Raw genomic sequence first — 288,358 nt, forward strand, 5'->3', positions numbered from 1 at the left:
TGCTGTCTCATCTCTCCACCAAATCGCTGGTTCTTTTCCGTTTTCACGTCTTCCCCAGAGTTTCCCAGTCGGATACTTCAGAGCGATCACGACTTCTCATCGTGCCGTCGGAGCCCTGGGCTCTTTTCCTCCTCTGGGGAGGGGAGAAAAGAGGAAGAGGAGAGAGAGAGAGAGAGCTGGGGGAGTGGAGTGGACCGCTGCTGTCACTGCAGGCGGCTGCTGACACTGAATAGATGTGAGTTCATTCTGGGTGTGTGTGTGTGTGTAGGAGGAGTCTTGGTGCTGTTATTTGTAAAAGCCTTTGATAGATGATTACTCTGGGGTGTGTGAGATAGAGAGGGATTGAGGGAGTCCCCCCCACCCTTTTTCTTTTTTCTTTTCTAGTGGCTCACTGTTCACTGCACAATGACTCAATGAAAAGTGGAGGGGAGAGGCAAGTGCACTGTACAGCTGCAACACAGAGAGAGAGAGACACACAGGGGAGGAGAGGAAAAGAACCCAGTTGGAGGAGCTGGGGGACAAGTAGAAGAAGAAGATACACTTGTCCTTTTCCCCTCTCTTTATCTCTGTGAGATTCCTCTCTGGGTTCAAGTGGCGATTGTTCAGCTCCAGCTGAACTTCACCCACATCCTCCTGCTGCCCACTTTCACAAACAAGCAGAGAAGTGTTGGTGTGGCGACAGGAGGAGGGAATCGGGTCCAGATCAACCTGGAGAGCCGTGGAGGACAGCAGGATGCCAGCGAGGAGAAGAAAGGATGGAGCCGGGTCGGCGGCGGGTCTGTGGACGATGCTGGCGTGGGCGGTCCTGGTGGGTCCAGGAGGCGCTGAAGGGTGTCCGGCTCCCTGCAGCTGCCTGGGGAACACGGTGGACTGCCACGGCCGGGGAATCCACTCTGTCCCCAAAAACATTCCCAGAGCGACTGAGAGGCTGTGAGTTGTCACACAGAGACGTATTTTCTTCTTCTTCTGCTGGTTCTGACCACCAAATGATCTGATACAGACAGACAGGCGAGGGGAATCCTTCAAAGTGACGGCATGTTGCTGCTTTCACTTGAAGGGAAACAACCAGTTTACCTGGTTATGTTGCTGTTTACTCAACACCTCAGAGGTTGATTCCTAAATCTGGGATTTAACAGCTGCATGAATATTTGTGCTGCAGCGAACAATTATTCGGATGATTAATCAATTAATTGGAAAATCAGATAAAAAAAATTGACACATTCTTCAGATTTTTATTTTAGCCACTTAAAATGTTTTATTACACAATAATAAAATTTATTTTATTTCAAGTTTATTTGGTAGGGACAGATACACATCGACATGGACGAACTGAAGGAAACAGCAGTCCCATGTTTGCGTTATAGTGCAACAGCAACAGCCAGTTCGCAGCACTTGTCCCTAGATGGGCTTTTAAAAAGTACCAATAAAAATTAGTATATAAAACAGTCTAGTACATTAAACAATGCTACGGCTGCAATTAATTATTGTAGTAATTGATTATTCCATTGATTGTTCTGACGATTAATCTGCAGGTTTATTTATTATTCTGCAGGTTTTTCATTTAACCACTTAAACGTTTTTATACAATATTAGAAACATATTAAAATGCTTCGGCTGCAATTAACAGTTATTTTAGGAATTAATTATTCTGATGATTAATCAAATAATCAGATATAAAAAAAATACTTAGCTGTTCAGGAAAGTACTTTAAAACTTTCAACAGTAGTGCATGTGTTGGAATTAGTGCAATAACTTGCTAACAAGCCTGTGTGACTTAACTTCCTGGTTTTGCACATTAAAACATAACATTTTATCACTTTTACTTTAGCAACCTGTTTTTTTGCAGCCCGCCTACCTCAGAATAGATTAATTGTTTGCACACAATATTCTGTACTGTAAATGTTGAGTCTGAAGTCATTTTGCATTTCTGATGACTAAATATTGGTGCGTATTTCCAACCTCTGCACTGTTTCAATCTGCTGAAGTGGAACTCCTACTGCACTTTAAATGTAAACCCCAACTACACATAAACTCAAATCAATACATTTCTAATGGAAATATGTGTCACCAACATGTTGACCTTCTATTTTTATGTTTTATATTTGTAATTTCTGCAGAAAACAGCTGTTGGCTGTGGTTCTCTCGTGAAGTGTTTTCTCCAGAAGCCATGTTGGACGTGTTTGTATTTATACCTGGTGAGGTTATGTGTTTATTTCAGGTTCCAGAGTGCTTGTGTATGAATTATTGATGACTGCCAGGGGTGCTGGAGGAGATACATTATCCCGCCTCTCCTTTGGTTTACTGTAGCATGAAGGAGGTCTCTACTTTACGCCCGATAGCTTTACGATGTTGGATGGCGGCTTGGCGACAAGTCAAAGGTCTGAACCTTCAGCTCTAGTTTTCTACTGGAGTAAATGACAAAGAAGTGATGTTGTGAGTTTTAGAAACTTTCCTTCACGTCTGCAGACCTGGTGATATGTGTAAATAATGACTTCTGCTTCGTATGGAGTAATTGTCTAAATACATCAGAAGTTGTTTTTTAGTGTAATTCTGAAACTGCATGTTAAAGCTTGTGTTGTGATTTTATGCAGGAGTTTTGTTTTTTAGCTTTATCGTAACATTTCTGGAAGCTTGTTATTCGGAAACCTTTCCACATGAATGGATGCAAACACTGTAAAAACACAAAACCTTACCAAGTATTTTTGGTTTAGTTTCTAGTGCAAATATCTTGAAAAAAGAAAAAATCTAACATACAAGTAGGTTTTCATCAAGAAACAAGAGCTTGTTTTACGTAAATAATTTCTTAATATTAATGAAAAATGCTAGTTTACTGTCAGACTATTTGCTGTGTTATAAGTGAATTAATCTGCCAGAGGAACTTGCATTTTTTCATCAATATTAATGAATTATTGACTCAAAGGAAACTCATCTGTCTTCCTGAAAAGTTTCTTGTCAGATATTTTTTTCTTATTTCAGGTGAACGAGGATATTTGTACTAGAAACTAGAACAAAAATACTTGGTACGACTTTGTGTTTTTGCAGCGTTCACCAGTTGTGTACTAGGTAACCCTCTGCAGGAGAGAGGCTTTTAGATCACATTTGTGGTTACAAAAAATATATAAATTTTGCATTTATGATAAAAAAAAACCATTCTTTGTAAATATGTTGTACCCAGAACTCCTCAAGTGACATACTAGTTTTAACTTCACCCAGTTCAAATTCTGTAGAAATAACCCATTAAGCACCTTTTGCTACCTTTTTATTATCCTACATTGTATTGATGTTGAGTCAAACTGAGCTTTTCACATTATTGAAAGTATTTTTTTTTAGCTTTAAATGCATCATTTGCTACAAACAATCACGCGTAGACTAAAAGAATGCTGTTTTACTGCAATAAAATTTTGTTTTAAAAGAAAACATTAAATTATTTATATCTTTTAATGTATTTCTAATATTGTATAAAATAAATGAAAGATCTGCTGAACATGCACATTTTTCATCCGATAAATCATCAGAATAATCAATGACTGAAACAATCGTTTGTTGCTCTCTCTCTCAATATCTTTGTGACCTTTTGAACTGTTTCCTAGTCAGAGATTTAATTAGCTCGCCTTGCAGCAGAGAGAGACTCATTAAGCAGCTATTTGTTAAAAGTCTTGTCGCCCAGTGAGCATGTAAAGTGATCTGAGTGTGTGTGTCAGCTGGACTGGGGCAGAGAGTCGGCGGTGTGTGAGGTAGAGAGTGTGTGTGTGTGTGTGTGTGTGTTCAGTTACTCCAGTGCTGAATTCCCAGGGAACGCTGCTCGGTCAGAGCAATAACGGGGTCATTTATCAAGGTGACTGCGCCAGTCAAACTAAACACCCCTTCTTGTTGGATTGTCATAGCGATGCTGCAAAATGGGCTGAATGCCCTTTGGGCTCTGATGAGTCGGGTTAGTGTAGCAGAAAAAAGAGAGGAAAGAGGAAAGGGTGATGCAGACAGAAAGAGGAGAAATGTTTGAATGAGTGTATTAACGTGGCACTGAAGAGCCGATCTCTAAAACAATGACCAAAAGTACCTGACCAAAAGTAGTGCTTGATATAAACAAAAAATCAAAAGTGAATCTTTTTTTTACTGTTTTGTACTCCTTGAATTTTTCACATTTTATGTTACACTGCAAAAACACAAAGTCTTACCAAGTAATTTTGTCTAGATCCTGGTGCAAATAACTTGAAATAAGTTATAATTAACTTGAAATGTGACAAAACAAAGTTATAAGTAACTTTAAGCAAGGTATAGGAGCTTGTTTTAAGTCAATAATTTCTTCATATTGATGAAAAAGTGCTAGTTCCATTGGTAGATTATTTCACTTATAAGACGAGAAAAATGTCTTCTTATAAGTGAATAATCTGCCAGTGGAACTATTTATTTAAAACAAGCTCCTATATCTTACTGTAAAGCTACTTGAAGTTTAGTTTATTGTATTTCTAGTGTATCTCAAGTGAACTAAGATATTTACTATGAACTAGACACAAATACTTGGCAAAATTTTGTGTTTTTGCTGAGTAGAAAGTCTAAAAAACTGTATCAAATCTGAATCAAATTATTCAATGTCTTACACTAAACATGACAAAAATGATTTCTTGTTCTACATAAGAAATCTGCCAGTCAATTTTCATCAATATTAAGGAGTTATTGACTTAAATAAACTCATTTCTTTCTAAAAAGTTACTTCTAAGTTAGTTTTGTCTTATTTCAATACATTTGTATTAAAACGTTGACAGAAAATACTTGGTAAGATTTGGTGTTTTTGCAGTGTGCAACCTTTAACGGGATTGACAAACACAAAAACGGGCAAAAATGTAGTTGTGAATTGACCGTGGTACAAGTTTTCTTTTACAAATAAGTCGGAGAAAATGTGGCGTGCCGTCTTCTCTTGCCCCCTTTACACTGATGCCCCTCAGGAAAATCCAAAACAACCAATATCCTTCAGAAGTCCCATAAATAGCAAACAGAGACATAACTGTTTGTAATTTAATCTAAGTTTGCTGTTCTATGAATACCTCAGAGGTTTACTAGAGAACATTAGTGAAAAACAGCATCATAAAGACCAAGGAACACAACAGAGAAAGTAGTAGAGAAGTTTAAAGTAGAGTTAGGTTATAAAAACTTGTTTTATTTTATAACCTAGCTCTACTTTAAACCCAAAAAATCTGATTTTTTGTCAAACCAGTTTTTTTTTCTGCTGTGGTTGTTCACACTTCCAAATATATGCGACTTATAAGTTCTCCCGTGTGAACTTAAAACGAACTGAAAGTGTCCCGCATGCGCAGTAGAGGGCGCAATAACGTCACACAGAGAGAGAGAACGCGGTGTTTTGCCAACCGCCATAACAAAGAAGAAGAACGTGACGAAGAAGAAGTAGCGCTCAGGAAACATGTTTATATGCTATAATCGTAGCATATCTTACGTTTCTGAAGTTGTTGTCCGATCGGAGCCAGAAGATTAACAACTTAATCCTCATTATCGTCCGCCATGTTTGTTGTTTTCTTACCTACCGCGTGCGCGCATCAGGACGCAGAGTAGTGACGTTTGTCGAGTATCAATGACGTTCAGATTTGAAAAGATCACTTACGTATCGGCTATCCAAGCGGCCTGGGCCGCATTCAAAAACAATCCGATCTGTGTTGTTCAGACTGTCAGGAAAAGATCGGATACAAGAGGGGAAAAAATCGGAATTGGGTAACTTCAGGCTGCAGAGTGAAGGTACCCTGTCTGTGTTTCTCACCGTCCAAACACACACACACACACACACACACACACACACACACACACACACACACACACACACACACACACACACACACACACACACACCTCGTTTCTCAGTTTTATTACCGATCGCCGCTTTGTTCTCTGCTCATCTCTTCCAATCATTTCTCCGAGTCCCCTGCGGTCCGCGAGCGGGAAAGATGCCGCTAATGAAGTGTCATTAGATATGAGTGCGTGTATCGCTGCTAATATTAGTCGCATCCCCTGCTTTGCCACAGGGGAGAAATATGACGGATGAGACGAATGAGTCCGAAACAAAAAAGCAAACAGAAAAAAGGTTCTGAAAGTGGAGTGGGAATAAGGAGGAAGATGGTTTCCTCATGGGAAACAGGGGGAAAGATGGAGGAGGGTAATTGGTGTGGAGAGAGGTGAAAGAATGAAGGGATGATAATGGAAGGTGGGGGAAGTAAAAATCGGCAGTATAATAAAAATGAAGTTGCATTTTTATGTTTGCATTCAGCTGTTTACTGCAGTTATTAACTAATTTCCTGAACGGATTTTAGTTCCAAACCAGATCTGCTCAGATTTTTACTGAACCTTTTAATTTTTAAAGTGGTTTAAACTTTGATCACAAATAGATACAAGCCCAGACTTTGCAGAGCTGAGTGACTTAAAAGCTAGAGAGATCTCCATCTCTGTGAAAGATTATTCTGTTCTTATGTCAAATAAGAAAAGAAGAGACAAAACTGGGATATTTTTACCGACCTGACTGAACTTCAGCCATGTTTTAAAGAACTGGCCAAAATATGAGTACAGGTGAATAAAACAGGTACTATAAAATATCTATAATCTGCTTTTAAAAAATTGTGTTCGTATTATGTTAAAATATTTTTGTTCCGGTTCAATTATGCACTGTATTTGTTCGCTACGTAAAATCAAATTACAAAACACTGAAATTTGAGGTTGTAAAGTGAATCCTTCTGCAAGTAAAAACGCTGAAACAAACAGTATGATACTGGGTTATTAACTGGGTTTCCATTACAAATGTACGCTAAACTTTGTCAATATTCCGCTAATGTTGAAAAAATAAGGTAAAATTCCCAATTACAGTGTTTCAGTTAAATAGTAAATAAAGTTAAAATCACACATGATGAATGAGTTTGTTGACGTGATAAGTTATTGAAAAACATGCCGCGCCATCATACTCCATCTACTTCCTGTTGTATTTTCCTCGTGGTTTGCGTTGGTGGCAACATCTGGTTGTTGATCATATGATTCATGTGATGGAAGAAAAACTTGTTTTTTGTTTTTTTTCCAGTTTTATAAAATAAGTAAGTTTTGATATGGACAAAAGAAACTTCCTAGCGGCAAAACTTTTTATCGAAAAATGATAAACTGTTGTGCCCCCATTAAGCAAATTTGTTTTCGAAATATCAAATTTGAGCAATAATATAATCAATGGAAACAGAGCTATTGAGAGTCTGTGACAAGACTTGCACTGTAAAAACAGAATTTTAGCAAGTAATTTTGGTTTAGTTTCTAGTACAAATATCTTAGTTCCCTTAAAGTAAGACTAACTTACAAGCAACGTTTCAGCAAGATATAGGAGCTTGTTTTAAGTCAACAAATCCTTAATGATTAAACAAATATTCATTCCATTGGCAGATTTTTCCACTTTTTCCCATGTTGTAATAACTGAAATAATCTTTCAGTAGAACTAGAACTTTTTTATTAGCTCTAAGGAATTATTGACTCTAAATCAGCTCCTATATCTCGCTGAAAGTTACTTATGAGTTAGTTTTGCCTGTACTGAGATATTTTCCCTGCAAACTAGAACAAAAATACTTGGTAAGATTTGGTTTTTTGCAGTGCAAAAGTTGATTTTCATAGATGCTCTTCATCCAGTCTGACTGAAATTCAGCCAAGTTGCAAAGAAGAATTGGCCAAAATCTCAAACTACAGATGTGTAAAGATAGGTAAGAGATACTGCATGCAGATCACAGCTTTTTACATTTTATTTGTATTATATAGAATGTGTTTCTTCCAGTTTGGTTATGCACTACTTTGTTTGCTACATAAAATCTAATTACAAAACAGTAAAGTTTGAGGTTCTAAAATAAAAAAATATGAAAAACCTCTTCAAGGCTCTGCATAAACTAAAGTATAAACATTTTAAAATGATGATGCTGGGTTATTGTTGCAGAGTCTGAAGAAGAAAGATGAGTTTAATATAAAAACCAAAACAGATTGAGATTCAGGAGTCGTTCTGCTGGCTGTATTGTCCTCTCTGTTTGTTTTCTGTGGTTTTCTAGGAAACAGAACCTTCTTTACTCCGGGAGTCTGTATCCTGATATTGTATTGATCACTGCATTTTTCAGGGGCTCTGCTTGCAAGCAAGCAAATTAAAATTGCACACAGCAACTCGTTGGTATCCAGAAACAGTGGGGATGATTGCAAATTGCAAGTGAGGATAAGTAGCTCCCTGCTAATCCAGTATTAATGTTTAGCGTTTTTTTGTTGCATCGTTTCTCTCCAGCAGTCCAAAGGAAGTTGCGTTGGTCTGGTTGTCGTTTTCGTAAGCTGACCTCCTGCTGCTCTCCTTCCCTGTCAGATGTTACCGAGGAGCAAAGAGCGGAGCGGGCTAACCGCCAACTGAGGCGGCCGATTGTGTTTGCATGTGCGAGACGCGTTCTGCTTTAATGAGCTATTGTTTGGCCGAGTCGCCAATCAAGTGGAGTCTGTCGCTGAGCTGACCCCGTGACCCAGCCTTGCTGCACAGAAATCAATTAACCTCGCGTTATTGTTCCTCTCCTTCCTCCTCCTCACAGAAATTCAGCTACTGGGGACGATATGCAATTAGCAGAATGTGGTGTCTCTCTCTCGCTCTCTTTTCTTTCTTTCTTTTGTTCCTTCTTTCTGTCTTTCTTTCTTTCTTTCTCATAATGTAGACTACACTGACTGTATGCTGCGTTCCCTCTTGATTCTTGTTTTGCTTGTGCACTTTAATCGTCAGGGTAATTTCACACCCATCTAGGGAGTTATTCTGGACCCCCCACCATGCTGTTCACTCCCTCCTCTGCAGCCAATCCCCTGCTTCAGACATCTCTCCTCCAACTAAGCTCCCCATTTTTGGTATTTCAGACAAAAAAAAATCTTTTTCTTGCAACTAATAGCTTATTTAGACTTAATTGTAGCTGTGTGCAAATCTTTGTTGGTATTCTGGTAGAGTCAAAAAAATCTATTTAAATTGTGTTTCCATTAAATAAGAAATGAAATCAAAATCACACGTGAATAAGCTTGTTCATGCAAAAATCATGGCGGCGACGGATGTAAACAGTTAGCTAGCATCATCATCTATCAGCCATCAGAGGAGACGTCGGCGTTTTATTCAGGCGTTGGAGAGACAAACTTGTTGTACCTGGGATCCGTATGAGACTCTGAGATTTTACAGAAGAGCTTTCGATTCAACATGTTCGAATGACACAAAACTTTTTATGAACTGTGCGATGCTGTGAGAGCCCTGGTGGAGCCAGAGAAGAACAAAAACAAACCATCATCCTATTACCACTTCCTGCCGTCTTCTTTGGTGTTTCTGTCAGTAGCAACATCCGGCTGTTCATCATGTGACTTGTGTGATGCAGAAAAAAAGTGTTTCTACTGGAGTTTGAGAAATAAATCTGATAAAACCTGTCAAACAATGTGATTTATTGTTGTGTGACTGCCGCGTTTCCATTAAACAAATATATTTTTGTAATTTTAATTTGTGCAGTTCTGTGATTAAAGGAACCAGAGCTAGATTGGAATGATAAATAAGGTAGATATTTATAGTTGTGTCAAGATGCTAATGCTCTGGTCTGATTTGTTGGTTTGTTTCCTTGCTGGAATATGTCTTTTTAATGAGCAATATGTGTATTTTGATTTTATTGTAGCACTAGTGTTGAACTAGTTTTTTTGTGTGTTTAATTGTAGTAGCAGCTTCGTTTAGCGCACCATTTCTTTCCTTCTTTCTTTCTTTCACTCTCTCCTTTTTTCTTTCTTTCTTCAACCTACCCAACTTGAATTATTTCCCTTCTACTTTTCATTCAGAGGGACATTTTGTAGATTTTCTTCTTAAATTATGGCGAGAGAAAAATGTAATGTAAAACACAAAATCTTACCAAGTATTTTTGTTCTAATTTCTAATGGAAATATCTTAACACACTGGAAATAACACAAAACTAACTTACAAGTAACTTTTCAGCAAGATATAGGGACTTGTTTTATGAAAATAATTTCTTAATATTGACAACAAAAAGAAACCTACTTGTTCCATTGGCAGATTATTGTTATAAGTGAAATAATCTGCCAATGTAACCAATACTTTTTTATTCAATATTAAGAAATTATTGACTTAAAACAAGCTCATATTTCTTGTTGAAAAGTTAATTGTAAGTTAGTTTTGTCTTATTTCAAGTGAACTAAGATATTTCCATTAGAAACTTGACCAAAATTACTTGGTAAGATTTTATGTTTTTGCAGTGTGATTAAAATCTCAATCTGAGGCCAGTTTAATGAAACCTCCAGATAATTAACTGAGGTCTCTGTATTTCCTCTGCAGGTGTTTTCTTTATATTTTTGTTCCTATTTCTCTCAGTCTCATATAAATGGTGAACAGGACAAGGTCAGACGGCTCCAGTAGGACAGAAACACGACACTCCGCAGTATAAACACATTGCGCTCATTTTACTCACCTACCAGAGGAGCTTGTGGGAAAAGTGACATCATCAGTCGGTCCAAATAATGAGGCCGCAAGCAGCATCTGTAATTACGCCAACAAGTAGCAAATGTTCAGGATTTATAAACCAACTACAAAACAAAATCAATGTAATTTAAATTGGAGGTACAGATTGCTGTAGAAAACTGGGCAAGACATAATCAGGCCAATTACTTAACCCTGGAAGATCCAGACATAGAAAAACACGAACAAAAATAAAAAGGTTCAACTTTTTACATGGTTTTGTAGGAGTACTGGACATTAAAATATATTTTCAGATTTCTTTTGTAAGGTTTTATGAAAATGTCTTAATGTTTAATGTAATAGAAAATATATTATGTTTTGCATATTTGCACGTTTTTCACCATGTATATATTTTAGGCAGTGCAATGATTAGCCAGAACAATTTGAAAATATTTTACTTTCATTCTTCAATATTAATCTGGTTCAATGAATCACAGAAATCTTGCTAAGCCAAACCTTTTCCTTTGGACTCTGCGGGAGGGACTTATATGCAGCTTTCTGAGATTGAACAACATTGTTCAATTTCTAGGTTTGTGTGAAAAAATCAGAACATTTGCACTTTTTTATTGTTTGAAATAGAAATATTGTAACATGACAACACTGGATCTTAGAGTGAAGGCTTCAAAAATATGATCTCCAAACCATTATATTACAAATGTTTCACACAATTTGTCCATTTTTAAAATGCACATTTGGATAATGCTTTTGTATTAATGTGGGTTTTTTTCTCGCAGTTGTTAAAAGATTCTGTTGTCTTTTGTTTTATTTTTCAGCGATCTGAACGAGAACAACCTGACGGTCATAACCAAGACAGATTTCTCTGGTCTTAAACACCTCAGAGTTCTGTAAGTACCACTGACTTTTCTCATATTGAATCAGTATTGATACATAATACATCTGATAGAATCTTCAATCCAGAATCGCAAAGCATTCTGGCAGATTTAGGCAGAGGAAGGGCCTTCAACCTCTCACAACTAGCTGAGCAAAGTTGGTGGAGTCAACTACCGTAACTCACTCACTCACTTATTGGTTACCTAGCAACTCATTCTTTGGTTACCTAGCAATGACTTGTTGAGTAACTGGCGCAGCAGCAGTTTCAGTTTTTGCCAATGTGCCTCATAACTGCTTAAAAATAAGAAAAATATTTTGTGGAGTGAAAACTGTGGTTAAAACAATAAATGTCATGCAGTATTTCAGATATTTAAAACAAAAAACGAAACAATATCGATATCGATTGATATTAAACACTTATATCATGGTACGTTTTTCAGCCATATTGTCCAGCCCTATGCACTATGTAACACTCTCAGTAAATATGCCCTAACTTTAAGCAGTCCCCTGGATTTAAGCTCAGTGTGAACAGGGTGTCTGAAAATATCTGAGAAATTCTTTCCCACATGTCTTCAGTAGCATTAGGTCAAGTAGGGATATGAGGGAACACACACATTTCTTTACCCTCGAAAGCCGGAGGGCATGGAAAAATGTTCAGGCTCTGTGGTGACACATGAGCCAACTAGAGGTGCTTGTTTAGTGTCACTGTCAGCCAGATTTAAAACACAGAGTACAAACTTATCCATTACCTTTCAGCTTGAAAACATTGTGGCCTGTGGGAAAACTGGTGTTTCCTGTGCTAACCTGGGGATCAGAGCTCTGTCAAATGTTAGTGATGGACGTGGAGTTAACAGCAGGACAAACGGCGTCTCCAGAGACCTGTTTGGAAAAGATTAACAAGCTTTTGGAATCCTGGGACTTGTAACTCTTAGAAGGGTGTAGCGTGTTTCACCAGTGGTGAGCAGAACAGAGACCATTAAAAACATTTCTCTATAACATACAACGTATCATTGATAGGTAGGGAAGGTATGAGCGTATTTTGCAACCAGCTAGATTAAGAAAATGTTAAAAATGTTTAGTGTCCGTATTCACCCAAAAGAGTAATCAGAAAAAAGACAAATTTATCAAAACCCTTCTACAATAAACCAGAAATACTACTTATCTCTGAAATAACCATAAACTGGGGAAAGATTATTAACACACTTTATTATTTAAGCTATAAATAAAGTTTTACTTCTGATTATTGATGTATCTGAATCACTAGCGGAATAAGTCAGCGTCGGGCCGGGGATTAATTCTGTCAAATTAAAAATGGATCCTTTTATACATACAGTGTTTGCTTTTAATTGAATCCCTTATAATGACAAATGTTGGATTGAATGAACATCAACAAATTTGTTCATATTTTTACCTATGTTAATTTATTTTTTTATTTGTTTTATTTTTGTACAAGACAAACACTAGTTGTAAAATGTATGATGGAGTGATATGGTGCAATGTATTCAGAAGAGTTCAACCTTCCAGGATTAGTTAGTTTTATTTTCTTATTCATGTTTTCTTTTCTCAGTCACCTGATGGAGAACAAGATCAGTAGCATTGAAAGAGGAGCCTTTGATGAGCTGAAGGAGCTGGAAAGACTGTGAGAGCACAGAACATTTTAAAAACAATCTGACTCCTAAGTTCCTCTTGAAGACAGTAATTCCATTTATGTCTTACTTATTTCAGTTTTATGTCTCCTTGTTCCTTCAGGCGTCTTAACAGAAATCGTCTCAGCCAGCTTCCAGAGCTGCTCTTTCAGAAGAACGAAGCTCTGTCTCGACTGTGAGTACAGACTCCTGTCTTTATGCTACACTTATTGGAAACAAACACTGTAACAATTTATACAAAACAAGAAATGACAAGACTAATTATTGATCAATTATATAGGAATGAATGACCAAACCAAATAAATACCTTAAGTTCTTTCTCGACCATTTCTGGAGCAAATGAAGAACGTGCAAATAATTTAAAATGTTTTAAAGCTCTGCTCTGAAGCAACTGTTTGATAGCATAGAGTTACGATCAGAGGTGGGTTGAGTAGCCAAAAATTGTGCTCAAGTAAGAGTAGCACTACTTCAACATATTTTACTCGGGTAAAAGTAAAAAGTAGCCATCCAAGAAATTACTCAAGTAAGAGTAAAAAAGTATTTGATAAAAAGTTTACTCAAGTAGTGAGTAACTGATCAAATTATCAATCATTTAATATTTAAAAATTACATAATCAGATGGACCAAAATATGAATTTACGTGGAAATGTTGATATTTTAAGGACCAAAATGACGATAATTTATATAAATAACAAAATCAGGCAAAAGAAAAGTTTCAAAATCAGTTTCTTTCAATAAAAAACTTACGAAACTAACAAAAACTGCAGCTGTGTGTCTGTGTCTCATGAATCTCTGGTTAAAACGTTTGTTTTTCATTCAGTGGGTAGAAAATCCAGAAATTTTACTCAAGTAAGAATAGAGATACTTCATAATAAAATTATTCAAGTAAAAGTAAAAAGTACAGCGTAGTAAAAATACAACTGAAAATATTTTTTTTCAGAAGCGTCACTCAAATAAATGTAATTGAGTAAATGTAACTAGTTACTACCAAACTGCTGAGGACACCTCTGGGTTAGACCTTCTTTTGATGTTGTAGTTTTCCCACCATCCAGCAAAGGGCGCCGTTGATCATCTTTAAGCCGTTGATGCAGAAACAAAGATGGTGCTAGTCTAGCGCCAGAGGAAGAAATGGCTCATGATCTGTTACCAACAACAAAAGAGAAATCCTACAAGCAATAAAATCTGACGCCACTCCATTTTTGTTTACATGTGATGAAGAAGAAAGTTGCGCTCAGCGTCTTCTTCAAAGGTTTTTCCATCATTTCCTTCAGTGTTTCTTAATGCAGCGCCACCACAGGCGAGGAGGGGAACAGATTTTTCAAAGGGTTTGATTTGTTTGACACAGTTCAGTGTGAAAGCGAAACGCAGCACCTGAAAATGTAACAAATGTTGCAGTTTTGGTCCCAAATCGAATCGAGTCTATTGGACTATAAGGTGTGAAAACAGCCTAAAGCACTATCAGATATTATTTCACATCAGTGCGTGATGTGGAGGTCTGTTTGAGGTCAGTGAGGACGGCTTCTCCCCCGACACAATTAAGGATTCATGTTCTGTTCCACCCAGTCCTGGACTGAATTGTGTCTACAATCTAGTCTTTATGTCAAATAAATTTAAAGTTTTAGATTTTGAACCTAAATGTGAGTTTGTGAAAGATAAACTTACAGCAGTAAGTTGTGTTAACTTTTTATTAATTTTGTCAAACCTCCAAGAGTTTAATAAACTAGAGTTTTAGGTTAGCACTTAAAAAACTGAAAGAAGAAACAGACAGGAGTGGGAACTATTTCCCAGAATGCTTAGCGGCTTGTTTCTGTATCCTGAGATGGAAGAGCGTTACATTGATCTGACTTTTGTGTTTTAAGGCAAAAGTTTATTTTAAAGCCTGAGGAAAATGTCCTGTTCACACTAAATGTTTCTGAGCTGAATTCATTGGGATGTTTAATAAAATTCACTATCAAATCAGAAATTTTGTTTGTGCAATTTGAAACAAGAATTTAAATTGTTCTAAAGTAAAATAAGTTGTTATTTTAACTTGATATTGTGAGTAAAATAATAGAGAAATAACTTGTCTCTTGTTGTTAAATCAGATTCATGAATTTGAATTTCTGAGTTTTCTTGTCGACTTAAATTTCATCTACAAGGCAGCAGGTGGACTTTCATTTCAAATTAAACCACCTTCAAATGTTTTACAGTGTAGTGAGATCCGAAGTCACTTTCTGAATCGTCTGGAGATAATAGCATCACTCAGGCATTCAGCTGCACATCCTTTAAACTTTATTAGGTGACTGGAAAGCTGCTGGAGCCACCGGAACATGGCTTATACTGGTAGCTATACAAGGGATTTGTAAAAATATTCAGCTCTTCGGTTTCTAATGTCATAATTAACTGAAATATCCAACATGTTGGATATAAATATATTTCATTTTGTGAGTGAAACTCCTTCATGCTCTTCCCTGGGTTTCAGCAGAGAAATAAATAGCACAGATCTCACAGCAGTTATAGAAATGATGGACATGACAGGTGAGAAGTAACAGAAAAAGTGTGACTGTCTCGCTCTGTGGAAGAGATTGCGTGTTCTTCCTGATTTTCTTTTTTCTTCACCGTTTTTGTTTTGACAATTTCACTTTGTGGCTTCCAGCAGCGACAGCAGAAATGGAGCTGGCGCGTTCGATCAGTCAGCACACGCTCGCTCGCATAAAGCGACATGCTCACAGTTTAGAGCCATTAGCACTACCTCCAGCAGAAGTGATTTCTTTTCCTCCCGCTGTGTTGATGGACTCTATAAAAGCTGATGTCCCTGGGAAACACACAAACACACTCAAACGTGTGTGTGTGTGTGTGTGCTGCTTTATGTTTGAGCTCTTCAAAAAACCGCCTTCTGTCCTCTTTTTACAGATATTTTAGTTTCTGCTTCTTTCTTGTGCAACTTCCAGTTTTAATACTAGCGTAATTCAAATCTATACCTCTGGTCCACGAGTCAAACTCAAGGCCCGGGGGCCAAATCCGGCCCGCCTTAGCTTTTCATAAGGCCCTATACACTCTCAAGGTACATGTAATAAGAACCTTCAAAAAAAACAGATATTTTTTTATTATTCAAATCAAAGTGTATTTTATCGACACTGTCAAGTTTAATCAGCAGATCCAACACTTTTGAATGTATTCACCATCTCCACCCAACTGGCACGCACCTCGCAAAGAATCAAGCGCACCCATCCCTTTCACTGCTCAAACTCAGCAGCCAAATCTGTAAGGCAACCTGAGCTCACCTGACGACCTCTCTTCAGACAAAGAACCTCAACTTAAAGCTTCTTCCACGGGTAGAAAATAGACATTATTCACAGTTTACATAATTCAGACTGAATTCAGGAGACCAAATTAGGTTTATTGTTTGATGCAATGTTTCTTATTTGTTTGGAAACAGATTAGTTGCACTGTTTGGAATATAGTTTATTTATTCATTCACTGTTAACTTATAGATACATTGTTAAATAATTACTTGAGAAATCACAGTTAAAATGAACTCATTGTTAACTGTAATTAATATTTCTTTTGTCTGTAGGTTTTTAACCTATTCATGTGACCAAATGTTGCTTGTTCATAAGCTGCCGATGAAATTCATCTAAAGCAGGGGTGCCCACACCCCTGCTGGTGGGCCAGCAGGAGTGGCCGGCATCCTGCATGTTTTAGTTTTCTCCCTGTTAACGCACCTGGATCCAATGACGGCTCGTTAGAAGGCCTAAAAAGAACACTGACATGCTGAAAAGGTTGTTACCACCAGCAGGGAGAGGATGAAAACATGCAGGATGCCGGCCCTCGAGGACCGGCTGGGCAAAGAAAGGGAAAGCTGAATAAAATATGTCACTGAGATGAGTTGTTCCTGTGTCTCTTTGGAGGAAGAAAGACTTTTTCAAGTTTGGGCAAAAGCTGAGGTGAACAAAAAACTTGACAAATTGTTAAATTACATCCCTTTGAAAAGATGTTCCATATTATTTATTTTAATTTTCATCTGGGTTTCTACTGCTTTTAAAAGCAGACCAAGCACTTAAAAAAACTATCCAGGAAACCTTTTATTAACTACTTTAACTCTTCGAAAACAATTACACCAGACTAAATATAAGTATTATGTTTTTTTAAATGATTTTTTCAGGTTTTTTGTTTGTTTTTTGTATTATTTCTGTTTGGGATATGGATTGGTCGTAAGCTGATGTTTCACTCTAATGACTTGAATTGGGTAAATATCACTTGTATCAGTTAAACTACATGTCAAAATCTGTAAATAAAAACTAAACAAAGCAAAAAAAAAATATTTGGCAATAAGTAAATTTTGCTTTGGTGTCTGGAAAATGAGCCGTTTCAAAATAATTCCAAATGTCACGACAAATCAGACTGAGCTGCCCTCATCTAGCAACCCCAGCCCGTTACCTAGCGACAAAACCCAAGCTCTGCTTGGATCAGTCTGCTGGTTTTACGCGCTCTACAATGGCTGCTGGAAAAGACAAGTGATTTGTTGTTAACTATTTAGAAATTGCTTGTCGCAGTCTTGTTGGTTGTGCAGGAGGATCTACTTGTGCTTTTCAAAGACGTAAAGTTGGATAATTGCACATTTGTTTGCAGCCATTGAGTTCGGGGCGTTGCCTGCCGCAGATTATTTGGATTCAAAGAAGACGACGTCATAAAACAGCTCATTCTGAAAGAACTGAGAGGACTAAAATCTCATTATCTAAGAATGACTTTTGTGTAAAATATGTAATGAAAATGTTTTGTATAGCGGGTAGGCCTATCATAACTTGTTCAAGTAAGCATAACAGGTCACCTTTAAACATGGGGAAAATAAAACCTCACATTCTTCCATCCCAGTACTGATGCAACACTCAAAATGGGAGCACTGGCACTTCAACGACGACATGAAGGGCTTAATGATCCACCAGAATCACCTTATTTCTTCAACCTTAGCTCCGCAATACAAATGGGTTTCAACTTGTTTTTATTAGGTGTTTCTTTCTTGAATTTATAAGATTCAAGCTCTGGATCCTTAAATGTAGTTGGTCTGGTGGAAACCCAGCTAGACCCTGCCCTTCTTGAGAGCTGGTGGTCCTGAAGCACCTTGCCTGGTGTTAATTTTGAAAAACAGAAAATTGGCTCCAATTTAAGCCCTGGCTTTGAACAAGATCAGATACAACATTCTGGGAAAAGAGCTTCATTAAAAAAACTGGAGCCATCTGTTAGCTCTAAACTTTATAAGGACTAAATCTATTAACAATGTAATGAAAGGTGTCAAGAAACAAAATTACTGTCTATGGCTTAGTGGGTCAGGTCTGTTTTAGCTGCAAAAAGGAGCCGTGTACTTTGAATTGTTGGCATTACATGTGCTACTAAGTTGTAGCATAGAAGTAATTATTTAATTATGAATAGTGCAGAAACATTCGGATGCAGGAATTAAAACGAAGTGAAGAAACACGAAGGCTATAAATGTTCAGGGAGCTTTGTGTAGTGGATTTCATTTAGAGGTTTTCATTTGTGTCCTTGTGCATTTAACTTTCCCTGAGGACTTTTATGAGCTTCCCTCATTAGACAGAAGAGTGGCGCTGTCCTCATTAAAACAGGTGATTGGCATGTAATGGCGGCTAATTAACGGTGACTGAATCTGGCAGAGGTGGTGAGGCAGCTGCCTGGCTGTGGCTGTTTGGAGGCGATTCCAAGAGTTACTCTGCATCTTATCAATATGATGAGGAGAAAGAGGGAGAAAATATGTCTGAAAAAAATCTCCACATTTCCATTAGTACAGAATAACTCTTCATTTTGCTCTGAGTGCCAGTAATTTCCTTACATTGATTTGTATTCCAGCTGCTATGATTTGCATCTCTAATGGAAAATATATATTATATGGGTGTAAGACATTGAATAATTCCAGATTTAATGTAGTTTTACTATTTTCTACACTGTAAAAACAAAATGTTACCAAGTATTTTCGTCTAGTTCCTAGTAAATATCTTACTAGGAAATAGGAAGATATTTACTATTTCTACTTGAAATAAGACAAAACTAACTTACAAGTAACTTTTCCAAGATATAAGAGAATTGTTGCGCAACAATTCCTTAATGTTGATAAAAAAGTACAAGTTTCATTGGCAGATTATTTCACTTATAATATGGGAAAGATGTTTTGTTATAAGTGAAATAACCTGCCAATTTGACTAGTAATTTTTTCATCAGTATTAAGGAATTATTTACTTAAAAGCTCCAATATCTCGCTGAAAAGCTACTTGTAAGATAGTTTTTGTCTTCTTTCAGATGTACTAAGATATTTACTACTATGCACTGATATGCTTCAGTTAAACTACCCAAAATCCTTTGCTGCATCACTATCAGTGTCACATGACCAAACTCCTGCTCTCCCCTCCAGAAACAAACAGCAACGAGACGGAAATCAACATTGATTGTTATATTTATATTGTTATATTACCAATTCAGAAAAGAGATGTACCGATATGGGCCGATATCCATATTCAGTGTTAGTACTGATCAATCAATCAATCAATCAATCAATCAATCAATCAATCAATCAATCAATCAATCAATCAATCAATCAATCAATCAATCAAACTTTATTTGTATAGCACATTTCAGCAACAAGACATTTCAAAGTGCTTTACATCAAAAAAACACAAAAGTCATGCAACATAGAATCGACAATCAAAACATGACATTAAGTCTTGTGCCAATTCGTAATTCATAAATTCGGAATTGATTACGTGTACTGATGTTATGGCCGCTAACCGATATTTACTGATATTATATATATTTCTCCACTGTTTTGATACTTTTGGAAAGAAAATGACTGGAAACAAATGGCAACAAGATGAAAACACATATAGTGTTTTTTTTATATTGGCCTGGTTTTATTTACCAGATATGTTAAAAAGTGACTATTATCAGACGATACTAATGTCAGTGCTGATTTATTGTGCATATTTAGAAGAAACTACAAAAAAATACTTAAGATTTTGTGCTTTTAGTTCGTTAGATTTACTTAGATCCTCTGTATCTCATTCATACACAGGATGAATGAGATACATCTCATACAACCTGTGAATAAAATTCACAGGATGGAAAATTCTTGTCGTATTTACAGAGAGTTGGGTAGTAACTAGTTACATTTACTCAATTATTTTTACTTGAGTAACTTGTTATGTACTTTTAGGAGTATTTTCACTATGCTCTCCTGTTTTACTTTCACTTGAATAATTTTATTATGAAGTATTGCTACTCTTACTGGAGTAAAATTTCTGGATTTTCTAACCAATGAATGAAAAACAAAAATGTTTTAACCAAAATTTCACCAGAGACAGACACACACCTGCAGGTTTTATTAAAGTGTCATGAGTTTTTTTATTGAAAGAAACTGATTTGATTTGCCTGATTTTGTTAGTTTTTGTTGCTTATATGCATTATTATCATTTTGGTTTCCTCTTAACTTTATATTTTGGTCCGTCTGATTATGTAACTTTTAAATATTAAATGATTGATAATTTGATTAGTACTTGAGTAGACGTCTTAACAAATACTTTTTTACTCTTGAGTAATATTTTTGGGTACTTTACCCACCTTCATGTCTGCAAACAATAAGTATTTCAGATTTATAAGACTGTGTAATGAAACAAATCAATTGTACAGAGACAGGCTCTGTAGTTTCTGAGTTTCTTGCTGGGAAAGAGTGAGGAAAATAGAAAATGTTTGCCTCTGGACTTCACAGTAAGCACTTATTCTCAGCAGTTCGCATTTGCCTGCAGTGACCAATTTGTTTCACCTCTCCACAGAAACATTTAGCTGAGCATCAACCCTGAATCTTTTCCCCCCACTACTTGTTCTCTGTACCGTTTATTTATTTCTGTCGCTTTGCTGTTGATGTCTGATGTTTATGGTAGATTAGGGAAATTAACTGACTTTCTCTGCAGTGCCGCCTGCAGGAGTGCTGCTGCTTCTAATGGAAGGGTGAAAGCTAAAAAATAGGAAGTCTGCAGACATCATCTTGTAAATCTGCGATGTTATCTGAAATACTTATAGTTTGCAGACACAGAGGTGGGTAGAGTACACACCTCTGAAGTATAATTTGGTAAATAATGACACTTTTCATGCAAAGTAGACATTTTTAATGAACTTGTAATGCAACTTTGCAATAAAAGTGTCATTATTTACTGAACGATACTTCATGACAACAGTTAAACATTTATGAAGACTAATTCATGTTCATGACAGGTGTTATATCGTGTTTATTTATTTTATATGTCTTTGGTTATTGTCTTTTTTGAAGTACTGTTTTTATTGTTATTGTTTTGCTGCATCCTTGCCCCTACTTCCTAGAGAAATTTCTCCTATGAGGGACTAATAAATGATCAATTGTCTTTTCTTTTCTTTATGAGACATTCCTCAAGTGGAATGTCTCATACAATCCCAGTAAAATATATTTAAGTATCTAGTTGGATTGTAACTAAATGTGAAAACGTTTAAAAGCGATCTGTAGCTGGAGACCAAATGTTTACTCGGTTATAAACTCATCCTGAAACTTCAGCATTGCTTCCTGCTTTTAGATGAGAAGTGTAATACTGACAGGAGATTTATGTTTATGTGTTCAGGTCATTTGCAAATGCGTGCAGTTCTGTATTTACCTTATCTGCAGGACTGACATGTGTCATCACTGACCACACACAGCTGAGGTATTTTCCCAGACGTTGCTGTTTTCTTAATGCTGAGGCTGGTTTCCCCCCTCTGTGTGTGCAGAACCAGATCTGGGTTATGGACAAACAGCTTCTCTCCCTCTACAAACACGAATTCAGCTGTTTTATTTTTGCTCAGCGTTTGTCTAAATGTGTGTGTTTCTGGAAGGTCACTGTATAATCTTGGACCTTTTCCCCATTACTTGGATCCAAAGTAAAACTCACACACTGAGAAGATCAGGAAACGCATGATGAGAGCCAATAAGTAACCCAACTTCTTCTTTGGTTAGCTGCTCTAGTCCCAGTTGAGCAGAGGAGGTTTGGTTATGAAGTGAGACATGAAGGAACGAAGGAATGTGAGAAATTTTATAAATTCTACTAGCTAGACATGCAAACTACAGATATAGAGTATTAGGGCCATAATAAGAAAAACAATATGAGAATAAAGTCATAATATTGCAAGAATACTATTATAGATTTACAAGAATAAAGTTATAAATTTAATATAGCAAAAATTAATGCGTAATATCAATATAACAAGAATAGTCATAATTTTGCAAGGATAAAGTCACAATATTACAATAATAGAATTATAGTTTAATAAGAATAACGTTATAATATTATGAGAATAAAGTCATAATTTTAATATTTTAAGAATAAAGTTATAATAGAACAATAATAGACTTGTACAAGAATTAAAGTCTAAATAATACAAGACTAAAGTTGTACTGTTTCAACAATAAAGAGATAATATCATGACAATCGTTGTATTATTGTGACTTTAATCTCAAACGACTTTATTTTAATACACAGATATCGTGCAGATATCACATAATGGCTTCCTCAACTTTTGAATAATATTTTTGCTTAAGCAAAATGTTAATCTAGTTTAACATTTTAAATAATACTACATATTGATTTGTAAATAAAGCATTTAATCTGTTTTAAGCCTTTCTATGCATTTTCAAGAGAATTTTTTTTAACTGAGGCATTTGTGTAAACAAAGGCAACATTACAGAACTATTACAGTATTTATTTTTGTTAAAAAAAATATTCAGGGCTTTTGTAAGTTATTGGCCTCATTTGGTCCAAAAAGTAATTCTTGCCAAGCCTTACAAAAAGAGAATAGAGATTAATTTCATTAACCAATAAATCCTTTATTTATATATCGCTTTACACGACCAGAAGACCAAAGTGCTTTACAGCATCAAGAAGAATATAAAAGAACATAGCAACATGTAAATACAAGAAAAGAAACAGAGCAAAGCAACACAGAGCAAACAAAACCAGAACCAAACCAGAAGAGCACCAGCAGGAGCAATTTAATGCTATTTGGATTAAAGCTGCAACATAAAATGTGGAAAAAGTGAACCGTTGTGAATACCTTCCAGATGCACGCTATCTGGGATTTTTGGGGTGTTATTAGTTTTCTAACATTTCCATGAAGGCATCATCTTTGTTTCATAAATCATAAGGTGAAATCTAGTTAAATAAGACCCAATCGGTTATTCAATAAAATCTAGAATTCCCCATGGGTGTATTTCATTTCAATTTTTTTACCACCTCAGTTATGTGTTTTGGGAAATCCTGCCATATTTGTGTTGTTTTTATGGCTGTTTTACAACCTACTCATAAACAGTCTTTCATCATGTTCAGATGTGGCTGGAACTAGCACATTTTGCTGGACGCTGGAGGTGGCTAGTGGCTAAAGATGATGAAAAGATTAAATAAGTGGGAAAGTTTGCCTTTCTCACCCTCCGCTGTGAGGAGGAGGTTATTGAAACAGGAGAGGCCACAGGCTGAGGAAGAAGAGCAGCGATGAACACCGGCAGAATGGATCAGAAGATGAATAGAGGCGATGGCAGAAAAGAGAGTAAATATTATGAGATCACCTACTGTCCAGACGCATTCAAACACGCCCAGCTGTGACTTCTCCGAGTCTCCGTCCAGTAAATATCCTCTGTGTCCCGGCAACAGATATCCTGGCAACCAGAAGGAAAAGCATCTTCATTACTCTGTCAGAGAGACGAGGCAAAGCGGTCCAATAATGCAGCGTGGTGCTAAAAATCAAATCTCAAACTCTTCTGCATCCATTAAAAACATGAGGGGGCAAAAAAAAAGCTTTTAATCTTTTATTAAATTGTAAATATGTTTTGTTTTATTTTTTATAAATGCTACTCTTTGTACATGGGCCCTTCTTTTGGAATTATTTCTAAACAAACAAACTTTTTGTTTGAATAAAAATAACCTTAAATCTATAAAGATATAAATAATTACATTTATGTATTTCTAAGAGTGCTGTGTGGGAGATGGAGATGACAATTTTCTCAAGGGAAAATCCCAAAAGTCTAAAAGCTAGCTAGTAACTGGCTAACTAGCTAGCTAGTTAGCTCCTATCTATCTCTCTAGAGCCTGTTTTACACTTTTTATTTTGTTATTACATGCTGAAGTTTTTATATCTAATTTCTAATATATGGTCTTGTCTTCTAGAAGCTTGATGTATCATTTTAAACAGAAATACTTGTTTCTTCTTGTTTGAATAAAAATAATTTTACATTTTAAATTTCTAAAAGTATATAATTACATTCAATTAAATTTGTCTAAGAGTGCTGTGTGGGAGATGGAGATGACAATGTCCCTGAAGGAAACTCCCAAAGGACTTAATAAAGTTAGCTAGCAACTACCTACCTAGCTAGTAACTGGCCAACTAGTTACTAGCACATAACCTGTAGTTGGTAATTAGCTTGGTAGCTAGCACCTAGCTAGCAACTATCTATCTATCATCTATCTATCTATCTATCTATCTATCTATCTATCTATCTATCTATCTATCTATCTATCTATCTATCTATCTATCTATCTATCTATCTATCTATCTATCTATCTATCTATCTATCTATCTATCTATCTATCTATCTATCTATCTATCTATCTATCTATCTATCTATCTATCTATCTATCTATCTATCTATCTATCTATCTATCACCTCTTTTTACACTTTTCATATTTTATTCTTATATATTAAAGTGCTTATTATGTCCAGTTCCACTAAACTGGATTAGTGCTAATAAAGTACCACAAAAATTAAGACAAGAGTTTTAAAAACACAGATTTTCTCTGTTTATTTTCTCGTTTCTTCTTAAACCAGACTCGTATTTAATTCCATCCAACTACAGGTTATGTGAAATATGACGCTGAACCATCTGCCCATGTGAAATTTATATTTCCACAACCTGCAACACTCACCACCACGCCCTATAAGTCGCTCTCTCCTGGTTGCAGACATCTTGCCACGCTGTATATCTGTCATCACCTCCTCTGGTTGCTTTATGTTCCTGACCCTACTGAACTTTAAGTGCCAGGAGAGGGAGTCCTGTTCATTTATGACTTACGTTAAGCTTTATCTCTCATCTGTTTTTAAATAAATTCCTATTAGTAAACTGTTCCTAGAAGGTTTAATATCAAATAATTATTAAAAAACTCAAACTGGTTTAGTGTGACAGCTAAACTCTGTTGTCATAAAAATAAAATTACATTATTGTTCAAACAAGAAAATAAAAGTCCAATAATCATCAAGAAAAACAGCAATACAAAAGTATTTTGCATCAACACAGTCTGGGTTTTAATTTGATACAAAAATAAAGAGAATACTATTTATATATAAATATTTAGAATAGCAACAATTGTAAGTTAGTGTTAGTTCACCTATAATATTAGAGAATTATTACTACAAGTGAAATAATCTGAGTTATTTCAATCTTGGCAAATGATTTTCAGATTTATGTGCCTTAAAAATAAAATTACATTATTGTAATTCAATTTGTTCATTCATTGTAACAACGAAAATTAACCTTCATAACAATTTGTTGTATGAATAAATATGCAATTTTAAAGAGCTATGCTAGTTTTTAATCGCAGACTCAAAGTCCAAATCACATAAAACAACAATCAATAAAATAATAATAAAAATATTTAATTAAATAAAAACTACATAAAAAATACCATTCAGACAACTTTATTTTATTCATAACTTTATTTATCATATGGAATTACTTACTAAAACAAGCTCCTACATGTTAAAAGTTAGAAGTTAGTTTTCTTATTTTAAGTGTACTAAAATATTTCCACTAGACAGAAACCAGATCAAAAACACTTGCTAAGATTTTGTGTTTTTGCAGTGTTCCTCGCATTTATACCTATGTAACGCATAATTTTAATTGGCAGTTGTTTGGATAGATTGTCACTGGTGCACATTGATGACTTCAAACAAGTCCAGAGATTAAAATCAGAAACAATTATTGACTCTGCTGGTTCTGTGTTTCAGGGATTTGAGTGAAAATGCCATCCAGGCCATCCCAAGGCGAGCGTTCAGAGGAGCCACAGACATCAAAAACCTGTAAGCTAAAATTATGTCTTGTGCTATTTCACAAAAAAAAAGGATGAGCAGTACTGATGCTGCTTTTATTTCCAGTCAGCTGGATAAAAACCACATCACCTGTATTGAGGAGGGAGCGTTCAGAGCTCTGAGATCCTTGGAAGTGCTGTACGTATCTAAAAGCTGACGTAGTCCTGGGAGTTTTTAATGTTACCGTTTTTAAACACTAAATCTTACCAAGTATTTTTGTCTGGTTTCTAGTGCAAATCTATTAGTACACTTGAAATAAGACAAAACTGACTTTTCAGCAAGATATATGAGTGTGTTTTAAAATTGGTGGCAAATTATTTTACTTATAACATGAGAAAAATGTCTTGTTTTAAGTGAAATAATCTGTAAGTGGAACTAGAACTTTATCAATATTAAGGAATTATGGTTACTTTTTTTAAGACAATAATTCCTTAATATTGATGAAAAAGTTTTAGTTCCGTTGACAAATTATTTTAAGACAGTTTTCCATGTTACAAGTGATATAATCTGCCAGTGGAATCAATTTTAAGGATTTATTGACTTTAAACAAGCTCCTTTGTTTTTCTGAAATGTTTTAAGTTAGATTTGTCTCATTACACTTGTACTGAGATATTTACAACTGAAAACTATATAAAAAATATTTGGTAGATTTGCTGTTTTTGCAGTGTTGTAGTATTAAATCAGATCACAACGGTATATCTTCTATTATTAATTGTTTTCTCAAACTTCCAGTATTGTTTCCTCGTGTTTCTCTTCCTCCTCCTTTGTTTTCGCACGTCCTCTGACCTTGTCTTTGTTTCTAACTTTATTTGTCTCCTCCAGCACACTGAACAACAACAACATCAGCAGCATCCCAGTTTCCAGTTTCAACCACATGCCGAAACTGCGAACCTTGTAAGTACAACGCTCGCCTCCTGCATGTTGTTACCTGGGAATTATTCGGCCATTTTCTCCCTTTCTCTGCTTCCCCCCACCAGCCGGCTCCACTCTAACGCTCTGCGCTGTGATTGTCACCTGGCCTGGCTGTCGCCATGGCTACGGCAGCGGTCTGCGCTGGGCCTCTACACGCAGTGCAGTTCCCCTCCGGCTCTGCGGGGGCTCAACCTCGCAGAGCTGCGCAAGAGTGACTTCGCCTGCTCAGGTGCAGAGTTGGTTACATTTACTCAGTTACATTTACACTGCAAAAACAGAAAAACTTACCAAGTATTTTTGGTACAGTTTCTAGTGCAAATATCTTAAAATAACTAACAAGTAAGTTCTCAAAAAGATATATGAGCTTGATTTTAGTAAAAAAAAAAAAGCCTTAATATTGGTGAAAAAGTTCTAGTTTCACTGGCAGATTATTTCACTAAAAACATGGGAGTAATGTCTTGTTATAAGTGAAATAATCTACCAGTGGACTAGAACGTTTTCATCAATATTAAGAATATTAAGCTTGTGTTTTATTGACCTAAAACACAAGCTCATATGTCTTGCTGAGAATTTATTTGTAAGTTAATTTTGTCTTATTTCAAGTTTATTACAATATTTTCATTATAAACTAGACCAAACTACTTGGTAAGATTTTGTGTCTTTGCAGTGATATTTGAGTAACTTCTGGGAAAAATTTGACTTTTAGGAGTATTTTTACTATGTTGTACTTTTTACTTTTACTTGAGTAATTTTATTATGAAGTATTTCTACTCTTACTTGAGTAAAATTTCTGGATTTTCTACCCACTGAATGAAAAACAAACGTTTTAACCAGAGATTCACCAGACACAGACACACATCTGCTGTTTTTGTTAGTTTTTTATTGAAAGAAACTGATTTGGGAAAAAAAAACATTCTTTTGTCTTATTTGGTTATTTTTTGTTACTTATATGAATTATTGTCATTTTGGTCGTTAAAATTCCAAAATTTCCACTTAATTTTAAATTTTGGTCTGCCTGATTATATAATTTTTAAATATTAAATGATTGATCATTTGATCAGTTACTCAGAACTTGAGTAGACATTTTACCAAACACTCTTTTACTCTTACTTCTTGGTATTATTTTACTTTTCCTTGAATTAAAATATGTTGAAGTAGTGCTACTCTTAATTTAGTACAATTTTTGGGAACTCTACTCACCTCTGTTCAGGTGGCATGTCAGGTGTTGTTGCATAGAAATGCAGATAATAGATCTGATTTTAGCACCGTTCCCTCTGATCCTCCTGTTAGGCCACAGCGGCAGCGCCTTCGTTCAGCCGTGCAGTTTGGCGTCCGGTTCTTGTCCTCCGATGTGTTCCTGTAGCAACAACATTGTGAACTGCAGAGGAAGGGGCCTCACTGCCATACCTGCCCACCTGCCGGAGGCCATGACAGAGATGTAAGTAGTTTAATCTACAGTGCCATACATCTTTGATCAATTAGAAATAGAAAGAAAGCAAAATGTCTTATTTTAACTGTATTAAAATATTAGCACTAAAAACTAGATAAAAAATATAGAGATGATTTTGTTTCTGCATACTTTAGATATCTTGAAAAAGATATAAAAGTATGCTAATCACCTTATTCTAATATAAAATGTTTTGGATTTTGACACTAAAAGTGAATCAAGTAATGTGTAAATGAAAATAAAAAGCAACTAATCTTTGTGTCTCATTCTGTCTTTTATTTTTCCTGTAGTCGTCTGGAGCAGAATGGCATCAAGTCAGTTCCTCCTGGTGCGTTCACTTCCTACAAGAAGCTCCACCGCATGTGAGTTACAACCTCACATTTTTATCACCAAGTCAGTCCTTTGTTTTGCCTTCATACAGGTTACTGCAGCTAAGCTAATCTGTTCTCTTTAGTTCAAAATTTAAAGAAGACATTACTTGATGTCAGACATTTCTTTTACTGACACAAACATTATGTTGCACTGACCCTGGGCTGACCTTTGCAAATCTTTTGTGTATTTTTCTGCTCCATTTTGTTTCAGTGTTTATTCAAATAGCAAAGTGTGATATTCATAAACTCAACACTGCAAAAATACAAAATCTTACCAAGTATTTTATGTCTAGTTTCTAATGCAAATATCTTATTACACTTGAAATAAGACAAAACTAACTTACAAGCAACTTTTCAGCAAGATATAGGAGCTTTTTAAAAAAATAGTTCCTTAATGTTGATGAAAAAGTGTTAGTTCCATTGTAAGATTAATTCACATTTTCCCATAAGTGAAATAATCATCCAATGGAGCTAGCACTTTTTCATCAATATTAAGGAATGATTGATTTTAAAAAAGCTCCTATATGTTGCTGAAAAATTACTTGTAAGTTAGTTTTGTCTTATTTCAAGTGTAATAAGATATTTGCACTAGAAAATAAACCAAAAATGCTTTGTAATATTTTGTGTTTTTGCCGTGAAACCACAAGTTGGGCACCACTAACAAAAAAATCACTGCGCTAACTTTAAAGTGTTAATAATTGTTATTGCGCAATAGCCAGCCCCGGCCTAAAACTAATTCACATTAAGTCTGCACTACACCATCGTGGTATTTAGTGGAAGCTAATGCTAACGTGGTGAATCAGCCATGTTGATACTCAATGGCACAAGATGGTGACATAGTGTGGAGAATTTCATTTTAGATGTGCAGGAAGGATTTACAGTACTCTGCATGTTTTATGTTACAATTCAGTTCCAAAATATTCTGCAGTGTTGCTTTCAGCTTAGAGGAGTATAAAGGCAACTAGATTATTGGCTGCATATGTTTATATTGTAGGAGAGTTTCTGAGTTTGTAGGTTTCCAGACAGGCGGGAAGAGAAATATGAGTTGAGCTGAATGTTTAAAATATCAGAATGTGGTGGTGAAGATCAAGCTGGAGATTCAAGTAAATAAATGACTGAAGCTTTGAATCGAAGGAAGGAGAATGAATGTATTTTCCATTTACATCTGTGATGAATATTTAGTTTCTGATCTGTTTCCTTCACAGAGACCTGAGCAACAATCAGATATCTGAGATTGCTCCTGATGCATTTCACGGCCTTCGGGCGCTCAATTCGCTGTGAGTTTTCTTTCCTTCCTCTCAGAATTTATTTATTTTTTGACATTTCTTATTTTTCCTTCCACTGAAAGTATATAACAAACATATATATGTATAGGCTGTTACAGTGACAGATTATAGAGGAGTAAATATGAGAATGTAACGTCACAAATCAGCAGGCTCTGCAACCCAGTGAAGCCCAGCCTGATACCTAGCAACCGTTACCTAGCAACCCAGGCAGAGCTCCAGCAGGGTTTGGTCAGCAGGTTTTACCTCTGTATGCTATTAACAATGGCTACTGGAAAAGACAAGTTAACTTACCATCCAGAAACCACTTGCAACCACAGCTACTGTAAATTACCATAAATCTAATTTATGGTAAAATACCAGCAGCTCTGGTTGCCAGAATTTTAGCATATTTATATGGTAAAATCTGGATAAATACAGATTTTGCCATATAAAATCTGTGATTATCTGAATTTTATATGGTAAAATATAAAATACCATTTAAAATCTGTATTATTTTATATGGTATGAAATAATTTTACGGATATATTTTACTGTATATGGTAAAATATATCAGTGTATTTTGCCATATACAGATCTTACAATACAGATTATACGGTAAAGTTTTACCGTAAATTACCATAAATCTAATTTATAGTAAAATACCGGCAGCTGTGTTTGCCAGAATTTTTCCGTATTTTTGCCGCATTTATACGGTAAACTTCAGTAATAGCTACCAGTACTTTACCAAAAATTTGAGACGTTTTAAAAAATTTTTATAGTGCAGGTATTTGTGGAACCAGCCAGGTTATTCATATTGTTATTTGTACAAGCAATATCTTCTTAGCAAATCAGAATCAAGAAGGTTAAAACAAATAATGTTGACTGTTTGCATTTGCGGATGTGTGTGTATAAGATAAATTAATGTAGGACCTACACTGAGATCCCCCACTCCACTGTAATTTAGCACCACAGAAGTCTGGTAACAAATCATTCGTTAGATTCAGGTGTGTTTGTGAAGGAATACATCTAAAAGTTGCAGGTTAACTGAACTCAGACGCCCAGTTGTTTCATAGCCCTGTGTTCTGGCTTCTTTCATGGCTTTTTTTTGTAAACATGTATCTGTGCAATAAAGTGTGTGTTTTTATCAAAATAATGCATCAGTAACAGGCAGTAAAAGCATTCTGGGTGATCCTGCTGTTTCTTGTCTGCAGCGTTTTGTATGGGAATAAAATCACTGAGCTGCCCAGCGGAGTATTTGATGGCTTGGTTTCTCTGGAGCTGCTGTAAGTCTGAAAAACTCACATTTATTTTTGTTAAAACTGGGATGACGTCTAAGTTTTGCATCATAAGTTAATTTTATGTTAATTAGATTTTCTGGCTTAGTAGAAGCAACTTTTATTCAAAATGTTGAACATAAAACATGTCTTTGTATGTTTTTATTTCAAGCTATTAAGCGTAAATCAGTTTCAAATGATGAAGTATTAGGGCCACACACACAAAAAAGAGAATAGAGTCACAATATTACAAGAATAAAGTCGAAATAACACAACAACTTTGTAGTATTATGAAAAGAAAGTTGTAAAATTACAATTTTATTTTTGTATTTTTATGACTTTATTCTTATACAACTCTATTTTTGTAATATGACTTTTATTGTACAACTTTACTCTCTAAATATTATGACTTTAGAGTTATAATTTTATGACTTTGTTCTTGTAATTTATTTTCTTTGTTTTTTTATTTCTCTTTAGTGTGGCCCGAATACTTTGTCATAGTTTCCATAGCATAACATTACTTCTAAAAACTATTGCCATAAAGTAGTGGTGACTTGTAATGTTTTATGTATTTTTAATGCATTTAAAGTGTTTATTTTCATTATGGCTTCATCTTTGTTTGAGGAATAAGAAAATGGAAGAATTGGTCCAAGAAAACATGCCAGTAATGCCCCCCTCTGGACAGTTGTGGTGATTTTGTGGGGTACAAAATACCTTAGGGATTCCCAAAAGGTGCCACAAGAAGTTGACAATTTAGGCTTACAAAAGTCCTGTCTTTGTGAAAAAAGAAGAAAAATATATTTCTGTTTGAAACCAACACTTGTCAGGTACAACGACATATTAAGGTCATTATATGTAGAAAAAAGGGGTACATTTCGGCCAAAATACTCAGAAATTTTTGGGGTAATCTCAGAATTTTTTCCAGAAAAGACACAAAAATTTGTGAGTTTGAAAAATTTTAAATTTGATAGAAAAAAATCAGAAATTTGGAGACTATTTTATGAAATTTTCTTAAAAAGAAAAAAAAAAACATGGACATTTCTGAGTTTCAAAAGTTGAAAATATTTGACTTTGAAAATGTTCTAAGTTTTGGTGGAAATATCCTCCTCCTTTTTTCCTATCTACAGTGCCATGGGAGTCAGGTGATGATGTCAGTGAACCTGTGATTTATTCTTTTCTGATCCTGGTTTCTTAACATCCTGCAGATTGCTGAATGCAAATAAAATCCACTGTATACGTGCCGCAGCATTCAAAGACCTGGAAAACCTGGCTCTTCTTTCTCTGTACGACAATAAGATCCAAAGTCTGGCTATGGGAACCTTTAGCTCGCTGCACAGCATCCAGACACTGTGAGTAAAGAAATAAGCATCTTTCTGTTTGGGCTTTAGATTATTTAGTTGTAAACGCAGCGGATGGGCGCAGGAAGAGCTGGAACACCGGGCGGCCTTTCAACTCTCACTGGTTACCATGGTCACCCGCTTTCGTCTTGCTGTTTTAGCATTAGCTAGCATATTGTTCGCATTCTACAAATGTTTATCGCAGTGTTATTTTTAGGTATTTTACCCAAAAATATTTTTTTTGGTTAAATAACCAAAAAAATTGGTTGGTTATTTATTGGCATTAATTATAGGTGAATCGATAAATGACGAGAGAAAATGGCCAAAACTAAATGATATGAGCTGTTCACGGTAAGATAATCTCTCAATGATATACTTGGAGTCCTTCTAAATAAGACGAACTCATATGGTGAGCAATAAGGGCGTCAGAATAGGACAAATAAAATGCAATAATTAGAGGGAATATGAGGATGTAGCTGCTTCCATTAGGGATAAACTAAGCCTTCGGAAATTAAAAATGCAGCGGGTTGAACGGGAGGCAGTGCAAGATGTGCTAAAAATAAAATCTCTGACAAGAAGAAGAGAGGTGATCTGCGCGAGTTGTGAATTATTTTATTAGCCTAACTGTAAATAGTTAAAAAGTTATAATAAAGTATTCTTGCCTGCGTTCTGAAGGCGACATGCGCAGTAGATTGGCTGCTGACGCAACGTGACGTCGAGTTTGATCTGGTGGGGAGACGGCCGAGTCGCCATGGCGACCACCGAATGGGGAAAATCCGGAAGAGAAGCTAGTGTTCTGATCGGGTTGCCGTTTTGTGATGTCTTCCCAGCCACCTGGCCCAGAACCCGTTCGTTTGTGACTGTCATGTGAAGTGGCTGGCGGACTTCCTGGGTTCAAACCCCATCGAGACCAGCGGGGCTCGCTGCGCCAGCCCTCGTCGGCTCGCCAACAAGCGCATCGCTCAGATCAAGAGCCACAAGTTCAGATGCTCCGGTAAGTCTCTACCGGTCAGTTAGTCGATAATGATCTTTTGAAAGTAGAAACAGAAGCGGGCAGAGTACCTAAAAATTATACTCAAGTAAGAGTAGCACTACTTCAACATATTTTTACTCAAGTAAAAGTAAAAAAGTAGTTGTCTAAGAAAATACTCAAGAGTAAAAAAAGTATTTGGTAGTAAGTCTACTCAAGGACTGAGTAACTGATTAAATTAATAATTTAATATTAAAAAAATTACACAATCAGACGGAATAAAATATAAAGTTAAAAGGACGTTTTGGCGTTTTTTTGGAGAAAATGACAATAATTGATATAAATAACAAAAAATAACAAAATCAGGCTAAATAATTTGTTTTTTGTCCAAATCAGTTTTGTTTAATTAAAAACTTATGAAACTTTAAAAAAAATTGCAGGTGTGTACCTTTTTGTTTTTGGTTAAAACATGTTTGTTTGTCATTCAGAAATTATACTAAAGTAAGAGAAGCGACACGTCAATGCATTTTTACTCAAGTAAAAGCAAAGAGTAGATGTCCAAGAAATTATTCAAATAAGAGTCAAAACGTATTTGGTAAAAAAAAATCTACTTAAGTGCTGAGTAAATTATCAATCATTTAATATTTAAAAACTACATAATCAGACTGACCAAAATATTAAGTTAGTAAAAACTTTATTTTGGAGACCAAAATTACAATAATTCATATAGGGAACAATAAATAACAAAACCAGGCAAAATAATTTTCTTCAAAATCAGTTTCTTTCAATAAAAACTTATGAAACTTTAACAAAACTGCAGGTATGTCTCTGTATCTGGTGAATTTTTGGTTAAAACATGTTTGTTCTTCATCAGGGGGTAGAAAATCCATAAATTTTACTCAAGTAAGAGTGGAAATACTTCATAATAAAATTACTCAAGTAAAAGGAAAGAGTAGCATAGTAAAAATACTCCTAAAAGCAAATTTCTCAAAAGGTTTACTAAAGTAAATGTAACTAGTTACTACTCTGAGTATAAAAAATTTAGTCTTCACTGTGGAAACAAACAAGCTCAGTTTGTAGTTGGTAAACGATCCCTGGACTGTTTCCATTTCCCACACTGGGCCTGCAGTCGGCATGCAGCCAGAGAGGGAAGCTAGTAGCGCTATGGATGCTAAGATCAAACCATGTAGGCCAGTCACACCTTTACTTTAAAAATAGGTTTTCTGCTGCTGGCTCACTCTTGATGACTCTGTTGCTTTTTCAAAGCATATTTATTGATCGACATATTTCTTTTTGATTGTTTTTCTTTACAGCCAAGGAGCAGTACCACATCCCAGGTGAATATGTTTTTTATTTAGCTTAAATTTTGCAGTCACAGAAACAACAGGAGACATTTGCATCCTGTTGTTTGCATCCAGGCACTGAAGACCGACGTCTGAGCTATGAGTGTAACAGTAAGCCTGTATGTCCGGCTAAATGTCGCTGTGAGGCCAATGTGGTGGACTGCTCCAATCTGCGCCTCACCAAGTTCCCAGAGCACCTGCCGCCCTCCACCGAAGAGCTGTGAGAAACACTCGTGTGCAAAATTACTCAGATACTATGTCCTGTCACAATAACTTTTAGGTTCAACCGCCACACTGAAAGGTGACCTATCATGCAAATGAACCTTTTTGCACATTTTTGTACTTCCGTTTGGGTCTCAGCCCAGCTTATTTTTGGCAATAAAAATCTTAAATTGTGGAGACATGTCAGATAAAGATAAAAATACATTTTAAGTGTTTGGTAAAAATGACCACATTTGCATAGGAATGTGAAATAACGTAAAACCATCTTGAGCACAAATGGATCTTCTAAATGGACAATGAGCCTCAGTACACCACCAAATTAGTCATAAAATTATTTAACTTATGAATTTGAAGAAAGTTTTAAACTTTCTGTAAGACATCTAATTCACTATTCTTCGTTAATAAAGAAAACTGATAAAAACAGGAAAAGTTTAGCCTGATTTCATGAGACAGTGAGAAAAAATCCTTGATTTTCACACATTACAGCTGCATTAAGACACATTTGTGGATTGATGCAGGTCCAAACATCTGAATCGGCCTTTATGTTGGAATTGATATTAATGAATTCTTCTGTTCATGACGTTGTTGGTTTATATCTCCTATAATTTCTCCAGGCGTCTTAACAACAATGACCTGTCCATGCTAGAGGCCACCGGCGCCTTCAAGGGTCTTTCTCATCTAAAGAAAATGTAAGTTTCCTTCAAAAATTACCCAAAATAAAATGAAAAACCTACTGATTCATCACATCAATGAACTCAGTTTCATGTTTGATCACACTTTGCTGCAAATCTAAGAAACAGTGACCCAGAACAAATGAGTTTTATGCAAGAGTGTCCTGCACAATTTAAAGATGATACAAATTGTCTCATAAGTGGATATGGAGACTTTTTAATTTGTAAGCAGGGTAAAAATTGTTACGTACATAAAAACATTTTATACAGGAAAATGTAAAGTACAACACAAAGTATTCATGTTTTTCTAACCAAGTTTTAACAAAAGACTTTTACTGAAAAGCCAACTTTGCTGCACTCAAATCAGCTTTTGTTCTTTCTTAAACTTGACTAAATATAGCAAACATTTTGAAACAAAGTGACCCTAATCCTGTTTCTAAAACTGAAAATACATTTATTCATGAGTCCAAAGGAAACTGAAAACTAGATGCCTTTCTTTAGATATAGCAAAAAAAAGCAAAGTATGCTATAGTTTATAGTTCTTTGTAGAAGAAAATAAAAAGTTGTAAATTTCTGTCAAAACATTTTAGAAATTTTGAGACTAATCTCAGAAATTTCCTAGAAAAAAAATCTAAGTTTTAGATTATATCAGAAATTTTCTACAAAAAAACATGATTTTCAAATGCCAAAAATGTTCTTTTTAATATTCTTTTTGAAATTTTTGGAAAATTTTCTTTTGAAAAACCTTTCTAGAAAATTTCTGAGATCACAGAATTTTCTATTTCGCAGAAATGTACTCATTTGTTTTCTGCCTTCAATGCCCCTAACGCACTGCCGTAAAATTTCTTTTTCAAGTTTTGAATCAACAATAAATATTGAGCTACTTTATTTGGTTGATTTATTTATTTATTTTTTGCTTTTTTGTTTTAGTAACCTGAGCAACAACAAGATTTTAGAGATTGAGGACGGTGCGTTTGAGGGCGCCTCGTCAGTGGGGGAACTTCACCTCACAGCCAACCACCTGGAGTCTGTGCGAGGGAGCATGTTTAAAGGCATGGAGGGTCTGCGCATGCTGTGAGTTCAAATACCTGCACCTAAAATACTCTGGCAGAAAAATCCAGTATTTTTATTAGCATTTTAAATGTTGATGCTCAGATAATGTGCTTGTTCATGTAAACCAGCTTAACATCCTGTGTGTTGCTACGTCGTGCTATTAAGTCTGTATTTCGTACATCAAATAACTAGAGAAGTTAAGATAATCTGATTGTGATATAGACACTTTTCTTTAAGTTTTGTCATAAAAATGAGGAAAACTTGTTTTTTCTTGTTTGTTTTATTCTGTACCAACAGACCAAGTGATGTTTTCATTGGTTTTTATTCATTATTCAAGTCATTACACAACAGAAAGGGATTCAACATGTTTCAAACAATTTTGACTCAAAAACAAAAAGTTACTTTTAAATCTGATATAAATTTGTTTACATGTAACAATCGATTTCCATAGTATTTTTAAAATAAATGTAAAGAAATATAACAACACCTTAGACTCTTGGTTAAAGAGAAAACTCACTGCATGAAGAACAAATCGAGGACTCAAACAGTATCTTAATGCAAAATGAATGAAAACAGCAGCTTCCATTAATCAGGTAGCAACTATATGTTTAAAATTGATTTAATCATTTTTTGTCAGTTAATGTGAAAAAATTGTTGTTAATGTAACATTTTGATTTACAGACTAAATCCGTCATATGAAGAGTAAATAGGATCTCATTTACTGTCTTGTTTATATCAAAATTTATTAAGTTGCAAGGATGTTTTTTAATTTAATCTTTTAAAACAATGTTCTTATGTGTGTGGATGAAGATTTTGACAATTTTTTAGGCTGGGACATTTGCAAAATGCAGCTGCAGCATTTTCCAAAACATGAAAAGTTATGTTGTTGAAAGAACAAGAGTTATAACCTCTGCATGTCCTGCTATTAAACCTGAAATGTTCAAACAGCGCCACCTGGCAGCAGGTTTAATACGACAGTCAGCAGCATTTTCTCTCAGTAAGTTTTGTTGATAAAGTTTATGCGTTAAAAGTGAAAAAGAATCTCTTGTACAATTTTATTCTCGTAATTTATTACATTATTTTTATTTTATTACAACTTTATTCTCTTACAATTTTATTCTTATAAAATGACTCTTTTATCATTTTTTAAGACTTTATTCTCGTACGACTTTATTTTTGTACAAGTTTATTCTCATATTTCGATGTTATTCTCATATGACTGTATTCTCGTAATACTACAACTTTATTCTCATATTTTGATTTAATCACAACTTTATTTTCATATCATTATGACTTTATTCTCATAATTTTATTTATTATTTATTTATTTTCTTAGTATGATTCATGTGGACCTACTTTATTTATTTCATTCCCACAGTTTTCCTTCCTGAGATTTTCTTTTACTCTCTTTACAAATATATTATGGATTTTTAGTCTCTTCAGCCGCATAAAAAGAAAGAACCCAGACAAGTGTAAGACATTGTAAAACCGAAAAGCGTAAAGTAAACTGATACTCATAATTCATCTTTTAGAAAATGATTGTACCAGATATTGGAGTTTAATAGGGAATGTTTGTATTTTTTGGATGGGTGTGTGTGTGTGTGTGTGTGTAGGATGCTGAGGAACAACAGGATCAGCTGCATCCATAACAGCAGCTTCACAGGGCTGACCAACGTCAGGCTGCTCTCCCTCTACGACAACCAGCTCACCACCATCCTGCCTGGAGCCTTCGACACTCTGCCCAACCTCTCCACTCTGTCAGTGACTTTTGGGCATCAAAGTGTGTGTCCCACCTTGCACATGATTCCCTCCCTCATGGTTTGTCTGCTGTGTGTCAGAAACCTGCTGGCCAACCCCTTCAACTGCGACTGCCACCTGTCCTGGTTCGGAGCGTGGCTCCGGAGCCGCCGGATCGTGACGGGGAACCCTCGGTGCCAGAGCCCGGCTTTTCTGCGAGGCATTCCTCTGCAGGACGTAGCGGCCCCTGATTTCCGCTGCGAGGATGGTAGTTTTTCTTAATACTCGCTGAAATATGGAGAGAAATGTCGGAGAATACTAGCAAGGAAAACAATTAATTTTCGATTAATTGTTTACTAGATTGAAATGAATTAATTAAGATCAGTGGTGTCCAAACTTTTTGCAAAATGGGCCAGAATACTAAAGTTGAAACAACTCAGGGCTCATCTTGTTTTCCAGTGTACAACACAAATTATTGTGTTTTGTTTTTATTTGCTCAGCAAGAAATTGAACATATTTTTTAATGAAACAAAGTGGCAAATTTCGCTAACCTTTTGGATACTTTTTTTGTCTGCAAAATCTTATAATTTATTGCCAGCAACAAAAGAAAAACTTTCTTTAAAAAAAGTTCTTCTACAAACCCAGTTTAATGAATGGATGTGCTCCTGCCTTTTTACTTTTAAAGAAAAGTCGCTAGATATTTATATCACTGTTTACTGTAATATTAAAAGTAAAAAGAACAATATTTAGTGTCTAAAACTCAGAAAGAATTAAATTGGTCATGTACATTATAAAGGTGAACAAAAATGTCCACTCTCTCTTACAACCAGAGGTGGAATACCCAAAAATTTTACTCAAGTACTGAGTTACTGATCAAATTATTAGTCATTTAATATTTAAATATTACATCATCAGACAGACCAAAATATAATGTTAACTGGAAATTTTGTTATTTTAAGGACAAAAATTACAATAATTTATATAAAAGAAAGAAAAGAATTTTTTCCAAATTAGTTTCTTTCAATAAAAACTTATAAAACTTTAACAAAAACTGCAGGTGTGGATCTGTCACTGGTTAATTTTTGGTTAAAACATGTTTGTTTTTCATTCAGTGGGTAGAAAATCCAGAAATGTTACTCAAGTAAGAGTGGAAATACTTCATAATAAAAATACTCAAGTAAAAGTCAACAGTGCAGCGTAGTAAAAGTACTCCTAGAAGTATATTTTTAAAAAAATGTTTCTCAAATAAATGTAACTAGTTACAACCCAACCCTGCTTAGGACACATCTTGCTCAGACCTTGTTTTAATTCTGTAGCTTGTCCACCATCCAGCAGAGGGCGCCTCTGATCAACTTCAAGCCGAGCTGTAGATACAGAAACAAAGATGGCGGCGGGCTGTTCTAGATCGAGAAACAGAAACGATCAAAATAGAGTCCAATGTGGGATGCTAACTGCAGTTTAAGTGTTTCTGTTTTGTAAAATAAACACTCGACAATCTCTTTATGTTTCACCTCAGTAGCGCTCAGTCAGCTGAGATGCTGCATGACGGATCAACATCAACGTATTACGAAATATTTTGCCCTTCATGATAAGGTTGGGGCTCTTGATAGGGAAAACTCAGGTTTTTAATCATTTGTCGATCGATAAGATCATTCAACATTAGATTAACTCATTAATCGATAGCTTACACCCCTAGCAGATGCAATGTGAATAATTTAAATTGAGTGACACCAAAGTGAAATTGTACTTTGTGTGTCCAGGTTCTGTGCTGGAGGACAGGAGCTGCATAGCGGGGCCCCAGTGTCCCAGTCAGTGTTCCTGTATGGACACAGTGGTTCGCTGCAGCAACAAACACCTGCAGGCTCTGCCCAGGGGATTACCACGTAACATCACCGAACTGTGAGTAAACACGTTTTAAGACCTCTGGGAAAACAAAGCAAGTGGGAAAATAAGAAATGTCTCAATTGTCTGGTCATTGTTCCATCCGTGGCTGCTCTTAAAGTTTGATTGGGTGCATTTTAGACCTATAACTTGGTCAATAGTAATAATAATAAAGTTAATAGTGATTTACCAAGCAGAATTTAGTGGAAAGGCTTTGACCTTATAGATTTTATATCTTTATGGGTCAATGTTTAGGAAGGGTTACCGCTATCAGCCATTGATACTGAACATAACCTGCATTCAGTATGATTGTAGTGGCATTACTTATGTGTGATATGTTCACTGACCAGAAAAATAGCTTATTTTTTAAAACTTTCTGCTAGACCAATCATCAGTAAGGGTTGATGAAGAAAATATTCTGATTTAAGTCCAAACACTATTTTCTGGTGTATTGTCCAGTAATAATAACCCTAAAACCAGCTTCCATAAGTTTGTTAAATTAAATCAATCACTTCAAATATTATTGTTCATCTATTGTACAGATAATTGGCAGGTTTGAGAACTAAATATATTGAAAAGTTAAAGCGAGAAAAATACATGCAGTACAGTGTTTCATTAGGAGGCTGCAGATGAAAAAGGTTGAGGTGTTTAATTGATTTCAGTAGAAGTTGTAATAGTTATTAACTTGTTAAATTTTACAGTTCCTGATTGAATAATGTTAGTCATTTCTGACATCATTTCTCTCATTGAATCTATGTGAATAGGGTTTTAGCAATATGCAAATGTTTTGAACGGAGTTGACTGTGCATGAAATTAGAGAATCTGCGTTTTTCAAAACAAATATTTTCTCTTGTTAGGTACCTGGATGGAAACCAGTTCACCAGCGTTCCTAAAGAGTTAGCCACCTTCAAGTACCTGCAGCTAGTGTAAGAGAAACCTCACTAAACACGGTCTGAATTCACTTTGCCAAAAATAATACTGATTTTTATCCTGCTCTACTGTTTGAACAGTAAAGTGATCTATGTATACAGCATTTATGGAGGCACAAACTGAGTTAACAGCAGCTCTTTTTGAAAATATTATATTTTCAATGTAATATGACTTTTATTATTATTTTTTTTTTTTTAGCATTTTGATGTTTATCGTTTTCTCTCAAACCATTTTTTCAAGAAGTGTACCTTCAAACTAAAGCAGATCAGTACTCTGAAAGTCAAAAGTTTATTCTTAGGATCATTTCCATCCAACATAACAGTAACTTATGTTGGAAGATGTGAACGTCCTTCCACAAACATCCACTAGATGGAGCTGTTGGCTGTAGACTCGATTCGATGCAGAGACGTTTCATATTTAGATAATATGACAAACATCCGGAAGAATCCTTCGTGTAATCTGTACAGAGCAAAAATTGGGATAATTTAGATTTTGTTTTTGTTTCAGGAGATGCAAGGATTTTCAGTAAAAAAATTTTTAAACATTGTGTATCTCTTTATGCTTTTCTTTGTGTGTGTTGTTCCAACAAGTTTGTTTTAGACTTGCATGTTGCAGTAATGTGTATTGATCCCTCCTGACCTTTGCCTCCGCAGAGATCTGAGCAACAATAAAATCAACTCGCTGTCCAACGACTCCTTCTCAAATATGAGCCAACTCACAACTCTGTGAGTACACACGCAGTTAAACACAAAGAATTTAGTTCGTTTTATCATTTTTCAAACAGTAAGTTTAGAGAGATTAAAGTCGTAATGTATCCACAATGTTTCTATTAAATTGACTCAAGGTCATTATTTTCTGATGGTCATTCTAAAATACAGAGCTTGTGGTTCCTAAGTCAATTTTAATTACTTATGCTTAGATCTGGGGTGGCCAAAACTACTTGTGGGCCAAGAAAAAAATAAATAAATAAAATAAAATGAAGCAAATAAAGTATTTTAATTTTCTTTGTTGAAAATAAAAGGTGTTCATGATAGATCCAAAACTTGCCAGGATTTTACACACTAATCAAATTCTTTTGGGCTTGATTGAACAACATTTATTCTCCGTTGTGAGAACAGGATTTGAGTCTTCTAATTAGCCAAATTTAATAAATCAAGTAAAAGCTGGATTTGATGAATCAAAGTCAGCTATTCAGTAAAAGTATCTGCATAAATGTGGTTCTACTCATAAAAGCTTTTCTATAAAAAGATTAATTCTTTATGTTCACTTAACAGTTTCCATTGTAGGAAAATTATGTTGTTAATAGTTTTGGCCTGATTAAAAACAACCAGTAATCTGCATCAACCACTTCTGCTGGACGGGACAAAGTTGAATCATGTCAGTTGGGGACAAACAATCAGCCACAAATGGCCCGCGGGCCGCACTTTGACCCCCGGGTTAGGTTCATTGTCCATTTGAGAGACCTGTCTATACCTATGCTTTGCAACTTTTATGAAAAATACTTTTTTTACATGATTGTTGAAACTGTCACCATGTTGTGACCATCAGAGTCAGGAGGGGGGGCTTAGCGCTGCCAATCACCTCATGAATGCGCTGCTAAATGTGCTAATGGCTGAGAAACAACTCAGCGTTCCAGGAAAATCGTTTATCTGCTGTCATAGGTGGCCACGCTAACGAGGTGGGGAAGGGAGTGGGCAGTGCACACTCTGCCATGATTGACAGCGCTAAGACCCGCCTCCTGGCTCTGATTGGTCTTTTCTATTGAGCACTGGCTGAAGACAGAGGAGCTCGATATATATTTTTTGTTTTCCCCTGAGACTGTCTGTCTGATACTGTAAAATAAAATATATTTTTTAATAAAAGTTACATTTTGCAGCGTTGACTTGTGTGTGTATATGTGTGTCTTTAGTTTTTTTAAATTCTGAATTTAATTTTCTCAGGATCCTCAGCTACAACTCGTTACGATGTATCCCTCCTCTAGCTCTGGCCGGCCTGCGCTCCCTTAGACTGCTGTGAGCACACACACACACACACACACACACGCACACACACACACACACACACACACACACCCACACACACACACACACGCACACACACACACACACACACACACATGCAGTATGCAGCGCCTTTCCTTTATTTCAAGCTATCATTTGTTTTTTTATGCTGCGTGAGACTTTCTGCCCGTGAGAGTCATTGTGCTCAGCGAGAGTTCACTTTGAATGCTCAGACCCTTTTCTGGCCTATAACTGTTTCTGTCTCCCAGCTCTCTCCATGGCAACGACATCTCTGAGCTGCAGCAGGGAATCTTCAGTGACCTGGCCTCCCTGTCTCACCTGTAAGTGCTACACATGCATTCAGTTGCTGCTGCCGCCTGTAAAGATGTCTAGCAGAATTTTCACCATTGGTCCTTTCTCAGTCTCTGTAGATCAGGAATGGGGAACTTTTTCGTTATTACGGTCTTTGAAAGCCGGCTGAGACTGAGCTAATAAACCCAAAGGCTCCAATAATTACAACTTGGTAAAAAAGCAAAATATTTATTTTTGCAAGTTTGTTTGCAATGGAATGGAATACCAACATCTCTGCACAGATAACAGAGGATCTACGTTTTATCTCGTATACCTTTTCCTAAAGGTTGAAATAACCTAAAAAGGTGCAAAACTGACTTAAAAGTAACTTTTACTCTGTCTTATTTAAAATATTGAGAAATTTTCTCTAGAACCTAGTCCAAAATTGCGTGGTAAGATTTTGTGTTTTTGCAGTGAAATCAGTGTTAGAAATTGAACTCCAACAATAAAGTCTATGGGGGAATTAAAATGCCAAAAATTAGGAGCTTAAATTTTCGATTTAAGAGGCCGTTTTATACACTGTTCTTCTTGAGCATGCTTAGCTCCTTCAGTGTTTGCAACAGATCTGTTTTGTGTCTCTGTCTGTGCAGATGGAGCTTAAATTAACCTTAATATCAGTGCAGACAAAGACAACCCCGTTTCCCTTTTGACCTCCTCCTCATATTAGTGTCTTATCTTGCCTCCTTGTCTTACTATTTGTTCAGAGCAATTGGAGCCAACCCTCTGTACTGTGACTGCCGGCTGCTCTGGCTGTCAGACTGGGTGAAGAGCGGCTATAAGGAGCCGGGCATCGCGCGCTGCGCCGGACCCCAGGGCCTGGAGGGCAAACTGCTGCTCACCACACCTGCTGACAAGTTCCAGTGTCTGGGTGAGTGAACAGGAAGCGCCTCTGCATGCATGTAAAGGCTGCAATTAAATCAGGAGCGATTAAATACATGTTTTCAGAGTTTGGTAGGAACTCGTTACAATTTGATGGAAAAATTGTACTCTGAGGAGTATTTTTACTACGCTGTACTTTTACTTTTACTTGGGTAATTTTATTATGAAGTATCTCTACTCTTACTTGAGTAAAATGTTTGGATTCTCTACCCACTTAATGAAAAACAAAAATTCACCAGACACACACCTGCAGTTTTTGTTAAAGTTTCATAAATATTATATTGAATGAAATATATTTTGAAAAATTTTCTTTTGCGTGATTTTGTTAGTTTTTGTTACTTATATGAATTATTGTCAATTCGGTTCTTAAAAAGTTTCAACATAACTTTACATTTTGGTCTGTCTGATTATGTAATTTTTAAATATTAAATGATTGATCATTTGATCAGTTATACGGTACTTGAGTTTTTACCAAACACGTTTTACTTTTACTTGAGTGTTATTTTTGGGTACTCTTCCCACCTTTGTGTTTTATACCACACATTTGTTTTTATCTACCTCTGTGAATTTGCTTCCAGCTTGATTTGGACTGTTTGACCTAATGTATTGTTTTAAACACATTCACATCACCTAAAAGTCTCATTCTTGTTCAACAGAATCAAATCAAAGGTTAACTTCCTACACCATTTCCATTTGGTGTTTTTTTAATGTTCTAAGCTAATAATCATGCATGTGGAAACACCTCCTAATGAATGATCTTTAATGAAATGTTTTTAGTTGGTGTAGCTCAGTAGAGGAGTTGATGGCTGCTACTCCCACACACTCGCAGCTCCAGGCAGTGCAGATGGATCTAATCTACAGAAATCTGCAGAAAATCGCCTATGTACACACATTAAACCAGAATTTGCTGCAGGTGGATGTTATGCGGCACTGCTCTGCAAGCTATTTTTATAAAACATTTAAAACGACATGCAGTGCAATGAGGTTTTACTAACAAAACCAGTTCTTTTTTTTGTTCCTTCTATACATATGCTTTATGCATTCTCCTAAAACATTGAAACATTGCTATGCTATTTAATTTATCCGATATGTACATCCATTCAATCTTTTTTTTAAGTGACTTGAAACTAAATGATGTATAATCTGCTCAATAATTTCCAATAATAATCAATAATTTGATCAATAATTTGATTATTATTCAATAATTTGAATAGTTCATCTGTGCTTCTGTGTTATTCTTAAAAAAAGCTTTTTGTGTTTGTTCTGTACCAAGTTTTAATATTCAACACAGCATCCAGGCTATTTGGCCAAAAAAATGACAGTGAATGAAAAAAACGGGGCTTTTACAGAAGCTCAAGTGCAAGAAAAATCATAGTGCCTTGTTATTTTGGTAATTTTTAAATTCAGGATTACTCATCATGATTGTTTCTGAGTTTTAAACACTTTGGTTTTTGGTAGTAGTTTATATTTGTGTACAGTTAAAGTACAGGCTTTAAAAATCTCCCTTAGTCATTTTTAGATATTTTTGTGTTTTTGTTGAGAATACTAAATGTATTTTTTATTCATTACATTATATTTGTGATCATTTGGAGCAGAAATAATTGGAATTAAATTGTTTTTTTTTCTCTAGTCAGAGATAATACGTGACAGAAAGGTGACTGATTTGGAGGAACATTCAGATATTAAGATTTTTATTGGGATTGACCGAACACACGGGATTATAAATTAGATTATCAGATGGTCAACTTAAAGTCTTAGATGGAGAACATTTTGGACAGGGTTCTTGAAACAGAGCGAGAGGGAAGTAGTTGTTGTGCTGTGGCGCCCCCTCATGGCAGCAGCTGGAAAAAAAGAGTTAGTCATTTATTCTCAGTTTTCCTTTATAATGCTGTCTTTTCTAGCCATAATTACCTTTCTTGTCATATGTGCCCACTTTTATGCCAGTGGCTTTCCACTGTTCATCAGTCACAGCGCCCTCTAGTGGTCTCAACGTCTTCAGAGTTTCAAACACAGCTGGAAACGTTGCTGCCTTTGGTAATTTGCAGTCAAGCAGCAATTTAATTTGTCAAATAATTGTAAACGACAACAAAGCGAATCATAACATTATTAATTGACTAATTATCACTCTAATAAATTTTATCCTTAGCATTATAATCAGGAGATCCAGGTTTTCCTGCCTGAACTATTTTCTATCTACGCCATTGTTTGTGTTTTATTATTTTTCTACGTTTCAAAGGATCAGCCTGTCATCTGTCCACCTGAACCACACATCGCCTTGCTTCCTGTAAGGCCATGTGTGGTTCAGGTGGACAGATGTATTCTGTTTTTCCTCCATTAGCCTATATTGCATACCTGCCAGTCACTTCTTCCTGTGACTGACGTGTTCCTCAGGTCCCCAAATAGCAGAACTATGAGGTGATTGCACCGTCTGCCAGTTTCAGGCACTCGTCAGATGAGGGCTGCCTCTGAGCCAAAACCTGAAAAACAAAAATAAGGAGGAGGAGAGCAATCACATGTGGAAAGTGGGGGGGGAATCACTTTATAAATTTAAATAATATACCAGAAAAACAACAAGAATCCAAATTATAGGGTTCTTGTTACGCTAAAATAATAATTTCAGCATGATTTGCATGTCAAAAAATAAAACGTCTGATTAACTGAACAATGTTAGGTCTGCTTATTTTGATGCACAATTTTCTTTGGAGAGGTTGTTATGTTTCTCTCATACTGTAATGCCACTTGAGTGCCTTTAAAGGTGCTACGCTAGCAAACCAAATTCTGCCTGTGTGTGTGTGTGTGTGTGTGTGTGTGCGTGTGTGTGTGTGTGTGTGTGTGTGGTGTGTGTGCGTGTGTAATCAGGTCCAGTGGACATTTCTGTTCAGGCCAAATGCACTCCATGCGTTTCCTCCCCTTGCCAGAACCAGGGAACCTGCCAAATCCACCAAACCCAGCAGTACACCTGCGCCTGCAAGTCGGGTTTTACGGTATGAATCTAAACGTAAAGGTGGGATTTAGAGGAAATGATGAGATATAATCAACCCAACGTCCACCATCTTGCATGTGCATGTTTCATGACTGTCAGAATCAGCTTTTTTGGTGAAGATTGTTCACAAGCAAGGAATTTGATTTTATTTTCAGGACATTAAGTGTAAACTTTAGAGTATATGTCAAACTTGAGGTCCAGGGGCCAAATCCGGCCCGCCGTAGCTGTTTATGTGGCCCTGTTGCCTCTGAGGGAGGTTTAAAAATAGCCTTTAAAAAACCCTTGTTTTTTTTTTTACTTATCTATAAATCAGTGAAATTAAAGCTGCTTTTTATGACAACGCAGAATTGTAGATAGACAGAAGAGAAAGAGTAAATATCTGTCCAAAAACTCAGAAATGTAAAAATTTGAAAACTAGAAAAATAAACACGGACATTTCTGAGCTTCAAAAGTCAAATATATGTTGAAAAAAATGAAGACATTTTGAGATTAATCTCAAAATTAATAAAATAAATGTTCCACTTTTGAAATTTTTTTAAGTTTCAAAAGTGGAACATTTAAAACTTTTGAAACTGAAATTTTCACATTCTTTCTAGAAAATTTCTGAGATTAGTCTAAAAATGTCTGAGTTTTTTTCTAGAAAATGTTTGACTTTTCAAACTCAGAAATTTCCAAGTTTTTTCTAATAAAACTCGGAGTTTAATCGCAAAATGAGTTTTTTTCCTAAAACATTTGTGACTTTTTAAACTCAGAAATTTCTGAAATCTTCTGAGTTTCTAGAATATTTCTGAGTTTAGTCTCAAAATATTTGGGCGGAAATTTATTTATTTTTTGCTATCTACAGATTCCCTAATATGCTGTTGTATTAGGGCATCTTTGCACATTTTTTCAATTTGAAAAGATGTTCCATATTACTTATTTCATAATAAGTACTAATTGAATGTAGAGACAGCTATTTATTAATATTTTAACAACTTATCATTACATTCATGATGTTAATACTGCTCAAAATGAAAACAAGTTTGACAGCCCTGGACCTGCACAAGTCTTGGATATTGTCTTTCTTACTAACCCGTTCTTCAGATGAGCTGATCTTTCATACTTACTGTGTTTTCTGGGCATACAGGGTAAACACTGCGAGACTCCAATCGATGCTTGTGTCAGCAACCCCTGCACCAATGGAGGAAGCTGCCTGAGAGACGAGCAGACAGGAGGCTTCAGGTAACATCGTTGTGGTTGGCAGTAAACAAAATCAACAACGCCACTATCACTATACACAAATATATACTATTAATAGTGCTTCCTGTATAGATGTTATGGCAAATTTCCTTATTTAAAAAATGTCCAGCTGCTTAATTTTCTTGCAAAAATCTTCCTTTCTAGTCAGCAATCTGTTTTTTACTCAACCACCTGTATTCACTAGGTGTTTTTGTGGTTTTGCATTTTAAGCAGCTCTTAGGAGCCATAAAACTTTATAGTAACTGTGCCCAGTTACTGTAGATATCATGAAGCATTTGTTCGGTAAAATAAGTAAAATTTAAAACTGTTGCATGTGTGCTAATTTAATGACATTTATGATAATGGTTAGAAATATTTTCAGCAAATTACTAGTAGTTGACAGGCGATATGGCCACTGCCATGCTAACAGGCTAACACGAGAAATATCTACAGTCACAGTTACACGTGTTGATTTTTGGTTGTGTATGATGTGTCACAAACATTTCTTCTATTTGGTTTTCCATTTCTTTTGGATATGTCATTAAGAATCTGAAGAATAGCCGCAGCTTTTTAAACCTACTGAACGTCTTTCTAGAAATAATCCTGGCCAAATGTGGCCAATAGGGGGCGAGATTTTTAAAAGTTCTTTTGAAAATGCAACCACTCCGTTTGGGAGATGTTTTTAGCCAACAAATCGAGGTTCATAAATGCACATTAATACAGACTGAGTTCTACACAATATACATATATTATTTTATTCTTTTCTCTCTTTCTACCAAAAACTGCATGATAAAAGTTTTCAGTCTGGTGCTCTGGTCTCAACTAGCCCTTTTTTTGAAGGATAATTTTGTTTACAGATACTTCATAATTAATTTTATTTGTTGTTTCTGTTGTTTTGTTTAGTTATTTTGGATATTTAAAATGTTTTTCAGTTCCAGCTTTTAAATGTTCATTAGAATTTAAAGTTTATTGATCTTTGAGATTGTGTTCTTGCATTATTATACCATTACCATTATATCACTTGAAAATGGCCTCAAATAACACTGAGGCCATTTTCAGTGTTATTTGCGATAACTTGTGGGGCAATTTATCGTCAAGTAAAATGTGTTACTGTGACAGGGCTAGTAATAAAAGAAAAAAGGAAAACACATTAATAAATTCAATAAAACAAAACAGATACTAACAGTCAGAAAACAAATCAAACACAACAATTAGTGGCTCACCGGAGGGGTAGAGGAGGCATGCACTGCCCAACCAGATCAGTACTTTTTTTAAATACATTTTTTACAAGTAAAAAGTAACTTGTATTTGTTTGTTTTTACCCTATTAGCTGTGCGTGTGCATTCGGTTTCCATGGCACATTTTGCGAGGTCAACATGGATGACTGCGAGGATCACGGATGTGACAATGGCGCCACCTGTGTCGATGGAGTTGGCAACTACACCTGCTTGTGTCCTCCTAACTACAGAGGTACGCCGTATTACCTTTAGAATCAAATAGTCAGAGAAAAATAATCTGGCTGTTTGAAAAAAAGATCTGCACTCTGTTTTTTAGTTAATCCTTGTTTCTCGCTTCTTGTTTCAAGGTCTGCTTTGTGAAGAGGAGGATGATGTTTGTTCTCCAGGTAGAAATCCTTGTCAGCATCAGTCCACCTGCATCAGCAGTCCTACAGGCCCCAGGTAAAAAACACATATGCACACACACAGTCTTGACTTGTGGGAACTTTACATTGACTGCCATTCTTTTTCTACAGCCTAATGTTAACCATCACATACCTAATCCCTAACCCTAACCAAAACTCAATTCACACCTTAGTCCTAAATCTAACCCCTTACCCAACAGTGTTTCCCCTTATGGGGACCAGACTTTGGTCCCCATAAGGAGCAGTGGGTCCCCACAAGGTAGTATATGTCAGGAAAATAGTCCCCACAAGGTATTACACACACACACACACACACACACACACACACACACACACACACACACACACACACACACATGCACATCTCTTTTTATCATTGCCAAACTTAGCGTAGTTTGAGATTCCACCGTAACCTTTGATGAATTTTGTGTTGACTTTCTACAATGATGAACCAGGTGTCAAGTATGTGATTATGGTGCATCTGTGTGGAGGTGTGTGTGTGTGTGTGTGTGTGTGTGTGAACCAGGTTCCCTCATGGGGACCTATTTCTGTCTACAATGTGGGGCAGTGGGGACCACTGCTCCTTGTGGGGACATTTTCTTGGTTCCCATGATTGGAAATGCTGTTTTCGAGTTGGGGGTTAAGTATGTAATTGGTAGGGCTATGGTTAGGCTGCAGAAAATGAATGAAGTCAATGTAAAGTCCCTATAAGACATAAAAACACGACGGTGTGTTTTTTTTGTTTTTTTTTCTCCAGGTGTGTGTGTATCCCTGGCTGGGTGGGACCAGACTGCGGCATCGACTACAACGAGTGCGCAGATCACCGCTGTCAGAACTCAGCTCAGTGCGTCGACCATCTGGACGGTTACAGCTGCGACTGCCTGCGGGGATTCAGGTACTGGGAAACTGGGAACTCATGAAGGCTCAGCCAGTTATGTTCCAAGGAAACGTTAATATTTGTTTTGTTTTTAAATTATATATGGACATAAATATGGTATTCATGATTACAGTTAATTTTAGGATTTATGTTTTGTATGACATTTTATCTTTCTGTTTTATAATAGCATAATATGCTATTATGCTTTAATAGCATAAATTGATTTATGCTATTAAAGTCCCATCTGGAGACGTTCATTGCAAACTAGCTAACAGTAACAATAACAAATTTTGATGGACAATAAATTATCCCTGAAGTTATTGCAATAAATGATAATTGTTGTTTTCAGACTATTTTGAAATAATATAATGGTAATGGTAAAATAATGCAGGAACAAATTCTCAAAGATCAATAAACTTCACATTCTAATTAACATTTAAGTTGTCAGTGTGAACTGAAACAAAATATAATTATTTTCCCAGTAGATACATAACCTATTTATTATTTAGAATCAATGTTTTTGATGAACCCAAAGCATAAAAACAGTAACACTTTGAGTTGGAACATTGTGTAATAAAAGCATAAACAAAGTTATATACAAAGAAAATAAAGTTTAAACAACAGCAAGCAAAAGAAGAACAGTAAACTATATTTACATGTTCAAAGGAGTGGACAGAAGTATAAATTTATTATTACACCCCCCTCTCACACATTAGTACCATAATCTAATAAATTATGAGTAAAAGTCATATTGGTATTGTTACATTTTTCAATATTACAGGATACTATAGGATTACTATCCCAGATTTCCCTTCAGTCAAATTCAGTTTTTTTTTCTACATTGGATAACAAAATACATATCTCTTGATATGAGTACAATCTTATAAACAACAGTTATGAGCAAAAGTAACACAACCCCCTATGCTTTCTTTATTAATAAGTACATTTCTAATTTTTCAACTATGTTTTCCTGTTGCAACAGCATGACTTTCTGATGTATTTTGGCTCCTCAGTGGCGAGTTTTGTGAGGTGACAGATCTTCAGCAGACACCCTGCCAGATGGCCAAGTGTCAGAATGGCGCTCCCTGTAACGACAAGTTGGGGACCGCAATCTGTCAGTGTCCGCCCGGCTTTGAGGGCCAGAGTTGCGAGAAGCTGGTCAGCGTCAATTTCGTGGACAGAGATTCTTACGTCGAACTTCAGGATGTGAAAAACTGGCCTCAGTCCAACATCACATTGCAGGTCGTACCTGCAATGTCAGGAAACACAATGCTTCAAATATTTAGCATCCTACGTTCTTTCGCACTGACATATTGGTCCGTCTCTCTTCTTTTCTGCTTTAGGTGTCAACTGCGGAAGATAACGGCATCTTGCTGTATAATGGTGATCATGAGCCGATTGCTGTAGAGCTCCATCAGGGTCACGTAAGGGTCACCTATGACCCTGGGAACCAACCTGCCACCGCTATTTACAGGTAGATACAAGTAACACACAGACAGATAAATTCAATAATCCAACCCCGAGTGACCATCCATATGAGGTACGGGTGTCCAAAGTGTTCCTCGGGGTCCATTTGTGGCCCTGGGAATGATTTTGGGAGGCCCTTTCTCAGAACTCAAGAATAGCCTAAATTTGGTTTGCCAGTTCAAGAAGTGGATACAGAATTAAAAACAATGTTAAGGTGCAGCCTTTCAAAAAAAGACAGACAATTTGAGGTACTAAAATGAAATATGTAAGGTGCAACACAAGTTTTCTTGCTTTTAATTTGATTTTACTTATTTGCAAAAACAACCGTTTTGACTAAAATGCAGACTTAGGCATCTCATGTTGATAAACTATTCAAAATAAAGCAAGAGTGAGCTATATACTGTACCTGTTGCCAGAAAGACAAAATAAACAAAAGAAAAATATGATCAACCTGAAAAAATTAGGATACGGTTATTTTTTTTAAACTGGCAAACCTGCGAAGTATTTTTGTCAAATACTTTGCAGGAAGGGACAATAATAACACTTGTAAAGGACAGGATTGCTGTAAATCAGTGTTTGTGTGAATATATCATAAGTGAGAAGAAATTCTCCAACAGTCTCTTATAGATATCACCTTAGCTAAACACATCTAAATAAGACCTGCTTTATGAGTAAAGAAGTCACCAAATACATGTGGGTGGCCTGTCAAATGCTGCACTGGGAGGACTGGACAGTCTTGGAGTTTAACCTTAAAGGGGACCTATTATCCAAAATTCACATTTTGGTTGTTTTCATACTTCCATTTGGGTCACAACTGCTTTTAAAAACAACACAGACACTTTTTGGCAATACATTAATGATTTTGGTGTCTGGAAAATGAGCCCTTTTAAGAACTTCCCGTTACCAAGCAACCCCAGCTGAGTCCCAGCATGTTTGATCAACTGGTTTTACCACTGTATGCACTGTACAATCGCTGCTAGAAAAGACAAGTGCTTTGTTGTTGACTTACCATCCAGAAACCACTGCTGCACTCTTGTATATTGTGCAGGAGGCTTCACTTCTGCTTTTCAAAGACATACAGTTGTATAATAACGGATCTTTTTACAGCCATTTTCATGTGTGAGTGTAAATGCAGAGTTAGGTGGCGTGGCCAGCAGCGGATTGTTTGTATTTAGAGTGACAAGACACCCTAAACACCTCAAAATTGGCAGAACTGAGCAGACTAAAATCTCATTATCTAAGAATGATTTTGTGTAAAAGATTTAATGAGCATGTTTTGTGTAACCCATAGACCTATGACCTGTTCAAGGTCACCTTTAGCAGCAGATTAGATTGTCTTTACCTTCAATCACAAAATTGGTGATAATCTTCTCATTGTAAGAAAACTAAATGTTATATTTTGGGTCCATTTAGAGGATTTATATCGAGTTTTAAGCATCATCTCAGTTTGGAGCAGTTCAGTTTGTGTCGATTCATGATCTATATATTGTAGCTTAGAGAAAGAATCTTGTGTTGTTTGGGGAGGAGCTGATGAACTCACAGCCTTTGTCATCTGAATAAAATGGCAGATGCTGCCAAAAACACTTGAGATAAAGAGACCACTCAATCAGATGCAGAGAGCCTAAATGTTCAGATGAGGAGGAAGAGACGTGTCCACCTGGCACATTCTCACACTCATAATCATACTAAGGATTCAGAATAAATTCTATTAAAGCAGCGTCAAGGACAAAATCTGCTTTACTAATTGCGCTTTGAGATCATTTGAGGACATTCACAATCGTGTTTTCTTGTCCTTTTAGAAAGGTTTTTCATTTAGGATCATCCAGTTATAGAGAAACATCTCCACTGAATGATGCTAATATCACCGCGTTTATTTCTGCTCTCCGCCCGTTAGCCAGGAATGTCTTTGTCTGATCCTCCTTCTATATAGGTGTGAGAAATTTAATTTTGCTTAATCTGAACTTGGTTGTGAAGTTCTTGCTCCAATAACAAAGGCTTTTTCCTATGACTTTGTAGCTCATTTCCACTTTCATCAAACTCATAAAAATATTATCTTTTCCCAATATTGCATAATTGTGAGGATTTTCACTCTGCTTAAGGTCAGCTTAATGTCTGACTGTGCTAGATTTTTGTTGTGAAGAGCAAACACTGGCACTCATTTATTTTTCAGTGAAGTACAAGCAGAATATCTATGGTCACACTGACAAGACCAAAAGCGGTTGGGAAGTTTAACAATGTACCTGTCTCTATGGAAACGTTTTTACAATGATCAATGAGTTATTGAGCAGGAACTTACCAAAAATTAATTTAAAAAATATGTATATATGAGGATTAGTTGAAATAGTCAAGTAGTGTGGTGGCAAACCCAATTGCATAAAGGGGCAGTATTATGTGAAATCAACATTTTCGGTTTTAAATCATGTATTAATGTTATTTCCTCACCAAAACAAAACTGGAGCGTTGCTTTCATTCTTTCATGCATTTAAAGGGTTAATAGAGGAGCGATGTTGTGATGACTTCCTGATGTGTTGGAAAGAGCAGTAGCTTCTTAAAGAGACAGAGACCCACTTTCAATATCATAGTCAAATTTCTTTTAAGTCATGTTTGATATATACAGCATTTTCTTAACAATACAGAACATTGTTGTGCTATAAAATGGCACTAGATGCCTGGAAAATACATAATGCAGCCCCTTTAACATCCCTTAGTCTTTAAGCTTGTTCCAGATCCTTATTGACATTATTCTGTCTTTTAAGTCTAAAACAGTTTTACCCACATGTAGAAGTTTTTACAGATATACAAACAGAGGTATTGAAGAAATAATTCAAATCTAATAATACTAACAACTGAAGTACTCTCACTACACCCGCCGCAATAAGCAGTAAATCAATTAATCGCATAATAAATTAAAATGAAGTCAATAATTTTATTGATTGAGTGATCGTTTTTTCGTTTTTCTCTTTCTGCCAAAAACTGAATGATAAAAGTTTTCAGTCTGGTGTTTTGGTCTCAACTAGCCCTTTTTTTGAAGGACAATTTTGTTTAAGGACTTCGTAATATTATTTGTTGTTTCTGTTGTTGTGCTTATTTATTTTGGATATTTAAAATGTTGCCCAGTTCCAGTGTTAAATGTTTATTAAAATTAAAAGTTTATTGAGCTTTCATAATGTGCTTTTGCAATGTTATGCCATTATTACAATTATATTACTTGGAAATGGTCTAAAAAAGCAACAATATTATCATTTATCGCAATAACTGCTGGGACAATTTATGCTCTAGCAAAATCTGTTATCCTGACAGGCCTAGTCTGTTCCCACTTTTTTACAGCTGTTTTCATGTTGAATCTATATATTTATAGAAAAGTGACATTAACCACAACAATCATAACGATAGGTCTGAAATTTCCCTGTTAGCTACATGTCTTTACTATTTGCATGATTATCATTTCTATGTTGTACATTGGGAAAAATAAGAGAAATGCTTGGTTTTCTTTGCAGCTCTGAGACGGTAAACGATGGTAATTTCCACACGGTTGAGCTGGTGACCTTTAATCAGATGGTGAACCTGTCTGTGGATGGAGGAGAGCCAACGACTCTGGACAGCCAAGGCCGCGGCCAGCCGCTGACTAGAGAGACGCCTCTTTACGTGGGAGGTAGGAGCGGTGGGCGGCTTAATGCCTCAGCTCAGACATAAATATCTCTGCTGAAACCAGTGCAGGTCCACATATAGAGCTGCTTTGGTTTGTCTGGCCAGGTATGCCCGAGGAGGTTATACCGACTTCTCGGGGCCTCTCCTCTCAGAGCCTCAACACGTCCAGTTTCCACGGCTGCATCAGGAACCTCTACATAAACCACGAGCTGCAGGACTTTACCCGCAGCCAAATGAAGCCAGGGGTTGTACCGGGCTGCCAACCCTGCCGCAGACTTTACTGCCTGCATGGCATATGCCAACCCAACAGTGCACAGGTAGCAACACACAGTGCTGCGACAGTATTCCTCATAAATCTGCTAAACTGGATGTCACGGCCTTCGAAGTTCCAAAACCAAAAAGTTCCTAAAAAGGCTGTAGGTGGCAGCGGGTCGTTTGGTTCTCGCACACATTTCTGACTTGATGGTTTGAAAAAAATATAGATAAAATGATAACTAAAAATCTCTTACAACTTATCTGAAAATGAAAGTTAACTTAATCTGATGTTTCAAGTTCAAAAAACTTTAAACATCAAGAGTTTTTTGATGTTTCAAGTTTCAAAATATAATATTAAAAATTCTATTTTTAATCATAATTAAAAATATAATTTTACACAAACCTCCCATCGTCACACCGGACATTTGCTAAGCAAAAGGACCTCCAAAGACCGTAATCATGTAAATCATTGGGAGGGTCTAAAAGTTACCAAAGTAATCTGAACAATTCCAAATATAGAAATTAATTACAGATTTGTGTTCTACAATAACATTACCCAAGCAAAAACTAACCTGGTAAAACTTAAGATTGACAAAAACTCAACATAAAATGTCTGCAACACTAAAACTTTGCTTAGCTCAAATAACTATGAGAGGCTGAGCAGCTAAAGTCTCTCCTCTGCCTACATCTCCCAGGATGCTTTGTGGTTCTGGATCAGAGTTTAGAGAAATTATTGAATATTCTATCAGATGTATTTTCCGTCGATATTGATCATTGTTATATACAGTATATTGTTGATTATTGATTTATTGCGCAGCCCGATTTTAAACTGAAGCTTTGTTTTCCAGATGATTGATGAAGTGAATCTGTCTTTCTTCACAGGGCCCCCAGTGCCACTGCCAGCCAGGTTGGACAGGTCAACACTGTGACCAGCCAATCACTGTAGGCCTTAGTGGAGGGGACGTCGTCACCATGGCGAATGGTATCAACCCATGTGAGGGAAACAAGTAAGGCACTAAAATGTATTTCAGATAGGACTCAATCAATTATTAAAATAATCGTCAACTAATTTAGTAATTGATTAAGTGGTGTACGCAGACACAAAAAAAGGCCATTTGCTGAAAAAACAACACAAGCAGAGCAGTAATTAAGGCAAAACTGAACAAAATATGCATACATTTTGGATTTGAGACAAAAAAACAAAACTTCAACTGTAAATTTGTTCTACCCAAAGTTCCTCAAGTGGCATAGTTTTAGACTTATGGGGTTCAAATGCTGTTAAAAAAACAAGCAAAGAAAAGTTTCCTACGATTCACTTTTGCTGCACAGTTTTTGATAAGTTTATCCAAATAATAATCTGATCAGCCATACAGTGTATTGATGCGAAGGGCTGAGCTTTTCTTATTTTTATGTTTAAAGTATTTGCTACAAATCGTTCACTAGAGGGATACTAGTTTATTACATTTTAGACAATAAAATGTTTATTTTCTTATTTAAAAAGGGAATTGAATTATTTTTGTTTGCATTTTTACTCTATTTATAATATTGTATAACAGAAGCTTAAGTGTTTTGATAAAAACTCTGAATAATGTGCCATTTTTTATCTGATTAATCGATTAATTGTCAGAATAATTGATTACAAAATAATAGATTAGTTGCAGTCCTAATTTCAGACCTTCATGTTTTTTTCAGATGTCCATATACTCATGTCTCATGTATTATTGATGTTTATTAGTTTTAAAAGGGAATCTTCCACTAATCCCCTTCACACTCTTCCAGGTGTGTGAAGGGCGTCTGCATGGTGCTGGATGCTCAAACCTACCGCTGTGAATGTGAGAAGGGATTCAGAGGAGCGCTGTGCAACCTCCAGGAGGAGCCCGCCGGCTCGTGCCAGAGGCTGCAGTGTCTTCACGGCCGGTGTCAAAAGACGGAGGATGGAGAGAGCTGTGTGTGCGAGCAGGGATACACTGGAGAGAGCTGCGATACAGGTGAAAATAACAGATGGATCAGAACCAATGTTGGTATATATTAGAGGATTTTTCTTCAACTCCTCATCCAAACTGATCTATAATTTTCCTCCATGCACTGAAATGCACATTTGTTTTAAAGTAGTACGCACAGACAAAACAAGACGAAAATACAACTTCCACTGGCAGATTTATTCACTTACGATGTGGGAAAATGTCTTATTTTAAGTGAAAAAATCTGCCAGGGAATTGGTACTTTTCAATCAATGCAATACTAAAAATAGTAAAGAGGCTGGTCATCAACCTGATTGCTTTGGCCCTAAACCAAATGCCTTCATTTTACCTCTGAACCTGTGATAATCCCAGATTATCTGCCCACAGTCCAAGACTGTGCAGTTTCTGCCTCAAGCTGAATGCCTCCATATTAGCATCCCAACACCTTTACTTTTACATAAAGGTAAAAGTAAAGGTGGGAGCTGTCCAAGAAAATACTGAAGAGTAAAAAAGTATTTGGTAAAAAGTCTACTCAAGTACTGCATAATTCTTTTAATTATCCAATATTTAATATTTAAAGATTACATAATCAGACGGGCCAAAATATAAAGTTAAGTCGACATTCTGGTATTTTAAGGATGAAAATGACAATAACTCATATGAGTAACATACAATAATCAGGCAAAAGAAATTGTTTTTAAATCAGTTTCTTTCAATAAAAACCTGCAGCTGTGTGTCTCTGTGTCTGGTGAATTTTTGGTTAAAACATGTTTGTTTTTCAGTCAGTGGGTAGAAAATCCAGATTCAAGTAAAAGTACAGCATAGTAAAAACACTCTGAAAAGGTCTGTTTTTCTCTTTCAAAAACGTTGCTCCGCTCTATTAGACTCTGGTTTTAGGAAGCATTTCCTAACCGTGACGCTGTGCTGCCGCTTGCAGAGACCCCATGTCGAGGTGAGCCGGTCAGAGACTACCACCGGCTGCAGCACGGCTCCGTTCTCTGCCAGACATCAAAACCGTTCTCCTGGGTCGACTGTCGGGGTCACTGCCGGGCTGAAGCCGAGCGGGGAGCCGCCGCCGTTTCCTGCTGCGCCCCTCTGAGGGTCCGGCGGCGGCGGATCACCTTCGAATGCGATGATGGGACGTCGTTTACGCAGGATGTGGAGAAGCCTGTGGAATGTGGCTGCAAGAAATGTGTGTAACGCTGAGGAAGGGAAGATGAACGATATCCCACAGGTAGACCGCTTGAAACCCAGAACCCAACGCCAGCAGGTAGACCGCTTGAAACCCAGAACCCAATGCCAGCAGGTAGACCGTGTTAAACCCAGAACCCAACGCCAGCAGGTAGACCGTATCAAACCCAGAACCCAATGCCAGCAGGTAGACCGTATCAAACCCAGAACCCAACGCCAGCAGGCAGACCCAGAACCCAACGCCAGCAGGTAGACCCAGAACCCAACGCCAGCAGGCAGACCGCTCGAAACCCAGAACCCAACGCCAGCAGGTAGACCGCTCGAAACCCAGAACCCAACGCCAGCAGGTAGACCGCTCGAAACCCAGAACCCAACGCCAGCAGGTAGACCGCTCGAAACCCAGAACCCAACGCCAGCAGGCAGACCGCTCGAAACCCAGAACCCAACGCCAGCAGGCAGACCGCTCGAAACCCAGAACCCAACGCCAGCAGGCAGACCGTATCAAACCCAAAACCCAACGTCAGCAGGTAGACCGTGTCAATCCCAGAACCCAATGCCAGCAGGTAGACCATATCAAACCCAGAACCCAACGCCAGCAGGTAGACCGTATCAAACCCAGAACCCAACGCCAGCAGGTAGACCGTATCAATCCCAGAACCCAATGCCAGCAGGTAGACCGTATCAAACCCAGAACCCAACGCCAGCAGGTAGATCGTATCAAACTCAGAACCCAATGCCAGCAGGTAGACCGTATCAATCCCAGAACCCAATGCCAGCAGGTAGACTGTATCAAACCCAGAACCCAATCCGGCTCCAGCTCCGATCGCCACAGGAGGAAACTTGCTTTTTGTTGTTTGGTACTTGCACACTCCAGCTGTTTTGAGATGTTTCTTCATCAACAAGTCGACCTCGTCCTCCTCACCTGCAGAGGTGTTCAAAGTGTGGCCTGCGGGCCATTTGCAGTCCATGTAGTGATTTTTTTTGGCCCACGACTCCAAGATGATGCAATTGATCCCTGAAGTACAGTGGAGTATTATGGCCATGCTAAGAAAATGTGAAGAATATAAATACTAGAATAAAATCACAATATTATAAAATAAAATCATAATATTATGAGAATAAAATTGTAGTGTTACAAGAATAAAGTCATAACATTGCAAGTTTATTCTCATGATTTTACTCTTGTAATATTTCATATTTATTCTTGTGATATTATATTATGATTTTATTCTTGTAATTTTATTTTATTTTTTCTTAGTATGATTCTAATACTAATTTGTACCTTAGTACAGGTGGTTGAGATTTTTTATTTTTATTTGAAACCAGGACAAAATTATTATAGACAAATTAAAATCTTACAATAGAAAATGTTTGCTGCAACAAAAAGTATTCAGTACTTTTAGCTTTTTGTATTTTCTTATGAAAACCAAATTTATTCCGCAGGTTTTCATGCTTCCGACTGCTTTTAGTTAATTTATTGGACAAATATTACGTTTTTCAATAAAAGTAACCTAAAAATTGCTTTTATTGCTCAAAGTTGACAAAAAAATGTTTTATTATTTTCAGTCAAGACTTTTAAAAGTTCTTTTGATGAGGCAAACATTTTGGATGTACAATAGTTTACAACATCAACAAGAAGAATCCATTTTAATCATTTGGTTGCAACTTAGTTTAGTTTTTTTAAAATGTCAAAATTAATTTTGATTGACGTTTTTGGCCCATGTGACAAAAGTTTGGACAGCCCGGCCTTAGCGTCGCTCACCAACAAATACAGCTCTGGAAAAAACTAATAGACCACTTAAAATGATCAGTTTTTTGATTTTACTCTTTATAGGTTTATGTTTTAGTAAAATGAACTTTGTTCTTTTATTCTATGAATTACTGACAACACGTCCAAGCAAAAATTTAGTATTTATTTGCAGAAAATGAGAAATGGTCAAAATAACAAAAACGATGCAGTGATTTCAGACCTCAAATAATGCAAAGAAAACAAGTTCATGTTCATTTCTAAACAATACTAATTTTTTAACTCAGGAAGAGTTCAGAAATCAATATTTGGTGGAAAAACCAGGGAGTTTCCAACCCGGTTCAGTGCAGCGGGCTCTTAGTTTTTCCAGATCTGTATTTATATGTGAGAGTTTAAGTTCTGGTCCATTCAGTAAACACAGACTTTACTAGATTTATTTATATCACTGGATAAGAGGATCTGTAAACTGTTTCCCAGTATCGCACAGGCATCAAGTGTCCAGCTTGTTACCCTTCAAGATGTTAGCGAATATGCTAATAAGCAGCAGGTTTCCTTTGGTAACTACATATCTGAAAAAAGAGGAGTTTATGTAACACTGAAATCTGATTCCTGGCATCTGCCTCACATTATCTGGTGAAACTATCAGACAGAACGCGCTGTGGGAAAAATGCAACGTGTTACCTAGAGATGCTTCCAACATCTGTCTTCTGCTCAAAACATGCGCTCTCTCTCTCGCTTTCTCTCCGTTCAGTCAATTATGTGGAGATATAGTGGCGTAAAAATGTCTCACCCTGTAAATCTGTCTTTTATCCCGAGCCCATGTGTTCTGCACTGAGCCATTTGGTCTGGCTGAATAAGAAATGAACCAGATTCCCATTTTCTGCACAGACCTCCCAGGGGAGAGAAACGTAAAACTGGGATGAACTAAACACACAGGTATCTTTTTTCATAGCCCACCTTTACAGTAGAAATAAACCTGCTTACAGTCTGGTATGTAAGCAGGTTTATTTCTACCTGCTGGTCATTATTCTGTCCTTGTGTGGCAGCAGAACAGGAGATGCCAGGTTCTTAAATAACACCTGAATGAAGGATCATGCTGGCAGCCGTAATGCATTCAGCATCGTCTCGGCCAGAAGATGACCTTGAGGTTTCCAAGATGGTGACTGCGTCCATCTTCATTATACAGTCGCTAGTTTACAATTGAGATTCTGCTGCTTAAGTGCACCCCTGGTGATTTTCCAAGGTCACATGTTGGACTTTTTACACGGGGAACAGTTATACAAATACCCTTTTCCTCCCTAAGAGTAAGTAACGCCATCATGTGTATGACTGAATACCTGATTGTTGGCTTATTAGCATAAGTAAGTGTTCACTCAACCGCTTGATGATCACTATTGTTTATCTAAAAGTCGTGCAGATTGAAGTCAGTTTTTTTTTCAGTTTTACGGCTGTGAACATCAGTTATTCATTTAAGCAGAAGAGGCCTCCTCCATGAGAGCAGTTCCTATAAAACAGGGTTTTACTTTTCAAACCAACAGAATAACTACGTTGAAAAAATGCCTATAATTTTAGTCTTCAGAGCAGCTAGAGAAGTTATTAAACAACTTATGTTTACTTTATTTTGAAAAGCCTGGCGGCATTTTCCAAATCCAGCATGAAAAACAAAAAGGTTGAAAAGTCCAACAGGTAAAATAGAGCAACCTTGGCATAAACCCTTCAGCCTTCCTGTTATCAGCTGACAGGTTTGATCTTACTCTCAGACATAACACAGAAAACACTTCCATTTAAATTGTTTATTACATCTCTACATAATAACAATAACTAACTTTTAATCTTCCTCACTCTGTAACAACTTCCACACTGAAGAATGGTGTTGACACCACAATCTGTTAGCAATTATATATGAGACACTTGGAAGAGGTTGGATTGGATGGTAGAGTTTCCTACAGAAGCCAAGAGTTTCCGCATATACTTTTCCCCAGTGGTTTTCTCGAGATCACAATGATTGGTGTGTGTTAAACCTGATTCGAGATTATGGATGCCGTTATCTCAAGAAAACCACCAGGAAATAGTATACGCGAGAAACGTCCGCTCTGGGCTTCCGTAGTTTCCTGTGAATCTCTATTTGTCCCTCATTAACATGAAGCTAAAATATAGACTCAGTCATTTAAATATTCAAAAGCAGTTAAGTGCTTTAAGTGAAGATCCGTTAGTGAACCAAAAATTTAAGTTTCAACATGAAACTTTCATTTTCAGTTTTTATCTCCATAGAGCCTCCTGGCTTTTTTACTGGTGCACTGTAAAAAACGTGTCTTCCTTCAAGCTGCCAACGGATGAGATCATCAAATGAGTTTCCATGTTCTTAGCGTCACACAGCCACAAATAAAACAAATATTTCCAAAGTTTTCAGGGGATAAACCTGACTTCCTTGTGCTGACAGAGTTTGCTGGATGTCAGCAAAGTGAGTAACCATCTGCAGCTGTCAACCTATCAGCAAGTCATCATATATTAATGAATCAACAGCAGCTCTGAGGGACGGCGGCCATCTTGTTTCACCTCGTCCCCGTTGACACGAGGCCAAGCTGAAAGCTGACAGAGTTCACAAGGAGGAACTCACAGCTGGAAAACATACAGCCTGTAAAAAATAAAATCTGCACTCACCAAAACTGATATTTTGTCACCATATGCACTGCAAAAACAAAAATGTTACCAAGTATTTTTGGTCTAATTTCTAGTGAAAATATCTCAGAATACTTAAAATAACAAAACTAACTAGCATGTTTTAAGTCAATAATTCATTAATAATTAGCCAATAATTCACTTATGACAAGATATTTTTACCATTTTATAAGTGAAATAAAATGGCAAATGAAACTAGTACTTTTTATCTTGTGTGGGAAAAATGTCCTGTTCCACTGGTGGATTATTTCTTTCATAACTAGCATTTTTCTTTACAAATATCGAGGAATATTGACTTAAAATAAGCTCCTATATCTTGCTGAAATATTACTTCTAAGTTAGTTTCTCTTATTTCAAGTATACAAAGATTCTAGACCAAAATACTTGGTGAGATTTTGTGTTTTTGCAGTGCATTTCTATGTTACAAAGGCCCTATACGCAGTCGTAGGTTGTCGTCAGATGCTGAAAACAGCATTTATTGGGAGTTAATGTCGGACTCTTTGCTTATCTTCTCACCAGTCTTACAGAAATATCATATTTTCTTAACTTTTTTTGTACCTTCTCCTTACTGATACCTTTCTACAGCATTTGGAGCTTGATTGCTGTCTGCAAACTGTCTCAACTTCATTTCTGGTTTATCAGGTTTTCTTTAACTTAACCGGGTGTGAACTCTTAAAATCTTAATTCATGAAATAAATCGACTCCATCATGTCTGTCTGATCCGTCTGAGAACAACATGCAGCTCCACTGTAAAACAATGTTGATTTTTCTCTCTAACGTGTGAGTGAAGCCTGTGGATAATCATGCCAAATGCGACATTAAACTGCAGCTTTCATATACATAATGTTATGGTATTTATATGGATGTCAAACTAAAAAAAACAGAAAGTAAAATGAAAGTTTAACTTGTTTTTTAGCCACTTACCATGAGCTGAAATCAAACTAATGTTAGTGTTTGTAAATTAACTGTAGTATCTGTAACATCCTAACTGATTGTGTTGTTTTAAGCTTAGGGTGATTTTTATTTTATTTGTTTTTGTCATTAAGGGTTTTTACATGTTGAAGGAAATGTCAACATATAAAAAATGTCAGCGATTTGACAACATTTGTGTGTGTAGTCTCTGATTGGGAGGCAACAGTTGCTGTTTCTGTTTCATATTTATTGAAATAAATTGTTGTTTATCCTTCGTTGCTCATCTTTCTGTTTTTACCTCGACTGCTTGGGTTTCTCATCTGCCCGACCTTTGAACTCTCTGCATCCTGGGAGGCAATTTCCAGAGTTCTCAATCCTTTTGAACACATTTTTAAAGTATAAATGGAAAACGGGGAATGTCTGTTTACATTTCAAAATAAAAGCACCAACATAAATCGCAGTAACAGTAGTGATATTTCTGAGATGTTGGGCTAAATATTGATCCTTTGCTATTACATTAAAGATACCATCTGTTTTGATTTAAAAATATTTTAAAAAATATAAATCAAAATGTATTTTTATGTAAACCGGCCCACAGGAACTGAACTGTTAACTTTTTGTTCTGAGTTTCAAAAGACAAAAATGTTAAACTTTTGATAATCAAAGATTTCCAAGTTTTTTCTAGAATATTTCTGAGATGAAACTCAAAATGAAAAAAATTTCTAGCATTTTTTTCACTTTTGGATCTAAAAAATTTCTGTTTTTTCTTGGAATTTTCTTAGACTGAGCTAAACATTTTTAAAAGTAATTTCTAGAAGATTTTCAGCTTTTCAAACTTAGAAATTTCCATGTACTTATTTCTAGAAATTCTCAGAGTAATCTACAAATTTAAATTTTTTAAGAGATTTGCATTTTCACAAATTCAGAAATTTCCCATTTTTCCTGAGATTAGCCTCAATTTGTCAGATTTTTCTAGGAAATATTTAATTTTTCAAGGTTTTGTTCCAAGAAAACATATTTCTAGAATATTTCTGAGTTTTGTCAAGCATTTTTTTTACTTTTGCAGCACAATAAATTCCTGTTTTTTGTAGAAACTTTCTGTGATTTATCTCAAATCTGACTTTTTTTCTTGGAATATTTTTCACTTTTGGAGCTTAAACATCTGAGTTTTTTCTAGAAATGTTCTGAGATCTCAAAATTTCTGAACTTTTTGGCTGAAATTTACTCCTTTTTTCTATCAACTATCGTCCTAAAACTCCATCGTATAACTAAACTGTCACAACATAATGACAGTTTTAACAAATAAAAAACAACATTTTATAGCATTTCTCTTCATTTTTCAGCGAAATAACTGGACTTAAGTTAAAATAATATTAAGGTTTTTTCAGAAAACTGCTTCATATTTTATAAAAGTTATATATCTTTAAATTATATTCCATACTTTTTCAGTCTTAGCAGGAACCCTGGAGTTGCAGTGAGAGAGTGATGGAAAGAACGAGTAGAAAAGGGGGGATGGGAAAGAGGAGGAAACTAACAGACATGTGAGATCAAAGACAGAAAGAGAGGATGTGTGAAGAAGAGGAGGAGAAGAAGAAGGAGGGGGATGTCCTGCGGTGGGGGCGGCTCTCCGAGGCTGAAGCCGTTTAATGAAACAGTGATTTATGCATCGCTCCATAACCATAAAACATAAAATATTCCCTCATCGGCTGCAACGTTCCTCCCCCACCACACACACACACACGCACACACGCACGCACACACACACACACACACACACACACACACACACACACACGCACACACGCACACACGCACACACACACACACACACACACACACACACACCGTCCAGCTGGCTCTTCAGCGAAAGCTGCAGCATCTTTCCATCACCCCACCTCCACCTTTGCAAACCTTCCTCCTCCACCATGTTTCCCCTTCCCCCTCGTATCTCTGAGCTTTAGGAGGATAAATTCATGACAGCAGCACCGACCCAACCCCCCGACTCTAATAACGCCTCACCCCGACGATCTGCTGCACACAAAGAACCAAAAGAAAATATTCAAACATAAATACATCATCTGCTTTCCTCTCCTCTCCGTCAGATGTCATTCTGCAGGAGGGTTTTGAAAAGCAAATTAAATCATTTTTGTCCACTGTTGACGTAGAGAAGCAGTTCAGAGACAAACGTGAAAACATTCCTGCTTCAAAGAGCAAATGAGTCCAGGGAGCTTTAAGTGAAAATAATAAATAAATCAAGCTGGCTTCATCACCTCTTAATGTATGCTCACACATACTGTGTTAATATAAACCGCACACCTCCCAAATTTAGCCTTCAGCAGGTTCTGCTGGAGATTCTGCTGCGTCGGCTCAAATAAAACCCAAAGTCTGAAACTCTAAAAGTCACCAGAGACAAAAGACGTGATTTCACTGAAAAACTTTAGTTTTTTTTTTTTTTTTTCTGTTTTTTCTGCAGGGTTTATGACGTTTTTCAGATTAGAAAAGTTTAAACATCAAGTTAAAACCACGATGATACATCAGGTCACAAGACGAGGCGGAACTGGACAAGTTTTATTGTTTTTAAATTGTTTTATATTGTTAAAGGTCGTAAATTACCCCAGGCTGTTAGGGTTCTGATTTAGGTTATATTTAACACTTTTCCTTATGCAAGTAAATAAAAAAAGGAGAGAAAAAGAGAGAAAGACGAGTAAAGAGGAGTAAAGGCAGAAATATTTAAGATTTGTTCTAAATTTTAAAGATCAAAATAACAATAAATGTCATATTTTAGCGGCTGTAGGAACTGTCTAATGTAATGATTACACTGTAGAAAAGAAAAATCTCCACCAAACATCTAGAAAAAAACAAGGACATTTCTGAGTTTGAAAAGTTTAAAATTTGCTTGAAAAAATAATAATTTTTTTACATTAATCTCAGAAATTTCTAAAAAAAATTCTAAATTTTAAAATTGTTTACTTTTAAAACTCTTTTTTTTCTAGCAAATTTTGGAGGTTAATCTTAAAATTACAAAAAAAAATTATAGCAAATTTTCAACTTTTCAAAAAGAAAATTTATTTTCTTTTTTTTTTAGAAATATTTTGAATTAATCTAAAAATTTCTGAGGTTTTTCCAGCATATTTTTAGTTCTGAAATGTCCTTGTTTTTTTCTAGAACATTTCTGAGTTTTGTTGGCAGAAATTTATTTTTTTCCTGCTTACACTGCCCCGATACATCGCTGTACATAAGGTCCTATTAAAAATATTTTATAAATATTTAACATTTATTTTATATATCAAAACAGAGATTATATTTTTACTCAAGATAATTGTTAAATTATAATTTTATATTGCCTTTTTTTATTTGTGATCCAGAAAAGACCCAAACGCCTCATGAATCCAGAGAGATTTGAATTTTCGAATTAACCAAAGTTTGGTATTTATTAACCTTAATAAATTGACATTAATGTATTTTAAGTTTTATAAATATATTAAAGAAAAACAAGGCTTGCATGTTTTTCCGCCTCAGGCCAGCAGGTGGCAGTATGCTGATCCTGCTCTGATGTTTCGGCCTCTTCGCTCTTTTCTCCTTCATTACTGGATCCTCGTGGCTCTTCCCATTTCTATTTCATGTTGCCCTCCGTCTTCTTTTATCTCTGTTTTGTTTCCTGACCTCTTTTGTCCAAATCTTTTCCTCCTAAATTCTCCTGATGATTCATCCCGTTTTTCTTTTCATCAGTTTTCTCCCCGCATGTTTTATTTCCTTGATGTTTCCCTCCTTTTCTTTCTGCCTCTTCACTTCTTTTCTGCTTCTTTAATGTTTCTTGGCTTTTTTGAGTTATTTGCTTATCTTGCCTTTTTTTCCTCCTGCTTTTCATTTTCTTTGGTATCGTCTCTGTTGCTCCTGTTTTTTCTCTCTCTGATCCTCTGGATGCAGTGTGAATTGTTTCTCACACATGGATCAAATGTTGAGCATAAAGAATAACACCACGGTGTTAACATAAAAAAGAGAAAGCTCTTAGGATTTTTATCTTAAATACTTCTCAGGTGAAATCTGACCTGCCTTCACATTTAACAGCACCAAAACTTTTGTAATCTTTCATGTCGTTACCAAATTTTTGGCGTCAGTGGGTCAGCTTTCATCTGTATTTGTTGAGAAAATTGTCCTGAAACCGGATCAAAAGCAAGATTTTTTTCCCGATGCAGTTGAAAATCTTGAAAGGGACTCAAGATTTACCTCAATGTTTTCTCATCTCTCCGTTATTTCCATGTCAAGTTGCAGGTAGAAAATCTAATTAGGATTTTTCCACAAGCGACATGATTGACGAGCTCCCATCCTCATCCCAAAATCTCAATATTTAAATATTGGTAAGTCAGTACGTTTTAGTTCTCTCCCTGGTTTAACGCACCTGGATCCAATGATGGCTCATCAGAGGCCTAAGAAGAACTAAAACATGCAGGATGCTGGTCCTCCAGTACCGACCCCTGATCTAAACCCTTTGAAAAACCTGTTCCCCTCCTCGCCTGTGGTGGCGCTGCTGCTCCAAGAACTGAAGGAAATGTTACAAAAACCTCAGAAGAAGACATGAGCGCACCTTCCTTCTTCATGAAATGTAAACAAAATGTCAGATTTTAGTGGATTTCTCTTTAGCTTTTTTAAGACCACCAGCTGTTTTGGTTATGTTTACCCAGAATGCCCTGCGCTACAGTCCACTTCCTGCTCTCTACTTGAAACCACATATACATTCAAATTGCACCAGATTTCACTTCAACTGAACTGATCTTAAGGTTTCTAGGCGGACCAGACTTGGATTGTTTGATTCACGTTAAGAGTTTGATTTCACATTCACATGTCAACAAACAAACCGAACTAGAGTTTGATTAAAACAAACCGGTGTGAATCCACCCTAAATATCAGCTACTGTTTCTAGTTTTTATTTGATCCTCTTCTATCTTCTCGTTTTGATTCCAGTCTAGAATCCATTTCTTTTCTCTCACCTGTTGTTTCCTCATTACTCACACTATAATCTCTCTCTCACACACAGAGCTTCTCTTTATTTTCTTATTTCGCTTTACTTCAGTCTGTCTTTAATTTTTTGTATAAAACTACCTTCCATGTCCTTCTGGTCCCACATGATTCCAGTTGAGCTCTGGTTTCCACTCGTCTTTCTTTGCCTTTTCAGCTGTTATTACCTCCTACGCTCCTCTCATCTCACTTTATCTCTCTTTTCTGCCCCTCCCCCTCTCCCGTGGTTTACTTTGTGCCTCTTGTTTACTTCTCTTTCATTTTGTTTCCTCTCTTTTGATTCCTGCCATCGTATTTCCCATTTTGTTTCTTCATCTTTGATTTCATCTTCCTGCCCTTCCTCTCGTCTGCTGCTTCCTGTCCTCTTCTTGATTTCGTCTCCACTTTTCATCCACTTCTCTGCAGTTTTGATTTCCTGCTCTTCACTTAATTTTTCCCCTTTGCATTTATCACATCTCTGCATCCTCTCTCCCTCTCCATCACCAAACCTGTTAAAAACGCTTCTTCTTCTTCTCCACAGTTTTTCATGTCTTAACTGATTCTTTCCTGGGATATTATTTTATTATTTATTTTAATAAATAAATAATAAATACGTTTTTAAAAAATTGTTTGCAGGTTTCCTTTCGTCAAGTATTTGGATGCGGAACATTTCGGCTGTTAAAAACGTGTGGTAATTCAGAGTTTTGTTCTCATTCTATGGCTTGCCAGTAAGTCAATAAAGAACAGATATGTGATCAATATGGAAAGATGAGACGTCTGATCAATAATTTCACTGAACTCCGGTCCAGAACCGCACAGCATTCTGGGGGCTGTAGGCAGAGGAAAAGCTTTAGCCGCTCAACCTCTAGTTTGGTGGAATCAACTGACTCGCTCTCTCTTTGGTTGCCTAGCAACTCAGACATCCTTTGGTTGCCTAGCAACGACCTGTAGAGTAACTGGCACAGAAGGAGTTTAAAGTTTTGCCACTATGCCTTTTTATAACTGCTTAAAAATAAAAAACAACAATGTGGAGTAAAAACTGCAGAATGTCAGATATTTATCAAAAACGAATCAATAATTATTATTGATATCCACTGCTTATAAACGCTTTTATTGTGATACGGTTTTCAGCCATTTTGTCTCATTCTTTAATCGTTATTTGTTTCTTTTTTCTTACGTAGATCTGCCTAGTGTTATTTTTGCTCTTATATTTCCATGTGTTAATTTGTTCTTTTGTAAGTAATATTGTCTATATTTTCTTTACTTTGACAATCCCATTATTTAAATTAAAACATTATTTACAGTAGTGTTTTCTTTTTCATTAATGTGCTGTTGCTATGTGTGCTGTACTGTGACGTATAATAAAAACATGTTATATATTTGCATATCTTCCTGAGTTAAAACATTAGTATTGTTGTTTCTAAATGAATATGAAATTGGGTTTTTTTGTATTATTTGAGGTCCAAAATAATTTGATTATTTTGACCATTTCTCATTTTCTGCTAATAAATATAAAATTTTTGTTTGTAACTTCAGAGACATGTTGTCAGTAGTTCATAAAATAAAAGAACAATATTCATTTTACTCAAGCATAAACCTACAAAGAGTAAAATCAGAGAAACTGACATTTTAAGTTGTCTCTTCATTTTTTCCACAGCGGTTTATTGTTCTTATTGTTCTCTTTATTGTCGTCTATATGGTTTTAAAAATATTTTTGTCCGTTCTCTTGTGTTTTCCTCCTTTTTTTCCGATTTGCTGTACGACAAATTCTTCTTCTACTATCTGTTATTTTATTATTACTCTGTTTGGATCTTTTATCTGTTTCTTTTCTTTGTCTTTTCTCATCACCTTTCCGTTCGCCGTGCGTCTCCCTGTTCTCTCCAGCAGATGCCATTTTATTAGTATGATTAGACTTAGTGGTCTCTCGGTGCTCATTGGATCTACTGTCGAAAGTCCAGAGGCCAGTGGTCTAAACACACACACACACACGCACACGCACACACACACACACACACGCACACACACGCACACAACTCCAGGCTGCTGCACCGCTACAATACCTATAAGATACAGTTAATGCTACACAAAAGAAGAAGAAGAAAAGAGAGGACAAAAAGGACAAGGGGTGGAGGGAAAATTAAGAAAATTAGGTGAAGATGGGAGGAGAGGAGCAGATTGGGAAAGAGGTTGGCCGTTAAGAGACAAAAAGAGACCGGAGAAGAGGAAGCGCCAGAGGCAAACTGGATTTTTCAGACGTTTCTAAAAAAAAAAACACAATAAAAAAGGTAAAACTTCCAAGGTGACCTGAGAGAGGAAGAAGGACGGAGTGAAGCTCGTTTCCATCAGGAGGAAAGTGGCTCAAATTCACGTTGTTTTTGGTCATTTAGAGTTTTAATCTTTAATTAAATTTCACTGCCGCAACATAAACAAGCTTCCTGGAAATATTCTGAAAAGTTTTACAGTACAGATGAGGGATTTAAGTAAAGGGGGAAATAAAATCCAAAGCATCTTTTTGTTTGTATAAATTTTAAAAAGTGCAGCTTTTCTACATGTGGAGTGAAATTATGGAACTTAAAAAATAACCCAGTTAAAAATAAACATGGTTCAAGGCACAAAGTACAGGAACAATGGGGGCTTTAAATATTACAGTGTTTTCACATGTCGCTTGTTTTTATTTACGATTATGATGATTTCCTTTTGTCTGAAAATATGAACATACTGTATAAAAAACATTTGTCTGAGATCTAAGGGCCATTACTGCAGACAGAAAAATAAAAAGAAGGGTCAATTTTTGCCAAAAAACACTTTGACTTTTTGAGATTAAACTCAGAAATTTTACAATAAAAATAACATTTCTGAGCTTGGAAAGTCAAAAATTTGCTAGAAAAAAACTCAGAAAGTTTTAGACTGAGCTCAGAAATTTTCTTTTAAAAAAGGAAGAAAATTTCTGAGGGTTTTGGTGAGAAAATGGCCGCGTCTCTTTTAGTTTTAAAAAAAAAAGGATTAAATAAGCATTTGCTTCTTTCTACTCCCTTTTCGAACATGTTGACATTACTGCGTTTATTAGTGTTGGACTGTTATTCATTTAATTATTTTTGTTTGTTTGTTTCGGTTGGTTTTCTCATATCTGAAATAAATAATTCAAATATATGAATATAAATGTGGTTTCATTCTGGCTGCATTTAGATTCTAAATGCACTAACTAAAGAGATATCTATCTATCTACATACATAGATCTATGTAGATCTGTCTAACACAGTTTCATTTAGGGAAAAATCAAAAATCTGAATGTTCCTAAAGAATCGGTTGAGCCAGAATGTATTAATAAAACCCATGAAACTGTTAAAATATCACGAAATATCTCTTTTTTCAGCATACAATAAATGTTTCTTAAAATTAAACATTGAACATCTTTTCACAGATTACTCTGCCCAGGTTTTTCCAATCAAAATCAGATTTTGTGGTGCTAGCTTAGAAATATTTAAAATATTTGTACAATATTTGCGCTAATGTATGAGGCTAAATGTGACTTTTTATTACTCGCTGTATCAATCATGGACATCAAGCAGTCACTAAACCCAAAGTTTCTGACCAATTTTGAGAAGCAATTGCAGTAAAATCAGAAAGAATGTGGGGATTTGTTCAATGTGTGAATTTAGTGAAGAACTGGAAGGACTTATTGATCTAATTTGGAGTCTAGAGGACCAGATGAAAACTTACGGCGGGCCATATTTGGCCCCAGGGCCTCAAGTTTGACCTGTGATTAGATTAAATTGCAGTTTTAGACACGCCCTTGTGCAGGGCAGTAATAAACTCAGCAGCTTTGTGTCTCTGCTGCCCCGGTTTGGTCCTCTGTGCAAATTCTAACATAACTTCTAAACTCTTTTCCAACTAAATGCTAGAAGAAACATTTCTGAACCTGCTGCTGGAGCATTATATTTAATAACAACTATTCTGCAAATATAAAAGAACCCATTTCTTTAGCTACTTTCAAGCGCAAAGACAAATCAAAGAGAAAGCTTTTTAAAAGAAGGGAGTTTTTGTAAAGTAGGTTAAGAAATGTGACTTATGGTGGCCACCCTCCAGTGCACGTTGGCTCCTGTACTGGTGCTTCTTTTAAACCACTAAACGCAGCTCAGACAGGCCTGGGGAGAAAACCGTATGGGGCGGCCGCTGAGTCTTAATTGAATAAGCTGATGTGGTTCCATTAATCAGTAATGGGGAGCCTTGCTGAGCCCAGCCACCACACGCCGCAGCGGGAGACGCTTCTGATGGAGCCCTTGACATTTTCACAGGAGTCGGTGTGTATATGAAAAGCAGACGGAGAGCAGAGAAACGTGCGCTCATGTCTCAGGAGTAAAGGTCGGAAAGAGGAGAATATTTTATAGCAGATGTTTCCACTGTTAAGTTTAGTGAGGGCAAATTTCTGTCATGCTTGGATTTTACAGCACAATGGGAGACATTGAAGCTTTTAGTGCAAGGTTGCGGTGGTGAATACATCCATCCATCCATCCATCCAACCATCCATCCATCCATCCATCCATCCATCCATCCATCCATCCATCCATCCATCCAACCATCCATCCAACCATCCATCCATCCATCCATCCATCCATCCATCCATCCATCCATCCATCCATCCATCCATCCATCCATCCAACCATCCATCCATCCATCCCACCAACCAAAAAATGACCAAACAAAACAAAAGTATTTTGATTTTAATAACAAAGGATTAAAGATATTTAGATTTTTAGTTTCTCAAAGCAGCAAAGACTGATCAGGGTTGTCAGATTTATGCCTAATTTTTGTGTTTGCTGCCCTAAATCTCAATAAAATCCATCAAAGTTTGTGGTTGTAAAATGTGAGAGAGTTCGTGGGGTTTGAATCCTTTTGAAAAACACCAGCTTTGTGAAAGTGTCTATTCTGTGCATACAGAAAAAATAATCTTTGTGTTTTTTGTAGAGTTCGAAAAGTCACATTAAGCCTCCGATCGAGTTTCTTTTTTATACATTTTTTACAATTCAAAGTGTCAGAAAACAGAAAGTCTTGACTGTAAAACTTCAATCCTACTTTCAGGTTTTCTATGTGGAGACCAAATCTGCGTAGTGAAGTAACTTTTCAATTTCATTTCTCCAATTTGAGACAGACATTACCAGCTGCACCGCAAAATTGGATAAAACTGATTCATGAAGCTGGGGTGAAAAGCTATATCAATATACATTTAATGGAAAAAAAGAAGAAAAACAGGGAAAAATGGCTTCAACAACCATCCAGTAGTCACATTGGTTTATTTATTCTGTCTGACATTGACCATGGTCATCCATATATGTGCAAATAAGCAAAGTAAGAAAACAAGAGGACAAACGCTGTATATGGTTACTAAAGAAGGAGTCTTTTCGCAGCCCCAGGCGTAGTGTGAGAAATAAATATTTGATAAGAGGATGACCTACTTCCTGTGCCCTGAAAAGTTATTTGTCTTTTTTTGCCTCCCTGCACTGCAGAGGCCGCTTTCCACAAGCCCTCCAGCGGAAAGAACCAAAGTAAAAGAGAGGAGAGCCAGGAGAGAGGGAGGAGGAAGAAGAGACGGAGAAAGACAAAAGGATGGGAGGCCAGAAAGAGGTGAACTGGAGAAAGAATAAATGTTCGGCTGGAGTCGATCGCAGAGCAACGTTAGTACTGTGGGCTGAATTAATTCATGAAATATACAATGTATATACAGGTTTATTTTTGTTTAAGGTGTTTATTTATACCTAAATGAATCTGATGTTTTCTGTTAGTGTTCAGTAAAGTAGTAGTAGGTGTTTTCTTTTATTGACGCTTTGAAACTACGTCACTGAATCATTCGTACGGTGGCCCTGAGGTGCAAACCACTTCAACATTAACGGAGCACAATTACAAATTACAAAAACACAACAACATTAACGAAGCACTACAACTTTAACAAGACGGAAAGGGTACGTCCCAGTTGGAGACCTGAGAGATCGCTGATTGGACGACGGCGCTTTTGAACCGGAAGTTATCGCTCGGTCGGGTCGGCCCGTTGTTGCCATACGTTGTAGCGTCCGCCATATTGAACGTGGCTTATCTACCAGCAAGCTAATACAAGTAAATGGTCCGAACTTTGTAAAGTGCCGTTTTGCAAAGTATTTTAAGTTAATGAATGTCACTGACACAATCTCTCACACATTATTATATTTAGGAATGAAAATAAAAACAAAACAAAGGACGTTTCGAACTTTTTGATGTGATTATTTAATTGTTTTGGGGCACAATAATTACATTTGATACAGCTGATTCTGATTAATTGATTTTATTGATGAACACACACACACACACACACACAAACACACACACACACACACACACACACACACACACACCTTTGCAGTGATGTATTCATGAACATATTACCACAATACCATAATTCAATGTGCATTTGCTATTTCAAGATATAAATAAAAAAAAAAACATAACTTAATTAAAATTTTTAGGCATTTTATTGTAAAGACAAACTTTGGTAATAGTTGTCAAACTTTAGCTACATATTTTTACTTTAAAAATATTTTTTACAGTGTAATATGTCAACTGTGCTATAGACAGCAGTGTGAACGAAATCTAAGAGACTAAATTACTTTTAATTTCTTTACATAAACTGTCATAATACCCTAATACTTAAAATTGAGATATTTCACTTAAAATACACAAAAAGTGAAAGGAAAAAAGTGCGCAGTACATTACAAATTTATTTATATTATACTGGCAACACAGAGCACAGGCAGGGGTTCAGTCTGCTGGTCAAACTGGGAGCAGTTCGGTGACTGGAGCACAATATTTCCTTTGTAACTAACTTGCCAATTAACTAACAGTGTAATAGAAAATACATCCCTGATGGACGTGTCCTGACCAAACCCTCCGCCTCCGCGCTGCTCTCTGGATTAATGTACTTTCAGTCAACTTCAGGTTCGCTGTTATATCAAACAAATTATTTTAATCTACATAAATTATAAGAAACATCTTACAGACAACGGACGTACCTTAAAGTAACCATGTTTGGCCACAAACAGCGACTTGTCTTGCGAACTTCTAGGTAACCATGGCAACAATAAACAAACGGCAAAAGCGCCCGTTACAGGTTTCTCATCGCCTCTCCCGCTTTAGAAAAACAACACAGTGTAAAAAAAAAAAAAAGTTAGCTAAGCTAAGGAAATAATCAGAGTAGTTAAGTAGGGCAAGTTAGTCACAAAGGAACTATTTCTCTGTTTAGAAGTTTGTTTCACCACGGAAATGCACAGTACCTGCCACAAAGTCAAGAAATTCTGCTCGTAAATTTACGTCATCATTATCTTTAATTCTTACCTGTGAAAAGTAAAGGCAGTGGGTCCACTTTGTACTGTAAACAGTTGAAACTAGTCCACGCAGCACGTTTTCTCCACTGCCACTTTCAAGATGGCGGTGACGTATACGTATTCGTGCCTATTGTCCAATCAGCGAATTCTCAGGTCTCCAACTGGGACATACCTGTTGTAGTGCTCCATTACTGTTGTGTTTTTGAATTTGTTGAAGTGGTTTGCACCTCAGGGCCACCGTACATTCGAGGCGCCATGATGGATGTCTGAAGTGAGGGGTGAGAGTATTGAACAGAGCGACTGAAATTGTTTTCCAAAGTCGTTTTTACCAGTTTATTCGCGGCTTCCACTTGTTGGAGCTAATTTGTCTGTGACGTAGCACACCTGGCTGGGGCTCAAAAGACGAGGTGCTAACCAGTTTTTTTCTTTTATATATTCTAGGCTACATGACGGCGCGGTCTCCATGGTTACCGTCACGCTCCCCAGAACTCCGCCCACTTCGCCGCCATGATGGACGTCAAAACAACCAATGCGCTCCTTTAAAGCTATATAACAGAAATCTGTAATCTATATCGCTTCTATTTAGCTGATCTCATTTTAAAAATGGTCTTAGGGCGCTGCGCGGTCGGCTGGACAAACACACAAGGATCCAAATCATACTTGTAATTTTATTGTATAACTTTTAATGAGAAAATATATGGCGGCGATGGATAGCAGCACTCGATCATAATGAGGGGCAGCCGTTAATAACAATAACGACCGGCAGCCCTCGGTGTAACCGCGGATTTGCAGCGAACACTTTTTACAAGGTAAGAAGATTAACATCCACATATTTTATAAGTAAGTGTGATTAGAAAGATATCAAATAACAAGCGTCTAACGGTTACTGTAACCATGGAAACAGTGCCGCACCGTCATGTAGCCCATGGAAAAAAACTGGTTAGCATCTCGTCTTTTGTAAGTTTTTAAGGCTTTGCCGGTGTAAAGAAACACACTATTCATGACATAGTGATCTAAATCATGTGGTGTGAATTCAGACAGTCAGTAATTTGATCAACACGTCAGGAGGGTCAGTTTCTAAGCTAGCTGTTTCTAAATACAGACGTCTGTGAGACCCAACCAGGAGTGTTACAACAATTAGCTGACTGAACAAGTAGAAGCCATGAATAAACTGGTAAAAACAACTTTGAAAAACAATTTCAGTCACTCTATTGTACTCTGTCCCTCACTTCACATCATGGCACCTTAAATAATTTAAGGCGCCTATTAGATAGCTATTATCATCTATCTAATAACACCTACTTATAAGCAACGTTAATCTTCTTTTCTTATAAAAAGTGTTCGCTGTAAATCCGTAATTGCTTTAAATAATTACTTGCTGAAGTTGTAAGTTAGCTTTGTCTTATTTCAAGTGTATTAAAATATTTGCACTAGAAACTAGACCAAAAATACTTGGTAATACTGTTTTTAAAGTGTACAGGTTACTGAGCTGCAAGAGGGACAGCTCTACTTTACACTTAAAAAAGGTTCATGTTAGTTTCGTTTAATTCAGAACAAAAAGATTTGCAAACAGATTTTAGTTTCACAACAAAATTTATTAGAAGAATAGTGGTTTTGAAAAGAAAGTTCTAGCATCCAGTGAATACTACCTTACACAACAATACAGCTGAAATGTGTGGCAAAAATGGCAATTTTCTTTTTTTTTTCCTTTTCTTTTTTTTCCACCAAACTGAATATAACATAACCAGTAAAGTATTTTACACATGCACAAAGACAGAGTTAATCAATGTTGCCTGATGTCCAATGCAAAACCGTTGTCAAATAAAAGGAAACAATCATTTTTCATCTTTTGGTCAAACCCCGAAAATCAGACATGAATTATTCATTAGCCCAAACAGAATAAAAAATATTGAATTTGCATTAAAACAGAGAGGGAAAACAAAACAAACAAAAATAAATGCGAGTCAATCAAACAAAACCTGATTTTTGTAATCCTTGTTAAGTGCTCATTTACATGGACAGTAATAGTAAAGTCTAGAAGAATAAAAGTCCAACTCACAAGGTACAAAATAAGAACAAAAACAATATTATATCATAAATAAAACTACAACATGAGAAAAATATTTTTTTAAATTATACATTTTTTTTGTCAAACTGTAAACAGTAGATATTGAAAAATGAGGTCCTTGGGATATTTGGAGAAACTGTGTATATGTGTGTAAATACGTGTGTGTGTTGGCGTGTGTGTGTGTGAGGTAAAGTCCAGGTGGGACCAAACTGTAAAAGGGGGCTTGAGCATCCTGAGCATCGGCACAGCGCCCATTCGGGCCGGCTGGACTGAAGGAATGAGGTATATATCGCCAAACTCAGAAAGAAAATCTCAGCGAAGAAAGAGTGACGTAAAAAGCCCAACGAGCCCCGATGTGGGGCGTCCAGAAACCGCTCAGCGACTGAGGCGAGGTTCTGACACGTCAGAACGCTCAGTGGGACGATAACCGAGACCGAACACAAGATGAGGTTTGTCGTTGTAGCCAAATGAGTCCAAAGCCCTGGACCGCACTTCCTGCGTCTGACCACCAGTGTTTCATGGTTCCAGAGCATTCAGGGCTTTCCGTCTAATCTCAAAAACTAACATTAGCGATGTTAAAAATAATCTTGATAACTCTGATCGCACGATTTACAATTTTAAAGACACGTTTTTAAAGAAACATTACCATTTGACTCGTTGAAGGAGGCTTAAGGTTAAATTCTTGACACAATTCTGACACTCAGAGCTGCTTGTTTACGTCGTTTGGTGGGAAAATAGATGTGAACGTTTTTGCAGGAGGTTCCCCAAAGCCGTGGCATGAGCCAAGCGTTGTGCAGCGACACAAAGCGAAACGAGAAGCAGAGGCATCGGCCACTCAGCAGACACAAGTGGCTCTCCAAATATCAGACGATAAATACAGAAGAAAGCCGCCGAAAAAGCAAGACAGATAATTTCATCTTGTTTATTAGTCATTAATCTGTGTGGAGTTAAAGGAGCAGCATTATGAGTTTTCCAGGCACATAGTTCCATTTTATAGCACAATCAGGTAGCTATGTTACCTTCAATTGTTATGAAAATACTAAATATGTCAAACATAACTTAAAGAAAATGTTACTTCCTGGTTTAAAGCCTTGAAATTGGGCCTTTGTCTCTTCAAAAGCTCCTGCTTTTTCTGAAACTCTGCCTTCAAGAAGTCATAACATGGCTTCTATACTAAACATCGTTTCCACGTTTGGTAACACAAAGGACTAACATAACACCTCTTATGAACAGGAAGGAGTCTTCTTGAACGTTTATGACTCTTGTCATGAAGTATGATTTGGTAAATAATGAAACTTTTAATGCAAAGTTACATTAAAAATGTCAACTTTGCATTATTTGGTAAAAAGAATGACACTTCATGCAGAGTTGCATTAAAAGTCCATTAATGTCATTACTTACCAAATCACACTTCATGACAACAATCATACATTCATTAAGACTTCATGTTCATGACAGGTGTTATGCCAGTGAAATGGCTCCTATAATGACCTCCACCAGGTGTTTGCTAATTGCTGCTGGCTAGTCTTAAGGAGCTAAACGGGGGAGTTGCAGAGAGAGCTACTGGGAAGCTGCATCTTGAAGGCGGGGTTATGTCCGTCCAGGCGTTTTTCAGAGCGGAATGGATGCCATGGAGATTAACGGGTTTCTCAAACATGCATGAAAGAATCAAGGCAACACTCCAGGTTTGTTTTTGACGAGGGAATAACTTTATAACATGACATAAAGATAAAAAATTGTTTTTTTACATAACGCTGCCCCTTTAAACGTTTAAAACACGGGACTTCCACCACACAACCCCAGATGCCTGCACGGACCGTTTCTTAAACGAGAACTCGTGAAGATCCACCGGTTCTGAAATGTGACATTCATAGCTGCTCCTGACAGGATCTGGGTTAAAGAAAAATGATTGAAACCAGACTCTGGTTCTGGCTGCACTTGATTTAAATGGTACTGGTTGGTTAGAGGCCTGTGTGTCGATTACCAACCTGAATGTTACCGAGAACGGCGCTGTGTGGGATCCCTGAGGGCGTTTTGGGGGGAGTTATCGGGGTCTCCTTCTGCAGACAACAGGGGCATGTCGAGATATGCGGTTACTTAAACCTACATACATGGCAACATATGTTCATGTTCCTAAAAGCTGCTCTGAGGTTAAAATATTGATGAGAAAACAAATCAAAAGTGGCAAAAATTTTCCACGATTTCTTACAAAGCCACACACTTTCACTCACACACGCAGTTATTATACACAAGGAAAGAAATGACCGCAAAAGAGCCGAAAACCACTAGGAAAGCTGCTGCAGTGACAAACAAAACACCTCTGGTGCTCCTGTTTTTTACTTTCTCAGGGAATATATCTTAAAACATTAGAATCCGTCCCGCTGACAACATCCAATAAAAAAAGCACTTCTGCAATAACGAGCCTTCTCAAACAAAAGGCCTGATACGGCGAGGGGGGGTATGTACACCAGCATGCAAAATAACTGAGAGGGGCAACGTCTCCGCTTCCTTCATCAAGACTTTTCAACAGAGGCGCCTCCAGGCCTTCATACGCACGTCAGCCTCACCTGTAGAAAAGGGCAGGTAAGGTGGATGATGAGTGAACCGGTTCTATGTACAACCTGTCTAAAGGAACCCCCCCCCGTACATACACACATGACGGCGTGTCGACTGGATAAATACAGAGTCTGCTTTACAAAATAAACCCACCCACCCGTCCCCACTCCTGCTTCACAGAATCAGACTGGACTACAACTACACGAGAGTCTACCTTTACTACATCTTCTGTAAAAAAAAACAAACAAAACAACCATGAAAAACTCAAATGGCTGTGGCCATTTTCCCTATGCTACATCATGGGGTAATTACCAAGCACAAACTGAGTAAGAAAACACCAAAAGCGACAGAGCGGGAGATTTTTAACCCAACATTCTGCACTGGACTTCTGTATTGTTTCCCTGAATCGTCGATGGAAAAGGCCCATCCTTTTCCTTCTCAAGATAAAAGTATCTGACATAAGAGATTTTATATATACATATGCATTTGTGTTTGTGTCTATGAGGGGCTTGTATAGGTATATCTATGTGCACATATAGAGTATTTTTATTCTTAAATATGTATAGGTAAATTAGAGGTTTGTAGTGTTTATGTATTTTTTTTTTTACATTCAGTTTTTAATAAAGATGAAGGATAGATGAAGAAAGGAGGAAGGTGGGAGATGTGCGACTTCAAGTGTTCTCCATGTCGGCCTTCATGCTTCCAGCAAACCCACTCTGCATGAGCGATGGCAACGGTTCAAAGCAGCCAAGCAGCGGGCTGCAGAAGGTTGCACGCCGAGAGTATTTCCGGGTCAGAACGCACAGGTTAGGATGTGAAACCAAAGTGAAGAAAGAAGCGACCGCTTTCCTTCTGGTATGGCTTTTTTTTTCTTCTATTTTTTTGGTATGGTGAAAAAGAAAATCGGATGTGGTTGGGAGGATGGCCAGGATCGGACGATATATATATATAAGGGTCGTCAAGGTTACATGGATTTCTTTTCTGAGGTATTCTGTGTTGTAAGTTTTTTTTTCTTTACATTTTTGCACACCCAAAAGAGAGAGAGAGAGAGAAAAAAACAAAAACAGCAGGATGGAAAATATCATCAGACAGTGAAAGTAAGAACAAACAAACACAAAGTGTTACTCTCCCGTTTGCGGACTCATTTGGAGCGACCGTCTACCGAGCGGCTCCGCTTGATCTCAACGTTTGGGAAGGCAACAGTCCAAATGGTGAACGTTAAATCTCTTAAAAAAAAAAGAAAGCAAAATAAAAACGACAAGGTGGGCCGTCAAGTAAGCTCTGCATGGGCCTCCCCTGGAAAAAGTTATTCAGATTTACAATCCTTGCTGTTCATAAAGCACTGAAAAAAGTATTTGGCTGAAAATAACATACACAACAAGAAAAATAAGAGTCTAAACTTTGTGAGCAGTTGTTGTTCCTGCAGGAGCGATCACCTGCGCGACATTTAATCCTGCGTACTTGTCTGAGAGTATTCTTCTCACCTGCCAAACTTCCTGTCAGTACAGCGTACTTCCATTTCTGCCCAGTGAGCGCTGCTCCGTCTGACCTGCCTATCGATCCCACTCAGCAGCCAGCGCCGCTGCTCAGCTCCGCTATAAATACACCGGCCGATCTGAGCATCTGCATGTAGTGTAGACTTCACAAGTTAAAGGTAACAGAGACGGTGCATGGCCACAAATTAAGATTAAATCTATAAATAAAACAGGTGGACTGAACATTGGGGTTTAATAGAATAAAAACCCTACATACTGGCTGATTCTTTTTGTTTTTTTAATCACATAAATTAAACGTGAATGAGGAGATAATTACCCTGGATCTTCATAACAAGAAGATTTTAAAATATTGAGTAGTAGAAAGGCTGAGCAGCCGTTTCTTTTTGCAGAAAAACTCAACATTAAACAGGATAATGGTCTCCCCCAGTTCTCCCACGGCTGCAAGAGCCGTGGGGTGCAACATATAAAAAATAAAACATCTACAAGACCAAACCTCTGTGAAAACACAAGAGAAGAAGAAGGAGGAAGGAAAGAGGAGAACAACATCAACATCCAGAGATTTAAACCGGTGAGAACCAAGGTTATCATAATTAACAAAATAATAAAAGGTTAAATTGAAAAAACATTTTCAGTAACTGAAATAAATAAAAACGGTAATTAATTTTATTACTGGAACTACATTGTACATTTATAAAACTAGAAACCACTAAGAATAAGAGCAATTCAATCATTTGTGTCCCGCAGTTTATCCACATCTAAATAACTTTACCATAACTAATAGATGTTAGATTACATCTAATATTTATTGAATAATTTATGTTCTGCTTTTCAATAAAAGCAGTCCAATGATGGTCTTCACTATGCTAACAGTAAGATTTTATTTTTGTTATAAAAGCGTTTGTGTATCAATAAAATCTGTTCAACTGTCCAAATATTAACAAATAGCTGCACATGCATTCAATAAGTTCTTCTGAAGGTTTAATAATATTTAATAATTGCACATTTATCCGTTCCACCAGGATTTTCTAATATTTTTTGTAGTCAAAATCGCTGATTTTGTGACGCTAATTTAGAAATATTTGCCAGGAATTTTTGCAATATTTGTTCATATGTATGATGGTAAAAATTAGTTTTTGGTACTTGCAGTAATCGATCACTGACTTGACAATATGAAGGCTGAAAAGAAAATACTGCCACGTGCTGGTGGGAGGTAGCAGTGTTTTTTTTTATCCTTTTTGTGAAAATCTTGCAATAAAGTCACAGTTATGCATTAGTGTAATAAAAATAACTCAGGTATTCATTGATTGTTTGTGGAATGGAGGGACAGTTTGATTTAATTAGGCCAGTAGCGTCCAAATTTCAACTAATGGCGTCATAAAATTTAATAAAAAATGCTCTTTTGATTTTATTTTGTTTTTTCTTGCTCACAATAATTTTTTTAATGAAATCTCTACATCATTAAATATCCAAAACATAAAAAGGCCTTTAAAACATTGTCATTTTTGGGGTCATCAACTGTTTTTACCATTGCTAACTTGTGGTCAAGTTAGCATTAAGGCCCGTGAGACTTAATGACTCACGGGCCAAAAAAGTCATTCGAAGGGCTACAAATGGCCCCTGGGCCACACTTTGGACACCCCTGAGTTAGGCAGTACAGAGATAAAAAAAACCTGCTTTGACTTGATTGATACATTTTTAAGGTTGTACTGATGAGTCTGGATTTTGATAAACGTGTTCTATAGGTAAACACGAGAGCGAGTCGAGGTAAACGGTTGAAATGTGAGATTGTGAGACAGAAAACGGAGCGAATCTCCATATTCTGATTATTATTTTCTTCCTCTGTATCACACCTGGTCGTGAGGAGTCACAGGTAAGTGTGATTATTAGTGAGAGCGGAGCCGGGTCTGAGCTCAGAGCCACAGGAGAGCAGCTGGTCTCCGTAGGTGGCTCTGAAGGTCCAGACGCACCTCCACATGGGAACAATGCTGCAAGATCGTCATGGCAACTCACAAGGACAACATGGAGTTCATTTACAAAGCCCTAGGAGTCTTTTTCAATATTTTTCCTTCAAAACCATTTCCCGGTTTGGTATTTTCTGCCCCCCAGGTCCATAACAGCAGCGTTTTATCAGTCTGTGTCCCGGTTCTGATGGACTCAGGGTGGCAGTGAGGTGGAAGCCTTTATGCATCTCTGAATCGCTCAGATCTCATCCTCCTCCTCAGACCAGAGTCTGAATCTGCAGCTCTGTGTGGCGGCCATCTGTGAGACGCCATCAGAGGGCGAGACGTACGCCAGCGCCGCAGGTTTGCTGGGGCGACAGGAGCGACTGTGAAAAACGCCGCTCTGTGGAACCTTTCACACCGACTCACATCGACAGGAGGATTACCGAGTTCAACAAAAGCAAATCTGGAAAGACGTCTGTATGGAAGAACAGTAGGGCCAATGGAAAAGATCATGTTTTTCCTCAGAATCCTGACTAGAACTCAGAATTCCAAGCTTTGTCTCAGAATTTTGACTTTAATTTCTGACTTTAGAATCAGAATTAAAACTAATCTCAAAATTCTAACTATCTTCAGAATTTTGAGATTCATTTCTGATGTTCATCTCAAAATTCTAAACTTAAAGTAAAAATTCTGAGATCAAAATCAAAATCTACAGATTCAAGTCAGAATCCTGAAACTAAAATCAGACATGCACACCAAACTTTGTTTCTCAAGATTTTGACTTAAATCTCAAGATTTTGACATTAATTTCTGACTTTAAATTCTGAAATAAAGTCAGAATTTTGAGATTAAAGTTTAATTTCTGACATTAATTTCAGATTAATTTCTTTTTTTGTTGACCCTAATCCTTTTCTGTACATTTGTCCTAATCCTTTTCTGTACATTTGTCTTTGGGAGAAAAAGTGTCCCAATTTTGTTTCTTACTTCTGACAGATTAATTTCAGAATTCTAATTATGCGTCAATCTATATCAAAATCCAAATACTAATCAGACATTTTTAGGTTAATGTCAATTATGTTGCTAGCAAAAATAATCACAACTGTCTCTTTTATGTTACTGGGTTTGTAAACCTGCTTTTATCCACACTGAAAGCGCGTCACAAATTTATTTGGTAGAGTTGAGTTTGAAGACTACATTTGTCAGAACAATTTTGTTTTTGAGAAAAGAAAGTCAGACATATTTGGCCCTAATTCTCTTCCGTACATTTGGCTTTTAAAGTTGCAGTTTGTAGAAATGAAACCAGAGGTGAGCGATTGCAGAGTTTTGTAATCTAAGTGCTTTAATTGTCCAAATCAAACAATTCTGAACATTGTTCAAGAAGATCTTGTGCTGCAAATTCAGGAATTTATTTCCAGCAGCTTTTCCATGTCAGACATAAGAAGGTAAAGGTGCGCCATCACTGATTGCTGCAAATCAGCATCACTTTAGAGGCGTGCCTGGCCTTTAAGATCTGCGCCCGGTTCTGCTCTCGGAGCCACACGGTTAGAGCGACTGCTTTTCACGTCTGTTCCTAATGCTTTGACATTTACAGAACTTAGCATCGCTCCAGAGTACAGCCGACGCACAGCTGGACAGAACCGCGACAAACGGGAGGAAAAGACTGCCGCTTTAAACGCAGGGGAGAAACTCTGGGCTGGTGTGTTTATTATTATTCTACATGGTTAAAATAAAAATATCTGTTGCTAAATTGGATCTCAATAAACCTCTTAATTATTCTTGCAAATGTTTTTGAAGATGAAGCAATAAAATTTTACATTTTCTGTAAAACAAATTCTGAACCTCCACGAATGACTAACATTTTATTCCAGAACAAAACAATTTCTGTCCTCCTGCGGCTACTTTCTCTCTGACATTCAAGAAACTGGGGCAACAGGCCAAAACGTCACTTATTTCACTTATAATATAGGAAACATGTCTTGTTATAAGTGAAATATGACAGTGAACTACAACCTTTTCATCAATATTAAGGAATTATTGACTTAAACAAGCTCCTATAACTTATCTGTAAGTTAGCTTTGTCTTATAGTGTACTAAGATATTTGCAATAGAAACTAGACAAAATACTTTTTGTGTTTTTGCAGGTTAAAAAGCTACATTATGTAGATTAAACACAAACTGCTGCCTGTTTCTGTTGTGCTAGTAGCGCTAACTGCGCTAATCATTAGCAAAACGTGCTAAACGAAGTTTATAATGCCTTCATCTTACTGTAGAAAAACTTCAGTTTTACTAATTTAAGACAGGTGGTGTAACACTGTCTCCGCTCATGATAAAATAATTAGGGAGCAAGGAACATTTTCAGTTTTACATGCCAGGTTTTGATATTTTGACAGGGTTAACATAAAAACTTACCAAGTATTTTTACTCTACTTTCTAGAGCAAATCTCTTAGTAAAATTGAAATAAGACAGAACTAACTTACAAGTAACTTTTCAACAAGACATATGAGTTTGTTTTAAGTAAATAATTCCTTAATATTAAGGAAAAAGCACTTGGCAGATTATTTACCTCATAATATGAAAAAAATATCCTATTATAAGTGAATTAATATGCCACTAGAACTAGTATCTTTTCATTATTGACTTAAAACAAGTTTCTATATCTCACTGGAAAGTTATTTTTGTTTTATTTCAAGTGTTTAAGACATTAGCATTAGAAAGCAGAGTAATAATACTTGGTAAGATTTTGTGTTTTTGCAGTGTAACGAACTGCATTCTGTAGAACTGCTGTTTCTGTTGTGCTAGTATGCAAATTACTAGCAAAAAAAAAAGTATTTAAACTCTAATTCGTTTAATTCATCTTAATTTTGAAAAATTCCAGTTTTACTCATTTAGAGTAGCTGGTGCGACATCGCTTCTGCTCATAACTAAAACGATTAGGAATTGTTTGTGTCAGGAAGACGAGAAAAAAAATACTTAAATGCAGCTTTTTTATGTCTTTGACCACTAAGATTCACGAAAAAAATCTGGATAGGCGGGTTAAAGCTTGATGAAAAAAGGAGAAGAAAAAGACGTGCCATTAGGAAAGGAGAAAACGGACAGGAAGTGAGGATTTCACAGAGGGAAAGCTTGCAGTGATGAGAAGCAGCCAGCAGCAGTGATGTTCAGTGGACAAAACACACCCACCTGCTTCCAGAGACACGGCAGCCTCAGCTTCATAATTATACATAAAACCCGCCCACACAAAATGTGGTTACCTGATGAGGAGGGAGAGTGTGTGTCGCTCTACATGCATCGTGTGTGTGTGTGTGTGTGTGTGTGTGTGCGTTCTGCTCTCCCACGGCTGTATGTGCTAAAGAGAACACAGCATTATATTCATAAAACCTGGCTTCTGGCATTTGAAGGAATTTATCTTTGTTTGTTTGTAGGAAAACAAAGCAAAAATCACATGCCACGAGGAGCAAGAAGAGTACGAACAATCACGTCGAGAAAAAACTCTCATCTAAAATCCGCTCTGTGTGTTAGGCCCTAAAAATCTGGAACCAAGCCGTACCAAAAGTCCTGATTCTCTTTTTGTGTGTGTGTGTGTGTTTCTAATATACAATCAGCTGATTTTAAGTGGCCAGACCTGAGGTATAAATGACGAGCAAAACCAGAGGAAGCCTCTCTGCAGAGAGGAGCATAGCAGTCATACACACGTCACGTAAAAGAGTTTTTCTTTCAGAGTAGGCCGCCTCGTTGTGCGCCATCCTGGGGCAGAACGGGGGGCCTACTTAGTGAGGTTACAGTAGTTGCTGCTTAACATTGTTCTTTTCTTTTCTCGTGCTTTGAAAGTCTTTGATTCAGGAAAAAAAAAACACACGAAAGGATGAGAGAAACGGGGAAAAAAAAGTCAGAAAACATTCTGATGTACATCAAATCTGTGTAAGGGTTTGGAAAGGTTGTGAAGAAATATGATAACGGAAGATTAACTTGTCCACCTGTCCCCCAAATGTCCCCTCTGGGTCTCTTCAGCTGTGAGACAATAAAAAGTGCAAAAAATATGTCCTGTCAGGTTTCAACCTGCACTAATGTTACATCTAACGACCAATAAAGAACACGTTTCTTTATTCTGTGGGAGCAGGGTGGGTCCTGCCTCCACAGTGAAACCAAATTAACAGCATATTAAAAACAAAAAACAAAAAACAGCAAGCTTTGTGTTGGGGTGGCGCATATTGGTCAGTCAGATATTTGAAGCATCTCCCTCCTCCTGTCACGAGAGGAGGGCAGAAAACAAACAAAAGAAAAGAAGAAAAGAAACAGTGGAGGACGCTGTATTTCCCAGAGTATCGGTTGTCGCCGTGCTCAGCACCCAGGCAGAGGATTCAGTACGAGGCACCAGGAGGAGGAGGAGCGTGAGGAGAGTGAGGTACAGCGCTCGGCTCACAGACAGGCGGCAAATTAAACAGAAAAGCCCAAAACGTTTCACCCTGCGGGAGGCAGGCGCCTGGGGATCGACCCGAAACAGGAAGAGAAAACAGAGAGGGGAGGTTCTGCTGGTCCCTGGATCTGTTTAGATGATTTCTGGAGGAGATTTAAAAAATAAAGAGGAAACCTCTTTATTTAAGACCGGCAGGAACGGTCCGAAACTTTACAGCAAAAACACTAAATATTGTCTTTCATCGAGCTTCCAGGACACAATAAGCAATAAATCAATTAAATTTGCATTATTTATTGTTTGTGTTTTTCCTTTCTGTCTACCAAAAACTGGACGACAAAAATCTTCATTATTATTGTTTTGGTCTCAACTAGCGCTCATTTTTGGAAGGATAATTTTGTTTACAGAGACTTCACAATTCATTTTATTTGTTGTTTTGTTTGGATATTTAAAATGTCGCCCAGTTCTAGGGTTAAATTGTCATTAATTTAAAGTTTATTGATCTTTCAGAATATATTTTTGCACTATCATGTCACTGTAGTTACACTACTTGAAAATTGACTCAAAATAATATTATCGTTATCGCAATAACTACTGGAACAATTTATCGTCCAGCAAAACTTGTTTCCAGTACAAATAGCTTGAAATAATAGAAAATAGAAATAGGATGGTGTTTTAAGTCAATAATTCTTTAACATCTATAAAACGTAATGGCTGCACTGGCAGATTATTTCATTTTTATTATGGGGAAAATGTATTGTTACAGAATTAAAATGCCAGGAAAACAATTTTTTTAAATGAATATTAAGGTATTGTTGACTTAAAATAAGCTTCTATTTCTTCCTGAAACTTTACTTGTTTTTGCACCAGAAATAAGAGCAAAAACACTTGGTAAGATTTAATTTTGTTTTGCAGTGCACCAATTTTAACAGCATCGACTTAACATAGCCAATTTTAGTTAATTCTAATTTCTCTTTAAGAACTATAAAGAAAAAAATAAATAATAGATTTATTAATTAGAATTTTTCAGTAAGTTGCAACTGCAACTCTTACTGAAATATTAGTTATAAAAATATGTTTTTCTCTATAAAAGCCTGAGGTTATGAGGCTTTCTCTGCCTCTTTCTCTACATCAGAAAAAATCTACAAGTACAGTAGAAATCCTTTCTCCTACTGCGTCGTTTTAAACACCTTACTGACTTTATTAACTCTCCTTCCCTCAGTAACAACATCCACACCGAAGAGTGTGGTTGTGACTTCGAAACAAGGATTTTTTGATTTTCTTCCTGCGTCTTTAGTCAGTTATTAAAACAGTTTAAAGAGCATTTTTATTTAAAAAAATGTGTTGTTGTGTTACAGTGGATGAGTTTAAAACCAGGAAAAGACGAGAAAAAAGTCTTATTTTTTCTCTGCCTCTTTTGCTGATGCTAGGAGAAACCTCCCGAGGGTGAAACGGCTTTGAAGGCACGGTTTCCTGCCACGTGTTTAATGTGTCATCCGTCCGTTAAACAAAGTGTAGGTAGTTCAGGTTGTGCCGTTTGCTGACTGACAAATATGGCGGCCCAAGCTGTGAGCAGAACCTGAGACAGTTACAGTACCAAGGCTACAAGTGGAGTATTTATACTGCAGATGAAACCAGCATAAAAAAATTTTTAATAAAAAATCACAACAGTCTGTTAAAAAATGAGGTTTTCACTACTTTGCATGAAAATAAGAATGCAAGGTCTCTTTTGTTAAACATTATGTGCTGAGTCTTATTTTAAAGGGGGTATTTTGTTTTTTTGGACAGGTGGATATGTTAACCATATACACTCAAAAAAAAAAGAAAATCAGGAAATAAATATATACCTGAAATGGCATGCACCTCAGTAGAAACGATCCGGCTGAACAGACCAAAAGGAAACGACTAGTTTGTACAAAACTACAGAATAAAGCACAAAAATAACCGTAAACGCCTGAAAAGAGAATATTTTTTTGTGGATCGTTGTAAATTGTTGACACTTTTTGCCCCTCAGGGGAATTCGCTCTAAGTGCTGGTTGAATTTGTCTGCATTTAATGCCAATTATGATGATTCTTCACATCTTTTTTTATGCTTTACATGCATTACATGAAAGTGGCAAGCAGTTTTTTTTTGTTTTTTTTTTTAATAAAGGAAGGAGTCCAACACTAATCTTGTTTTTTTAAAACTAACCTTTGATCGCGTTTTCATCATCGCTGGACGCGACATTTTAGACACTTTCAACGCTTCGCATTGCTAAGTGTTGGGTGCATTTTATGCAGGACGACCCCACGGATCTTTGTTTCACTTTTTTAACAACAAATCCCACTGTGGAAATCCAATAACCACAAAATTAGGGGGTCCAAGATTGTAGATCAGGCCAATTTCTATTAGATTGTGACCAATTACCAACAATAACGTTTAACACAAAACTCAGCCAAACAAAAAAAAAAAAAGAGAAAGCAACGGTGCATGCCATTTTAAAATCAAATAAATAACAACAAACATTTCCAAAAGGAGTGAATCATCATTTCATCTGAGAAGAGTTAAAGTCTCAGACTGGGTGAACAGTAGGCAGTGTCGAGAGCAAAGAGCAACATTTCAATCAGAGGAGGGAAATCAATGAGACGCTACACAAAAACAAACTTATTCCAGGTCTTTTTCCTTCTCCTCTTTCAGCCAGAAAGAACCGCAGCAGAAAGAAAGACAAAGAGTTGTTTGGGTTCGGGCTGCAACTTTCTGAAGTTCGTCACACACTAAAGCTTTTTCATCCCTCTCTGCTCCGTCTGCCGTGAAGAAAAGCTACACTACATGCATAACCTCAAACTTGTTTTACTCTCTCTTGGAAAAAAGTGCTATTTTAGTTCAATACGTTCAAATCACAAACCCATCGTTAAGCGTTTCCTGATCCCCTCCTGTGTTTCAGTAGCAGGTCTGTTCTGTAATGGCACCGCCATCCTAATCGAAAGTATTAGCGAGAGGCTCGTCTTGTCCTCCTCTCTGTCTACTATAGGTCCAACAAGAAATCACCGTATTGGTAACCCACGTCTTCCGTCTCAGTTACCCTGAGTTAAAAATGAGCGGAGAAAACAAAAACACCCAGAATCATGGATTGGCTTTTACATAATCGGTCACAATAACTTAAAATATATTAAAATTTGCCTCTCCCCACCTAACAGCTAATCCTGCCCACTGCATATTACCCCAAAACCAAACCACCCCTCCATAAATGCACATTGTTTCATACATAACTGCCTTTTAAACTGTCTTTGACGTTTGAGCAGGGGAGGAATTTGTTTAAAAACTTCTCAACTAAGCTGCTTTTGCTTAGTCTGATTAGTAAAGAAAAAGAAAAACACATCAGCAGTAAGTTGTTATTAGCTAAGTTCAAAAGATTCAGCCTGGGCCCGCTAAAAGCCTTCGTAGGAGTCGAGACGATGAACTGGATAGCAGCACAGTTTCACATTCTGATCCCAAAAGGCCGCCGCCGTCGTCCAGAAACCGTTCCATGAGGGTGTCGAGCTCACTTTGGTCACCGTTTTTTTGTGGGTTTTTTTTGGAGGGCAACCTGAAGGTGGCTCCACCTTTTCCAGGATCAGCAGACTGAAGGAGGTCCATGAGGTAGCATCCCGCCCTAAAAACGGCTGATCCATAATCAGAGTATCCTTCAAGTTGTCCCTTGGCGTGAAAATGAAACCAAAACGGAAAAAAAAAAAAAAAGACGAGGGTGAATTCAGAGCGTCCCGCTTCTGAATATGAATCAGCATTCGAAGGCGATGTGCACCTCTGACCCGTTGCAAGGTTGCGACTGGGCTTCAGAGACAGACCATAATAAGTGCATGATGCATGGGCAACAATGCCGAGGTAACGTGGTCTGTGAGCGCCAGACCCAAAGTGTAGTGCAAAAGAAAGCAAACCAAACGAAAAGAAAAGAGAGAAGAAAAGGAGTTGATTACAGAAGTCAGTAGTGTCCACGAAACTCACAAACATGCATCCCTGAATGACTTTTGTGTGTCTTCTCTTGCTCACAAGAGGACGGGTTAATCTTGCTTTCGTCTGCACAGAGATTATATTCTTAAGGAGGAAAGAAAAGAGTTTTGCAGTTAAAGCATCATGGCTACCTGGCAAGAGGAGAATGGGTTTGATTCCGAACCCGTGTGAGGAAACGATGGGATGATTCAACCCTACAGTCGGCTTCAAACGTAAGAAACAGTTCACTTACCAATTTCAGAAAATTCTCTATGAGAGAGGGGAGTGGCAACGGGTCCAATTGGTCGGATTTTGTTTGTAAATTTTGAACATTCATTTGTTTTCCCCAGAGTAGAATTCATCCAAAGCCCAAACTCCATTTATAAGCAGCAACAGATCCGTGTGTAGAGTTCAGTAAAGGAGAGGATGGGGTTTTTGGGGCTGGGGATTATCAGCATGCTTAAAGAATTTCCATTAATTGTCTTTTATTTAACTATTGTTCTTCGTTGCATTTGTTCAGCTTTGGATATAAAAGCTAAACAAATGCTCGCTCTGCGCCTCGCAGGCGGTTAAAAAGTGTCCGATTAGATGTTTCTCTGCAGTTTTTTAGGAATCCTCCTCATTCCATCCCTCCGTTTGTGCTCACCCAGATACTGCAAAGCAAATTGGCACAAAGAAAGCCCCATCCGTGTTTGAAGTGACGTACGTCGTGTGGGTTGTTTAGTCGATTGGTTTGGAATCGTCGTCCGCCTTCTCCTTTGCATTTTCCTTCAGCTCGGCAGCGGCTAGCGCCAGCCCGTCGTCTCGAGGGGTCGTGGCGGCTGAGTTCTCTGGCTCCGCCGGGAAATCCGGGCCTCCTGCTTCCATCTTCATCATCAGCTTCAGCTTCTTCTTTGGGGGGTTCTTCAGGGTTCCCATGCGCTCCTTCACCTTGTACTCCAGGGTGCTGTGCGGGATGCCGTACATGTTCTGTGCCTTGGACACGCTCATCTTCCCGCTCATCACCACGGCTATGGCTTCCTCCAGGATCTCGCTGTTGTACTGGCGGTAGCGGCCCCTCTTCTTCCTCGGCTGCTTGGAGCTCGGGTCCACTTCCACGTCGGAGATGGAGTACGCCGGGCCGGAGGTGGAACTGTCTATGTCGGCGTTCCAATACTCCGCCGCCCCGTCCAGCAGGCTTCCCAGGCTTCCGCCGCGCCGGTTCTGTTTGGGCAAGATGGCTCTCAGCTTCCGGCTCAGACTGTTGTCGCCATGACCTCCCGACCCGACGCCCATGGCGCCGTAGCCGTACAGCTCGGAGGCGTGGGAGTCCCAGGACAGATCCATGCCCCGCACTTGTGGGATCTTCAGGTCGACGGGCGGCGAATGGCCCTGCTCTCGCTTCCCGTCGTTGTGGTGGTGCTGAGCCTTCGAGGCTTGATTGTGGCTGTGATGGTGGAGGGAACTCTTGTACGAGAAGGCTCCATGGTGGTTGTGGTGATTTTCCAGGAATGTAGGCAGGTCTTTGGGGTCGCTTAGAGCCCCACCGGCCTGCTTTAGCTTCATCAGGCTTTCGAGGTGGGCCTTGCTTTCCCAGAGAGAAGAGGAGCCCTTTTGGCTGAGTAAGGAGTGGGACTGCCCGTGATTAAGCAAGCCGGCCGACTCTAGATTGGCCAGAGAGAGAGCGGCGGGCTGGCTCAGGAGGCGGTGCTTCTGGCTGAGGAGCTCCTCCTTGATGCGCAGCGAGCGGGCCAGCGGCGGCTTGAAGGAGTTGGAGTTGGCGTAGCTCTCCCTCAGTCCGTCCTGCAGACTTTTCTGCAGCAGGCCGTCCTCTTCCTCCACTTCTGACAGGGTACGCTCCGCCTTCAGCAAATGTCTGGATGGAGAACAAGAACATTTCAGAACATGGCGAGACTTCTCAAACCTACGGTACAAATTTGTGTTTTTAATGTTTTTTAAATTGTTCACCATGTTTTTATATCAAACAGATAATCTGTGAAAAGATCGACCTCCTCCACCTTTTCCCTCAGCTACTACTGCTGGTTAATGAACATTATTTTCTCGATACATAAATAAAAAACCCTAAAGCTGACAGTATTATCAGACATGTTATTTTTGCTATTTTCACCACTGTAATTTATCACTAAATTTGAAAATATGATTAGTTTTACACTGTTTTTGTTTTAACTAAGAAGATAATTTCAAATGGAAACGTTTTTAAATAATATTTCTGTTTATTTATAAGTAAAATGCTTATAAATAGGAAGAGATAATAATTGTTTATTTATTGCATTACTGTCATTATATTTGTACTTCATGATGTTCAATAAATAATGAAATACAGATTGTATAGTTTACATTCAAGTTCATAAAAACCACTCTCTTATGGATTAACCACATGTATGCTGGTTTCAAGAAATTTAATGTCAAGTGACATTTTCTTAATTTAAGTATATTTTTCTTAAAATAAGTTCATATATGTTATTTGTATAAGTAAAAAAGGACTTATTACAAGCAAAAATACACTAGTTTTAAGACATTTGTGGGCTCATTTTGGTTAGATTATTTTACTTGTTTGGGAAAATATTGACAAGCCAAATTTTCTTATTCTGTTGGCAGATAATTGTTCTTATCTTTAGTAATATATACCCTGTTTTTGAAAGGTGAATTTTTGCAGCGTATGACTGCATTGATATTCTTATATCACTACTAGAAAACTCACTGATCTGCAAGCATCCTGCACTTCGGATTTGCATATGTCTGAAACCCGTTCAGATGTCAAGTACCTTTACTGGACCTATAGCAGTCAATGCTCCTTCTGCTAAGTAACTATAGCAACAGTTGAAAAGCTCTTTAAAAGTACTCCCATAGGTTCATAATCACAGGAAAGAGCATGGACGGCATATGAGGGATGGGACTTCAGGGACCTCTCTACTGGAGACGTATTATACAGAAGTACAATGTCAGCGCCTGCTGTGCGGTTCTGGGAGTCCGCAGCAGGGGATTTAACTCGGCTCATCGCTGTGGTCCGACTCAAGCTGGTTCAAAACAATACAGGGTTAATAGGAGCCTTTTGGAGCCTCATTCAACCAGGCATCTGGTGGTGAATTAGACAGTAATCATTGATTTACAGGCTCAGTTTCAAAAGGATATTTCAGGACTTCTTAACCTTTAACCTTCTGTTATAATCAGGTCTTAGAACATGCATTATTTGGAGTCTAATGGTGCGTTCACACCAAAAGCGCTTCAAGTTCGACACGTGCACTTTGAATGCAGAGCCTGACATTTTGCCCTACACTAGCGTTTCACGAGTCTGGTTGACGTTCAAAGTCTATGTGGAGGCGCGTTGAGGGTGAGTTGGAACCATCAGCTCTAGCTGTTGTTTTCTGTTGGGCGTTCTTGATGCTTCTAACGCTCAAAACGCTCATAACAGTTCATATCTTTTTGAACTGTTAGGAGCCGCCGCAACGGTCCTCGACGCGCCTCCACATAGACTTTGAACGTAAACGTACCTGATGCTCAAAACGCATTTGGTGTGAACGCTCCAGATTTGAGCAAAATGTAGATTAGCTGTTCCTTGAGGATCAAACTTCTACTTTCTTAAAACTGCATTTCCATCGAATATGCGCACAAACCTTTGTCGTCGTTCCGCTAATTTTGAAACTGCAATGTTTCCATTAAATCAGAAGCTCAAATCACATGTGAATAAGTTTGTTCAGGCGATAAGTTGTTAAAAAACTCGCTGCGCCGTCATTCTCCAACCACTTCCTGTTGTTTTCTTCAGCAGTAGTAGACATTGATCATATGAGAATCAGAATCCCTTTAATTTACAGCAAAATTAAAATAAATAGCAACTCTCAAAGGCAAGTTAAATAATTTAATAGTAAAATAAACTATATTTCAATAAATATAAAAAAATATATCAGAAACACCTGGGATGTTAAGGAAAAATGAATAGATAAGTAATAATGACTCGTGATGCGGAAAATATTATCTTAATATAAATTTATTGTTATTATTCCTACTACAGCTACTGTTGCTAATACGTTTATCTACAGGAATATTCCAGGAACATTATTTAATGTACTGCATTAACAAAGAACCTGAGTAAAATGAAGGAATATTAATATGATACTGATAAACAGAAAGATATCGTAATTGTTTATAACTTATTGCATTACTGCCAATTTATTTGTACTTTATATGGTTCAACAAACAGTTAAATAAGGATAATAAACTTTTTATTTAAAAGAAAGCAGAATGAAATGTACAAAAATAGCAACTGTTGAAGGCAAGTTAAGTAATTTAATAAAATAATAAGTAAGTATATCTCAATAAATATAAAATATATTAGAAACACACAGAAACAACTGGAATGCCAAGGAAAAATACATAAATAATAACAATGACTTGTGATGTGAAAAATGTTTCCGTTGCAGTTTGTGAAGTACAGAAATGTTGATACAGCAGAAAAACATTTGATTGAGTTTCCATTAAGCAAATTTGTAATTCTAATCTTAAGTTGGATGGAAACACACCCAGCTTCAGCCTCCTAATCTGATTTACACTCAATGGAGACGCCAGAAGATACAATAACTACCAAATTAAAGCCCCCAGTCCTGTCCCCTTAAATGTTTTGCTTCTTTATCATTTATAATTCCCAGGTGAACTGTAGTGTTAACCAAACATTAGATTTCCATTGTATCTGTAGTTGTTGCTGGAGTAATGTTTAAAATTGCTTTGTTAGATTAATGAAAGGTCAAATTAAACGGCAGCACCGTGCCACAGTGTTGTGTGTCTCTGGTAGATGAACTGGGTCGGGGCGTTCCTACAGGTTCTGCTTCCTGCTCTGGTTAATATTACATGATCCGATCGTTCCTCACTGGGAGGAAGAGCTCTGAGCCTCTGGGCCTCGGCGTCTCTCAGGGACCGGGTTCTGGCTTCACCTTTACCGTAGAAAAACTTCTCAAAGGTTTACACTGGGTCACGGCTTTGGGTCACAGCGTTTGGCAAATTAACCCGTCTGCTCCAACTTACATTGTGTACAGTTCCACCTAAATTATAGCATTTGAATTTATTTTCATCATTGTAGTCAAAGATTTCCATGAATTAAAGAGATAAATAGTCATAAAAATACTCAAATGTCATTTAATCTAGGGCTGCAACTATTATGTTAGTTATCTATTAACCTATCAATTATTCTGATGATTAATCGATTAATCAGACAAGAAAATTGCCACAATCTACAGATATTTAATTAAAGTTTTTTATAAACAAACATTTTATTACCTATCATGCAATAACATAGCATTCCTTTGGAGTACACTTAATTATTTCTAGCTGAGGATGAATCAACAGTAGAAAAAATACTTACATCCAGAAAATAAAAAACAGAAAAGCTCAGCCTTTTCTGCTTCACTTATCAATAAAGTGTAGAGCTGATCTGTTGGTTATTTTTTGGACTACCAATGAATAATTTGACAGCAAAATGTGTTTAATAGGAGATTATTTTTTACAGAATTTGAACTGGGTGAATTTAAAACTGGCTCTTCAGTTTTGGGTTAAACATATTTAAAGTCAAAGTTGTATTTTTGAAATCGTAAAACCAAAACCTCAATATTTTGTACAATTCTTTTTTAATCACTGCTCTAAGTATGTTGCTCTTTCAGTAAATGGCCGTTTTTTGAGTCTGTATACTTCAGTTTAACAATTGATCGATTACTGAGTTAGTTACAATTAATCTGATTAATCGTTTTAGCTCTAATGCAATATTTGATTAAATTTTATTGCTGATTTATTAAGTCTTTCCATTGCAACTTATTGCTGTTCGTTTGGGTTCTGATCCCCATCTGGACCAGCTGTTTACTATTTATGCAGTTTATTTATTTATACAAAGACAATGTACAACATTTCATTGACCTTTTGAAAGGAGAGATGCATGATACCAGAATAGATTAAAAAAAAATTATAAATAAAGCTAATTTCCACCTGCGACTGCTGGACAGGTTGATGTAATCCTGTAAGATTTATGAGATTATAAATAGGTGAAAAGCAAGTTCAGTAATCAATTACATGCATGTTTGATAAGCCGTTTTTCGGATCTCTCACTGACTGTTGATGTAAGATGAAATAGTGTATTTTTTTTACCCAAACTGAACCTCGCTGCACATGCTGTTGGATGCACACAATCCTCCATTATAGCCCATTTTTGAAAGCACTTAATAAACCGAACAAAAATTAAAACTTCTTCAAAAACACTTAGTAGACAAGACCGTCTGTGACTAAGATCTTGGTTTAAATTTGGTGCACTGATTACTCTGGTTCATTAATCAAATGACATTAATAGTGCGGTTACTAAAACTCCTTTTTTGTCTGGTACCGCTCTCTCGACAGAACTGCCTACGTACTGAAGTAACTGTCTGGGACCCTTGTTAATTAAAAGGTCAAGATGAAATCTTAGTCCAGAATCTGTTTAAGTATTTACTTCTGGATCAAAGGAGGCTTGCCGACATCATAAGAGCAAGCTTTCCTATACGCATACGCGCTCGCAATCGACCCTTTTCCTGATCCATATTTGACCTAAAGATCAAAAGTATTTCTGAAAATGGCAGCTGCAATTAGTGTCGATTGTTTATTCCCTCTTGATGCAAAAAAGCGAGTATGGCGGCCAACGTGTCTCCAACATGGCTTTAAGGCAGAGCGTGTGCATCAATAAATTAACGGGAAGCAACGCAGGAAATCGTCAATAAAGGCAGAGGCACTGATTGCTTTTCGGAAAAGAGGAAGGTGTGATTTGTCAATCCGTACAGCTGTTGAACTCCAACTGTGGGGCGAGGGTTAGGTGTGGGTGGGCTCTGAATTATAATTACCTCTGCATAAATACATCTGCTGTTGCCATCTAAACATCACTTCTGCACTGATCAGCAGCAAATTAACTCGGAGGTATGATATCAGAAGGAAAGGTTGCCGAGATGAATTCCTGTGTTCTTAGAGCACAGCTTTTAAAGGGGGACTTCTTATGCAAAATTCACATTTTGCTCGTTTTTCTACTTTTATTTGGGTTTCTACTGTTTCTAAAAACAGTCCAAGCGCTTAAAAACAAAGCAAAAAAAAGGAAAACACCCAGCTAGCTTGTGGCAATAAGTTAATAGTTTTTGGTGTCTGGAAAATGAGCCGCTTCAAAAACCTCTGGAATGTAACGTCGAAAGTCAGCAGGCACTGCCCGTTACCTAGCAACCCCAGCAAACCCCAGCCTGTTACCTAGCAACCAAAGCAGAGCTGGTTTTACTGCTGTATGGCTGCTGGAAAAGACAAGCGTTTTGTTGTTGCCTTTTCATTTAGGAACTACTTGCTGCATTCTTGTTGGTTGTGCAGGAGGCTTTACTTATGCTTTTCAAAGATGTACAGCTGTATAATTGCACATCTTTTTGAAGTTTTTATGTGTGAGTGTAAAAGTTGACTTTGTTAGCGTGGCCAGCAGCAGCTTATTTGGATTTAAAGTGACAAGAGGCCCTAAAACAGCTCAAAATAGGCAGAACTGATAATCTAAGAATGATTTTGTGCAAAAAATGCGATGAACATGTTTTGAATTTCCCATAAACCCATCCTAACCTGTTCACAGAAGCATAGTGGGTCACCTTTATCAAAAGGAGAGAAGATCAGAACGATTTAGCTCAAAGTAGAACTTTAAATGACAGGTTCAGATCCTGACAACATTAAAGCTGCTGCTGATCGCTCATCAGCGGCTCTCTCAGGCTATGAAATCACAGAGTTTGTTGAAGGGAAACAAGTCGCCTGACGGCAGCTTGACAAATGGATACAGATCTGAATCTGATTCAAGCATGACATCATCACCTCATCCCAAATACCAACACTGGCTTCGGTGATAAACCAGAGTAATGATCCGTCTCCAACACCTGGAGCCGTGGTTGCTGTCTGAAGAGCCGACAACTCATCTGAGGTCAGCTGGCTCTTTAATCTTTCATTTTGTGTAGTCTAATCATGATTGATTACCTTTGTCATCCACACTGCCACTGTCTGACTCTACTTTGTGTGTTGACACAGAGTCTGCACTGAGAGGTGGCCAAAAATAACTTAACTCTCTATTTAAAATAGAATACATCCTATAATAATGATGATAGGACAATATCTTACCATTGTATGCAGTTTTTACCAGGAAGTTACTTTTGCATCTATCCTAATATTTCCACTCTTATGGAAAACTTAATTTTGCATTTAATTTAATGCAGGTAAAGGATGTAAAACATCAAAGACACGAGCCAAACTTGTTTTGTCCATAAATTTAAAAACCTTATGTCTTACTGGTGAAAAAACCAGGTAAGAAAATATCTGTCCCAAAATCCCAGGTGGTAAATTTTTTTGCAGCACTGCAGCTAAAAAGCTAAAAGTTGCCCTCAGGAACACAGTTCCAGTTAAAGTCCCAGTAGAGTAGGGCAAAAAGCTGCTCGCTAACAACGACTAGCTTTAGTTTCAGCTGCTAAGTTGTCAAAGCGCTAAATCTTATTTGTACACCTGATATATAAAAGAAAAAGGGACCCAGTGCTATGCTACTAATTGCTAACACCATGGCAACTAGATAACAAGGTCAAAAAAAGTTTTAAGAAAAAAAATAGCGAGGAAGAAGGAAATAGTTCAGTTATGCTAGTTTGACTCTGACAAACTTAACATGTAGACGTGATGTGGAATTTGGTGTGTTTTGGTGGAGTTACACAATGAGTTACACTGTTCTTTCCCAGAAGAAGGGTTGCAAAATGGGCCCAAAAACAGTAACTAAACACTCAACTTGAAAAGTAAAGCAGTAATTTAAAAACCTTTTCAGTTTAATTTATGTTACAGCTATGTAAACTGGTGATTTTTTTTGTAAAACATTTTAAGTCTCTGGCCAATCTTACCCTTTGTCCCCAGCTGCAAGAGTGAAGCCTTGTAAAGTTGTAGGGCTTCCTCTGCTGTTATTCTTCTTTGTGGAGAGGTCCAAGACACCATCTGAGGATGAAATCAAAAGAGCAAAAAAAATAAGATTAAAATCTAATAAGATAGCCAGAAAAACACTGAGGATTACCCTCCAAACAGCAAGATTTCAGCTGGATCCAAGAACAATTTGTAAAAAGGTCCTTAGGCTTGAGACTGAACCCCACAGTGATCTTGATGAGCTCATCAGTGTGTAATTAAATAAATGGTTGGTTATCAGTGTGTGTGCGAATAAGACGGTGAGATTAAGAGGTAGTTGGTTTTCTTTGGATCACCAAGGAGCTAATTGGACCAACTCTGCTGCAAAACCAAAGGAAATCTAGAAAAAAATGCAGCGTAAGGTTATTTCCTTAGCACATTTCATCAATAAGACAATATGAAGTGTTTTACCAGATAAAAAAAAAACACAACACATCATGTTCTACTTTTCCTCTTAAACTTTATCACTAATACCTTGGTATCTTAACCCAATCATTTTCACAGGGGTGACTGAAATAGACTTAAAGTTTTATCACAGTATTTTGTGGTATTATTGTGATAAAGACAAAAATGACAAAATTGATTATTTATAACTTCTTCTTAACACAAATAATACTGCTCTTGAAAAATATTCCCATTTGTAATTGGCTTCTTTAGGACACCAGTTAGATAAAGAAGTGTGATTTGTATCACTAAACTTCATTTAATAATATTTTAAAGTTATTGGTATTTGTTGATGCTTTCATTAAAAAAAACTGTGTAGAAAATAGTCAAACTAACAATCCCAATTGTTAGTTGGTTTTGGGAGGTTTTAAACATCATTAACTGGAATTTATCATGACAGCATTTAATCAAACTTCTTATTAGAAGATGCTTATCAAGGTAAATGAGTCTCTGCTCCAGTGCACTTGGTATTAATGGTTGCTGCATCTTCAGTGTGCTATGAAGTGCTGCAGAAGCCTTTTAATGACCCATTTATTTAAGTAAGGGGTGTAGCTTTAGGGAAATCTGCTTTAGGAAAACTCAAGAGTTAAGGTGAGGGTTTACATTCTCTTAACATTTAAGAGAATGTTAGCACGAATAAATGCTGTTTTATTAATGCTAAATGTGAAAATTACTCATATAATCTACTAAAGGGAGGTCAGCTCTACCCTGGCAGAGCTAATCTTTGTCCAGACAGATAACATGTCCAGCTATCCCACCTCCTCCTCAATAACATAGAAAGCAAATATTACATGTCAGCTTAGTTGTCTGTTTAGACAATAAATCAATAACAATATATACTGCAACAGAAACGTGATCAATATCTGATAGAATATTCAATGTACAATGCATAGAATATTGACTGAACTCCGATCCAGAACCGCACAGCATTCTGGGAAATGTAGGCAGAGGGGAAAGCAAGGTTGGTGGAACTAACTAACTCACGCATTCTTTGGTTGCCTAGCAACAACCAGCTGAGTAACTCATGGTTGCCTAGCAACAACTTGTTGATTAAGCAGTTTAAGGTTTCGCCACTGTGTCTTATAACTGCTTAAAAATAAAAAATAAACAACGTGGAGCGAAAACTGTGGATGAAACAGCAAAGCAGTTTGGCAGTATTTCAGATATTTAAACAAAACACTAATCAATAATTATCAATATCAACTAATATTAAAAGCTTATATTGTGATGCATCTTTCAACCATTTTGTCCAGCTCTAATTAGTTGTTGTGCCAAGTAAAAAAAATTATTATGAAGTCAATGGCGAAAACAGAAATTAGTTTTACACAAAGAAGTGAATAAAGGAACACAAATAAGACTCAAAATGGCTTATAGTGAGACGACTGAATGAATCAAATAATCAAACATAAATCCAAAGTATTTTCAGTTGGAAACAACCCCCCCTCTGATGTCAGTGTGTGAACAGTTGCTGCTAACACCCCGTCTATTTATTCTGCAGCACCGTTTCCCTTTTCACATTATGCACTCAGCCGGTTTCCCCTTCAAACCCGCTCCACTCCTCCTGATTTTCATCAGCCGTGTTTAAAGCCCTTCTATACAATGTTTTACAGCGCAATCACAATTTGATGTATCTACAGGAAGCAGTTACTATGGCAACCATACCATGTCGCCACAGACGGATATTTAAGAACCTCAGTGCAGAGGTATTTTTCAGGGTTAGTTTCTTTTTAATTTCCATCGCAGTCGTGCTTCGTGTTTTGCGGGAGGCTGTAAATACGTTAGATCGCTCACGCTGTGCACTCCCTGCATTAAGCATCTTTAAAACTGACCTCCACAGTGAGACATCCCTGCTGTCAATTTGTTTGTGCAGCTCATTAGAGAATCTGCATCCAGTTCATTAGCGACTTTAGGAACTGCTTTATCCGTTTGCGCATCGACATATGGAGCTACCTTTCCCTGTTTAAGAAGCTAAAGGGCAGGAAAGAAATACTCCGCTTCACGTCGATTGGCTGTCTGTCACAGCGACGTCTTGAAAATCTCGTTTGTGATGATGCTTTTTCACACACATATGGTTCCCAAACACAGGAAAAAGAGGATGGGGTACAGTTTTTTCCTTTTATCCTACTCTGTTCTCACTACTGTTGGAATTATGGATGTTTGGACTAGATTAGTTTGTTTTTTAGAGACTAAATCTGAAGATGACTAAGTAGGTAAGTCAATTTTGCTTATAAAGCGCTTTTCAAATATATAAAATCACAAAGCGCTGTACAATAGAAATCAACCTTAAACCATACAAAACATAAAACCAACATAATAAATTAAGAGACAAAAGCCCGGGAAAATAAAAAATGTTTTAGTTGCTTTTTAAAGCTTGTTTCTTTTTAAAAAATTAAGAACACTGCCACAGCTAGAGATAAACATTCAGTTTTTATTCCTTAATGTGCCAAAAACATGAAAACCATTACAGTTTACTGGTGGCACACAAGGACAAATAACAACTTTAGAGGCAGACACTAAAAACAAGGGCTTGGAAATATTTGGAAAGCAGGGATGGGTTCTTGAATGAGTCTAATCCGTGAAAAGCTGCTGACCTTTTGACCCCTGTGACCTAGACAACCCCATATGGACACAGGGTATGGACTACCTCACTAATCTGCCCCAGCAACATTAGGTAATACCAAACAAGAAATCAGAGTGGTCTCCTTAGGGGCACAAACATTAATCTGACCGTGTGTGTCAGCGTGTGTGGGCGTGTGTGTGTGATCAACATGCATTTAATGCTGCGAGTTGCAGCGTTGTTACAGCGACAGTTGGGGGAATAAACTTTGTTCCAGCGAGTTAATGCAGCCCCACATGGCACTGTCATGCACATCTGTAAACTGACGTCATAATCCCATCAAGATTTGTCTAGTTTTTATATAATGTCGAACATCTATAGAGATTGTTAAAATATCCAATCCAGTTTTGCAGTTCAAAGGGCAACCATGACACAATAATGTCTTCATAGGAGCTGTGGAGCGCGCACACATCCAGAAACATCCAAAAGCACGAACAAGATGAATATGCCATAAGTTAGAAAGGTGATTGGATTTTTCTGTTAATGATTCTGATTATTTGGCGCAAAAAAGTCACTTTCCTAAAATAATGGCCCAAATCATTTTCAGCCAAAAGTGATTCATTTTTTTGGCAAAAAAGTCACAGCCTTTTTATTGCCAAAAGATAATTTAGGAGAAAAAAAATCATGTTTTGCAAAACTGACAAAGGCCATTATTTTAGGAAGGTGACGTTATGTTTCTTTATGTCAGGAAAGACTAACAGAGCTCAATTATACTAAATATTTTTAGTCTAGTTTGTAGCGCTAATATCTCAGAACACCTAAAGACAACTAACTTACAGGTAACTTTTCGGCAAGATATAGGAGCTTGTTTTTAGTAAATAATTCCTTAATATTGATGAAAATGTTCTAGTTCCATTGACAAATTATTTCATTCATAAAACAAAATCCCCATGTTACAAGTGAAATAACCTGCCAATGGAGCTATAGGGCTTTATGTCTCCCGTCAACTCATAAATGGAACCATCAAGATAACGGTGTGCTTAAACAATATCTTATCAACCAATTCAAAGCAGTTTTTCTCTGTTTACTGCATCAATTAGTCCCTCCAGTTTCTTGTGAATTATTGTTGAAATTCAGGCAAAAATCAACAAATCCCTGCAATTTTTCATGCTAATGCATAATTGTGAGTTTATTGCAGACTTTTCACCAAAAATGGTGAAAAACATTGGATCTAATTGACGGTTTTTTATTGCAAAAAAATTGACAAAAACAACTGCGAAATCTTGAAGGGACTGAAAAGATGTTCAATATTATTTATTGACCTTCATGTTTCAACAAGATCTAGAGAAACTCATCCATGCATTTATCTTCAGTCGTATTGATTATTGCAACAGCGTCTTCACAGGTCTGTCCAACAAATCAATCAAACAGCTGCAGCTGATCCAGAATGCTGCTGCTCGCGTTCTCACTAAAACCAGGAAGATAGAGAACATCACACCAGTTTTAAGGTCCCTCCACTGGCTCCCTGTAGCTCAAAGAATAGATTTTAAAATACTGTTGTTAGTTTATAAATCACTGAACGGCTTAGCACCACAATACATTAAAGATCTGCTGTTGTTGTACCAGCCTTCCAGACCTCTCAGATCTTCTGCTTCTGGTTCTGCTCTGCATCCGCAGAACCAGAACCAAACATGGAGACGCAACATTCAGCTTCTATGCACCACAAATCTGGAACAAACTTCCAGAAAACTGTAAAACAGCCGAAACACTGAGTTCCTTTAAATCTCGACTAAAACCCACCTGTTTAGTCGTAATTGATACGTAATTGATTACGTATTTGAAACGTAATCAATTACGAATTTCATGATAGCACTGGACTTAATGTAATGTTTTGATTGTTGATTCTATGTTGCATGACTTTGTGTTTTTGTGTTTGTTATAATGTAAAGCACTTTGAAATGCCTTGCTGCTGAAATGTGCTATAGAAATAAAATTTAATTGATTGATTGATGGATTTAATTTTAAGAATTTATTTATATTTTAAGAGTTTAACAGGTTTTATCAATACATTCTGGCAGAACCGGCCCTTTAAGAGCATTCATGACCTTGATTTTAGCCCAAAAGAAAAAAGAGTTTGACACCCGTGGTTCAAAGGAACGCAGTGTGAGCACGATTTGGGGATAATCTGAGTCAGAAATCCTCAAAAAGGGAATTTGGATTTGTTTGCGTTTGAGAGAGGGAGAGACATGCAGGAAGAGATGTGCAGCAGATGCCTCCATCTTACTGTAAAGACGAAGGAGGCTTAGTGTAAGCAGATTCTGGAAAGCCTGTATTAAAGTGTATGTAGTAGTCGCAATGTGTCTGAAAGGGAGAGCTGAATGCGATAGTGGTCAAACTTCAGACCCACTGCTGGTTAATAAAACACCTAGAGTTCAAAGTTCAATGTTAACAACATTGAATTGGTGAGAAGAAAAGAATATCAAGCGATTTCTGTAGAGTTTTGGCCGCTGACAGCTTCCGTAACCATACAGCTGTCAGCCATAGCAAAAAACAAAAATCTCTAAAACACCGACGTCTTCCCAAAAAAATAATGCGCAACTTGAAGCTTAGCACAAGCTTCAGGGTCGGCGAGTTTTATGAGACTGGAGAAACATTTTCTGTCTACTTAGTCAGCACGCGGTTGACTGGAGGAAAATAGATACGACAACTACTCAGAAAGCTGCGACTTTTTCTAGATGCAGCTAGTCACGTCTGCTAACGCAAACATTTAACTGAGTCAGTGGAAGTGAGAGTTGTAATTACTTCAATGGAGATGTCTGGCAGACAGAAGAAATGAAAATGAGCAAAAGTTCTGGACATTATAAAAGTGTGCACAAGCTTTTACTTTGTACAGATTTCTTAAGTGATAAATATGTTGATGTTCAGTGAGTATTAGGGCCATGCTAAAAACAAATCAAAAATGAAAAAATAAAATTCCAAGGATAAGGTTGCATGAGAATAAAATCATAATATTACAAGAATAAAGTCAAAATAAAATGAAAAAAAAAGTCAATATTTCGAGAATAAAGTCATATTCGGAACATTATGACTTATTCTCATAATTTTAACTTGTTTTATTTTCTTAACGTGATCCTATTGGTCGTAAACTATAAAGCATTTATAAAAGAGATAGATTTTCTTTTATGTTAAAACTGAGAGTCTCAGTTTTGCACACCGATTAAAATTAAAAAATAAGACAAGGGAGACACATTTTAACACCATGTGGTACCAGTTTGTTCTGCTGAACCAGAGCAGTTTGTGAAACAGCATAGCAGTAAATGTCTGCTGATGTGTTCAGTTCTTTTTTCATTCACACCATAATTACTTTCCTTTTGGGTTAATAAATATGGTCAAAATGAATAAATATGCTGCTGGATACGGAGCTGAAGTTGTAATATTTGGGGTCAGATTCTCAGACTGAGTCAGTTATTGTGATGCTGCTCTCACCCTGCTGGCTGGGCTCCTGATCAGCCGGCGCCTTTCTGACGGTGAGGTCCAGTGGGCCGTCCTGGTCCGCCATCAGAAGCTTGCTGAGGACCGGGTTCTGTGCAGAGGCAGCAGCCGCACCTCCTCCTCCCCCTCCGCTGTTGCCGGCTCCCGTCCCGTTGCTGCTCTGGATGCTGGCGGGGGCTGAGGTGACGGCGGTGGGGCTGAAGCCCGCTCCCGGAGTCGGGGACGGAGAGGAGGAGGCCGACGACGGAGGGGAGCTGGGCGTGGGCCCGGTCGGGGAGGTCGGGGCGGGTGGCAGAGACACCGCTCTCGGCAGGCTTTGGTCCTTCATGGTGCCGTTGGGCAGGGGCAGGTCTTCCTGAGTAGTTTTTGAGGTATATTCGGCAGCGAACTGGTGGATCATTCGCTGCATGATCTCACGAGCCACTAGAGGAATGTGAGGGTCAGAGAAACTTGGGAGGTCTGGAGGAAACGAGAAGAGGAAGAAACAGAGGAGCAGACGTTCAAATCAATCAAAGTTTATTTGTATGTCACATTTCAGCAGCAAGGCAGTTCAAAGAGCTTTATATCATAAAATCACAAAAATCAACAACTGAAATATTAAATTTTCCCCAAGTGCCGTCATTCACACATCGAAATGTTGGTTAGTGTTTCATTGATTCTGGTTCCAAAGCAACTCTAAACAGCTGTTTTTTGGCTGTTTTGCAGTTTTCTGGATGTTTGTTCCAGATGTGTGGTGCATAGAAGCTGAATGCTTCTTCTACATGTTTGGTTCTGGTTCAGCAGAGCAGAAGGGGTGTGTGTGTGAGATGTGTGTGAGGTGTGTGTACGATGTGCTCCATCTTCCTGGTTGTAGTGAGAACAGAACATGTCAGCGTTCCGTCCTCGAGGAATTTGTTCAGTTGTTGACATGTTCGACTGCTTATTTATCCCATTTCATCCCGAAATATAATCCTGATACTATGCTGAAATAATCCAAAAATCATGCTGAAGCGGCTCTTAATCCTGCCTATTGACTGCGCTGGAAGCAGCATGATATCAGAGTGCAGATCAGATTATCGCCTGCACTTTTTCCGATGGGACTCTGTACATTTTCCTTCAGAATCCCTAAATGTTTTTTCTTGTTTTCTGTGCCAAATAAAGAAAGTAAATAAACATAAGTTTATTTGAAGCAAACAATAACAAAATGTTTCAAATCCTGTGTTTGCATGTCTCTGAAATGTTTCAGTTTGTTAAATTAATAAATTAAATGATATGGATAATTTCCAGTCTTAATTTTCTGGATCATTTAGAAATTTATTTCAGAAAAAGTTTTATTTAATTATTTAATTATAAACTCAATTTTCAGCAAAACAGTTTGAAAATCAGATAATTAATTTGCATTGGGTGTTTTATGCACAGCATGCAGAGTTGGGTGATAACTAGATACATTTACTCAATTACATTTATTTCAGCAACTTTTTGGAAAAATATTTACATTTAGGAGTATTTTTTCTGCACTGTACTTCTTACATTTACGTGAGTGAAATTTCTGTTAAAGTTTCATAAGTTTTTTGTTGAAAGTAACGGATTTGGATTTTTTTTTTTTTTTGAATGATTTTGTTATTTTTTGTCACTTATATAAATTATTGTCATTTTGGTCCTTAAAATACCAAAATCTCCACTTAACTTTACATTTTGGTCCGTGTGATGATGTAATTTGTAAATATTACATGAATTATAATTTGATCATCTACTCAGTACTCGAGTAGACCTTTTACCAAACACTTTTTTACTCTTGAGTAATTTCTTGGACGGTTACCTTTTACTTTTACTTAAGTAAAAATATGTTGAAGTATCGCTAATCTTACTAGAGTACGGTTTTTGGATACTCTTTGGATACTAAGTGGGTCAAGATCAAAAATCGGTTAAATGTAACGTTACCCCAAAACAGTAATGATGAAAATGTGCAGATATAATCCAAAACTCAGATGTTCTTTGCTGTACAATTTGTGTAAGTTCATTATCTAGACCAGTTTTTCTCAAACGTTTTCAGGCTGAACACCACTGACCCCACTTAAACACTCAAAGACCACCTAACTAGAAATTGCCCCCACAATAACAAAACGAGATAAATATCAATCTGTGTTTTTTGTTTTCTTTCAGTAGTGATGATTGAAACGAGGAGCTGCCTGCCGTCCTGCTGAGCTGAAACAAAAGCTCGGCCCAATCAGAGTCTGTGGTTCCTTAAAAAGAAAAAAAAAAAAGAGAAAGCTACAGACTTAACTAAGAGACAATAAGTGGAGGTTTCCACGTTAAAACTGGTCCACATAGTCTGGATTAATTCTAGATTAAGTTGGGTTACTTTAATTTAGACATTATGAGCCCTGCAGCAATAAACTACTAAGATTACAATTTCTTATAAAATTCATTGAACCAATTTAAATCCCTTTCTAACTAACAGAATAAGTTCTGGCCTGATATCTGCAGAGCGGAAACAGATATCGGTCCACCTGTAGTCCTAATCAGCCTGGCTTTGCCCACACAGGCAGAACTACCTGTGGAGACACTAAATTTAGACAGAAACATCACATGCATGCAAAGACACTGGCAGCAGTTAGCAGGAGGTCAGGCACATCAACTCTGCTTGGGGTAAGCTCTTCCTGTGGATTGGTTTCTTTTTTCTGCTTGATGAATTAATGTTTCTTTTTATGTTAATGTCGTGGAAATAGAGTCAAATTAAGCCATCACATATGTCAAATCAAAACAAAAAAAGTAATTAACTGAATATTTCTTTTAATTCAGTAGATGTGTTTAGAGGTGAATGCATTCATTAAGTCCCATTTTACCTGCTCCTTTCATAGCTGATTAATTTTCTTATTCTTTTTGTCCCTGATGAACATGCTTTGAGATGGATTAGAATATTTTTCTGATTCAAATATGAATAATTCTTTGATGATACCAACCATGTTGATCAGTTCCATAGAAACCAGTTACAGTATCCAGTCCAATATAGTAATAATAAATAAAAAAAATAAATGCATACGACTATGACAAAACAACAAACCTAAAAACTGAATTTTTTTTTTTTAATAAAATGGACATCAACATATTAAAATATTTTACTTGTCTCCCTTTCAGACGTACTGATCAGGATTTTATTATTATTATTATTATTATTATTATTATTATTAACCATTATTTCACAAGGAAAATCCCATTGAAATTAAAAATGTCTTTTGAAAGACAATCTTGGCTTTTGCTGGATGACAATATTCTTTTAGTTCTAATTAAAGTTCAGATTTTTTTCCCCTAGCAACACAGAAAAACTCACTTGTGTAATTTTGCATGAATTCAACCAATTCAACCAAATTCAACATTGCATTAAAACCATTAAAAAAGTAAAAATAGTGTAAATAGTTTGTAACCCAGGAAATAAAGACATTTTAATTTAACATTAACAGTTCTGTCTGCGAGTAAAGATTTTTAGGATTTGTCATCAAAAAGCTAAGAAAAATTAATTACGCTTTTCATCTGGACAGCTTTTTCAGATCTTGGCTCAAGTTTTTATGGTTTAGACTCGTTTTGGCGTTCTGGATTCAGCCTAGGACGGGAGAATATGGCTGAAAAACTTATCACAATGTAAGCATTTATTAGTCGATAAATAGTCGTCGATATTGACAATTACTGATTACTTTATTTGTTTCAAATACTGGTGGTGTGACCTTTCCTCCTTAATCCACAGTTTTCACTCCACTCTGTTTTTTATTTTTAAGCATTTATATTAAACTGCTGCTATGCCACTTACTCAGCAGGTTGTTGCTAGGTAACCACAGAATGAGTGAGTTGCTAGGTAACCAGAGAGAGTGAGTAAGTTGATTCCACCAACCTTCCCTCGCTAGCATGAGAAGTTGAGCAGCTAAAGCATTTCCTCTGCCTACATGCCCCAGAATCCTCTGCGGTTCTGGAATATTCCACATATTGAATGTTGAATATTTTATCAGATGTACTATCTATTGGTCACATGTCTATTTTGATATTGTTATTGATTTATTGTCCAGCCCTAATTCAGCCTAATCGAACTCTTTAATATTTACGTATTTGGAAGTTTCAGCTGCAGTTTTAGACATATTGAAACGTTTACCATGTTCCATGAATGGAGGAGCTGCGGCGGGGAGTCTCACCTTTTCTGTGGAACACAGCATTGAGGAAGTCTCGGGCCTGTCTCTCCAGCCGGCTGATCCGAGACTGCCCCTGTTTGAAGTCCTCACACTCCGTCAGCACGTGGCCGCCTCCACCGTTTTCCACGATGTGCTCCTGAAAACACACACACACAGACACGCACACACAGCAACTTATTTTGTGGAACAAAAAGAGAAACGTAGAGCTGGATTTTATGAACCAAATCTTAATTAGCTTTTTTAAGTGGTATAAAAAAGCTGCATCTCTCTAATTTACCATACAACTGATCAAATACAGTAGAAATCTTTTCACAGCTCTCTGCGCATAGAAATATCAGGGTCTGTATATGATCTAATTACAGCAGTAAATTATTTATTAAAGCTGATGTATGCAACTTTCATAAAAATATGCTTTTATATATTTATTGACGCTTTGTCGTGACAGTGTGGTATGAGACAGATAATCTGTGAAAAAATTGGCTCCTCTGCCTTCTCCCAGTTCTTCCAGTGCTAACTAGAAACAACCAATCAGAGCCAGGAGGCAGGTCTAAGAGCTGTCAGTCACCCTCTGTTTAGTGCTGCTCATCCCCCAGTTGCTCTCTCCTTCTCTGCAGCTAACAGAGCCTGTCATGAATGCTAGGCTAGTTAGCATAAACAGTGTTTTGCTGTAAATAAGTTATTTCTCTGCCATAATGACATTTAGGAGCTAATACATGAGGGTGATTGACAGCACTAAGACCCTCCTCTTGGCTCTGATTGGTTGTTTTCGGTGCATTTCTTCAGAAGTCAAAAGTGGCTCCTATTTTAAAACATAATCAGGCACACATGCATACAGCTTTTTTTTTTGCTTTTTATTATTTTTATGATTAACACTGAACACATACAGTATTTCCATATTAAATGTGATAATGAATTTATTATTTTACTTTTTGTGTTTCAAGGAGTTTTACAACTGCCATATACAATAAGTGCAGCATTACTAAGAAAACAGAGATATCCTTTAAAATGTGCTGGGATTTTTCCAAACACACAGAAAAGCCCTAAAAATCTTCAGTAGATTTTATGTTTTAGAATCTGTTCACAACAGAGATACATGTCTGACTTAAACAGCTTCAATAAACAGCAGAGGAGTTTATATCAACCTTTGCTACGAAGGTGGGTGTGTTCCTCAGAAAAGAGTTTGTAGTTTGTGTTTTAAATGCCTGGTTTCTTTCAGCTAAATATTAAATAAATGTAAAAGCTCTCCCTGCCAGGTTTAATCCATGTTAATTCGCTGCAGCGGTAAATTGTTTTTCCTCTGTGTCTGAGCCAAGTGAAGGAAGAAGTGCAACTGCAGCTGCTGGTATTCAACTAACACACGCATCATTACTTTAAATTGACTTTTTACAGCCAAATAAAATGTTGGAAGAAAACTAGACAGATTCCAAAGTTCGGTAGTAGCTACTTGCCTTTATTCAATTACATTTAATTGAGTAACGTTTTTTTAAAAACATTTACTTTTAAGAGTATTTTACTATGGTGTACTTTCAATACTTTTACTTGAGTAAAATTTCCGAATTTTCTACCTCTGAATGAAAAACAAACATGTTTTAACCCAAAATTCACCAGACAGACACAATTGCAGTTTTGTTAAAGTTTCATGAGTTTTTATTGAAAGAAACTGATTTGGAAAAAAAAGTTATTTTTCTTTTTTGCTTGATTTTGTTATTTTTTATTACTTATATGGATTATTGTCATTTTGATGCTTAAAATACCAAAATTTCCACTTAACGTTACATTTTGATCCAGCTGATGATGTAATTTTTAAATATTAAATGATTGATAATTTCATCAGTTACTCAGTGTGTGAGTAGACTTTTTACCAAATACATTTTTACTCCTAATAATTTCTTGGACGGCGGCTTTTTACTTTTACTTGAATAAAAATGTGTTAATTTTGCTCTTACTTGAGTAAAATTTTTGTGTAGTTTAAAAACCTTCTGTAACGCTGCGAAGTGATGGGGGAGGTTATTTTGTAAAAATTTCATACCCATTTGTTTATGTTTTAAAAAATAAATTGACATAATAATTAATTATTTTATAATTTAGAGGAAAACCTTTACACTTCAGTGTTTTCATGTCCGAGGAATGGATGTGAAAACAGTCTGCTAGATGTTTGTGCACCACAGTATTTATGTTAATGTGGTATTTGCTCAGCTGATAAAAATACTCTTAGTTGCGTTTGTTTTTAATTCTTTGTTGTCTCACTTCTAAAACTAAATTTACACCTTTTTTTATGTGGTAAATGTCAAAGTCTGCACTGCACATAGCTACAATAGTGTTGTAAAAAAACCTAATTGATTATCCGACCCACCTTGTTTTTCTCTCGTCTTAAGCAGCAGAAGAGACAGTTTTCATCGAAGGACCAGTCAGACACTTCCTCTGGCTCGCAGTCTGGATCAAAAATAGAAGACAAAAGGTTTTGGATTGATAATCACAGGGTTAGGTAACTTGACTAATCTCAAACATAATCTATAACACCCTATTTCCATTCCTTGTTCAGATTAACATAATAAAAAAAAATCCCACTTTTAAAAAAAGTTTTAATAATTCACAGGTGCAGTAGGATATTTTCCTCACTGAATTAATGCGTTTAAAATAACGTCTGAGCTTATGGCACTGGAATGAAAGATTAATTTATTTTAAGACTTTTTACACATCTTCACTGGGGTGCTGCTAACTGATGAGGTCGCTGTACGTTTCAACACTTAATATACAGCCTTTTTTTTCATTTTAATTAAATATAGGGTATAATTCATCGACACATCAATGCCTTCTATGATGCACATTAAACAGCATCGTGACGACCTTTGAGACAAGTTTCAAATATCCAAGGAGAGAAATCCAACACGCCGTTTTAATTCACAATCTATTCAAAATGTAGACTCAGAAAGCCAAAGGATCAGCAGCTGCGCTAAAAAGATTCACTTTTAATCACAGCCCCTTGATTAAATCTGGCAGTCATCAACTTTACACTTGGACTTGATGTAAAAATGAACCACATCTGTCAATAAAAGCCTAGATTTGTTTGAAGATGTTTGCCTTAAACCTGACATGAATCCTGACTGAAACAATATGTATACCTGTACACATGATGATCTTGCAAAAATGTTTCTTACAAACAGCTGGATGCAGAAAAATATATCAATATTAAAATGCCTCTGACACGTTAAGATTTTAACGTTAGGATATTTGCCAGCTTGCAGACGCTGCAGCGCTCGTCCTGTTTATGTCGTTGAGCCATCACAGGGGCGGGGTGGCGGCTGCTGTTTGGCAGAGCCCCCCACTTCCTGTGATAATGATACAAGCCGACACTTTGCAGGTGCAAATTAACATTAGTTATAAGCAGAGAGCGGATAATGAAACTGAAACAAGCCGCGCAACAGACAGGAAAATGCACTAATGCAGACAATGACGTATAGAAGCAAAGAAGTAAAACAAAAACCCCAAAGAAATAAAACCCACAAAGTCAATAACATCCATAAAACCTGTCAGTCTAAAACAAAATTCTTCTAAATTGATAACAAAACACTAAAACTATATCAAAAGCAACTTCTCTACCAACCAGATCAAAGAGTTCATAGAAACTAGAACAATCCTGGAAAAGTCACACAAAATAACTTTAAAGCTACATTTCTCCCAGTTAATGATAAATTAAACCAAGCTCAATAATTTCCATTTACATGATTGTTTGTCTTTTTTGTGTCTCTCTCCAGTTCAACCAAACACTAGATTACAAAAGTCTTCAGTCTGGTGCTTTGGTAGCAACTAGCCTCCATTTTATTTGTTGTTTTGTTCTATTTATTTAGTTTGGATATTTAAATTATTTTTTGTTTCCAGTGCTAAAGAAATTAAAGTTTAATGATCTTTGAGAGGATGTAGTAGCATTAATGTCACTATCGTAATATTACGTGAAAATAGTCTCAACAGTGTTATCATTTATCACAATAATTACTGGGACAATTTATCCATCCATCCATCCATCCATCCATCCATCTTCTTCCGCTTATCCGAGGTCGGGTCGCGGGGGTAGCAGCTTCAGAAGGGAGGCCCAGACTTCCCTCTCCCCAGCCACTTCTTCTAGCTCCTCCGGGGGAATCCCGAGGCGTTCCCAGGCCAGCCGAGAGACATAGTCCCTCCAGCGTGTCCTGGGTCTTCCCCGGGGCCTCCTCCCGGTGGGACGTGCCCGGAACACCTCACCAGGGAGGCGTCCAGGAGGCATCCTGACCAGATGCCCGAGCCACCTCAACTGGCTCCTCTCGATGTGAAGGAGCAGCGGCTCTACTCTGAGTCCCTCCCGGATGACTGAGCTTCTCACCCTATCTCTAAGGGAGAGCCCAGCCACCCTACGGAGAAAACCCATTTCGGCCGCTTGTATCCGCGATCTCGTTCTTTCGGTCATGACCCAAAGCTCATGACCATAGATGAGGGTAGGAACATAGATCGACCGGTAAATCGAGAGCTTCGCTTTTTGGCTCAGCTCTCTCTTCACCACGACGGACCGGTACAGCGCCCGCTTGACAGCAGACGCTGCGCCAATCCGCCTGTCGATCTCCCGCTCCCTTCTTCCCCCATTCGTGAACAAGATCCCGAGATACTTAAACTCCTCCACTTGGGGCAGGACACCCCCCCTGACCCGGAGAAGGCACTCTACCCTTTTCCGGCTCAAGACCATGGCCTCGGATTTGGAGGCACTGATCCCCATCCCGGCCGCTTCACACTCGGCTGCGAACCGCTCCAGCGAGAGCTGCAGATCACGATCTGATGAAGCCAAAAGGACCACATCGTCTGCGAAAAGCAGAGATGAGATCCTAAGGCCACCAAATCGGATCCCCTCAACACCTTGGCTGCGCCTAGAAATTCTGTCCATGAAAGTGATGAACAGAATCGGTGACAAAGGGCAGCCCTGGCGGAGTCCAACTCTCACCGGAAACGAGCCCGACTTACTGCCGACTTACTGACAATTTATCATTCAGGATTATTTGTTATTGTGAAGTTCCTGGAGTTCTTCTGCCACAGTTGATACAAAGTTTTGGAGCCCCAGGTTTTACCATGCAGCAGTTTGGTCTCATCGCAGATTGAAAATGGTGTTTTAAATGTTTTTGTTAACATAAATCCTTGTCAACAGAAGGCATTCTGTTTATGAATTAGAGATCTAATGCCAAAGAAGTTGGTTGTGCGCAACACCCAGCTAAATCCAGAGTGCACCAATGCTGAAATGTTTCCAAAATAAAACATAAAAAAAACACTGAAGAACTGGAAATGAATCTGGCTGGAGAAGAACTAAAGCTAGCTCAGGTACAACAAAGTAAACTACTGTGAAACAAACTTTGAAATATTCTTATTATTATTGACCCTATTTGATTATATATAGACTAATCCGTCCCTTTGGCACTGCTCTTGTCAAGGAGCTGCATGCACCTTTAAGCTGGTAGTTACAGGTCATCTATAAGGTGCTATTTGGTTTCCTTTCCTCTTTTTGCCCAGGTGCTGTCAACACAGCAGGGAGATTTTTGTCACTGCCGATCATTGACGCTGATTTGGTGTATTTAAGAGTCCACTTTAAGACTCCACTTGGTGCTGACAGGCCACATTTATGAGCGGCTGCAATGATCTGATGTAAGCCTGATGCAGAAGTGCAGACTGAAGCGCTCTGACAAGCAGGAAGGGGGGCGTTTTATATATGTTCACCTGTAACTCTGCAGCTTGGACAAGTTCTGCTAGTCAACGTGAAATAACATGAAAATGTTCAGTTTAAAGGAGCCAGGTGTGCAGCCTTTATAGCTTATCAATCACTGATTTCATCAGTACGTCATCGACCTCTGCTTGTGACCTTTCTGATCTATTTTATTAACTATCAGATCTTTTTATTGTTGACACATACAGCACTCACATTTATTCATATATTCATTCTTTATTACTAAATACAATCAACCTGGAGTATTTGCCCCACATTAGTCACAACTCACAAAAATGTTTGCTAAAGTTTCAGAGTATTTAGCAAACATTTATACCTCAGAGAAAAACAAACTAATTATAAGTTCCTTCAAACTTCAACCTATAAAAATTTTTTTTAAACCAAAAACACATTAGTTTAAGGCTGGACATCAAATCAATAACAATATATATCAATAGCTGATACATCTGATAGAATATACAAAGTATAGAATATTGACTGAAGTTCATCCAGAACCACACAGCATTCTGGGAGATGCAGGCGGAGGAAAGGCTTTACCCACTCAACCTCAAACAGCTAGCTAAGCAAGGTTGGTGGAATCAACTAACTCACTCACTCACATTTTACCTAGCAACAACCTTTGAGTAACTTGTGGTTGCCTAGCAACAACCAGCAGTTTCAGGTTTCTTCTCAAAACTGTTTAGAAATAAAGAACAGCAGGGTGGAAGAAAAACTGTAGATAAATCTGTAAAGGTCACATCACCACTTTACCAATACTTCAGATATATATATAAAAAAAGAAAATCAATAATTATATATAGACAATTACTGATATTAACTGATATGAATCTTTTATATTGTGATAAATTTATCAGCCATATTGTCCAACCCAACCTTATTTGGGGGAGATAATCACCGTGTGAATGGTAATTTTGTGAAATTAAATATATTTTCCTAAATTGAACAGATAATTTCCATGCAAGGTTTAATTATTTTGAATCTTTTCAAACATCTTCCCCAACTTTACCAAGAAATGTGGCGAGCGCTGCCTGGAGTCTTCATTTCTCAAATTTATGATGCATTTCACTAACCTAGCACCTTCTAATACTAGACCGATAACACATGACATGTTGCAAACACGCAACAACGGAGCCAAAAATGCTCTGTTTAGTAACAAAACGTGAAGACGTGAAGAAAGCAGGACTGACGAGTGAAGAAAAGCAGTGTGACAGGAGGACAAAACGAGGAGCTTACCAGACAAAAACAGAAAAAAAACAGAGTAACACATGAGAGAAATCAATACTCAGTCACTACATCCTGTGAGCATCGAGAACGTGTTGGATCAAGAGTTCATTTCTCTAAGCAGTCACCCTTTCCAGCGCCTAAAAAACAAGCTGATGATATGATGAAAATGTGTCACCAGGCTGCCGGATGGCATAAAACACTTGTTGTGAAGTGGAACCTATCACATGAGTGTGACTCTGGCTCCATCACATGACGGCGGTGGATTACACAGCCCATGGAAACGTAAAAAATTCTGCTAATTGATTTTCATGCTGCAAAGAACAATGACCGCCTGCCGTCTTTGAAGAATGCGTCGATCATGAGGGAATACGGTTCATATGATTAGGAGATGAAGAAGAAATTAACAGCAGGCTGAAAATGCTACACTACTGCCCTATTTTACTTTCTACAGAGCCTCTTTCACCTTCAAGAACACCAGGAAGAGATGATATACTAATCTACCCGCTCCTACATTACAAACCTTCACAAAAGGTAGGATACTATGATGTTTCTGACTTCTACACAAAAGTCAGAAATTTTTTTTTTTTTACCCCTCCAGGGGTGTTTTTTGTAGGCTCTAGTGTCCCTTAAATGACAGTAGGCTGACAGGAAACTGGGAAGACATGCGGCAAATGTCGTCGGGTCCGGGAGTCAAACCCGCGACGGCCAAGTCGAGGACTCAAGGCCTCCAAATATGGGTCGCGCTAACCGCTACGCCACCACGGCATGCCCAAAGTCAGAAATTCTTTTATAAAAACCCTGAACCTGGAAAGTCAGAGGTTCTTCACCAACATGTAAAATCCAATATGGCCGCCTTGAGATGCAACAGTAAACTATTTGTCTGCAGTCCTAATAGTTTGTATCTTATTAAATAAGATTCATATACATGTTCCTTCATTGACCTTCTGGTCACTGGGAACAACCATTAGCAAAAACACACTGGTTTTCTGAATTGCAAATGGGAAACTTCATTGATATATCAGCTGTTGCTAATGTCTAACTGGTTTAAAATTTTAAAAAATCTAATGTTTTTTTGTTTTTTTTTCTCTCCAATGCACAGCAGGTCTGGCTTTTCCATACTTTTTGTTGTGGGAGTTGATACTAAGGAAAGAAAACTTTTTCTTTCTTTGTGGGTAAACTACAAAATGATTGCCCATCAAATTTAAAATGATGAATTTGTATTCAGTAAAATGATCTGAATTTATTGGACTGCCCCATTAAACCACCAGAGGGCGAGGAGTTTCCGTTTTTTTCCTGCCAATAGCAAACTTCTCAATAAGGATGCAGATTCACTTGCTCACTTCGGATACTGACATCTAAGGTTTAGTATCAGCTGATACCGATCTGATCTAGAAAAACAGCTCTGAATTGGCCTAAAATGTTTCTTTTTAAAACACAGACATACAGTATTTGTAATGAATTACAAATGTATTTGATAACTGTGCCAGTACAGCAAACTTAAAAACACCAATCGCTTCACAAGCTCCATCAAGCATGTAAAAACAACTTTTAATTTGTTAGGAATAATATAAAATTTAAAAAATAATATAAAATAAATAATAAAAAACTGAAACTGATTAAAACAATAGGTTGACTACCAAATAAATAGCAACAAACCTTCATTCAATTGATTGAAAAAGAGCAATTAGGGATACTAAATATAATGTAAAATAAATAAAGTATAATGTCGCTCAGAGAACAAAGCTTAGAATTAGACTAAATAGATCTCCCTTTATGGATCACAGACACCAAATCTAGAATTTCTTTCAATATCGGGGCCGATACAGATATCAATATTGGATCGGTGTATCTTTATTTTTCACCTGGATGGGACTTTATTATCACAGTATTCATAAAGTTTCAACAACTGTGAAGCACAGTGCAATCTAACACACAGCCAGTGTGTTTAAGTTTAATTGTGTGTAATTTAAAACATGTTCTAATATACAGCAGACGTCAGTTTTTTCCAGTCAGTTCCTCTCGGCTCTCTGTGAAACATCCAGATAATTTACCCGCCGCTTCCTCTTTGTTCTGTCTTTCAGCTCTGTCAGTGGCGGTGATGAAAAGGTCACAGGTGAGCTCAGCTAGAACCCTGCAGTTGTGCCACTTACAATATCCCTGGGAAGGCACCAATTAGCTACAGCCCCACTGCTAGCTTGACCCCTCACTCTCACCATTGTCCGTGTATTCATGCTCGCGCGCCGCAAGTTTGCCACCCTAAAGAAAATATTGACGGTGTTTACAGGAGGCTTCACACTCGTGCGGTCCTGGTCAATAGTCAGCTGGTGTGAATGCACCTAATCAGCTTGGCATTGCAGCTACTTGTTTTTTGTGAACGTGGAGCGCTTTGTTTGAGGTGATGGGCTTCTCAATAGGTCATTAAACAGCTCAGATCTGGACGGACCTGGGAATGTAGTTCTGTGTTCATTAAAAAAAGAATACCAGACAGAGTCAGTATGCATGTATTCATTTTGTTGAAGTCAGCGTCTCCTAGGTTGGTTTTCAATTGTAGCTTTTATGCTAGTGTGTGCGCATGGTGGTGTGAAAAATGTACGTCTGAGCTGTGACTGAGAATGTGTCAGCTTTACTAGAGTTTGGGCATGTGTGGAAGTGTAATGCATGAGTGAAAATGACGTGCCCAAAATATTCTAAAAATGCCTTAAGTTGGTGGGGGAGGGGTCACATGACTGTGGGCCGCCATGTTGACCTTGTTTCTGGGAGAGACAGAAATTCAGAGAGAGGAAGCTGGGTGCTTAGTGGTGCAAATCAAATATGAATTTGATTTGCACCAGCACTCAGGGCAGGAAGATGCTTGGTTTGGAGGTTTTGGCTGACTAAATAACACATACTGAAGCTTCCCCCATCACTAATGGACTTTATATGCAAGCAAATCCCCAAAAAAGCACAAAAAAAGGCAAAGTAAAAAGCAAGGCTTTATCTGTGGAAACTTTACTTCAGAAAACGGGTGCTACTTCTAGCCTAGTGGGTAAAATTAGAGATTATTTCTGATCATGCATTTTGCAATACTTTGATGATGGGCTGATTACAATTTTCCTTTAAGAATAAAACAAAAACGAAACTTTTTTCCAGTAAATGTAAATATCTCAAAGGTAAAATATTCATAATGAAATAAATTAATGTTCCTAAAGGAGTTTAAAGTTACAGGTTTTCATTGATGTGATTTAACTATCAAACCGTGTTTAAATGTCTACCATTTAATCTGTTTCTAGCGTCTCTTAAGTGTTTAGCAAGATTAGCACAAAGAGCATAACTAATCTAGGGTTGAAATGATTAATCAGATTAATCACAATGAATTACTGAAATAATTGTCAACTAATTTAGTAATCGATTAATCAGTGACTACAGACTCAAAAACTTGCTGAAGGAACAACATATTCAGATCAGTAATTATGCCAAAATTGTGCAAAAATATACATTTTGTATTGAAGAAAATAAAAAAACCTTCTTTGTCAATAAATCTGTTACTGCTCATAACAGATTTTTGGCAGTTTTATCTTCATTTAGCAGGGAGTAAAATAGTAAAAACAACCATTTTAGGGATTTTTAAAGTTTATCGTGACAATAAATCAAAATCTTATTTTGATAAGATATTTATCGCAATACAAAATAACCGGTACAAATAACTCACTTTAATTTTGAGAGTAAAGTTTTTACCAAACACTGGTGACTGTGTTATTTAATAGCAAGAATCTAATTAGAAAACATGTAACTGAAGTAGAATCTGTCTGTATGCACACGGAGCCAATTTCTGTATAAATCAGATCTGCTTGGCCTCGAGTCCACATTGGTTGTGTATTGGTAATTAATAAATAAATAAGTTGGGTTGAACTGGGTTACAAATGGCAACATTACAGTTAAAAAAATCCATCACAGTTAATGGAGCAAAGGAAATAACTAGTTGCTGTAAATGCTGTTTGTTTTAAAAGTACATATTTGAAAAATTATGGATTATGCTAAGAGAGCAGAAAAACACTTTGAGCTGGAAAACAGGAATAAACACTCCTGTGACTCATAATTGCCATCACTCAGAGGACTCCTCATGAGGTTAGCTCCTTAATTAAAAATTTAAATTTACCTTTTATGTTCTTGAAATTGAAGTTAAGATTTGTAAAAGCATGTTGTGTTTTTGCCTGTTGGTGTTTAGTGCGCGTTTACCTTGAAAAAAAGTGATGTCCTTGACTAGTCCCGGCCCAAACAAGCCCTCTAAGATGCTTTCAAAGCCTGTGACAGAAAGAGGAGATGAGACGTTAATGTCTGCTCGTAGATTATTTATCAAAACAACAAATAAGGTGAAGTGAAAAAAATACCTGAGTAAATACAAAATGCAGTAACAAAATGAATATGATTAATTTATTAGAAGGAAAAAGAGATGCAAACCAACACGTCAAACGTCATCCATCATTTACTGTTAGCAGGTTTTTAAAGTGATATATTTTGTTGTTCCGCATTTTTAACAGGAAGATTTTCTTTCAAGATTATTCATCAAGATTCTTAGATTTGCACATAATGTTTGTGTTTTTAAAAAAAAAAAACGTGAGGGGGAAACCCTTTTTAATGTCTTGTAAAATTAGTGCTTATCAAACCACAACAGTTTGTTTAATTTGTGTACTTAAGTATTTTTATTTCCATTTGGTATCTTATTTCAGGCTGTTTTTTGTTACCCAATTATTTATCTATTTTGTATTAAACATACTGTGTGGCTTTATATATGAATATTTTTTAATGTGGTGACTTTATAAAGTAAAAGAATAAAAAATCTCCCCCGCCACCAAAACAAAAAAGGAAAGAAGGAAAAAGCAGAAAATGCAAAATATTGTCTGCCATATTCTTATCATGGTATTTAAAAAATATATCACGATATAATGTTTTGGGGGGGAATATCGTCCACCCCTACTGCTATCAGAATATTGCAATCAGTGGAAATGAGTCGTTTACATCACAGCGTGGGGAACCACATCAGACAGTCCCAATTAAAAATAGCCTGGACTTAAATTAGGCCAATTCAAAACAAAACTTTGGCCAGACATTATAGCCAGGAACTAAAAGAGAGCAGAATGCATCGTCTGTAACGTACGGCAAATCTTCCAGAGCAGCATGAAACCATCACACTACTGGTGGTGGTATGGTGTCCTTTTTTAAATTAATGTTTTAGCTTTTACAGCAGATGTAATGGGATGCAAACCACTTTTCACCAGGTTCATCACTGTTTCATATTTGTTTTTCATCTATTCCTCAAGTTCAAGTAACATACTTCATACTGAAAACTGATTCTGTTTTGATTTTTTCATTTCATAGGCGAGTCAATAATCAGACAAGTCATATTAAACTAAAAAAAGGAGTTAATTACAGTTAATTCAGGACTTAAAAAGAAGAATTATCACTTTTTTCTACACAGGACTAAATTGCTTTTATCCTTTAATAAATTAAAGAATCTGCATTTTGTGTTTCCTCATGTTTTCTGATATAAAAATGTAGATTGAAATATAAAAGTACAAGAAGGAAAAATAAAACCAATCTGTCAGGAGGCAGAAACTTCTTCACTGCACTTGATGTGATTTTTTTCTCTACATACTAGACATCTAAACAAAATCATCAAATACAAACAAAACATATTAAACTAATAAAATCAGATTGAACTAAAAAGTACATACAAATCAAACAGAATCAAGTTTTTTTCACACAAAACTGTGAACATTTATTGTGAACACACACACACAATAAGCACAAAAACCCAAACACAGCCGAGAAGAAACACACAAACACACACACACACACATACGTTGTTATCTTTCTTCCAGCTCTTAAAGCAAATGAGCGCTGTACCTCTAATACACCAAGCTAATGTCACTCACTTTTTATTAACTGTAAATACCCTCAGTCTACTGTTGCTTGGCAACAGCATACAGAGAAATATAAATACATATTGTAATTTTCAACCTGAGCCCTCCCCCCGCTTTCCTCTCCACCCCCACCATATCCTCCCTCCTTTAAATGGAAATGGAGGCAGACAGAAGAGGAGCAGAGACAAAGGCTGTGTACATGTGTGCGTAAACGTATGTGCATTTTAAGCAGGGAACGGAAAGGTTAACGGGGCACACACACACACACACACACTCAGAGATAAGTTACACATAGTTCAAGTGCAGCTGCTTCTGAGTGCGAAAGGTGAACGCCTGAGGCCGTTCCACCAAGAAACCAATGCCTGCATAAAAAATTAATTTTTCACTTATAAAATCGTTACAGTTCATGACAACAAACACACTTAAAGCTCAGCTGCTGAAGTAGCAGCGCTAATGGTGAGCAAAAGGGAGGTTGACACAAACTCAACGACTGCTTTTCTATTGGTTTCAACTGGTTATAGGGAAATCCACTGTAAAGGTAATCTGTTTTAGTTTGATTAAAAAAAACTGTTAAATCTTATCAGATCAATTATGATTTCACAACTGGACATAAGCTAACGTTAAGGGAAAATTACCAAACATCTACTTGTATTTAAACTGCGATTCTATAGAAAGTGCCGTCTCTTTGTTCATATGGAGCGAACACTATAGATCTGCTCCTCCCCCATATGTTACCATAAGCTGTCAATCAGATAGGTATGATGCCACAAACTGCTTAAATTTACACCCCTCATAAAACATTGAGTAGTTTAGATTTTATTAAAGGGAAGTCTCTGTGAAATACATAATGTAGTTTATATTTTTTAGTATTTTCACGTCCTGTCGTGGCATTTTATATGAACCAGCTGGTTGCATGCATGGTCTCTGCAAAGCCGCCCTGGAGATGTTATCCTGATTGCTTGATTGGTTTTATTAAATCACAGTTGCATCTGGCATCAAAACAGAAAGGAAACATTAATAAAATATGAAGTTGTGTTTGTATGACCTTCAACCTTTTGGATTATTTATATTGAATGTATACGTGTGTGTGTGTGTGTGTGTGTGTGTGTGTGTGTGTGTGTGTGTGTGTGTGTGTGGGGCGGTATGCGTGTGTGTGTGTGTCTGCGCGTCCCTGTCTGTGTGGACTTGGTGTTATTTTGACACCTGGAATTGTAAAGGTGCTACAGACCTAGCCGCAATCAACTCCCAGAGTATAAAGGGGCTGCTAGCATTAGCTCCTGGGGGCAACAGGGAGACAAACACCAGGGACCCCAAGTCATTAAGACAGAGAAGCACAATGAGAGGTGCAGGGTGTCCACATCAGACCCCCGCAGCAGAACCACCGAGCAGTGGGAAGAAGGAACCCACCAAGCGCCTCAAACCAGCAGGCCAGGCATAGAGCTGGACTATAAATCACAACAACATATATACTGTAATAGACATGGTATCAATATCAATAGAAAATATGTCCGATAGAATTTTCAGTAATTACACTGACCTCCAATCCAGAACTGCAAAGCATTCTGGGAGATGTAGGGAGAGAAAAGGCTTATAGTAAAGCAAAGTTGGTGGCATTAAGGTATTTTTATTTCTTTATTCTCTTTACATGTCATTGTAATCGCTAAAGTAGTATACAATTTAAAGAGAATCACAAGAAATAAAGATTAAAAACGGTTTAACAACATTTTCCAAACTGGGGGAAAAAAATCTGCACAGTAATCAAACATAAGGAAATGGAGTAATAAATTGTTCCCCATGAACACACGAGATATAGTCTTCTACAGTTTGATAACATCTTTAATTAATCTTATAGAAGATGTGATTATTGTAAAAGTAATTTTTATTTTTTTTTGTCCATGATGAATCCACCAGAGGGTGCATTGACGGTAGCTACTAGCTAACAGTCCTGTGAGTCCAATGCACAATTTTCTATTTCTAATCTTTGAGCTAAATTAGGACAATTATCATTCATTAATAGAATTAAAACATTGTCTAGAAAAATAGGTTCTCTTATAACAGCTAGTATTTTAATTCATATAAATAAACATGTTACACTTTGTTGGGATCATGCTACCGGAACAAATCGTGTGACAGGAACTCACTCACTCTTTGGTTACCTAGCAACAATCTGCTGAGTAACCTCCCCAGGTGCAGTTTCATCTTTCACCACTGTCCCTCATAACTGCTTAAAAATAATAAAACAAAACAAACCACAGTCTGAAAACTGTGGATAAAACAGGAAAGGCCACGTAACCATTAGCAGTATTTCAGATATCTAAAACAAAAAACTAATTAATAATTATTGATATTGACCCATATGAAACGCTTATCGTGATATATTTTTCAGCCATATGTTCCAGCTCTATAGGCTCAATATGTAGAAATCCACCATGCCACGACACGACCCAATTACCCACACAAACACTAAAAGCATTGGTTCCCATGTTCAATATTTGCTACTATATTTGCGACAAATGGTAAAAGATAGTACTCCGTTGTACTAGCCAGGTGTACCTATAAGAGTGTTCTTAAACATCATAAGAAAATCTTTTTGCTTTGCTTAAGAATAAAGGAAAATATAAAAGCAAGAAAGCATCCTGATTTCCATTTAAAGGAATGACGTATGCAAAAAAAGTACTTATTTTGGCTTAATGTTGATATAGAAACAAATTTAGAAGCCCAATGATTGTATTTTTGATAAACATGTTCCAGAGTGATAAAATCTAGTAATAACTCTGACAGAAAACATTGTGCTTTAGCCACAAGCATTGAATCTTTTTTCTGTTTTTGGTTAGTTTTCATGCCAGTATTACGGCGCCACTTACAGGTTACCATGACACCGCTTTCTGTCTTTTTTTGACATTTCTGGAAATAATGTTTCTTTAAAGATGACAAATCAAAAGATTTTTATGCAGACTTATGGACTGATTTCAGTCATAATCAAAAGGAAACACACACACGCCCAATGTTTGTTCCTTCCCTCCATATGCTGCATAATGTGGTCAAATCCATCCATGTATTTATGGCAGATTTCCCCCAGACCTGCTCATGCAAGATTCATTTTAAAAACAAAGCTAGCTTTGATAAAAAGCAATCTGAAACTTCAAAGACTTTTCTAAGGCCTCCAATTTTGTCCTACTTCCCAGATCCACAGATTTACTATTCTTCTTCTTTCATGTCAGATGCTACAAGTGGAGTTTTGGGGTATCATTATGCTCTGAATGTCGAAGCTAAGTAGCCCAGTGCTATTTGGCTGACAATTTCTAAAAAGTGACGAGTTGTTTTTTCCCCCGCACTAGTTCCAGTGGAGTAAAGGAGTCCTTCACTACTAAAGCGCTGCAACTGGACAAGTGAGATCAGGAGATGTGATTGGACGGATGAGATAACAAAATGATGACAAAGTCTCTCGAAGCCGGAGGCAAAAAGCTTAGGAAATGTAGGTCAGTCAGTGAACACGCCCTGGGTCCAAATGCATTTACACTTGAGATGGGAAGAGGGGACCACACACACATCAGCGTTCCAGTGCAAAAACGCAGGAAAATTTGGACTTTTTCATTCCTTCATACACATTCTTTCTACACACGGAAAGCTGAGTCACCTCTGCACAAACGAAAGGACTCACACACAGAAAAATACATTAAAAACAGAATACGAAAACAGTCATGGGTGTAATCACATGACAGCGAGCTAATCCACGTGCAGCTGAAAGGACAATGTCAGAACATGTGAACATAAATGGCTTCAGCTTTTACTAACTGTCAATCTAATGCTCGTTACGAATCATTGTTTTAAGTCAGTGATTCGTCATTATTCATGAAAAAGTACTAGTTTCATTGGCAGGTTATTTCATTTTCTTATACAAAATTATTTTCATGTTTTTAGTCAAATAATCTGCCAATGGAAGCACTTTTTGATCAATATTAAGGAATTATTGACTTAAAACAAGTTCCTATATCTTTCTGAAAGTTACTTATAAGTTAATTTTCTCTTATTTCAAGAGAAATTCTCTGGAAATGTGTACAAACATATTTCCAGTAGAAACTAAAACTAGTTTAGTAAAAACTAAACTAAAAATACTTGATAAAATTTTGTGCTTTTGCAGTGTAGATGCAGCGCTTCAGTGAGAACTTGGCTTCAGGTGGTGCTCTGCTCTGAAACATTTGATGGCCAAAAGAAATAATACTGATAAAGACTAATTAGATTAAACTGATTTAGAGCCTAACAAGGAAAATCTAATTCAGAAGAGGCTTTTTAAATACAAACAGTTGTAGGCATGTCAAGAAACAACACTCCAGTTTCTTACAAAAAGAAAGCAAGAAAGAAAGAAGCAGGAACATTTGGGAAAAGATGCGTAAAGCAAAGAAAAGTCAAACAGAAACATTACGCGTAAATATTTCCACATGAATAAAAAATAAATGCTTTATATCAGCCTGGTGATAATCAGATCATTACCTGATTGTTAAGATTATAACAAAACCTCATTGGATGAGATGGATTGATATTAAAACAATCAAAATGAAGACGGGTCACATAGAGCCGCCAAGGTGCTGTCAGGAGCGAAGCAGACGCCAGAAGGAGCTTCCACAGCGAGCGATTATCATGAATCCCAGAAATAAAGATAAGTGGCTGAAGCTTGGCGCCCAGCTCTAAGTATGTTACAGACTATTGAGTGGTGGACAAAATATGAAGCACTCTGAGAAAATGGCAAAACGTTAAAAAAGAAGAAAAAAAAGATGACGTCAACTGAAACACTTTCAGTTTTTAAAATTCATCTGGACTGCTTTAACTTCTCCAGTCCAGTATGTATCACTCTAAATCTAAACTTAAACAGAGATTATCTAAAAAAACACAGAGTTTTAAACATTTCCTTTATTTATGAAAATATAAAAAGTGAAGTTTGATTTAAATTAGAATTAGATAAGTATTAAACAGCAGAATGTATAGACTAATCAAACCAGGACTTGACTGTTCAACACCAATAACAAACTCTTTAAAATATAATTGATCAGTTCTCCACAACCTTTATTATCCAAACAGGCATTTTTGCACTGAGTCCAGCTACATAAGCTTGGCTTTAAACTGAAAAAAAAAACAATAAAAATGTGCAGAAAGAATGTTTGGGATGATGGGTTTTCTGGAAAATTATGCCAAAAAACCCACAGTTTCTAATTTTATGTTTATGAAAATAGATCTAAAACAATATATTATCGATATTTTAATTGCTGTGCTGTTATCTCATGAAAAAAAAAACAACATAAAAACTGAAAACAGAACTACTGAGGTTAAAATGAATAATCACATCTGATGATCTGGTTATCAACACTGGAAACTGGAAACACACTTCCAACTACACATGTTGAAACAATCTCTCCAAAGTATTAAATACTTTGAAAAAATGTCTAAATAAGAATATGAGAAAAGAGAGTCAAAAACAAGAAGTCTTTAAAGTGTTTAAAACAACATTGATCCTTCATATCCTGGAGTCAGGCTTGTTCCCACTAAGAGTCGAATAATCCAACATGAATGAGAGAATTATCTAACATGTGTTCTTCTGCACTGCAAAACCACAAAATCTTACCAAGTATTTTTGGTGTAGTTTACAGTGCAAATATCTTAGTAAACTCGAAATAAGAGAAAAATAACTTACAAATAACTTTTTACTAAGATATAGAAGCATGTTTTAAGTCAACAATTCCTTAATATAATTTTTTAAAAGTACTAACAAGTACTAGTTCCATTGGCAGATTATTTCACTAAAAACATGTGGAAAGTATCTTATTATAAGTGAAATAATCTTCCAATGGAATCTTCCAGTGTGAGTATACAAGCTTGAGATTTGACATTTTTTGGATGTCAGACAGTTGAGGTTTTCTGTGTCTCAGTTTATTCCCTAAACTGGAGGGAATAGTTGATGCAATTTGGTAGCAAATAGATAAAAACAGCTTTGAATTGATTCATATAATAATATTTAATCACACTGTTATCTTAACGGTTCTATTTATGGGACTAGAGGGCCGCATAAAAAGCTATGGCGGGCTGGACTTGGTTCTTGAGTTTGACACCTTTGCATTAGTACATTTAGAGATGGACGGCTAAAGTGTTTAATAAATAAAATAAATAAATAGGATAAGAACCTGAAGTCAGTGGAGCTGTTTTTTCCTTTCTGTAGCAGTGAGGTTCAATTAGCTGCAGCAATTACCAAAGAGGCCAGAGTGAAAACACCCATCTATCCATCCGTCCGTCCGGCTCTATTCGCTCTAAATCTCTCCCCTTTGACCTCGATTATAACCTCCACACACAGCAAAACACGTAATCCCCTCCAGAGACAATGTGAGACACAATGAGGTGACATGGATTAGGAATGACACGGCGATGGTCCCATGACGAGTCATCAAGCAGAAACGCTAAAACAGAAATTCAAAATTTATCTTTTTCCACAAATGTTCCATCATTGCCGTCATTTGGGGCCTAACACGGTATGCCTAATGCGTTGATAAGAAAGGCATGATCCATCCTTTTTAATGTCTGAGAACATCACTCGGCATGGTCAACAGAATTAGGGCTGCCATTTTGACACACAATCCAAAGGAAGCCCAGAAATATCCTGCAAATATGCACATGATTCCAACAGAAACTTCTAGATCTTCATCATTTCGCCGATTGGTTCAGCTTCATGCACTGGTTGTTCATCCCAGCAAAAACTATTGTTACTGACCAACAAAAGCTTCATCCAGCATGAAGGAACTGCGGCTGTAAACAATGATCCAAAATCAAATAACCCAAACAGAATCTCATGCAGGGTCATGTGGACATAGAGGTGGAAATTTATCATATCATTTATTCTCATGATAATATTTGGTTTATCAAGCTGATGTCTAAAACCCCTAAAAGTGTCCATATTATTTTTCTCCATCGTTTCTGTTAAATTAAGGTGAAAAAATAATTTGAAAATATGATTAAATGCGCTGAGCTGACTGTGTGCATTTTAGTGATAAAAATCACACTTCTTATGTGACTGGTGTCATAAAAAACACATATGGAAATGTTTTCCAGGACAGTATTCATGTTTGTGGGGCTTTGATAGCTGCAGTCACAGAAATACAGTTACTTAAAAAAAGAAGCAAATAGTTTCTATCGTCTCTTTTATTGTTCTCACAACAGTACCACAAAATATTGTACTAAACTTTTAAGTCCAAGAGGAGATTTCCTGCACTTATATTAGGAAACTGACAACAAACAGCTAGTAAAGTGTATTTAATTTCCCTTTGGGATCAAATTATTTTTTAATTTTAATTTTAATATTGTTGGTAGCTCTGTCAGCTTGCAGCCAGGTGTTAAATAAGTTCAACATAATCAAAGTTACTCAGTGATCGCAGATCAATGATTCCCTGGTTTACTAATCAAAGCATCATCATCTTAACATGCTAAAGTAATAAAAATAATTATTAAACAGCTAATAACTATCACTGTGTATTGCAACAAGAAAGATCAGAAAGTGTGGATGTTTTTGTTTTTATTTGCATTTGAATTATTAACAGCTTTAAAAATGTTAATGCAGCATTAACATTTTTTTAATGTTAATGCATTAATGCATTAATAGCATTAACGGTTATTAATCCTGGCTGCACTAATCAGGCTTATTGCTGATGTAAAACCAAAATTAGAGCAACAAATTGCATGCTTTGTTTTTAATTCTATAAAACTCTCACAGTTCATTTATATTTGTTTAAGAGAAATTAAAATAAGCTGAAATTAGTTTTAGCAAGTCAAAGATTCCCAAGAACCAATATTTGGAAAGCAGGCAGTGAATTTCTAATTTGCATTTCACAAATTATTGATTGTCCTTGATTAATATTCAACATTTATTTGCTGATTCCACTGAGTATCCCTTAAAAAATGACTATAAACCTAGATATTCCATGTTTAGCATTAAAAACTAAAAGTTTTCCTTACAAAATGTTGTTTTTTAAACTGAACCACTGTTTAAAACAAATGTCCAACTTCTCTTCCCTTTTTTTCCAGTGAGTTTTTATTGGGATTTTAGAGGAAAAAAAAAAACCTACCAGTGAATTTGACCAACATTTAATCTTGAAATGTCCCTCTCTTCAATAAAACTAGACAGACGGCATATTTGTCTCTTCTGACTTTAATTTGAAGAAGTTAAAGGACTTCAAAATCACTGTTCCTGCCTGACTGGCAAACGCAGATATATTAATAGAAGTTATCTGATTCTGTGCAAACTTTGAAAACACAACAGCTGCCACCAGCTGAAGGATCGTGATTTAAAGAAGTAAAAAAACTCTCTGCAAAAGCATAACACCCTCAAGAATACAAATATCCATAAGTACTGCCTCATGTTAGATCAAATAAAGACAATTTTCTACAAATTAGGAAGCAGCTTCTCTAAAAATAAGATGTGTTAATTTATTCAGTTTACATTTAACAAAAAACATTCACTGCCATTTTATGTTTCCACCTGATTATCTAAAGCGCTGCTCGCCTGGTTAATGCCACACTGAGTGTAGCAACGATCTAAAACTCTGCTTGACCTTGCATCAGTGCAGCTTTAGTTTATGCAGTTTGTATCTTTATTTATCATGCATGTAGTCTTTTGGATGAAATTTTGTAAAGTGAAAGAAAATCCTCATGGAGATAAAAATGTTAATGTAGGATTAGTGTTGGTTAGGCTAAGCTGACTTTTAGGTTGTTCACTTGGTGAGGACTCTAATCCCCAAACACTACATGCTCAGTCATTGCTCACATCAAGCAACATTTTGCATGTTTTCCTTTATTTTTGTCCTCGCCTGTGGAAATGCTTTGGTTTTCCTGGGAAGAAGAAGGGATGTTTTAGAGGCTTTATGAGTACGTAATGTATATTTATTACTTCTAAAGATGCAGAGAGAAACTGGCCAGTAAATGAAATTAATTGTTTTTTAGATTCACTTTTTGTTAACTAAAAAAAAAAAAGTCTGATGTTTCCCATCAGTGAACGTTCAATAGCAAGCACTAAACACAGCATACCTGGAAGTGGAAGAGGTGTAATGCTGTGGGAGAAGGACTTGAATGTTAACAATTTGAAGTTTAACTGTTTGAAAATGTTCATTTCTTTGGGAAAAATCATTCTTAAAAAATTAGATTTTATTTTGCTCAGTTCTGCTTATTTTGAGCTAATTTCAGAATTAGCTGTTTCAGGGCATCTTGCCACTTCAAATCCAAACAGTCTGCTGCTCAACATGCCCCTCCAACTCATCGCTTACACTTGCACATGAAAATTGCTGCAAAAAGATCCGTAATTGTACAACTGTACATGTTTAAAAAGCAGAAGTAGAGCCTGCTGCACAACCAACAACAATGCAGCAAGTCGTTTCTGGAAGGTAAGTCAATAGCAAAACACTCGTCTTTTCCAGCAGCCATTGTACAGAGCATACAGCGGGAAAACCAGCAGACCAAACGAGCTGGAGTTCTGCTTGGGTTGCTACGTAACCGGCTGGGCTTCAATGACGTTGCTAGGTAACAGGCAGTGCATCTGTGACGTACGGCTCATTTTTAAGTCACCGAAAAACATTAACTTATTGCCTAAAATAGCTAAGTTTGTTTTTTTTAAGTGCTTGGACTGATTTCAAACAATAAAAATCCAAATGGATGAACAAAAAGGTGGAAAATGAGAATTTTGCATAATACTATAAATAACTATTGAAAATTCCAGAAAATCCTAGAGAATAAAGGTTCTGTGCCGTTTCTATATACTCTTATATTAAAGCATTTTCAGACAGATCATGTAAAATCATTTTTGGCAGGTTAACAATTTTAGAAAATAATCTGACTTTTTGATCCATCCGATCTCGTCCAAAAACCATAACTGAAGATCCACAAAAGAGACAATCATGGGCATTTGTCATTTTGCTTCAGCTTTCTGGAAAGAGAAAATTCAAAGAGGAGGAAGAAAAAAGAGGGGCAGCAGTGATTCACAAACATCTCTGCTGGGGGAAGATCAGCTAAAGCCTTTTCTTCCATGTGCAGGAAAACAAACTTCAGTGGAACAGTGGAATAATATATTTCAGTCAATAACAAATATAGATACAAAAGCTTGTTTAATAAGAGACACGACCACCTCTGGCACATTATTCAGTGTGTGTATATATTCATGTGTGGGTGTGAGTCAAGAAGACAAAAAGAGAAAATGAACTAAAGTAAATATGTGCGTGATTGACCAATAGGTATAGCAAAAAAGCAGCACACAAATTTAAATGAAACATAACCCAAAATGGCGGATTTATTCTGTGCTGCAGAATCGGGGGAAAACGTGAAACTCACAGGAAGGTGAGGCAAAATTACACTCAAACTGGAAGGTTGGAGCTTTTCTTTCACAAATGTCCTCATGTGAACATGGTCATGGCTCTGAAAATGAAAAGAGAAGAAAGCTCTTTGATTCGTTTACAAATCTACCCTTTGACTGGAAGCATACAGTAAATTTCTTCCTCCTCTCCTGCCATACATACAAATGAACACAGTGTCTATATGCATGACCGAATATGAAAAGCCAACCAACGGCACAGAGCAGATTTGCTTGCCGGTGGTTTGGGTGTGTTTTTAGTGAGGCTGCTCTGAATTGTTCTCCTCGCCACATTTCTAAAGCTAAGCGGACGTCTCTGTGGGAGGAAGGGGAAAAAAAGGAAACATTCCAATTAGCCATCCAACTATCTAATTATTTCATTATGTGCTGGAGAGCAGGAAGGAGGATGGCAATGTGTTTCCTTTCATCCTCCGTGCTCCCGCTTGTGGTGATGACAACTGCAAGTATTTTGTTCTCCCTGTCACCTACAGTAAGTTATTCTGCTGCTTTGAACTACTTATGTGGTTTTTCTTTTCCTCATGCTGATTTCTAACCTCAGTCCCTCACTTTTTGTCAGCGTGATCCTGCGTCTTCAGCCTTTCAGATCGGTAAGGACGCACGAAGAAGAGGACATGCTGGCGAACGACAACAAGAAGCTAATTGAAAAACAATTAAAGGGAGATCGGGGAGTTAGTGGTTGTGCAAATGATGCTTAAGTTGAGGGTGGGGGGCCGACGTTGAGTGGTTAAGGATTAAGAAATAGGAGTGGCAGTGTGTGTATTCTGTTATTTTCACTCAATTACCTTCAGGGTTACAGTGGAAAACAGCCGAGTTTAGCGAGACAGAGGGCACACTGTAAAACATTTGAGCCGCATTTAGTTGTGTCTTCTGTCTTCTACTGTCAAATACATTTAGCGAGTTTTAGATTTTGAACTTAAATGTGTGAGTTTGTGAAAGATAAACTTGCAGTATTAAGTTGTGTTAACTTTTTATTAATTTTGTCAAACCTCCAAGAGTTGAATAAAGTAGAGTTTGTAGGTTAGATTGATAAAGAAGTACTTGGTCCACTGGCAGATTATTTCTGGGAAAAATATCTTGTTATAAGTGAAATAATCTGCCAATAAAACTAGTACTTTTTCATCAATATTAAGATACTATTGACTTAACTCGTTAACCTTCACCCCCTAAAACACCAAAAACGGCTGAAAAGGTATACCCAAATTAAATCAGCTGCTGTTCTTGAACAATTTGGAGTACATGCAAAAGCTTGGTCTTTTTATGAAGATGACAAGCTAAATTTTCTATTTTTGCAGTTAAAAATTCTTTTACTGTAAGTAGTTTGTAGCTATTACGTTTGTAACACAAATTTTTTATTTTTATTTTGCTTCACCCAAATTTTTCATTTTTATTTCTCGTAAATGCACATTGAGTGTTGAATGTATGGACTGGAAAATACAATAAATCTGTAGAATAAAGTATTCTGCTCGTGAATTTCAATACTGATCAAAATAGCACAAAAAAGAAATGTCATTTTGGACATGTTTATTTTTGAGGTGTTGTCCAAGTGTGCCATTCGGAGTCTCCATTTGGTGTCTCCAAAAGGCATACTTGGACAACACCTGATATACAAACTTCAAATGGCATAAATTTAATTGTTAATAAAGCTCTCAGCCTCCAGTAGCACGCTGAAAGTATCCTGCTGCTCCTAAATAACAACTTTCATTTGGAGGCAACCATAGGCGGGCAGAAACTGTACTCAAGTAGCACCACTTCAACATATTTGTACTCGAGTAAAAGTAAAAAGTAGGGTTGCACTGATTGAAGTTCTGGCCAATCACCAATTACCGATCTTTCAAAAGCTTGACCTGCCGATTCCGATTTTGGGCGATACCAATGTTTTTGTCTGAAATGTCTCTAAATATGGTAAGAAAGTCGCTGAGTTTGTAACCGTGGGGTAAATATTGTTAACTGCAAACGTGCAGAAATGACCAGATGGGTCGGACTGTCAGTCAACCCTCTCTAAAAGCAGACCAGAAGAGGACAGAGGATGATTTTTATACTTTTGCAGAGGGAAATAAGATCGGCTTCACATGCAAGTATCAGCCGATCACAAATCTCCCAAAATTAAGGAAATCGGCGCCAATTAATCGGTGCAAGCCTAATAAAAAGTGCAGCATAAAAAAAAAAACAACTCCTAAAAGTTTTTTGTTTTCAAAAATGTTACTCAAGTAAAAGTAATTGAGTAAATGTAACTAGTTTCCACTCAACTCTGGATGAAAATAAATATTGAAGAAACTTCCAGCAGTAAAAGCTAAACTTTATTCCCATATACTGATCAAACGTCAGGATGAAGGAGAGTTCAGTGAAGAATGAACTCTCCTGAAGAGCCTCAAGCAACACTTTCTGTTTTTTGACACAAAATAATTATGGCTTGTGTAATTTCCTGTAATTATTGATGATTAGTATTGAGTAGATTATTGTTTACACGGAGCAGCACAGTTCAGGAAGAAGGCAGATCTGTTAGACAAGTTTTTACTGTTTTGTTAATAAGAAGAGAGTTTCTCATCATAATGTTGCTAAAAGGGAATTTCATCCATTCAACAGAGGGGTTCAGGTAAAGACACCAAGGTCACGGTTATCATATTGCTCCTTTTTCCACTTACACACATGTTCGTCTGATATTCCATACGCTTTTGTCTTTTTCAGAAGTGTTGGCACTTTTCTTCCATAATGCCCTGAATGCCGTTATATGACCAGCTATTGTAGGAAGGTTAAGCGCATCTTAAGTTAAAACTTTCCTAGAATAAACCAGGAATAAAAAAGGTTTGATTATGCATACACCTCTTAAAACCATTCTCAGAATTTCATCCAATTTGCTCTTAATTGTATTTCTGCAGCTTTATCAAACCTTTGCTCACAAAATAATGTTTTCAGTCCTTGTATCTGAAAGCAGCTCATCTCCAGGCGTCGAGTGCTTCAAGGAAAAACTAGCCAAGTAATCAAATTCATCTCATAAATATTACTGTCCGTTAAAAGATACACCAGGAATACTGTCCGTGTTTTAACTAATAATTCCCAAACAGCCAAAGCTGTATTTGTTGTTACTGAAAATGTCTCTAAAGCGCAGTTGAATTTACATTCCAAAAGTTTTTGTAAGGATTCATTTTCCAGACACCAAAAACTTGACAAAAACCGGCTGGGTGTTTTTTTTTGTTTGTTTTTATTTTTTTAAGGGCTGTTTTTTTTTAAGCAAACTGAAGTACAAAAACACATAAAATTTTAATTTTGAACAATAGATCCCCTTTAGAAAACAAAAAAACAACAATATTCGCATGTTTTTTCAACCTAAGACTGAACTCTTGGTTGGAATTGAAATTAAATAATGAAATGATCACTTCAGGGTCTGCAGGTAGCAATTCTCAGTTCGGCGCCCTAATATGTGGGATGTTTGAGTGTGAAGTGCTTGTTTCCGCGCAAAGAAAAAGAGGCAACAATCACACGCTAAATGCCCTTGCTAGCATCAAAGGGCTGTGAAACTGAAATCTTTGTCTGCTTCATTATCTCCTTACACAGAGTCACCGAGTCCATTCTTCCACTTGTAATTATTATCAAGTTCTTGGCAAACGGAGGTTGGGCTCTGATGATCGAAACTGCAGTTTATTTCAAGATAGCACAAGTATAATGGCCCCAGTGTTTAACCACAAAAAAATATCTACAACACAAATGAGACATTCTACCAAATAGGAAACATCCGGACTGAGATGGAAAGCAAACACGGGTGACATCTAATCTCATTAGTTCAGCTGAAGTCAGCGATGTGTGCTGCAGAATTCATAACTACAGAATCGGGCTCTCTATCAGCGAGGCATTATCAGCACCGGGAAAAATGACCCATTATACAAAAACGGCTTCAGTGAAACCCAGAACTAAAAGAAGAACAAAATGGTCTCAACATGTCAGATCAATCTGCCTCTCTAGCCAACAGGTTGGACTCATCCTCACAGTTTGCCTTGAGCTGCAAGAAACTGCAACAGAACCAAGACATGGTGACTGAGTTGGATTTAAGTTGTAAAAACTAAAACTTCAGACTTGACCTGGCTTCTTTCTCCCGTCTGTTCTGATCTCCTTCCCTTTTAACTTTTTAATCTATCTTTACCCCTTTCTGTCCATCTCTATGTCCATAATAAACACAAAGTGATTTCCAATAATGTTTTTCTTTATATAAATATTTATCAACGGAGAAAGTTTAATGTTCCAATCGGGAAAGTAAATCTGTTAGGTTTCTCCTTCACACTAACAAGACTTTTAGACTCTTAGGCTGTTTTCACACCTGATAGTCCAGTTGCGTTGGTTCAATTTGGGAGCAAAATTGAAACATTTGTTTAATTTTCAGCTGGTGCAGTTCAATTTCACACTGCACTAAAAATCTGTTCATCTCCTCGCCTGTGGAGGCGCTACACCAAGAACTACAGAAGGAAACAACACAAAAACCTCCAAAATGTAAACAAAATGGAGTGACATCAGATTTTAGTGGATTTAGGATTTCACTTTTGTTTTTGGTAAAATACTATGAGCCATTTCTCCTCTTACTGTTAGACTCTTCAGTTTGTTTTAGTTGTTTTTACCCAGAATACCTTGCGTTATAGCCACTTCCTGCTTTTGGAGTGGTGTCTGATCCGCTTGGTGTTCACATATGCATTCCAGAGTTCACTTGAACTGAACAGACACCGAGGTTTTGAGGTGGATCAGAGTTCACTTTATTGATCAGAATTCTATAATGCATTCACACCTCCGCAGACAAACTGAACTAGAGTTTGATTAAAGCGGACTAAACAGGGCTGGTGTGGATCCACCATTAGCCTGGTGTCTTAAAGACTAAAGTCTTGGCTTGGACTCCTGGTCTGAGACTTGAGTCTCAGTAAGTTTTAATCTTATGAAATGAAGAGTGAAAAGAAGCCTGAATTTGAGCTACAGACTTGAGATTAGCTCTTGGTTATTAGCCAGTGACATTGGTGGAATATTATCCTGTTAATGACTCCAAGCAATCTGTTCATGTTAGCTATATATGCATTAATTTGACCACAAATAAGCACCATATTACGTCAGTTACTTAAGTAAACCTGTTCACAAGCAGAATATTTATGAAAAGAACTAAAGAGTGGAGGTCTACATTCAGCTACACAACTTTTAAAAACAGATCATGAAGGAACAACACAATAAAAGAGAATGGAGAACCCAGACTCTGCTGTTTGGGAACATTTTGCTTTCTCAACTGACTTCAGAGATGGCAGAGGAAAAAAAGATGCACTAAACAAAAGCTGCATATCGACAACATTCAACAGTGATTAGACATATAACTCTCTGATTGACCAACTTACTTTAAAATGGGAGAACATGAATGTAAAAAATAATTGGTAGAAAAAAATAAATAAATTGGCTAAAGTTCCAACAGAGCTGCCTGTAGAGTTCAAGCAGCCAGTTGCTAATATTAGAAACTGGTCCGCAGGAGTCTTTATGGCTGCAGACATTCAATCATACACTGTGATTGAAAGTAATAGATCCACATTATGAACAGCATTACAGCAATTATACCAGGTCTACACAAATACTAACTGTCCATGACAAGGTAGGGGCGACAAGGTGCATCCAGGTTTAAAAAGTCACTGTTTCCACACAGAAAACATTTCCTGTCCTTAAATTCCTGCAGATTAAATACCATAGAATGAGAAAATGGAAAAAGAGTCTGATTAACCAAAGGTTTCTCTGATTCTAAAGAATAGAAGGTTTTGCAGAGTTGACCTCCTCCCACCTACAGCTGAGCACTGCCAGTCAGCATACTGAAATAAGTTTTCAAGACAATTCAGGTTGAGAAAAGCACACTGTCAGGACACTACATGTGTTTTCAGGCCGTATCGTCCGGTAGACTCAGTTCAATTTGGGACCAAAATTGCAACATCTGTTACACTTTCAGATGGTGCGGTCCACTTTCAGACTTTGAGAAACCTGTTCCCCTCCTCGCCTGTGGTGGCGCTGCACCAAGAATCAGTGAAGACGACAAGAGAAACTCCATTCTTCACAAAATGTAAGTATATGGTTGTAGGATTTCTCTTTTGTTTTTGGCAAAAGATCACAAGACATTTCTCCCGGTAGCGCTAAACTCTTTGTTTTGGTTTTATTTACCCAGAATGCACTATTGTCCACTTCCTGCTTTTTGAGCGGTCTCTGGGGAATGTGGTGTTCACATATGCATTCAAATCGTACTAGAGTTCACTTCAACCGATCAAGGTTTTTATGCGGACCAGAATTAGCTTTTTTGGTCCCAATTAAGAGTTCGATTGCGCATTCACACTTCCACAAACAAACCACACTTTCTCCAGACAATCTAGAGTTTGATTAAAGCGAACTAAACAGATCAGATAATCTAATCGACCAGATAATATCAGATTGTTCAACTCTACTTATTCTATAGGGCACTAAATGTGAAAACAGTATAATATTTTGCAGAATAAACATTTGAAAATGAAATGTAGTTGTAAGCTTTTCAACGTTTTGGCTTTATTCTGTTTCGAAAAATCAAAAGAAACAAATATTAGTGATACTTTTTTATGTCTATAATAATCAACATGTTATTTGCAGTAGGAATAACCTCTGCTTTTCACTTTCAGATAAAAGCAATTACACAGTCTTATATGTTTGATCTTTTTGTGTAAATACTGTGATCATGTGATATTGTCATTCAAGGTTATTGTAGAGTGAGAATCTAAAGAATAATGCCGATCTACAACTTCTGCAATTATTCTACTGTTGCTTTCCAGCTGATGCTAATGAATCTAAATATATGAGCAGCCTTTGTCGGCTACAGCTCATATTCTAAATGTGTAATTTAATGGTGTTTATGCAGTATATAATATTTAAAATTAGAAACCATTATAAAGCCAAGACTTTGGGGAAAGACTTCTGAAAAGGAATGTTACTTCTGCAAACAATATCCGGACTAGGAGTCAAAAACATTAGTTCAAGTCAGATTTTGTACCCTGATTTTCTACCACAAATGTTCTGGTCACAAGTTAACTTCTCTAAAAAACAACAACAACCATGCTTGAAATTAGAATTTTGCACATTTGTTCTCATTTCCGAATAACTAATTAAAGATCTGAAAGTGCAACAAAGAGGAACATTTTCACCGTGTAATACAGTTTCACGACTTTGTTTTTCTACAATGTTTTAATTCTTCCTGGAGTAAACATAACATATTTTGAGATTAAAGAGAGAAAACTGGGAGAAAGACGAGTAAAATTGTATAAAAGTGCTATTCTTTCACATACTAAAAGATGTGTCAGATTCAAGGCCCGGGGGCCAAATCCTGCCTACCGTAGCTTTTTATACGGCCCTCTAGACTCATAAGTAGAACCGTCAAGATAACAGTGTGCTTAAATATTATTTTATAAATCAGTTCAAAGCTGTTTTTATCCATTTACTGCCAAATTGCATTAACCAGTCCCTCCAGTTTCTTGTGAATTATCGTGGAAATTCACACAAAAAAACAAATCCCTGCACCTTTTTGCGCCAATCAGTCCAATCAGAGTCCGGTATTGTGTAGTTGGTGCTTTTAATCAATTTTCAGTTAATTAAATCCAAGTCTATGGAACACAAAATGTCACTAAAATCACTCTGTCCTTCTAAATTCTTTCAGAAAAATCACAAAAGTTTATTGAATCGTATCGAATTGTATCGTTTACCAAATATCAGAATATCATATTGTATCGCCCTTCGTATCGCCTCGTAGAACGGCCCTTCATGATCTTGATTTGTCCCAAAAGCAGAATGAGTTTGACGGCCCTGGTCTAGCAGATCAGCACACCAAACGTGAAGCAGAGCTCAGATTAAAGTTCAGATCTTAATCCAGAAGAGAGAAATTTCACACCAGCACTGAGACACTCTTGACATTTGGATGAGTTTGGATCGTTGATCTGAAGCTCAGTTTCAGAAATCACTGATCTGCAGCTCAAACACAAAGATTACAAATGAGACTTGGCGACTCTCTGCAGCATCGCGCACACACACACACACACACACACACACCCCTACACGCCCATACACACAAATGCACATATCTGAGTCCAGAACCGCAGCAAACAGAGATAATGATCAGCCGTTTTCCTTTTGGTCTTTGACAGGTGAACCAAAAAACTTCCTCAAAAACTCCAAAGTGAACAGCAGCGAAATGCAGAAAATCTTATTTTTTTTCATGCAGGATCTCAGACATCATGGGAGCCTTTTCAGCTTCATTACATGCTGCCCTCCCTCCACCTTCTCTTGCCCCTTAAGAGGGGTGGGTGGATTTTTTAAGCCCTTAATGCCAATGATTAAAAGCCAAAGGCTTCGCTAAAACTCTGCCTAAGTGTTTGTGTGCCTGTGTCCGTTTTTAAGGCGATACGGCGCAGAGGGGACAGATGTGGGACATCAGCTGCCTAGAGCTGTTCCGATCATATTTAATCCCCCCTCCATGCTCCCAATCCCAGCTGCGCTAAAAATTTCTAAGAATTAGGAGAAAAAAGAAAGAAGAAAAAAAAACATTTTGAGGGATTTTTTTAATATTAAAAACAAATCAGAAAAGACCTGCTGGAACAAAACTGAAAAATGTTCCTATTAACTAAAAACACGTACAATAAAAATGAATAACTATTAAAAATGGTTCATGTACATGTAACTTTCTAAGAATTAAAAAAAAACATTTCTGTACAATTTTTTTTTGAAAATTAAAAATCACATTAAGCCTGCTAGCTATGCTAGTACAAAAAATTTAAAATGTCCCCAACACCAAATAAAAACAAATTACAACTATTAAAAAAGGTTAATGTACTTGTGTTATTTGAATTGTATGTAGGATTATAAAACTGCAACAAGCAAAGAGTTACTGAAGAATCAGTCTTATTGACATTGACTTTAATCCACTAAATCCAGAGCAGCTTCCTAATGCAATGTTTTATACTACAAAGATATAATCACAGAACAGCCAATAGAAATAATATAAACTATGACTAGCATCTATTTAACCAGAAATCAGTTTGAAAAACTGTTTAAATCAAGATTTGATTAAACATTTTATTTTAAAAATGTCTCTTTAAAACTGACAGAGAAAATAAAGCTTCACTTTTGCTGTATTTTATAACTAATATGGAAATATTTAAATATATAAAAAACAAAAATGTGGCTCAAACTTTCATGTAGATTTAGCTGACTAAATTTCAGCAACAAAAAAATAATAAAAATCCTGAAAATATTTTGTCCGAGTATAATTTTAAAGCTGGATTGATCCACAGTGTTTATTCCTTATTTCTAAGTTATTTTTATTTTCCAGATTCTCATAAGTACTTTGATTTAAATAATTAACTAAAGTGATTTAATACAGATCTGTTTTCTGCTTGATAAAACAGCAAAACAAAAAGTTTCATTAATAATTAAAATCCATTAACCAAAGCAGTCCTAATGTTCAGAACACATTTCTTCTTTCGGTTAAATATCAACGAAGCCGTATTTGTAATATTTCCACTCTTCAGTTTACACAGGAAACAAACACTGTAAAACATTTGAGCAGCACTTAGTTGCATCTACTATATTCTACTTTTTAAGTCAAATAAATTTAGCAAGTTTTAGAGTTTGAACCTAAATGTGAGTTTGCGAAAGATAAACTTACAGCAATAAGTTGTGTTAACTTTTTTTTTTCTGTCAAACCTCAAAGAGCTGAACATACAAGAGCTTTTAGAATAACACTTAAAAATATTTCCCAGTGTGCTTAGCAGCATGTTTTTATATCCTGTTATCCTGAGTGAAATGGACTATTCTGTGACATTAAGGCAAATGTTCATTTTAATCCATTTGTCCGATAATGTTCAGTTCACACTAAATGGTTTTGAGCAAATTCATTGTGATATTTAGTAAAATTCATTATCAGATCAGAAATTTTGTTCATGCAATTTGAAACAAGAATTTAAATTATTCTAAAGTAAAATAAATAGTTATTTTAAGTTGATATTATGAGTGAAAAAATAACAAAATGTGGCTTTTTAATGAGGTAATTGCAGCTTTATTCTTGAATATTGTGAAAAAATTATTTGATTTAAGTTAAAACTCACAATTGATTAGAACTTTAAAAAACCAACATATTCTTGTTGTTAAATCAACTTGATGAACTTTAATTTTGGCAACAAAACCAAAACAATTTTCTCTTTGACTTAAATTGCATTTTCAAGGCAGCAGGTGAACCTTCATTTTCAAGTTAACCACCTTCAAATGTTTTACAGTACAATCTCAATCTAACTGCGTTGTTAAACCGGAAATATATCACTTAGAGGTTTGAGCAGAAAAATAAAACAGACGTTTTATTGACTATTGTCTGGAATAAAGGGATATTATGGCTAAAAACGGGACTTTAATGAGAACCCAGAGAACATGTCAGAGTGACCGGAGTGTTTCAGGGTCTTTCTGTCACAAAGAACCATTTCTTCTCCTCACTCAGCCAGCTAGAAAAAAAGAGCAGCTCTATGACTGCACAATATATCGTAAATATGTTATAATTTTAATTTTAGTGTGTGCAATATCCATATTGCAAGGAGCCGAATGGAGAGTAATAACTCTTAGCTTATATATGAACTTGCATTTTTCATGTTAATGTAATATTTAGCTAGTTGGGCAAAGTGTCATGGCAGCAAATGCTCACACTGGACACAAATGACAAAATTGCTCAAAATGTTAAAGGTCACAAAGTGGAGGAAGAACAGACAGGAAAGGAGAAAATGGGGGGAAATCAGCACAATTTTCACCAGTATTATCGTCATCACAAGACTTTCTACTATCATGGAGACATTTTGAATGTTTTCAGCTCCGGAATTGATAGGAAATGGTGGCTTTATAACTAAAAAATAAGCACCAATCTCTCTATGTCTATTTCTATGTCCTGCTGATTTGAAAATAATGTTGGTAACAAGCTACAACACCAAACAAGCTAGCTAAACGTGAATAACCAAACATCAGAAATTGCTTCACATTCCATCCAAAAAGCCAATTTACTTTCATACATTTTTGCTTTTTTAACACCGTATGTCTCTCTTTAAAAAAAAAAAAATCCTAATATTTTTTATATGATCAGCAGGAAACTGACACGAGCTTTCAATTTAACATCATTTGCGAGCTCATCATTTGCATTTCACGTGTCATATTTGCTGTTTACCTTCTCAAATTGGAAAAGCAAAATGCATAACTGAAAATTATTCTTAAAAATCTGCCCCATTTGCTGAATCTGATTTTAAACCAACACATACAACAAATAAATATTGTATACAACAGACTTAAGACTAGGTCTGCAAATAACAATTTGGTAGTGGATTAAGTCAATAATTCCTTAATATTGTTGATGAAGTACTAGTTCAATTGCCAGATTATTTAACTAGAAACATGGGGAAAATATATTGTTCTAAGTGAAATAATCTGCCAGTGGAACTAGGTGAGGTATTATAGACTTTAAGAAAAGTTCATATATTTCACTAGTAAGTTGATCTGGTCTTATTTCAAGTGTGCTAAAAGTTAGAAATAGCTAGCTTAGAAACCGACCCATAATTCCTCCCTCTAATTACCGACTTTGTATGAATTCACACCACAAGATTTATATCACTATGTCATAAACAGAGTTTAAATAAACTCCCTTTACACCGGAATAGCATTCAAAACGAACAAAGGATGAGACGCTAACCAGTTTTTTCCCTACATGCTAGGGAACGTCACGGTTCGGCACAGTTTCCATGGTTACCAGAGGTTAGAAGCGTACCTCCCCCATAATGCGATATTTGATATCTTTCTAATCGTACTCACTTATAAAATGTATGGACGTTAATATTCTTACCTTGTAAAAAAGTGTTCGCTGCAAATCCGAGATTTCACCGAGGGCTGCCGGTCATTATTATAACCGACAGCTGCCAGCCGTTATGATTAACGGCTGCTGTCCGTCGCCACCGTATCTGTCCTCATTAAACATCATAAAATTGAATTTCAAGTTTGGTTTGTATCCTTCTCTGTTTGTCCAGCCGACCGCGCAGCATCCTATGCCCATTTTTAAAGTGAAATCAACTAAATAGAAGCGATATTAGGTTACAGGTGTCTGTTTTTAGACTAGGTTTAGAGAAGAAGAAGAAGAAGAAGAAGAAGCATTGGTTGTTTGACCGTCATGGCGGAGTGGGTGGGGTTCTGGAGAGCGTGACGTCACGTGAAAAGGGTTCTAACGGTTAATCGCTGTGGCAGTTTTAAACTGGAAATGGGGGTTTCTTTCCCACCTATAAATAAGTAAAAAAAAAAAAGTTTAACTGTGCTCCTGAGGGTTAAAAACTGGAAAAATACTGACATTTTTAACAAAGCTAGCAAAGACTATTACATTGTGCTACAGAAAAGCTTCAAATCTATAGAAATATGAGAAACGTCTCAGCAGAGGCTTACAGTTAAAGTGACCATTTTTCAGTTTTTGTGGACACAGTTGTTGTTTATGCAGTAAACCGGCTCACTTTAATGGTTTTCTTTAAAGCACCAAACACAACATGCACATTCTTTCCCTTTCCACCTGTCAATCTTTCACATGAAAGCTAAATTACAGTAAGGCATAAAGCAGGTCAGGCAGCATAAGAACAAGGCTAAGGTGGATTACTCACAGAAAAAAGGGCCTAAAAGGAAAACTGTTCTAAAAGCAAAGTTGGAGATCTCAGAAAAAGCCACCTTAGAGATTGCTGTCACTCTGTAAATGTTACATTTCGCTCCATCAGCGTGAGTTCCAGCTTATAGGGAAAAACAGACCTTGTTCTGCTAAAATCCTTTATTCTGACCTAATTTTCCCCCAGCTCTTACAACACACGACGCGATAAGTTAAACTGGAATCTCATTACGCCAGTCTACATTTGGAAAAGGGGCAAAATGAAAACACAAAGGATATGATGGAGCTGAAAAGGAAACGGCCCCGCTGTGACGTCTCCTCCCCCTCTTACCATAAACACACTGTGCAGGCTTTTACTGGGGCCTCCTGCTGACTGCATGCGTGGGGAGGTGGGTGTGTGTGTGTGTGTGTGTGTGTGTGTGTGTGTGTGTGTGTGTGTGTGTGTGTGTGTGTGTGTGTGTGTGTGTGAGCACAAGGCATGATTGTGCCATGTGTGAGTGCTAACGTGGAGTACATAAGAGCCGGTGAGAAATGTTTATAATCAACAGAGAGATTAGTGAAAGGCAGAGGAAATATTATTGTGTTAAATTTACCTTAAACAAGCAGAAAAAGCTTCGACATTTGTAATGGAAATGTCACAAAGAAAGACGTGAATACACAAATCTAAAACTAATATTGTCTAATAGACTCTATTGAAACCAAAAAGAGGCAGTTAATTTCTATTTAGGGTTGAAACGATTAATTGGATTAATCAGATTAATTCTGATGTATCGATTATTGAGATAATCATCAACTAATTTAGTCATTTGGAGTATGCAGACTGAAAATAAAGACATTTTCTGATTAAACAAGAAATTCAGAGCAGTAATTAAACCACAGCTGTACAAAATAATAATAATAAATAATAATTAAGACAAAAAATCTTTATCTGTAAATATTTTTTACTTAAAACTCCTCAAGTGGTCTAATAGTTTTAGATTTTAGTGTGTAATTGCATTTTAAACACTAAATGTCCTCTTTTTCAAAACAAAGGAGTTAATTTATTTGCATTTGTTGTTGTATAAAACTAGTTAAATGAAAACTATAGATTGTACTGATTGTTTTTTTCTTATCCAATTAATCGTTAGTATAATCGATTACCAAAATAATTGTTAGGTGCAGCTGTGTTTCCATTTCTAAAAATATATTTATTTTTGCTGTTTTAATTTCATCTCGTAAATGTATTTGTTTGCATCTTGATTAGATAAAAAAAAGGGAAAAACTATTTCCCTCAGTCTTTCACGCTGAAATCAAACATCCAAATTGACTCATTAAGAGAAATGCAATCCATAGAAATGACTTTTTTTTTCAGCTTTGAAACATCTATAAAAAAATATGTGAAAGTCTGTTTAGCTGAATCTTCTCTGTTGAAGACTTTACAGAGAAAGCAACAGATTTCTGAGCTCTGCTGCTGTGAAATATTGCATCTTAATCTTATTCCAGAAAACTGTAGTTGTGTCCTATTTTTGTTGGATGGCAAGATCGGGATTAAATGATAAAGATCTGGAAAAACTGAGCAAACTAAGCAAGCAAAGCAAACACAGACACACTCAGACATTTAATGACGTCACTGAACTGGAGCGCTTGAATTAAGCAACATCAACATAAATACTCCAACATATAAGAGATATTTAAAACTGTATCCAAATTGTACAGAAGGTTTAACTGTGAAGAATTTGAGCTTTTAGATGGTAGAAAGTAAAACAAGCATAAAACTGTTAAAGAAAAGAATCAAATGGGAATTTAAATATCTGATATTCTAATTTAGTCCTGTAAACCAGCATTTACAGCCCTGAGTCCAGCTACATAAAACAGATTCAGACATAAATGCTAACTGATCGTTTTTTTTTAGAAATTTCTACTCTAGGAAATTTGTTCTCATTTCTCAACCACCATTTAATCTTCATTTAAATTTTTAGGTTGAAAGTAAAAAAATAAAATAAAATAAAAACTTTGCAGATTCTGTTTGTTGTTTATGGAAAAGGACCAAAAAGCATATAATTTCCAACCTAATGATGAGAAAAATAGATTCAAATAAATATTTCTGCTGCTTATAATACCAACCTGTTGTGGAAATTCAATGCAATTATTTTATGAAAAAGAAAAATTAAAACCTGACTCTATTACGTCTCTCTGTAAAAACATTAGTTGGTGCTTTATTGTTTTTTTAGCCAAAGTTATTAAACATTTTGCAGACTTTCTGAAGCTCTGCAGATCCTGTTACTCATCTCCAATAATCTTCACCAACTCCAGAGTTGGGCAGTAACTAGTTACATTTACTCAGTTACAATTACTTGAGTAACTATTTTGAAAAAAATTACATTTAGTAGTTTATTTACTTTTTACTTGAGTACTTTTATTATGACGTAGCTCTACTACGTAGCTCTTGAGTAAAAATTTCTAGATTTTCTACCCACTGAGTGAAAAACAATCACGTTTTAACCAGAAAAATCACCAGACAGACGCATGACCTGCAGTTTGTGTTAAAGTTTAAATACATTTTTTAGTGAAAGAAACTGATTTGGAAAATTTTTTATTTTGCCTGATTTAGTTATTTTTTTATTACTTGAATGAATTATTAAAGACTTGTTGTCATAGCAACCTTCCAGACCTCTGTGGTCTTCTGGTTCTGGTCTGGTTCTGGAAGCAAATCATCAAACATGGAGAACCAGCATTCAGTTTCTATGCACCTCAAATCTGGAACAAACTTCCAGAAAACTGCAAAACAGCCAAAATACTGAGTGGCTTTGAATCTAGACTAAAACCCCACCTGATTAGAGTTGCTTTGATTAATAATCAATGAAAAATTAATAACGATGAGAAAATGTAATGCTTCAATTATTGACTGTTTGTTCTGACTTTGTATTTTTGTGATGTAAAACACTTTGAAACGCCTTGTTGATTAAATGTGCTGTACAAATAAACTCATTTATTGTCATTTTCATCCTTAAAATACTAAACTTTCCACGTACTTTTGTATTTTGGCCCGACATGATTATGTAATTTTTAAATATTAAATGACTGATAATTTGATCAGTTACTCAGTACTTGAGTAGACTTTTTACCAAATACGTTTTTACTCTTACCTGTGTAATTTCTTGGCTACTTTTTACTTTTACTTGTGTAAAAATATGTAGAAGTAGTGCTACCTGAGTCCAGTTCTTAGTTACTCTGCCCATTTCTGACTAACTATGTCTGATAAGCAGCAACATGATCTTAACTGTGGATCAACATAAACAACAAAAGTTTAAAAAACAAAAAGTTGCTATTTTTCTGTCTCCAAACAAATACTGACATCAAATCCAAGATGTCTTCCAGACTGTCGGACCAATGAATGATTATTTATCAGAACTGAGATCTTCCCTGAAGCAGAATCATTTCTGATGAGATTTCTTTACCCAGCCTGGAAAACAAATCCAGTCTGGGATGATGCAGAGCAAAACGATGTTTCTTTTACTCATAAAACTTTCTGTAAGCGTCTCGACGTCCTTCATATTTAATTACACTGCAGTGACCACAAAACCATGAAACGTCGTTGTCAGTATCTCTACCTCAGCTGCAGCAATTATGAACTTTCAACCTCAAAAAGAGATTTATTGCAATCAAATAAAATATCTTCTTACACAGCGAACGCTCAAAATAGCAAACTAACCTTTTTCCAGTAAGTAACATATAATTTAATAACAAGTTCTTAGTGAATGTTACACTCCTTTCAAAATACTAAAAAAGAATGTGTCACCATATTAAATTTAAAAAAAGAAAGACATTATACATGTTACCATATCTAATTTTTACTTGTGTCACAACTTCTAGTTTTTCCAAATTAGGTCATTTCTTTGTGTTTAATTAAAATACAATTTTAGTTGTAACAGTGAGTTTCCTCTGACTGTGAGTGATATAAACATTTTGGAGTCTAATAGAGAAAGTGTCAAGAGAAAATGCCTCCTGTGGACGGAGCTACAGATTAGGGTCATGGCAGGGAGGCCTTCTAATCTCAAAGACTTTGGAGCGCATTGTAAAAGAGGAATAATCATCAAAAAATCCTTTTACAAAAGCTGGTCAGCAATTTCAAGCATTTTGTAAAACCATTAAAGACTTTTTCATGGATTCCTGAGACGGGTGTAAATACTTTTTGGGATGTTAACAAGTTACAATCAGTGAAGATATAATTATTTTAAATTATGCCCTCTATACTTTGTCATATTTTTGTGTGGAAATTCCTGTCAGAAAACATATTTTAAATTAAATTAACTTGAAATCTATTCCTTCCAGGGATGAATAATTTTTTTTAAAAGGAGGTTTTAAAAAATTATGCACATACAGCTTTGAAACTCACCTGAAAGATACAAATATAAATAAATATACACCGTGTGTGCCGTTTCAAAATGTGACCATGTCGATGTGTTTCAGACTAACAATAGAAATCACATTAAAAAGCAACACCTTCAAGCTCGCAAGAACATAGAAACGACGCAGCAGAAAAACATTTTTTCACCGCACAATAGCTGCTAGCTCCTCGAAGGAAATTATCCAGAACAAGAGCACTCACACACACACACACTCCTACCCCCACCCACGCACACACACGCCTACCCCCATGCACACACACACACCCAGCATTGTATCTGACAGATGTGAGGATTGTTGAAATCTGAATGAGTTCAAGAGGTCAAGGGGCCCAGAGCCGATGAAACAAAGACATATTTTGGAGTGTTTTGTTGATGTGTTTGTGCAGAACTTGAATGGTGTGTGTTTGCAGTCTGCGACTTTTTCTTATCATATGATTTTCACATGAAGTTGTATTATTTACTGCCGGACGGACCAAACGGATGGACTATGGACAAAACAACTGATTTGCATTTATTGAGGCAGATAAGATAAGAGTAGAAAAAAGTATTTTGTGTTCTAAAAATTAACTCAATAAAAGTGTTAATATCCCCCCATTATCAGAAAATAAATTTAAAAAAAGACAACCTGGCACTTTTAAACTAAACATTTCACATAACCAAGGTTTCTTTGGTTGATAAGAAACTGTTCACAAGTGATTGTTTAATGATTTTAATATTTAAAATGTTCAGATTTAGGCTCAGTGGTAATAATAAGGCTAGATTAGAGATCATGAGAAAAGAAGTACAAATGAGCATTTAAAATTTATTAAATTTAGTTGTATCAGAGAGATGGCTAAAGTTTATGCTGCTGTGATTTTGCAGTGATTTTTGTTCTTCTACACAAAATAGTGAGTTTTTTTCCTAATGGGGTGATAATGCATTGATGATATTCTCTTTGCTACAAAAGTCCTGAAAGTCTTTTATTAAAATTCCTCCACCTCAGCTTTATTGAGCAATGCCTTGTTAAATGTGACCAACAAATTGCTACTGCCAAGCTGTAGAGCTTAGTTAGCAGTGCTAGCAAGAGCTGCAGCCATTTTTGTAGTTTGATTCTCTTTGACACAATCCAGTGTTTCATCAAGTGTTTGGCACCTTATTACCCACAAAAGGCATTTCTTCACTAGAAATGCAAATGGAAATTGCCTTGTGACCAGATTTGTAGCTTGATTGTCTGCAACTGGAGCTATTTTTTATACCGGGGAAAACATCAGTAGCTGCATTTCTGTAACAAATATGCACAGAATTTTGTCAATGTTCTGCTACTGTCGAAAAAGTAAAATTTTGCAACTGTTGTGTTTCCAATAAATAAGAAACAAAATTAAAATCAAGTTCATAGATTTGTTCAAGCAATAAGTCATTAAAAAATGTCATCGCATTATCGTCCAACCACTTCCTGTCGTCTTTTTCTTCATCTTTTCTGGCAGTGGAAAGGTCAGGTTGTTGATCATGTGACTCGTGTCATGTGTCAAAAAGTTTCCATTTCAGTTTTGAGATATACAGCTAAAGAACCATGTCATGTTAGCGCCAAAACTTTTCATAGAAAAACTAAAGTTTTGGGTTTTTTTAACTGTAGTGTTTCCATTAAGAAAACTTATTTTGAAATGTCAAATTGTGCAATTGACAAAACACAGTTCAGTGTGGAGTTCTGCTACTGGTTAAGAAGACTCAAAATTACTATTTCCAGCATCAGTGAGATTGTTTGAAGTTAAGGCCAGTGAAAGACGAACATTAGTAGTAAAACAATATATAGAAGGAAACAATTTTCTATAAAATACTGAAACATATCTGCAGCTCATTGAGACTGCAGACTGCAGACTCAGAGAGACCAAGACTTTGAACTGATAACAGGAAGGCTGATCAAAGTTTCTATTCCTTTTATACCTTCAACTTCTGTCATACCAATAATCAACACAAGGAGGCTCGAAAATACTTGGAATGTTGATCTTATACACTTTTATATTAAAGTTCATATAAAAGGAAAAGATAAAAAATGGTGCAGAAGCTTTACAAAAACTGAAACTATGTCACAAAATTCTGATTGGTACATCTATAATTTAAACTGTGGGGAACAACATTTGTTTTGTCTTTTTTCCAAGGACAGAGAACATTTTTGTCCAAACTCATTTATTGCTGCCATTTAGTTGCCTGTGGGAAAGGAGTCATATGCTACACCATCTTTATGATCCACACATGATTACAGTCTATACACTTCTTTCCCTGGAGGAAATAATCAGCACTGCTCCGTAAAAGGAAAGACTCCTGGCAGGAACAGATGTACATTCTCCAACATTGATCCAACAGTGGAGTGAAAAGTGAAAAGCAGATTTATTTAATTTAGGTATTTGCATTGCTGCAACCCAGGCTCCAATAAGAGAACGTATTTCAGGCAACAATGTGATGATTATGTAAGACATGGTTTATTGTTGTGCTTTTTCCTATGGAGTTGTTTGAGTCAAAGCCAAAGTACTCTAAAAAATAAAAAAGAACATTGTTAATGACATCACGAAAGATCCGGTCCCGTCTCTCTGCCTGAGGTCAAAAAGGCGCTCGCTAACGATGACTAGCATTGGTTTTAGCAGATGAGTTATCAATATAATGAGCCAACTCTTAAACGTACACCTAATATAAAATAAAAATGGATGTAGTGCTTTGCTACTAATTGTCAACAACACGACAACACGGTCAGGAAAAAAGTTTAATTAAGAAAAAAATAGCAAGGCAGAGGGAAAAAGTTCAGTTATGCTAGCTTGACTTTGACAACCGTAATATGTAGATGTGATGTGATGATGTGTTTTGGATCAGTTAAAAAATAAAAAAGGCAATGTAAGCTCCAACTCTGACAGATCACCAGTAAATCATCAGTTTAAATTAGCTAATCTACCACCACAGTGTTAGCTTAGTTAATAGCTGCGGTAGCCAATATAATTAGCGGATTAGCTAATAGCGGTTGTAGCTAATCTACCACTTAATAATTGCAAAATAAATACCAAACCCAAAAAACCATAAAACTCTAACTGACTGATTGTTCTGTTCTTTGTGTGGGAAATGTTAGAGTGTTTTTTGTGTCCAATCCTGATAGAAATAGTGCCGTTGTTGTCAGTTGCTATGGCAACAAGTCTGTGTGTGATACAGAGAGCAAGAAAAAAGAATACAAATAGTTTTGAGTTATTCTTCAGTGGTTTGTCTGGGAAAATGTTTGTTTTTGGGGAAACGTTTGAGTGTTTTTTTTGGTGTTGAGTTATTGTTGGTTGCTATGGCAACGATTCCACGTGTAGCTTTGCCAACACAAAGAGCAAGAAAAAGGTGATTTTGAGTTACTCTTCAACCGTTTTTCAGCGTTATTTTTCCCCTTTGCTGTGGCGCACTGCATTAATTAATCATACCTACATCTCCAGGTTTCATTTAGTAAACAAAGTTGTTTTACCGCGGCAGCGCGGCTGTTGGACGGCATGTAAAAGAATTGTCTTTTTGCCCTCCAGGTCTAAGAGAATGTGTGAAATTTCCAGATGTAAACAATAACATGTAGGGGGTCCATATCAGTGTTTCCTTTTTCTCCCGCCTCTCGTTCTGTACTGAATCTGGAGAAGATGTGTGTGTATCAGACACAAATTAGCAGAATTTCAGAGTGAATCAAATACACACTTTTACTGGTTTATCAATAAAACACATGAATATATAAAATGCAAAAGAAGGATAAATAAAAATCTACCTACTCACCCAACACACACACACTCATTCATCACAGCAGTCCCCCATGCTAGGAGCCTGAGACCTGCAGCCATGTTGGAGCTAAAGCTGAGGGCCACAGAGGGTATAATATGGACTGGCTACGTGATACACATACTTAAACACACCCCTACACACGCCCACACACACACTTTTTAATATGTATATATGCACACATAACCATATGCCTAATTTAAGCCAAGTACACACACTAACAAATCATGTTATCTTCCTGTGACCAAAGCAGGAGTGTTCAGATGAACATATGTGTGTGTCACTGCAGGCACACAATGTACATACACACACACACACACACACACACACACGCACACACACACACACACCCACACACACACATATCACAGTACCCAGAAGGGCTTTAACAACCAGTCATAAATATTTCCCTTTTTTATGAATCAAAGGTGCAGCAAACTCTTTCAGTTTGACTGTGTGTGTACGAATCTGTGTGTGTTTGTCTGTGTAAACCACAGGGAGGCGAGTGCAGCTCACATTAATATTAGACAATATTATCACTAATACACACCAATATTCTCTTTTGTGACTCCGCCTGTCAGTGCACACAAACAACTGCACTCCCCTTTCCAGTCCTCCCAGCTCCGTCATTATATAGCTGCAGGTATCCTTGAACTATTCCTCAAACGGTCTTGTTCCCAATTTGTTTTTCCAGCGTAAAGGTGAAACAGTCCAAAGAGCTGCTGATAGGCCGAGGCACACCTTAGTCCACAAAAATGTTCACGACTCATTAACCACCTCTAAAACGGACGCATTGCGAAATAATGTCACACAGGTAAACTCAACTACGCTTATCTCGACAGGCTTCTTTTTTTTAAGACTGACATCAGCAGTCAGTCTTCTGGAGGGAATTTTGCTAAACATATTGAGCAAAATTTTTGTACTTCTGGTGGGGTTTCTTCTAAAAATAGCTAAAGCACTTAAAAAAACAAAAAACAAAACAAAACTTAGGCGTTTTTTGGCAGTAAGTTAAACGTTTTTTGCTGTCTGGAAAATGAGTCGTTTCAAAAACCTCCTGATAGTTCCGTCACATTCTAAGGGCGCTGTGTTGTTACCTAGCAACCGCAGCAGAGCCCAGCCCCGTTACCTAGCAACCAAAGTGGAGCTCCAGAATGTCTGGCCAGCAGGTTCTCCCTCTGTACAATGGCTGCTGGAAAAATGGACAAAGTGTTTTATTGTTGATTTGTTATCGAGAAACTACTTGCTTCATTCTTCTTCATTGTGCAGGAGGCTCTATGTCTGCTTTTCAAAGATGTTCTGTTATATAATTATGCATTTGTTTGCAGCCATTTTCATGTGCGAGTGAAAAACGTTGAGTTGTGGGTCGTGGTCAGTAGCAGTTTATTTGGATTTAACATGACAAGACGCCCGAAAACAGCTCAATGTGAAAGGAGATCAAAATATGCAGAACTGAGCAGAAAGTCCTCTTATCTAAGAACTAGAAAATTTCTGGAGAAGTGTAAATGGGGCTTGCCAAAGTATGCCCGTCTGCTTGAACCCAGCGTTCTAATGCCAAAAATTAGCATCGAAGCTAAGCTTAGGTCTACTAAACAGTATGTGGTGAATTACAAGCATGTTGACCTTGATGCTAACATGCTAACCTAAATGCCACTAGCATGTCATCTTACTTTAACTTGATGCCATAAAACAGTGTGAAAGGAGCTAAAATAGGCAGAACTGACCAGAAAATCCTATTATTAAAGAATTATTTTGTGCAAAACGTGATGAACATGTTTTCTGCAGCTCATTGACTTATATAAAATTGTTCAAGGAAACATAAAAGGTCATTTTTAAATATTTTGTTGGATTTTGTTTTGTCTCCAGTGAAATTTTAGGGCTCCTTTAATGAAAGCTCAGCAGGAATTTAATTAATCTCTCCTCAAAGTTTACTGCACTTTAACATTTAATTGGTCAAAAAATATTTTTTCTCATCCTGAAAGGTCAGAATTGGAATCCAGAAACTGGAAACCATTTCAAATCGCTGTCTGAAGGTAACAAAGCCCAGCAAGATAAACAGTGGGAACTAAAACATTCTTATGATAATGAGACCCCTCAATGCGAGAGGTCAGGGAAAAGGCCAATAATTCCCTCTGAGTTACAGCATTTTTACCGGCTTTATTTCTTTTACATTATTCACAGTTGTTTGCCCTTGTGGTTCTGATCTTGTGTACTGATTTATGTTGGCTTCAGCTCCCCAGAGTGCTTTCATTATGGTGCCAGTACCAGAGCAGAAGCAGATAAAATGGCAAACTGCAACTGTGGGGATTACTTGATGACCCCGTAACCCTGGTTTCTCATCCGCCTTTTTAACTAAAGGGGCAAAAAATAAGGACACAATACAAGACAATGTAGTGTAATCTTTTACCAATTGGTAAATATACCAAGTACTGCCATGTTGTACTGAGATTAGCATTATGTAGTATGGGTGCTGCTACAAACTGTTTGCTATTTATAAGAGGTTAGGATTTTGTTTTAAAAAACCTACAACATGTAAGACAAAAATGAGCAGCAGACTGTTTCATAATTCTTAAAGTTTTGAATCCAACAGAAAAAATAGTTTTAAAACAATTTTCTGTGGGGAATTTTTAAAGTCAAGTCAAATTTTTCATAAAGCAAATCTAAAAAAAACAACCACAGATGACAAAAGTGCTTTTTATTATAAAAATTAACAAAAGAATTAATGTAAAAGTAGCAAAATAAACACAGCAGCTTGAATAGAGTTGGAAAAAGTAAATTATCCATAGCGTAAAAAAGTGCTAGATATATTAGTTAAAAATTGAGTTTTACGTTTTTAATCTGTTAATTATTGATCAGAACTAGATATTTGATCTCTGGTTAATTGGTGCATCTCTAGTTATTATCATACTACTAAAACAAAAACACTAACTAATTAAAGTCACTTAATTTTATCAATTTTATTTTAAGGCAAGAGTAAGGGAAATTAAAAATAAAATGTTGCCAGCTTTATTCAACTATAAATTAACGAATGAGCAAATGTTTGAGTTCAGTATTTACATTAAAGTAATAAATGTTATTTTTGTGCGGTGTGACCGCGGGTAGCAACAGAGAAAGAGGCGCGTTTCTAGTTCTGAGAAACGGACATTGTATTCCACATATAGCAGCCATAAAGCTGCATGTAAGGTTTTCTAAAATCTTCTAAAACCCACAGGCGCTTAAAGGAAACCTACAAAAGGGAAAACATACAGAAAGAAAAAAAACCCCAACTGCCTACGCCTCAATTAGGTCTGAGAGAAAAATATCTTTAGATGCTGCAGTAACACACCCTGGATGTGTGTGTCTAGACTTGCACACAATTATTCCGAAGGTGGGTGTTGGAAAATCTACCTTGCAGGGTAAAAAAAAAAGAAGAAAAGTGAATATAAACGTTTCTTTGCAGAAATGAAATGATTCAAGAGATCCTTCAGTTTGCTGCAGACTCACAGACTGATTGTTTTTCTTTTTTTTTTTTGTTACCAGCAACTTGGAGTGACAGCCAGAGACACCAGCGAGACGAATTGTAAAGAGAAATTAAGCAGAACAACATTCAGGGGGGAAGATGGAAGACCATTTTATGGCAGGAAAAGAAAAAAAACGTGATGGTGTAACCTTAAAATGTTCGATTCAGTTCCAGTAGGTTGACTTCACAACAGAAACATTCAGGTACTCTGTATTTATTCTAACAACAGAGGAAATCAAATTGGTGTTTAACATCAATCCAGCAGCTTCTGGATCCTTTACATTAAATAAATATATAATAGATAACCCTAAACAAACTACAAAGCAATGGCTCCCAATGAGCGGTTAGTAGCAGTTAGCAGTTGTAAAATTAAACATAGCTAAAGTGGACGACATTAATAATGAAAACAGCTAAAAAAAATAAAGAAAACATAGCAAAATTACCCATGAAACACTGAATATAATTGAATTAGTCTAAAATACATGTTTAAATATACTATTTTGTAAAGAAAACACAGATCTGAAAGTAATACACACCAACAGTTACATACAGCAACAGGAAAAAAAGGGGGAGGAGCTGTCAGGTAGTGGTTGCTATGGTAACCACCAACCGCCAAGAGCAGTGTAGCAGAACTTAAAACACCAATAAATGTCTAGAAAGAGCACATGTGGGCCAAATCCGGCCCACCATAGCTTTTTCGCAGTGCTCTAGATTCATAAATAGAACCATCAAGATAACAGTGTGGTTAAATATTATTATATCAATCAATTCAAAGCTAGTTTTATCCGTTTACTGCTAAATTTCATCAATTAATTCCTAAAGTTTCTTTTGAATTATCGTGGAAATGCACGTACAATCAACACTTTTTCGCATTAATGCATAATTGTGAGTTTTTTGTAACTTTTTTGCAAAATGGTAAAAAAAAAGAACATTGGATCTAAGTGATGGTTTACTCCCACCTGCAGGTGGCAGTATTTCTTACTTGATACTGCGAGTCATAAAAAGTTGCAGTTACCATCATACATAACCAAAAATATTTCTAAATTGCTACCACAAATGCTGCCACAAAATCCTAGAGGGACTCAAAAGATGTTCAATATTATTTAATTTTAAGAATTTATTCATATTTTAACCGTTTAATGGGTTTTATTAATACATTCTGGCACAAAAGGCCCTTTAACAACATTCATGATCTTGATTTGGCCCCAAACGCAAAATGGGTTTCACACCTCTCGTCTAGAGACTAAACTAAATAAATTCAAACAGTTTGACAAACTTCACATATATAATATTGTTAAAATAAAACCCTGTTAAAGAAGAAGAAAAATGCACGTCATTGGAAGAGATGCTCAGAAAATGTTTATAAAAATAAAAATATTTGAGGCAACAGGGAGAGGCTGGAGAAGTAATTGAAGGTATTTAGATGATGATGAAAGAAGATCGCCTGAAAGCCACAAAGTATAGCATTGCTACAAAGATAAGAGGCAGAGAGGAAGAGGCAGCAAACAAAAGTAGCATTTCTGTTGATTAAAACCAGAGATGGGCCCAGTCCAATATAATGTCAGCCTCTGACCCAGCACTGATGGGTCTGATGTTGTCTTTCCTTTTTAACAATTAATGACAATTGCACTGTTACCAGCTAATTCTGTGGGGAGAAGCAGCAGCTATCTAGAGCAATTTACCAAAGTTTAGCTCCAGGAAAAGCCTCACAGCTGAAAGCAGTTTTTAAGCTGTTCTGAACTCTGCCGTGTCATGGTCTGCGTTCAGACAGCTGGATCAGAGCTTCTGCTTTACTGTGTTGTCTGTTTTCTCAAACCTCCAGCCGGTTAGATGAGACAGGTGACAGACTCACACTGAGCCCGGTTCTGCTCTGCTGGAGGTTTCTTCCTGTTAAATGTTTCTCAAACTAGAACTGTAACGATTCCTCAAAAGATTCTGGTACCTCAATTATTAAAGTTCATCAAGGTAAATTATCTGCCTCGAAGCTTCATTTCACTATTAAGCGCACCGTGTTCAGGCCGGGTGATTATTTGTGTTGCGTAGCGCTCAGACTATTTGTAATTTAGAAGCATAATAGAAGAAAAATAGACTTGAGTTGCTTTGGCAGTAGATTTCCCAACATAAATAATTTTATTTCAGGTGTTAAGATGCAATTAGTCAGAAATACAATAGAAGATGTTAGCTCAAATTGCTAGCATAGCTAACAGCACTCAGGTTAGCATTTGTGCTAAAGCAAAATGAGGACAGGAAGGAGTTTTTAGGCAGTTTGGATTTAACTAACTAAAATTATGTGTGTGTGTGTGTGTGTGTGTGTGTGTGTGTGTGTGTGTGTGTGTGTGGGAGGGGGGGGGGTTAGAGCCTGGTGTGTTTGACATCTAATTCGGGGTGACACACACACAGAGGAGAGCTGAGAACCGCCGCCTCTCCCAGCACAGCCGGTTGTGTCACCTCCACTTTCCCCACAGTCCATGCTTACAGTAACTTTCTGTGTGTGTGTGTGTGTGTGTGTGTGTGTGTGTGTGTGTGTGTGTGTGGGTGTGTGGGTGTGTGTGTGTGTGTGCGGGTGTTCAGTACAGTGCTAGGTGAAAGCCAGATGGAAAAGCTTGTGAGCATTAACGTGCATCAAATTAAATTTTACTGTCCCACTGCACTGTGTAACCATCAATTACGCTCCAGGGTTGCCAGGTTTGATGTCCAGTGCTAAAGACTAGTAACTGCTGCTGCAGGTAAGATAAAAATGTCAGCTGATAAGTCTACAGTTTCACCTGTAATGACACTAACAACGCAGTGAAGCACAATCACAACCAAAGCTTGTGCTCTTCCAGCTGCTTTAACAACCATTTGTTCAAAATTATTTCAAATGGAAAAATTTTTAAAATAAAAAATCTCGGGACTTTTTCATTTACTGATCTTTTAAATTTGCTGTCTACACTACCAAATGTCTCCACAACCTTTTTTCCTGTCTGCTGTGATTTGTGGTTGTTATGACGCTAATTTAAAGGCCATTGCTATTTTATGATGCCAATGTTCTCTAATGAAACTGCTGAATTAATACCAGAGCTGCAATTAACCATTATTTTAGTAAGAGATTACTCTAACAATTAATCGTTTAATCAGATAACAAAAAATTGGAGCATCTTACCGATTTTTTTACTCAAACCCTTTCATGACATATTAGGAATGCATTAAAAGATACAAATAAACAAACAAATAAATTTATTTTTGACCAAGAAAATCCAACATTTTAGTGCCTAAAATGCAAGAATATAGTTTTACTTTAATGTATTTGAACCGGGTGAAGCTAAAACTGTTTTGGGTAAAAAAAAAAAAATTTACAAGATGTTTTTATCTTGTAAGTAAATGCAAAAATGTAGACGTACTTTGTACAGTTTTGACTTAATTGCGGCTCTGAATACTTTTTTTCCCCAGCAATGACAATTTTTGTACTCCAGTTGTCAATTAATTGATAACTAAATTAGTTAATCATTTTAATAATTGATTCATCACAACTAATCATGTCTGCCCCAAATTATACACAGCAAAAACGCAAAATTTTACCAAGTAATTTTGGTTTAGTTTCTAGAGAAAATATCTTAGTTCACTTAAAATTAGACAAACTAAGCAAGATATAGGCTTGTTTTAAGAAAATAATTCCTTAATATTGATGAAAAAATCAATATTAAGGATTGATTTTCCTTAGTATCAATCCTTGTTCTATTGGCAGATAAATTAACTTGTGTTTTGTTATAGCTTTAGTAATCTGTAGTTATATCTCTTTCATCAATATTAAGGAAATATTTACTAAAAACGAGCCGCTCTACCCTGCTAAAAGTTACTTGTATGTTAGTTTTATCTTATTGAAATTTTGATACTTGCACTAGAAACTAGACCAAAATTACTTGGTTAAATTTTGTGTTTTTACAGTGTGGAGACTGTGTGGAGACACCCACCTGGATTCTGGTTATAAATAAGATGAGTTCTGAATACAGCTGGTTGAACTTATTCTTATTTTGGGAGATTAACTTTTCACATTTTTATTTGCAATCAGACCAAAAAACCATGTGCAACTAATAAACATAGATATAACAAAAAATCCAGATGCTTTAATAACTTCACGGTGCAGCCATGCAAACACAGATGGATCAAAGAGCAATCCAGACCTTTGAACTTTAAACCACAACCTTTCTGCAGCGTGGTAAAGGTGAAAACCGGCAGTTGCTACAGTTCAGAAACAATCACTGCTGGGTTTTTTACTGGAGTATAATTTTATCAAGCATAAAATAGTCAATGGAGCGCGTCAATATTGTGCTAGCAGACAAAAGGATGCTCATGTATAACAAAATTAATACAAAAAATGAGCCACATCAAACAGAAGAATGAAGTATCATGATGATACACGGACAATATTTCTGTCTGACTCATTGGTTTGGTTCATATAACATGAACTCAAAGTATGAATTTAAATTCTTCAAGCATTACACTCTGTATCAATGTTTAGGACTCTTATTTTGAAGTAAGAAGAAGAGTGATTCTTTAGTTTTCTTCTTGTGTTGAAGTAGCATGTTAGTAAAAATGCCTTTGGGGACGAAAAAAGAAAAAAAAGAAGAAATGATAAATTATTAAAATGATTAATTTTATTGAGTGTCAGACAGGAAACAAACTGTTTGCAAACCCTGATAATACAGTAACTTTAAAACGCTAATGATACAATTATTAGCTATATATAATTATAATTCGTATCTGTGTTGTAAATTAAATACCTGAACTGAGATCCCTCAAATCTGCTTTCCATTTGTGAAACATTTATTTGATTTGTGAAAACACACACACATAAAGTACAGTGGATCTCCGCCGATCCACAGTTCCTCATTTACTGATCCACTTATTACAGCGTAGCTCCAAATTATTGGACAAACTTAGATTTTTTTTGCAGAGAATATCTAAAATATTCAGAAGAATCTAGTTGCTATGCTAGTTGATGCGCTGCTGGCTGTCGTTTGCAAAGCAGGAACAACGTTTATCTTCCTTGGTGCTGATTGGCTGTAAGAGCAGAGTTAAGGAAGAGCAATGATTTTCACTTCTGTACACTGTAAAACATCTGAGCCGCATTTAGTTGTGTCTACTATCTTCTACTCTTTAAGTCAAATAAATTTAAAGTTTTAGATTTTGAGCCTTAATGTGAGTTTGTGAAAGATAAACTTAAAGCAGTAAGTTGTTAACTTTTTATTAAATTTGTCAAAACTCCAGTAGTTGAATACACTGGAGTTTTTAGGTTAGCACTTAAAAAAACTGAAAGTAGAAAAAGAGAGGAGTGGGAACTATTTCCCAGAATGCTTAGCGGCTTGTTTCTGTATCCCGATATGGAAGAGCGTTACATTGATCTGACTCTTGTGTTTTATTAAGGCAAATGTTTATTTTAAAGCTTGAGGATAATGTCCTGTTCACACTAAATGTTTCTGAGCTGAATTCATTGTGATGTTTAATAAAATTCATCATCAGATCAGAAATTTTGTTCATGCAATTTGAAACAAGAATTTAAATTATTCCAAAGTAAAATAAGTTGTTATTTTAACTTGATATTGTGAGTAAAATAATAGAGAAATGTGGCTCTTTAACTCGGTGAGGACAGATTTTTTCTTACATATTGTGAAATAATTATTTGGTTAAATTGCAGCATTAAGTTAAAACTCATAATTCAAGATTAATGGACTTAAAAAACAATGTTTAGACAACTTGTCTCTTGTTAAATCAACTGTTGACTTAAATTGCATTTTCAAGCAGCAGGTGGACTTTCATTTTCAAGTTAAACCACCTTCATATGTTTTACAGTGCAGCAGCGGTAAGACAGTTTCCACTGTGTGTACATATGCAAATTAACATATAAAAAACATATCAATCAATAACAAATACTGTTATCTAGTTTTATTTTAACAGCAGAATAATTGGACTCCAGGTTAATAGAGAAATTGCAAACATGCATATTTATGACTATTTTCCCAGAACTATTCACAGCTGAGTTAATATGTCAACATTAGACTGGTTTGTATCTTTCTCTGAATTCAATAAAAGATCCAAAAGCACAGTGAATGTTTCTTATGGTGCGTCTCGTTCTAATTTTTCAAACAAATTATTTAAAAATACACACAAACGGTGTAATATATCCAGAGATAAACAGACCGAGTGGAAAAATTTAGTAATCTTTTCAGTAGCTTTGCAGTACCGTAACTCTGTGATACTTTGCACCATCTGAAAAACTCCAACAGTTTCCGAAAGGGGAGATGTTGCGCTTTCCTGCCAATATTGGGTTATTACGGTGATTTCACTCCTATCACTGCAGGAAGAGTGTTTTTCTTCAGTTTAATCTGATAAAACACTCCGTTTAATAGACTGTAAATTGTAAATAACTGACAGATATTGAAATGAGCAAAATTATTTACTCGCAGGACATTTAAAGAACTTTGCATGATTAAAATAAGCAAAAATATCCAGGCGGAGATTTGAGACTTGGGCCTTAAAGGGTTTTAAATAATCCCTAACAAATATTACTGAGTTACTGAGGTTTTAAAACAATGAAAATGTCTCCCTGCATTGTTGGAGATTATTAGTCCTGAGGGTAAAAGGGTCAGGATGTGCTGAAGGTGAGCACTCTAAGATAATAGGCTTACTTTTTTCTCTTTTTTTAAACAAGAGTCATGGTTTGTTTATCTATTTATTTATTTACGACAGAGGGAAAAAAAAATATTGACCTCCCACAGGCTGTCACAAATCACCTGCAGCAGACCCTGCAGGACAGCGGCTGCAACCATCAGTTCCTGCAAAGCTAATAAGGCGAAGGCGAGGTGCAGAAAGGAACGGGAGGGTATTTAGATCACATTTGCAGTTTAGATGAACGTTAAAGAGACTTTTGCCCTCAAGCTGCTGTTAATGTGTAGCTTCTGGTTGCTAAATCGCTCAGCTTTGAGTTTAGACTTTCCCTTATTGTGCCTGAATGCGACCCAGATGGTCTCAGTTACAACGATAAATAAAAGTATAAAACGACAACAAAAATGTTTAGGAGCGGCTGAAAGGTTCTTCAGATGTCTTAAAACAAGACATCTTAGCAGATGGAAAGTATTTATTTACTTTATAAACTCAGATACAATAATTATTGTTTGAGGGAAAAACAGCGTATTTGCTACCCATTTTCTGTAATGTAAAAAACTTACAAAAAACGACAGTGCAAATTAATTAACTTAACATTTGGAGATTCTTTAAATAATTTCATGTTCAATTTAACCATGCACTTAAACCCTGGTCTGCCGTAATTAGGTAAAGTAACCACTGTTACCACGCTGTGATTAAAGCATAGAATTAAACCAAAGCCTCTTATTTTTATGAGTATCAGTAATTTAACTGGGCCAATTTTCTACTGGCTCACAATTTACCGTGCTCATCAACTTGATTTTTGTTTTTATGGTTAAAAACCACAGCGCTGAATAAAACCGGCTGTGATTTGAGGCTTTGCACCAAACAAACAGCAGCGAAGAGGGAAGTTATGCAGCATTTTTTATTGTTATGTGTAAAAGAGAAGGTAGCTGACATAACAGCAGAAGTATTTCTTTTTAATTTGTTTGATTTGAATCTGTATTTTTAATCTATTTATTTTACATGGGGGCAGAATTGTGCAACTTCCTTAGGGAATAAAATATCTGTGCAATGATTGACTGTGACTCTATAGATCTGGTTACTTTGTACATAAGCTTTTGTTCCAACAAATGTATAAAAATAATTTTTTAACTAATTTATGTCTTTTTTTGTGTAAAAGAAACCTTAAACCAGGGGTTTCAAATTCATTTTCCTGTTGGGTCAAATCAAGAGAAGAAGTAGATATACGTTAGGGACATAAACGTTTGTGCATAAATTAAAATAATATTGTAATTCTTATAATTATTGTTCAAAAATCAACAAGTCAAACCTCAAAGAAAGCCAGATTTTATCGCCTCTAACAACATCTATGTTCCATATTGCAGCACAACTTTAATGCAGCATGCTGAATAAGTTAAGTAGAAAAGTGAGATTTTCAGCTACTTCCATTCACCACTGCAATGTTTTACACAGGTTTATATGGAGGTTATAATAGTTTAGGGTTTTTCATTATAGTTTAGTTTTATTTTGTGGTGACTTCTTGTATGACTCAGTTAATTTAAGTTAGTTTTTATGGTTTTTATTAGTTAAATATTGTTTAGTTCATAAATTTTAGTAGTACGTTTGGTTTTTAATATTTTGGTTATTTTTTTATGTGGAGAATTCAAAAAGATCAAAGTATCAATTGGGTAATGACATTTAAAAATAAACATTGAATTATTGTTGAATAATCAACTGATTCTATTGTTTTATCCCAAACTTTGTTGTAACTTTATAAAGGATTATAAAGTACCGTAATTTACAAACATCCACCGTAAACTGCTTGCGTTTGGAAAAAAACCCCAATCTATTTCACATCAGTTCAAAAGATCAATAAATACAAAAACAAAGAGCATTATTCTATACTTTCTGTATGTTATAGTTAGTTTTATAAACACAATATAGTTCCAGTTAGATATAGTTTTTCCCATCACGTTTTTTCTCAATTTCAGTTTTTGTAATTTTGTTAATTAGCTATAATATTCTTGGTATATGTACATCCATTTGTTATATTTAGGAGACATGCTGTCAGACAACGCTGACTGTTTTTAGTCAAATATCTGACAACGTATCATCCTAATGCTGCACAAACGGATTACTCTGAAAGGCGCACAAGAAAGAAGAAGTGAGAAACATTAAGACAACAGCAGCTAATGTCTGCAGGACCGAATGACGTCGCTTTAGCAGCTTGATGAAGCCATTATTGCTACAAACGCAGCCAGTATGCGAAAGGCCTTCGGAGACACAAGGCTCGGGCTCTAATGTCGTCTTTATTAGTGGAAGTTTCTGCCTGAAGCGGCCCGGAGGAAAGATGAGGCTCTGATGAGCTGGACTGTGATTATCCGAACCAAAGACTCCACAAAATACTGTATTACACATGTTCAGTGTTTGCCTTTTAAATGTTTAGTTTTTTACTAATGTAGAAGCCAGAATGAGTCCACCATTTACACGAAAACAATATCTGTGTTTCCATTAACCATATACCCAAAGATTATACTCCAGTAAGAGAAGCACTACTTTTTTACTCAAGTAAAAGTAAAAAGTAGCCATCCAAGAAATTAATCAAGAGTAAAAAAAGTATTTGGTAAAAAAAATCTAGTCAAGTACTGAGTAAGTAATCAAATATTAAGACTTTAATATTTAAAAATTACATCATCAGATGAATCAAACTATGAAGCTAAGTGAAAATGTTGGTATTTTAAAAATCAAAATGACAATAACTCATAAAAAGTAAGAAAAAATAACAAATCAGTTTAATCCAAATCAGTTTCCTTCAATAAAAAACTTATGAAACTTTAACAAAACTGCAGATGTGTGTCTGTGTCTGGTAAATTTTTGGTTAAAACTTGTTTGTTTTCCATTCAGTGGGTAGAAAATCCAGAAATTTTACTCAAGTAAGAGTTGAAATACTTCATAATAAAATTACTCAAGTAAAGTAAAAAGTGCAGGGTAGTAAAAATTCTCCTAAAAGTTTTGTTTTTTTCCTAAAGAGTTACTCAAGTAAATGGAACTGAGGTGGGTTTTCTTGGAAATTTTTTTATTTTCACAATTGAAACAGTTTTTTAGCATCACACAAGTCATATGATCAACAACCAAATGTTACTACAGGTGGAAACCACAAAGAAGACGACAGGAAGTGGTAGGAGGAGGAGGAGGATGGCGCAGCATGTTTTTTAAATGAATTATTGCGTGAACAAACTTATTCAGGTGATTTTGTTAGCTTTTCTTACTTGATGTAAACACCAAAATTGCGTTTTGTTTTCCAACACTAGCAAAATGTAGACAAAGTTTTGTGTGCATTTGTAGTGGAAACACGGCTTTATGTGTTCCATGGGGATATGTTTTTTAAAACAAAGCCACACAAACAATCTTTTTTTTTATGTTGCTGCTGTTCAATCATGACACGGAAAAAAAAAAACTATTTTAGGCAAAGAGTGTAGCGAATAAAAGCAATCAATCAGAGGACAGCGAAATGACACAGACACTGGGAGAGCTCTGAAAGCAGGTTGCTACTTTCTCCTCAGGGCTTTTACAGCCTCCCTTCCTTCGCAGCATTTTCTCCAGGTGCTGCTCGTCTTGACAGGATGTCAGAGTCAGATAAAAAAAGAAAAACACAGAAAGGAAATTTGTACAGTCATAAAAGCTAAAGAGTGCATACATACTGAGCCACTAGACTCGGAGCGGGCCGTCCGCTGCCTGTCCTGTCGCAGCTGTTTCAGTTTCAACACGCCGAGATGCTCAGCGATGTTTTCAACAGGACTGAGCTCATTACGGGAGGAGTAACTTCACCAGCAGGTTGGGAAAATGCATATTTTATCCTCCTCTTACTTCCCACATCCCCGGGGGTTTTCCTCATGGATCACATATGATCCATCCTCTCGTTAAACTGGATGTAAAAACCCATGAGCGTTATCTCTAAAAAGACCGTAAAACTGCCCAAATTGTGATTGCGAAAACAAATTAGCTTCATGAAAACACGGTAATTTAGAATAGAAAACACGTTTTTCAATACAAAGGTTTTTGCGCTGCTCTCCGTGGCCTTCAACACTAGTTTAAGAAAAAGTAAAGGACGGAAGATTGTCTTATTATTTTAACTAAACTTAATTTTACTTTCTATTTCATAATTCATCTACCTGTGATGTTGTGTTTGTTGTGAAGCACTCTGGTCAGCTGAGGTTTTTTGTAAATGCGCTATATAAATAACATTTTTACTTGACTAGGTGTTTCAGACGTTTTTGTAACCCTCCTACGTTTGTCTCAGGTCCAGTAGGTCGACAGCTTCACGGCAGACACATTCAGGTTCACCGTATTTATTCTATCAAAAGAGGAAATCAAGTTGGTGGTTAACATCAGTCCAGAAGCTTCTGCCCCACAGTTACCGACGGCAACAGAAAAAAAAGGGGGGAGGAGCTGCCAGTTACCGGTTACTATGGTAACCACCAACTGCCAAGAGCAGCAGAACAGACCTTAAGACACCAATAAATGTCTGAAGAAACAACCTGTTGACTAAACAAAATAAATTAAAAGTATAAATAAACAAATTATGACAAACTTCACATTTATAATATTGTTAAAATAAAACCCTGTCACATATTAAAATAGATGTATTTCGCAAATAGATGTTTAAATTATTTATTTATATAATTTGGACAAATGTATTTTAAATAATTTAAACAAACTTATTTTGTCTAAACAATTTAAGCAAAATAATTTCAATTAAACAGTTTATTCACATCACACGAGTCACGTGATCAACAGCCGGATGTTACTACTGACAAAAACAACAAAAATGATGACAGGAAGTAGCAGCAGGAAGCTGGTTTGTCTTTGTTTTTCGTAGGGAAAATGTCCTGCTGGCTCCACCAGAGCTCTCACAGTTCACTGAAAGTTTTGTGTCATTGAAACGTGTTGAATCCATAGTTCTAATATAAAATGTCGGACTTCTATTTCCCCAAAATGCCGCTTACGTAGCCGCTCCCAAATATAAGCAGCTTGTCACTCCAACGGCTGAATAAGACACAGATAAATCCTCCGATGGATAATAGATGATGAGTGTTGCGCCATGGCTGAAATATAAATATATCTCAATTAACTGTTTACATCCGATTTTTAATGGACTTATTGCGTGAACAAGCTCATTCACGCATGATTTTAATTAAATTTTTTATTTAATGGAAACACCCCAATTGCGAAATTGTCAATTATAAGTAGAATGCAGACGAAGATTTTTGCTTGTTTGTAAAGGAAACGCAGCTACTGATTAGACGGTTCATGGTCTATTTTCCATTCAGTCCTGCTCTGAGTGTAAAAATGTGTATGCTGGTGGATTACAGGGCAGATACTGCAGGTCTGAGGCATCTGGTGCAGGTTTATGATCGTTTCCTAGTGTGAAAGGTCCACTGCTTACCTCTCTCCACAGGAGACAGCGCTTCATTTGAAATGGTCACATTTTAACAATAGAGAGCCAACAGGAGTACAACAGAAACCGAGGGTCTATAGGATTTTTAATATGTTTTAAGTGTTTTATGAATGTCAGAGTAGTGTGGGAGACAGAGATGACAATTGCCCTGAAGTAAAATCCCAAAGGGATTACTAAAGCGTCCTATCTATTTATCTAACACCTTTGTAGTTTTTGCTTTTTTGAACCCAGCTAATTTGGTACAGAAAAATTTTTCATTGGTCAGTTCATAATTGCAAGGAGTAACCAATGATTTAAACAAATATATAAAGAAATGAGGAGGAGTGCATGCTACTCTCAGGCTACTATAAGGAAATGGGATTTACAGTAGGAGATTACTTAGAGGTATAATGTTTCTTTTGGGTTAAAGTTTTACTATATTGTATAAACTTCAACCAACCCAAATGATAATTTAAATTACACGCAGAAAGTTAGCACTTTGTGATCATATATCCTTATAATACATGAATACTTAAGAAATATTAAAAATAAATAAATGGTTTATTACAAGGATACCAGGATTTTCAAAACAATCATCATTTTAATGTCATCAGTGCTAAAAGATTTATACATCCAAAACAAAACAAAAAATTGTTTTGAATGCATTCATTTTACTGTATACCTACTGGTTTGTTTGTTTGGTTGTTTTATTTTTATTGTTGTTATTCGTTCTATTATCCAGTTAATTATTTTGTAGATCAACCCCTTTTTGCTTTTTGTCCCTCTCTAATGTTTGCTGTATACACACTATTTGATACATTTTTTTAAAAGGAGAACAAAATACTACAAAATGTTTTTTTCTTAACATATAATCATTTACAATCAATTCAGATGAGTCCTTTTCATTTTCCCATGTTAGTTACACACAGTTAATAATCTAAACATTACATTTTGTAAAGTGGTGTATTGTTGATTAATATTTTATTAATTATGTTTCAAAATCAACTCTAAACATTTGGGTTTTAGTGTGGATTTAAAGGAACTCAGTGTTTCGGCTGATTTTTAGTTTTCTGGACGTTTGTTCCAGATTTGTGGTGGATAGATACTGAATGCTGCTTCTCCATGTTTGGTTCTGGTTCTGGGGATGCAGAGCAGAACCAGAACCAGAAGACCTGAGAGGTCTGGAGGGTTGCTATGACAACAGCATATCTTTAATGTATTGTGGTGCAGTACAGATGTTGATTTTTATTTATTTAGCCAAACAAAAGTAGAGAAGCCATGTTTTAGGTGTGTGCCGCCTCCTATGAGAACTCTCATGTCTAAGGCCAAATCATAATGAGGTCCCTTTCAGTGTTTGAATTGCAAATAACTGCCTATTGTTTCCATGTCATTTGTTGTGCAAACGTCATCCATCATGCGTCCAAGCAGGTGTGTGTGTGTGTGTGTGCGTGTGTGTGGGCGTGTTTTATTAAAAAGAAGAAAGCAGAACGAAAGCAACATTGCTCCCTCCTAATGCTGCGATCACAACGAAGGCGATTTGAGCATCAGGAGCTTCTGGTTTACATTCAGTCTATGTGGACGCACATTGGCGTTGACCCTTTAAACGTGACGTCACGCTCTCCAGAACTCCGCCATGACGGATAAACAACCAATGCGCTCCTTTAAAGCTGTATAACAGACATCTGTAGCCTAATAGTGCTTCTATTTAGTTGATTTTGCAGTAAAAATGCTCGTAGGGTGCTGCGCGGTCAGCTCCACAAATAGGCAAGGATACAAACCAAACTTTTCATTTTATTGTATAACTTTTAATGAGGAAAGATACGGAGGCGATGGATAGCAGCCGTTAATCATAATGACTGTCAGCTGTCGGCATAATCAGGAATTTGCAGTGAACACTTTTTACAAGGTAAGAAGATTAAGGTTCATATATAAAGTACTTATATAAAGTAAGTATGATTAGAAAGATATCAAATATTATGGCGAAGGTAGGCGTCTAACCACCCATCACCATGGAAACATACCCCACCGTTATGTAGCCTAGCATGTAAGGAAAAAAATTGGCTAGCGTCACGTTTTGTTCGTATTTAGCGCTGCTCCAGTTTAAAGGAAAACACTGTTTATGTCGTCAGCGCACAGCTAGCTTGTGAAACCCACAAAACCTCTGAATTATCTGGTAAATTCAAGCAACGGCGACATTTTGTTGATTTCAGTAAATAAACCGTAGACGCTCTCAATATTTTATCCGGCGTTGTTCAAAGTAACTGGGAGAGGGGAAAAACGCAAGAGGGACCTCCTAGCCAACACACGTTGTGCCATTAAGAGCTGTCACCGTTCAATAAAAACTGAATACAAAATGTTCAGCAAAGAAATCTGAGCCTCCGTTATGATTCCAGACACTTTCACTACAAAATGTTTTGATGTCACTCTCTGAATTTCATCCATAGTACAAAGAGACCAGCAACGGAAAACGATGGCTCGTCCCAACATGCATTTAAAGCGATTCTGATTCTAGAGCAAAATGAAAGCGTTCAGTACATCATTTCTCTCTCACTCACCAACTTGTTTGTCTTTGTGAAACTACTTTTCCCTGAATTCGTGTGGACGCTTGCTTGATCGATGCGTCGTCACAGTAAACGTCAATTCGGCACCAGAACACCGTTTAACAACCTCAGACTGCATCATTATCCTCATCTTTGCAGAGTTATTACTAGAAGCTGCCATAATAATATCAATCACATGTTATTGTGTAATAGTGCATAATGAACAAGTGCTTAATCCTTCATTTGATCCGAACCTGACTTCATCTATTCAGCCCTCGGTTAAAATCACAAGCTCTGTTGTATTAGAAGTGACAGCAGTGTGTGGTGAAACAGGCAGCAGCTGATTACAGTATTTAGTTGTGACAACAGTTTTGTAAGAGGGAATCAGCTTGATTTGTACAGACTTAACGCTCCATATGTTCAAGGGTCTAAGGAGCCACAGGACAGAATACCAAAAACATCACATTATAACAAAGACGGGTTTTTTAAGCTCGTTTTCTTTATGACCAATGGACATTGCATCTAATTACTATTCTGTGGATATCAAATACCAGATTTTCTGGTATATTTATTATTTTATAATGATTTTAGTATTCCAACCAATGAACTCAATAATATCAGTTAGCATTAGCCTGTAAGGAGTAAGACAGAACGGTATAAACGTCTGTGTTAAAGGTGACCTATTGTGACCTATTGTGCTTCCTTGAACTGGTCAGGATCGGTTTATGGCCTATACAAAACATGTTCTTTACATTTTTTGCATAAACTCTTTCTTAGATAATGAGATTTTAATCTGTTCAGTTCTGCCTACTTTCAGAATGAGACGTTTCAGAGACTCTTGTCACTTTAAATCCAAATTAGCTGCTCCTGGCCACGCCCTCCCAACTCAACGTTTACACTCATAAGTGAAAGTAGCTCCAAAGATGAGATGCACAATTTTACAACCGTGGATCTTTGAAAAGCAGAAGTAGGGCCTCCTGCACAACCAACAAGAATGTAGCAAGTGGTTTCTGGATGGCAAGGCAACAACAAAACATTTTATTTTTTTATTTCAGCAGCCATTGTACAGAGCATACAGCAGTAAAACCAGCTGACCAAACATGCTGGAACTCAGCTTGGGTTGCTAGGTGATGGGTCCGGCTTTGCTGTGGTTGCTAGGTAACGGGCAGTGAATTCTAATTTGGAAAGTTTTTGAAATGGCTACTTTTCCAAACAAAAAGAAAAACTAAAACATTAATTTACTGCCAAAAACCATCTGGGTGTTATTTTAAGAGCTTGGGCTGCTTTTAGAAACCCTAGAGACCCAAATGAAAGTAAAAATAAGCAAAATATTAATTTTACAACCAAAATTCGAATTTTGTATATATTTTTGGTAAAATCTGCTTATAAATATTTTATCATATTTTGTTACAGTATAAAAATATACTTTTTTATTTAGGCAAAATAAAATGAAAATAAATGTAAAACTCATTAAAAACAACCTCCCCAGGCGTGCCGTGGTGGCGTAGTGGTTAGCACGACCCGTATTTGGAGGCCTTGAGTCCTCGACGCGGCCGTCTCAGGTTCGACTCCCAGACCCGACGATATTTGCCGCATGTCTTCCCCCCTCTCCTTTCCCGTTTCCTGTCAGCCTACTGTCATATAAGGGACACTAGAGCCCACAAAAAGACCCCCTGGAGGGGTTAAAAACAAAAAACAGAAAAAACAACCTCCCAGACATTTAAAACCAATTTGAGTTATTGCATGATATTAATATCAAAATGATTCTAATTTTGAGCATGACATTTGTTTAAATTAGATTCATTATCAGAATCAGCAGGTATAGTTATGATTAAAACCACAGCTGTTAAAATTAACATCAGTTTCAACGTTAATAAGTGACATACGAAGCTACAGATCACACACCTACACCTTCCTGACCTTTGTAACCCCACGTTCTCTACGTTTCACCACTAGTCTCCTGTTTTAGTGATCCAATAAATAAATGATAAATAATTCTGTCTGAATCAGAACCAAACTTATTTCTGTACACGTGTGTCTGCCCCTTTAACGCTGAACCACAGCAGCTTACCACTGCTTAACCAACTGTTCTCCCCCATTATTATCTCATTAGCCGCTTCCTCCTGATGACGAATGCCGAGGTGCTGCTTAGTATTAATTAAATGTGAATGGCACACTTTAATTCCAATAATGCTTCATTTGGAGGGAAGGGGGCAGGATATTCTCAATATATTAAAATAATAAGGCGTTTCTTAAGGTTAGCTGTATAACTACAGCAGATTAGCCGCGAGCCTTGACCCCTGCGCCGCTCCTAGCAAAGGTGAAGAGGGAACAAAATGTCCTCGCTTTCCAAAAAAAACAACATCCTCAAGTTCAATGTTTGAGATTCCTTCCTCCTCTTAAAGGGGCCGGAGTGCAAAGAGCACACCTCTGTTCGTCCGCGCCATTAATCAGTCGCTGTGAAAGGCAGATTGCTCAAAAATGACCTTGCACACAAAAGCTGCCACTATTAAAGTGCAAGAAGGAATTCACTAAAGGCGGGTCTCGGTAAACATTCCTGCTGCTCTAAAACCTCGTCACCCCCCACCAGTCCCCTCTCTCTCTCTCTGTGTGTGTGTGTGTGTTGCCTTATCGTGTGTGTGTACTCCAAACAAACTCCTAGCCATGCATGAGCCCACATGGGTCCGCGCACTTGTACCAAGGAGGTCAGGTAGCTCTCATAACAAAAGTAACTCGCGCAGCCGCAGGCCTAGGCAGCACAAAGGGAGACTTACGTAAAATTTTGGGTTGAGGTTGGGACACTGTGTACAAAGTTTAAGGAAATGAGGACTCTGCCCGCAGGTCGCAGAAAAAGGAGGAAGGAGAGAACGGCACGTTCAGCACACCTGAACAGCTAAAACTATACGGTTTCATCTGACAGGGAGTGAGAGAGTAAAAACAGGAAAATATCTACGCATTAAAAACAAACATCTACCTATAAAATAAAACAATTCAGATATTACAGCAATTAATAATTTAATCAGAAAATTTACTTATTAATTTAGCAAACACTTTTGATTTTTAACACTAACTGTAGAGATGCACATTTCAGGCTTTTTCTGATTTTTTGGTTATGATTTTTTTTTTAAGGAACAAAAATGAGAGGACATTTTTTTTATGCAGGTTTCAGATGTATTAGTTTTCAACAAAAAATAAAGAAATGTAAATATTGTCCCCATTTATGTCAAAAAACAAAAATTATTTGGCCAAGGAGGAGTAAATTTCTACCAAAACATTTTTTTATTTCTAGACTAATCTCAAATTTAGTATACAATCTCGGATGTCATTTTAAATGGGGATAATTTTCCATGATTAAAGTTATAAATTTACAAAATTAAAACTAGAATATTCTCCAACACACTAGAGGTTTGAAGAAATTTGTAAGAAAGAGACAAAATCTCATTTTGACACTAAAAAGATCTTCTGCTCACACTTTGGAAAATAAAATAATCTACCAGTTTTACTATCTACCTTTTTAATCTCAGAAAGCTTTTGGGTTTTTTCTCACATTTCTAACTTTACAATGTCAGAAAATATCTTTAATAGTGTAAAGTTTTGCCTTTAGTCATGGAAAATTATCATTTTTGTCTTACAAGTTTACAACTTCTCTACGTAAGAGAACATTCGCAGATTTGTTTTCTCTTACAAATCTGTGAAATTAAGTTTTGAGTTTTTAGGTGAAAACTTGCTCCTCTGTCGTAGGATTGGTCCGTTTCTGGTTTATTATGCAGAATATTATCTCTTTTTGCAGCTCTGCTTCTGCACTAGCAAAACAAGTTGACATCAGCAGGTTAATTAGTCAGGCTGTCTGCTCATGTAGTCAGTCAGCTCATTAACAGACATTTGATAACTTTAGTTTCAACACTTGTGAGAGTGAAGGTGGTTCTGTTTTATTTTCAACACCATTGCTGTCTGTTTTACAGGAGCAAAAATATTTAAAACAGTTCAATTTAAAGAGTTGGAGTCGTTCTTCATCTAGTAATCCGAACAATCGAGACAGGAAGGGCACACTGTAAAACATCTGAGCGGCATTTAGTTGTGCCTACTATCTTTTACTCTTTAAGTCAAATAAATTTAAAGTTTTAGATTTTGAGCCTTAATGCAAGTTTGTGAAAGATAAACTTAAAGCAGTAAGATCTGTTAACTTTTTATTAAATTTGTCAAAACTCCAGGAGTTGAATAAACTGGAGTTTTTAGGTTGGCACTTAAAAAACTGAAAGAAGAAAAAGACAGGAGTGGGAACTATTTCCCAGAATGCTTAGCGGCATGTTTCTGTATCCTGAGATGGAAGAGCGTTACATTGATCTGGCTCTTGTGTTTTATTAAGGAAAATGTTTATTTTAAAGCTTGAGGATAATGTCCTGTTCACACTAAATGTTTCTGAGCTGAATTCATTGTGATGTTTAATAAAATTCATCATCAGGTCAGAAATTTTGATCATGCAATTAGAAACAAGAATTTAAATTATTCTAAAGTAAAATAAGTTATAGGTTTAAATTGCAGCATTTAGTTAAAACTCACAATTCAAGATTAATGAACTTAAAAAAAACAATGTTTAGACAACTTGCCTCTTGTTAAATCAACTTCATCAACTTTAATTTCTGAGTTAAAATGAAAACAATTTTCTTGTCGACTTAAATTGCATTTTCAAGGCAGCATGTGGACTTTCATTTTCAAGTTAAAAATGTTTTACAGTGCAACGCTGAGCTATTCTTTGGCTCAAAAAGCTTCAATCGCTCCAGCATCTCCTCTGACGTCTCATTAAAACGACTTCAAACAGAAGGAAAGATATGACCGAAAACTGTATCGACTTTGAAACTTCAGCTTATTGAAACTTTGGCTACCTTGATGCCAAAAACCGTCCGATCGCCAGAACCAGCGAGGAAAATAAATCCCTTAAAGCAGAACAGAAGTGGAACAAATGTTTCCGTCATAAATCTGCTTCACCACAAGTTTCAAGCTGTGCCAATCAAAAGTCTTAAGCTACAGAAAAAGTTTCCTTTCAGACACTGGAACTCCTGATTTTCAAATCTCACTTTTTAAATCAGATCTGCTGTAGATGAAGTTAATCTGAAAGAGTGGGCAGTTTTATCTAATTGCTCCAAGAGTGCCCAGCCCTGTGTGCAGGCCAGAACAACATCACATCTTCTTATAGCATAAAGATTTCTGCTAAAGATGGTCACACACGATAATTAGCCTCTAAGCTTATGTTTGCAGATCCATGCAAACGGTCTCAGGGGAGGGAAATAACAAAGCGCCGGCTTTATTTTTGGGATTAAAAGGGAAAAAAAACAAACAAAAGCGCCCTGCCAGAAGGCTGTTTTTAGGAAGTCAGCTGCCTTCCAGTTATCTCAAAAATACTTTAAAGTTGTCGTGCTTTCTTAGCAGCCAGAAAAACAAGATGAAAGAGTTTCAGCACATTCAGACGGGAGGATGAAACGGAGTCGGAGCGATGGATGTTTGCGTCCTGCTGGCGGTTCAGATGGATCTGTTAGCATGTTTGAACGCGACGCAGGACGCTGCAGCCGACGCAGGCCGCACGCTCGGTGCACGGCGCACACACACACGCCAACACACACACCTTCTGTCGACGTTCGCCGGCTGCCAGTGGTGCTCTTACCCAGATTGCAATCAACACCCAGCACCCACCCCCGAAGAGAGCAGTCTGTCTGGTTTTGGGCTGGCACAGATCGGCCTCCTGATCACAGTTCACACACAGTTGTGTGTGTGTGTGTGTGTGTGTGTGTGTGTGTGTGTGTGTGTGTGTGTGTGTGTGTGTGTGTGTGTGTGTGTGTGTGTGTACATATGCAATAAAGAGGTGCATGTAGAGATTGATAGTGTTGGCATCCGGTGTGGTCAAACGGGCGCACCGCTCACACCCGCTCCAGATAAATGTGCCATGTTTTGTTTTTCTTCTCAGAAAGCCCCTGAAAAGAATTAGCAAGATGAGAAAGTAGCTGGCAGCTCTCTCGGGGCGTCCATCTGTCCATTACTGAAATAAAAGCTGTCTGCTCAGAGAGGGAGGCGTGATGGAGGGATTTTGTCGACTTGATAAGACGAGGATTGGACGCCGAGCGCAGCGGGTAATCGAGGGACCGTCGACAGATACACGGGCAGATAAACGGAAATAAATCAGAAGGATCCGTTCATTTGCTGACCTTTACAACCAGGATGGATAATCTTGCACATTAGACCTCAGCCACAATTAGAGGAGGCATTTGCTTTCATTACAGCCTACGCTGTCCTTTCAACCTGCAAAATTAGCCTGAATTCCCTCCAACTAATTCACTAATCAGTAAACAGAAGGAAATTAACTGGAAGCTCAGAGCACCGGCGCAGTAACGGCATGACAGTGATGAGCACTTACAGCTGGCTGAGACCTGTGACCTACAAACCTGGAACCACTGCAGAAACATGATTAGTTTTCAATATTTTACAGTAATAACTGGAGCTTCAGTGGTTTAATCAGCTGAGGGCTTGCAGTTCTTATATGGATTATGGCAGGATGAAGAAAATAAAAAGAAATTTAAACGAGAAAGTTTACCATGGCTGCAAAAGCACACAGTCTTATCAAATATATTTGGTTTATCAGGTGTGAAAGCAAATTTAAATTCCTCCACTTGAGGGGCCAGTCCACATTTTTCCAGTCGAGAACCGAATCTTTAGAGGAGCCGATTCTCATCTGTTTCAGTCACCAGCAAACTGCACACTGCACTGCAAAAACACAAAATCCTACCAAGTAATTTTGGTTTAGTTTCCAGTTCTAATGCCTTAGTACACTTGAAATAAGGCTAAATTAACTTACAAATGACTCTTCAGCAAGACGTATGAGCTTGTCAATAAATCAATAATTCATTAATATTCATGAAAAAGTTGTAGTTCCATTGGCAGATTATTTTAACAAGTCGTTTTAGTGAAATAATCTACCAGTGGAACTAGCACTTTCTCATCAATATTAAGAAATAATTGACTTAACCTCATATAACTTGCTGAAAAGTTACTTGTAAGTTAGTTTCCTTTATTTCAAGTGTAATAAGACATTTGCAGTAGAAACTAAATCTAAAATACGTGGTAAGATTTAGTGTTTTTGCAGTGTAGAGTGCACAGTTTGCTGGTGACTATGAAACAGATGAGAATCAGCTTCTCTGAGGAATTTAAATTTGTTTGATAGTCCGATAGACTCGGTTCGATTTGGAACCAAAACTGCAACATTTGTTAAATTTTCAGTTGGTGCGTTTTGCTTTCACACTGCAGGGTTTGGTCAAATGAACCAAACCCTTTAAAGAACCCGTTCACCTCCTTGCCTTGAATCAGAACCACTGAAGGAAGAGACACAAAAACCTCTGAAGACAACTCAGAGCACAACTTCCTTCTTCACAAAATGTGAACAAAAATGGAGTGGATCAGATTTTCGCGGTTGCACAATTTCTCTTTTGTCTATAGTAAAAAAAACAAAAAAAAACATGAGCCGTTTCTCCCACCAACACTAGACTTGGGCGATTTTTTTGGTTGCATTTACCCAGAATGCCTTGCGCTGTGGTCCACTTCCTGTTTTTGGAGCGGTCTCCAGTCCGCTTTGCGTTCGCATATGCAATCGAACCGCTCCAGAGTTCACTACAACCGAACCGAGACAAAGGCTTGTTGAAAACTAGAGCTGTACCAATTTATCGGTGCCGATTTCCTCAATTTTGGGAGATTGGCCAAAATCAGAATCAGCATGTCAGCCTTTTGAAAGATAGACGATTGACCAGAAAACTGCAGCCAGAGTTCGATATGTAATCAGAGATCAATTGTGCATTCACACATCCTGAAACGAACCGGACTCTCTAGGCAAACAAACTGGAGTTTGATTAAAGCGGACTAAACAAAACTGGTGTGAATGCACCCAAAGTATCGAAGTTTCCTGTTAGTGAGTGATGGAAGGATGGAACATGATATGAACATCTGCAGTAAAGTGGTTGGCAAAAGCTCTACATTTATCAATCCATCTACGTTCTGAGCTTCACCTCCAGTCGTGAGAAACGGGTCGTGACCTAAAAACGAGATCTGAAATAAGTTCCCTCTAGAAAGTGGCTGGATGAGGAGCAACATCAACTCTGGGAAGCTTAAAGTCTCTGCTTCTCCGCAACGGGTGGAAGAAAAGCAACATCTAATGGCGCTAAAATAACTTAATACAGATTAATTTATTGCCATTAGCCAATTTTTCTAGTTACATTTATGTGAGCAACTTTTTCTGAAACATTGTACTTCTGGGAGTATTTTTACTATGTTGTACATTTTACTTTTATTTGAGTAATTTTATTATTAAGTATTGCTACAGTTACTTGAGTGAAATTTCTGGATTTTCTACCCACTGAATGAAAAACAAACATGTTTAAACCAAAGATTGACCAGACAGACACAAACCTGCAGTTTATGTTAAACTTTCATGAGTTTTTTATTTAAAGAAACTGATTTGGAAACATTTTCTTTTGCCTGATTTTGTTATTTTTTTGTTACTTATAGGAATTGTTGCCCTTAAAATTCAAAAATTTTAACTTTATATTTTGGTCTGCCTAATGATGTGATTTTAAAATTTAAACAATTAATAATTTGATTATTGACTCAGTACTTTTTTTTACTCTTACTCGAGTAATTTCTTGGCTACTTTTTACTCTTACTTGAGTGAAAATATGTTGAAGTATTGCTACTTTTACTGGAGTACATTTTCTCTGCTAAGATCAAACATATTTTCTGCAGCATGTTCTTTGATGAAGTTTTTTTAGCTTAAATAAAATATCATAAAGATTAGGGACATAAACTTTGATGTATAAAAGCTGAATAATCACCTAGCACAACTTCTCTTTCTTATTTTCCTTTGAAAGCAGAAGTTCAAGTCAAAACTCTGCATTGACAGGCCAAACTTCAAAGGAAACCAGGAATCATTACGAGCCAGAAAAAGCCGGATCGTTGCGTCTCTTTCTGCAGCATAACGAGCCGATATCAACTGGTTAACTAGTTACGCTTCTGCGCTTCGTTTGTAGCCTGGCAACCATAGATTTAAATTAATGTTGCACCATAATAGTGATGGGTGGCGCTTAATGACTGTTTGGGTTTTTCACAAACAGAGCGAGAGGAAATTATAGTAGCCTATTGGCCTCTCAGGGTAAAAAAGTTATTGCAATAAAGGATGATGTTGTTTTTAAACCATTTTAAAGTAATAATGCAAGAACACGTTCTCTCAAAGATCAATAAACTTTAATTTTTTATGAACATTTAACACTTTAACTGGAAGACGTTTTAAAATATAGAAAATAAATGAAAACAACAAATAAAATGAATTTGTTGCAGAAAAAATAGAGCTAGTTGAGACCAAAGATTCAAAACTTTTATCATCCAGTTTTCAGGTGAAACAGAGAAATGTTAGTAAATTATCTCAAATTATTTAAACACAAACACTTTTTTTAAATATACATATCTAAATATCACATAAATTGCTTTATTTTTTATTTTATTTGTGTATTAAATGTCTTAATCTGGGACTTGAGTTTGAATTTCACATCACAAACAAGCAAAGTTGGTATGACAATAAAAAAACAGAAATCCTTGAAATGATTGAGCTTGTTTTAATTTATCATGCAATTAAATGATTTATTGATTATTACAACAGACCTATAGTAGCTTTTTTCCACCCAGCTGATCAGCAGTGTGCAGCAGTAGCTACTCTAGCTGGCGTTGGGTATCGTTTATCATTTATTGTGATAAATTCCTCATTATTATAAGATTCTGTATTTATCATTGACATGATGTTTAAAATACTCTCAGTATTGTTGTAATTGATTGTTTTTACTATCGATAAACATCCTGACATTTTAAAACATGATTAAATAGTTACTGTGAGCAGCTTAGTGATACAAATTACATTTTTTATGTGATTTGTGTCCTAAAGAAGCAAATTATAAATACGTTTGTTTTTTAAGAGCAATATTTGTGTTTGTGAGGCTAATAATAATAATAATAATAATAATAATAATTGCTGCCCAATGCAGTCATAGTAAGTTACCTAAAAAAGAAGTAAGTAATTCTTATTGTCTGTCACAATAACAAATTGCTGGACGATAAATTGTTCCAGTACTTATTGCATTAAATGATAATATTGTTATATTGAGACCAATTTCAAGTAATATATTAGCAATAACGGCATAATAATGCAAGAACACATTCTTAAATATCAATAAACTTTAAATTCTACTGAACGATTAAAGACTGGAAGACATGTTAAATATCCAACACAAATAAACACAACAACAGAACCAACAAATCAAATGAATTATGAGTCTCTGTAAACAAAATTATCCTTCAAAAAAAGGTTTGGTTGAAACCAAAGCACCAAAATGAAGACTTCTGTCGTCCAGTTTTTTGGTAAAAATAGAGAGAAAAGAGAAAAACAATAAATCAAGCAAACAAGCAAAGTTTTTATGACAATAAAAAAAGAAATCCTTGAAATGATTGAGTTTCTTTTCATTTATCGTGCAATTAATTGATTTATTGTGTCACTTTTATTGTTAAAATATGTTAATAAAGCTTTTAAATCCACATCACTCACCTCTAAATCCATCATCACCTTTATAGACCTGGAAACCAGAAGCCTAAAACGACCAACATTTTATTCCGTCTATTTTTTCCACAAAACCTTGCAGTCGAATCACAGCTTGAAATTCCAAGTCATGACTAATAACTTTCAGACATAATAAGTCTCTTTCTTTTAAGGCTTTAATAAGAGCAAGACCAAACTGTTGCTGCTGTCAGGATCTCGACCCAAGGCGGTCGTAGTATGTTTGGTGAAGTGCAGCGAGTAAAAAACCAATCTGCCACTCACACCTCTCCTTCACAGCCCGTCTCTCTCCAGCACTGCCACAACCTTGCAGCAATCAAATTAGCTACACTCTCTTACCCAGAATATGTGGCACAGGAATGAGCAGTCTGACTATAATTGCTACCAACTAATAATGTTAACCTTTCTCTGGTATATGGGCCCTACTTTATTATCGGTGCAGCGCGCGGCGAGCGCGACAAGACTCGATGTGTCGACAAGCTGCAATCTCACACACCACCACTCTTAATAACAAGGCTCCCAGTAAACCTGCACAAATGTGTCCTCATGCCACTGGTGTCCATTGATGTCGCTGCATTTCTCTAACATGCATGTTCAGTAATTAAACCCAGGGTTTGTCGGCATGGAAACGTGCATAAATTGTAAATATAAGGAGAAGTAGGAGATGTACGCTTCGTGGCATTCACAAGAATATCAACAGCACAAAAGAGATGTAAAAATAAACTTTTACAGTTACATGCTCTATAAAAAGACATTTTAGAGGCTTTTAAATATCAAACATTTTTTACGTTTTACAGCAAAACATCATTTAGTTGTGTGTTGGCCAGCAGGTAGCAGTAAAGTTGAGATGTTTATAATTGCTGTGATATGAATAAATGTAGACAACAAAATTCTTAACTACCATTAAGATTTGCAGTAAAAAATGTTTCTGTGTTGAAGCAAAAAATTCAAGTTTGAATCCAGTTTTTACTTTACTACAATGCTAACACTGAACTCAACAGTTTTCCTTTAAAAATAATTCAAAAAAAGGTAAAAAAAAATAAAATTCTTTTAGACTTTGGTGGACAAACCAAATATATATGTGTAAAATGGCTTATTTGTTCATAAAGTTGTATAACTTCCACCTACAAATATGAATTATAATCTATCCAATTAAAAATAATGCCTTTTTATCCATTTGTTTTATCAGTGAGCTGTTTATTTTTCTTTTTTTCCTACTATGGCCTAAATGTATTTATTTATATCTATTTATATTTATTTTATTTATTTAATTATACTGCAGCCTACTTAGTATTTCAGGAAATATAAGATTTTGGTAATATTTAAGTCAATGTGTATAAATAATAATCCTTATGCTGAAAATCATGTGGCTCAATTAAAAACAATGCAGTTCTGGTAAAGGAGAATATTTTATCTTCTTTCTTGTGAGGAATTAAATTACTGAGCTTTGTTAGAACTATGCTACAGATTAAAATGGATTCCATGAGTTTTATAGTGGCTAAATAAAATAAATAAATCAGTATTTGGTACAATTCCAGCCAAAAGAATCACAGTGTTATTTTTGTAGAAAAGTAAACAAAGAAAAAGGTGGTTCTTAAATCAAAACGTTGACCAGAACCTGCTCTACGTGGTAATCTAGAAAACTCTGACTTTCAGCTCAACAGACCTGGATTAGCCATTAATCTCACTACCTCAGATTAGCTCTCAAACAAACAAACAAACAAACAAACATCATGTCGGGCTTCAATCCCACCACCGATACCTGCTGCAGTCGCCGAAGCTCTCGGCCTTAACGGTTGACAAACCGGAGAATGTCAACAAGCAGAGTCCTGAGCTTCACACGCGGCGCGATTAGATTACAGGCCGGAGCGTCCAGCTGTGAGTTCGTTACCGGGCTTTGTGGTACTGGAACACCCCGTGGTACCACTCTGATACCACTGTACGGATTAAAGCTGCACAATAGCTATCTTGCAGCGTATTCGTCATATTGGATCTCCACTTAACCGTAGAGGATGTCATGTGCTGTACTATAATCTCGCTCCTGCAGGGACTTCAAATCACACTGAATTGGCTGAATAACATTTTTTTCCCCACTGGTTGCATGATCCACCCTGTTTTGCCAGCAAGTGCGCGTGGCAATCCTTCAAACTGAGCAGTACATTTTTTAAGAGGACCAAAGTCATCCTTAGCTCCTGTTAGCACAAACCCAGTGACCCACTAAATCATTTAAACAGCGCTAATCACAGCACACTAAAACGAAAGGAGGAAGGCAGTGCAGAGAGGACATATATACAGCTCTGGAAAAAATTAAGAGACCATTTGAAATTAGCAGTTTGAATAAAATGAACTTCTGACAACATGTCTCTGAAAATCCAAGCAAAACTTTACTATTTGTTTTCTCAAAATAACAAAAAAAGATGCAAATAATGCAAAGAAAATAAGTTCATATTCACTTAGAAGCAACAATACTAACGTTTTAACTCAGGAAGAGTTCAGAAATCAATAATTGGTGGAATAACCAGAAGGTTTTCAGTGGGGTTCAGGGGCGGTGGGCTCTTCATTTTTTCCATTTTTTCATTTATATGTGTGTGTGTGTGTGCGCGTGTGTGTGTGGAAGGAAAAATTTCAAATCATTTTGCATGGTAAAAAAAAAATAAAGAAGAAAAAAATGTCCAACAGGAAATTACGCTTTAGTGGCCCCTGCCATAAAACAAATAATAAAAATAAACGTACACCAATAAGATGTTTTCTAACAGACAAGTGAGGGAAATAAAAACAGCTCTGATAGATCTAGACGCTTTAAATCCAACAGAAAAACATACTAAATTACTGTCTATTATGTTTAAACACCAAACATGGTGACATTTAAACACATTAGGAGAGTCGATCAACTGAAAGTCGGACAATTTTAAACTTCAGCTGACTGATTAGTGCAAAATAATGGCTTTGTTTTTCCTGGCACTTGTGACATTTTGCAGCCCGTAACATGAAGGTCATAGATTCCCAAAAACACTTTCACTTTCAAACACCAACATCTCACCCAGTCGCACGTCATCTCAGACATATTTTTTAAAAATATGTCGACAAATAAGCAGCGAATGTACCGTGCATCATCATCATCATCATCATCATCATCATCAGTCACGGGGGTTCTGCTTCCCAAACCACAGATTAGGAGTGAAGAGACAGGGCAGCGAGATCAGTGTTTGGATTATAATCTCACCAAAACATCAGGGAATGTCAGCGTAACCGGATTAAACAGAGCTAATGAAATACATAATGCATGTGAGATCTTATGGGGAGGAACTGAGAGATGAAAGATGGCTGAGGATCAGGGTGGCAAAACCTCCCAAAATAAAACCCAAAAGAAGCAAAGGGCAGAGCAGGAAAAGGTCGGGAACCCCTGCGCGCTTTTCTTTTCTCCTCCCTCAGATGGACAAAGACTGACACACACCTCTCCTTTCATTCAGTCACTTGTGTTTAATTTAATCCAATCCACAGAGTTTCATACTGCATCCATCAACAAGTCTTGGTCAAAAAAGAAAAAAGAAAAGCGAACCCAGAAGGGATTTTTAGGTGTTTTTTTTTAGTTTTTGTCTTGTAAGCCACGTGTGCCTGAAGATCACTTCACCCCTAAAAATGATTTTCACTGACATTTCCCCCAATGCAGCAATGCGCGCTCCCAAAAGCCGATTTCCAGGGGAGGAGGGGGAGGGGGCAGAGTGGGGGGGGGCGGCCTCCTGTTTGGACACGGAGCGCGAGCGCGCCGCCCTCTCAACAAAACTCTGTGCGGGGGCGCGCGTGAGCGGGCACGGGTCAGCCATTGGCTGCAGCGCAGCTCCATGTGCACACGTGACCTGCACTGCTTAGCTACAATAAATAAACTGCTACGAGGAGCAAAACGAGTTCAAATTGCCTCTAATTGATGCAACTTTCACTGGAGCAACGGGACGGAATTAAAAAGGTCGCAAATGAAGCGGCGGCGGGTGAAACGACCCGGACCGGGTTCTGGGTGAAACCGAAAACTTACAGCTGAATACATGTTTTTCCTCTCTCTCCTTTGGACAGGTCCGGTGGCAGGCGGAGAGCGCCACGCAAAAAGGAGAAAAAGCGCTTTAGAGACAGCCATTAGGTTCGCCACTCCACATTACGGTGCCGGTTTTGCGCTGTCCAGGCTCCAGCTGAGGCAGCCGGAGGAAAACACCGCCACCGCCACACACCACAGCCACACACACGCGTCCACACTATTCCAAGCGGGCTTACCTACACAGTGAATGAGTTTGTGCCTCCAAGAGTCAAGTTCCTGCCGAAAGCCGCGCCTCTCTATCGTGCATTGCTGCCTTTTGCACAGACTCGCCATTTTCTGTCGGCCCCTCCCGTGGGCGCGCACATACTGCTGGGTGCTTCTCTGCGCGCACGTCACCGGTGGATTTTATTCTAGGGCTGGGTGGAGAGAGATATGAGGAGGACGGGGCTGCAGCATCCCCCTTTCTATGCCGCTGTTTGTCCCACCCACCTAAACTGCCCCCTCCCCTCCGCGTCTCAGCATCTCTGCACGAGGATCGGCTGCCATTGGCTGCTTCCGTGGGATGTTTGTTTTAATGTACAGCCACGGAGTGTGCCACATGGACGCCCGTGCGCAAATTTTCTCTTTCTTTTTTTTTTTTTTTTTTTTTTTTTTTGGCAAGGCTTAAACCTGCTGCATGTGTGCCAAAGGGCGAGGGTGTGCCGTGCCGGAGATTTAAAATAAAGTGTGTGCATTGTTTAAATCAGCTGATGGGTTACACTCTACCTGCTCCTATGGGAGGGAAAAGTGGGTGCGTGAGAAAATATGTCGCACCTTTCCGAACAAAAACTGGGCAGTAAAAGAGAAACAAAAACGAGTTAAAGGCAAAAATGTACACAGGACACTTTAGTGGGAGGAAATATCATAATTCCACCTGTAATTAGTTATTTTATGATGGTCTTAAATGCATTTAGTGTAAAGCATATTTACTACAACAACTAAATATATGACCTTTAAACATATACATTTATATAATGCATTGTTTTAACTACGTCCGCTTATTTAACTGTAATGTTTAAACTTTGAGCAATTTTGCACTTTGTTGTCTGAAAACGTTCTAACTATATTAATAATATTAATTACGTACTTTTTAAAAAATACAGTGACAATTGCTTCACAAGACAAAATTTAAACAAAGACATGTTTAAGTAGAAAAAACAGGGAATTATTAATTATTGTATATAAAATGATTATTATTGTTGTGGGATTAATTTCAGACTCTGAACTCACCAATTACACTTCTTGAAACATAATCTGTGTTTGGACATCCTGGCATAAAAATGTTTACAAATGAGTCTAATAATAGCAGTAATAATCATTAAAAATAGTAAATCATTCATTTTGGACATTTCAGAAATAACCTACAAAGAGCTTCAAAGTGTCTCATAGAAAATAAAAAATGTAAAAGCAGTATAACTTTAAAAGCAGAGGCACAAGTAGATTAATCATTTCATTTCCCTTTGCGATCAATAAAGTGTCTTTGAATCGAATTTAACTGAATTTAAACAATCAATAAAATACAATTTAATACTTACATCTCAATTAAATGTTATTTTTCATTTCAATGTTAATGTATCTGCAGTTTATGTCTTTATGGAACATATATCTTTTAATTTTGCTTCCTTGTAGCATTTATTTTTATTCCTCATCAGCATTAAAGCAGAAGTAAAATAAAATATATTATTTTAACTCAAGTGTTATGACTTGGTCCAGTTTTCTCAATTTACCTGGAGAGGAATTACTGACAGAATCCATGAAAATATTCTCTTACCATCCTAAATACTAAGAATGCTGCAGGTTAATGCAATAAAACACTGATTGGACATGTTTACAAATAGTAAACAAAAATAATCTGTGAAGTGATTTCCAAGCCACCTGAAATGAACAAATAAACAACTTATTGCTCCATCATTTAGGTTTTAAATGACCTGCAGCCAAACTGGGCATTCAGCTCATATAGTGGCATGTATAAACTCTATTTCCAGTTTAAAAATCAAAGTTAAAAGCATCTAATATGTTCATATCTGAATTTGCAAAGTCTGAATAATTCAAATGGTATAATTATTAATTATTGTATCTTAATGCAAAGTTTGTTTGTTCTTTTACCCACTTTTTGTGAGGTCAGAACGGGTCAGAACAACAACACTGAAGTTTAAATTTCCATCTTTAATTTGGGAAATACCAATAAATACATATCGAATAGTCAATAATAGCGATTAAGGTTTTGGTTTATTCTTTTCCAAGCCAAGTTTGGAGAAACCTCAACTGTACAAAATAATTATTTCAATCTGGTTCAAGCACTAGCAGGGTCGGGCTAGTTTTTCTTTTATTTGTTTTTTACATTGGAGTAAAAAATTAAAAAAAAGAAAAACATAATATTTCAATGTTTAATCAATTAAGCGAGCCACAGACCCAAAGACCTAATTGTGGCTCCAGAGCTGGTGGTTTCAGACCCCTGGAATACCAGATTAAATCTGATCTTTATACTTTTAAAGCTAAAAGTGTATCACCTTAATTTTTGTTAAACTAAAATTCTGAAGGTAGAGGATTAAACAGTCTATGTGCCAGTACATAACAAATACATTTTGTATTATTTCTTCAGTAAAAGGGCCATAAAGGAGGCCAGGACCAGGGGCACAGGCCCCCACAGGTCCCCCATCTAGAACCGCCCATGTGTTCAAGTTGAAAATTTAATAAAATGATTTAAACCTACAAAACCTAAAGCCACTGGTTTAAAACAAAACATCAGCACACATTTGACATAAGGCTGATTTATTAAACCCAAATATCAATGTAAGCTAAATGAGGCTGTTTAACTGAGTATTTTTAAGATGTAAAACATATTTATGCACTTTAGGACTGTTTGTTTCATCAACTGTGTAGTAAGTTACAAAACTACAGTACTCCATTATCACACTGGTATTCTATAACTACATTCATCCGTTTTAGATGCCAGAATATAAAGTCTATTTCAGCGAATATTTTTCCAAAAACACTGTTTAGCACAACGAAGACATTTCTGATTTTATTTCACTAAATTAAACACTTATTTTCTTTTCTGTATCCCTACACAAAAGCTGACGTGCACGCTAAAAGCAAAAGGATGTAAAACATAAGGAGAACAATGGGCCTAAAAAGCATGAGTCTGTGAAACTGGAATTAGGCTGTGACCCAGTGTGAGGGGATTTAAGGGTTTTCCCCCAGAGTAAAGAAACGAGGCCATCTGTGTTTTGTTTCATTTGGGTCACCTTGATAGTTTCACTAAATTAAAGCCTTCCTGGTGCTCAATCCATACTGCTTCCTATAGCCAGCTCAGCGCAGCTGTTTTAGCGCATTTGGTAACCCATAAATCAAGTTCCATAAAACTAGCGAAAAAACGCGGGCCTAATCACCAAATTGAAACCAGAAATGACACCGAATCATTAAAGGGAATCTTGTTTCCGTTTTTATAACCCAACAGAGATGGTGGGAGGCACATAAAGAAAGACAAAAAGGCAAGGGCAAACGCTTTCACGAAGAAGCACTCCGGTTAATTAAGTCATTGAACCCGCTGCCCTCAGCAAAGATGTCTACCGCGGAGGGCTTCGAAACCTGCGGCAACAGCCAATGAGCATGAAGCTTGAGTTGAGGTGGGGTAGAAGCAGCCAATCAGAACGGGGATCTTTGGAAGACCACTGAGGCAATTCTTAGGAAGGAAACATGAAAGAGGGGGGGAAACGGCTTAATAGTCGCAGAGTGGAGCAGATGAAGTGCCGCGTTGTTTTCAGAGATGTAGAGAGAAGGAACTGCATGTCTCTTTAATTATCCAGGTAAAGCGTTTCCTTTATTTCTCCAGGTATGCTCGCGCTGTGTGTGTGTGTTTTGTGGCGGCTGCCAGCGTCATGCCGGCAAGATGAGAGGGATTAGGGCACCGTTACTGTGGCAACATTAGATGGAGGGATACACACTCTCCTCCCCTCTGTCCTGACGCCGGGCCTGATCCAGAAAACCAGGCCTGGATGTTTACTTCACCACTGAGCTCATTTAACGCTTGTATGCCGCGTAACTGGAGATGATGAAACAACAAAAACGACAATAAAAGCACATTTTAATCAGATAGAAATCTCTCTTTACATCGCCGACGAAGCAGATGGAAATAAATGAGTAAAAATATCAATACAGGAATGAAAGAAAGCTGAATTTCTTAAAGCAACCATACCTAATTAACACACAATGGTCTGTAACAAATTGTAGTCAACAATGTTTGAAAACAAGTAATTAAATCAATAATTCGTATCCACACACGTTTGTATGACATCAAATAAATAAATACTAAATTTTTGCTTGAAATTTCAGAGACATGTTGTTAGTAGTTCATAGAATAAACAACGATGTTCATTTTACTCAAACATTTACCTAGAAAAAGTAAAATCAGAGAAACTGATAATTTATGAGGTCTCTTAATTTTTTCCCAAATCTGTATGTTGCCTTACATTGTTATGAAAATGCAGTTTACATCAAAGTAACTTGAATAAATTTGATTTTGCATCTTGTCTGACCCTTTGAAATAGGCTACTGTCTCTTTAAGAAGCTCCTACCCTAATAGTTTTGCAGTTAAAAATTGGCCAGTTACACTAGTTGGGCCAAATTCCCTTCGAGCTTCAACTAATGAGAAGCTGTATGTCACACAGTTTAATTAGCAGAAATTCTGAACTTGATCAAAATGAAAATAATTCTGTCTTGTTATTTTGGCATTTTGCAAATAGAAACCATTTTGGAAAACCCTAATGTAACTGAAACAATTAAAGTTTAGGCTGATTTTATGTCAGAAAAATGGTTGCATGTGCATGTAAACCAGAGGTGGCCCTTTATTTGTATATAGCTCCATTTAAATAAATATGTGTTCTGTATGGTGGTAAAGTTTGCAGCCCTGAGTAAAAAATCCCAACCTGATTCTTTCTGTACATGTTCAGGTTCTCTCCAGTTACTCTGGCTTCCTCACACAGTCCACAAACATGGCTTGGTTCATTTAAATTACACTCAGGTAATTCAAATTACCTGAGTGTAATTCAAATTACCTGAGTGCAATTTAAATGAACCTACCATGCATGGTTGTTTGTCCAGTGCGTCTCTTATTTGGTAAAACCGTCACCATGTCATAATAGTTTGTTAATTTCCTCCACCTCCTCCTACTGGTGTCTGAAGAAATGCACCATTCAAGATCAAAAACAACCAATCAGATCCAGGAAGAGTGTCTTAGTGCTGTCAGTCATGCTCATGTACGCCAATGTGCTAATGAGATATTAGCACATTAGCACGCCATAATGATGTGCTCATTAGCATGATGGTGAAGGAATAACTTTACTGGAAAACTGTATATCTGCTGCCATTGGTAGCCATGCTAACTAGCCTTAGCATTTATGACAGGCTACGCTATCCGGAAGAAGTTGTAGAATAGCATCGAGCAAAGTAGAGGTTGTGAGTAGCACGTACCCAAGCATTATTAACAGCTCTAAGACCCTCCTCGTCGTTCTGATTGGTTCTTCCCGACCAAGCAGTGTGTTTTGTAGCTAGCACTGGGAGAAGAAGTTTTGGTAACAGTTTTAACAAATATGTAAAAAACCTATGTATATATTTTTAAATAAAAGTTACATTTAAGAAGATTTAAGAAGTTGTTAGTGACTATGATTGCATCAGCTGGTAGCTTCTATTCTTTCAGTAAATTAAGATGACAGCTTGGTGCTGTTTAATATTATTACATGATCATTTGTTTAGAATAGAGTAGAATAAATAATTACATCGGTGTTCCCATCCAGTTTTGGACAATTGTAATGCTGAATCTTATAGTTACAGTAATAATCTTAATTTTGTTGCTCTGAAGGCACTTAGCCATATCAAAGTAACTAGCAACAATCCTTAATGTGTTGACAAAGAACCCTGCTTTGTGTGTGTAACTGTGAGGAAGTCATAGATTGACGTCAGGGGCTCCTAATGATTTTTATTGTGTGTTAACTGTGTGCCAGAGGGACCCATGACCCTGACACGAGGATCCTTCACCTATTCCAACGGAGAGGAGTACCATGGAGAGTGGAAAGAAGGCAAGGTCCACCTGCTCCATCTCCACCCATCCTCCATCACCGCTTTCATTTCAGAGAATATTTGACTAAGACATTAATGCCTCATTTGTGTCCAAGCTTATGTGAATACCATATAATAAACTTTAATAGTTGTAATCTGCTGCAGCATACGTGGAGCTATGCTAGCTTGACTTTGACAACCTTAACATGTAGATGTGATGTGGAATTTGATGTTTCAGTTCAGTTACAAAATAACTCTGACAGATCATCAGCAGAGCAGGGTTTTAAATTGACTAATCTATCACAGCAGTGTTAGCTGAGCAGCATTAGCTATCACTTATTAATAATCAAGCCTAAAAACATAATACTATAACAGACTGAATGTTTTGTTGGCTCTAGAGGCCTTTATTTGAAAGTAGTTCGACAGGAAAGAGGGTAATGAGAGAGAGGGAAGACATGCGGCAAATGTCGCCAGGCTGGGAATCGAACCTGCGACCGCCGCCACGAGGACTAAGGCCTCAATATGTGGGTCGTGCTTTGCCCCTACGCCACCACAGTACCCCCTGAATGTTCTTTTCTTTGTGTGTGAAATGTTTGAGTGTTTTTTGGTGTTAAAGCCTGAACTACATGGACCCCTTGCAGTGTGACGTCATGCGCACAAGATCCTGCCGCCATCTCTCTGCTGGAGAGCAAAAAGCTGCTCGCTAACGATAACTAGCATTGGTTTTAGCCATTACCTTGTCAGTATAAACATGCTAACTCTTAGATGTATGGCTGATGTATAAAACAATGGACACAGTATTTTGCTACTAATTGTCAACACTACAACAACTAGATAAAAAGGTCAGGAAAAAGTTTTTATTGAAGAAAAAAATTAGTGAGGAAAAGGAAGTAGTTCAGTTATGCTAGCTTGACTTTGACAACCATAAGATGTAGATGTGATGTGGAATTCAATGTGTTTCGATTCAGTTACAAGGTAAAAAAGGCGACGTAAACACCAACTCTGACAGATCATTAGTAGAGCAGGTGTTTAAATGAGCTAATCAACCGCCGCACTGTTAGATTAGCTAATAGCAGCGGAAGCTAATCTAACACAAATATTATATTTTGCAATTAATAATTGCAAAATAAACATCAATCCTAAAAACATAAAACAGTAATGGGCTGGTTGTTCTGTTTGTGTGGGAAATGTTTGAGTGTTTTTGGTGTTGAATCCTGATATTGTGGCGAGTGTGACAGAGAGCAAAAAAAGAAGAATACGAGTGGTTTTGAGTTATTCTTCAGTGGTTTTTTGTGTTATTTTCCCATTTGCTGTGGCGCACTGTGCTGAATTAATCATACCTACATCTCCATATTTCATTTTGTTAATGGTGTCATTCTACCGCGGCATCGCGGCTATTCATGGCATGTGAAAGAATCGTCTTTTTGCCCTCAAGCGTTGAGCTCAAGCGCAAAATTTCCGGTTATAAACAATAACATGCCAGGAGTTCATAGACAACTACATTAAATCTATTTATTTTAGATATCTGAACATCAGTGGGTCTGATGTGCTCAACTTGTCAAGTTCATTTATGTAGCACATTCAGCAGCAAGGCAGTTCAAAGTGCTTTACACCATAAAAACATCACACACTCATCAATTATGAAACAAGGGTTAAACATTACAGTTTGTCAAATATCGTCATCAAAATAATCAAGCAAACATCAAATATGTTGGTCAATATTTAACTCACTACTAATCAAACACAACTCTAAACAGGTGGGGGTTTAGCTTTGGTTAAAGAAACTCAGTGTTTCAGATGTTTTGCAGCTTTCTGGAAGCTTGTTCCACATTTGTGGTGAATACTGCTTATTATGATCCATCACATAATCTCCAAATACCCTCTATTGAAGTTTATGTTGAAACAAAAGGAGGAAAGGTTTAGTGGATGTGAATCCTTTGCAAGGCTCTGTACATTAAAACCAAAAATTACACAGGTTTTTGTGGTAGTGAACAAACTTTGTGAAGCTGTTCCATTATAAAATCCAGTTCCTTTAGTGTGAACGCTCAAAGCTCAAGATTTGCTGTTTGGAGTAAAGGTTAATGTTTAAATTGGACTCAAAGAATTATATAAAGATGAACAGTTCACCAGGATTTACATTTTTTGGTTTTAAATGTAGGTTTCTGTTGTGATGTGTTTATTTATTTTATTTTTTACTTTTTTTTAATTTTCATCAATTTATTGTATTGTGTAATTTTTTTTTACAGCATTCAACCCGTTTTTGAAAGTGCTAAATAAATAAATGTGACATTAACATGTTAGGATATTTCATCATAAACATTTACAGCACTGAATACTTTAGAGATCATATTTTAAAAAGGAGCTTCTTAAAGTGCATCTTAAGAAGTTAATAAATATGTTAGATGTTGGGTTTATAAGATAAGATGTCATTTGAGGAAAGCAAATGGTTACTATTATTTTGTACTCATAAACAGAATAAAAGTTTTGCACATCTCAAACTGTATTCTAACAATCTAAAATTAGTGTACAACAATTCAGTCCTGGTTTGCATTATTTATTTTAATTTTATTTACTAATGAAAAGCAATAGAAAAGAAATATCCTCCATTGTCCCTGAGTGGGGAAATTCAAGTACCTTTAAAGTTAGTGTAAAAATTGACATCTGCAACCTAATATCTCTTCTATGTAGTTGATTTTACTTTAAAAATGGTCGTAGGATGCTGCGCGCTCGGCTGCACAAACACACAAGGATGTTATTTTATTTTATGACTTTTAATGAGGAAAGATGGCGGCGGAGGATAGCAGCCGTTAAACATAACGACCGGCAGCTGTCAATCATAGCGACCGGCAGCCCTCGGTGTTATGTGGATTTGCAGTTAACACTTTCTACAAGGTAAGAAGATTAACGTTCATATAACTTATAAGTAAGTATGATTAGAAATATATAAAATATTTAGAAATATATCAAATATTACATTATGAAGAAGGTACCCGTCTAACCGTTAGTAACCATGGAGACGGTGCCGCACCGTCATGTAGCCTAGCATGTATGGAAAAAAACTGGTTAGCATCTCGTCTTTTGAACGTTTTAATGCTTCTTCGGTTTAAGGGGAAACGCCATTTATGACATAGTGATATAAATCGTGTGGTGTGAATTCAGACAGAGTCGGTAATTTGATCAACAAGTCAGGAGGGAGGAGTTATGGGTCGGTTTCTAAGCTAACTATTTCCAACTTCTGTAAATACCGCCGTCTATGAGCCCCAACCAGGTGTGTTACGTTTACAGACAAATTAGCTCGACTCAACAATAAACGAATAAACTGGCAAAATTAACTTTGGAAAACATTTTCAGTCGCCGCGTCGCACTACCTGAATCATATTTGCACTTTGACGATGGCGATTACAGGCGCCATTCGTCATGGATGATGATTAAGTGAAGGATCAATAGCTGAAACATTGTCCATATTCTATATTGACTAATAAATAAATTATACCCAATGGGAATGGGTTTAAGTTGAAGTTCTTAAAATCTATTCAATTATATTATTTGTCACTTTGCTAGTTTTGTGAAGCTGACAGTTGTTTACCTTAATGGCCGTCACTGGCTCATCGCTAATTTAGATACATATGTTTTAAGTCCCACCTGCCGAACCACAGGATAGCTTTTTTAATTACAGTAGTACTGAGCTGATGACCTGAATTTCTATCTAGAGGATATCGGTTAGAATAAATGGTTAACAGAGAATACCAGTAAACACAATAAAACAGAGTTAACTGTGACAGCTTTTAATTAAAGTCGAGTTTCATTTTAGACTGGAGAGTTAGGATGAAGGTGTGTGTACATTAGCTGAGTCCCTGTAGAAAAGCTACTTTTAAATACATCTGTGTTTTACAACAACCAGCAGCAACAGCCAGAGTAAAAAAAGAAAAGGTGACTAACTGAAGTCAGTGACAGAGACCATCTGGTGCCACCGAGCCTTCAGAGACGACGCATCGCACTACCTGAACTCATATTTGCACTTTGACTAAAACACTGAGAAAACCTTTGAGGTAAGGTTAAACAAAGAACAAAAGTTTGGCACCTCAGCAGCTCGAACACCGGAGGGAGAAACATATGCTCTGCACACAATTAACTAAAACTGCTAAACTGGTTTGGCGACGATTCATCGAAATGCTTCATTACTTTTGTTTTCATGTCAGCACAATTGAGATTTGTTTTGTTTTGTGGCACGGAGACATGTTGGGTTCACAAATCGCTACCGGTTTGAAACGGTGTGGATTTCTTTTGCCATCATGCATCTTGTAGTTCATCCCTTTAACTTTAAATTACAATAAATATGTACATATTTAACACTTAATTTAAACATCAAGCACACAGGAAGGTCTCGTTACTGAAACTCTGCAGTGATAAATGGTCTTTGTTTGAAAGTGTGCAGAAGTCAGGCCTTCTTGAGATTTATTTGTCCATCTCCTATGCACATATTTTATTAAAAATGTGTGCAATATGTCTTTTTAATTTATTCATGTAAGATCTTTGCACATTAATGAGTGTTAGTAATAATTGGGCAACTACAGTATTTTATTGTCAGATCAACATTTAACAGCCAACTCTTTAATTTGCCATAGTTTTATAGGATTTAGTGAATGTGTTTAGTGATGTGGAAGCATTGCGTAGGCAGATGGACTGGAGGTAAGTTTCTGTACGGATGTGAGTTGATGTGACCTTTCTTTCACTTTTTTCACGCTACAACCTCAAACGTCTCCGGGATTCTATGAGACGCACCAACAGAAAGAGGTGCAAGGTTGTGGAGTGGATGGAAAATACTGTCCTGATCCCCGGGTCTTTGTGTTTTTGGTTGTCACTTGGTGTTTAAGCAGGTTGATTGGGGTTGTTTATTATATATAGTTAAGGATGTTCTGTACATTGTTTTTGTATTTTTCTCCAGTTCTGCTCTATGTTTTCAAATTTCAGATTTATTCAAGTCCCAAATGTAATATTACAGCAAGTATGTGATTATAAAAAGACCTAAAAACTAAAATAACTTTTCGACGCTATTGAACAGTTATGTAAGTGTTCAATGCACTTACAGAGCAATAAGTAGCAGAGTAATATATATTACTGAGCAGAGTAATATGTATTACTCTGCTAAGTGCATTTTTTGACCTAATACTAAGATTTCCCAACCAACAGAGGAGAGAAAATGTCAGCACAGATTCGATATATGATCTATAAAATATAGCCATTGTTGACTTATCAACCTGAAACTGCGAGTTTTCTTAGACAGACTATGGCCTTTCTGATTTTGCAGGTACTCTGAATGGTGGGTAAATTTTGACTTATTATTCAAAATAGTCCCAAGATATTTGTAATTTTGGCATGAGTCTTTAGGGTAACAGATTATTTGAAGGGGTGTGCATTAGACTGACATGAATATCATAAACATGACATAACACCTGTCATAAACACAAAGGAGTCTTTATGAATGTTTATAACTGTTGTCACGATTCATCAGTCGGTAAATAATTACACTTTTAAAGCAAAGTTGCATTAAAAGTCCATCAAAGCGTCAAATTTCCATTAAAAGTGTCATTATTTACCAAATGACACGTCATGACAACAGACACAAACATTCATAAAGATTCCTTCATGTTCATGACAGGTGTCATGTCATGTTTATGACACTGTCATGTCTTACGCACAACCCTTCAAATAAAGTGTCACAGTCTCTAGTTTCTGGTCCAGTTTAATTCGTTTGTGTATTTTTCAGCTTCCTCTTTGTTTATTGGTCAACTTCCATCTGTTTTCCTGCTCAGGTTCTTCCCAAGCTGCAGTTATAACTCTGTCAGTTTCCTCGCTGTGTTGCCAGATTCTCTGATCTCCTTTGTACGTTTTCTCCTCTCCGTTGTTGCTCAAGCTGATTTGAATATCAGAGACCCGAACATAAAACCTTGTGGAACCTGAGGCGTGTTCGTTGTTTGCTCAGATTTATAATTACCAAATAGTACAAGGTAGTCCTGGTCTGCCAAAACATCTAGACAACGGTTTAGATTCGGTTTCCATTAATTATTAAATAATGTGACCAAAAAAACAGTTTCAAAGTGATTTATGATTACATTATAAACTTAATTTCAGTATTTTTCATCTCCTAAATGTCACAAAAACAGCAAAATCTTAGTTCCTGAAAATCCAGACCACCTGAAACATGTTTAAAGGCCACAATACCTTTAATATTTATGTTGACATGTTCTGTATAATAGTTCTCGTTAATCTGCAATATTTGATTATGCACAGCTCCAGATATCTTTAGAAAAGGTGAACAGCCTGTGTGTGGGATCATTTTGTATTTCTTTAACTTGAACTTTAGTTGGGAAGAAAAAATGTGATGTCAGTTCGGTGTTTTCATCTCCTAAAATATTACACAATAGTAGAATAATTATATAAATCAATAATATGCTCCTTTGTGCAGGTCCAAATATATGCACACTTTGCCGGGACTTCATTTTTCAGCACCTCATTTGCTTTTCCCTAAGAAGCTATTATTTTCTGCCACATCCAAAATATGTGTGATGACACATCCTTTTCTTTTTGAGCGTGAAATGTTGAATTAACACTGCGAACAGTAATATGTTATTGTGTGTGAGCTTGTGTGTGTGTTTTTTGTGCGGTGTTCGTCAGGAACACAGACTGTCTCTGTGTCTTTGCATTCAAAGTCACTGTTTGCACACAAACATGTAGGTGTGTGTCAGACAGAGGTCTTCCATGTCATATGAATAATTCAGTCAAGTGCTGGCTCAAGACGAGCCCGGGGGCTATCAGGTTACAGGAAGTAGGACCGGTACATCCACAGCAGCCGAGGCACAGCCAGTAGTCATTTACTACTGTTCTTTGCCTGTGCGGTCATTTAACATCTGTGCATTACCGCTATTGATTGACATAAAAGCCGGACAAATTCAGCTAAACCGTAATTAGCCAGAGACCATGACCCAACATGAGCTAAGAGAGAGGCGTTATAAAGAAGCTGAGAGACAGATTAAGTTTGCTCCAAGGGGACCAAACCAAGGAGATGAAGAGGAAATGGCTGTCCCTAGCTTCAACAGTCTGTAAATAATGTGTGCTTTGAGCGAAAAATAAACTGTTGCATTCATTGTGATCCGCAAACTGCTGCCACTTGATTTTATTATATTCAATAACCCCATTTGTATTTGACGCATCTGTTGTCACGCTTTGTGGAAGACACTACTGGTGTTTGTTGCCAGATGATTGCACTCTCGTTGACACTTCATAGATTGTTGGATTTCAGCAGCCAGTCCATGAATTGTCTGCCAGAGGCTGCTGCTCACTTGTCAGGGCTCATGCATGATGGAGAGTTGGGCTTGAAATGCTGTTGGCCCTCTTCCTGATCTCTGCACCAGCATCTATGGACGCAGGGAGTTTCAGGAAGGAAGGACTTTGAAAATGGAGGGCAAAGCTGCCAAATCGCTTTGCCAAATCTCTTGTGAAAACCCTGCTCAGATTAGGCAGAGAGCAGCTCTTTAAGCAGCCCTGACAGATGGACTGCCTAATTTACTTTGCCATTAGCTGGGAGCAATGGACAATGCTCACTGGCCTCTACCCGTCTTTACCCTTTGCCAAGGACCCTCCTCCAGTAAATCCTGAACGGCTCTTAGCTCTCTCAAACCCCACCCTCCTAGAGCTTGCATGCTCTTCTTCTCAGTTTCATGGGACTATGTGAGCTCTCTCTAAATCCCATTGCTCTAGGAAGATACCAGGTCGTCCTCAGCACAGTAATGGACTCGCTCTCTGTGATTGTGTTGTAGACAGTAGCGCCTGCAGCTGTACGGCTGTGCACACCTTGAGATTTTTCTTTTTATTACCTAACCCTCTCTAATATAAACAGAATTGTGGAGAAAAAAAGGTTGTGTCAAAACATCTTGTCGCACTTATGTCCTAAACCTAAATGTTATTGGTCGGTTTACTTTTGTTTATTTGGCAGCTTGGTGATCTTTTTGTAAGCTAAAAATGAACAAGCGCAGTTTTAAGTGTAGTTCTATGAGTGTTCGTTTGGACCTCGCCTGAGATTTTTACTATGTGCGCGGTTCTGGCCGGTCACTGGCTTTGAGTTTTTTGTGTGTGTGGTTTTGCCAACTGAAGAGCTGACGGGTCACCTGGTTGACCGACCGTGGCATCTGCCGCTCTCTTCCTGAGCGTCATGCTAAGAGTGCTGGAGGGTTAAACAATTAAATCTAGTCAAAACTTTGCCAAAACAAAAAAGGAGTAGAAATGAAGCAAACATTGTTGCTTCACCTCCTTTTAATGTGTACATATAAAAAGCAGTTAATGTGGAAGTTAAACATGTGCAGTCTTGTTCTGAAGGTAGAGGCACCTACTTTCACACCATTCATAGTGAGAACCTGGAGGTCCCATGATGACATTGTAGGAAACAGTTTCTTGGATTTTCCACACCATCAAATGGCAACATTTAATCGGTTGTTTGCAATGGCCTTTACATTGCAAAAATAGCATTCACTATTCCAACAACAAATAGTCTAAACATTTTTTTCTAAGCTTCTAATTTGTCCTGTTATCATCCTTGTTGCCTAAAATATGAATTATTTTTCACAGACTTGTGCTGGCAGAGTAAGAGCTGAAGATTCATGGCTATGATTTGTCTATGGTTATGGTAAATGGACAGTCTGTTAAATGAATAAGAGGAAATAGAATATTACATATGAAATCACAGCACATGTATGCCATGCAGAACCCAAACCTCAACATGACCGGTTCGCGAGGCTTTATGCTCCATAAAAGACAGCAACCTTCATCTGTGATTCAAGCACTAACTCAGCAGTCTATTCATACATCTACTGGTTTATTACTCTGGAACCATATCTGTCCTTTTTTATAATGTGTCCAAGGTAAAACTGTACATACCCAGATAACATATAAAAAAGTACATAAAGAGACTCTTCCCAAATGGAGGAGTTTAAGTTTCTTGGGCTTTTGTTCACTAATCAGTACATGGATTATTATTAATTTAACAAATAAAGATTTTCGAAAAGGCAGATTGTGTTTTTGAAGAACTTTATAAAAACCCTTTAGTGGTTAATTAATCTTACAAATAATCTGCTATTTTCTATTTTCTGCTCTTTCCTTATTACCCAAAAGGCTTGATTTTTGGCAAAGTTTTGTGAAATAAGATTAGATTTAAGGGTAAGGTGATTTTATTTATATAGCACATTTTCAGCAACAAGGAAGTTTAAAGTTCTTTACATGAACTAGAAGGAAATACAAACAAAGCAAGGTGGCCTGTTATGTGTCTGTAAACAGGTTAGGATAGATCTGTGGTCTATACAAAACATGTTCATTATATTTTTTGCACAAAATCATTTCTAGATATTGAGATTTCAGCCTGTTCAGTTCTGCTTGTTTTATGGCGTCTTGTCACTTTAAATCCAAGTAAGCTGCTGGCCACCCACAACAATATGGAGCCATTTTCATTTCAAATAAATGAATAAGTATACAAACACAGTTCTTTGAAAAGAAGAAATATAGCCTCCTGCGCAACCAAGAAGAATGCAGCAAGTGGTTTCTGGGTGGTAAATCAACAACAAAACGCCCGTCTTTTCCAGCAGCCATTGTACAGTGGAAATAGCCGTAAATCCAGCTCATCAAATGTGCTGGAGCTTCGCTGGGGTTGCTGGGTAACGGACAACGTCTGCTGATTTGTGATGTTATATTCTGAATGTTCTTGCAACCAGATACAAAAAAATATGAACTTATTGCCAAAAAATAGCTGGGTGTTTATTTTAAAATTTATTTTTAGTTGTTAGGGTTTTTTTTTAGAAGCAGCAGAAACCCAAATGGAAGAATAAAAGCATGCAACATGTGAATTTTACATATTAGGTCTCCTTTAGTGATTTCCTTATTTGAAAAACAATATATTTATAGTTAGTTTTGGTCCTGCTATGTTAATAACTCATAGATTTACTCATTCTTACCATACTAGCTCCCCATTTGTTTTTTTATAAATGTTGCTTTTTATTGTGCAACTTGCCGCAGGTCTGCGTCACGGCTTGGGTCAGCTGATCTTCAGCGACGGGACGTGCTTCACCGGACAGTTTGAGAACGGCCTGTTCAACGGCTGTGGCGTTCTGGTGTTTCCTGATGGCTCCAGGTTCGTGCGTCACCGCGTGTCCCCTCATGAATTACAGTATTTTCTTTGTTTTTGTTAGAAAATCATTAGGATTGTGCTAGATTAATAGAGTGCTTCCTCTTCTTAGTGCGCAAGTTATCTGCAAGTTTTTCCATTTAGGTTTTTGCTAACACAATGTCAGATTAGAAAGACACCAGCAAAGATGTTAGTGAAGCAGTGGCTGCTGAGCTGGTAGTGGAGGTTCATGGTTTAACTGAAAGAAGGATCGCTTAGGGTCGTCATAGTACATAAATGTCAACCTCTGATATTAAGAAAAACACTCAATACGCAACCTTTTTCAAGGGTTCTTTCTAAGAAAGAGCAGAAGTATAGAACCAATATCTTAATAGTTTTTATTGTCTTAATTCAGCACTTAGAAAAAATGTATATTTGAAAATGTTATCTCCTTGTTTTGTGAAAGAATATACAACATTTAGAAGTGCTTATATCATTCATTAAAGTGGATTATTTTATTTTTTCCCCAATGTATTTGTGAGAAAAAAAATGGATACAAACAATGGATGGTTGAGGTCTGTGACAAAAAAGGGTTATTCTATTCTAAAATATATTTTTTGCAGTGTAAATATGGAGCTGATCAATAGAAATAAATTTAGCAGAAACCTTCATCAGTTTCTTTGGTTTTTCTGATAATTTTCCGCTCTGTTTTAGTTTGGGGTCACAACATTTTAATATTTACTCTTTTTATGAAGTAGCTACATTAGCCGCTAAGTCCATTTGCCACATCACTGTTTAGCCAATATACTGTAGTTGGCTGGTGATGGAAGCTGAACATTGTGCTCGTAAGCTGGTGCTTACTATGCTAGCTTTAGCCAACACCATTAGCAGGAGCTAATAAAAAATCAAAACAAAGTGGAAGGTAATGATGTTTTAAAGTGATAATGAAGCATCTTAAAGTTTTTGTAAAACACTATTCTAATATTTTTGAGAAAATGTTTTCTCTTTGTGGGTTGACAAAATCAGGAATCATTGTTCTATCTGGACCGAGCTAGCGTCGTAGCGCCCCGTGTAGTCACCTTCCCAGGATGCATTGCAACATAACGCGGTGACATCAGAGTGACAATATTTTTATTTACATTTATAAAAATCCAACAGCCTACAGTATTTTTGCTGTATTGTTTTTCCAAAAACAAAATAAATGTTTCTCAAATAAAATATTGTCAGACCTAACTATGGATATCTTTAACAACCAGGTTTTGAAGTTCATAAGTCAACACTAAAGTAAAAACAAGTATGAACAAGCCTAGATGTCTTTGTGTGGTTTTTAAGTGTCAAATGAAAGATAATTTCTGCAAAAAATAATAATGCACAAAGGAATTCCTGCAAGCCTGTATTTATTAAAGTTGCATTGTAAGGAAATCTAAAACTAAATTCCTCCTCATGTGAAATTCACTTCACTTTATTGGTTCTTAATGCTCCAGATTTGTCATTCCAATCATAAGTGTGTTTATAAAATGCATCTAATATTCATATATAACTGAACTGGTGCACTTTCTACATTTTTTAAAGGTTTTATCGGCACGTTCTACATTTAAACAGACATAAAGAAAGTGTAGAAGAGAAAAATAATGTGCAGAACAGATATTTTAAAAGATCTGCTTTTATCCTCAGTGAAGTGTTTTCATCGCCTGACCTTCCGAATCTTTTTCAAATTGGCCTTTTCTGGTACATTGGCTGCCCAGCATTCCAAGGTAGACACATAATCCCCGTTCATTCTTCTGACAAGATTTCTAAAATTAATTGGCTTTATTTGACAGAAATATATAAAAATCTTCAATGTATTCAGCTGCTTTTGATAACTGTTCCCTTATGTTTGCTGAACCTTGTTTAAGTGCGGCACAGAACAACATAAAGAAGTTGAGGACAGCCTATTCAGTGCTGTATGTTGTGCTCCGGCTTGGACAAAACATTTAATTTATTTTTCAAGGGCTTTCAAATCACCAAAACATGTTTTCCAGCCTCAACTTCACTTTTCAGCATCAACACTTTTTAAAACTCCATGACAAGTTTGGACTTAATTTGCTCCCAAAGTTTAGAAAGTTTCCAGTAAAATTGGTATCGCTTTGATGAATTTCAGCAAAATAGCCGATAAACTATTTTATAATATATCAGAGATGCTCAAAGTGCGGCTCGGGGGCCATTTATGGCTCTTGGACTGATTTTCTTTTGTGGCCCCCAGCTGTGAATTAAAGAAGATACAGGTGGTTATTTTTAATTTGTGTAAAATTATCAATAAACATTAAGCACAACAAAAGATGTTCAGCTTTTATACTAAGAGTTACTTTGATTCAGAGACTTTTACTGAAAAGTCGACTTTGCTGCACACAAATCAGCTTTTATTGACTTTATTAAAATGTTCTGAAAGATTCTGTTCATATAATCTTATAATTATATGTACTTATGTCTGAGTAATTTGTAGATTATTTTTAATTAACATATCTGAATGTGCATACTTGTTATTTACATTCAGTCACATTGAATTACTTACATCACGCTTACATATATATATTTTTTAAAAGCTTTCTCTTATATTTGTATATTTGTATTATTAATATTTAACACCTTAGATGGAGAAGCTTGTCAACTAATAAGCAATTTCTAATTGGGGATCAATAAAGTATATTCTATTCGATAACTGAGGATAAATTTGTTAATTGAGGCCAAAACTAATTGAAAACTAATTTTCTTTTTTATGTTTTTCTCTACGATGAATAATATCCTTTTCCTACAAAGAACAATAAAACTAGGTGACTTATTTGTGTGATTTTAGTTTAATTTTCATTTTTGTCACATGATTTTGGCCCATGTTTGGAAAAAGTTTGGACAGCCCTGGTGTACAGTTTGTAACGTTGCAGAGGAAGCGTTGCTGTGTTTGACTCTCTGTGCTTTTCCTTCAGGTATGAAGGTGAATTTGTGCAGGGGAAGTTCCAGGGAGCCGGTGTTTTCACTCGCTTCGATGGCATGAAGTTTGAGGGCGAATTTAAAGGCGGATGTGTGGACGGCCACGGTAATCACCTCAAATTACCCAGAACCCTATGACAATATTTGGTGTCACTATTGTGATAATAAAAATTATGATTAAAAAAAGTAAAAAATGTTTTAGTTGACTGTATTTCTGTGACTCCACGGCAAATACTGCTTTTTAAAAACATTCCCATCCCAAACAGGCTTCTTCAGGACACCACTTACTTAAAGAAGTGTGATTTATACCACTAAACTGCATTTAATCATAGTTTTAAATTTACTGATGTGTTGATGCCCTCAATGTCAAACTTATTTAGGTAGCACTTTTAAAAACAGGTTTAAAACTGGACCAACGTACTGTACAAAAACAATAGGATAAGTTGATGAAGAGAGAGAGAAAGATAAAATTAATAAATAAGAGTAATAATAATTAAACAAAATAAAACAAACGTCTCGTGGAATAAACAGTGGAGGAAATAGTAAAAATAACTTTTTGATAATACTGTCAGTTTTGTTTTATGTTTTGAAATTTATTGAGACAAATATAAATAAATTTTTATCTTCATAGGAAGTTTTTCACTATAAATGATAGATGATACGATAAGTGCCCATCCCGACTGAGTACCAGAGCAAAAACAAAGTGTTATTAATTTAATTAATTAAATAATAATTATTTAATATTTTAAAATTACATCACATGGAGCAAAATATAAAGTTAAGTGAACATTTTTGTATTAAGGGCAAAAATAACAATAATTCATAGAACAAAAAATAACAAAACCAGGCATAATCATTTTCCAAATAATTTTCTTTCAATAAAAAAAAACTTATGAAACTTTAACAAAACGGCAGCTGTGTGTCTGAGTCTGGTGAATCTTTGGTTAAAACACGTTTGTTTTTCCATTCAGTGGGTAGAAAATCCAGAATGTTTACTCAAGAAAGAGTATAAATACTTCACAATGAAATTACTGAGGTAAAAGTAAAACATACTATCTAGTAAAAATACTCCTAAAAGTATATGTTTCTTAAAAGGTTACTCAAATAAATGTAACTGACTAAATGTAACTAGTTACAACCCAAGTATGTGAACCATTTCTCTGATATTTTTGTTCCAGTTTGCAAGTAACATTATACATTTTAAAAAATAGATGCAAAATTTAAAAAAAGAAATTGAGCAACCTTGATTTGTTTTTAATGCACAACCTGAATCCATGTACAAACAAGTTGTTATTTTGATTGTGAATTTACATCAATAAGCAGACATTATTTTGTGTGTTTTGAACATTGAAATGTGCTAATTATCTGGTCTGAAACTCCTGGGTGTCTGGGCTCAAAGTCACTGGAGGTAATCAACACGTTTTTATTTTAATGCTGCTGCTGCTGCTGCTGCTGCTGGTGGTGAAGGCGGATCGACGTGTCACTGTGACAACAGACTTATATCTGTGCTTGTAAAAATAGAGACGGAGCATTAGCATTCCCTCCATTTTCTGACAGGTGAGAACCAGACAACAGAGTGAGCCTGACAAACGGTTTGAAACCAGGAGCTTTACTTCTTCTACCTGTTGTCAATTTTTAGTTAGAGTCTGAAATATCACAACGGAGCAAACAAAGGAGAAATGCTTTTAGCCAAAACTGTTACGTTAAGGAATGCATGCCCACCTTGCAAAGCAGAGTCTGTCAAAAATACAAATCCTGGTTCTGAGTTTTTTGAATGAAGAATAAACAAAGTTATACACAAAAGAAATACATTTAAAACAACAGCAATAAGAAGAACAGTAGTAAAGTATATTTCCATGTTCAAATGAGTTATGTTTATTTTGTGTCCACAAAACACTGATTGCTCCTTTATACAAATAACAATCTGATCTTTTTCTGTCAGATTATACAACTTTACTTCTTTAGTCCAAGTAGTTGAATAAGAGAATCCAACTCTTCTTCTGTCCCTTCTTGGGGTTTTGGGGTTGTGTTTTCACTGAACTGCTGTGTTTATTTAAGTAATTAATATACTTTCATAACTTACCAAGTTTCAGGAAACTTGACATGAAACGTCTAATAGTCTAAACAGACTGAGTTTTATACCAAAATGTGGTTTTGATTTATTTTATCTAAACTCACCTTTCAGCGTCGGAGCGCTGTGGGTTTCTTGCTACTAATTTTTCTTATTGGTATTTATTTTATCTTGGACTAAACAGTTCCTGGGTCGAATTGTTTTATTAACGGCCAAATACTGATTTAACATAATGAAACTGTTAATTTTATTTTCCCTTTGACCTTTTGGGAATTAGGAATGACAAGAGAGTGAAAAACTGATTTACTTTATTTTTAGGAATAAAGTCCAAATTCGGACTTTATTCCTAAAAATTTCTTTACTTTTTTCTCAGATTTGTATCAGATTTGAACATCAGATTTCTGACTTTTTCCCCCCATAATTCTAACTTTAATCTCAGAATTATAAGTTTTTCTCAAAATTCTAATTTTGATCTCAGATTTCTGACTTTTCTCTCAGATCTCAAAATTTTGACTTCTGAGGAAAAACGAAAGTAATTCTGAAAATAAAAAATTATTTTTTCCCCACTGACCTTAATCATCTTCCGTAAATCACAGCAGGCAGCCGTGTAGAAATCAACGTTCCTGCGTCGGTCAGCCATGTTCTTCATCGAGTAAAACTCTACTGGTCAGAGTGAGAAAGAGAGAAGGTGTGACTCGACTGAGACTCGGTTTGTGACCCGTTTGGTTTTCTCTCCTGCAGGGCTGCTGACCTTCGCGGACGGCGGACGAGGCGTCAGCCACGAGGGCCTGTTTGAGACCAACCAGCTGAAAAGAAGAGAGAGCAGCCATGCAGCTGTTCAGAGAGCGCAGGCGGCGTCGGCCAAAGCCAGAGCTCTGGCCTCGTGACGTGGACCGGACGACCCACACCGACCCCTGGTACCGGGGTCATCCTCCTCCCGTCAGTCTGACCTCCTCAATACGTTTCTAATGCTCCTTTGTTTCATCGTGTCCAGCTTCTGCAAACGATTCTGGGATAAAATGTCCAACTTTATCTTCTGGTTCATTTGAACTGTCGGGTCTGTGACCTGCAGAGTAATCAGGACGGTAAAATCTGCTCACACAGCCACCGACTCAGGATCAGTACCGCCGAACACACGCTGTTCGACACACTGCTAAGTGCTAAATCGCATCCAGAGTTTGGTTTTTAAAAAACTCTGGATGCGACATTAAATATGGGCATTTTTCAGGTAATCCTGACAACAAGCAGGTTCACACTGGGCTTTATTTAAAAGTTCAAGGAAACAACGGATCAAACTTTGGTAACGTAAATTCTGATTCACCTCACACCCCGATACTTTATGATTAGTTTTTTTATTATTATTTAAGTGTTTTCAATGCAAAATATCACAAGTTAAGGTCTGTAGTGTTTAATTATAAACAAGACAGAAGCTGTGGCTCTCACATGGCTTAATCTGTAAATTATTATTTCCTATCATTTCCTAAGCAATTAGATCTTTAGGGTCTAACTATAATTATTATCAACTGCTTTAATCCTTTAGAGAGAATAGCAGAGGTTAAATAATATTTTAAAATGTAACATTTTCCTCACCTGTGAGTGTAGTCACTGACAACATTGGGAACCCAGAAGGAATGGTCTAATTTAGATATTTTAATATTTAAGTCACAATTAGTTTGCTTATCTAAAACTCATGTTAACAAGTCCAGTTTTCTCTATCCAGGTTAACCCTATAATCACTCATATTTCATGCACATGGATTCAAAAAAATTTACATAAACATAACATTCAGTTTTTCATAAGGAAATGTTCATAAAATTCGACTGTGATGAGTGAATGATTTTATGTTGGCTATAAAAGATTGAATCCTAAAAACTGATTCAAAAGCTGCTTTATCAAACTTGAAGGTCATGAAAACTTAAAACATCCAGGATTTTATAACAGATTTTGACTTTTGACCCAGGAATTAACTTTAGTGTGCTAATTAAATTAAAAACTGAAATCACTGTAGAGTGATTTCACTGAACAGTCATCTTCAGTGAAATCAATCAATCAGTTTTGATGTGCGCTACGTACAAGATGTTTTGGCACAAAAAGTCTTTTTTTCTCCACAATTTTGTTAATAGTAAAGAGGGTTAAATAATAAAAATTCCAGAAATTATTCTTTTTCTTTTTTTACTTAAAGGAAGATCTCAAGGTTCACAGAGTGTGTACAGCCTCAGGCGCTGCTGCCCTCCGATAAAATCCTGCAGGCGTCTGGGCATAGTTCTGAACTTTAACCGTAGGAAAGAGTTTTATACATAAAGCAATTTATTTTAAACGTTTTTTATCATTTTCTTTTTTTTTAAAAACTCTAAATATAAACAAATGTTATTACTTCAGTGTAAAAACATTAAACTAAATAATTTCTTTGGCAGTGCTCCCTAACGACTGGCTATTTTTAGAACGTGCTCCGCGGGCGACCGGGGGCCCGCGGGCCCCGTGTTGGTGACCCCTGTGTTAAAACATAACATTTGTAAAGAAAACACAGAGCTGATTCTAATACAAACCACAGTTACCGACGGCAACAGCAAAAGGGGGAGGAGGTGCCGGTTACTGGTCGCCATGGTAACCACCAACTGCCAAGAGCAGCGTAACCAGCAGAACTTAACATACCAATGAATGTCTGAAGAAACAACTTGTTGACTAAACAAAATAAATTCAAAGAATAAAACAAACACATTTTGACAAACTTCACATGATATAGTTAAATAAAACGCTGTTACACCGCACATTTCAGCAACAAGGCAGGTCAAAGTGCTTTACATCATAAAAATAAAGTCATAGAAGACAGTCGATGATTGAGACATTGCATTTTGTCAAGTGTTGTTGTTACACATCAGTATGGTGATTAGTTTCATTTAGTCAGATTAAGACTCAATTCAGTCCATTGTAGTCCAGTTAATTCAGATTAATTCCCAGTCCAGTTTAAAATCAAACCCACATTTTCCATTGAATCTTTAGTGAAACTAAACAAATTCAAATCTAAAATGTTTTAGTGAGGAAAAATTCTCATTTAAACTACTTTTACTAACATAGTTGAACAAGTACATTCCTCATAACAGTGAATATTACAAAACTCTACAAATAAAGTAACCTGAATACAGCACAGCTGTTCATTAAAGCATAATCAGGGTTTTCCCCTCAACTTGAACCAAACTGAAGCCCAGTGTGAACTCACGCAAACATGTCGATTATCAAATCACCATTCGAGTCTCTGCCTTCCCTTTAAAAAGCAGATTTCTTTTAATGCCTGGCCTTCTCTGGTCTCTGAGTGGAAAACCAGTTTAGGTTAGATTTTCTTATCACTCAGTGCCATTTCAGCCCAGCAGGAGCGACCTGCTCAGTGCCAAGTGAATTTGGGAGAGTGGAAGATGGGGTTGGCTCTTGGACAATGGAAGCTGCCACGTTGTGCAGGCTTTCGGTAATGAGTGCAATTTCTGTGTTGGAGGTGCAATTTGATAATAGTGTGCAATTTCTGTCTGAGAGCAAGTTGTTCCTCCCACCAGCCTTTAAATTCGGAGGATGATGAGCCGACTGTTTCAGCGTTGAAGAGAGAGAGGTTCATCTGTGGGTCAGTGGAAGGGTTTATTCTGCAAAATTAGAAGTGGTTTCACATAAACTATGTTTGGTAAAGAGCGTCCTTTCGCCTTGATGTCAGTGTTAATTAAACCAGAGGAAACTGTGCGATTTAAAATGAAATGTTTCACCCAGTCAGTTCTTACACAGAGCTAACCTGCTTTGTTATGTTTTTCTACTCAGTTTTATAAACCAGTAGGGCGGTTTTTAAAAGTCTTGGTGTTGGAATGTTTAATGTATGTGCACAGTGTAGTTCTGATCCATCACAAAAAGATAATCTTAATTTTTTACATTTAAAGCTCCAGTATATAACTTCTATTAAAAAAATGTTTTATAAATATCTGCTCAAACTTTCACCATGTTGTGAGAGTTTGCTACGAGACAGAGAATCTGTGAAAATATGAATCTCCTCCACCTCATCCCTGAGCTAATATTGCTTTCTGAAGAAATGCACCACCTCTGACCAAGACAAGGCAATCAGAGCCAGGAGGAGGGGCTTAGCGCTGTCAATCATATTTGGGTACTTGCTGCTAAATGTGCTAATGGCTGAGAAACAACTTACAGTTACAGGAAAATGTTTATCCACCGTCAACTGTATTAACCAACTAGATGAAGGGAGGATTAGCAGCGCCACATAGAGGGTGATTGACAGCGCTAAGACCCACCTCCTGGCTCTGATTGGTTGTTTCTAGTTGGCACTGGGAGAAGGCAGAGAAGCTTGATTTTTTTCTTTCCAGATTGTTTCATACCATACTGTCACAACATAGTGAGAGTTTAAAACAATATGTAAGAAATATATTTTTATTAAAGTTAAGTACTGTAGTTTTAAGGCTTGTAGAAATGGACTAACATGTTTCACTTGTGCGTTGTGCCGGCTGATAGCCACCGTCTGTCCACGTAGTGAGACTGTAGATGTGCCATATCTGTGTCTGGTAGTCTGGGGTTTGGTGGTTAGTTGGTAAATGTATTTAATTTTCTGTTATGTGAATTTCTCAGAGTAAGATTAATTTAGGATTTGGATTTTGTTCTCCTTGCAAACCAATTTGGCCAAAGGAGAGAGAGAGAAAAAAAGGCAAAGCAGAAGTGATGGAGAATGGTCACACCTTTTAATCGACTCTGGGATTTTTAACTGGAAATGTCAACTCACCTTACTTCTGCCTTTCGGTGGTTTTAGCAAAAGAATATCTGAATTAATCATTCAGTCTGGAACACCGGTGGGTTTCTGCTGTCTTGTGTCTGCTGTTTATTTTGTCCTGAAAATAACTGATTCCTTTTATTTGTAGGAAATAATGAGGATCACAAATCCCTTTAAGAAGCACCTTCAAACCTCAACTTGAAAAGTTGCCATTAGATATTAAAATGAATGACTGTCAGTATTATAATTGTTTGCTACCGTTACCACTGAACTTGTTTGACTCTGATAGGAATGTCAGGAATTTAAAGATTACTCATTTTCTGAGGGGTTATTGTATTATTCTGAGAAAAATAACTAAAACCGAAAAGTAAAAAAAAAAAAAAAAACACATTATAATGTCTTCAATTTCATTTTGGTTCACATCCTAATAAATAACTAGATAACAGATTTAAGCTCACAGGGACATCACACTAAAATCATCCATATAAAACTGTAATGATTTAAAAAACAAAAGCTTTTTTAATGGTGTGTTTGTCGTGGTTTCCAAATTCCAGGTCAGAAGTGAATAGATTGGAAGAAATTTCTTCAAGTTGGAAATCTGACTTTGGGAAATTTCTCATCAACTCTGACCTCAAAATCCAATATGGCTGCTGCATCTACAATGATGTGAAAAAGTATTTCTCCCCTTACAGATTTCAGCAGCAACTGCAACTTTCATAAATTACATACAAACCTATAAGAATTTTATATGTAAATTCATCAAGCATCTACATATAAAAACATTTTAAATTGACAGATACTATTAAGCATTTGTCATAACTGGTAATGAGTCTTTTACAATTTTGGAGAACGGTTTCTATTTAACCAAATGGACCGTTTAAGGCCATTTCCATTGGCTTTAAGTGCAGACTTTGACTAGGCCTCGTCTAAATGTTATTTTAAATTTTTTAAAGCCAGTCAGAGGTAGACTTGGTGGTTTACTTTGGATCACAAGCTGCATTTCCATTGACCATATAATTGTGCAAATTGGAGAAATAAAAAATCTCAAAATGGAAAAATGGCGATTTCAAGAAAATTCACTTTTTTTCCGGTTAGACGTTTTTGCGCTACGATGAGGTGATTTCTCACCTGAATCAAAATGAGGGTTTTTGCAAAACTGCAATGGAAACTTTTTTCCACATCCCACAAGTCATGTGATCAACAGCCGGATGTTACTACTGGCGGAAAAGACGAAGAAGACAACAGGAAGTGGTAGGAGGATATTTTTTAATGGCCTTGTGTTAAACTTATTCGGGTGTGATTTTAATCGTGTTTCTTATTTAACGGAAACACGGAAATTACAAAATTTTGTTTTTTCAACGGAAACATTAGTAATGAAAACGCAGCTACCAAAGTGTGCAAAGCAAGATTTCATGATGTGGATGGACAGAAAGTTGTTCAGATCCTGAAGACCATTTCCTCAACCACCACCATGTTTGACCGGTAAAAATCTTTTCCAGAAATCCTGACCTACTGTGCCATATTTTCTCCATTCATGTATAATAGCTAACCTTTGCTTCAAAGCCTTATAAATGGTCCTGTAAGCCTTTCTAGGTGTCAGTGAATTTGATTCTTGTTTGATTTCTTTAGATCTGAGGATCATGTGTTGCTTTAGCCTACTTTATTGTGTCAGACATGTTTTGTTTTAGTGATTTCTTTATTCTGCAGGAGGATAACAGTTTATCTGTAATTTAACAAGTGGGGCAATTTTATTTTCACATAAGTCTGTGTTTTGTGTTTACTCAGGTTATTTTGTTATTAAAATGTATTTGATGGTTTCAATCATTTCAATGTGACAAAAAAAGTGAAAACAAAAGAAACCTGTAAGGCGAAAATACTTTTTTTACAGCAATGTGTACAACAACATGGTGAAAGCTGCATTAATAAACTGTTCATTTACACTTTGATGGCTGGTGTCTCACTAAATCATTCACACACACACAGTACTACGCACATCTATTTGTGAATATGTTCCTTTAGGCTGCTGTCACACCGTTTCCTTTCTTTCCTTATAAGCTCACAATATTGAAAAAAAAAAAAACAATTTTTACAAAAGGCACAAAGAAGAGGAAATGAGGAACAAGTCCTATTTTTGAACTTTATATTATTATATGTAGATTTGGTAAACTGTTTGGTACAGTGCATGTGGATTGGGATTATAAATTCACAGTGTGGTAATAAGTCTGGATAAAAAGTGTTAGCTTTGCTAAATTAGTTTTTAATATACAGCTCTGGTATAAAAAACAATCTAAGAGCCCAATGCACTGAACCCCACTGAAAACCTCCTGGTTTTTCCACCAAACATTGATTTCTGAACTCTTCCTGAGTTAAAACATTATTATCGTTTCTAAAAGAACATTAACTTGTTTTCTTTGCATTTTTCAGGTCTGAAAGCACTGCATCTTTTTTGGTATTTTGTCTTTTTTGGTATTTTGACCATTTCTTATTTTCTGCTAATAAATAATAAATTTTTGATCGTAATTTCAGAGACATGTCAGTACATAGAATAAAAGAACAATGTTCATTTTACTCAAATATATACCTATAAAAAGTACAAATCAGAGAAGCTGATTATTTTAAGTGATCTCTTAATTTTTTCCAGAGCTGTATATTTAATAAACAATTGGGAATTAAAATGTAATTCATAATAAGAACCACGGAGTGGTTGGATAATTATTAGCTGAATTAATAAATTAATAACCTTGGATTAGCTACAGATCAAACAATAAAAAAAAAAACAAGAAAGATATTAAACTGATTTTATTGCTCAAATTATCATCTTGTTTTGCTATTTGTAATGAACCTGATCGCTATAATTAACAAATAAAAACTGTTTCTAACTTAAAGCTGTTACACACTTAACTCAGGTGTGTTTCCACACCATAAACATCCAAGAAAGTTTTACTTTAAATTCTTATTCAAAGATGTAACAAGAACAAATTATAGAGATTTATTTCCATAAAGCCGCAGACGTCCGTCATTCATACATTAAGTGTTATGCATTACTTGATGAAAAATGTTTACAAACCTCTAAACGTTACACTTAGCCTAAAGAACCTACATTTTTGAAGTGCAGCGCTTTGCTTTCCGGCGCCATTTTGTCCTAACCATTGCTACATGGATTAGGAATAAAACTCGAGTTTATCAGATGATTATCTGAGCTTAGCTTTGTATGAAATGTTATCCAGACACAGCAGGGCCAGCTTTCCGTCTGCTCCATGCCTGGAGGTGAGAATGCTATTGATCTTCCCATGGAGATTATAGTCTCACCCCGGGTCAGATTAGTGGATATATATTTACTCCAGCAATGGTTTACAATTTAATACTACAGACTGTTTGTTCCAGATCCTCCTACATGTAGATGCTGTGGTCATTTGACTCTGGACATGATAACTCTAAAATGTCAAGATGTCTTTTAGATTAAGTAAATGGAGAAATGGAGAGGAAATGTATATTATTACTTTGTAAGCAGAAAAATAAAAATAAAACAAACTTCAGGTGATGATTTTCTTTGTAAACATCCTCAGTTAATCTGACTTCAGCTTTTAAGCCGTGTTTTAACCGCGCGACTAAAAAGGTTGGGGACCGCTGGGTAAGGATATGCAAAAGGCTGGACTTTTCTGGGGTTGCTAGGTAACGGGCCGGGCTTTTCTGGGGTTGCTAGGTAACGGGCAGTGCTTGCTGATTTGTGACGTTACATTTCGAAGGTTTTCGAAACGGCTCATTTTCCACATATCGAAAAACATTTTTTAACTTATTGTCAAAAAAGCATCTGGGTGTTTTTTTTGTGTGTTTTTTAAACACTCGGGTTGTTTTTGGAAGCAGTAGAAACCCAAATGGAAGTATAAAAATGAGCAAAATATGATTATTTTCATAATTGGTCCTGTTTAGTGCAACTTTTGCTCTCACTTTTTAATAATTTCACACCTATCAGGTTTTCAGATGACCCCAACACACACACACAAATTATGTTGAGTCAATGTGAACAACACAAATCAAACAAAACCATTTTTTGTTCTCAAAAAGCTTTTTGTAACAGATCCTTGTCATCTTAACCAAGCCTGAACGGAGAAACAACACAAAGCAAGTTAAACGAGCGCCTGAACAACAACCTTTTGACTATTTTGAATACTGCCTCTTTCATTAGCAGTTTAAGTGTCATTGCTGGTTTGTTAAAGAAAACTGTATTTTTGAGCTCTGTAAAGGAAATGAAAAGAAATGAAGTTTTGCAGGTGAGCAGCAGATAACCCTCCTGTCACTTTGGTAAAGGATGCAGCTTTGTAAGTCGTAACAACCGACTCACCAGGCGCTCCACTTCCTGTACAATATGCATCTCAATGAGATTCAGCTGAAACACCGACTTCCTTTAAATCTCGACTAAAAACCCACCTGTTTAGGATTGTATTTGAAACGTAATCAATTATGGAACTTGACTTAATGTCGTGTTTTGATTGTTGATTCTATGTTGCATTGTGTTTCTGTGTTTGTAATGATGTAAAGCACTTTGAAATGCCTTGCTGCTGAAATGTGCTATACAAATAAAATTAGATTTTCGATTTGATTTGAATAATAATGGTTCAACATTTTCTAGATGTTGGATCCGGGAGGGACTCAGAGTTGAGCCGCTGCTCCTTCACGTCGAGAGGAGCCGCTGGAGGGACTATGTCTCTCGGCTGGCCTGGGAACGCCTCGGGGTTCCCCCGGAGGAGCTGGAAGAAGTGGCCGGGGAGAGGGAAGTCTGGGCCTCCCTTCTGAAGCTGCTACCGCCGCGACCCAACCTCGGATAAGCGGAAGAAAATTGATGGATGGATTTTGGTAGTGAAAGGCTAAATATGTACAGACTGACATTCTAAAAGTCACATCTGGTCGTACAGAAAGGCTTTAATTTACATTCATTATTAATTAAATTCCTTTCAGTTTTGTTAATGTCATATTTTTTAACATCAGTTTGTTTTGTCAATGTATTTTGACCAATATTTATGATTTGTTTATGGTGCTTCTGCAAGTTAAACTTCATCAGGTCTAAAAATCTGATTATTTTTTCCCCGTTTATTAAAGGGGCAGTATTATGCAAAATCATTTTTTAAGATTTACATCGTGTTTTATGATGTTACTCCCTCTTCAGAAACAAACATGGATTGTTGCCATGATTTTTTTATGCATGTTTGAGAAATTCTTTAGTCTCCCGTGGCAACCACCCAGCTGTCCATTCATCCCACTCAGATCCTTCAGACTAGCCAGCAGCAATTAGCAAACACCTGGTGAAACCGTGCAGGTAAACAGGTCATTATATGAGCTACTTTTTAGAGAAATGCTAATTAAAATGTTGTTAAAAAGTTAATAGAAGAGAGATGTTGAGATGACTTCCTGAAGGCGGAGTTTCAGAAAAAGGGGGAGTTTTTAAAGAGACAGTGACCCAATTTCTAGATGTAAAATTTCTTTCAAGTCATATTTGATACAACATTTTTATAACAACTGAAGGTAAAAGTTAGTTGATTGTGCTATAAAATAGGACTAGAAAAATACATAATGCCCCTTTAAAAATATGGAGAAAAAAACATTTGTAATGGTTTGATCAGTCAGGACTTTTACAACTTTAATTAAATACAATTTTGCTGGAACAAGTCAAAATGCTGTTTGAACAAATAAACCAATGAGCTAAATTTCTTGATACTTTAAAAAAAAACAGGCCTTGTACCTTTTAAGTGATATTTGAAATGTGAAAAACCTTTCTGCAACAACACAGTACATCTTTTCTTGTTTCTCACAACGAACACGCGCGACATGTGGCGTGTTGGTTGTATTCGTGACGTTTGTCGCTTTAAAAACAAGATTGAAATCGACAGGATCGAGAATAAATAACGAGCGTGAAACTGAAGCAGCAGTTTGTATTGTTTCGCCGTCTCGCCTCCGAGACATGAAACTGAAACATCGGAACAATGAAAGGTACACACACACGCACACACACACACACACACACACACAGAGAGACATATGGAGGGATTCTGAACTCTGATCACACTTCTCCGCAGGTCTAACGATTATTTGTAGAGCTCTGCTGTCAGATTCCCACCTCCCCTCCCCCCACCGCCATCACTAAAATAGCTTTAAGGTGTGTTTAGGTTGGACTTTAACCCCACCGCCTGTTTGTCGCCTTGGCAACCGTCCAGAGTTCCCTTAATTTGTATTATCTCAATCCCAAGTGCTGCAAGCAGTTTTGCCTGTTTGCCCCTAATCATAGTCTGTTGCCATGGAAAAGTATTTAAATATGCTCCACAGATCATCTTTACCTAACACATCACAAGTGGCAGATGTGCAATCGTGTCTTATGTGTATTTTCGTTCCTTCAATAAAAGTGAATTTCATCCTCCACCAACTTCACGGTTCATATGTCACTTATTTGCCCCCCCCACCCCCTTATTTCGTTTCCCAAACATACGAGTTGCTGTTCCTCCTCATCTTTTATTCTGTCCCAGTGATTCCTTCAGGAATATTTCTGTTTTATGCATTCCTTAAAGAGAGAAGGCTTTGTCTCTTATCTTATCAGTGGAGCTTGGTGGCTCCCAAAAGCTTTGGCCATGTTTGGAGAGGAAGTGAGCGCGGCATACTGATAAGAGAGGCCTGGCGCAGCGGGGATGCACGCTGTCACCGCACAAAGAAATACAATCTGGCTGTACGAAAAGGGGGATGGAGAAAAGGAAAGAAACAGAAAACACACACCCATGTGAAGAGTTTGTCTGCTTTTAATTGCTCTGGGTTCTCGGCGCTCACAACGGCACATTTGGGAGTTGGGGTGTGTGTGTGTGTGTATTTGGGTGAAAAACATGCATGCATGAGCAGCGTTGGGGGAGGTTTATAATAGGTGTATTCATCTGTAAAATAAAATTTTCAGCAGCTCTTACTTTCTCTTACTGCAGCCTAAAGATGGGGAGATTTGGATGCAAACATTGCTTGACGCCAGCTGCTTCTTATTAAAACTTATACATCAAGCTCTTCTTCTAAGAGCAGCTGGAAACCGAGTCCGCCGCGCGACGCGACCAGACCGGGAAGATAACTTCGCTTTTTGGCATAAATAGTCAGCTTTGAAGATGTATAGGAAGCGCTTCTGTCACCTCGGGGGAAAACGGAGCAAAATACCGTCCGTTCAAATCAGATGCACAAGTTGGTCCTTATCAGTGAGACGAAGCTTGGGAATTAGCAATGAGGTGTAACATTTTGTAAATAAAACAAATAAACAAATTGTGTTTTCTGAAAATATTAAGTAGAACTTAGTTTTAGGTTTTTACACTGTCCCAACTTAGCCGTATTTAGAAGAAAGCAAACAGAATATTGTTTGTTCATGTGTTTTTCCTAATATGTTTTTATTTTTTAATACTTATGCATGCATGGACAGTAATATCTCCAACTAAACACATCACTCACTACACCTGATAACGTTTCAGTTCTGACATTTTGCAGGGCTGCAGCTAACGATTAATCAAATTAATCGCGTATTCCATCGATTATTCCAACGATTAATCAAGTATTCCATTGATTAATCGAGTAATTGGACAAAGAAACTGGTACATTCTGCTGATTTTTTATTTAACCACATAAGCACTATTAGAAATAGATTTTAAAAGCAAATAAATAATTAAATTCCTTTTCTAAATGAGAAACTAAACATTTACTTTATTATTTGCAGCTAAATCAATTCTAACATAAGCAAGTGAAAATGTCGGCCATTTCTGCTCGACTCAACATCAGTTTGGGCTGATCTGCTGATTATGTTTTGGAATAACCGATCAATAATTGGATTGGCACCTAATGAGATTGATTCTAATGTAAGATTTATACAACTCACATCGCACATTCCTAGTGCAAATATCTTGGCACACTTGAAATAAAACAAAACTAACTTACAAGGAACTTTTCAACAAAGTAATTTTGTTGTAATTTTCCACAACAGTGACCAAAAGGAGAGCGGGGATAATTAGCATGGTCACATTATCGAGACTAAATTGGCAGAAAGAATCTCATCTTGGGTGTAACAGTGATTAGGACTTCTCAGTTGGATGTGAATAAATTCAGGGATGTTTCTTCTTCTGTTTTTTTTTGTTTTTCCCTGTTAAATACACTATTTTAGATAAAAATAAGTCATGCAGCTTAGGCAACCCTTCCCCCATCGCTACCTTGAGCCTGCATGGGATAAAATGAGTCCAGAGATTGAATGAATTAACATTAACCATGAAGTATTGTGAAGGGAATCCTTAAAATTTCACAACAGTCTGATCCATATAATCATTCTGTTCCCCGCATGATGAAGTCCAGACATTATTACAGTCTTCCCTCAGGCTAGTCATCTTGATTTTAAGACCAGCACACATTAATTTTATGGCTTTATTCTTAAATTTAACATTCTGCCACCTCCTCCCTGCAGATCCTTCAGGCATTAAAAAAAGGAGAGTAGAGCAGAGAAACGCTTCGAAACCAGAACTGGAAATGGCAGAGGTTGAGTTACTGCCGACTGACTTTGTTCCAGTCGAAAGAGAGAAAAGAAAAAACAAATAAAATCAAACAGATATTTAGACTTCCTTTCAGATCAATCTGTTGATCAGAAATGGTTCCAGCAGCCAATATGGCCATTTTGCATTTAATTTTCAATTCTGAGGACAATTTTCAAACAGAAAGCGCTTTGTGAGAAATGACTGATACAGCCACCAGAATCGAAAGAATAAAAAATGGAAAGCTCTCATTTGAATGCACTAAAAAAAAAGAATGGAAGCTCCAATTTAAAACAAATGATTTAACAAATGAGTTATAACTCATGTTGTAACAAATCAACTCATGAAACAACCTGTGTAACAAATTACTCATGTCATTTGTTACACAAAAATGTTACATGAGTTAATTTGTTATATGAGCTCATTTGTAAACATTGAGTTGGGGGGCGTGGCCAGCAGCAGCTTATTTGGATTTAAAGGGACAAGACGCCCTAAAACATCTCATTGTGAAAGGAGCTGAAAATAGGCAGAACTGAGCAAACTAAAATTAAGCTTGTCAAACTTTAATCATGTTTGTTTAGCACACTAACATAATAAACTTAATACATTACTTTGATAAACATAATTATTCAAGTAAATATATGTTACATATTTGTAACAAATTACATTTTTACACCCGTTTTCATTTTTCAGTGCGTTCTGGCTGAATTTTTATGGCAGAAATGAACAGAAAATAAGAATAATTCATTTAACTATGTTGGCAAAAACTTTGTTTTTACGGTTTTAAGACTGACTGTAAAAACATATTCTTGCACAGAAATGCAGTAACAGGCCTTCTGATTTATGCTTCAACCTCCATTTCACAAACATGTTTCTGTTTTGACTAAATAACATCAGTCGTTCTGATCTTCGATGAGGGCATTAGGACAGAGGGGAAGTTATTTTCTTCATAGATTATCAACCCACTTAGAGACAAATTTGATTTGTGAAATGGGAAATAAAATGTTCATAAACAAAATGGATTTGACTTGGCTCTACTGAACTTTGCCGTTCTCTCTCTGTGATGTAACATTGTTTTCAGAAACAAACCAAATGTCCTGGGTGTGTTCACATAGTTGGACCAATAAAGCAGATATTCTGGTATTCAGATGAAAGTTTTCAGCTAAAAACCAAATTAAAGTCTAAATTCATTCTAAAATTTGAGAATTCAATTCTCTCCAACAAGCTTTTTGGACAAATATACATGGTGGTGTTGCTACAGTAAAAGTCAACGAGCAGCTGAATTATTGCCACATGTGATTACAAACAGGAATCCCGATGACGCGTCTTGCTAGCAGCTTCTCCTCTTTGTTTTCAGAGTTTCTCCATCTTTCTGAGCGAAACAGCTAATTGGCACGGCCACGGAAAAAGGTCCATCAGTCATTTGGCAGTTCGGGTTAGAAATCATGAATAATGCAAAAGAACTGAAAGTTTGTTTTACAAATGTGAATGTAGCTGAATCTGACAGGCATCTTGCTCTATTTGTCAACAGAACAGAAACGTCCGTCTCATAAATTATGATTCCAGAGGTTTTTGCGCTTAAACCCGAAGCACAAAAAGAATATTTACTGGTTCTTTTTGTGCTTCAGGTTTATAACATCATCACGACCGGAAAAAAGGTTTAAAATATTTATTTGGATTTTCCCAAGAATCAGAAAAACAAGAATTAATTTAGATTTTCTGACATGCTGCATGATTTACTGACTTTGGCTTTTTAAACATGTTTCGGGTTTTAATGCCTAAATCTTAGCATCTGCTCCCAGTTTCATCCCAAAAACCCAACACTATTAGTTCCAGACTGAATTATTCTGGACAAGCAGAACCAAGAGCCCTTAGCAAAAAGTATTCACTACCCTTAAGTTTTTTTTATACCTTTAAAAGTGACCTTTTATTATTATTATTATCACTTAACCAGATTGGATAAGTTTATCATATAAGACATGTTAATCACATTTTTTGCACAAAATTATTCTTGTATAATGATATTTTAGTCTGCTGAGTTCTACCTACAATGAGCCTTTTTAGGGCGTCTTGTCACTTTAAATCCAAATAAGCTGCTGCTGGCCACGCCCCCCAATTCAACCTTTACACTCACAAGTAACAATGGCTGCAAACAGATGTGCAATTATACAACCATATGTCTTTGACAAGCAGAAGTGGAGCCTCCTGCACAACTAACAATAATGCAGCAAGTAGTTTCTAAACGAGAAGTCAACAACAAAGCTCTTGTCTTTTCCAGCAGCCATTGTACAGCGGACATGCTGGAACTCAGCTTGCATTGCTAGGTAACGGGCTGGGCTTTGCTGGGATTGCTAGGTAACAGTGCAAAGTCTGCTGATTTGTGACGTTACATTCCGGAGGTTTTTCAGCTCCTTTCCAGACACCAAAGAACATTAACTTACTTCAAAACGCTTGGGCTGTTTTTAGAAGCAGTAGAGACAGAAGTATAAACATGTGAAAATGTTAATTTTGCACAATAGGCCCTGTTTAAAATCAGCTTCAATTGGAATATTGGAGTTCTATTTGCTAGACTAAACCAAAGTAGCGCATAGCTATAAAGCAAAAACGAAATTGCAGCTCTGTAACGATTTGAAATGATATGCATGAGAAGTTGTGCCGGTGAAATTTTTTTTTGTATTTTTAGTTCATATTTAATTAGTACGTTTGTAGAAAAACAATTTCGCAAACAGATGTGCAATTTTTCAATCGCATGTCTTTGAAAAGCAAAAGTGGAGCCTCCTGTGTAACCAACAAGAATCATTAAGAGACTAAATGTTTTCGTTTTTTTGAAAGGGTTAAAATGCTAAAAGTTTGATTCTGCCAATATTTCTGCCCAGTTCTGCCTGAGACCTGGATGTGGGAGTGAAGCCGGGTCGCGGAGAGCCGGGTCGCGGAGAAACGAGTCGTGGAGAGCCGGGTCGTGGAGAGCCGGGTCGTGGAGAGACGAGTCGTGGAGAAATGGGTCGCAGGTGTGTGGGGATAATTGTCAAATGAAGGAGGGACGTCCGCAGCGCACAAAGCATGAAAACCAGACAGCAACATATTCAGTTGCGTGTTAATAAATGATGCATGTGGCCGTGTTTCAATAGATAAATTATGATTCCAGTCATGTGCACAAAAACATATTTCACTAACAGCTCAACAGTCTGTGGCGCTGCTTCTTTTTTTCCTTTGGTGAGGATTGTTTCCATTAGTGGTGAGAAGTAAGTAGGTCATGCAGCTGCCTAATTATGCTTAATTTTAGATCTACAACTCCCAATTTAGTTGTTAATCAGGTTGGCACTACCTTTGTCACTTACTTTGGAGTGTGTGTGTCTGTGTGTTTTTTTTTTTACTGTATTTCCCACATCTACATCATTTTTCTTCCCATTTTGTGTTTTTCCTGCAGCCTTCCTCTCGTTTTCCTCCTGCAGCAGCGAGGCTCAGGGACGGAGAGCAGCAGGAAAACACCAAGTCTGATAAATATAAAACCTCGTTTATCCTGCGTGGAAAAGTGTTTTCTTGGTACATTTTTATTTATGTTTGTGTCTTAGCCCTTAATAAGAACTAACTGTGTATTAGGTTAGGCCCAAATGCTTTCGCTCTTTTATGTTCTTCAATGCAACACTTGACTATTTCGCTCGGCTGAAAATGATTGAGCGTCTGCTCTTCCTCTACAGTCTGACAGATTAAATTAAACATTTCATGTGATTCATCGGTTTCTTTTCAATTCAGACAAAACGCTCCAAGTTTGAATTAATTGCACAGAGTATTGATCTCTGGTGTGTTCATCTTGACATGGATAAGCAGAAGAAACCATCATTTCTTTTAAAAAACTTGCTTTGTTCTGTTCAGGGTCACTTTGGGGCTGACGCCTCTTTTCTCGTCACAGGGCGAGAAAAGATCAACCAACCGACATTTAGCTTTATACTTTTTAGTTTATTCCTTGTATAAACTGGGGAGTAATTATTACTTTAGACCAGCGGTGTCAAACTCATTTTCGTTTTGGGCCAAATCGAGATCCTGAATGCTCTTAAAGGGCCGGTTGTGACAGAATGTTTTGATAAAACCTGTTCACAAACTGTCAAAATATAAATGAATCCTTAAAATTTAATATTATTGAACGTCTTTTCAGTTCCTCCAGGATTTCATGATCCTTTTTGGGATTTTTATTTTGTCAAATCAAACTTTATTTGTACAGCACCTTTCAGCAACAATGCAGTTAAAGTGCTTTACATCATAAAAACTCAAAAATACAAAGTCACACAACTTGTTGTTACACATCAGATTATTGATTCATGTTTCATTTATTATGGTTCAAAATCAATTATAAACAGGAGGGTTTTTAGTCTGGATTCAAAGGAACTCAGTGTTTCGGTTGTTTTGCAGTTTTCTGGAAGTCTGTTCCAGATTTGTGGTGCATAGTCACTGAATGCTGCTTCTCCACGTTTGGCTTTGGTTCTGAGGATGCAGAACAGAACCAGAACCAGAAGACCTGAGAGGTCTGGAAGGTTGCTATGACAACAGTAGATGTTTAATGTGTTGTGGCGCTCAGCCGTTCAGTGATTTATGAACTAACAGCAGTATTTTAAAGTGTTTTCCCTCAGTGTAGCGACTTTAGAACTGGGCGACGTGCTCTAATGCCTGGTTTTAGTCAGAGCTCCAGCAGCAGCGTTCTGGATATAATGCAGCTAGAGGATTGATTTTATGTGGCAAAAAAAGTCTTCAGTTGTGTACCTAAATTATTTTAGCAGCTTTTATCTGTTTTCTGCCAAATTACACTAATGTGAAAAAAAAAAAGTTATTTAAATTTAAGAACTCATTGAACTCCATGCAGAAAGACCCCGGGCCGGGAATTGAACCCAGAACCTTCTTGCTGCTACCTACTGCGCCACTGTGCAGCCCTTGCGGAGACACTTGTTTACTCATATTTTAAGAGATTAAGAGGTAGTTTTATCAAATTTTGCCCTTCGTGATCTTGATGTGGCCAGAAATAAAAATCCTGCTGTAGATAAAAAAGACTAGTTTGAAAGCTAAATGCCGACAACGCAGGGCGAGGATTTTTATAACCTGAAACGGCTCCAATTTCAGCAATAATATCACTTTGATTCATGTTAGCACAAATTTAATCAGTATTTAAACTGCTGTTTGCATCAGACGGTTGTTTAGATTGTGGATTACACAACCAACTTCACCGTTCCCTAACCAACAGCTTTTTATTTGCTATTATTCAGTTTTTCTGAATTTCTACATCGATCTCATAAAACTACACATCAAGAATATTATTCCTCATTTGTTTATTTTTCTTTTCATTTCTGTTAATAAAAGAGCCGCCATGCAGGTTTAATGTACCTGAAGTCTGTTTACTCCGATCAACCTCTGGCTTAAACCAACACAGAAAATCGTTTTTATCTCGATTCCAGGATCTAATTTTTATTGAGAAGCAGAATGTGAATATCAGCCTTTTGGCCTTTTTGTTTCAAGCAGAACATTTTCTGCTGCTGCTGCGTTCAAGCGTGAAAATATCACAAAGTAAAAGACGAGACCTTGACTGGAGAAAAGGACTATTACAAGTCCCTTAAATTAAATTATCTCTGACCAATAAAAAGGTAGAACATTCATCAAAGGAAATTTGTTGAACATTTCATTCTAACATGTAAAACATTCTGAAATTTAATAAGTTTTTGTGTTCATGGGTCGCGACCTTTTCTGCGCAAATTGAGGGATAAAAATCATAGATGGTATAAAAAGAGAAACTCACTTTTATCAGTTAGATTACCAAATGTTTTTTTTTCCTGAAGGTCACATTCTGTAAATTAACCCAAAACCTCAGTGTTTACAACTCTACTGCCATCTCAGTTCTTCTGATGCTTTTTCTTATAAAGTAATTTCATTTTTCTTTGAAATTTTACAAGGTCGGCCATGGAAGTTAACCCCTCCAAAAACAACAACAAAAAAACTTAAAGCACTTTTTTCTTCAGTAGTTTGTCTCGTAGGACATTTGGTTTGTTTCTGCGGTATATAAATCAAAAGGAAGGTTATTGCTACGGCGAACAAACAAACGTATACTTCACTTTGAACAACGTACTTTATCCTCCTTTAGGCCATTAATGATTTGTATCGGTTTAATTTTCAGTGAATTATAGGGAAAAAAAACACAAATTCAGACACACCTGCACCTCATTGTAGCTGTCACGATAAATTTTGCGAGACGATACATTGTCCCAGAGGTTATTACGATAAACGATAATGTTGCTGTTTTGAGACCAGGTAATAATGGTAATAATGTAAGAACACATTCCAAAAGATCTATAAATTTTAATAAATATTTAACACTGAACTGGAAGACATTTTAAATATCCGAAATAAATAAACAAAATAAAATTAGTAATGAAGTTTTTCTCCTTCACAAAAATGATTAGTTGAGACTAAAGCACCAGATTGAACTTTTATCATCCAGGTTTTTGTAGAAAAAGAGAAAAACGATAAATTAGGCAAATGGAAATTATTGAGCTCATTCTAATTTAGCGTGATTAATTGATTTATTGTTTATTGCGACAGGCTTAATTGTTGAACAAAATTATTTTTCAAAATTCAAGTTTCCATTAAGCTAATTTATTTTCGTAATTTCAATTTGTGCAGTTCTTAACGGTTAATGGAAACGCAGCAAGAAACTCCAAGCAATCTACTGTGTTTCCTTACACAGAAAACTGTTAAAACTAATTGGAATAATGAACATAAAGCGCTGATTGATTACTAGGATTAATTGAAATGCATCTGTGATTGAATCAAAGCAACTTCTTTTTTGTAAAGTACTGTGAGAAGACATTTGTTGTTAAATGGTGCTGTATAAATAACCTGAATTTAATTAATGTTTTAAGAGAACTTCTGAACTATAGAGACTCCAAACTGCTTGCTGCAGCCGGTTTCCTGCTTCTCTAAAGCTCACAGTAATTATTTTTTACCAGCTGTAGTTCAGCTCCTGTTGCCAGGAGAAAGCGGGACGGACGGCGGCCTGAGTCAGAGAGCGGGCGACCGCAGGGAAGGTGGAAGGGAAAACCGAGCTGAGGAAAACCAGGACATCATGTCAGGAGAAACGGATTCATGTAGCGAGAGCGTAAAGACGGGGATCAGCCAACGCAGGAGGATGAAGTGAAGCAGGACGGTTGGGGGGTGGGGAGTGTGTGTGTTTGTGGGAATATTTGGACTTGGTATCCTCCGTGTGTGTGTGTGTGTGTTTCCCCACTGCCCTCGTCTGTGTGAGTGCGGGATGCAGGGCAGCTTCTGCTGACTCATTATCTGCTCCCATCAGCAGCAGGGAGAGCGCTCCCCCACCCCACTGTATGCCCGCCGTAAGCGGAGGCATCACTCGCCCTGCGGGTCCAACATCCTCCGACAGATCAAAGGGATGCCCTTGATGCTGCGCAGTGGGAGGTGGCGCCTCCTAGCGGTCATTTCTACGCCACTGCACCTTCCACAAAGCTGAGAGGAACCAGCTGGTTTTATCTTTTTTATACTTTGTTTTTATTCGTTTTTAAACATACAAATACATAGAATCAAACATGAGGGCTAGGGCAGGTAGCAGGCAGTCATACTGATGAACATTACAATTTTACAGACATTTCACTGTATGGAGTCACAAAACAATAAACAAAGAGGGAAAACTCCCAGGTGTCTGTCCGAGTGATGTGGAGTCACAAACATTAACTGTTACACGCCTTTGGCAATAAAATGATCCCATTTTTCCCAAAGTCTCTCTCCTTTCTCCTTCTTGAATCGTATTGTAAAAGTCAACATTTCCATATTGTGGTTCAGGGTTACAATATTCACAAGAAGCTTCAGAGTTGAGCTGAGGAATATGAGGAAAATCTAATATCTTGATTGTTTTTTTTGCTATATCACGATACACGATATACGTCACGATATTCTTAAATGAGCTCCAATGTAATTTTATCTAGACCCCTTGCAATATGATGTCACCCACGCACGTTCCCGCCCCCATTTCCCCGCTAGACTTAAATGTAAGAAAATATAAAAAGGGATGCAGTGTTTTGCCATGAACTGTCTACACTAAGACTAGAAAACAAGGTGAGAAATAAGTTTTAACTTACTAAACTAACCAAGTAAGTTAAAACTAAGAAACTAAGTTTCTAAGAAAAAAACAGCAGCGGCAGCTAATCTACCACAGTGATCACTTATTTATAATCGCAAAGTAAACATCAAGCCTAAAAACCCAAAACTGTGACGAACTGAATGTTCTGTTCTAAATGTTTGAGTGTTTTTGGTGCTGAATCCTGATGCGTTGATGTCAGTTGCTATGGCAACGAGTCTACGTGTATCGTAAAGCTGACAGCAAAAGAATGAGTTTTGAGTTATTTTTCCCGTTGCACACACTAAATGAATCATACCGACGTCTCCAGGTTTCACTTTAATGGACTAGTTCTACCGGCTATGAACGGCAAGTTAAAGAATAGTCTGATTAGGCGGTGAAATAAATTTGTACTACAACCTTTTGTGGCAATAGTTTTATAAGATGTTTCGCAAATTACCTAATTTTGTTCGACATCCTCCATATAAAATCCGAACCGCCGCCAGATTATTGATCCAGCGCTGTTTCTCTTCGGAACTAGACTAATTCATCTGATTGGTTTTCAGTTACAATCTCTCGCTGTCGCCATCTTGTTTTCTCCGCGCAGCGTGATTGATAGAAAATTTTCAGGTTGGGGGGGCACTAGCGATGCATTCATAGGGTGTCGGATAAACCATACTCGCAGTGAATTTGACAGCAAAAATTTATTATTTGAACAACAATTTATACGATAGTTGCAATATAGCCATTTTAACTATCATAAATTTAAAATATCGCGATACATCGAGTATAGTTGATATATCGCCCAGCCCTACTTCAGAGTAGGGGCTCTAGGTTGGAGGAAACATTTAGTAATCGCTTTCTTGCTTGCAATCATAAATATCTTCAACAGGTATGTGTCCCCGTTACCGAGTCCTTCAGGAAGGTACATAGCCGAGGTACATAGCAGGAAATGAAAACACTAAAGTTATAGCCAGATTTTCATAGATTACTCGATTAACGTCCTTCCAGAAGGTCTTCAACTGCGGACAGTCCCAAAATATTTGAAAGCAGCCCGCAGAGACCACACCGCACTCCCTCCAGGAACAGAACTGTGACCCACCCAGCTTCGATCTCTGCTTTGGCATAATAAAAAATCTGATTAGATTCTTCCAGCAGAAATTGCGCCATGTTAAAGAATTTGTTGTGGACAGAGTTCCTCCAAATCTGCATCCAAGCCTCAAGTAAAATTTTTACATTTGTTTCCTTTTCCCATCCTTGTCTGATATAATCAGTTGAGTTCTTATACATATATGTTAAGTTTCTGTAATATTTGCCAATGCTGCCTTTTGTATTTTTGCTAGCATATGAATCCATAAATATTTGTACTATTCCTGGCTCTGCATCCAAGTCAGGGATTTTGATTTCCTTCCTAAAGAAACTTCGGACATGCAAATAACGGTAGAAATCTTCTCTGCCCATCTCATAAGTCCGGCACAAATCCTCAAATTTTGCTAACTCCCCATTTTTAATTATCTTACATAATGCAGTGATCCCTGTTTCGCCCATCTTCTATATTTGTGGTCTATTGATGCTGGGAGGAAACGCGGGTGGTACGCAGGCCAACTCAGTACTCCTATCTGTTTGTGGAGATTGAACTTTTTAACCACCTCTGCCCACTTTTTCAAAGAGAAACTCAAACACAAATTTTGTAATTGGTATACCTGGGGCAGCCCATCCAGGCATCCCAGAACAGACTGTATGGAAAAGTCCAACAAAGAAAGCTCAATGTCTTTCCATTTAGCCTCATAGGCTGGATTACACCAGTACACCAGAGGTCTAATCTGGGCAGACAAGCAATAATCCACCAGGCAAGGCAGACCCATTTCCCCCCAATCCCCAGACAGCTGCAGGGTCGAGTATCTTACTCTAGGCCTTTTATTGCTCCATATAAACCTTGAAAAATGCTTATCCCACTCCCTAAACTGTCTTGCTGGAACCTCTACTGGAAGTGCTGCAAATATGTACAACAGTCTTGGAACATTTATCTTTATTGTTCAGATTCTGGTCAAGGGGAAGCAGGCTCCACCTGCCCAGGTCCTCATACATTTTCTTATTTATTCGTTTGTAATTAATTTCATATAATTGAGCCAAATTGTTTTGTTAAACCCAAATACTCTATTTGTACTTGATGCCAATTAAATTGGTATCTATTTATTAACTGTTTTGACGGAACAAAATTTGAGTTTTTTGTATGTTGAGTTTATAACCTGCCATATGTTTCCAGGATGTTCATAAGTGATGGAATACCAGATTCAGGGTTTTAAATTACTACTAAAACATCATCCGCATACAAGCATATTTTGTTTTCCACTTTCCCTATTGTCACCCCCTCCAACCCAGACTCCTCTCTAATAACCTGAGCCAATGGTTTGATAAAAAGATTAAACAGTAGTGGGCTTAATGGGCAGCCCTGCCTACATCCTCATTGTAATGTTATTGGATTCGAAAGGCTTCCATTAATTTTAATTCTTGCTTTTGGCGAGGAATACATAGTTTTTATACATTGAATAAAACTATCACAAAACTCAAATCTCTTCATTACTTCAAACAAAAACTCCCACCCTACAGTATCATATGCCTTCTCGGCATCTAAGCTGAGAAGGACTGCACTTGATTTTTCTTTAACTATATGATCAATAACATGAACAGCCCTTCTTATACTGTCATGCGTTTGTCTATTACCAATGAAGCCTGTCTGGTCCTCATCTATCAGGAAAGGCATCAGGGTAATTAATCTCTTAGCTAATATTGCAGCAAATAGTTTGTAGTCTATATTTAAAACACTAATTGGTCTATACCCTTTAGGATCCGTTTTGTCCTTCCCCACCTTTGGTATGACCGATATAAACGCCTCTGGCCATGATGACGGAAGAGCGCCCCCCTGCCAGGGTGTAGTTGAAAGGAGACCTTAATAGTGGGAGAACAGATTCCTTCATGGCCTTATACCACTCAGGAGGGAACCATCACAGCCCGGTGATTTGCTGGTCTTAAGATCCGATATTCCACGGTCAACTTCCTCTGCTGATATTTCTGCCATTAACTTGTCGTTTTGGTTTGTCAGCTCGCTCAATAGGATTTTAATTTCCTCCTTTAAGCTCATTCTCACTTGCGACAACTCCTTCCTCATTTCTGATTGGAGGTCCCGCATGCCCTCCGCCATTACTTCACCCACCACCTTTCTTAGTAGGCTACCTGTAGCAGGCAAGGCCTCATCCGCCATCTTCTCTCCTTCCTCGACCGAGTGCGTTCCGCAAGCTTTGCTTTCGTGTCGCATTTCCGAGTCCCGAGACTGGACTCGTCCCTTCTTGTTTTTATCCCCACTCATTCTTCTTGATAGAGAGCAACACTTAACACGTTAACACCTTGGATTAGGGGGGTTTTATATCTAGCGATGCAGGACCTCTTTTCTATGCTGCCATACTAATCGCCATGACACCGGAAGTCTGGTTTTATCATTTTGAAATCAAAACACACATTTTTTTTTCAAATTTAAAATACAGAATTCAGTCTTTATTGGTGGTTTATAGCGACATGAATCAAAATTTCAACGAGAGAAAGAAAAAAACGGATAGAGGCAGGAGATGAAAGGCTTTCATTTCTGAAAGGACGTCTCTGCAAGGATAGCTATGAAAGATCTCAGCCTCTAGGAGTCACATAGTAACGACATGGGTCTTCAAAAACCATCTTATTAGAGATTTAATTATTTATACTTTTTAGTTAGAAGAGAAAAGAAAGAAAAAATCAGTGGCGCTTTGACCCCACTTACTAAGATCTTCCAGAGAAGGAATGAAAAGCGTCCTCCTCATAGTATCAGACAACCTTGGATAGGTTAATTAAGATGAACACGCGGCTCGAATGTTTTCAAACTCAGCAAGGTCACAGCCTCAAACCACAGTTGTGATCTCAGGAACAAAATAAATAACATGCCTGTTGAATCATCTTTTCATGGAAGCGTCCCATTTTGCAGAAGGACAGGTGGAATTAATAACATCAGAGCCCTTGGTGTGTTTTATGCATTCATACCGAGTCCATTACACATGTGTGGGGTCAGAGGTCGCTTATAGAAGAGTACGCAGTCATCTGCTGTCCATTGAAGCCTCTTCTAGATTAAAGTTTCGTCTCGTTCTTCACACTTTGGCTCGAAGGTTTAGTTTATAATCAACCTTACCCTGGGCTCTAAATTACAATAAAAACTGAAGTAATATTTCTAAACTTCAGAGTTGGGTGACCAAAAGAAGTGGCCACACCTGGGGGAAAACACCAGCTGCTTGTGATTTTCAATCCAGCTAGAAAAACAAGGGCAGGAGAGCTCAACTGAATCAAGAGTTGCTTCAATAAAGTGTTAGCTTAAGGTTGTTGACATTTAGTCATGACTTGACCACAAACCTCACTTAGTTTTGTTGGGATTGCACGTTACAGAAGGCAGGGCATAATTATGAAATAAAAGGCAAATGATCCACGACTTTCACTAAATATTTTACAATTCAAAATCTGAAAAGTGTGGTGTGCCTTTGTGTTCAGCCCAGCTGAGTAAATAAGTTTTAGAAACGCCCTTTTTTCTGCAGCTCCAACTGTAAGTCTGTGGCGGCTTTGCATGTCCAAAAACTGACATTTCTGACCAGTCTTTGCTGTAAAATAGAACAAAATCAATCAGATTACATGGAGAATATTCATTTTTAATTCTTGCAACAAATTCTCAGTCGGTATGGACTTTGGCTGGACCATTTTAAACCGTGAGCATGCTTAATCTACAGCTCTGGCTCCAGGTTGAGGAGCGCTGTCCTGCTGAAAGGTGAACCTCTGCCTCAGTGTCTAACCTTTAGCCTTGGGGATTAAGAAGTTTCCCTTTCAAAACCAAAAAGTGATTTGGCTTTTAAAAACCAGATTTATTTTTTCTATCATTCCCTTCAGCTGTCCTATAACATTAATTCCCAATAAAACACAGGCGTTTCTAGCAGTGACATGACACAATGACAAAGTTTGAAAAGTGAGGCCATTCAGCGAAGCGCTGCATGGCCTCATGTTTTTTTACATCCATAAAACCGACCATTTATGTTTTCCTTCCTTTCTTCAGATTAATTCCTCGGAAGTAGTGGAAGCTTCACATACTGATTCAATCAAGTAAGATGATTAACTTATAAATAGTTAAATGAAGATTGGATGTGAATATAAAGAAAAAAGTAAATTAAAGGTGGTGTTTTATGCAAAATTCACTTTTTGCATGTTTCTATACTTTCATTTGGGTCTCTGCTGCTTCTAAGATAAAATAAAAAACCCAGATTATTTTTGTCAATAAGTTAATGTTTTTTGGTGTCTGAAAAAAATGAGCCACTTCAAATCCTTCCCGATTGTTGAGTTGCACTGTGCCGTTACCTAGCAACCCAAGCTGAGTTCAGCCTGTTACCTAGCAACACAAGTGAGGCTCCAGCACATTTGATCAACTGGTTTTACCACCGTATAAGCTGTACAATGGCTGCTGGAGTGTTTTGTTCTTGTCTTATCATTCAGAAACCACTTGATGCGTTCTTGTTGATTACACAGGAGTCTCCACTTCTGCTTTTCAAAGATGTACGATTGTATAATTGCACATCTGTTTGCAGCCATTTTTACATGTGCGTGTAAATGTATAGTTGGCCAGCAGCAGATTATTTCAATTTAAATAGACACCAGGCCCTAAAACAGCAGAAAATAGGCAGAGCTGAACAGACTAAAACCTCATTATCTAGAATATAATCAACATATTTTGTTTATCTTAGCCTGTTTTGGGAAGCATAATAGGTTACCTTCAATATTTGTTGTAAAATTAACAGAAGAACATAAATGCAAGTTAAGCAGTCTATGCTTGTAGATGATATTTAAGGGTGAACCACATTAAAATAAATAATATTAGGTCTTACTTCTCCACAGGAAATAGAAAACCGCAGCTCAGGTCTGGATGTATGAAACTGACTCGTCCCTTTTGTCCTAATATTTAAACACTTGCAGCTTAAACACATCCAGTGTGTTTAAATGTCTCCTCATAAACAGGATGTGACCTCAGAGTCCTGAATGCCAGCTCTGGTTCTGAACACAGACAGCATTTGCAACGTCTGACGACCCAATGATCGCCCAATAACGCTGAAGTGAATTAGGTGTTAATTCAAAAACAAATCTAAAACATCTCAAATCACGGAACATTTAACTTTGAGGGCAAAGGACATTTCTGGCATGAATTGTTCGTATAAACGCGAGCTGTCCTTGACGGGCAGTAATACAGGCGGTTAGTGACTTCAAACTGAATGGTTCCTCCAACTGTTAGCGCTGAGAGCTTTCCTCCACTGATGCGTCCTTGTCGCACAAGAACAGAGCAAAACACATCACATCCTTTCTTTATGATCCAGTAGGCAGTTCTGAAAATATCTCCAGCTAAGAAAGGTGCTAATTGGACTCTTGGTAAGATAAAAGCAAAGCAACTGTTGTGTGGAAAAAGCCAAAGGCTCCTATTGCCATGGCTACCTGCTACACTTGGCTTTAATTACTGTAATTATGGTTTTTAACTTTTTCACATCAAAGAGTGCTCTGGCATTCTGCAGCAAACTGCAGCGGTGACCTACAGCCCTGCCTCCCACTGAACTGTGGCTGATCTGAAGTCTCCCTGAGAACCTTCATCATGTCTGTGTTTGAGGTCTGAAAAACGTCCAACCTTTACTGTTGAGCAGATAGCCAGTTAATAAGTGACACACACATAAAGGCGACGCACACAAGAATATGTCTGTGCAGTCAAAGATAAACAAATTACAGAGAAAAAGCTTTCAGGGATATTGGCTCAGGCTCATAGTTGTGTCTCAGCAGCACCTGTTAATGAATTGGCCTCAATAATTACTAGCAGTGCTGGAAACATAACATAAAATCTATATTTTATTTATTGTAACAATCTCAAAATATTCATTAACATAATTACAGATATGCCCTCTTTTGCCAAACTGATGTCCTGGCTCATTGACGGTTTGAAATCTGCAGCTGTATGGCTATACGCACTCTGCATTCCTTGAGATTTTCCTTTAAGTAAAAAAATAAAATAAAAACAATGTTACTTTTGTTTTTATTATCCAGCCCGCTTTACTATTAACAGAATTGTGGAGAAAAATGTGTTTTGTGTCAAAACATCTTGTACTTAGCTCACATCTGTGTGAGTCTAAATGATGTGTGTCCTAAACCTAAATGTTATTAGTCATTTTTCTGGCTATTTGGCGGTTTTTCTGCTCTTTCTTCTAAATATAAAAGCCGTGAAGCTAGCTAAAAATGAATACGTGGAGTTTTAGCCCTCCAGAAGTCCTACAAGGAATCGAGTAAACCCTGCCTGAACTTTTTACCATGTGTGGGTCTGGTGGGTTGCCGATTACAAGTTGGGTTTTTTTGTGGTTTAGTGAACTGAAGTGCTGACCAGTCTTCTGGTTGGTCGACCGTAACATCTGCTGCGCTTTTCCAGAGTGTCGCACTAAGACTGCGGGTTAAACACTTACATCTAGTTTAAACTTTGCCAAAAACAGTAGAATTTAGGCAAACAGTGTTACTTCATCCCCTCATTCTCTGGGAGGTCTGACACGTCACCTGAACCTGTGCGACACACACGATGTGTGCTGGAGTTGTGGATTTGTTCTTATGGGTAAGGTGCAGTGACAGTTTTGTGCATACCCTCCGATAACATCCTGCAGACGCCCCTGTACACAGACGCTCCTCATCCAATCTGTCATTTTACAACATGTTTCAGGATCTACACATCCAAAGCTGGTTGAGATGTAGCAGCTGCAAACAACAAAATATTGTTGTGCAAAATATTGAATGCAATAGCACAATAAACTTTTATTTGAAATATAAATTTGAGAAGTAAGCATTCCTTTGCTCCCTGTAATAATTAGACCCAATGGTGTGCACTGTGTAATGAAATCCCTATTTAATACACTGAAGTCTGCTGCTGCGACAAAAATGTGGAAAACCTGAATACATTTACAAATCACTGTATCATAGTCTGCATCTAGCAGGAAAGTCATTTGCATGGAAAACGGAAAAGGTGTACGATAATAAACTTAAAGGTCTACTATTATGTTTCCTTGAAGAAGCTATAGGTCTGTGGTCTATACAAAACATGTTCATTACATTTAATACACAAAGTCATTCTCAGATATTGAAATTTCACCCGATCAGTTTTGAGCTCATTAAGGAATGCGCCGTTTTAGCGTTAAGTAACGATTATGCAAATGAGCTGCTGCTGGCCAAATCCTACTAGCTCAGTGTTTACAGTATTAGCACCTCAGACACAAACAGACGTACAGTGGGACAAACATACGTCTTTGACCCCGAAGAAGATTAAGTCAAGCCACAAACACTGAAAGGTTAAACTGACGCAAATTTATATGCTATTAATTCAAACTCCGAGGACTGAGCTTCGCCTCGTGTCTGAGCCTTGATGTGAAGTCAAGGTGAAATCAGCACAATAATTAACCAAAGACTGTTTTTATCTGCAAATGTGTCTTAAAAACATATTTGCGAGGTTAGAGGAGAAACACCTCTCTCAACATGTAAAAAACAAACAAAACTCAGACAATCTCGGTGTTTTCATAAACACTGAACGCAATCAGTTGAACTGCGACAGTAAATGCGTAGCTTCACTTGAGTTACAGGACAAGCAGAGGCTAGCATTCAGCGTTAGCTTATGCTACCTGACGAATCAGGCTCAAGCCGAACAACACAAAACGCACATTATGTACTTACACCGCCATCATGGAGCAGAACCTTCCTTCAGTCCAGGTATTTTGGTAAATCCCGCCTTGTCCTGCTGGTAGTTTTCAGAGGAATCCTTCCTAAACTGATTTCACAAACTACAATTTGCGCAAAAATAAAACGAAGCCAAGCAGCTCTGTACTATTCTTCGTGTCTGGGAGAAAATCCTGCGTACTCTGTGTTGCAGCCGATAACAATTTATTTTTCCCCCCCCATTTCATTTCCAACCGCCGTTACAGCGGAAACTGAGCGACTCTTGAAATGAAGTGGGAGCTCCAGGTGGGTTGCCAGGTGAGGGGCTGGGCGGAGCTTGGTTTGGGGTTGCTAGGTAACAAATTGTGCAACAATTTAGAAGTTTTTGACACAGGTCATTTTGCAGACACCAGCACATTTATTCATTCCCCCCTCCAAAAAAACCATCTGGGTGTTTTTTAGTATTATCGTTGTTTTGCTCTTGGAGTACTTCTAGAAGCAGGAGATATCCAAACGGAAGGACAGAAACATGCAATTATGTTCAATAAATTGATAACTGATTAAGCTCTAATGGCTATTAAGACTTCAGACTTTCAGAAACCTTTAGGGAAAAGATTTCTGATATAATCTTATTATTGTCTGTGTAAGTATCCCAAGCTCCTGTTGATCATGGTGTAACCGAGTTTTGAGATTAACATATCTCAGCTACTTCCTGCTGAGATATGTTAATCTCTCAACATAGAGCAGTACAATTTTTTGTACTGCTCTATGTTGTCATTGTGTGTGAATATAACGTGCTGATTGAGTCTCTTTTCATGCAATGCGAGGAAACGCAGGACTTTATTAAGCAAAGCTTTACTCAAGTTAAACACAGCAAGTTGCTGGGAACATTCAATCAGGTCTACCAAGCTACAGTGAGATTGCTAACCATGGTAAAAACCTGTTATTTAACTTAAAATAGAACATTATGATGGTTAAATGGACCCGCTAAATCGCTGGTTAGTGTTTGTGCAGGTCTGGACTACAACAAGAGAGAAAAGTCCAACAATCAACTGCAGGCCTTGTGAATTACAACATAATGAAGGGGTGATATTACTTAGCATCCATCATAGCTTTCCATCATGTGGAAAATTACAGAGTGCATCTTTGAGCTGGGTTTCCATCAGGGGTGACGAGGTTCTGGAGTTACTCGGCTCAGAAACCTGGAGGCTAACTTTTTACGGGCTTAGCTGGAAAGGCACACCGTTTCTTTTTTTCATAATAAATCCGATTTATTTATTCAGTTATTGCTCACTTTCTTTTCTAAAAAAGTAAATTACAGAAATATTGTCAAAAAGTGTTTGTTTTTTTCATTTTTATTTCCATCCAACCTCCTGTGAGTTGTACAGCAGACAACTCACAGTTGTCTGCTTTTGCAACAAATTACAAGAATCTTTGACTAGTGCGAAAAAATAGTCTGAATATTAGCAGAAAAATTATGCAATTTTACCCAAAAAATGCCTTAAAGTAAGAAAAAAGTTGTTTAATGAAATCAAAGCAATAGTTTCAAAGTCTTGCTATTGATAATTTGATGCTAATATGTTAAGAGAAGTACTACATATTTTATTATCTCTAAACTTACACATTTTAAATTTGTTATTTTTCATGTTGGAGTTTCATAAAATTATGACTTTATTCTCTTATTTTTTTTCCGGCTACATTGTCGTATAACTGTGTTCTTGCAATACCATGACTTTATTCTTGTAATTAAAAAAATAAATAAATCTTAGACTGGCCCTACCATACAGTTGGTCTGAATTCAAAGTTCAGATAAATAGAAGCTGTAAATCACAAACAAGATGGCCGCCCTGAACTATGAAAACCAATAGGAGTGAATTGATTTTAAAAAATCCTGATTTTCCAAACATTAAATCTTCAAAACCAAAATTCATTTATAGTGTAAATATCTTATCATACTTGAAATAAGACAAAATTAACATACAAGTAATTTTCAGCAAGAAATAGGAGCTTCTTTTAAGTCAATTTTTTTTTTAGATTGAAAAAGTAATAGTTATAAGCGAACTATAACTTTTTCATTCAATGTTAAAGGAATCATTGACTAAAATCAAGCTCATATTTCTAGCTGAAAAATGACTAATAAGTTAATTTTGTCTTATTTAAAGTATGCTAAGATATTTAGAAACTAAATCAAAAATATTTGGTGAGATTTAGTGTTTGTGCAGTGTACAGCCTTTGGCACATTTTCCATTTTCAGATACTATAATGTATTGATCAGAGCTCTGTGAGGCGTTCAAAGCCTAACAATGTGCAGTACGTTCCAGAGCCCTGTAAAAGCAAGAAGGTCAATTTTAGGGTTTTCCAATAAAATGGACAAAGATGGTATCTGTGTGATCAAATTTTATTTATTGCCGTTTCGATTCCCACCCAGACTCACACAGATGAAACATCCACTTGCCCATGCGACGCCCGCCCCATGCACACAGGCTCCGCCCACCTCCCCGTCACAGCCATCCATTGGTGGAGAAGTCCCGCCTCAGCAGCTGAGTCTCTGCCTCTGTGAGCGGCTGTAGAGGAGACCGGCAGGCGCCGCCGTGGTAACCAAACCACTCCATCGCCTGCTTCAGGGCAGGAACTCCCAATTTTCTGGTCACCTAGCAACACGGAGCTTCAGTCAATTTCTACACATCCCCATCATTATATGGACTGCATATGGAAACAGTGGCAGTAAAAAAGAAACATGTGAAGGCCTGATATTTGAAGCGGTGGAAGAGCGAGTCTGCCTGGGCCGTGACAGTTAGCACTCCTTAATGAACCTGTTTGTAGCCTTAAGCACACTCAGCAGCCAAATCAGCCGGTCCCAGAGCATCTCTGATCAGAGCTCAGCACACACCTCTAACATTCACCACAGAGCTCAAAACAGTTTTTAACTGAACCCATTCTGTTTTTACTCACTTCTACAGGTGAAGCTCATCACTTAGGAACATGATTTGATAAAATGATGTAATTAAACTTAAAGGTGACCGTTTGTGCTTCTTTGGACAAGTTAGGAGAGATCATTGGTCTATGCAAAACTTGATCATTACATTTTTTGCACAGAAATCGTTCTTAGATAATGAGATTTTAACCTGCTCAGTTCTGACTGCTTTGAGTTCCTTACAGAATGAGCTGTTGTATTGAGTCTTGTCACTTTAAATCCCAATTAGCTGCTGCTGGCCACGCCCCCAACTCAATGTTTACACTCGCGCACGAAAATGGCTGCTAACAGATGCGTAATTATGGAACCGTACATCTTTGAAAAGCAGAGTAGAGCCTCCTGCACAACCAACAAAAATGCAGCAAGTGGCTTCTGGATGGTAAGTCAACAACAAAACACTTTTTCAGCAGCCATTGTACAGCTTATACAGTGGTAAAACCAGCTGACTAGACGTGACTAGACTAGAGCTTTGCTGGGGTTGCTAGGTGACGACGCAGCTCCCGTTTGTGACTTAATCGGGAGGTTTTTGAAACGCCTCATTTTACAGACACCAATAAACATTAAGCTATTTACCATAAATTGACAACAGCTGGTTAGTTTTTTAAAAGCTGTTTTCAGAAATAGTAGAAACCCAAATGTATAGCAACAAAACATAAAAAATCCAGATTTTGCAAATTTTGCCTGCAGCTCCTCCAGAGTAACAATGGTTTTATTGGCTTGTTTTTGTTTTTTAAAAAAAGCCTTTAAAGCAATGTATAACTATGCACCACTTCGGTTTGGTTTATAATATCCCAATGAAATTGACTGAAGTCTGCAGTTGTAGTTTGAAAAATGTAGGGAAGTCCAATGGATACTAAAATACTTGTGCAAAGCCACTGTTCGTGATAGAAAATAAACATCAGCAATGTTGTGACATGGCAATCTGTAATAATCAGCAGAACTTTTGAAAATTATTTTCTTGTTGCTGTAAATTCTTACAGTTATTTTACTGTAATAACCTCTTCTTTTCTTGTGGTAAATATTTTGTCACATGTTCTGACAGGAGTGAATATTTCACCCTATAGATTCAGCCTTAAAGTGATAAAATGTGATGAAGCTCAGTCTGACGCGGTTTGTGGTGGTGTTGGTGCCGGTTTCCTGAACCGGTGGCTCAAGCAGCGCAGCAGATGGTACTCACGGCTGCGTTGGGTTCGATGAGCCGCTGCTGCAGGACTTTGGCTTCCTCCCAGCGCCCAGACCGACACAGACGCTCCAATTCACACAGCTCCTGGCCCAGAACGTTAGCCAGCGCACACACTCCACCGACAGCACCTACACACACACGCCGACACACACACAGGAACCAGTGGGAGTTCAATATAAAATGCTGTCTGCGCCCAACATTTGCTTAAATTTCTATATTCAATTAAGATATAATTAAATGAATTTAATTAAATCAACTGGTCTTTTTGACAACTTGACATTCATAAATTTCATATTAAAACTTACAAAAATGTCCTGTTAGAGTTTGACAGTAACTTATTGCATTTAATTACAGTTAAAGTAATTAAATGAAACTTTTCTGAAAACATTTACTTTTAGGAGTATTTTTGCTATGCTGTACTTTTTATTTTTACTTGAGTAATTTTATTATGAAGTACCTCTACTCTTACCCGAGTAACAATCCTGGTTTTTCTACCCACTGAATGAAAAACAAACATGTTTTAACCAAAGGGTCACCAGACACACACCTGCAGTTTTTGTTAAAAGTTTCATAAGTTTTTTACTAACAGAAAATGATTTGGAAATTTTTTTTGCCTGATTTTGTAATTTTTTGTTACTCAAATTAATTGCTATCATTTCTGTCCTTAAAATAACAAAACTTCCCCTCAACTTTATATTTTGGTCTGTCTGATTATGTCATTATTGATAATTTGATCAGTTACTCAGTACTGGAGTAGACTTTCAAACAAACACTTTTTATTGTCTTAGATGGCTACTTTTACTTTTACTTGAGTAAAAGTATGCTCAATTAGTGCCATTATTACTTGAGTACAATTTCTAGGACTAAGAGTCTGTTCTTCTTTATGATATCAAATAATGACAGTGATTGGAAAATCCCCGAAAACAAAAACTACACCTTTATTTCTGGAACTAGCCATGCTGACATCCAACTGTAAAAAAACATGTGACGTTCCAAAGGAAGGTTGATTTGATCAAATTAAAAAAGACTTGAAAAAGCTTTGAACTGACAAGTCAGCAAACCAGATCTGGGAAGCCGCTAAGTGCCGCAGCGTGTCAGCAGTTTTCATTTCCCATCAAAGCTGCAAGATTTTTATAAGACCTCAACACACAGCCTGCAACATGATGATCATGAGGATGAACTTGGTAATCAGAGCAGCAACACACACACACACATACACACCCACATTGACCGCATGGATATATGAACCTGTCTGTGCCGACTTGCTAGCTGTGCTAAACTCTGAGCTATTTGTATAATTTTTTTTGGACTCTGTAGGTTTCCGCAGGATTTAAAAAAAGGTCTCATTAGTGATTGCTGAAACATTTCTGTGAATCGGCTGAATATTTTTGATCATTATCCAGCTTAAAGACCCAATAATTATCTTTTCCAGTTTACTGAACGTTAGTCCTCTTACGTCTTTCCCTAAAATGTCCTGGGATTTCTCTAACAAGGTTTATTTGTTTATTTAAAGATCAGCATTAATCTCTGAAGGCCATTCTTCCAAACATTACAATAAAAATCATTTAGACATTTTGTTTGTGTCCTTCAGACACAAACAAGATCATATTAAAAGCAAGTCAAATGAACTGCTTCAACGACTTACAAACATTATAAAAATACCTTACCACACACAGATTCAACCATATTAGAACTAAGTTCAGTAATAATTATTAAAGTAATTTGCTATTTAAAACTACTCATTTCATTCATTTGATTGTATAGGGATGTTTACATTTTACGTTCCCAGGGTTTGTGGAAGGTAAACAAGCCCACAGCATCACAGATCCTCCACTATGCTTAACAGTGAGGTGCTTCTCCACACTTTCATGCTTTTCTTACGGATGCGAGTGGACTGGAGACGATCCAGAAACAGGAAGTGGACTATTGACCCTTTGCAACTACGTCACTAAATCATTCGAGGCGCCATAATGTGAAGTGAGGGATGGGAGTATTGAACAGAGCGACTGAAATTGTTTCCCAAATTTGTTTTTGTCAGTTTATTCATGGCTTCTACTTGTTCGAGTCGAGCTAATTTGTAGCACACCTGGTTGGGTCTCATAGACGGCGGTATTTACAGAAGCTAGCTTAGAAACCGACCCGTACCTCCTCCCTCCTGACGTGTTGATCAAATTACAGACTTTGCCTGAATTCACACCACACAATTTATGTCACTATGTCATAAACAGCGTTTCCCTTTACACCGGAGCGGGATTAAAAACTGACAAAAGACGAGACGCTAACCAGTTTTTTCCTCATACATGCTAGGCTACATGACGGTAAGGCACTGTTTCCATGGTTACTAACGGTTACATACCTTCTCCATTCTACTATATTTGATATCTTTTCTAATCATATTTACTTATAAAGTACATGAACGTTAATCTTCTTACCTTGTAAAAAGTGTTCGCTGCAAATCCGCGATAACACCGACAGCTGCCCGCCGTCGCTGCCGCATCTTTCCTCATTAACACTTATAAAATAAAGTTTGGTCTTCACCCTTACCTATTTGTGCAGCCGACCGCGCAGCACCCGGTGACAATTTTAAAAGTGAAATCAACTATAAATAGAAGCGATCATAGGTTAATAGGTTACATGTCTGTTTTCAGATTAACTTTAAAGGAGCGCATTGTTTGCTTTGACGACCGTTATGGAGGAATGGGCGGAGTTCTGGAGAGTGTGACGTCAGGTGTAAAGGGTCAATAGTGCAGTGCATTCTGGGTAATTACAACCAAAAAAATGCGTCTTGCACTACAGGGAGAAATGGCTCTTTTTTTAAACCAGGAACAAAAGAGAAATCCCACAACTGCTAAAATTTGTTTTACATTTTGTGAAGTAAGTTGTGCTCAGTGTCTTCTTCAGAGGTTTTTGTGTCGTTTCCTGGTGCAGCGCCACCACAGGCGAGGGGGTGGAATAGGTTTTCCAATTTGGATCGTTTGACTCCGAGAGAAAATGAACCGCACCAACTGAACATGTAACAAAAGTTGCAATTTTGGTCCGAAATCGAACCAGGTCTACCGGACTATCAGAGCAATGTTTTCAAATTAAATGCTTGGTTTTTCTAGATTTTCTTGTGGGAAATTTTGCTACTGGAATATAAACGTTTTATATATTCTTGCCAAAGGTACCAACAAATGTTTCATGCACATCTGAAAACAGACGCCATGGATGTGTGTTTGTTTGAAATCTAAAACTGTGTTTATCCTGACATCTTCTATGCTGATTGGAGAGAAAAAAAACCCAGATTAATTAGATTCAATAAGAAATGTCTTCACATGTATGGCTGTAGTGTAAATGCCTCTTGTTACATGAAATCTTAAAACAATTAGATATAGTTATTCACCCGGGCTCTGGTTGAAAGGAAGTACAGCTGATGGTTCCCCGTTGAGGAACAACAACTCCCCTTTGGGGTTTCTTACCAACACAATAAGCAGCCATCAGAAACCCCGCTGAGCCCGCTAAAACCTGGAAATCCTGCGCCTTGGTTTTGTGAACAATCAGGCCAATCCGTGTGATCTGTGGAAACATGAAAAAAGAAAACGAGAAGAAAAAAGTCAAAAGCAGCGTTTCAACGTCAGTTCCTCCCAGCTGCCAGAGTAAATATCTGCCGGTGTATTTAAATCCCAGGAGAGATTCCCACCGGGGACTGAGACATGCCTAACATCTCACAGGGTAAACAAATCGCTCAGCAAGAGACAAGCATCATCTCCTCTCAGAGCCAAGGCTTTTTTCTTCTTTTTTGTTTTGGAGGAGGGGATCGTTCAAGATTCAAATCAAAAGGAGGAGGAGAACAAATGGAGGAAAGCAGATCGTTCCCAAGCGAGCCAAAAAAAGAGGATTTAACTTCAAACGGTGGTGAGTAGAGGACTGGAGACGCTCATGAATATCATCTCATGAATATCGGCTCCATGTTTTGTTTTGTCTCTTTCAACTTTCTTTTGTCAATCTACAAACTGAAACCCACAATCCAAGTAAACCTGAAATGTTCAAAGGGAGGCCGCGCGCTCCGCAGGGAAAACCTGCTGAATCCTGCCTCAGCCTCCATTAGCGTTCCCACTGACAGAGTATTTATAACCACAGCCTGTCAGTCACTTTCCTCATATTAGTCATTTAAAACATGCAGGACTGTAATTGATCAGTCAGTCAATCAGGTTACAGGAGCTCCTGCTGGTCGCCTGAAAGCTGGAGCACTCTGGTTCTGCAGATAAAGCTCTAATGGGGAAAATAATACCGCAGGAAGACGACCGTTTCCCCAGGTGTCAGGAAGACTTATTAGCTTTTATTTTCTTTGTAGTCTAATTACTGCTGCTAGCATGCAATGTGCAGCTTAAGGGCCTGAGAAACATACCTGCTAGATTCATGAATTAAGCATTTATTATGCTGTTCAATTACAAATGCAGTTTATGTTACACCGAAGCCGAAAGCAGATGTTTTATACGTAGACTTTATCCTGATGGTTTTCTAGAGATAACGAGTTAACTTCCTGTTTTCTAGAGATAACGGGTTAACTTCCTGTTTTCTAGAGATAACGGGTTAACTTCCTGTTTTCTAGAGATAACGAGTTAACTTCCTGTTTTCTAGAGATAACGGGTTAACTTCCTGTTTTCTAGAGATAACGAGTTAACTTCCTGTTTTCTAGAGATAACGAGTTAACTTCCTGTTTTCTAGAGATAACGGGTTAACTTCCTGTTTTCTAGAGATAACGAGTTAACTTCCTGTTTTCTAGAGATAACGGGTTAACTTCCTGTTTTCTAGAGATAACGGGTTAACTTCCTGTTTTCTAGAGATAACGAGCCAACTTCCTGTTTTCTAGAGATAACGGGTTAACTTCCTGTTTTCTAGAGATAACGAGCCAACTTCCTGTTTTCTAGAGATAACGAGTTAACTTCCTGTTTTCTAGAGATAACGAGTCAACTTCCTGTTTTCTAGAGATAACAAGTTAACTTCCTGTTTTCTAGAGATAACTTCCTGTTTTCTAGAGATAACGAGTTAACTTCCTGTTTTCTAGAGATCATAAGCTATTTTCTCGTTTCAGATAACGGGTTAATTACCTGTTTTCCACATGTACTTTTTGCTACTGGTTTTCTCGAGTTAACGAGTTATTTCCCATTTTCTAGAGATAGAGTTAATTTTTTGTTTCAGATAACTATCGATTTTCCAGTATTCCACAAAAACCTTTTCCCAATGATTTTTTTGAGATAAGTTAATTTCCATGATGGCTTTCTTGTGAAAATCAGTTCCACAATAGCCTGCATTTAAGGGTAGATTCAAGTTTTACAAACACAACAATATTTTTTTTATAAATTTATAGAGGAATTGATTAAAGTCAAAATCGGCAGGTCAAGGTTTTACAAAAACATCCATTGCATTGCATAGTATTTTCTAGTACACCTGAAATAAGACAAAACTAAGTTACAAGTAACTTTTCAGAATGACACAGGAGCTTAATTAAAACGTTTTAGTTCCACTGGCAGATTTTGTTTCACTTATTATATGGAAAAATTGTTTTGCTTTAAGAGAAATAATCTGCCAGTAAAACTCTTACTTCTTAACGAATATTAGACAATTATTGATTGAAATACATCTTGATGAAAAGATACTTGTAAGTTAGTTTTGTCTTATTTCAAGTGTCCACTGGCAACTAGACAAAAATACTTGGCAACGTTTTGTGTTTTTGCAGAATAGGCCAAAAATTGGCCACAAATTTTGAATCTTTTCTCCTGTAATAAAAACAAAACAAACAGGAGAGTCTTGGTGTGCCATTCAGGTGCAGAATAATACAAACCCAATGGGAGCGCTCAGGCAGTTTCATGGTTTGGTTTGGTAAATTGGCACTGAGAAGGACAGACCTGCGACGAAGGAGGAGAAACACAAGTATTGTGTTCTTTTTCACTATAAACACTCCAGCGTTCAAAGAACTTAATCAATAATACCAGAGTAAATACTTATTATGTTGTTTTGCTTACATTTTAGACTGACACTGAACTGACTGTCAAACAGGGAGGCAAGGTTTATTTTGTAGATAGATTAGATTTTCCCTTTAAATACATTTATTAGTGCATTTATTGTTGTTATTCATCATTGTAAACATTTAAATGTTTAATCCAAAGAATCCTTAAAAAGAAATTCACACACACTGTTACCAAAATACATCATTTGTGTCATTGAATCTGGGGTTTTGAGGTGTAATATGAATTTTATGCAGGTGTTTTAAGGTATGAATACTGTTTAAAGTTGAAGGCAAAGCGAATTCAAAAGTAATTTCTATTGGAAAGGATACATGAGGGTTTTGATCATTTCACAGAAAGAAAATCTTAAATTCATTGCAAGTATTTTCTTCTCGTTGCCATTTCTACCTTTCTTCCAGGAATACATGCTCAAAAGATAAAAAAGAAGCAGCAAGTAAAATCATTGTGATTCCTTCAGTGAGACAGTTTTGATTGTCTTGAACGAGAATAGAGGCTTATTTTGCATTATGTTTTCTTAGAATTAGGTTCTGTGGATCTTAGTTTTCAGACCTTGGGTTCATTCACCCACAACATCTGCAGCAGAGGAGAAAAGCAGAAGAAGAAACAGTTCAATATGTCCTAAAGTGTCAGAAGCTTTACTACGGAGCATTAATGTTGGGTTAAAGGTTGATCTCTCAGTTCAGACTGAAGTCAGATAGAAAAAAATGGGAGAATGAAAAGCATGACACCTTGTAAAATGTTTCAGTTTTTATTTTTGTCTTTTCATATACAGTATGTTATATATATGTTTTTACTTTAATAGCAAAAGTCTGAAAAGTGTGGTGTGCATTTGGATTCAATCCTCCTTAGTCTGACACAACAAAATAAAAATGTAGTTCAAACAATTTCCTTTGAAATTACTGTAAATAAAAAGTGAACAGAGTTCACGTGTGTCATTTCAATACATGCCGCACTTTTCAGTTCTATATTTATTAAAATGTAGAAAACCAAGTATCAATTTCTTTCCACTTTACATTGATGCACTACTCTGTGTCAATAAATCAAGGTTTGTGGACATCTTCAGTTCTTCACACCAGCTGAAGATGTTTTCCAGTAATTCTGACTAAAAACAATAAGACAAACAAATTAAAGTAAGATTTTAAAGCAAGCAGAGATGGTTGAACATCTGAGGCTGCTGGTTATTATGTTTTGGTTAAAAGTTTTCATAAGAGACGTAGGTTGAGAGATTTAATCTATGCTAAGACCATTTTAAAAAAATAAATAGGAACTGTTATCCAGCAGAACTTATCAGACATTAGGAAATAATTTATGTCTGCTGATCTACATAATCTTTCTGCAACTTTCTTTGTTCTCTGACACCAGAAGTGGGAAGAGTACCCCAAAAAATACTCTAGTACAAGTAGCACTACTTTGACATATTTTTACTCAAGTAAAAGTAAAAAAAAATATTTGGTAAAAGGTTTACTCTAGTACTGAGTAACTAATCAAATTATCAATCATTTAATATTTAAATATCACAATATCAGGTGGATCAAAATATAAAGTTAAGAAGAAATTTTGATATTTTAAGGACCAAAATGGCAATAATTAATTTAAGTGACAAAAAATAAATAAATTAGACCAAAGAAAATGTTTCAAAATCAGTTTCTTTCAATAAAAACTTTATGAAACTTGAACATAAACTGCAGCTGTGTGTCTGTCTGGTGAATTTTTGGTTTAAACATGTTTGTTTTTCATTCAGTGGGTAGAAAATCCAGAAATTTGACTCAAGTAAAAGTAGAAATACTTCCTAATGAAATTATTGAGATAAAAGTAAAAAGTACAGCATCGTAAAAATACTACTAAAAGTATTTTAAAAATTTTTTAAAACTTCCTCAAGTGAATGTAATAGAGTAAATGTAACTATAACTATTCACTGCCCGTCTCTACCGGGTTGTTCTTCCTCCCGCTGAACCGTCCTGCTCTGTATCAAAGCAGCGCCACTCTGCCATCTCCCAGCAAGTTCACAAACATGTAATTTCCCAAACCAGAAATCCATTTGCAACTTCTTGCAAACACTTCCCACACGGACAAAAAGGCATGAAGAGCCTGACAAGAGCAAGGCGTTCTTCCTCCTTCCGGCACGCAACCCTGCAATCAGACAGCATCAGAGAGCTGGATGCACTTTGGTTTCAGGCTCTTCAGCCGTCACGACTCCTTCAAACGTGAAGAAGCTGCTGACAATCAGTCCGTCTTTTCATAAACACAACAGCAAATTGCTCATTTTTAAACAGGAAGACGATTCAAACCCGCCTGTTTGGTCCTTGGCCAGTTAGTTCCAGAGTTCATGCCCACTTGTTGCATCATGTCTTCCTGCTTCTGGTTTAAACAAGCTGTTTTATACCATGTAACAGCAGGGAATTTCTTTTGGTAGTGCGGAAATATTTGATAATAAAAAGACTCTGAATTTACCTGTTAAAATGCAAGGATAATGTAATGTAAACAATATTTTGAATATACTTCTTTAGCAAACAAAGGAAGTTTGATTTGTTCTACTAAACTGCATACAGTAGCTTCAAATTCAAAAACACTTTATTGATCCCAAAGGTGAATTAAATGTAACTCATTGATTCAGATTCTTCAGAAGAGTTATTGTAGATAGTGATGACTGTTGGCAGGAAAGATCTCCCGTAGTGGTCTGTGTTACAGCAAATGTGAAGGAACCTCTGACTGAAGATATTCTGTCTTCTCATGAACGGGATGGTCAGGATTGTCCATAATTTTCTTGATTTTATGAAGAATGCTGCATTTCATCATATTTTAAAATTTATTGATATCAGTAATTTATAGGTGTACATTGACGAGGAATTGATAATTATTCTGATGATGCAGAAGTGCTGGTCAAAAAATTAAATGTCATGAAAAAGTTGATTTAACTCAGTAATTCCTTCAAAAAGTAAAATTTGTACGTTATATTCATTCGTTACATACAGATTAACGTTCATATACTTTACAAGAAAGCATAATAAGAAGGTGCGTGTCTAACCGTTGGTAACCATGGAAACAGTGCCACACCGTCATGTAGCCTAGCATGTATGGACACAAATGATTAGCGTCTCGTCTTTTGTACGTTTTTAATCCCACTCCGGTGTAAAGGGAACCGCTGTTTATCACATAGTGACATAAATCATGTGGTGTGAATTCAGGCAAAGTCGGTAATTTGATCAACACGTCAGGAGGGAGGAAATACGGGTCGGTTTCTAAGTTAGCTGGTTCAGGCTTCTGTAAATACCGCCGTCTATGAGACCCAACCAGGTGTGCTACAAATTAACTCGACTCGAACAAGTAGAAGCCATGAATAAACTGACAAAAACAAATTTGGGAAACAATTTCAGTCGCTCCGTTCAATCCTCCCATCATGGCGCCTCGAACGATTTAGTGACGTCGTTGCAAAGGGTCAGTAGCTGAATAAAACCTATTTAACGTCGACGGTGTTGATATAATGAATACTAAGCATCAAATCTCATTCATTAATTTTGCTCTCTTTTCATTAAAGGGAAATAAACTGGGTTAACTTTCATGGTTTCTTGTTTTGTGTAACATAAGAGCGTCAGTTTGTACTGTAAGAAAAACTAAGGCTAGGTGAGGAAAAGATGCTTTATGAAGTTCATTTTGTTTAAATCTGGAAATTAAGTGGATAAGCAAAGGAACAGGAGAAAAAGTGTCTGCAGGTGAAAGGTCAAAATTAAAGGTTAGTTCAAGTTAAAGTGTGATACAACATTTGACCTTGTGTGTTGAATAAATGTTATCTTCACTGTAAAGATCAAGTGTGATAACTTTTTCCATCCAGCTTCACTGAAAGCCTCTGCGGTCCTGCACCTCCGTCCATTCATGTGCACATAATTACTTCTTTCAATTCAGTCTTTAAAAACATCGGCCAGCTATTGAATTTAAAAAGTAAGAATCTATACAAAATCTGAGATATTTAAATTTCTGGGACGCTGAGCTGATAAGTAAAATACTGTGCATTCACTCAAACAGACAGAAAATACAAAGCAACCTTTGCAACCTTTCTCCAACTTTGAAGCAATTGTAATTCTGTTTTAGAGCCAACGTTGAAATCTGGTCTATTCAGCTCCTATTAAAAAAAGCGGATTGGTCAAAATTCAGACGGGTTGCAGTGACTGGTCAGAAAAAATCCAAATGGTGATTGGTCAGATTTGAGGAAAACTCACAATGACTGATGGAAACTGGGAAAAATGTGTGAATGATGAGTAAATTTGCATTAATAGATCACAACATCGTGACTTCCTGAAGGGACGGATTGTTGCTCACTGGGTCGAGTCCCATCAGAACCATTTTTCAGAATGAAAATGGTGTTTTTGTTTGCGTGTTTTATGATGTTCATTCCTGCTGAATGACATTTTGATGTTTCCTGAAAATGAGAACTTGTTTCCAATCAACTTATGTGGTAAAATAAAGATCAAACAAAATGTAAAAAATAAAAACAACAACAACAAAAAAAACAAAGATGACCAGAATTTCCTCCTGAAAAACTAAACTAAAATAAAAAAAAAGTATCCTCAGCTTACGTCTCCTCCGCTGTCCTTGAGGCCCAGGATGTTTGGGTGCTGAGACAGCGCCACCACAGCGTCCACCGGCAGGTCCAGGCCCGTGTTGGCCGGGACGCTGTACAGAACCACTGGCACCGGGCTGCTGTCTGCCACCTGCAGGCCGGAGGAGGAATGACATGTCTAAACCTGAGAGTTTTACTTCATTCTCTCAACATGATTTCACTCCTAGTCAATATTTGCTTAACTATTCTAATAAAACTCTTTTGACTCCAATGTATAATGTCAATTATTTAAAAAAAAAAACAGACTGTAGATTTGGTTTTAAGTAAAATAGAAAAACAAGCCTCATTTCTTTTCATTTTCTGAAAGCATTACAGGCCTTGAACAAGTTAATATATTTTAAAAGCTAAAATGCATGAACTCGGTTCTGCTTTTAATGTTTTTGTTGCAAAAGTTTTTAATATGTCTGCAACATTCAGTGTCACACATTTAATAAAAAAATATCTCCGGGTTTTTTAAGGTTTTATAGCGCCACCAACTGGACTTAGCCTGACAAATCACTGATAAGGCATAACATTATGACCACCTGGTCTGAGAATACACATCCTCACAAGTTTCAAATCTCAACGCAGTGCGTATTCTGACATAATTTTGTATCTGAACCAGGATTATCTCCAGAGATTAAACACCTTAAAGGCGACCTATTATGTAAATTTCACAATTTGTACACATTTATACTTCTATTTGGATCTCAACTTCTTCTAAAAACACCCAAAGCACTTAAAAAAAATAATAAAAATAAAACGCCTAGATGTTTTTTGGGAATATGATCATGTTTATTGATTTTCTGAAGATGACCCTTTTCAAAAATTATCAGAATGTAACATCACAAATCAGCAGCCACTGCGTTACCTAGCAACACCAGTGAAGCCCAGCCTGTTACCTAGCAACCCCAGCTGAGCTCCAGCACGTTTGGTCAGTTGGTTTTACCTCTGTATGAGCTGTACAATGGCTGCTGGAAAAAGACAAGTGTTTCATTGTTGACTTACCATCCAGAAACCATTTGCTGCATTCTTGCTTATTGTGCAGGAGGCTCTACCTCTACTTTTCAAAGATGTACGGTTGTAGAATTGAACATTTGCTTGCAGCCATTTTTACACGTTAGTGTAAACGTTGAGCTTATTTGAATTTAAAGTGACAGGAGGTCCTAAAACAGCTCAAAATAGGCAGAACTGAGCAGAGTTGTGGAAAAATGTAATGAACATATTTTGATCTATCCTAACCTGTTCAGGAAAGCGTAATAAGTCACCTTTAACATGTCTATTTTCATGTAATGCTTAAAATTGAGTCTAATTGCTTAATATTTAATCATTTAATTAAATTCTAATTATCTCTCTATCTCATCTGGCTAACAAAATTGGAGCTTTACTCACTGATATCATGCACTCACCCAAATTTCCTCTTTCTGGGAAACTTACAGAGGCATAATATTCACTTCTAGTCTATTGCTCAGTGAGGTGCGAATCAATCTTATGTCAGAAGTCATGATTACATTTCTGCAGTAAAAGTGCCAGCTAACCTTTGTGAAGTGATGAATGAGCGCCCGGCTGTCCATCTTGCCCTTGTAGAAGCACGGGTTCACCACGAGGACGGCGTCCGCTCCGGCTGCCGCCATCTTGGCTGTGAGCTGGACGGTGGCTCTGGTGGCTGGACGGAAAAAACACAGAAATAATACAACAGAGCCAGTGGCAGAGGTGGGCAGAGTGCCCAAAAAAACCTTTACTATAGTAAAAGTAGCACTACAACATATTTTTACTGAAGTAAGAGAAGAAAGTAGCCGTCCAAGAAATTACTCGAGTAAAAGTTAAAAAGTATTTGGTAAAAAGTTTACTCAAGTTCTGAGTGACTGATCAAATTATCAATTAATATTTAAAAATTTAATAATCAGACAGACCAAAACATAAAGTTAAGTTTAGCATATTTTGGCATTTTAAGTTAAAAATAATAATTCATATAAGAAACAAAAAATAACAAAATCAGACAAAAGAAAAAAAAATCCCAAATCAGTTTCTTTCAATTAAAAACGTATTAAACTTTAATAAAAACTGCAGATGTGTGTTTGTGTCTGGGGAGTTTGGGGTTAAAACATGTTTGCTTTTCATTCAGTGGGTAGAAAATTCAGAAAATTTACTCAAGTAAGAGTAGAAATACTTTATAATAAAAATACCGAAGTAAAAATAAAAAGTACAGTGTAGTAAAAATACCCTAAATGTAATTTTTTTCAAAATACTTACTCAAGTAAATGCAATTGAGTAAATGTAACTAGTTAGTATCCAACTCTGGTTGTTGCTGAAGGGTATTCAGTCTATAAGGTTCAAAAACCTTCGGATATAACGTCACAAACCAGCAGGAACTGAGTTACCTAGCAACCCCAGTGAAGCCTGGCCGTTACCTAGCAACGGGCCTGGCTTCAAACACGGTCAAAGCTAAGCCACGAAAACACCTTCATTGTCTTTCATGGATGGTCAAAATTCCTCACAGAACAAAATTCACATTTTGCAACGTTTCTAAAAGACTAAAAACAAAACGAAACTAAAAGCTCTGCAGCGGGCAAAAGTTTCCCCTCAACAAGGTAAGAAACTCAGTGAAAATTATTTTAAAACCTTGGTAAGAGTTTATGCTGCTGCTGCAAAGCATGGCACAACCAGTCATTAGGGGCAAATTAATGCCTAATAGAGCCAGGCTGGCTTTTTGTCCTACAAAAAATCACCCAAAAGCTGTAAACTGTAAATCTTATAATTACTCTAGCTATCTTTGTATGATATTAAAATGTGTTTGATGATCTGAAACATTTAAGTGTGGCAGGAACAGAAAAAAGGATAAATGCTTAATGAGCTTTTACCTACAAATTAAAGAAAGAAATTTGGATTTCATCAGTTCAGTTTGAGCTAAAGGTGAGAAAACATTTTAAGGTTTCAGACTCTAAATACGATTCATCGTTTCCCATCAGTGAGTCTTTGATTCCAGAGGATGCTATTTGGGTACTGGTGAATTATTAATAAAAATATTAATATAGCCCTTTTTGAGTTATTTAAGCACAACAAAATCTAATGTGTGTCTTAAACGCATCATGAAGATTTTAAAAAAGTGTAAAAAGCTGTTCAGAAGCACAGAAATGTCAAAATATGAAAATCTTGTGCAATCTAATTTAAACTTCCTGTTCTTCTCACACGATTCTATAATCACACAATTTCCTTTCAATTTAACTGAAACACTAAAGCTTTGAATAAAAACATGTCTGATTAAAAATGAATAAAATACGTCTTATTGTAATTGTTCTTAATTAGTGACCCTCCGTGACTCCAAAGATTGGATTTAACCGAACCAATAATTAACGTCATCAAGAGTTTATGCTGTTTTTGAAAGGATAAAACATTTCCACGTTTCATTGAACATCTGTGAGGGCGTTTGTGGTAAAAACTGAAAAGCATTTTAAAACTTAAGAAAAGTCTTTTCCTAATGAGATCAACCTAACCGTTAATTTTTTTTTTCACTCTTAAATTAAACTGTAAAATGTTTGAAAATGAGAAAAAAACTTTAAAAAGTTGAAAAGTTTGGAATAGAAGCCTGAACATAAACAGAACATGTAAAAAAAAAAAAGCACATTGTTTTTACTTTGCAGTCAAATTTTTTTTCTCTAATTAAAGTCGAACATTAATTTACTAATTATTCAAAACGCTGGATGGAGAGAGTTTGTTTCTTATGTCTTGTAATAGAATCTAAATCTAATTGTTTTTAATTATTATTCTGGATGTACAAAGCATTCTGTGAAAAGGAGAGAAACTTCATGATTTGATTACAATTCAGAAAGCAACAATTTGATAAAAAATGTATTATAAATGTAATATTTCCTCACTCAGCCACTCTGTGTCACACACATGCAAACATATAAACAAAATTAGCAAAACAAAAACAGACTAAATATGAAATAAAGCTGCCAAAAAGAAAGAATATAATATTTAATGAATCTATCCATCCATATGAAGAAAATACTTGTGTGTTTCTGCATTTAATGACCTTCCAAGCAGCCGACCTTGTTTTCACAGGTAAATAAATAAAGAGATTTCTGCCATTCCTGATATGATTTTATAATTTATATTTACACCTGTCTTACTCTCAGGTGGAGCACATTAGCTGCCACACAGTTACAGGTAACATAAGATTCGTTGCACAAAAGCCATAAAGCATTGCCCAAAAGGCGCCGCACACACAGGGAGGAAATGTGTTACTATTTCAGATCATTTCAGACTTAAATCCACATTGAAACTCAGTTTAAAGGCACTGAAATAAAACTTCACAGTGCTAAAAAGCAAATAACCAACACACATAATAATGTCACAGCCATTTCGCCAAACAAGCATATTTAGAGGCAGAGGATAATTTTGGGATCAGGTCATTGCTGCAACATTTAAGTAGCAAAATAATAATAATAAAAAAGACTCAATTTAGTTGTTTTTTTTAATCTACAGTCAGAGGAATCATATAAAATAGTGATATATACCAGGCAATAAATAAATAAATGATAGAAAACTGTAAAAAAACAGCAACAGAAGAAAATATTGGGCAATATTGACATTCCCCAGAACTTGGACATCATCGAGAATATATGGAAAGCAATTCCTGGCAAATGTTGCCATGCTGGTTGACCGTTGCCTTGTTTCATTTTCCTCCTAAAATATTTATTTTGTACATGTTATATAGTCCCATTAAAGGGGCAGCAAGGTCTGAAATGATTTCTATTCATTTTATTATCATTATTATTATTATTTTTACATGGGTGTGACGGCTTTGTGCTTCAGTAACAAATGATTAGAAAATGTTGTTACTGGGCCACCGGTTAATTAATGCTGCCTGTCTGCATTCACTCTGCTACTGTAGAAAAATTACAAAACTTTATCTGTTAACATTTTATGCTATTTACCAGGAATTAAAAATGAGATTAAACGTAACAACCACATTTCTTAAAATGAACGTTTTTCATAAATCCTTCACTATTCCAAGTAAATCAGAGATTGATCAAATGCAGATTTTGAAGGGTTTTTTTGTTGTTGCATCTGAAAAGCGTCTGTTTATTGTTAATGTGTGTATTTATGTCTATTAAATGTCTAAACAGAGTCCAATCCCACCTACATTCACAGCCTGATCCAGCCAGCAGCAGCTTCCCCAGCGGCAGGGATCGTCTGACCTCCTTCACCACCTCCACTCGCTCCTCCTCCGTCAGGTAGGGATACTCACCGTTGGAGCCTTGAACCACCAGACCTGCAGCAACAAAAACTCTCTCAACGTTAAGCTGGGACTCACACAATGACATCTGAGCCACATTTAGTTGTGTCTACTATCTTCTACTCTTTAAGTCAAATAAAATGAGCAAGTTTTAGATTTGATTAATTTTGTCAAACCTCCAAGAGTTGAATAAACTGGAGTTTTTAGGTTAAAGGCATTCTGATTCTAATTCTAATTTGCATCGTTTTTGTTTTGTTATATTTCTAAATCTGGGCTATTGTTTTATCTCTATGTGTTTTTACTATTGCACATTAAAAAAAATAAAAACTAATTAACTGACAAAAATAGGTTTAGGGTTTGTGAAAATGTTACCGAGATTACGAACAATTTCCTGCACAATAAAACGCAGTACCAACTCAAGAACGGTAGGGGGCGACAGACAAGAGTTTTTGTGTTTCTTTAACGTTGAACTTTGTCTCATTTTTTAGGGTAGAAAACAAGCCAAACTTATTGCAATACTAAAAAGCAACATGTATTTAATGCAGACTTCCTGATCCAGTGTTTAACATGTGAAGGATCATTATTGAAGCATTGTGTATGTTGCGGTTCGGTTCGGTTTATCTGAGCTGAGTGTGAAGCTGAGCTCCAACCTTTAAAGGGTATCTTGTCATATTTCTGCAGGTTCTCCTCCAGCTTCTGGTAGTCTACGTCCTCCTTGGCGGTGAACGGAGTGGCAATGGGGGGGTAAATACCGCTGAGATCCAGCCTGGCGGCGCCCACGTGGCTCGCGTTTCGTCTCCACGGTCGGTACCGGACGCCACAGCGTGTCCAGACCCGGACACAGAGCATGCTGAGGCGGTCAGAGAGGCTCGATCCGCCCGGTATCTGTGCAGCTGCTGCAACCAACAATCCTTATCCAGCCCAGTTAATCACTAACTGTCCTTTAAACATGAGTCAGATTCAGGTTGGAACAGCTTTCAAACCCACAAGAAGCCACAAGATTTAAAAAAAAAAAAAAATGGAGCCGTTTCGCTGCAGGGGTCATGTGACAGAGATGACCTTTGCACTAAAAGCAACCTGCTTACTTAAAACTACCGCCAACACTTTAAAGATTACATTTCTGCATATTAATGCACATTAATGCTCGCCCACGTAGACAAAGCGCCCCCTACTGACGGGGTTGGGGATGAACCAAAACTGACTTCAGCCTGCAGTCACACATTTCTAGGGGCAAAGAGGCATTTTTATTTATTTTTATCCTCAGTTTAGCTAAATTAAAATGGTGAAGACCTTTCGAATTTTTTTTGCTGATGAAATACATTGTATATAATAACATTTTTAAAAAAATAGATAGATAGATAGATAGATAGATAGATAGATAGATAGATAGATAGATAGATAGATAGATAGATAGATAGATAGATAGATAGATAGATAGATAGATAGATAGATAGATAGATAGATAGATAGATAGATAGATAGCCTTATAATGTAAAAATGAATAATTGTATTTTTATGGTTAGGTTTGTAAATAATGACACAATACATAACATTTTTGAGAAAGAAAAACAAGAGGATGAATATGTTTTCTTCTCTGAGATGTTCAGACAACAAACTTCATATTTGTAGGCTGAAAATGTTCTGCATTCTAATCTTTACTCTGCAAACTCCTATTTCAGAAAACAACAAGGGCCCGTTTTGAGTTTAGAAACAAAGCAACCTATTTTTCAAAGTCTTTGTCTGAAAATCTTTGACGGATTCCCCGTCGTGCAGACAAAGAAGCGAGGAAAGAATAAAAATAGTGACAGGAACATTAACGTCCAACTGAACTTTGATTGGCAGGCAGAAAAACTGGGCCATTGCTAATTTACGAAATGACATATAAATTAAATCCTCCCCTAATTACTCTGTTAGTACAGGTGACCCATTTAATGAGCAAAAACATAACCTGGGCTCTGCTTGGAGAAGCGCCGGTAGCCTTTGCGCTACTGCCACCGTGTGGACAAACTTTGAAACACATTTAGTTAATTAAAAAAATCTGTAGATTTCCTGAAGTTTGTGCCAGTAGGAATTTGATTGGTCACCGTGGCTCTCACCTCATGCTAGCTCTCACCTGTCCCATGGATGTAACTTATCCATTTCTGCTCATGAATTTAACAGACGCAGTTCAGTAGCTTCCACCCTTCATATCCACATTTAGACTGGCTTCATGTTTTATTGAATAACAAGAAGATGGAAAGAGGAACGAAATGATTCTTCTCCATAAAAAGTGAAGAACTCCTGGCAAAAGATTTTTCTGCACCTCTAAGGTTTCAATGAACACAAGTCATCTTTTTTTCTGTTTGATCAATCAACAAGAAAAAGAAAAAAGGTTTGAAGCCTAAGAAAGAAGCAGCTTTGGGTAAATACTCCGACATATTGGGTTTGTAACTGAGCAGCAGCTGAGCTGATGGTGTTATTAGTCCAACACTGCTGATCGACATTAGGGTTAACCAATAAATAACAATAATGATCATAAATAATAATAATAAATACATGAATTGGATAGAATTTTACTACATCAGTTCAGGTGTGCCTCAGGGCTCCGCTATTGGTCCCCAATGCTAATAAAAAAATGTTTTTGCTTCTTTTGTCTCTTAATTTTTTTTTTGGTACAAATATGTTTCTTATTATTACACAATCTGCTAGTGCCAGCTCTTTGGCTGTTTTAAGAAATCTCTTGCATAAATTTATTTGCCCATTAAACGAGTCTAATAATAGAAATAATCTTATTGTTGACTAACGTTAAATATAGTTCAGTAAGAGAAACATCTGTGTTCTGGAAACATTGGTATGTTTAGGAGTATTTTTATGTAATTTTTATTCTTTTTATTATTATTGTTCTTTTATGTAATTTGGACTATGAGTTTGTAATAAAATCAATCTATCTGAAACTGTTTTTAGTTGATTATTTCACTGAGGAATAAAACCTGTCCTCTGTTCATCTGTTTAAAGCGGAGACTCGTTTCCAATCTCACTGCGTTCATTGCTCCATTTTACCCAGATTGATACATTTTGTATGTTTATGTTAAAGTATTTGTCCCAATTGCTTAGAGCAGAAAGATCTTAATATTTTAGTGCTTAATAAAAACATTTATTAGGTTACACTGAAACAAAGGAGACAGAATTATGCATAGAACCACAAAAGGAAAATATTGCTTCATTTTTTTAAATCATTGAAACAATTTGGTCTGAAGGTTAAATGATCTGATATCTGCCCAGGAACATTTACTATGTTAAAGAGTAATACTTTTGTTCGGGCTCACTGAAAGGAAATGATTTGATGTTTGATGTGATTAAATAGTGTGAACGTTTTGTTGGGACCCATAAAGCAGGACACAAAGATGCGTTTCTGCATAAATAATCTAAACAGCGCCCTCATGTGGCCACAAATTCCAATTAAATACACATTAAATAGAGAATATTAACAGCACATTCAATTTCAGGACACTTTGTAAAACTATTAAGTCCAGTTTACATTAAAAAAGAAATATTAACATTTTAACCCAAACAAAGTTAATTACATGCATGCCTATAAAACAACACTATGCTAGTTTCCTTTCTTCCTTTCCAAAATAAACAAACAAAAAAAAATACTTTCACGTGGAGAGGATATTTATACAATTTTATCGGAAGATAAAGAGAACAAAAAGATGAACATCTATAACAAAGAAATGTAATTGCAGCAGCTTTAGTGCGATAAAAACAATTAAAGATGTTTGAAAAGAATTGAAATCCCCAACAGCAGCAGAAATTATCAGTAAATTAAGTCTGTCCCACTGCGGAAAACCTTGAAAACTTTTGCTAATCAAAAGTTTTGTTTCTGGTAAACTATCCAAGCAAAAGACAATTTTTCCTCTCTGACAGCTGTAAAAGTGCTGCTGTTTAATCCGCCGTTTGCCTGCAGGATGTCACCATAAAAAGGCGCAGAAATTTTGAAAAGAGCAAAATATCAACTCCTGAGCTCGCGCCTATTATTAGAAAGTGACGTAATGGCGCTGATGGCGCATCTCCTCCGCTGTGTTGCATCGCCGGAATCAGCACCGTTAAAACGGATTGCTGATTGTCCCTCCTTTTCCCACATGGACCGGAACCAGGCGGCACCACGTGACTCCGGATCCCCGGACTGAGCCAGTTCATCACACCGCATCATGGCTGCGGAGGATGAGGCCGCGCGGTGCTGCCTCAGGTCCCCGCAGTCCCGCGGGGCTCCGCTCTCTCCGTCCCGCTGCCTGTGGCTCCTGCTCGGCCTCTGCTGGCTGCTGCCCACCCCGGCTCTCTGCCTGCTCGGCTTCCGTCCGGAGGAGACCGGAGCGGAGCTGTCCGTGGACGACGGGGTGCTGAAAGCCACGGAGGGAACCCGCTTCATGCTGCGGGTGTACTACTCCACCTCCCCGCAGAGGCTCAACCGCACCGCGGGGACCCGCGCCAACAATGCCGCGCCCTGGATCGCCTTCATCGAGGAGCCGAGTCCCGGCAGAGAGGGACAGGTCCACCCCAAGAGGAACATGTGCATGGACAAGAACGCCAGGACGTCCGACATCGAGGTTTTAGGTTCCTTCAAGTCTGCTTCCAGTCAGAACTCAGTGCTGGTCGAGCTGCTGGCCAAAGACTTGCGAAGAGGGGAGAAGATTAAGTATTACTCCATGTGCGCCTTCGACGGGTCCAAGTGGGAACACTACCGGACAAGAGACTTCTGGGTCGCCGTGACAGAGCGCTCTGCTGTCCCGGAGCTCTGGCTGCAGGTCCTGGTCTCCGTCCTGCTGCTCGGCTTATCGGCTCTTTTCAGCGGACTGAACCTCAGCCTGCTGGCGCTCGACCCGGTGGAGCTACAAGTCCTGCAGAACAGCGGCACCGACAAGGAGCAGAACTACGCGCGAAAGATTGAATCTGTGCGTCGGCATGGGAACTACGTCCTGTGCACGCTGCTGCTGGGCAACGCGATCATCAACGCGTCTTTGGCGGTGTGGATGTGCCAGATCCTGGGCATGACCTGGCTCTCCACGGTCATTTGCGCCTTTGGCATCTTCTTCATCGGGGAGATTCTTCCTCACTCCGTGGCATCGCGTCACGGCCTGGCCATCGCGTCCAAAACCATCTGGGTGACGCGGCTGCTGATGGTGCTCTCCTTCCCCATCTCCTACCCCATCAGCAAACTGCTGGACCTCATTCTCAACCAGGAGATCTCCAACTTCTACACCAGAGAGAAACTGCTGGAGATGCTGCGCGTCACAGACCCGTACCACGATCTGGTGAAAGAGGAGCTGAACATCATCCAGGGCGCGCTGGAGCTGCGCACCAAGACGGTGGAGGACGTCCTGACGCCGCTGAGCGACTGCTTCATGCTGGCGTCGGACGTGGTGCTGGACTTCAACACCATGTCAGAGATCATGGAGAGCGGGTACACCAGGATACCGGTGTTCGAGAACGACAGGTCCAACATATTGGACATCCTGTTTGTCAAGGACTTGGCCTTCGTGGACCCGGACGACTGCACTCCGCTGAAAACCATAACGCAGTTCTACAAACACCCGCTGCACTGCGTCTTCAACGACACCAAGCTGGACGCGATGCTGGAGGAGTTTAAAAAAGGTGAGGAGCGTCTGCAGTCAACTAGGATGTAAACCAAAAATCTTTATCAACACACAGCAAAAACAGTAAACTTCCAGTCAAGTAAATGTATTAGTAATTGAAATAAGACCAAACTAACTTATAAACAACTTTTCAGCAAGAGATAGGAGCTTGTTTAGTCAAAAATTCCTTAATACTCATGAAAAAGTACCACATCCATAGTCTTTGTTTACTTATGCCTTGGGCCGGCTCTGTGTGCAGGCACAGTTCAGCTGCTCATATTTGCAGATGAGACCGTATTTGCACTGACAACATGTTCTGGTAGTTTGCAATCAGAGGGATGATCCAAATGAATCTCAATAACCTGTTAAAACCTGAATAAATTTGTGTTTTGCAAAAGTTTTCGCACAACTTGAACGTTTTCCCAACTTCGTCGCGTTGCAAACACAAACTGCATCGTCGTTTCCTTGGGATTTTTAAACACAAATTAGTGCATCGCTGCGTTGTGCAGCAAACATGATGCTCGGTGTTAAAAATGTTTTACAGATACAAATCTGAAAAGTGTGGCATGCATTTGTGTTTGTTTTGAACTCCTTTGATTTAAAAGCCCTAGACCAGGGGTCTCTAACTCGCAGCCCGCGGGCCAACTGCGGCCCTCGGGACGATAGTTTGTGGCCCCCGCCTTAATATGAAAGTTTAATGTTAGTGCGGCCCGCCAGTTTGATATAATTGGCACTTTTCAGTGTTGTGCTCGGAGCTGAACGAACTTACCAATCACGGTGGAGTATATTGCTCTCGGGGGCGGGACATCGGCCGGGCCTATTTGCATTTTCTATTTGTCATTATTTGCATGCGGTACATGCGCAATTTCCGCTTCACGTGCTTCAGCATCCAGTCTAGACCCGGAAGTTGCTGATCAGTGTAACGTAATTAAGGTTAGGCGCTGTAACGCTTGGATTGTGTTTAAGGGAGGAGAGGAGGCGGCAGATTCGTCAGGACGGTCAAAAACTCACAACCACACTGGTACTGGGAATTCCCCAGTGTTGTCCTTTAATAAATACGCTCTTCACCAACCTTACAAAGCCCGGTTGAACGGCTGCTATATTATCAGACATGAAAATTGAGCAGCGTCCAAACAACCCGTAACATTACTAAAAAGTTAGGGAGCTAACATGTCCGTCTAGCACGTTTCTCCCACGCTCTCTACAGAGAAGCTGTGGCGCATACTTCTGACATCATTAGCAATACTAGAGTATCTTAAAGAGACACTACACAATTACGGCTGTTACAGCGCCTGACTACGGCCAAATATGGTAATAGGCGATCAGAAAGGTTCGGCTGAGGAGACCGTGTGTGTGAATGCGGCCCAGCCTCACCCAGACTCTACCTCCAGCGGCCCCCGGGTAAATTCAGTTTGAGACCCTGATCTAGACGCTTAAGGCAAGTTAAAAACTTTGAACTGACATACGCAAAGGAAGACGTGTGGCAGTAGACAAAACTGCAAATCCCACTGAACCGCCATTTTCCATATTAAAGGCGACTCTAACAACCCTAAACAGAGATATAATGGAGGGTTTAGAAGACTATTCATGTGTTTGAATGGTCTCGTCAAAATCCAGTTTTAAGCCCAATAGGAATCTGTGCCAAGATTTAAAAACTAAATATTTACTACTAAATACTACTTAGACTAAATACTAAATATTTCAGTCTGTGTGCAATTTGTGAAACGGTCTACTGTGCTACATACAAATGCATCCCACATTTCCCAAGTTTTATTTGTTAAAAGTTTGGAAAACCTTTTATCCTTTTTTTCCCCACTTCACAATGAGGTCCATAGTTTTTTATCTGTCACATAAAATCCTTGTAAAATAGACTGAAGTTTGTGGATCTTAATGACAAAATGTCAAAGAGTTTAAAGGGTGGGAAGAGTTTTGACAGGCAAGGTTCTGGTGTAGCTTTGGATTTGCTTTTTAGGTTTTAACACAGGGTGGCCCATAAGTTTCCATACATAGAAAAAATAAAACGGTTTATATTCGACAACTGTTTTTATTTTTGTGGGACTCTGTGTAATCGCTGCCCGTCTTGGACCACTTCGTGGTTGATCTGCAACATTTCCAGTTTTCTGGAACTTGCAAATAAGTTTTGCCACAGTGTCGTGTGTGATGCTGGTTCCATGTTTTCTGTTAAAGTTTCGTGCGACTGCTTCCCGATCCAGCCATCAGTATAATTTCAATTCTTTGCTTTTTTGTCAAACGCATCTATATGAGCATCTGAAATAAACATTTTGCATTCTCCTATGTATGGAAACTTATGGCCCAACCTGTAGTTTTAATGCAACTTTGGTAAAAAAATAAATAAATATCAGAACATTTGTATTAATTTATTTTCTTGTAAAGTGCAGGAATAATTTTGCGAGGTAAAGTAGCCCAACTAACTCCAGATGTTTGATTTGTAGTTGTTGGTGTTTTTATCCCATGTTACAAGTGAAATGATCTGGTGACCAATCTAAAACTTTTTCATCAATATGAAGGAATTATTTATTTATTACACACCTCTGTATGTTGCTGAAAAGTTGCTTTTAAGTTAGTTTGTCTTATTTCAAGTGTACAAAGATATCTGCACTAGAAATTAGACCAACATTACTTGGTAAGATTTTGTGTTTTTGCAGTGCATGCACATCATTGGTTGCCATGGCAACACAGTGAAATATCCCAAAACGGCCCCAGAAAACATTCAGCTCAGCTCTGTCCCAAACAAATGAGTCACTTTATTGAGTAATGCTGCAACCAGGCGACGTTTGGAGGTCGATCAGATTTTTTTATTCCATAATCTTCCTCAGATTAAGTGGATAAATTAGCAAAACAGAAAGCTGCGTGTGTGTTTCAGCAGCACTGAGTCGAGCCGGCCTCTTGCTTCAGAAAGTGTGAGAACCTGCAGCCTGAGCAGGCACAGCCCGCCCTGCACCAAAACGGAGAGTCATGCCCAGTTTGCAGAGGCTCTGCGGTCTCAGTCCGGATTTTTCTGTGGGTGGGGTCCGCTCCAGCCAATCACAGAGCTCCCTGCTTTCCACCGCCTTCCCGCATGTCCATGAATGCTGCAGACTCGGCACTTTTCTTTCTGTTGGGCTTGTGGTGAGGACAGCAGTAAACGGAGGAGGCAGATTCTGTCTACAGGAGACATCGAACAGATTATTAGTCTTTTTATTTTATTTTATTTTTTTAACAATGCAGAGACTTTGCCAATTTGCTAAACATGCAGTGATTTTTTTTAGGAGCTCCAGAAGTTGAATAAATATTGAAACAGCCACATAATCACAATTGTTCCTTTTAAAAGTAATCAGGCTTTCTGCATGTAGATGACCTGGATGAGATAATCTACATAGAGGATTATCTCTTTTGCCCTCTGCAGGAATGCTTCCTGCCACTGCAGCAGAAAATGCAGCCAGTTTTTCCTCTTTACTATGAGAATCCTGCAGAAGCAGAAGAAAAAACAAAACAAAAATGACTGAAAGCTCCTTCAATGTTCTTGTTCTCACAATGATTTAGTCTAAACTTCATCAAAAGACAGGAGTGGGAACTATTTCCCAGAATGCTTAGCGGCTTGTTTCTGTATCCTGATATGGAAGAGCGTTACATTGATCTGACTCTTGTGTTTTATTAAGGCAAATGTTTATTTTAAAGCTTGAGGATAATGTCCTGTTCACACTAAATGTTTTGAGCTGAATTCATTCTGATGTTTAATAAAATTCATTATCAGGTCAGAAATTTTGTTCATGCAATTAGAAACAAGAATTTAAATTATTCTAAAGTAAAATAAGTTGTTATTTTCACTTGATAATGTGAGTAAAATAATAGATAAATGTGGCTCTTTAACCAGGTGAGGACAGATTTTTTCTTGCATATTGTGAAATAATTATTTAGTTTAAATTGCAGCATTAAATAAAAACTCACAATTCAAGATTAATGAACTTAAAAAACAATGTTTAGACAACTTGTCTCTCGTTGTTAAATCAACTTCATGAACTTTAATTTCTGAGTTAAAACCAAAACAATTTTCTTGTGACTTTAATTGCATTTTCCAGGCAGCAGGTGGATTTTCATTTTCATGTTAAACCACCTTCAAATGTTTTACAGTGTAGAAATCTAATTATTTTGGAGGCACTGGGACACAATATCACCCATTCAGTGACTAGACGCTGAAATGCCGTTCATGTGGATTAAATTAGGATCCTCAGCACGGCCAGGTTTCACAGTAGTGACGAGATGCAGCAGAATCAGGAGAGCGAATATTTGGCCTGAATGCTAAGCAGTGTGAATCACAAGCTGCAAGTTGCCAAGTAACAGCCCCCCTTGCTGTGAACAACAACTGCAGCAAAGTGCCGGAATGGAGACGAGCAGCTTCAGCGTGAACTAGACAAACACATCCTAGATGAGGAATATTTAATCCAAGTCCGAATGCAGCCATCAATTAAACTGGTTTTAAAAAATAATAATTAATTTAGACTGACTGCAGAGCCTAAAAATCTGTTCTTTTTATGTAATTTGCCACTGAACTTTTTGAAACGTCTTTTCTGAACCATTCGCCCTCTGCTGTTTGTCGTGGAACGGAAAACCTCATAAAATATTCAGTTTGCTGCATTTTCACTTCATGCCCTTCATGCTGTCTGGTCTCTTTGCTCGTTTAATATTCTCCGTTAGTTTTTGCATAATTCAACTCTCATTCAGAAGTTTTGGCTTAATGGTGTTTGGCAGAGGAGAGCATTTCTCCATTGTTGCTGCTCAGTTATTGTACAAATATATTCAATAATAAACTCAAATTAAATACATCATGAAATTCTGATGACTCCAATTTTATATTATCTGTTGTGTTTCTCATAATGAGTTACTCATCTTATGTTTTGCATAAGAATAATTTTTTTCTCACTGATAATTATTTTTTACTGCACAAGTTGATTCCTTCAAAACTGCAGTTATTCTTGCTGTTTGTGAACCAGAGTTTTTCCTTCCAGCCAACTTTCAGTTAAAATTCTTGGATGCCGGACAATGTGAAGAGTTACTTTATAAGTTGTGTTTTGTGGGTAACACTTCTAGTCTAGGCTGGAAAATGGCCATGATATTACATGTCAGTATTGAATAATAAGTCATATTTTCTTTTTGGCATTATGTAACATTCTAACTTGTTCAGAAACTAAAAAAATTAAAACATATCTTTCATATCTTTTGTTTTTAATTGATAAACATTATTGTATTTAATGCACAACACAAGCACATAGACAACAATTAGGAAGAATTATGTTGTGTTGCTTTAATTAGGAGGAATAATGCAAGTGTACAAGTTTGTATTGAACTTTTATTAAAGCTGCTTTTTCTTAAGTTTGATTTTACTCAAGTAAAAGTAAAAAGATTTTGGTAAAAAGACTCAATATTTAAAAATAACATCATCGATTAAATATAAAATTATGTGAAAATTTTGGTGTTTTAAGGACCAAAATGACAATAATTCATGTAAGTAACAAAAAATCTAAAATTAGACTTTTTTTTTTACTCCAAATCATTTTCTTTCAATAAAAAACTTATAAAACTAAAAACTGCAGGTGTGTGTCTGTGTCTGGTGAATTTTATGTTAAAACATGTTTGTTTTTCATTCAGTGGGTAAAGAATCCAGAAATTTTACTCAACAGTAGAAATACTTCATAATAAAATTACTGAAGTAAAAGCAAAAAGTACAGCCTAGTAGAAATACTCCTAAAAGTACATAAAAAAAAAAAAAAATCAAAAACAAAAAAAAATGTACTCAAGTAAATGTAACTAGTTCCTACCCAGCTGTGATTATTTGGGTGAAAGTTACTTGCTGTGATCACAGGAAAGTCTCACCTGGCCATCGTGCAGCGCGTGAACAACGAGGGCGAGGGCGACCCGTTCTACGAGGTGATGGGCATCGTCACCTTGGAGGACGTGATTGAGGAGATCATCAAGTCGGAGATTCTTGATGAGACGGATCTCTACAGTATGTATGCGCACACACACACACACACACACACACACACACACACACACACACACGCTTGGTTGTACTGTTTGAGAAGTTAGCATGGGATTCTGAGGAGCTGGATGATTTTACACTCATTTTGTGTCTGCTGGTTTATGCCGCAGCTGATAACCGGACAAAGCGGCGGGTTTCCCACCATGAGAGGAAGCAGCAGGACTTTTCCATCTTCAAACTGTCGGAAAATGAAATGAAAGTCAAGATTTCCCCTCAGCTGCTCCTGGCAACACATCGCTTCCTCTCCACAGGTATCCCCCCAGGCACCTGCAGCTGTTTCCAAACTTAATCCAACACACAAGCAGGAAACGGTTGTTCAAAGAACACACTATGCCAATGGGGAAACATGGTGGTGGCAGTATCATACTGTTGGGATGGGATTTTTGAGAAAAATCTACAATAAACTCACAATTATGCATTAGCGCATAAGCACACTGTTATTTTGATGGTTCCACTTATGAGTCTAGAGGGCCACATAAAAAGCTACGGCGGGCAAGTTTTGGCCCTCGTGCCTTGAGTTTGACACATATGTCTTCTAGAAAAGAGACTAAAAACGTTTGTATATATGCACTTCTTTTCTGGTTTATTTTAAAAAATATAACATTGATAATCTCGTTACTTTTGTAACTTGAAACTACAATGTTGAGACATTGGTAGATGGGGCCATGTTACTAAAGCAAACCCTATGTTAGAGGTGGAGCCCTTTAAACCTGCGCACATCTCAGAGAAGATCCTGCTGAGGCTCATCAAGCACCCCAGTGTGGTCCAGGAACTCAAATTCGATGAGAAGAACAAACGAGCTCAGCACCACTTCCTCTTCCACCGTAACAAACCGGTCGACTACTTCATCTTAGTTCTGCAGGTACCGACTGTAATCTTGCTCTTCACCTGCACAGGTGTTTGTGATGTCAGCATGAGTGTTACTGTGGTGTTTTGTTTTTCAGGGCCGAGTTGAGGTGGAGTTTGGCAAAGAAGCGCTGAAGTTTGAGAATGGGGCTTTTTCTTATTTTGGAGTACCTGCCATCATGTCAACTGGTACAAATACACACACATGTTCTCATCAGAACATGTGTGTGTTCTGTGTGCTAATGTTCCAACAGAGTCTGTATCAAAGCTAGATCAAGCAATTTTAATTATATTCTCCAAATTATTCGTCATAGGCCAGATTGTGAGTCTTTGAACATCTTGGGACTGTGGCAGGGACTATAACATCTTTATTTCGATTATTTAATTATGTAGATTTTAACGTGTTAGAAATTTTAACACAATTAACCATATTTATATATATATATATATATACAGAAAGGTTCCAGCCAGAGTTTTTGCTTAAAAACATTATCTGATGGGACACTGGAAAAGACTTTGGTTATGTGCAAGTTGTGCAAAAAGGAGCTTGTGTGGCAAATAGTATCTCAGTGCTAAACATGTTGCAGTAGCGCAGACGTCCCCAACGCTAATGTCAGCGACCACAGTCCACATTTCCAAAGCATTTTCTCAAAGAAACTTCATGAATGATCAGGGGATCCGGAAACACATGAAAGCTGAATACCTTTGCACCAATCTGATTGCTGAATTACCTATATAGCATATAAAAACAACAAATATATTTGTTGTTGAGCTTATATATCACTTTGCTCAATAATTTAGAAGGAAAAAGTTTGCTTAAATTGAAAATGTTGCTTATTTTGTCAATATATATAGGGATTAACTCGATTAATAACTTGAATTAAGTTCCACCATTACTTGGGACATTTGGCAGAATAAATAGGGAATGTGAGTTTCTAGCCAAGTTCAGATTCCTCCAAGATGGCGGCCTGGCTCAGGTCTGAAGGCTGAGTCTGTTTGTGAGGCCCACACCACCACTTACCTACTAACCAAACAAAAATCACCTAAGAGACAAAACCACAACAAATCAACTTTGTTTTTTCATGGTAAAACTCTATGCACGTTGAAATTATGCATAACAGCCGACGAGTAAACTTGAGTCACAGGCTTAGTTTCCTCCAACACAACATAAGATTTAAACACAAACAGGAGCGGCCTACCTTCAACCAATCAGGATGTAAATTGGTTTAAATGTGCAACAGCATATTCTGCTTGTGTTGTTCCAGTCTGGTCACTTTTTTTCCCTGACAGTCCACAGATCGCCCTCTCACAGCTCTGAGTCCATGCTGTACGCCGGAAGTTTGGGTCAGCTGAACGGAGGAGGGAACTTCTACCTGCCGGACTACTCCGTGAGGCAGCTCACCCCCCTGCAGATCATCAAGGTACACGGAGGTTTTGGGTATTTGTAGAACTTCACTTTTATCTGTACTTATGGTTTTATATTTGAGCGAATCAATCATGAACCGGAAGTGTTTTGGTGGACGTCGATGCACGAGCTGTTGCTAAAGCCATGAGTCTGTGTAGCCTTTAAATCGGCACGTCCTATGTTTTCATCTATAAGGTGGACATGTTGAGAAGAGAATATTTAATGATTAAAACATCACTTGAGCAACAATTCAGTCCCGCTAGTTTAGAGGTCCGCAAAACCCAGCTTTTATTTTGATATTTGACTTCCGCTTACCGGGACGCTAATTTGCGTATTAGCTAAATATTTAGTTTGGACCTAAATATTTAGCTACAAGCTATTTAGTTACAAGGTAAATTTTAAATATTTGTGTTACTTACAACATATTTAGCTTAATTTCTTAAAATTTAAGTCTGAGTTTCAAATATTTAGTTTGAAAATTAAATATTTAGCTTGGACCTAAATATTTAGCTACAAGCTATTTAACTAAATAGCTACAAGTTAAATGTCAAATATTTAGGTTGCTTGCAAAATATTTAGCTTTCATTTGTAAATATAGGGTTAATATAGTAACCGTAAATATTTAGGTCTGAGCTAAATATTTAGTTTGGAAATATTTAGCTAGAAAAATAAATACTTATTTTGGAACTAAACTTTTAGCTTCCTTACTAAATATTTAGTTTGTAAACAAAATACTTATCTTGTTATTTAAATATCTAGTTTGGAAGTCTGACATTTCTAAATGTAGAAATGGTGAAAATATAATTTAAATAAATAAACATCCACATTTTTTCTCTATGACAGGCTAAATAAACCGAATTAATGCCGTTAGTTATTTACTGTGTAACATTACAAAAGCCACCCTATAGTCATTCAACTTTATTAATACCCAGAATCCTCTGCTTCTGTGTTTCAGATTACACGTAGCCACTACCAGAACGCGCTGACAGCCACTAGAATGGACACCTCCCCTCAAACTCCTGACGCTGACATGCGCCTGGCAGAGGCCAACACCCCGACCCCTGACCCTTCAGCCACAGGCAATGCTGCTACGCTCATGCCCTTTGAGCCGACCACAACCACCCTGCTGCCTCCGCCCAGGGAGCCCAGCCGGCCCAGCTCGGCCCGCACCAGAGGACAACAGTCCAGCGTCCCACACAGCACCTCAGTGCTGAACGAGAAGAACCGCATCGTCCGTAAGTATATCCGACTCTAGAGACACATGGAGGTCTGCCGAAAGTGAGCAGTTCAGACTGGATCCAATAGGAGGTGATGTGAATGATTATTAGAGCGAGACAAACAAAGAAGCTTCCTGAAACGTCATTTTACGCAATATTTACAGTTTAGTAACCTCAAACACACATTTAAAAGGCCACAACTGAGACCAGATGGGCAGAGGGTGTAAAAGTAAATGTCAGAATTCATCCATCCACCCATTTTCTAACACCCTTGTCCCTAATGGGGTCAGGAGGGGTGCTGGTGCCTATCTCCAGTGAATGTTTCGGGCGAGAGGTGAGGTTCACTCTGGACAGGTCGCCAGTCTGTTGCAGGGCAACACAGAGACAGACAGGACAAACAACCATACACACACACCTAGGGAGAATTTAGAGAGACCAATTAACCTAACAGTCATGTTTTTGGACTGAGGGAGGAAGCCGGAGAACCCGGAGAGAACCCACTTGTGCACAGGAAGAACATGCAAACTCCATGCAGAAAGACTCCGGGCCGGGAATCGAACCCAGGACCTTTTTGCTGTAAGGCAACAGTGCTACCTACTGTTCCACCGTGCAGCCCACATGTCAGAATATAGACATCAAAATCTAATTAATATATGGTGTAAAGAAAATCAGGACAAAATCCTTCTTGTCACCTGACAATTGAGTATTATTAAAGTGGCAGATGTGAATTGCAGCTTAGAATTGGGCTGAATACATGCAACATTGTACTCAAGTAAGAGTAGCACTACCTCAGCATACTTTTACTGAAGTAAAAGTAAAAAAGTAATCCCTACAAAGACTACTCAAGACTGAATAACTGATCCTTTTTTAACTTAACTTAGACGAAAATAAAATCTAGTTCACAATCAACCAAAAAAATGCCTATCTGGTAATAATAGTTTATAATTCTTTATATCTAGATTTACGATGATTTACTTATCCCTCTTCTACAAAAGTCAGTTTTTCTTGTTTCTATAAGATATTTCACATTTTGTTTATTATTGAGCAGATAAATTGAAACGGCACAAGAAATTTATAGGTAAATAACAACAAAAAAAGGTGGCCTCCAAGTGCGTTCAGTTTGACAATTTCGTCCCTCAGGGCAAAAAGTTTGGACTCCTCTGGTGTAGGTTCAGGTCCAGTCCAGATGAGCAAATCGCAATGTTTGAACTGTGATGGATACACGTTGCTTTTAAATGATGACTCTGTGGGCGTGTTTGTGCTATAGGCAGTAAGTCTGACGGTCAGAAGAGTCCCAGTGATTCTGTGTTCCTCAGGATGGATGAGATCCCATACATCCGAGAGGACAGATCAGAGACCGACACACACTCAGGTTTGTCCCACTCCTCACTGTAAAAACCAGCTTGAAGAAACAAATTGTGGATGTTAAAGAACATAAAATTATCTTTGTTGGAGCTATTTATTCTTTATTTCTTTATCCATTTGAATTTTGTTAGTTTATTCTTAAATTTCTATTTTTTGTATTATTTAGAGAGTTTATTTACAGGTTAATAATTGTTGATTCCATTTATCTTTTGTTTTATTATTTTTCTTATTTATTCTTTCTGAGTCAGACAGGAAGTAAGGTGGGTCAGTCCACTTTCTATAAGTGTAGGGGCCTGGTAAAGGACCAGCAGGCATTTGGGTTTGGGGCCTATGGTTTTTACCAGAGCAAGAGAGGTAGCATGAGAACAAAGGAAAGTTTGAACTCTGCAATTGTTTGCTGAAACAATGTAAGAAATAAATCATCCAGAACAATCAACAAGTTTGGACAATGAACCTTCTTTTGCCTGCGTACAGAAAACTTGACCCCAGTGCCTTATAGTGGCTTGATGGAACTTTCATTGGATGTTTGGTTTGGCAAACAATGGCCAAAACATTATTGTTTTGTGTTTCTGTGGGTTTATGTGATAAACATTTATACCAATACCATTGCCTTGAAAAATGAAAAGTCACTAAACTTTAAACATTCTCCAGGTCTCTGAAGAAGGCACCTTATACCAAAAATGTATTTTACAGTTTTTCTGTTTCTTTAATTTATGATGCGATAAAAGAAACAGCACCTTTGATGTTGATTTACTTACAAGTAGGATTGGACAATAATTCAACAACAATATACATTGCGATAGACACATGATCTGAACATTATCAAAAGGTAATCCATCTTATAGAATATTCAATATTCAAAATATAGAATATTCATCGAACTCTGATCCAAAACCGCACAGCATTCTGGGAGATGTAGGCCCTCAACTTCTCACGGCCAGCTAAGTAAGGTGGGTGACATTAACTCACTCACTCACTCACTCACTCACTCACTCTTTGGCTACTTAGCAACTAACTCACTCACTCACTTTCTTGTTGCTTAGCAACAGCTTGTTGAGTAACTTGTGCAGCAACAGTTTAAGGTTTTGCCACTGTGCCTGATAACTTCCTAAAAATAAAAAAAAAACAGCGTGAAGTGAAAACTGTGCCACCAGTCTGGCAATATTTCAGATATCTAAAACATAAAATTAATCAATAAGTATTGATATTGACTGATATGAAACGCTTATTTCGTGACAGGTTTCTCAGCCATATTGTCCAGCCCTACTTACAAGTATGTGCTTCTGACCCCGAAGAAAACTTTGGTTCATCATCTGTTGCAATAATGCTTCATGGGCATTTTGCATTTCAAAAAGAAGCCAGAATAACTCACAGAATCAACAGTGAAGAGGTTTACGAATAAAACTTATGATGTGATTAATGAAAACACTTGGACGACTCTGGTTGTTATGTATTGCTATCACATTATGCCTTTTCAGTCAATCCAAAATGTCGCTTTAATGTGTCCTGTCCTGACAACCGGGAACATTCAGATCTCCGTCTCTGTTTTTCAGACATGGCCTCGGTTCCCATAGAAACAGACACATCGCCTTTCATCAGCAGCATGTCGCTGAGCGGCTCAGAGGACACGCTGGGCAAGAAACTGCTACTCAAACTTAGTTAGTCTCTCTTTCTCATATGTCGCTGGGAGGTCACTTCCTGTAAAGGTTTAATCAGAAGCTAACCATCAGAGATGAAACTGAATCGCAAAAAAGTAGAGCAGATATAACCATGCATGAATGTGCAGTTTATTCAAAGTAGTCTGATTCATTGTTTTGTTTCTGTCTTCTTCAGCAGCTTTGATTCGTATAAAAACTGCCCACCTTATATACACAGGCAAACACTCACACATCCTACTGTCTAAACGTACAGCAGTGCTTTGAACCTGACTCCTCTGTGTTAAAGGAAAACCCTGCTTAGTTTCCTCTGCAGAGCAAAAAGATGTGTATTTAAAAAATAACCTAAACAGAATGTGGATTTCTGAGGAGACATTTTATGTAGTAGAGCCAACCAAATAACTGCTCTCATTTATAGTGAAGCAAGACAATAAGACAAGAGTTAAATAATTTAAATAAAGGTTGCAGAGTGAGGGTATGGAACGATGTAAAGACTTCACTAACCAAGAACTGAAAGTATTATTTATTGACAATTGTATAGCAACTTTTATTTTAAGCTTCATCTGAAACTCGTCTACAAAAACAATGTTGTCCTTTATTGCATTATATTTGTATAATGATGAAATTTTTCATCTTTTTACATTTTTGACTGGGGGAAACTGTCAAATAAGTAGATAGTGAAAACTGCAGATTTCACACATATTTCCACATAATTTAACATGTGATACCCTTCCGAAAAAGTGTGAAACCAATGTGAAAACATGCAAATCTCATGGGTTTTTACCATGAAAGGTTCTAAATCCACACGTGATTTCGTGTGCATCTGTTGCTCTTATTAAAATAGTAAAATTTTATGACCCATTATGTCAAGTGCGGCAGATAAAACTAAAAGCAGAAGAAAACATCAGTGTCTAAATGACTATATGCTGTATAGAAGAGGGCAGAGTTCACACAAATTGTACTCGTGTAAGAGTAGCACTACTTCAACATATTTTTACTGAAGTAAAAGTAAAAAGTAGCCATCCAAGAAATTACTCAAGTAAGAGTAGAAACGTATTTGGTGAAAAATCTACTCATTATCAATCATCTAATATTAAAAATTACATCATCAGACAGACCAAAATATAAAGTTAAGTAGAAATGTTGGTATTTTAAGGGTGAAAACGACAATAATTCATATAAGTAGCAAAAAATAAAATCAGAGAAAACAACATTTTTACAAATCCGTTTCTTTCCATATAAAACTTCAGAAACTAAAAAACTGCAGGTCTAGTGAATTTTTGGTTAGAACATGTTTGGGTAGAAAATACAGAAATTTTACTCGAGTAGAAATACTTCATAGTAAAATTACTGAAGTAAAAGTAAAAAGCACAGTGCAGTAAAAATACTCCTAAAAGTATTTTCGTCCCCATTGAAGTTAACCAAGTAAACGTAATTGAATAAATGTAATTATTTACTATCCAACTCTGTATATATCCTACTGCTTTCTAAGCAGTGAAAAGAAATATTGTCAACATGGAGACAGAAAAGAAGTGGGCCAGGATTTGAGCCCTGTGGGACTCCCACATTACAGAGGAGCGGCGCAAGATCAGGCTGGTGCAGAAAGTTTGTTGCTCCTAATGAGATTTAAACAACAGAAACAATGTGATCAGAATCAGTAGCTACAAATATTATGATAAAAACATAATGGTTGATGTTTTCCAGCATTAATTTAAAAAAAACAAACATCTCTTTTAACTCTTTGCAGGCCCAAAAATCAACAAATAGATCTAAGTTACTGAATGAAATCAGAAATTTTTAGTGTTCTTACATACTGGACATTTTCTGAACTTTAATTTTATAATAGGTTTAATGAAAATGAACTCGGTTATACCAAAATATGTATAAAAATAATGTATGCATTTTTTTAAAATGAACTTTTCTTCTCCTCTCAGGTCACAAGAAACGGAAAAAGTCCCGTGAAGGAGACAAAACCCCAGAGGACATTTCAGAGCAGCCGCTGGTCAAAACCTAGCAGTGACTGTGAAACAGAGCAGAAGACGCCATCATCTGATGGCTTCATAAAGACTACAACTATCAGAGTTTAATCTGAAAACACACACGCGCACTGACGGTGACTTTAAACGAAACCTACCGGAGTTTGCTGGTCAATAAGATCATTTTTTTGACTTCAGGTTGTGAATTAGAAATAAACAATAGCCTCTCATCTTTACCACTCCACATTTTTCACAGACAGCTGGCATGCAGTGGGTATTTCTAGTATTCCTATTGGCATGAAAGTCACAACAGATGATGGGAACAACACAAATAATCCACATACAAATGGATCAGAGGCTGCCGTCACACTGCAGCCCGGAAGTGACCCAATTCTGGTTTTTTGCTTTAATGAGATCTGTATCTGATCTTTTCATGACTCTGAACAACACAGGTCGGATTTTTTTGCTTTAGAATTTGACCCGGGCCACTTGGATATCCGATATATATCCGATCTTTTGAAATAAATCTGAACGTCCAGGTCGCATTCATCCGACCTGAACGAAAAACAACAACCATGGCGGACTATAATGAGGGTTAAGCTGTTAATGTGCTGGCTCCGGTCGGACAACAAATTCAAAATTGTAAGCTATGCTTCACCGTTAGCATCCATGTTTACTTCAGTAAACGCTGAACACTTCTTCTTCTTCTTTATGGCGGCGGGCAAAACACTGAGCTCACTCTTTGTGTGACGTTATTGCGCCCTCTACTGCGCTTTTCTACTTTTCATTCTATTGGCTGAGACGGTTGCCAGGCAACAAGGCTTTTTGTTTTGAGAGAGAGTAGAAAATGATTTGCAAAGCAAGCAGAGATTTGATCCAAGCAGAGACAAGTTTTGAGCGAGAGGAGAAAGGTTTGAGAGAACGCAGTGAATATTTGAAAAGGAGCAGAAGTTTTGAGAGATGAAGTTTGTTTTCAGACGGGAGATGTGTGCTCTCGACTTGTTGCAGTAAAATCCCCCCATAAAATTTGTTTAAAGATTTTATTAAAGCCATAGAAATACTAGGAGTTTAGTCTAGTCATAGTAAATAATGATATCTGCACATCACTCCAAACACACCATCCTAAAAGGGAACTACGTCTTCAATAGTTTATTACCCATAGCTTCATTATTTGAGTAATTTGCTTTGATTAAATTGTTTCAGTTGTTATCGACATTTTGGTGTACACTTCATGTCAATGGAAATATTTGGAACATATTTGCTGAGAAATTTTTTTGAATACTTTAAGTATTTATGAAGGACTAACTGAATGTAAAAAAATATGTATGACTAAGTTTTGATGCACTTCCTGGGTGGAGATAACAGGAACGTTGGTACAGAGGAAACACACCAAAGACTCCAAACATGTTGCTGTTTGGTACCTGCAGCTCCAGGACACATTCAACGAAACACCACTGCTCACTTTGATTTGATGTTCCTGAGGTCAGGCTTTGCTTTGTGAATTGTCTTTACACATTAAAACCACAAAATGTAATCTCTAAATAAGTTTTCTTTTTCTGTCTGCCAAGAACATTTCTGTTTATATTGAATGGTATGGAGTTATGTATGGAGCTAAATTGGGACCATAAAGTTTGTTCAAAAGAATAAAACATGAAAGTGAAAAAAAAGGAAACTGAAAGGAATCCTTGAATCAGAAAAGTAGTTTTGAAATTTTTTTCTTTCACATAATTTTTTTCAGTTTCAAATGTTAATTTCTTTTCTGCTTCAAACAGTTTTTTGTTCAGACCTTTTTTCAGTTTCAAAATAATTTTGCTTCAAATCTTTTTCTATTTCAAATCTGTTTTATACAAATTCAAAACTTTTTTCAGCTTGAATATTTTTGTTTCAAATCTTTTTCTTCTGTTTAAAAATAATTTCTCAGTTTAAAACGTTTTTTCAGTTTCAAAGCTTTTTTGTTTCAAGTTCACTTTTTCTTTTAAAAACTTTATGGCCCTGATTTTGCTCTGCTATATTTTCATTTTACAGTTTTTTTCTGTCAGTTTCAATTTTTTTATTTCATATCTTTTTTTTCAGTTTCAAAATAATTTTGTTTCAAATCTTTTCCTATTTCAAATCTTTTTTTTTTCAAATTCAAAACTTTTTTTCAGCTTCAATATTTTTGTTTCAAATCTACTGTCTCTTCTGTTTCAAAAATAATTGTTCAGGTTCAAATCTTTTTTGTTCAAAATTGTTTTTGTTTCAGTTTAAATTTTTCTTTTAAAAACTTTATGGTCTTGATTTAGCTCCAAGGTGGAAAATCTTGGTATTTTCATTATTTTTTTCCCATTGTTTAAATGTTTCTATCAATTTGTCTTTATGTTCTTTCAGCTTGGTGTTCTTTCTGATTTCAGGATCAACCAGTTGCCTGCAGATAAATTAAACAAAGAGCTGAATGTTTGTCTTTAATAGCTTGAAACTGATCATCTTCTATATTCATTTCTATTTCACAATCAGCTGTTAAAGTGGAAGTGATTGGGAAAAGCAGCTACTTAGCCATAGAGTAGAGAGTGATTGGATGTTGGAGGTCTGGCTGTCTCCAGGCCTCCATCACATCATTTAGCCTTCAGATCAGCTCAGAAACGTTTCAGAAAGAGCTTCATTGACTGGGTTTCCATGGTTGCAGCGACGTTAAGCTCCGGTTTGTCCTGCTGGGAAGTAGTTTCACTGGTTTGTTTTGACTCTTCCAGTGTCAGTGAAATTCTGATGTTTTTAAACTTTACATCATGTTATAACATTATTTCCTCATCAAACACAAACCTGGAAAGTTGCCTTGATTCTTTCATGCATGTTTGAGAAATCCTTTAATCTCCATGGCAACCATTCAGCTGGGTGGACTTAGCCCCGCCTTCGAGGGGCTGCTCCTCCTACGAACTGAAGTTTCCAAGCTTCTGAGCTTCACCACGACTCCCCCAATTCAGCTCCTTCAGACTAGCTAGCAGCTATTAGCAAACGCTAATTTGTGCATCTTCTGAGCTCACTATATGAGCTACTTCTCAGTGAAACATTGGTAAACAAACATTGTTAAACGGTTAGTAAACATCTGTCAATTTTGTTTGAAGTCATATTTGATTTATACAAAATTTTTATAACTGAAAGTAATATAGTTACCGTACTTGATTGTGCAATAAAATGGCATTATGTGACTGGAGAACAAAATGCTGCTCCTTTAATTCTGCAGTTAATGCAGGAAAGGTTTGAGTATTGCCCCTTATGAAAGAGCGTCCAAAACATGTTCATGAGAACATGGATGAGCAAGTTTAGATTGCAGCTTGAGTCTGGGCAGCTCTCAAAATTTTAAGTGGTCTCTTTAATTTTTTCTGGAGCTGTATATATATATATATATTTTAATAAAATAACTTAACAGTTGTATTAATGGCTGAACTGATCCTGCATTTTCTATCACATCAATTCATTTAATTTATTTCAGGTTATTTCTTTTTGGCTGTAATCTTTTTCTGCAAGGCAGTGCTGGCAGCTAGCCTTGCAGAAGTATTCATGACTCCTGAATCTTTCCTAATTTTATTTGAAATTGTTGTTAGAAATTCTGTTTGGAGTTTGCAACAAGTTATATCAAGGATATAGGAAACAAAATAGGAAGATATTTTCTAATATATCTCCTTCTCTAGGCTGCCTAACTCCATCACCCATTCATTAAATTAGAATACTACTGAAAAGTTCCTGAACTTTAACATTATATAAATTACACACAAATGGATATTTGAAACCCTTAATTTCTGTTATTGTGATTTTCTGCCTACAGTTACATTTAAAATTAGAATATTACATTAGATCTATTTTTAAAAACAGAAATGCGGTCTTAATGAAAAGTCTGACCCACAAGCAGATAAAAGTCAAAAAGCTGGGAGTGGTACCGTCTGACTCATTGGCTAATGTTAGAGGAAGAGAGCAGCCATCTTTTCTTTGAGGGTCAAAGCTGCTGAGTCACTTTTCTGCATTAAAGTCAATCAGCACATCACACATAGCATATTTGGCTAGTTACTAATAGATTTACAAACACTTTATAAATCATTAATAACTGTTTATAATGCACTAAGTAAGGATAAGAAGAACATAGTCTTAAATGTTTGGTAAAGCAACTCCAGATAAAATAATACATGTGAACAGATTTGGCTAGAAACCCATAACCAATTTGTCTCCTTCTTACCCTTAATTAATGCATTATAAACATTTATTAATGCTTTACAAAGTGCTTAGAGATTAATTAATAACATATTTATTAACCATCCACAAGAGGAGCCTTTCTGTAATGTGGTACCAGTCAGATTATATCATACAAACGTCTTTCTGTCCTCTGAACTCCAAATGATAGTAACAAACCGAAAACAAAGCTGGTTTTGCTGGAAAAGGTTCCTTCCTCTAAAAATAGAATTTTTCTCTCCACTGTGGCCTCATGCTTGCTCATAAAGAGGAACTGCTGTAATCAGAAGCACTTCTTTAGAAGGAAAACTTTTAGCAGAAGGGATTACGATTTGTCATTAATGTGTCTCAAATATAACTTTTGTCATATTGCATAAAACTACATGAAAAATAAGACACTCAATAGAAACAACATGGTATGTGTGTTTAATAATTTATTTACGCATGAACATATTGCAACATGCCTTTACAAACACTGGCACAAGATGAGAGTGTGTCTGAGTGTCTTTGTGAAAACAGTTAAGGGCACTGCAGGGAAACGTTTAAGTAACAGTGAGGAGGCAGGTGATTTTCTTCTGTTGGCACAGAGGGGCTTAAAGAAGCTAACGGATAAATGAAAATGATGCTAAGATGGCAAAACCTAGATCAGGCACCGGATTTTCTTCTTCATCCTGTCACGACAGAGAAGATCACTGCTGAGCTGCTGATGCAAACGTAACTTCTTTAGAGAAAAACCATGAAAAAAAAAGAACAAATGTTTGTGCGTCTCGTATTTCCTCATCAATATTAAGTAAAATTACTCCAGAAATGGATGCCAACAATGCAATACACACAGAAATACAAGCTAAAATATTTGTAAATTGAAATGGTTTAAAATAGGAAAATATAATTTTCTTCATTACTTGTCATTTGTCGCAGCTGCAGTTCAGTGCATAAGCATGAAATAGTCGAACCTTGAAGTTTACCGTTGGCTTTTGTTCCACGTCTACAGAAGAAGCACAATAGTTTTATTCTACAGCTCAGTTTAAAACCGATTACACTTCCAGCTAAAATATTTTGGTTTGCACTAACATCTGGAGACAACTAACTACAATCTGACTGTAGCATCCAGGTATAGAGTTCTGCTGACAGGGAATAATTTACTGTGCTCATTCCAGAAACTTGATGGGACAAAGGAAAAAAAAACACCTGGCCTCTAATTGGTTTACCTGTCACACTTTTCAACCAATCAGAGGAGAAGATAAGCAGGTTTGAGGTGCAGACATGACAGTACTTCCTGTGGATAGAGTAGCGATTAGGAGTGTGGACGTTTACTGGACTTTGGTGACGGCCTCGTGGATGGCCTGAGAGACGTAGTCGATGTTCTTAGAGGTCAAGCCGCACATGTTGATGCGACCACTCGCCATCAGGTACACATGCTTCTCTTTGATCAAGTACTCCACCTGTTTGGCTGCAGCACACAAAAAAACGTAACAGCTTTAAAAGAATTGGACAGAATACCTGAGATCGATTCAAGGACTGTCATTTTGTTCCCACAGTAAAAATGTTGTGGCATTCAAAACAACAACTATGTGGAAAAGATGGAAGCAGTGACAGCTTGCAGGATGTCTGCACTGCAAAAACACAAAATCTTACCAAGTATTTTTGGTCTAGTTTCTGGTGTAAATATCTTAGACAAAACTAACTTACAACTTTTCAGTAAGTTACTTGTAAGTTAAGTAACTTACAAATAAGCCTGTTTTAAGGTAATAATTCGTTAATATTGGTGAAAAAGAACCTGTTTGACTGGCAGATTATTTCACTTGTAACATGGGAAAAAAGTCTCGTTAAATAATTAGTTAAATAATTTGCAAACGGAATTAGCAAAGTTTTTATCAATATTATATTATAGTGCTGACGAAGCTGTCGGTGACATTTGATAATAAAACATATTACATTATTCACTTTAGAGGTATTTTTCATGAAAATAATCTAGTGTGTGGTTTGGACTGAATGCACCAGGAAGTTAAAACGGCTGTAATAGATATGTAAAAGCACAGGCGGGGTAGAAATGT

At 37.0% G+C, this 288,358-nt stretch overlaps 7 protein-coding genes across 8 annotated transcripts in view; 4 read left to right on the top strand and 3 right to left on the bottom strand.

Moving 5' to 3' along the window:
- The first annotated feature begins 428 nt into the window (after positions 1-428).
- Positions 429-60,189, top strand: LOC102218228 (slit homolog 1 protein-like). Its single transcript, XM_023333140.1, has 38 exons — positions 429-930; positions 11,302-11,373; positions 12,927-12,998; positions 13,109-13,180; positions 26,042-26,113; positions 26,189-26,260; positions 26,945-27,016; positions 27,100-27,263; positions 28,325-28,472; positions 28,772-28,843; positions 30,058-30,129; positions 31,329-31,400; positions 32,597-32,740; positions 33,559-33,722; positions 35,012-35,035; positions 35,117-35,261; positions 35,878-35,952; positions 36,865-37,008; positions 38,601-38,744; positions 38,826-38,992; positions 40,485-40,623; positions 41,463-41,531; positions 42,189-42,260; positions 43,476-43,547; positions 43,805-43,876; positions 44,591-44,754; positions 47,625-47,749; positions 48,875-48,969; positions 50,297-50,436; positions 50,552-50,645; positions 51,366-51,503; positions 52,499-52,727; positions 52,829-52,959; positions 56,450-56,604; positions 56,706-56,917; positions 57,738-57,862; positions 58,635-58,843; positions 59,754-60,189. The coding sequence occupies exons 1-38, from the start codon at positions 734-736 to the stop codon at positions 60,014-60,016; spliced, it is 4,668 nt and encodes a 1,555-aa protein (XP_023188908.1). The 5' UTR covers positions 429-733; the 3' UTR covers positions 60,017-60,189.
- Positions 60,033-61,086, top strand: LOC111608653 (serine/arginine repetitive matrix protein 5-like). Its single transcript, XM_023334146.1, has 3 exons — positions 60,033-60,086; positions 60,199-60,678; positions 60,787-61,086. The coding sequence occupies exons 1-3, from the start codon at positions 60,033-60,035 to the stop codon at positions 61,024-61,026; spliced, it is 774 nt and encodes a 257-aa protein (XP_023189914.1). The 3' UTR covers positions 61,027-61,086.
- A 29,460-nt stretch (positions 61,087-90,546) lies between these two features.
- Positions 90,547-191,539, bottom strand: lcor (ligand dependent nuclear receptor corepressor). 2 transcript variants are annotated; one of them, XM_014476143.2, is made up of 7 exons: positions 190,795-191,539; positions 124,904-124,969; positions 116,081-116,160; positions 113,731-113,863; positions 109,565-110,029; positions 103,023-103,113; positions 90,547-95,986 (listed from the first exon to the last, which is right to left on the bottom strand). In XM_014476143.2, the coding sequence occupies exons 1-7, from the start codon at positions 190,889-190,891 to the stop codon at positions 94,852-94,854; spliced, it is 2,067 nt and encodes a 688-aa protein (XP_014331629.1). In that variant the 5' UTR covers positions 190,892-191,539; the 3' UTR covers positions 90,547-94,851. The 2 variants fall into 2 exon arrangements, with proteins under 2 accessions (XP_014331629.1, XP_023190364.1); XM_023334596.1 differs by having other exon boundaries at positions 190,799-190,819.
- A 2,773-nt stretch (positions 191,540-194,312) lies between these two features.
- LOC102230523 (MORN repeat-containing protein 4-like) lies at positions 194,313-214,714 on the top strand. The gene is made up of 5 exons (XM_005797461.3): positions 194,313-194,406; positions 196,600-196,674; positions 206,714-206,828; positions 209,762-209,871; positions 212,578-214,714. Exons 2-5 carry the CDS (start codon positions 196,608-196,610, stop codon positions 212,721-212,723), a joined length of 438 nt encoding a protein of 145 aa, XP_005797518.1. The 5' UTR covers positions 194,313-194,406; positions 196,600-196,607; the 3' UTR covers positions 212,724-214,714.
- Positions 214,715-244,369: 29,655 nt separating this feature from the next.
- Positions 244,370-263,028, bottom strand: hoga1 (4-hydroxy-2-oxoglutarate aldolase 1). Its single transcript, XM_005797462.3, has 7 exons — positions 262,642-263,028; positions 261,899-262,027; positions 258,288-258,415; positions 256,727-256,861; positions 249,606-249,702; positions 246,142-246,275; positions 244,370-244,641 (listed from the first exon to the last, which is right to left on the bottom strand). Exons 1-7 carry the CDS (start codon positions 262,838-262,840, stop codon positions 244,492-244,494), a joined length of 972 nt encoding a protein of 323 aa, XP_005797519.1. The 5' UTR covers positions 262,841-263,028; the 3' UTR covers positions 244,370-244,491.
- Positions 263,029-265,079: 2,051 nt separating this feature from the next.
- On the top strand, positions 265,080-283,691 carry LOC102224399 (metal transporter CNNM1-like). Its single transcript, XM_005797526.2, has 10 exons — positions 265,080-267,622; positions 273,464-273,607; positions 273,754-273,894; positions 274,336-274,505; positions 274,588-274,678; positions 275,780-275,910; positions 276,850-277,129; positions 278,379-278,483; positions 280,030-280,134; positions 282,066-283,691. Exons 1-10 carry the CDS (start codon positions 266,182-266,184, stop codon positions 282,143-282,145), a joined length of 2,688 nt encoding a protein of 895 aa, XP_005797583.2. The 5' UTR covers positions 265,080-266,181; the 3' UTR covers positions 282,146-283,691.
- A 3,023-nt stretch (positions 283,692-286,714) lies between these two features.
- The window catches only part of LOC102231045 (aspartate aminotransferase, cytoplasmic-like), a 10,262-nt gene continuing 8,618 nt past the window's right edge, over positions 286,715-288,358 (bottom strand). The window contains exon 9 of the mRNA XM_005797463.2: positions 286,715-287,754. Coding sequence (XP_005797520.1) covers positions 287,615-287,754 — 140 coding nt within the window. The 3' untranslated portion in view covers positions 286,715-287,614. The remainder of the gene's footprint in view (positions 287,755-288,358) is intronic.

Source organism: Xiphophorus maculatus, chromosome 5 (assembly GCF_002775205.1).
Source record: "Xiphophorus maculatus strain JP 163 A chromosome 5, X_maculatus-5.0-male, whole genome shotgun sequence".
NCBI lineage: Eukaryota > Metazoa > Chordata > Actinopteri > Cyprinodontiformes > Poeciliidae > Xiphophorus > Xiphophorus maculatus.

Excerpts from the sequence above, each read along its gene's own strand:
- LOC102218228 (XM_023333140.1), top strand. The coding sequence starts at position 734 with ATGCCAGCGAGGAGAAGAAAGGATGGAGCCGGGTCGGCGGCGGGTCTG. Across the intron at positions 40,624-41,462 it reads CCACGTAACATCACCGAACT|GTACCTGGATGGAAACCAGT; the intron begins GTGAGTAAACAC and ends TTCTCTTGTTAG. Across the intron at positions 51,504-52,498 it reads GACTGCCTGCGGGGATTCAG|TGGCGAGTTTTGTGAGGTGA; the intron begins GTACTGGGAAAC and ends TTGGCTCCTCAG.
- LOC111608653 (XM_023334146.1), top strand. The coding sequence starts at position 60,033 with ATGAACGATATCCCACAGGTAGACCGCTTGAAACCCAGAACCCAACGC. Across the intron at positions 60,087-60,198 it reads CCAGAACCCAACGCCAGCAG|ACCGTATCAAACCCAGAACC; the intron begins GTAGACCGCTTG and ends GCCAGCAGGTAG. Across the intron at positions 60,679-60,786 it reads CCAGAACCCAATGCCAGCAG|GTAGACTGTATCAAACCCAG; the intron begins GTAGACCGTATC and ends CAATGCCAGCAG.
- lcor (XM_014476143.2), bottom strand. The coding sequence starts at position 190,891 with ATGGCGAGTCTGTGCAAAAGGCAGCAATGCACGATAGAGAGGCGCGGC. Across the intron at positions 113,864-116,080 it reads TAAGACGAGAGAAAAACAAG|GAGCACATCGTGGAAAACGG; the intron begins GTGGGTCGGATA and ends GTGTGTTTTCAG. Across the intron at positions 95,987-103,022 it reads CTTGCAGCTGGGGACAAAGG|ACATTTGCTGAAGGCGGAGC; the intron begins GTAAGATTGGCC and ends TTCTCCATCCAG.
- LOC102230523 (XM_005797461.3), top strand. The coding sequence starts at position 196,608 with ATGACCCTGACACGAGGATCCTTCACCTATTCCAACGGAGAGGAGTAC. Across the intron at positions 206,829-209,761 it reads GTGTTTCCTGATGGCTCCAG|GTATGAAGGTGAATTTGTGC; the intron begins GTTCGTGCGTCA and ends CTTTTCCTTCAG. Across the intron at positions 209,872-212,577 it reads CGGATGTGTGGACGGCCACG|GGCTGCTGACCTTCGCGGAC; the intron begins GTAATCACCTCA and ends TCTCTCCTGCAG.
- hoga1 (XM_005797462.3), bottom strand. The coding sequence starts at position 262,840 with ATGCTCTGTGTCCGGGTCTGGACACGCTGTGGCGTCCGGTACCGACCG. Across the intron at positions 256,862-258,287 it reads TCATTCATCACTTCACAAAG|GTGGCAGACAGCAGCCCGGT; the intron begins GTTAGCTGGCAC and ends TCCGGCCTGCAG. Across the intron at positions 249,703-256,726 it reads TCAAGGACAGCGGAGGAGAC|ATCACACGGATTGGCCTGAT; the intron begins GTAAGCTGAGGA and ends ATGTTTCCACAG.
- LOC102224399 (XM_005797526.2), top strand. The coding sequence starts at position 266,182 with ATGGCTGCGGAGGATGAGGCCGCGCGGTGCTGCCTCAGGTCCCCGCAG. Across the intron at positions 273,608-273,753 it reads TGATGAGACGGATCTCTACA|CTGATAACCGGACAAAGCGG; the intron begins GTATGTATGCGC and ends TTTATGCCGCAG. Across the intron at positions 274,679-275,779 it reads ACCTGCCATCATGTCAACTG|TCCACAGATCGCCCTCTCAC; the intron begins GTACAAATACAC and ends TTTCCCTGACAG.